The sequence below is a fragment of the Schistocerca americana genome, chromosome 5 (assembly GCF_021461395.2).
Source record: "Schistocerca americana isolate TAMUIC-IGC-003095 chromosome 5, iqSchAmer2.1, whole genome shotgun sequence".
NCBI lineage: Eukaryota > Metazoa > Arthropoda > Insecta > Orthoptera > Acrididae > Schistocerca > Schistocerca americana.
Genome location: NC_060123.1, coordinates 55289745 through 55536071, shown reverse-complemented (window position 1 = coordinate 55536071; position 246327 = coordinate 55289745). Strand labels below are relative to the sequence as shown.

General features: G+C 43.1%; 1 protein-coding gene across 1 annotated transcript; it reads left to right on the top strand.

Annotated features, from left to right (window-relative positions):
• Window positions 1-65084: 65084 nt before the first annotated feature.
• LOC124615646 (homeobox protein engrailed-1-like) lies at window positions 65085-192199 on the top strand. Its single transcript, XM_047143658.1, has 3 exons — window positions 65085-65197; window positions 131480-131571; window positions 191901-192199. The coding sequence occupies exons 1-3, from the start codon at window positions 65085-65087 to the stop codon at window positions 192197-192199; spliced, it is 504 nt and encodes a 167-aa protein (XP_046999614.1).
• Window positions 192200-246327: the final 54128 nt, after the last annotated feature.

Sequence of the window (246327 nt, the reverse complement as noted above, 5' to 3'; positions counted from 1 at the left end):
AGTAGTTTCTTGTGGCTATAAAAGACTTATCGGAGGTCAGATCTTAATATTATATACGTTAAATTACAGGTAATATAAGGAAGCAACTGTTTGCAAAATATATTTGTTATACCATCAATAGTTTTTGAGATATCTGTATTATACGAGTAAGAAATGTCCATTTTTGCCATTTGTAAAAATGGTGGGGTAAATCAGACCCCCTATTTGTTTGGCTGATTTTGCACAGAAATAGTTCTAAATGAACGGTTTTTTTGAGAAATAATTATAAGCAATTATGTTTTTTACATAAATGAACAAAATTTATTAAAAAAATAACAGTGTTTAATAGCGTACTAAATGTACTGAAAGTTAAATGAATGTAAATTCTAATTGAAAAAATGGCTCTGAGCACTATGCGACTTAACTTCTGAGGTCATCAGTCGCATATAACGTAGAACTAATTAAACCTAACTAACCTAAGGACATCACACACATCCATGCCCGAGGCAGGATTCGAACCTGCTACCGTAGCGGTCGCTCGGCTGCAGACTGTAGCGCCTAGAACCGCACGGCCACCCTGACCGGAAAAATTCTAATTGAAAAAAGATGATTTCATTGCACGGCGGTGCAACAGCAGTGTCCATCCCTGGCGCCTCAATTGGACCAGCGTTCGTGCTGGACGTGCAGACCGCGTGAGACGACGCTTCATCCAGTCCCAAACATGCTCAATGGGGGACAGATCCGGAGATCTTGCTGGCCAGGGCAGTTGACTTACACCTTCTAGAGCACGTTGGGTGGCACGGGATACATGCGGACGTGCATTGTCCTGTTGGAACAGCAAGTTCCCTTGCCGGTCTAGGAATGGTAGAATGATGGGTTCAATGACGGTTTGGATGTACCGTGCACTATTCAGTGTCCCCTCGACGATCACCAGTGGTGTACGGCCAGTGTAGGAGATCGCTCCCCACACCATGATTCCGGGTGTTGGCCCTGTGTGCCTCGGTCGTATGCAGTCCTGATTGTGGCGCTCACCTGCACGGCGCCAAACAAGCATACGACCATCATTGGCACCAAGGCAGAAGCGACTCTCATCGCTGAAGACGACACGTCTCCATTCGTCCCTCCATTCACGCCTGTCGCGACACCACTGGAGGCGGGCTGCACGATGTTGGGGCGTGAGCGGAAGACGGCCTAACGGTGTGCGGGACCGTAGCCCAGCTTCATGGAGACGGTTGCGAATGGTCCTCGCCGATACCCCGGGAGCAACAGTGTCCCTAACTTGCTGGGAAGTGGCGGTGCGCTCCCCTACGGCACTGCGTAGGATCCTACGGTCTTGGCGTGCATCCGTGCGTCGCTGCGGTCCGGTCCCAGGTCGACGGGCACGTGCACCTTCCGCCGACCACTGGCGACAACATCGATGTACTGTGGAGACCTCACGCCCCACGTGTTGAGCAATTCGGCGGTACGTCCACCCGGCCTCCCGCATGCCCACTATACGCCCTCGCTCAAAGTCCGTCAACTGCACATACGGTTCACGTCCACGCTGTCGCGGCATGCTACCAGTGTTAAAGACTGCGATGGAGCTCCGTATGCCACGGCAAACTGGCTGACACTGACGGCGGCGGTGCACAAATGCTGCGCAGCTAGCGCCATTCGACGGCCAACACCGCGGTTCCTGGTGTGTCCGCTGTGCCGTGCGTGTGATCATTGCTTGTACAGCCCTCTCGCAGTGTCCGGAGCAAGTATGGTGGGTCTGACACACCGGTGTCAATGTGTTCTTTTTTCCATTTCCAGGAGTGTAGAAAAATCGTAACAAGAAGACGTTGCTTATCGCAGAGTTGGGCAAAAACATGAAGTATCGCTGAGTGATGTTAAAAACATCGCATTTTGAAAACAGCTTTTCTTCAGGAGCAGAAAAAATTAATCAGGCGATTAAGATCTTTTGAACAATACTTGGTTTGCAGACGAACACTTGTTATTTCTGCTCCGAAGTTCAACATAAATAGCCTGCAGAAACATTGACTGTGATGGTAAAAGAAACAATGAATCAGGAAGCACTGAAGACAACGTAAATTTTTTGGATATATATTTTAAATTAATTTTTATACATGAACATGGAACAGAAAACAGTGTTATTGAGATACAGTAATTAAAATCATTAACAATATCTTATTACTAGAAAATATTATTTAGGATGTTTGTAAAAACGTTTGTAAAATGACTGATTGTCTTAAATGTTGTTAGCTGTATATGGACTCGTAATTTAGTAAACATCATATTGCTATGAAACCTTTCCTTTTCGGGTAAGAAAATAGTATTTGAATTCATTTCGTGCATGTTTGTTGTTGACTTGCAGGGTAGATTTTAGAGATCGATCAAAGTACTATTCCTATCCAGTTCCCTCCTTCCGGACCCGTGGATCAAGTTTCCTTTTGTATCATACGAACCGAAAATACCAGCTGGTCTGTAGTTCCTTCTGGATACATCGTTACTGCAAAAAATTGTGCAGATTAATGGAAGACGAAACAACGGCCTCTCCTTTTTATGGAGCTAGAGCTATCGGTTTCAGTAATCCTCTAAACTGTGATGACATAATACCAAAACATTTTCAATTATCTTTCGTGCTCTACCCAGCCGGTAGTTTTACGCCGTTGCTGGTATCGATGACCGTGGGTTATGATCTGGATACGTCTTCATCATGTAAGTAGATAACGCGGATGCGTCATCTGACACAAAAGCGAATGTGACTGTACGTGTTGCCGGCCGCGGTGGTCTAGCGGTTCTAGGCGCGCAGTCCGGAACCGCGCGACTGCTACGGTCGTAGGTTCGAATCCTGCCTCGGGCATGGATGTGTGTGATGTCCTTAGGTTAGTTAGGTTTAAGTAGTTCTAAGTTCTAGGGGACTGATGACCGCAGATGTTAAGTCCCATAGTGCTCATAGCCATTTGAACCATTTGAACTGTACGTGTTCTTCCGGGTAACTCTTCATAATCTAGCACAGTCACGGATTGTTCTTCTAGCTTTTTGTACAGTGAGGTGTGCTTGAATACATCACCACCCAAACTCGCCCTTCTGTCCAGGATTAATTAAGTTAGCATTAGCATCTCTCCAACCAGTTTCTGTTTTTGGCAGCTATAACAAAAAACCAATATTCTTGCGTAGTACATACAGACAATATTGTGAACGTAGTGCTAATCGTTTGTTCAGTGTACAAGTGCCAGCCGTTGTGGCCGAGCAGATCTAGGCGCTTCAGTCTGGAACCGCGCGACCGCTATGGTCGTAGGTTCGAATCCTGCCTCGGACATGGATGTGTGTGATGTCCTTAGATTAGTTAGGTTTAGGTACTTCTAAGTTCTAGGCGACTGATGACCTCAGATTTTAAGTCCCATAGTGCTCAGAGCCATTTGAACCATTTTGAATCATTGTCCACGTATGTGATGTTCACACTAGATTAGTGAACAATGACGGTTGATAACGATAACAATTTCTGTTTTCAGGACACTTGTAACATAGAGCATGAAAACCTTGAAGACGAGGAGCCACAATTAGTTGCGAGTGACGCACTCTAGATTAAAACGCCAACCCTCTCTACCTTCGCTATCCAGAAAGAAGTGAGCTGTATGAAATTGCTTTCCTTATCCAGAGACGTATACACATTATTTGGTGAACAAATAGCAAACAAACTGAGAAACTGCAACCGACCAAAATTGGAGGTACCGGTTGCTCAGCAACACATACGAAGCGTTATACTTCGTTTGGGAATGGGATTGTTTGCTGGGCAAGTTTCAAGCGTACTTCCAACAGCAATGTCCTCTTCCTCCAAGCTATCGATTCCAGCAATTCAGGAAGTCATGAAGTAACGCTTTCATAAAGACTCTGAAAGAATCGAAGTATCTTTGAAAATATTTATCCCTACATAAACTCCCTGACTGACTGGCAGTACTCTTTAAAGGCTTGTAAGCTTTCTTTCACTTTAATAATTCACAATTAATTATATGCTTTTATTGTAACAAGTAAATGTCAAATTGATGTGTTTTTCATGCTCCATTTATATATCATTTCACATATATCAATGTTTACTGTAATTAGTTTATAATTATTTACACATACTTGACGAATCCTTTTAGAGATTGTATCATGACCTCAGACACTTCGTAGACAGTCTGTGATACAGCTTGCTTCGAGATCCTAATAGTGTACAGTAGTCCGATGAACGATTCTCCTCTCAGAGGTACAAGAATGAACGTCCAGAAGAGATGGAATTATGTCTCCAAACCTATTTTTTTCTTTATTTTTCTACCTAAAAGGCGAAGCAGTTCTTCAAAGTCACTTGGACTCGAACGAGTGAAGTTTTCGAATCCCATGGTTACTTCAAAGGCTAAATTGGATTACAGACGAAACAAAAACCTTTAGCAAACAGTCCGCGTCACCACAAAGATTCCCCCTTTCGATTCCTTTCACTATCCATTACCATCAATGCACAAGCCGTAATTCCACCAAGATCAGCAATATTTAGCAAGTATCGAGAAACAAGCCTTTCAAGAATGTACATTCAGCAATGTCTCTAGACTGTCTACATACATTGCCTAGGTACATGTCCGTAGACAGTCCTTCTACAATGTCCGTAGACAAACGTTAGATTTTGTACGCAAGTGTGTAGTTACCTTTATAGAACATTGTTTAGACTCAGATGTACCGGGTGGCTATAATTAAGCTTTCCCTATTTATTTCAGTTGAACTGATACTGTGTTATTTCTCTTCCGCATGTCCTGACATTAGTGGTGCCAAGTTTGGTACTCGTTTTGTAATTAGTTTCCGTGTTGTAACGTGTTAAATAGGGAGAGTTTAATTACAACCATCCGATTTGTGTAGAGTAAAAAGGTAATGAACCGAACAGAGACGAAGGTTGGGTACATACTAAGTGTACAAGGAAAACAGTCGATGGTGAAATGAAGAGAAAAGCTGGCAACAGATATAAGCTGAAAGCATCCATTTCTTAAGTACCAGAACCCTGTATGTTCTCATCGACGGCGAGAATTAATCAGAGACAAGGGTATTGTCAGAAATGCCCCAGGGAAGTGTTTCAGGACCACTGTTATTTTCTATATGCATAAATGATCTGGCTGGCGGAATACGCAGCAGTCTGCGACTGTTTGCTGATGATGCTGTGGTGTATGGGAAGGTGTTGTCGTTGGTTGACTGTTGGAGGATGTAAGACGACTTAGACAAAATTCCTAGTTGTCGTGATGATGGGCAACAGTCTCTAAATGTAAAAAAAAGTTCGTTAATGCAGATCAGTAGGAAAAACAAACTCCTTTATGTTCGGATACAGTATTAGTAGCGATTTGCTTGACACAATAACGTCGATCAAATATCTAGGCTCAACGCTGCAGAGCGATGTGAAATACAATGAGCATGTAACGATCGCAGTAGGTAACGCGAATGGTCAACCTCGGTTTATTAGGAGAACTTTAGAAAAGTGTGATTCATCTGTAGAAGGAACCGCCTATAGGACAATACTGCTTTCGATTGTGAATACTGTTCAAGTGTTTGGGATCCGCACCAGGTCGGATTAAAGAAAGCCATCGAATCAGTTCAAAAGCGGGCTGCTGCATTTGTTACCGGTATGTTCGAGCAACACGCAAATATTACAGAGATGCTTCGGGCACTCAAATGTGAATTACTGGAAGGACGGTGACGTTCTTTTCAAAGAGCACTATTGAGAAAATTTAGATAACCGGCATTTGATGCTGACTGCAGAACGATTCTAGCGCCGCCAACGCACATCTTCCGTAAGGACGATCAAGATAAGATTAGAGAGAGAGCAGGGCTCATACGGAGGTATATAGACAATCGTTTCTCCTTCCCTCTACTTGCGAGTGGAACCGGGAAGGGAATAGCCAGCAGAGGTACAGGGTATCCTCCGTCACGCACCATACGGTGGCTTGCGGAGTATACAGGATGGTCCATTGATAGTAACCGGGCCAAATATCTCACGAAATAAACATCAAACGAAAAAACTACGAAGAACGAAACTCGTCTAGCTTGAAGGGGGAAACCAGATGGCGCTATAGTTGGCCCGCTAGATGGCGCTGCCATAGTTCAAACACATATCAACGGCGTTTTTTTAAATAGGAACCCCCATTTTTAATTACATATCCGTGTAGTACGCAAAGAAATACGAATGTTTTAGTTGGACCATTCTTTTCGCTTTGTGATAGATGGCTCTGTAATAGTCACAAATGTATAAGTACGTGGTATCACGTAACATTCCGCCAGTGCGGACGCTATTTGCTTCATGATACATTACCCGTGTTAAAATGGACCGTTTACCAATTTCGGAAAAGGTCGATATCGTGTTGATGTATGGCTATTGTGATCAAAATGCCCAACGGGCGTGTGCTATGTATGCTGCTCAGTATCCTGGACGACATCACCCAAGCGTCCGGACCGTTCGCCGCATTGTTACCCTATTTAGGAAACAGGAAGTGTTCAGCCACATGTGAAATGTCAACCACGAGCTGCAACTAATGATGATGCCAAAGTAGATGTTTTAGCTGCTGTCGTGGCTAATCCCCACATCAGTAGCAGACAACTTGCGCGAGAATCGGGAATCTCAAAAACGTCGGTGTTGAGAATGCTACATCAACATCGATTGCACCCGTACCATATTTCTATGCACCAGGAATTGCATGCCGACGACTTTGAACGTCGTGTACAGTTCTGCCACTGGGCACAAGAGAAATTACGGACCGATGATAGATTTTTTGCACGCGTTCTATTTAGCGACGAAGCGTCATTCACCAACAGCGGTAACGTAAACCGGCATAATATGCACTACTGGGCAACGGAAAATCCACGATGTCTGCGACAAGTGGAACATCAGCGACCTTGGCCGGTCAATGTACGGTGCGGCATTATGGCAGGAAGAATAATTGGCCCCCCCATTTTATCGATGGCAATCTAAATGGTGCAATGTATGCTGATTTCCTACGTAATGTTCTACCGATGTTACTACAAGATGTTTCACTGCATGACAGAATAGCGATGTACTTCCAACATGACGGATGTCCGGCACACAGCCCGCGTGCTGTTGAAGCGGTATTTAACAGCGTATTTCATGACAGGTGGATTGGTCGTCGAAGCACCATACCATGGCTCGCACGTTCACCGGATCTGACGTCCCTGGATTTCTTTCTGTGGGGAAAGTTGGAGGATATTTGCTATCGTGATCCACCGACAACGCCTCAAAACATGCGTCAGTGCATGGTCAATGCATGTCCGAAAATTACGGAAGGCGAACTACTCGCTGTTGAGAGGAATGTCGTCACATGTATTTCGAAATGCATTGAGGTTGATGGACATCATTTTGAGCATTTATTGCATTAATGTGGAATGTACAGGTAATCACGCTGTAACAGCATGCGTTCTCAGAAATGATAAGTTCACAAAGGTACATGTATCACATTGGAACAACCGAAATAAAATGTTCAAACGTACCTACGTTCTATACTTTAATTTAAAAAAACCTACCTGTTACCAACTGTTCGTCTAAAATTGTGAGCCATATGTTTGTGACTATTACAGCGCAATCTATCAAAAAGCGAAAAAAGTGATCCAACTAAAACTTTCGTATATCTTTACGTACTACACGAATATGTAATAAAAATTGGGGGTTCCTTTTTAAAAAAAAAACGCCGTTGGTATCCTTTTGACCTATGGCAGCGCCATCTAGCGGGCCAACCATAGCGCTATCTGGTTTCCCCCTTCAAGCTAGACAAGTTTCGTTCTTTGTAGTTTTTTCGTTTGGCGCTTATTTCGTGAGATATTTGGCCCGGTCACGATCAATGGACCACCCTGTACATGTAGATGTGGATGTAGATCTATCTGCAAGCAAGTCAAAAGCTCGCAACAATATCTTTGGAGGATTTTACAGTCGCGGGCAAGGCAATGCATAGGCGGACATAGGATCAGGAAGTGAAAGTTTGTGTGGACATCCGGAATAAGGAATCTGGATGGTTTGTCATTCATTATGTTTTGAATTCATGTTGGTAGAAGAGCGGCAAGAAAGAGGACAAGTATTAAAATCACTAGAAAACGTCAAAGCTCTTTCTTAGAGTGAGTTCCATCCCCACAAATGGGTCTTACTGACGACGCAGAGTGGCATAAATGTGAGACAGAAAGTGACAACTCATCTCCAAATTGTGAGCGCCGTGGCGCAAAACCTACGGAGAAGTGTTTTCAGCACTGGTTAGACAGTGTGGATATGAACTACCTGTCAATAACCGTGACGAAATTTGCGTATTCAGTCGATATTGAAAGGGGCATCGAATAAATCCGTAAGTCACCCAACGTTCGCATACAAGCTCCGTCAAGGCAACCTTGAGTTGACCTTGTTTATGACTGTGTGCTAAACCGAACGTCCACAGTTCGTTGTGCAGTGGTTAGCATCGCTTTCTCTAGATTAGGGGGACCAAAAACTCGGCTCGCCAGCCGTGGCCTGGCTCTCATACCATAGCGCTCAACTTCACTGCACACTTCCCCCATTGCCATTTTTTATCGAGTACAAACTGTCAGGTCAAGGACAGACGCAGGTAGTTTCACGTTTTTTCTCACTCAGGTTGCCACACAATAATGACTTACATACCTTCATAGTCGAAATAAGGTGTTTCACGCACATATGTTGAACAAAATATTGGAGCTCCTTTGCAAGCTCATGATGGTGACATGAAAATTCTACCTGAGGAAAATATTGGAGAAAATATTGTAGACGTCCTGCACAGTTTTAATGTATGAGACTTTGCCTTTAAAACAGGAATTACATTGCAAATCAATCGGTTACATCTGCACATGCACAAATATACTTTCAACTCAAATGGCAAATAATCTTGAAAACAGTTATAAAATTTGCAGTGTCCCCAAAACGTTTACAAAACTATCCCTGATGAATTCTTCCAACATCAGGTTTCTTTAAAGTCAGTGTGCTTCGGGAACTACACAGTGTTTGTCAGAATTTGTCCCTTCTACAATGCTATTTTCCCCCCATCCCCATCGAATGAGAAATAACACCTTGCACGGTCTTACTGTGGGAAATGTGCAATGCAAGGCAATGCGATTTATACAGTCCATACTGGATGTTCTAATTCTCGTCTTTTCTCTTCATTTTCCTTCACAAATTCAAAAATTGCGGGTTTTAATACGAAAAATCGTTTCGGGTATGCCCCTCGACTTACCTAATGAACTTTGCAGTAATATGTAAAGTCAATGTATTCTTCGTTCAATTCCACTGCCCTACTTACTACGAGGATGTTAAAGAGCATGAATTCAGACAAATGCTCAGCCCACAGAAACTTCAGGATATAGTCCCAAGTGTTGATGTAGATTGCTCAAAGTGGAGCACAACTGTAAGATCAGGGCCAAAGATATTCACATAGAACTTGAATCATCAGAAAATTTACCAAACGAAACTGCAATGTACACATTATTGCTACATGATTTTGCAATTAATTATTCACAGCCCACAGGAATTGTACAATGATATTATCAATGATCAAGGTTGTGTGACTGTGGGCAGTCTGTACTCCATTGCATTCATAAATGTTGGATGTGTTATCACAAAATTCTCCGCAAGTGTTGCATCATCAAAACGATTCAGAGACGTGAAGTGTGCCAAGACATAGAAATCTGTGTTTTGGTTAACACGTTATTACCATGATAGGATGACACTGGGATAGCTTACAAAGGTATGCTGACAGCCTTTCAAGGTTTTTATCAAATAGGCATGCCAGTGTACACGAAAGGTCGTGAGAAGGCTTCATGGATGCGTGATATATTGAAGCATGTTACAGTTTGAAACCTCGAATTGTATGTGTGTCCATCACCACAGTGGCTGAGGTAGAGGTGTGGAGAAGATGAAGGACAAAACAGTGTTATGTGTCCTTCAGATAACGTAAAATGACTTTTAAGCTGGGTGACAAATGAACGATTTTTTTTAAGAAACAATGTGTTATTACTGTAACTAGTTCACCATTCTATGCCCTCTGTACCAGTAAGTTTTGAGTAATCTCCACTGAAAGGCTTGAACGAGCTTACTACCCATGTGCGGTTAAGGTCTGTAAATAAGAACAACGATATACTATGATAAAATTATTCACAGTAAGTACATATTCAAATTGAGATATGATGCCTATGGCAGTCATCAAGTACAGAAGACCGAATTTTACGCAGGACTTGGACACACGACAGGCAAAATCTCGTGCAACTGTTTTGTGAACTGAGTCATGTTCCCTATCCGCAAACTGCGTTTTCTTTGTATCATGTCCTATATACATAGCGAAAATATGTTTCGCAACCTTTTATACTGATGCTTCGGAGATGCATAGGCTCTTTTTATAAAATCATCAAACGAGTACTTACATGAGATTTAGGTTTTTCATGATTTCTCTAAAGCTCTCCAGGCAAATGCAGGGATGGTTCCTTTGAAGGGGCACTGCGAATTTCCTTCCCCATCCTCGACACAATCTGAGCTTGTGCTCCGTCTATAATGATCTCGATGCCGATGGAACATTCAACCCAATCTTCCTTCCTTTCCTTTTTTGGCCGCCACATGTTTCTCCAAGAAGACTGCTATAGTTTCTGGTTGTCAAGACAATTTACCTTGTCACTATAATTGATCACCTAATCAGGACTACCCTAGGATTCCGGTTCCCACCTGTGTTTCCAAGAATCTTGTTATAATATTTCTCTCTGAAGTTTTCCAAGAAGAACCTTGTTATAATTTTTTACTCTGATGTTCACCAAATGGTTTTCCCAAGAATATTGCTATAATTTTTGATGGTCTCTCATCCTATTGGGCAGATGTATCAGCATCACCCACTCCTCCAGCTCACTGGCTGCACATGCATCCTTCCCTCCCTCTCCTCTAGACCCAGGTGGGTATATATAAGGGTTAACTGTGTCAATTGAATAAACTCCAGTTTTAGACTGATTATCAGCAGTAGCAGCTATAAAGCACGTTTCCCATGATCAGTCTAGTGAAGGTAGTGATGAGGGGTAGAACTGCCCTGATCTGTAAAAAGACATTGCAGATACACATCTGAAACACTTTACGTGTATGTTTGTAACAACAACATTATCAATGTAATGAAAGACAAGGTAAATGGGTCTCTGACTGAGCAGTTTGTAAGCCTTGGATCAAAGATGTACACATACATTACAGTGACTGGTGCCATCCAGAGGTGGGCAAAGGGTGTCCAACATGGTACCTCAAGAGTTGTCACGGATGATGATTGCATGGAGCACATGCGTGCTGGTGCTGATGGTAATCCACATACCCCTCCGCATATGGTGTCCCAAGTTGATCCTCAGTCACAAGACCATATGTTACAAACTGTATTGCACATAAAAACGTGTCTCTCATATCACGACAATATAGGTTATTTGTGTTGACGGAATCAAATCCCAACCAGATACACACCTGTCATTTTGTGATAAAGAGGCTCTGGAAGTATTCATCATGTATGCATTTGTGCAGGTGTATGTGGAATAGTGCGATCCAGTGTACATTGGCATGTACACTACTAGCCATTAAAATCACTACATCAAGAAGAAATGCAGATGATAAACGCGTATTCATTGGACAAATATATTATACTAGAACTGACATGTGATTACATTTTCATGCAATTTGGGTGCATAGATCCTGAGAAATCAGTACCCAGAACAACCACCTCTGGCCATAATAACGGCCTCGATACGCCTGGGCATTGAGTCAAACAGAGCTCGGATGGCGTGTACAGGTACACATCCTTCAACACGTTACCACAGTTCATCAAAAGTAGTGACTGGCGTATTGTGACGAGCCAGCTGCTCGGCCACCATTGACCAGACGTTTTCAATTGGTGAGAGATCTGGAGTATGTGCTGGCCAGGGCAGCAGTCGAACATTTTCTGTACCCAGAAAGGCCCATACAGGACCTGCAACATGGGGTCGCGCATTATCCTGCTGAAATATAGGGTTTCGCAGGGATCGAATGAAGGGTAGAGCCACGGGTCGTAACACATCTGAAATGTAACGTCCACTGTTCAAAGTGCCGTCAATGCGAACAAGAGGTGACCGAGACGTTTAATCAATGGCACCGCGTACCATCACGCCAGGTGATACGCCAGTATGGCGATGACGAATACACGCTTCCAATGTGCGTTCACCGTGATGTCACCAATCACGGATGCGACCATCATGATGCTGTAAACAGAACCTGGATTCATCCGAAAAAATGACGTTTTGCCATTCGTGCACCCAGGTTCGTCGTTGAGTATACCATCGCAGGCGCTCCTGTCTATGATGCAGCGTCAAGGGTAACCGCAGCCATGGTCTCCGAGCTGATAGTCAATGCTGCTGCAAACGTCGTCGAACTGTTCATGCAGATGGTTGTTGTCTTGCAAACGTCCACATCTGTTGACTCAGGGATCGAGACGTCGCTGCACGATCCGTTACAGCCGTACGGATAAGATGCCTGTCATCTCGACTGCTAGTGATACGAGGCCGTTGGGATCCAGCACGGCGTTCCGTATTACCCTCCTGAACCCACCGATTCCATATTCTGCTGACAGTCATTGGATCACGACCAACGCGAGCAGCAATGTCGCGATACGATAAACCGTAATCGCGATAGGCTACAATCCGACCTTTATCAAAGTCGGAAACGTGATGGTACGCATTTCTCCTCCTTACACGAGGCATCACAACAACGTTTCACCAGGCAACGCCGGTGAACTGCTGTTTGTGTATGCGAAATCGGTTGGAAACTTTCCTTATGTCAGCACGTTGTAGGTGTCGCCACCGACGCCAACCTCGTATGAATGCTCTGAAAAGCTAATCGTTTGCATATCACAGCATCTTCTTCCTGTCGGTTAAATTTCGCTTTTGTAGCACGTCATCTTCGTGATGTAGCAATTATAATGGCCAGTAGTGTATATACGTGTACGTGTGTCAGAACTGATTGCCTAGTACAGGTGAGAGTGAATTGTTTTATACAGTAGTGTGTGTGTGTATGTGTGTGTGTGTGTGTGTGTGTGTGTAGGTATGTGTGTATGTGAAACTGTATACTGTTTACCTGTCTGAGCCTATGTGTGTGTATATAATACAGTATCACTACCCATCATTTTCCAACTGCTGCTAGCATCCAAGTCTCGAGCTTTTTAGTGTTAAGTATTTTTCATTTCCCATGTTAGGTCTGTTTGTAGCCTTGCAACAAGAATGTCTAATGTAACATCATAGGAAATCTATATCGAAAGAAAGATGATGTTGTAATAGCTTAATAATAAAATTTTTAAATTGCAACAACTGTCTATTTAAAGAAGGAAAGAGAACTGTACCCTTTTTATACAGACTTCCATGTGGAAAAAACATACCTTGAATAATTTGTTAGTAGATACTGCATTAAATATGCTACTACTAAATACTGTATTAAATGATATCTTAACACCAGACAATAGCATTATATATATATATATATATATATATATATATATATATATATATATATAATACTATTGTCTGGTATTAAGATATATATATATATATATATATATGTACTGTGACTAATTTGGGTTAAAATAAATATTAAATAATAATTTATTAGCAAATGATAGTATTATACATTGTGAATTGTGAATACACACACACACACACACGCACACACACACACACACACACACACACACACACACACACAATGAATAATTCGTTAAGAGATATTGTATTAAATACACTACTACCAAATATTGCACAAATAATAATTTGACACCAAGAAATAGTATCACAGACTGTGAATAAAACATATACAGGGTGAGTCACCTAACGTTACCGCTGGATATATTTCGTAAACCACATCAAATACTGACGAATCGATTCCACAGACCGAATGTGAGGAGAGGGGCTAGTGTAATTGGTTAATACAAACCATAAAAAAATGCACGGAAGTATGTTTTTTAACACAAACCTACGTTTTTTAAATGGAATCACGTTAGTTTTGTTAGCACATCTGAACATATAAACAAATACGTAATCAGTGCCGTTTGTTGCATTGTCAAATATTAATTACATCCGGAGATATTGTAACCTAAAGTTGACGCTTGAGTACCACTCCTCCGCTGTTCGATCGTGTTTATCGGAGAGCACCGAATTACGTAGGGACCCAAAGGGAACGGTGATGGACCTTAGGTACAGAAGAGACTGGAACAGCACACTACGTCCACATGCTAACACCTTTTAATTGGTCTTTTTCACTGACGCACATGTACATTACCATGAGGGTTGAGGTACACGTACACACGTGGTTTCCGTTTTCAATTACGGTGTGGAATAGAGTGTGTCCCGACATGTCAGGCCAATAGATGTTCAATGTGTTGGCCATCATTTGCTGCACACAATTGCAATCTCTGGCGTAATGAATGTCGTACACGCCGCAGTACATCTGGTGTAATGTCGCCGCAGGCTGCCACAACACGTTGTTTCATACCCTCTGGGGTTGTAGGCACATCACGGTACACATTCTCCTTTAACGTACCCCACAGAAAGAAATCCAGAGGTGTAATATCAGGAGAACGGGCTGGCCAATTTATGCGTCCTCCACGTCCTATGAAACGCCCGTCGAACGTGTGCCAGGGACACGGTGAGGATCTCAATGGCAGTGAAGGCGGAGATGAAGATCATTGGTATGGCGGAACTGGTGGAAGTGGCAGCCCAAATCCACTAGGAATCCAGCGTCTGCTCACCTAGTTGGTGCGGCTGCTCGATGCTCTTCTTAATCTCAACAATCAGGTCGTAAGCATGTGTCCTTCATAGAAGGTCACTACAAAACAAGTTTCAACTTGAATAAGCATTATGGAACAAAAGGAAAGAAATCCACTACCCCAGGCATCAGTCTGTAGACTAAATCTTCCTCGTCATCGGATTCTGGGGGACAAGGAACGTCATGCACAGAAGAGTCGGAGCTTCTCAAAATCTCTAAGACCAAAATAGAAAAACTTCATAGGAACTCTCAACACAAACACACTCTCCAAAGTAAGTAAACTCAAACAACTTCCAAATGCTATGGAAAAATTGCACATAAAAATCCTTGCGATTCAAGAAACAAGATTTACTGACAAAAATCCTTTTGATTCAGGAAACTTCAGAATCGACATAGAAAAACCTACAGTCCCGCTGAACAAGGGACCCAAACAATTTGACACAGATTTTGTTGTGCACAAATCAATTATAAACTCCATAATAAACTTCCATTCAACATCAGAAAGAATTTAGACAATCTCAGTAAAATCCGGAAACAAGGCATACACACTTTTAAATGCACGTGCCCCCACAAATGATCACAATAGAAAAGATCCACAGGCAATAGATGACATTTGGGAGCTGCTGGAGGAAACCTCAAATAAAATCCCTGCTCATCGAGTAAAAATTATGTTAGGAGATTTCAATGGACAACTCGGCAAAGAGAAAAAATTCATGAAAACAACGGGAATTCATACAGCTCACAATGGAACAAATAAAAACGGTGAGAGACTGATAAACTTTTTCGAAAATTTTGATCTTAAAATCATGTCTACATAATTCCTTAAAACTGTAAACAACCTTACAACATGGAAATCACCAAATTCAACTTTTGGTGAATTTCAGATAGACCATGTTGCCATATCTAATAAGAATAGCAAAGAAATACTCAACCTACGAGCAAGAAAGGGATTTTTTGAGTCAGACCACAATCTGCTGCAAATAAAGATTAGATTTCAACCTAACAGAAGGAAACCACCAATGAACAAAACAGTTAGAATTGACACAGAATACTCTAAACTTAAGTAGAGGGAAATTCTCCAGGAAATTGTGAAATCAAATGCAACGACTGGAATGAACTTGCAGAAGTAGTGAAAAACACTATAAAATTTGGCAAACCCGCAAGAAAGAGAAAACACAGATGGTGGAACAGTGCATGTGATCAAGCAATAGAAGAAACAATACAAGCTTGGAAAACTTTCAGTAGCAACAAAACTACAGAAAAATGGAAGCAATTTTTAAGAATACGGAAGAGTTCATCCAAGGCAATACAAAGAGAAAAATGTAGATATGATAAAAGCTGGCTTAAAGAAATTGAACAAGAATTTATCAAGAACAACAACAGAAATTCTTAGAAAATTTTCAAAGAAAACCCAACAGGGTATCAGCCACCTAATCTGTACTTCCGCGGGTCCGATGGATCACTGGAAACCAACCCTATAAAGAACTACCAAATTTTTTCTAAGTATTTTCACTCACTTTGTAATGTTGTTGCATTAATTTGTTCTGAGAGCAGTGCTGATATTCAAGACCATAAAAGTGGGTTAAAAGCTGTGAGCTATCTGAGGAAGTTAACCTTGCATTACTGCGCAACTGTTTCACCAGGTATCCAGTCTAGCTTACGAAATTCCCAACCAGACTAACATTAATTATAATCTTTTAGTACTCATCTTATGATAACCGGTGATATATATATATATAAAAAGACAATTTAAATAAAAAGAAATAAATCAGTTTATATTTGGACATTTATTTGAACATTGATCATTGTTCTGTTATAATTTCAGCATATCAAACTTGATTCATAAGTAAACTGGTGCCTTATTTAGGATTGTGTAAATGTGAGTTTGTAATCTTACGGAACACATCAAATAGGGAGTCAAGATTGGGAGACTACATACAACACTGCATTCATAAAATAACACACGAAGAACGTTGAAACATATGCAAGAGGAAATTAACCACAACCAACCGATTCAATTTTCACCCAAAGAAGCTACGTTCGTAACGCAATCCTGTCCGTCATGAAATTACCACACACTGGTGCACTAAATTCATACTAACTCTCTGTGAAATCTTCCCAAAAAGAATAGCTGAGGGCTACTTTGATGCTTACACCACATGCTTCACGTGGTCACTTGGTTTACACAAAGAGTGTAACTCCACAATAATTTTGATAATTAAAATAAATTACATCGAAACGCAATTTACAAAAGAAAAACCTTGAACTGGTTACTATCGTCTTACTATTAACCTGATGGGTCAAACAATGGTATAAGCACATGGTACTGGTCTCACAAAGTACACCCCACGTGGGTTGAACATAAAGAAAAGTTGCTATATTGAAAAATATTGTCAAGACAAGACGTTATAATCTCACGCACTTTCACATTTAAGATTGATGATCTTAGTTAGAGTTACTGATCAACACGTGGTTCCACTTTACTCACAAAGTAGTGACAAAGCAACTACCGGAAGATATAGTGAACTTCACACTCGAATTATACTGCGTTGCAATTTAAGATAACATTAGATATTTTAGAGCTAAACCTGAAATAAAGGTGATTAAATTTTCAGTTAGGCTGAACTTAAGAAATCCATTGTCCTACAGCCTTAGCAGACACGCGCTTAGGTGGAGATCTTACCACTTCAGACGCTCGCCGCGGACAGACTTACCTGGGCTCCTACCGAGTTTGCTTCACAAATACAAACGGAAGTGACCAGAGAGACAGCTTCCTATACCAACATGACAAGGGACAGACAGGACCATACTAAGAATAGAAACCTCTTTGCTTCTAGAAAGTGTAGCTACCTGTTCCGACGTTGGTCCTACTGTTCTCTAGTGGACAGGCTTGTCTGCTACCATCAAGCATGCAACTAGAAGTACATTTGCTCACTCATCCTCTCACACAGAAGGGAAGGGGGATGACAGTATCTTATCATATACAGTATATAAAAGAAAGCGGATGTAGGTTCTGTATGAGACTGTGTGACATGAATTACATATAAACTATGTTTTAAAGTGTAGTAGTGTGACAGATCGTTCTTGTTTATGTGTAAAAGTAACACGTTTCACTGCTCAGGCTTCTCCCAGATAGTCAGAAACACCACAGTAAATTTAGAAGAGGAAATTATGCCGTAAATGACAACAGATTTAAGAAATTAACATGAAAGGAATCCAACGGAGACCTTTCAACTTCTCATCGGTGAGCCTCCGACAGAACAACTAGATTTCGAAAAACCCACATCCAATCCCGATTCAAATGCACCATCACTTAAAGAGGTAAAGGAAGTAATCAATTCTTTGAAGAACAACAAGTCTCCAGGGGAAGGCGGTATCATAGTAGAAGTATGGAAATTAAATGACAATAACCTCACACAAGCAACCCACAGAATTATATCAAATATTTGGGAAACTGCAGAGTGGAAATGTGCATTAATTCACCCTCTCCACAAAAAGGTGCAAAAACCGATCCAAATAATTACAAGGGAATTTCACTTCTCCCTGTAATATACAAAATTCTTTCAAAAGCCCTGTTGAACAGACTAGAGGAACAAGCGGACCAATTAACAAGGGAGTATCAGGCAGGGTTTCGCAAAGGTCGATCTTGCATCGAACAGGTATGGATCTTAAAAACCATTTTGTAAATGAGAAGATTTAGAAATACTGTGGTAACTTTTGTCGATTTTAAAAAGGCTTACGATTCAATAGATCGACAAACCTTATTTCACACCCTAGAGGAGTTCAGGATTGACAGGAAAACAAGGTCAATTATTCAACAGGCATTAACAGATACAAGCTCCTAAGTTAAATTCATGGGAGGACCATCAGAAGCATTTCATGTCCACACTGGTGTTCGCCAGGGAAATGGAATGTCTCCCCATTCTGTTTAACATGGTTCGGGAAAAAATTGTGAGGACATGGGAAAAGGAAATAAAAGGAATTCAGCTTGGAATTAAAAAAGAGCAGAGAATTAGGGTGAAGTGTCCGGCTTTCGCGGACGATCTTGCCATTCTAACGAACAATAGAGAGGAAGCCAAACTTGCACTGGAAAAACTACGCGAAATCTCACAGAAAACTGGGCTACAAATCTCGTACGAGAAAACACAGTATATGGAAAACAAACCTGTAGATAATCTCTCCATTACTACTCAATACGGCAAAGTGGCACACGTTGCCCACTTTAGATATCTGGGAGAGATAATCCAACCGTCAGGACTGAACTCAATAGCCAATAAAGATAGAATCTCCAGATTACAAAAAGCATATAAGCTCACTATAATAAGAAATCTATTTCTGTCAATGTGAAACTAAGGCATTACAACACAGTAGTCCTACCAGAAGCACTTTATGCTGCAGAAACTACGGTGATTCACGGTCATACTAAGATAAGAGAGATTGAAAATCAGGAAAGAAAAATTCTGAGGAAAATATATGGACCAGTGTTTCGAGGAGGAATTTGGATGAAGAGGCCAACTAAAGAGATTTACAAAGACGCAGATACAATAACAGACAACATTAGAAAGAGAAGGATGAAATTTTATGGACATATCAGCAGGATGAATAAAAGCAGGCTCACAAGACAAATCTTTGAGATAGTAAACAAGAGCAAAAACAAGACAAAGTGGATCACTGAAGCAGAAGAAGACCTTAAACAACTGGGGATCACAGAAGACAACATAAACAATAGAGAACAGTTTATAAACATCATACAGAAACACACACTTAAACAAGAACATACGGAGAACAGAACGGGAAAAAGATGGTCGGAAGAACGCAAGAGAGATCACAGTGAACGTATGAAGAGAATTTTGGAAGAACGAAGAAAGAGGAAGAAATCATGACTACTCTAGTTCAATAGCTCTCTCAAAAGGGAATAATGGAAAATTATATATTTTACGATCAATGTCACAAGACACGATGGTGTCACGAGCGTCACAAAAACTTTAACTTTCCTGACCATCGTTAAATGAAACACTGTGAGTAAAGTTCCTTCAGGTCCATCTAGTTGAGAAGTTAAAATGGCCAAACTGACGTGGAAATTCAGTTCGGCATGTTTTCCTCTTAGAAGTTTCTCTCAGTCTCTCGACCTCAGCACAAGAGTATTATTTCACGTGTTACCGTAAGGATTAACTTCTGAAGCGAAGCAAATAAAGTAAATAAGGTATTTATTCGGCGCAAGAAAGGGTAAGAATATTGTGTAAGTACGAGAGCCACACTGAACTCATTGTTAAAATTCCAATTCCAGGAACATAAGAAAAACAACTGCAGGATCACAATCTGCATACATTACACCACGTTTCCATATTGTGGCATCATTAGCTTCTATAATGTGCTCAGCGGCAGTACTTCTAAACTAGTTGACGTCAGTACTTTGTTTCGACAGCGTTCTGTCATTGAATTTCGTGATAAAGAGAGGAAATGTGCTGTTGAAATTCACCTCAGACTTCAACGTACCTCTGGAAGTGTCTGCATGGATTCCATCAGTATTAGGGGAGTGGCGAAACATTTCAGTGGTTGAAACACACGTATCCTCTTAGCGATCGCCCTTTAGCTGTCTCCACTGAACACAACAAGCAAAGATTCTCGTTGATTTTCTTGAACCTGGACAAACCATAAATACTGTCCGCTATATCCAGGCACTTTGAATTTCCTTCGTGCATTATGGGGTAAACGCCCTGGGAAGATCATCCTGCAGCAGAAATCACAACTCTCACATTGTTCTTCTCACTGTGGAGAATAATCGGAACATCTGGGTGAGAAATTCTACGATATCCTCCACACTCTCCGACTAGCATTTTTTCGGTTCTGTTGAATAACAGATGTGACACCAACTATAAGAGACAGTAGAAGTTGACAGTGCGTCAGTATCTTCAGGAAGCTGGAACGGATCTCTAGCGTGGGATATTTTCAAAGTTACAGAACGAGCGGAAAAATGCGTTCATAGAGGTGGAGACTACATTGAAAAGTGACAGAAAGTACGTGGATTAAGATAAGGCACTTAATTCGTCTAATAATTAAAACTATCATAAGTTGTTGCTCAGTACCCTCAGTATGTCAATCGTAGATAATCATACACCTATTACAAGCCTCTTTTTACATCTGAATTTTTATGCTCACTTCCCGGTAAATTTACTCCTTCGTTTTAGCTGTTACTAATAAGTGGATTCGATTTCAGCCGATCTGTTATTTGTAAAATTACAATAAAAGGCATAAAAATACTTTTCATGTAGATGCATGTTGTCTATTGTTCTTAGTGGAGATACGTACTCTGGTGGGAGGGCCTTCAACAAATTCCCATGTAAGATGAAGCAAGAAATTGGGGATACTTATCAATTTGCGACATTGCGGCGTAAGTCTCTACTAATGCTTGTGGAAATATTTGTTCTTTGCCACGCGAACGTTGAAAAGAAATGAAACAAACACTGCCGCAAATGCGGGAAAATACTAGCGGTTCGTGGCAGAATGCTGCACTACGATATTCTTCAGTTTTATCCATAAAATATGTGATTGATCTCTATCAACAACGATTTTTGATTCCAGGTAGATCACAAAATTGGAAGTAACCAATACTGAAGTAACACAGAGTGCTTCTTCTCACTTTAGATACAATCACCGTACAATGAATATCAATTCAATTACCCCGAGATAATAGTTTACAGGATAGAAGAACAAAAACGGAAACGAACTTTTCACTGCTTCAACTACACTCCTGGAAATTGAAATAAGAACACCGTGAATTCATTGTCCCAGGAAGGGGAAACTTTATTGACACATTCCTGGGGTCAGATACATCACATGATCACACTGACAGAACCACAGGCACATAGACACAGGCAACAGAGCATGCACAATGTCGGCACTAGTACAGTGTATATCCACCTTTCGCAGCAATGCAGGCTGCTATTCTCCCATGGAGACGATCGTAGAGATGCTGGATGTAGTCCTGTGGAACGGCTTGCCATGCCATTTCCACCTGGCGCCTCAGTTGGACCAGCGTACGTGCTGGACGTGCAGACCGCGTGAGACGACGCTTCATCCAGTCCCAAACATGCTCAATGGGGGACAGATCCGGAGATCTTGCTGGCCAGGGTAGTTGACTTACACCTTCTAGAGCACGTTGGTTGGCACGGGATACATGCGGACGTGCATTGTCCTGTTGGAACAGCAAGTTCCCTTGCCGGTCTAGGAATGGTAGAACGATGGGTTCGATGACGGTTTGGATGTACCGTGCATTATTCAGTGTCCCCTCGACGATCACCAGTGGTGTACGGCCAGTGTAGGAGATCGCTCCCCACACCATGATGCCGGGTGTTGGCCCTGTGTGCCTCGGTCGTATGCAGTCCTGATTGTGGCGCTCACCTGCACGGCGCCAAACACGCATACGACCATCATTGGCACCAAGGCAGAAGCGACTCTCATCGCTGCAGACGACACGTCTCCATTCGTCCCTCCATTCACGCCTGTCGCGACACCACTGGAGGCGGGCTGCACGATGTTGGGGCGTGAGCGGAAGACGGCCTAACGGTGTGCGGGACCGTAGCCCAGCTTCATGGAGACGGTTGCGAATGGTCCTCGCCGATACCCCAGGAGCAACAGTGTCCCTAATTTGCTGGGAAGTGGCGGTGCGGTCCCCTACGGCACTGCGTAGGATCCTACGGTCTTGGCGTGCATCCGTGCGTCGCTGCGGTCCGGTCCCAGGTCGACGGGCACGTGCACCTTCCGCCGACCACTGGCGACAACATCGATGTACTGTGGAGACCTCACGCCCCACGTGTTGAGCAATTCGGCGGTACGTCCACCCGGCCTCCCGCATGCCCACTATACGCCCTCGCTCAAAGTCCGTCAACTGCACATACGGTTCACGTCCACGCTGTCGCGGCATGCTACCAGTGTTAAAGACTGCGATGGAGCTCCGTATGCCACGGCAAACTGGCTGACACTGACGGCGGCGGTGCACAAATGCTGCGCAGCTAGCGCCATTCGACGGCCAACACCGCGGTTCCTGGTGTGTCCGCTGTGCCGTGCGTGTGATCATTGCTTGTACAGCCCTCTCGCAGTGTCCGGAGCAAGTATGGTGGGTCTGACACACCGGTGTCAATGTGTTCTTTTTTCCATTTCCAGGAGTGTATAAAGTCAGCAACATACGACAGTCACAGTTATTACCTCACAAGGAATAAAAGTTAATATCTGTGCCAGGAAACTGGTTTGCAAAATATTTGTATAAATTACGTAACTTAGACTACATAAATTGTTATTCATGTCCAATTAGTTACAAAGATAAAGGAAACAGCCATTAATACACTGCAGGACGTGACGCAGTGTCTTGGTGCGTTTGAAATCCCAAACAAAATTACAAACATACTTCATTAAATTCTGCTACAAATCATTTGTCTGTATTGACGTATTGTATTGTAAACTGTATTGAAAACTGATGTTACCTGCTCCGTAGCTAAAAATTTTCATAGTAAAGCTATATGACGGGTAGTAGCGTATTGCAAACAGACTTTAGTTGTTACAGATGCAAGCTACGGTTCTTTTTAATGAATACTCAAGCATTCATGTAAGCTATCAACAGTGGGCTTTCATCAGCTATTTAACTGAATAAGTTGCAGCTTCCTTTTAAAAAAAATGACGTCTTACTAAATAATGTAACACCTCAGATTTAGCTAGCATAACCACGATAATATTAAGTAGTAATGCGATACTTTAACATTAGTAAAGTGTACTAATTAAGTATCTAAGAGTTTCCCTACTTGTTTTTATGAGCCGTTTTACTAGTTTGATTGGTTCACGTTCTTCGTAGGGTATCAAGAACACTTTGAACTGATGAATATCGATTTTATCAGTTACGAGCCAAGAAGACGTGTGTAGTTGAGAACAATCTCCACTGAGCAGTTGAATTCCAAACCGTCTCAGACTTGAAATTCTCAGCATCTCTTGCTTTTCAGTAATTCAGTGCAGTAGAGCGATGATAATGTTTCGTTGCGTAATTTGTGTTCGAATCCTTGCACATGTTACAATTGAGTTCCGAACAAGTGGGTGAAATGAAAGAATTATCCCCGCAACAACAGTGGCAGACAGGGGTACCGTCGTAATGTGTTACGGGGCGATCTAAGCACCAGCATCACAAGTGATTACGGCACTCGCTGGCCGTTAATGGGCGCTCTGTAATTTCGGCTCCAGTCTCCACACGCAGCGCACGTGACAACAGCACGTGTTCCGGCCTGACCCGTCTGATTTATGACCTGGTTTCTGGTAGCGTCACGGGGCGGGGCGGTAGCCAGCTGGTTCCTTATTTAAAATTAGCTGCAGTGTAACTCCTGCCCTGAGAAACCTGTGGCATCAATCGTTTATATGTTTTTGAAGAAACGTAAACTGTTATGGCCACCAAAGTGGAATGATTAATTGTTTCACTTCGTATTTAACGATGCGGAAGCAGAATCGCGTCTTATACAGCTCAAGCAGTTTTCATTAGACGTACTGGTGTGAACAGCAATCTGGACCTCTGAAGGTCGCACTGTGGTACATCATGCAATGTGTGGTTTCCATGAGCAATAAAATGGGCGGAAATGATGTTTATGTTGATTTCTATTCCAGTTTTCTGTACAGGTTCCGGAACTCTCGGAACCGAGGTGATGTAAAACGTTTTTTGATATGTGTATATTGTTATCTCCTAATCTCCTATCTCCTAATGGAGGAAAAAAAAAATCACTACTGGTGATCCACAGGGTTCATGAAAGGGTCCATTTCTGTTGATGTCAATGATGTCTAATCTTATATCCGTAAGGCAGAAATAGTTGTCTTTACTGCTGGTATCAGGATATAACCATGTCTAGTTGGAGTACATTAACAGAAGTAATAGTAATCAAATTTTCAGAAAACTATTGATCAGTCTTCGAAAAACATTCTCAGTAACTTCAAACAAAACTGAAGAAGAAACAAACGGTTCACTCTATTCAAAAAGTAATGGCGCTTGTCATTATTAGAAGCGTGATTCCTTTGGACCCTACATCTGCTGTCTTTGCACTGTAACTCATCACGACATCGACGACTCTGCAGTGAAGTTTCAATGACGCTCGTGAGGCCATGGTGTCTTATAACGGTTGATCAGTGACATTCTCTGGTTTACTAAAATGCACAACAGCATTGAGAGGGTCAGCAATGACAACTAGCAATCTTCCACATCTACATACGTACTCCGAAAGCCATCGTATGGTAAGTGGCGGAGGGGACATTTTACCACTGCTAGTCATTTCCTTTCCTGTTGCAAACAGAGAAAGGGAAAAATAACTGTCTAAATGCCTCCATATGATCCCTACTTTCTCGTAGCTTTGCTTCATGGCCCTTACACGAAATTTATGTTGGTGGCAGTAGAACCATTCTGCAGTCAGCCTCAAACGCCAGTTCTCTAAACTTCCTCTACAGAGTTCCGCGAAAAGAATGTCGCTTCCCTTCAGGGATTGCCACTGCCAGTTCCCGAAGCATCTCCGTAATATTTGAATGTTGTCAGAAACTACAGGTAAGCAGGCCAGGGTGGCCGAGAGGTTCTAGGCGCTGCAGTCTGGAACCGCGCCACCGCTACGGTGGCAGGTTCGAATCCTGCCTCGGGCATGGATGTGTGTGATGTTCTTAGGTTAGTTAGGTTTAAGTAGTTCTAAGTTCTAACGGACTGATGACCTCAGAAGTTAAGTCCCATAGTGCTCAGAGCCATTTGAACCAAGCTTCCGGTAACAAATCTAGCAGCCTGCCTCTGAACTGCGTCGTTGTCTTCCTTTAATCCGACATGGTGAGGATCCAAAACACTCGAAAAGTACTCAAGAACAGATCACACCAGCGTCTTACATGCGGTCTCCTTTTCAGATGACCCACACTTCCCTAAAATTTTCCCAATAAACTGAAATCGACCATTCACCTTCCCTACCACAATCATGACATTTCTCGTTCCATCTAATATCGCCTTGCAACGACAAACCCCGACTTTTAAACGACGTGACAGTGTCAAGCTGGACATTACTAATGCTGTATCCGAACATTAAGGTTTTTTTCTACTCATACACATTAACTTAGATTTTTCTACATTTAGAGCTAGCACACCTACTACAAATTGATACAGGAGTATCTGGGGAGCAGTGGCGCTCTAGCTCGCTGCTATATTCGATTTCGCAATAATAAAGTACAGGAATACGGGTGATCTACTTTTACTGTCGTAGGTATTACCGTAGTCAAGATGGATGCAAACAGCGACCCATCACAGTAGTACAAGTTTACATGTCTATTATTTCTGTGAATAATTAAGAGATTGGAAAAAAAGTGTATTGGGAGAAAAAATAAATTATTCAGCACTTTAACGGTGCCGAAAATTAAATTCTGATAGTGGACTGAAATTCAGTGGTAGAGAAAGAAAGCGTTGTAAATATAGCAGAGAAACGTGAATTGGGGCGGCGGGCGCGGGATTAGCCGAGCGGTTTAGGGCGCTACAGTCATGAACTGTGTGGCTGGTCCCGGCGGAGGTTCGAGTCCTCCCTTGGGCATGTGTGCGCGTGTGTGTGTGTGTGTGTGTGTGTGTGTGTGTGTGTGTGTTTGTCCTTAGGATAATTTAGGTTAAGTAGTGTGTAACCTTGGGGACTGATGACCTTAGCAGTTAAGTCCCATAAGATTTCACACACATTTTTTTGGGGCGGGGGAAGAAATGACAGGGGACACATTCTGCAAAGATTCTGCCCAGAGCACAATTAAATCATTGCGAACACTTAGTTTAAGAATCATGAAGAATTGTGGTTTCCTTGGAAGAGTCCTGGGCACACTCTAAAGTTTCAGAATGACTGTCGAATGGCAAGGCATTTAAATACAAGATTTTAAACTGCAAAACATTTCCAGAAGCAGACTTGCACGCTGACAAAAAAATTTACTAATTATGAAATGCCGATTAAAACTACAGAAGCTGCAAAGAGGCAGGAAATAAAGGAGATGGTATCTGTATAAATTGAAACAACCAGAGTTGTTGAGAGTATCAAAATGGGCATCAGGCAACATCTGACTGAAAGGAATGCAATAAAGAATGTGGCAAATGAAAAACTAATCAAAAACACAGTGCCCAGACGAAACAATTAAAAAATGCAAGAGATGTTCAGTTTAACTAATGAAAGGAGTAAATATGAAAATAATGCCAGACTTGTTTTCATTTACCGTAGTCTGTCAAAATGTCCTATTTACCTACATTACTTTCCAACAAAACTATAAAAGAAAAAACCGAAAAATCATTTATGAGCATTTGGATTGGAGGCGCCTCCATAGAAACATGTGTTGCTTTTGCAGTCCTCAGTTCGAAAATCGGTCTGATGCAGCTCTTGATGGCAGTCTGTGCTGTGCAAGCTTTCTCCTCTCTGCACATCTACTTCAACCTACAACAACTTGTGCCTGATTATCATGTTCAAGTTCTGGCCTCCATCTAGGAATTCTACTACCCCGCACTTCCCTCCATTACAAAATCAACTAGTCAACGTTCACACGAACTATTCGTTGTTTTAGTTGAGTAGTGCCGTATGCTGTTTTCGTTCCGATTCGAATCAGTATCTTTTCGTTACTTACCTCATCTATCTATCTGCCTATGTATTCCATAACACCGCATTACAGAAGTTTCTATTCTGTTCCTGTCTCATCATCCACATTCCACTTCCGTCAAGGCTGTACTTAAGACAAATACTTTCAAAAAATGTTTCGTGAAATGCGTTCTGGTTATTAAACGTTAACACGGAATACGTTTTACAGTGGCTGGTCTGTCGTGGAATTTTAGCAACACACTTCACAAGTGAAGGTCAGCTGTACTTATACATATTAAACGCCCAGTAGCGTACGGGGAGTCGCCACTTGCACTGTAAGAAAAAAAGAAAACGAGAAAAAGGTTCGAAAACGAGGTGTCCATAGAAGTAAAATTTACGGCCCAGCGCTTGAGGTCGTAAACAAGGTGGCGACGACGTTGAGAGCGTTTGGTCCGTTCCAAAAGGAGCACGAATCCATGAAAAGAGGGAGAGAGAGAGAGAGAGAGAGAGGGACCCACTGTGATGTAAATCCAGGCTGCGCCTCTGCGATGCATTAGTCGTCTCTGGAAACCTTTGTGGCCACGGAATAACGTCACAACCTTCCTGCTAGCAACAATAGTAGCATCTTTTATGCCCCTCGAGGGCAGGGTACAAGACAAAAAAATGCAGTGCACGTTTTAATAGTAAGCTGACCAGAAATGAGGGCTCCACAACCAGATTACACAAAATAGCTGACATAAATTTTGTGTCGTAATGCGATGTGTTAAGTTCTTTTAATGACGAATAGCAAATATACTGGATTTTTTCTCTAGTAACATTCATTTATTGCTAGCATGTTTTCAGCTCACTAAGCCTGAAACATCCCCTTTGAACAATTATACAGGACTGTGCTTAAACTGACACACAATATTTTTAGCGCAACGCAATCTGACTTTCAAAAATCCCTACAAAAGAATGGCCCTGACTAACATTAAACTATATCTTCCAGAAATCACTTACCTCACAAAAATCTTCGCTACTCAAGCTACTGCAATACCGCGAGCGCCACTACTGCCAGCTAAATAAAAGATTCAAACTACTGAAGCCACTAACTACTGATAGGGATAGTTAGCAAATGAAAGATATTAATAGAGAACAAACAATGTATTTACCTTGATATCATCATATATAAATATAGCGGTTCATGACAAATTACAAACCTCCGCCATCTCTCTCCCCACATCCACCACTGCTGGCGGCTCACCTCCAACTGCGCAACGCTACGCGCTGTTCACATCCAGCTGCCGCTGCCTAACACTACAATGGCAGACAACAATGCAAACTAGCCACAGACTGGACACAGCACAGCCAGTGATTTTCATACAGAGGTGGCGTTACCAATAAAAAAAACCTAAACAGCCTACTTACATAGAGAAAACATAAACAGCCTACTTACATAGAGAAAACATAAACAGCCTACTTACATAGAGAAAACATAAACAGCCTACTTACATAGAGAAAACATAAACAGCCTACTTACATAGAGAAAACATAAACAGCCTACTTACAAGCCACAACACTTAATAGCTGACTAGTGTCCAGAAACCTCATTAGTGTGCAAAAGAATCAAACCTTGGAAACTAAAGATTGTTAAAATAGCACAGCAGGTCACGAGATCAGGCAGAAAATTCAAATATGTGTTCCTCAGTTTTTTTCGATAATCGTTATCAGAAGTCTTCGTATTTTATTTTTCCTTTACTTTGCTATTCTTGTCCTGTCGCAACGGAAGCTACGTAGCGAAAATAATAAAACATATAACAAAATATAACTGGACTTGTAGAAAAGAGACTTCATACAATACGAAGCCCTTTGCGCTGACAAGTGTTGAACTCTGCACACCAACTAGCCAATTTGAAGCAGTGTCAGGAAAATTCGGCCTGGAATCTTATTGACTGGAGTAGAATTGTGTTCAGTCGTGAGTCCCGCAGCAAACTGATCTCTGATGACCACCTACAACTTCGTGATTATTCTACTATTCACAATAAAGTGCCTGGCAGAGGGTTCAATGAACCACCTTCAAGCTGTCGCTCTACCGTTCCACTCTCGAACGGCACGCGGGAAAAACGAGCTCTTAAATTTTTCTCTGCGAGCCCTGATCTCTCTTATTTTATAGTGATGATCATTTCTCCCTATGTAGATGGGTGGCAACAGAATGTTTTCGCAATCGGAGGAGAAAACTGGTGTTTGAAATTTCATTAGAAGATCCCGTCGCAACGAACAACGCCTTTGTTTTAATGATTGCCATCCAATTCACGTATCATGTCTGTGACACTATCACCGCTATTTTGCGATAATACAAAACGAGCCGCCCTTCTTTGTACTTTTTCGATGTCATCCGTTAGTCCCACCTGATGCGGATCCCACACCGCACAGCAATACTCCAGAACAGGGCGGACAAGCGTATTGTAAGCAGTCTCTTTAGTAGACCTGTTGCACCTTCTAAGTGCTCTGCCAATGAATAGTAGTCTTTGGTTTGCTCTACCCACAATATAATCTATGTGATCGTTCCAATTTAGGTTAGTTGTGATTGTAATTCCTAAGTATTTAGTTGAATTTACAGCCTTCAGATTTGTGTGACTTATCGCGTAATCGAAATTAAGCGGATTTCTTTTAGTACTCATGTGAATAACTTCACACTTTTCTTTATTCATGGTCAATTCCCACTTTTCGCACCATACAGATATTTTATCTAAATCATTTTGCAAGTCGTTTTGAACATCTGATGACCTTACAAGACGGTAAATGACAGCATCATCTGCAAACAATCTAAGACGGCTACTGAGATGGTCTCCTATGTCGTTAATGTAGATCAGTAACAATAGAGGGCCTATAACACTTCCTTGGGGAACGCCGAATATTGATTCTGTTTTACTCGATGACTTTCCGTCTATTACTCCGAACTGTGACCTTTCTGACAGGAAATCACGAATCCAGTCGCACAACTGAGGCGATACTCCGTAGGCACGCAGTTTGGTTAGAAGACGCTTGTGAGCAATGGTATCGAAAGCCTTCTGAAAATCTAAAAATTTGGAATCAATTTGACATCCCCTGTCGATAGCACTTATTACTTCATGAGCATAAAGAGCTAGCTGTGTTTCACAAGAACGATATTTTCTGAATCCGTGCTGACTATGTGTCAATAAATCGTTTTCTTCGAGGTACTTCATAATGTTCGAATACAGTATATGTTCCAAACCCCTACTGCAAGTCGATGTTAGTGATATAGGCCTGTAATTCAGCGAATTACTCCTACTTCCCTTTTTGGGTATTGGTGTGACTTGAGCAATTTTGCAGTCTTTAGATACGGATTTTTCTGTGAGCGAGTGGTTGTACATAATTGCTAAATATGGAGCTATTTTATCAGCATACTCTGAGAGGAACCTGACTGGTATACAATCTGGACCGAAGGTCTTGCCTTTATTAAGTGATTTAAGCTGCTTTGTTACACCGAGGATATCTACTTCTATGTTTCTCATCTTGGCAATTGTTCTTGATTGGAATTCAGGAATATTTACTTCATCTTCTTTGGTGAAGGAGTTTCGGAAAAACGTGTTCAATAACTGTGCTTTGGTGGCACTGTCATCAGTGACTTCACCGTTGTCATCGCGCAGTGAAGGTATTGACTGCGTCTTGCCACTGGTGTGCTTTATATACGACCAGAATCTCTTTGGGTTTTCTGCCAGATTTCGAGACAGAATTTCGTTGTGGAAATTATTAAAAGCATCTCGCATTGAAATACGCGCTATATTTAGAACTTCTGTAAAACTTCTGACCATCGAAGACGCGGCTGGAGATACCCCAGACAGTGATGGGGTACCAACCTGACTGCCGACCGTCACACACCCTGACAACCAGGAGTGATGGTCTGGGGTGCCCCTTATTTTCACAGCAGAATCTCTTTGGTAGTTATTCGCGGCACCGTTACGGTACGTCGACGACATACTGTGCCCCATTGAGTACCCCTCCAAGCCAATCTATCCTGGGCTTACATTTCAGCAAGATAATGACCGCCCGCACACAGTGAGAGTTTCTACTGCTTGCCTTCGTGCTTTCCAAGCCCCACCTTGACCAGCATTGTCGCTGGATCTCTCCCCATCTGAGGATGTTTGGAGCATAATGGGCAGGGCCCTCCAACCAACTCGGGATATTGACGACACTCCAGCTGGACTGAATTTGACATGATATCCTTCAGGAGGATATCAAACAACTATTTCAACCAACGCAAAGACGAAGAACTAGGCAGATTGCTTTGGTTGATCATTCAGGGGTGAAATTTCATAGAACGGGGAATATTTTCAGGGATTTAACACCGGAGCCATAACTGCCTATGCACTCACAGATAAAAGCTTAAGAAATAGGGTACCTTCAAGATGACAGAAGACAGCTGGATGAATCGGAACGCATAAAGAGGGGGCTGCAGTAGAAAGCCAACGAACCTGTTAAACAATCGCGGCAATACACGTAGGTCCCAGAAACAGATAGCCGGCCGCGGTGGCCGAGTGGTTCTAGGCGCTCAGTACGGAACCGCGCGACTGCTACGGTCGCAGGTTCGAATCCTGCCTCGGGCATGGATGTGTGTGATGTCCTTATGTTAGTTAGGTTTGAGTAGTTCTAAGTTCTAAGGGACTGATGACCATAGACGTTGAGTCCCGTAGTGCTCAGAGCCAGCCAGCCAGAAACAGTTATTACTGTTCTCTTACCACAACAGATTTATTGTATGATACTCCTTAACATTCTTGTGGAGTTCGAATTAAAATGGTACGGCACCAAGCTAACTCTCTGCACCGGAAAGTATGTCTATTTGCAGTATCGTATCATATCTGGCCTTTAAACGTTTCCCCTCTTGCTACACATGAGGACTGGGTTTACAGGATAACTAATGGAAGGTCTGTGGATAGATGCAACATAATGCCCAAATCAGAGTCATACAGAGTCATTCTGCAGCTACCCCTACCGCCACTGTTTTATGCAACCAGCAGTGATATATCTAGTCTTCTAAAACCACTCGAAAGATTTTCGTTTTCTCTCGCCCGCAATGCGCCAACTATTTGTTTCAGATAAAAAAGTCCAAGACCTATTTTGTGGGAAATTTAATGCAGTTATATTTTATATCGGGATACGTTTTCACTAGAGGTCATAGTTTTCGAATTATTCAAGAAAAACATACAAATGTGACCTTCAAACGCGCCCCCACTCCCACAAAAAAATGGTTCAAATGGCTCTGAGCACTATGAGACTTAACATCTTTGGTCATCAGTCCCCTAGAACTTAGAACCACTTAAACCTAACTAACCTAAGGACAGCATACAACACCCAATCATCACGAGACAGAGAAAATTCCTGACCCCGCCGGAAATCGAACCCGGGAACCCGGGCGCGGGAAGCGAGAACGCTACCGCACGATCTCACTCCCACAGTCAACAACTCCCCACCGTCAGGATTTCCAGTGCGTTGTTCATGGCTCTCCTAACACTGTAAAAAAAAAAAAAAAGCGATTGCATGAAATATTTCCAAGATGAAATGAATTAACCACCTTAGCTTCCAGTAATCAGTGGTTTATGTCAATGGGGCAAATTGAAAATCCGTGCCAGATCGGGCTTCGAACCCGGTTCTCCTGCTCACTAGGCATATGCTCTGACCACTACCCTATCCAGACACGGTAGTCACCACAATCGCACGGAATACCCTAGCACGCGTCTCGCCACACCCGAATCCTCAACTTGCACCGTACACTACTGAAATAACGGTTCAAATGGCTCTGAGCACTATGGGACTTGACTGCTAAGGTCATCAGAACTTAGAACTACTTAAACCAAACTAACCTAAGTACATCACACACAGCCATGCCCGAGGCAGGTTCAAAATGGTTCCAAATGGCTCTGAGCACTATGCGACTTAACTTCTGAGGTCATCAGTCGCCTAGAACTTAGAACTAATTAGACCTAACTAACCTAAGGACATCACACACATCCATGCCCGAGGCAGGATTCGAACCTGCGACCGGAGCGGTCGCTCGGCTCCAGACGGTAGCGCCCAGAACCGCACGGCCACTCCGGCCGGCCCCCGAGGCAGGATTCGAACCTGCGACCGTAGCGGTCGCGCGGTTCCAGACTGTAGCACCTAGAACCGCTCGGCCACCCCGGCCGGCCTGAAATAATGCCCCTGCTCATTAGGCACTCATTAGCCTCACTACTCGCTTCATCTCGCCGACTCCTGTAAGAGCTAGAGATTGATGTATTCTGCACTGAAGGGGGACTGGCCGTCTTCGTCTTCGTTATATGTATACTGTCTACGTTCTTTTGGACAAGCCCGAAAGAACAGACACCATTTTGATCCTGCAGCCAACATGAATCAAGACACAAAGCAATTAGAAACCTTAGCTACCAGTGCGCATTGATTTATATCAGTGCGACAAGTTGAATTATTTCACACATTCGATCACTTTTGGTCTTCATTGACTGGTCTTAGTACGCCACCGGCTTTGTCGTTCACTAGAAGATTATAAAATTGACGTTCGTGTAAATTTTACTTAATATTTTTGCGAATTTTAAGAGCATCAAATAAACAGTTACATCGTTTTATTCGTCAGCCTTCGGATTACGAAACTACTGTGCTAGTAAGAGTTAAATTTGGATCGAACTGTCAACGTGATTAGTTATAGTGTAGCGTTTTCAAACCTCTCTTTTTCTTTCGGTATCCTCACAGGCACATTTAAATAAACAATGTTAACGAAATAGCCGACAATGCTGGTGGCGTAATATTTCACAGAATAGAGACAAAAAAAGGTCGAATATCGGGAATAGTTCGCGTACACGAAAATTTTTATTCGGAGGTAGGAGTGTGTGCCATGAACAGCATACTAGAAATCCTGACCGGTGAGGGATGAGTGTTGGGGTAAAGGTGCGTTTCAAGGTCACTTTTGTACGTCCTTTCTTGAATGATTCGAAAACCGTGGGCTCTAGCGAAAACGTATCCCAGAACAAAAATTATCTACATTAAATATCCAACAAAAAAGATCATGTTCATTTTTTTCTGTAGGAGTAAGGGTTTTCACTTGGAGTTTGCGAGAGAATATGAAAATCTTGCTCGTGGATTTTGAAGATCAGGTGCAACACTGCGGGTTGCATAAAACGACAGCGGTAACGACAGCTGAATCTACCTGTATAAGGCAGCAACATACGATTACATTATTGGTGGAGGAAATCTGGAGCACGTTACATGGTATACATATTGAGGGTAATACTAAGCAGCGGAAAAAATACGTAAAACCTGTAATAGAGAAGTCTAACGTTGAAGGACTCCAGCAAACTGCGGTGCATCTGTAAAGGTAATCGCATACAGACTAATTCTAGAGTCCTCTTACAGAGTTTGGAGTCATTAAGAAGTAGACGTTGTAGCAAAAACAAATGAAGATAAGGGTTTAATGTCCCATCGATGACGAGGTTAACACAGACGGTGCACAAAATCGGAATGGAGAGGAACAGGAGAGGATATTGTCCTTTAAAAGCCACCATCCTGTAATTTGCCTTAACCTGGAGAGACCGGACGGGGGTTTGAAATTGGTTCCATCCGAATAACAGTCCAGTGTCTTACCAATGAGAAATTGAACGAATTGAGAAAAGCTCTGGAAGGATCGTAACACGCTGTGTAGCGCTTTGCGTTGGATCTCTGACTGCGCTTTCTTTGTAAGACTCTCTGTGGCTGGTTGGATTCGTTGTTGGAAGCTAATCGCCAGTAGTGTTGGGCAGTTGGAAGTTAGTCGCCAGCAGTGATGGAAGTACTATTGGGCAGTTGGAGGTGAGCAGCCAGCAGTGATGGATGTTAGATGTGAGAAGTTAGCATTGATGGAGGGTAGAGGTCTGAAGTGTTAGCGCAGGCTAAGGATCTCTACATGTTTGACTCGGAGATCGAATATTATTCATGATTATATACCTTTGTACTAGATGTCAATGTCGATTTATATTCGTGTTTGAGATGGATGTAACATTATTAAGGTAAAAAATACATTATTTGGTTTGCAACAAATTCTTTCCTTTGCGAACCACATGCCTATTAGTAGTTAGTGGCTTTAGTAGTTAGAATCTTTTATTTAGCTGGCAGTATTGACGCTCGCTGTATTGCAGTAGTTCGCCGGCCGCGGTGGTCTCGCGGTTCTAGGCGCGCAGTCCGGAGCCGTGCGACTGCTACGGTCGCAGGTTCGAATCCTGCCTCGGGCATGGATGTGTGTGATGCCCTTAGGTTAGTTAGGTTTAACTAGTTCTACGTTCTAGGGGACTTATGACCTAAGATGTTGAGTCCCATAGGGCTCAGAGCCATTTTTATTGCAGTAGTTCACGTGATGAAGATTTTTGTGAGATAAGGGCATAATGAAATGCATAGGATATCGTTATGATTTCTTTTTAATCAGGGCCATTCTTTTGAATTAATTATTTGAAGTCAGGTTGTAATTTTTGTAAACAGTCAGATTGCGTTGCGCTAGAATATTGTGGGTCCGTGTTGACATGATAAGAAAAAGTAAAGAGACAGTAGGCTCAGTACGTTCAGTTTTACTCAGCTGGTTCAGAATCAAATAACATAGAAGTTTCACCTTCTCAGTCATTCTGCAATTTAAGTACAGACACACTCATTGAAATAAAGAAGTTTCAAACAAGTCGTTGGATGTCCCCTGCACAAATATTCAGCCATGCTACCTCTATAGCCGACCGTAACTGCGAAAGTGTTGGTGGTGCAGGATGATGTGCACGAACTAACAACTCGATTATGTCAAATAAACGTTCGATTGGTGGCCAAATAGTTAGGTCGAATCGTCCAGAATGTTCTTCAAATAAATCACGAATAATTGTGGCCCTATGATAGATATGACGTATTGGCACCCACACTTATTCCATTGTTGTTTGGGAACGCGGAGTGTATGAATGATTGCAAATTGTCTCCGTGTATCCGAATATAAGCATTTCCAGTCAATGTTCGTTTTAGTTGGATCAGAGGACCCAGTTCATTCCAAGTAAACACAGCCCACACAACTATGGAGCCACCACACGATTATGTCAAATAAACGTTCGCTTGGTGGCCAAATAATTAGGTCGAATTGTCCAGAACGTTCTTCAAATAAATCACGAATAATTATGGTCTTATGATATGACGTACTGGCATCCACACAAATTCTATTGTTGTTTGGGAACACGGAGTCCATGAATGGTTGAAAACTGTCTCCACGTATCCGAATATAAGCATTTCCAGTCAATGTTCGTTTTAGTTGGATCAGAGGACCCAGTTCATTCCAAGTAAACAGAGGCCACACAACTATGGAGCGACCACCATCTTACGCAATGCCCATGACTTCGTGGAGTCTGTGCCACACTCAGATCCTACCAACAGCTTTTACCAAATGAAATCTGGACTCATGTGACCAGGCCACGGTTTTACAGTCATCTATGGTCCAACAAGTATGATCACGAGCCCAGGGGAGGCACTGCAGGCGATGTCATGGTGTTAGCAAGGGCACTCGCGTCTGTCGTCTGCTGCCATAAAGCCCGTCTCACACGGAGCAAGATTCGCTGCAAGTTTCCTTGCTGGCTCGCGCGACGGCTACCTTGCGGGCTCCGTCGTCTGCTAGCGGGCTACCTTGCTGGGCTCCTTGTAAGATTTCCAGGATAGGTCCGGTGGTATTTTTCTTGTAAGGTTCCCTGCGTGCTACCTGCGTTGGCCAAACATGAGACGTTTCGTTTGTGACGTCAGACGCGGAAAGCTTGGGCGGGAAGCCTTTGTTGATAGTCGATTTTCTGCTGTTGTGAGGTGCCGTAGGAAGTTCTTATAATTATTAAGTAATGGCACCGCAGTGGTCCAAGGAAGTGATTGAAGCATTGATACGTACAGGGCTATTACAAATGACTGAAGCGATTTCATAAATTCACTGTAGCTCCATTCATTGACATATGGTCACGACACACTACAGATACGTAGAAAAACTCATAAAGTTTTGTTCGGCTGAAGCCGCACTTCAGGTTTCTGCCGCCAGAGCGCTCGAGAGCGCAGTGAGCCAAAATGGCGACAGGAGCCGAGAAAGCGTATGTCGTGCTTGAAATGCACTCACATCAGTCAGTCATAACAGTGCAACGACACTTCAGGGCGAAGTTCAACAAAGATCCGCCAACTGCTAGCTCCATTCGGCGATGGTACGCGCAGCTTAAAGCTTCTGGATGCCTCTGTAAGGGGAAATCAACGGGTCGGCCTGCAGTGAGCGAAGAAACGGTTGAACGCGTGCGGGCAAGTTTCACGCGTACCCCGCGGAAGTCGACGAATAAAGCAAGCAGGGAGCTAAACATACCACAGCCGACGGTTTGGAAAATCTTACGGAAAAGGCTAAAGCAGAAGCCTTACCGTTTACAATTGCTACAAGCCCTGACACCCGATGACAAAGTCAAACGCTTTGAATTTTCGGCGCGGTTGCAACAGCTCATGGAAGAGGAAGCGTTCAGTGCGAAACTTGTTTTCAGTGATGAAGCAACATTTTTTTCTTAATGGTGAAGTGAACAGACACAATGTGCGAATGTGGGCGGTAGAGAATCCTCACGCATTCGTGCAGCAAATTCGCAATTCACCAAAAGTTAACGTGTTTTGTTCAGTCTCAGGGTTTAAAGTTTACGGCCCCTTTTTCTTCTGCGAACAAAAACGTTACAGGACACGCGTATCTGGACATGCTGGAAAATTGGCTCATGCCACAACTGGAGACCGACAGCGCCGACTTCATCTTTCAACAGGATGGTGCTCCACCGCACTTCCATCATGATGTTCGGCATTTCTTAAACAGGAGATTGGAAAACCGATGGATCGGTCGTGGTGGAGATCATGATCAGCAATTCATGTCATGGCCTCCACGCTCTCCCGACTTAACCCATGCGATTTCTTTCTGTGGGGTTATGTGAAAGATTCAGTGTTTAAACCTCCTCTACCAAGAAACGTGCCAGAACTGCGAGCTCGCATCAACGATGCCTTCAAACTCATTGATGGGGACATGCTGCGCCGAGTGTGGGAGGAACTTGATTATCGGCTTGATGTCTGCCGAATCACTAAAGGGGCACATATCGAACATTTGTGAATGCCTAAAAAAACTTTTTGAGTTTTCGTATGTGTGAGCAAAGCATTGTGAAAATATCTCAAATAATAAAGTTATTGTAGAGCTGCGAAATCGCTTCAATCATTTGTAATAACCCTGTACTTATAGGGAAGAACAGTGTATGTACGTCGTGAAAAGCGCAAACTACTATAATAAACACTTGCGTGCAGAAGCACTCGAAAGAGTTGCAAAGGATGTACGATCTTCTATCCTATAAAATAAAGTCGTATATAACAGTCATTATTGGTATATTTATAAAGTCAAACAGTAATGAAATGGTGATGCTTTTCAACCAAAAGTAGGTGTCATGCGAACTAACCTCAACTCTTTATGAAGCATGGAGACCACACCATTTCCAGCGTTTCTCCTCTTAATCCAGTTTTTCGTCAATTCTTTCTTTCTTCTTATCTCATTAGCATGCATTTCTGCATCGTTTAGCACCAAAACAGCTAATAACGCCAGTTTGCTCTGAACATCTGTACTTGAAGCAGCCATCTTCATTCGATACAACATGCAACCGATCAAAACACAACTAGCTGCCGATCTTGCACCGTGGGAGAGCTTCGGCATGGAAGATAGCCGGCTCCTTTCCCTGCAAGCCGGCAGGCATGCACGCCATCTCGCAAACTTGCGGCGAACTTTGCTCCGTGTGAGACGGGCTTAACCCATTAACGCCACATTTCGTCGCCCTGTCCTAACGGATACCTCCGTCGTACGTCCCACATTGATTTCTGCGATTGTTTCATGCAGTGTTGCTTGTGTGTTAGCACTGACAACTCTATGCAAACGTGGCTGCTGTCGGTCGTTAAGTGAAGGCCGTCGACCACTGCATTGTCCGTGGTGAGAGGTACTGCGTGAAATTTTGTATTCTCGGCACACTCTTGACACTGTGGAACTCGGAATATTGAATTCCCTAACGATTTTGGAAACGGAATGTCCCATGGGTCTAGCTCCAACTATTACTCCGCGTTTAAAATCTGTTAATTCTCGTCGCGTGGCCATAACCACGTTGGACACTTTTTCACATCGATCACATGAGTACAAATGACAGTTCAGCCAATACGCTGCCCTTTTGTACCTTGTGTACGTGACATTACCGCCAGCTGTACATGTGAATATCGCTATCACATGACTTTTGTCATCTGGGTGTGCACTCCATTTGAAATGTCCCCTTACAAAAATTTATAAATCACTGTGTGGGTAAATCTCTTACGTTATTTGATTTTCAAACAGCTGAGCATAACTGAATGTGCTCAGACATTTCTCTCTTTACTTATTCTGGTCATCAATAAACTGACACACAATATTTTTAGCACAACGCAATCTGACTTTCAAGCGAGCGCCAATACTGCCAGCTAAATAAAAGGTTCTAACTACTGAAAGATTTTGACAGAGAACAAACAATGTATTTACCTTAGTAATGGGTCAAATGGCACTGAGCACTATGGGACTTAACTTATGAGGTCATCAGTCCCCTAGAACTTAGAACTACTTAAACCTAACTAACCTAAGGACATCACACACATCCATGCCCGAGGCAGGATTCGAACCTGTCACCGTAGCGGTCACGCGCTTCCAGACTGTAGCGCCTAGAACCGCTCGGCCACTGCGGCCGGCCCATAATAATGTTAAAAAGTCATCATATATATATATATATATATATATATATATATATATATATATATATATATAGGGTGAGTCACCTAACATTACCGCTGGATATATTTCGTAAACCACATCAAATACTGACGAATCGATTCCACAGACCGAACGTGAGGAGAGGGGCTAGTGTAATTGGTTAATACAAACCACAAAAAAATGCACGGAAGTATGTTTTTTAACACAAACCTACGTTTTTTTAAATGGAACCCCGTTAGTTTTGTTAGCACATCAGAACTTATAAACAAATACGTAATCAGTGACGTTTACTTCATTGTAAAATGTTAATTACATCCGGAGCTATTGTAACCTAAAGTTGATGCTTGAGTACCACTTCTCCGCTGTTCGATCGTGTGTATCGGAGAGCACCGAATTACGTAGGGATCCAAAGGGAACGGAGATGGACCTTAGGTACAGAAGAGACTGGAACAGCACATTACGTCCACATGCTAACACCTTTTAATTGGTCTTTTTCACTGACGCACATGTACATTACCATGAGGGGTCAGGTACACGTACACACGTGGTTTCCGTTTTCAATTACGGAGTGGAATAGAGTGTGTCCCGACATGTCAGGCCAATAGATGTTCAATGTGGTGGCCATCATTTGCTGCACACAATTGCAATATCTGGCGTAATGAATGTCGTACACGCCGCGGTACATCTGGTGTAATGTCGCCGCAGGCTGCCACAATACGTTGTTTCATATCCTCTGGGGTTGTAGGCACATCACGGTACACATTCTCCTTTAACGTACCCCACAGAAAGAAGTCCAGAGGTGTAAGATCAGGAGAGCGGGCTGGCCAATTTGTGCGTCCCCCACGTCCTATGAAACGCCCGTCGAACATCCTGTCAAGGGTCAGCCTAGTGTTAATTGCGGAATGCGCAGGTGCACCATCATGCTGTTACCACATACGTCGACGCGTTTCCAGTGGGACACACTCTATTCCACTTCGTAATTGAAAACGGAAACCACGTGTGTACATTTACGTCACCCTTTGTGGTAACGAACATGTGCATCAGTGAAAAAGACCAATAAAAAGGTGTTAGCATGAGTACGTAATGTGCTGTTCCAGTCTCTTCTGTACCTAAGGTCAACCGCCGTTCCCTTTGGATCCCTACGTAATTCGGTGCTCTCCGATACACGCGATCGAACAGCGGAGGAGTGGTACTCAAGCGTCAACTTTAGGTTACAATATCTCCGGATGCAATTAACATTTACAATGCAACAAACGGCACCGATTACGTATTTGTTTATATGTTCAGATGTGCTAACAAAACTAACGGGGTTCCATTTAAAAAAAGGTAGGTTTGTGATAAATATACTTCCGTGCAGTTTTTATGGTTTGTAGTAACCAATTACACTAGCCCCTCTCCTCACGTTCGGTCTGTGGAATCGATTCGTCAGTATTTGATGTGGTTTACGAAATATATCCAGCGGTAACGTTAGGTGACTCACCCTGTATATCAGCTCATGATATCCAGTCTTACAAATTTACTCTCTCTGATGGACACACGCCCATATCTTCCGCTCTCAAAACTCTAGCATCTCTCTTCCCACATCCACCACTGCTGGCAGCTCACCTCCAACTGCGCAGCGCTGCGCGCTGTTCACATCCAACTGCCCAACACTACAATAGCAAATATTCCAACAATGCAAACCAGCCACAGAATACACACACCACAGTCAGTGATTTTCGTACAGAGCTCTACGTGGCGTTACCAACATAAAAACCTAAACAGCCTACTTACACATTGGACAGACGCTGTGCCAGCAGATGCGTTCGCCGCCGGTCACCAGCTGGTTCGGTGCGCCTGCGGCTATGAATGCAGGGGTGGTAGGCCGTCTGCACCTAGCACTCACCCGACCGTGGCCATGCATTATGGATCGCAGGGGCGGCACTTCTGTCTCGCGGATGCTGGAGGGGGTCGCGCAACCTCGCTTCCAATCACATTCCGGACGTGCGTCATCTATCTGACAAGATTCTCAGAACCCGGAACTCAAACGACCAGTGATTTGTCCAGCTGCTCTACTTAGGAACAGACATTTGCTACGTTGTTCATACCCCGGACAGCTAATTTTCTCTGTAAACATGATGAGCGCCGTAGTGTTGTTTAATTTTTGATAAGTTCTTTGAGGCAGGTATCAGGTTATTTAAAGTTTATGTTGCTTGTTATAGATATTGTAAAACACATGTGTTACAAAGACACTCATGCTCATAAATTAAGGATAATTGCAGAATGTGGTGCCACACAACGTGGCACTACACAAAACTGGCGCTAATAGCATAGGCACATATGGAACACACACTACACAGATTTGTAAGTCCACGGTATTGGTGAGAAGATGAGAAAACTGTCCGGAAATACATGTGCTACAAAACGCCACTGTTTCCTGCGCATGTACCCCGACATCAATATAGGAAATGACCACCATGCACACGTACACAGGCCGCACAACGGGTTGTCATGCTCTGGATCAGGTGGACGAGCAGCTGCTGGGGTATAGCCTCCCATTCTTGCACCAATGCCTGTCGGAGCTCCTGAAGTGTTGTGGCATCCCAGACCTGCTCGATGGGGTTTAGGTCTGGAGAACACGCAGGCCACTCCTTTCGTGTGATATCTTCTGTTTCAAGGTACTCCTCCACGATGGCAGCTCGGTGGGGCCGTGCGTTATCATCCATCAGGAGGAAGGTAGGACCCACTGCAGCGCCGATAAGGCGGATATACTGTTGCAAAATCACGTCCGGATACACTTGACCTTTTACAGTTCCTATGTCATAGACATGCAGGCGTGCACGTGCACCAGTCATAAAACCACCCCACACCGTCAAACCACGACCTCCATACAGGTCCCTTTCAAGGACATAAAGGGGTTGGTATCTGGTTCCTGTTTCACGCCAGATGAAAACCCGGCGAGAGTCACTGTTCAGAGTATACCTGGACTCGTACGTGAACATAACCTGGGACCACTGTTCTAATGACCATGTACTATGTTCTTGACACCAGGCTTTACGGGCTCTCCTGTGGCCAGGGGTCAGTGGAATGCACACTGCAGGTCTCCGGGCGAATAAACCATGTCTGTTCAGTCGTCTGCACACTGTGTGTCTGGAGAAAACTTCTAGTGGCTGCGGTAAGGTCCCGAGCAAGGCTACCTGCAGTACTCCGTGGCCATCTTCGGGCACTGATGGTGAGATATCGGTCTTCTTGTGGTGTTGTACACTGTGGACGTCCCGTACTGTACCGCCTGGACGCGTTTCCTGTCTGCTGCAATCGTTGCCATAACCTCGAGATCACACTTTGTGGCACACGGAGGGCCCATGCAACGACCTGCTGTGTTTGACCAGCCTCCAGTCGCCCTAGTATTCTACCCCCCATAACTTCATCAATATGTGTTCTTTGAGCCATTTTCAACACACAGTCACCATTAGCACGTCTGAAAACTTCTGCACACTTACTCGCTGCACCGTACTCTGACATGCACCAACACACCTCTGCGTATGTGGACTGCTGCCAGCGCCACCGTGCGACGACCGCAGGTCAAATGCACCGTATGGTCATACCCCGAGGTGATTTAAACCCGCAAACCGCCCACCAGAGCGTTGTTTCACTATGTGTCACCATTATCCTTAATTTATGAGCATGAGTGTATAATTACTTCAGTATTAAACGTTTAGAGCCCCCTGAGGTGACAGAAGTCACGGGTTAGCAATATGCACATATGCAGATGGTGGAACTACCGCGTACACAAGGTGTAAAAGAGCAATGTGTTGGTGGAGCTGTCATTTGTACTCAGAAGGTTCATGTGAAATGTTTTCCGGCGTGATTATGGCCTCACGAAGGGAATTAACAGACTTTCAATGTGGAATGGTAGTTGCAGCTAGACGCATGGGATATTCCGTTTCCAAAATCGTTAGGGAATTCAATTCTCTGAGATCCACAATGTCAAGAGTTTGTCGAGGATATCGACACAACAGACAACGCAGTGGCCGACGTCCCTCACTCAACGACTGAGAGCAGCGTCGTTTGTGTGGAGTTTTCAGTGCTAGCACAGAAGCAACAGTGCACGAAATAACGGCAGAAATCAATGCTCGAAGTACGACGAACGTTTTCCTTCAGGACAGTGCTCCGAAATGTGGCGTTAAAGGGTTACGACAGCAGAAGATCGGCACGAATGCCTTTGCTAACACCACGACATCGCCTGCAGTCCCTGTCCTGGGCTCCTGACCACAATGGTTGGAGCCTATACAACTTAAAATCCGTGGCTTGCTCGGATGAGTCCCGATTTCAATTGATAACATCTGACGCTAGGATTCGAGTGTGCGCAGAGCTCGCGAAGCTGCGGGCCCAAGTTGAACAAGGCACTGTGCAAGACGGCGGTGGCTCCATAATGGTGTGGGCTGTGTTTCCATAGAGTGTACTGAGTCCTCTGGTCCAACTGAAACGATCATTGACTGGAAAGGTTGTGTTCGGCTACTTGGAGACGATTTGCATCCATTCATGGACTTCATGTTCCAAGACAACGATGGCCCATGTCACTGGACCACTTGTAACCTCCCCCTCACTTATCGACCTTAATGACAGTGCAAAATTAAACTGCGTGTACCTAATTTGGAAATTTGGGAAAAGCAATCGTCACCGAAGACAATTTGTCGGTAAAGAGGGAGGAAAGGGTTACATCTAAATGAAAGGAGAAATGCAAATGAAACTGGTGGAAATTAATTTTGAAAAGGGGTAAAGTTAATAAAGAAAGTAAATGTGCGGCCGTTACGTTAACAATTAACTAGCGGTAGTTAGATATTTGAGATTTGGGGGAAATTACGGTCGCCAGTCCTAAGGACAATTACTATAGTAACTGAAAAAGAAAGGTTATTACACATATAATTAGCACTAGAAGCGTGGCAACTGAAGGTTGACACATGTAGTGTGAAAACTGAAAGTTTGTCAGAAGTAATAAATTTCGCTACGCTCTGACTTAATTTAGCAAAAGAATTAATAAAACCGGAAAATCGAAAGTTAATTTAGTGACTAAAGTTAATAGTGAGCTTTCTTTCTGAAGCACATCGAAATTCAGTAAGATACGGTTAGTCTTGGACTACCTCAACAATCATTTCAAAAGCTACTTAAATCTACGCAATTTAGAAAGAAGAGATTTAACTTTGAACTTGAATTAAATGATTCTGAACAATTAACAATAGTAAAATTTAGTACATACCAAGCTGAGCTGCAGTCACAGGTAAGCTAAAATACGGTAACAAAACTCGCACTCTTAATTTGTGCTTGTGTAATCTAAATATTGTAGCCAGCTATGAATACTTTAGCTGAACTTTGAAATTAAAGCAGTGAAATCGAATGATGCTGGCGTTTGAATTTCAACGACACTCGGGTTCATTCCGGAAAAGGAAGGGACTCTGCTTGGTAATGCAATTGGGACAATGAGCAACAAAGGTTCATGCTAAGTTGCTGTAATTTTGTGATTTGAACAGTTTGAAAAGCTGAGGTCTGCCATACAGCTCTAAAACTTTACGTGCTTCCAGTCTTCCTTGTTGGTTGATCGAAGGTTTGAAGCCGTCGATCGAGGAGGTGGCGACAGTCAGCTGGATGTTGGCGCGCCTTCTTCTCGACACGGTCACCAGGCGAAACGGGCTCTTGATGTGCGCCAGCTAATGCTTCCCGTCCGCGACACCTTGTCAGAAACTATCACAGCAAGTCGAGCGCAATTACATGCTGCCCAACCCCGAAAGCGCGGCAACTCGCGGGAGCGTCACACAACACACCTGCTCCACCTCCCTACTCCAGCCAGACTCCCCTCTGCCCGCGCTCCACGCGGCAGAGTTAACACTACCAAAGATCCTAAACACTTTGGTTCTCCACACGACCTATCGATGTATTTGTTCGATAGCATAGTTTTCCCTAGGCCAGTCCCAGCGTAAAAATACAAATAATATTTACAAAACAAACCAATTATACATCGACATAAATGCATAGATATATACAAATAGTAAAACAATTACAATATACAAAGATACAGAAATGTTATATCATCAGGTAACAAAATAAGGAAAAAAATTTGCAGTGCAATAAATGGAAATAGGAGGATATGCATTTCCGGCGTTACACACTGTTGTTCGCGATTGCTTTACGTAACATTCTGGTCAATTTGTGCGAATCATTTGACCACCTAGATCGCCGACGGCTGTAGAGCCAGTATGGCACAATATTTCTGAAGGGGATTTCCAGCGGCTTGTTGAGTCCATTCCCCGACGAGTTCCTGCACTACACGGGACAAAAGGATGTCTGACACGATATTACGAGGCGTTCCACGACTTTAGTCACCTCAGCGTCAAATGTGTTTCCTACAAATATAATTGCTCAATTTGTCAACGTTTAGAATATGGTATATTTTTAATTGTATCTTGTAAAATAACGTGACATTTTGACTCATGATTTTCAAACTACATGCGAAAGCTCATCAGCACTAAACTGACTGTCCACTACAACCTAGCTGATCTTGGAAGCAGAAGTAACTTTCATTGACAGCCTAATATTTTTTAAATGTATTATAACTTTTATGCATTTTTGTCTGAGATGCCTTTATGAAAATATACTTTTCGCATTACGAGGTCACTCCAAAAGAAATGCACACTATTTTTTTTAAAATCCATCTTTTATTCTACATGTTTGAAAGTTTCACAGTGTGTAGATACATCCTTTAGGAACAATATTTTCAGTTCTCCACATAATCCCATCCCTCTCAACTGCCTTACGCCATCTTGGAACCAGCTCCTGTATACCCGCACGGTAAAATTCTGGAGCAACCTGTTGGAGCCACTTATCAGTAAACTCTTCCGGGCTAAGTTGCCGTGGTCGATCTGTAGAATTTCTTCTCCCTGACGTTTCGTTCTCAACTACGGAGAACATCTTCCGAGGTGAGTCGACGACTGGCTGCTAGGAGCTGGGGCCGCCGCTTATATAGAGATCGTAGGGGGCGCCACCACACGTCACATGGCGTCGATGTGCAGCTATCTCTGGCTATCGTCTGTTCTCTCGATTGCAGGCAATCGATTGTCACGTGATTGATGCAAATTGGATAAGATATGGCGGTCGACGTTGCATCAATCACGTGACAATCGATTGCCTGCAATCGAGAGAACAGACGATAGCCAGAGATAGCTGCACATCGACGCCATGTGACGTGTGGTGGCGCCCCCTACGATCTCTATATAAGCGGCGGCCCCAGCTCCTAGCAGCCAGTCGTCGACTCACCTCGGAAGATGTTCTCCGTAGTTGAGAACGAAACGTCAGGGAGAAGAAATTCTACAGATCGACCACGGCAACTTAGCCCGGAAGAGTTTACTGATAAGGACGCCGGCCGTGAAAGCCTACATGGAATGTTGGAGCCACTGTTTGGCAGCGTGCACAAGGGAGTTATCATCTTCAAACCTTGTTCCACGAAGAGAGTCTTTCAGTTTTCCAAACAGATGATAGTCAGATGGAGCCAGGTCAGGACTGTAAGGCGGGTGTTGTCCATCCGAGTTTTGTGATCGCTTCCACGGTTTTTTGACTGACATGTGGCCGCGCATTGTCGTGCAACAGCAAAACATCATGCTTTTGCCGATGTGGTCGAACACGACTCAGTCGAGCTTGAAGTTTCTTCAGTGTCGTCATATATGCATCAGAATTCATGACGTCCACAAGCAAGAGTCCTTCGGAATCGAAAAACACCGTAGCCATAACTTTTCCAGCAGAAGGTGTGGTTTTGAATTTTTTTTTTGTTGGGTGAGTTTGCATGATGCCACTCCTTTGATTGCATCTTCGTCTCTGGTGAAAAATGATGGAGCCATGTTTCATCACCTGTCACAATTCTTCCAAGAATTCATCTCCATCATTCTCGTACTGTTCCAAAAGTTCGCTGCATACCGTTTTTCTTGTTTCTTTGTGAGCCACTGTCAACATCCTGGGAACGCACCTGGCACAAACCTTTTTTAACGCCAACACTTTCAGTATTCTGCAAACTTCCTTTCCCTATCCCAACGTAGCGTTACAATTCGTTCAATTTGATGCGTCTGTCAGCAGCCACCATTTCGTTAACTCTCTGCACATTGTCTGGAGTGTGTGCAGTACGAGGCCTGCCGCTGCGAGGACAGTCCTCAACATTGCCGTGCCCGCTTTCATCACGTAACCTGCTTGCCCACCGACTAACTGTACTGCGATCGACAGCAGCATCTCCAAACACCTTTTTCAACTTCTTGTGGATGTTTCACAATGTCTCGTTTTCACAGCACAGGAATTCAATGACAGCACGTTGCTTAAGACAAACGTCAAGTGTAGCAGCCGTCTTGAAAACATGCTGTTACGGCGCCACTCACGGGAACAGGTTGAACTAAGTTTGAAAACAAGCGGAAAGGATGTATCTACATACTGTAAAACTTTCACACATGCACAATGAAAACTGTATTTTTACAAAAATAGTGTGAATTTCTTTTGGAGTGACCCTGGAATTTTTCAATTCTGTAAAGTACCTAATTTTAAATGTATTCGCCACTATGAAGTAAATCAAGTGAAAGTGTGATAAGGGCAACGAACTACTGAACAACATGGCAGTTTAAATGCAACATGCGTATTAAACGAAGTCGGTTGGTGAGAAGCGGAAGTTACGTGATAAGAAAGATGTTTACCTTTTAATATTCGTTGTGAATGATGTGTACAGTGAATACAAGGATTGAACAAATTGAAGCCTCTGGCGAGAATGACTGCGAGGCGATCGCCCTATCGTGTTGCATGGTAATGCACGTTTTCACGTCGCAAACAATGTCAGGCTCGTATTACAACGGAGGCGTTGGAAAGTGTACTTACCAGACATGAGTCCCTTTGGCTTCGGCCTGTTTTCGAAGCTGAAGGAACCCCTCGAAGCTGCCGATTTCCTGACCTGGCATGTGAACCCCGCGCTGTAGTGCACTCCATCGCTGTCATCAGCAGAGAACGACTTGCCAACGATCCCCAGTGGCTTCCCGACGTGTGACCATGTGGTGACTACATGGAAGGAACACAATGCCATTGAACTTCTAGTTTATTAAATATTGCATTCTATGAGTGTTCCCAGTACTTTATAGAAATCCCTCGTAATTGACCATGAATAGCACCTGTGCAGTGTCCTCAACAAGCTACAAACGTCAGTTCTGGTCATAACAGTTTTCTGTACAGTCGTAAGTGCATTATATCGGAGCAAAGTGAATTCGCACGTGCGCCAATTGTCGGTTATCGTATGATGGGTGCTTCCGTAAACAAAGGAGCCGACGTATTGGGTGTTTCAAGACACACGGTATTGATGATTTATACCACACACATGGAAGTCACAAAAATTTCATCAGATAAGTAAAAACGAAAGTGCGTATCGAGTGATTATGAAGGACCGTCATTGAAGAAGACTGTGAGGAAAAATAAGAAAGCTCAAAAGTCACTACACAGCTGAATGTCGTACTCGTGAATCCTATCAGCAACAAAACGACACGAATCAGTCTCCAGAAGGACTAGCTGGAATTACAGAACCATTCGTCAGTGATGCAAGTTCCCGTAACTGGAGAAAGTGGTGCTGACGCCATAAAACCTGGGCTCTGGAGCAATGGAAGAATGTCATTTGGTCGCATGAGTCTTATTTCAAACTATTTCCAACTTCTGGCTGAGTTTACGTCCCAAACATTTCGGGGGTTTGGTGGTGATTTGGGCAACAATATCGTGGTATTCCCTGAGCCCGACGGTTATTCTGCAAGGTCGCATTACTTCCAAAGATCATTTGGCCACTTTGGCTGGTGTGGTCCAGTGTTTGTTTCACAATGATTATGCTGTGTTCCAAGAGGACAGGGCCGCTGTTCACACATCTCGCATCGCACAGAATTGGAAAAACGAATTGGTGCATCTCCCCTCGCCACCGCAGTTATCGGATCTCGATATTGTTGAGTCTTTATGGTATACTATGGAGAGTAGGATTCATGCTCGCCGTCCACCTCCATCATCATTGTCCGAACTTGCCACTAATTTGCAGGAATAATGCCATAAGATTTCCTTCAAAACACTACACGGCCTGTTCAAAAGTGGTTCAAATCTCTCTGAGCACTATGGGACCTAACTTCTGAGGTCATCAGTCCCCTAGAACTTAGAACTACTTAAACCTAACTAACCTAAGGACATCACACACATCCATTCCCGAGGGAGGATTCGAACCTGCGACCGTAGCGGACGCGCGGTTCCCGACTGTAGCACCTAGAACCGCTCGGCCACTCCGACCGGCCACACGGCCTGTATTAATCCATTCCGAGGCGACTGCAAGTTGTTTTTAATGGCACCAGTTTTCCCACACTTTACTAGGTATAGTAGCGTGCTGTTTTTGAGGTGTTCCCATATTTTTGTCCATCCATAATATATCATAGTATCGTTGCCCGGAGTATTCTGCTACTAAAGTAATTGCCGTATTGTTTATAAATACGAAATATGACTCTTGCTCTACTAACTGTTATTTTTTCACGCAACAAAGAGCACATTGAACGTTGTTCACGATAGTCCGCAATTGACTTGAGTTTAGGGTATGCTAACAAGAGTTATTCTGTGAGTGACAGTCCATGCTCTTATAGGTGAAAAATGCAATTAGTTTCCTCTGCGTAATCTCGTTTTATGTCAATGCATATGGTCCAAGGTATTTTTCGAGCGAATTAATTCTATCCCTAAACTCTTAAATGCTGAAATGCCTGTAAAACATCCATTTCCAGCAGTGATAAATTCTTCATTCAAAAATTTTCCAGTCACAAACGCCTGCAGATCGGGGACTGGAAGGCTGGGTGTTGTCCGTGGTGAGACGTAATGCCTGAAATTTTGTATTCTCGGCAAACTTGACACTGTGGATCTCAGGATACAGAATTCCCTAACGATTCTGAAAACAAAAGGTCCCATTCTCCTAGCTCCAACCATCAATCCACATTCAAAGTCAGCTGATTCCCGTCTTGCGACCATAATCACATGGGGATCCTTTTCACGCGAATCACCTGAGTACAAATGACAGCTCCGCCAACGCACTTCCCTTTTATACCTTACTTAAGCGGTACTGTCACCATCAGTATATGTGACATTCGTATTTGTACTGTTATCAGGTTTGGGAGGGCTTGTAAGAGGCGTGAATGACGTAATGCGTTGACTGATCACTGTGACAGACACGGAGATGCAACGTATTCGTTTGAGTTGGCAGTATCAGCATGTGACAGAGTGTGAAAATGGCCTCACTGTGGTTTGCATTTGTTCAGATGCTCGTATCGTGCAACAACCATATTTGTGGACCATTCGGATGTCACTGTTGTCTGTTGTTGGACAACGAGGGAACGTGAGGGCATACATGTTGTCAAAGTTCCCGTCAGCCACGTACCACCACAAGAGAGGATCGCGATTTTGTCCACCGAGCACATTGTAAACCATTCATATCTCAGCCAGCCATCCTAGGGCAAGTAATGCACTCCCTGCAACATTCTGTTTCACCCCACATATACTGAAACTCGTACAATCTAGGCAAGACTCATTGTTTATGTGGAATTGGGAAATGGTTAAGAAATGATTCACTATTAGATACTATTTTATAAAGGATATTCCTCACTAGCACATATCTTCCACATTACACCAGTGCTTAAACAAAATGTAAAGGAATAGCACCGTCATGTTCCATGTCAGACCTGGTGGTCCAGCGATGAAAGACGTGCGTGGAAACCACAATGTCGCGAAATGGAAGCCTGGTCAGGCCATAGATTTTTTCAGTCTGCCTTTAACCTAGCATTCACCTCTTAACGTGGCAATGTTTTGCTAGAAACAGCATGTGAGTCGGGTAACTGAGGATGGTCGCCGAAATGTCCAATAGAGAAACTTGCATCAGGCCGTTGCCTATACTTATATAAGAATATAATAACAGATTTAAACATTCACACAGTTACACAGTGTGTATAACCTAATATGAATATGAAACAGTTAAACAACATTTTAAGTGGAAGTAAACATGTACGCGGTGTCTCTACACAGATGGGTCACACGCTTCAGAGGCGTCAGCCACGTGTATTAAGACTGCAGTGGACGATTTCAGATTCCTCTATGAGTGTCTGTGCTATTATTAGAGATCGCTGCAGTACTTCAGGGATTTGGAATTGCTGATGGCTTGGGTTAAGAAACAATCGTTATTGTAATGGGTGATGCCAAGAGGTGCCATATTGAAACTCGGCGAGAACTTTCCAAGTGATTTATTGCTTTTTAGCTCCAGTGCCCTCATTCCTTATGGTCTGTGCCACAGGACCCTGCAATGCTGAGGAAGCACCCCAGCGGCCCGTGTAATGCAAAGCTGTGTCGAGCCGGCCTTTTACCCCAGCGGAGTTGCCGCGTCGTCAGGATGCCAGGAGTTGGTTCAGCGGTCTGCGTCCCTGCCGACTCAGCGCCGCTCGGTGTGAGCTGCACGCGGCCAGCTGCATTCTTCTTCTCGCCGGCATGGCTGAGATCACGGTGGTGACAGGCGCCTGCGAATCGCCGTCCGAATCTGTGGCCCTCGCTTTGGGATGCCTCCGGCGTGTGTTGGAAGCCAAGACAACTGCCTGCAGTAGCGAGCCGTGGAGTGGCCCGTCGCTGGCTGGCTGGCTGGCTACAGACCCTGCATCAGCCTCAGGGGGTCGAACCCACGACCCGCTGTCGACTGGAACGCTGGCACCCCATCTGTTGCTGTGTGAAGGTGGTGGTGTGGCACACCCAGGAGAGCTGCCACACTTGAATTGATCTCGTTGGAAAATGGCATCTATTTATACTCTGCTGTGCGCCTCTGTTTTGCCAAGTGCACCACTTCGCGTCACATACACGTAACACTTAGGTTGGCCAGTGGCCCCCTTCTGCCTGCGACTTGCGCCGTGCAAACTGCTGTGTGTGCCCTCTCTGGCAGTTCCACGCCTCTGTGGCCTCTATTTGCCTTCGCAACTGCTGGTATGCATAACTCACTGCAATCCGGCCTGCACCTGGCTGTAACTTCTGCTCAGAATATCGCACAAAACTAACTTTCCCTATCGTAAACGGTAGTGACTCTACCCTATTATGTCAGACCGGCGGTCAGCGTTGCTGATCATAGAGAATCATGGAGTCAGTAACGCCAACAACAATTTGGTGTACGAGATAACAGAATGGATTGTAGAATTAACCTGAGCAACAACAATGTTACGATGTTACGGCTGAAGGTGCACTACGCTGTCAATGAGAATGAAATTGTGGATACTCTCATTAACAAGTCCATCCATGACAAAAGATATATTACGATCTTTCTTATATAGATGCCTTCCTAAAACTTATGGAATAACATACAGCATCTATCACACCAGGATACGTTATTATGCATGCACAGTACACAACACCTCTGCAGATCGTGGTAGTTCTTTGGATTGTATCACAACAAAAATTCCTCATATTAATGTTTCATCTACGTTTTAAATGCGGGAGGTTCAGACAGCATCTCTACCATTTGCAACGAACTGAAGTACCCCTGTATCTCTGTTACGTGGACGAGAACACCGACCACGTCATCTTCGACTACTCATTGCAGTACCATGCAGTAATCAGTTTGCTAGAATGCCTAGTGCTTTATGGAAAACAACTACCTACCAGGATGAAAATACTACTTGGAGGTATCTATATATTCAACTTCATTCGACTGAGCAAATTACTATCTAATTAACTTTAGAATGTGCATAAACTTACGTAAGAACAACCCTATCGTATTATTTCAATATATGTGTGCGTGAGAGAGTGAGAGAGTAAATATTTCTTTTATTTAGAAAAGTAAGTGTTTCTTTTTTATAATTTTAATTAATACTTAATTCCCTTTAGCTGTTTAAACTCTACTCTTCTTTCGTACTATAAGCTTATTTCGCCTTTGTTGCCATTTTCTAGTACAGCCTGCAAGTTATACTTACGTTACGCTGTTAACAACGTATGTGCATACTGCGTCTGTGTCTGCTCGCTACTTTCTTGCTGTCTGATACCATCAGGTATGTATTTTCCATAAGATTTTACAGTTTGTTCTATTTTGACAGTTTGTTAACTTGATCCAAGTTCACATGCGTTAAGTTACAACGCATTTATATACTGGTTTTGTATTTGTCTTAATTTTCTTGCTATCTTATATTGTGTGTTTTTCGCAAGATATGGCAGCTTTACAGGTTGATCCCAGAGATACTATATGTTTGGCCTTGTTTATTATGTCTTAAATACTGTTGTCTGAGTTGCTGTTTGTGTAAACATGCAGCATCCCTGCATCAAGCTATCAAATCTTACGAAAAACACGTAATTACTCATGTCATAAGACAGCAAGAAAATTACAACCATATGCAAATCCAGTAAATAAATACTTCATCATAACTTTTCTTAGACAAAGTACATGCTTGCTCATGATATAAGACAGCTATAAAACAACGACCACACACTGATCCAGTATGCGCATACGTTACGAATAACTTAACGTAAATATAACTTTGTATATATTCTGTGTAAAATACCATATAATTGACGGCACCTATGCTATGCATAACGATTGCAGGTTGTACTAGAAAATGGCAATACCACCAAAACAAGCTTATAACACCAAATAACAATAACGTTCAAGCAGGTAACAGGAATTAACTAGTCATTAAAATGTCATACTGCACTTATATTATGCTGCAGGCCCCACAATGCGGAAATTTTTATAATTTGTTGAGTATTTGAGTAGTGGCTGATGCACAAGCCAGGGCCCAATGCTGAAACCTGGCCACTTGCCTACATCAGCAGGCACAGCCCTTATGCCATTCAAGCAGCTCTGCAACTGCGACAAGAGCACTGACGCAAAACTGGCATTTCAATACACTTCAGTGGTACTTGGCAAGCCGTGTACGTGACCTCAGCCACAACAAGACCTGTCTTGCCGTGTATAAAAGCTGGCTCTCCGGCCGGCCTGAGCATGTTGCCAAAGCTGGCCATCAACTGGCGTCTGCTACGTGTTGGCTTCCGCTGCAAAGCTGCCAACGTCCTTCCATCCTCCAGGTGGGACCGCCAGCCAGTGGTTCAGCTGCAGTCTGGATGGGTCTGTGGTCGGCCTAACGTACTCTCAGCTCCGAGCCTCATGGACCAGCCAGAATCAGCCACCGCCCTCCAGTAACTGGTCCTCCTAGACTCGCCCCTTCGAAATGCCATCATATACCGTTGGCCTGAGTATTGGCTCGTCTGAGCGCAGTTACGAGGGCTGAGACGCCACCTCCGGACGCAGCTTTGGGCCAGATGATGCACCACTACCAAGGTCGCCATTACACAGACCTTGAAGCATCCTCACCTACTCCACCCAGCCTAGGTGCACCGACCAACCACCACCACCTGCCTCTTGTGGACGCTGTACTTATGCCTGTCGAAATCAGAGTTGAATAAATTACTTGTCACCACTGGCTGCCTACCTCTTCTGCAACTTTTCTTCTCCACTACAAACCACTTGCCCATACCCAGTTGACACGCCTTACAACTGGTGTCACCAATAAGTAGGTCATCCTCTACACATTAACAAGTGGTGAGCAAGTGGCAGAAAGTGAAAACGCATCAACTCGGAAACAATTCAATACTATATGAATAAAATAGCTCAAATGCGGAGTGATAACTTGGATTTACGTAGGGAGGTAGTCAGCTAGAGGGAGGACAGAGGGGAAGAGGAAATTCCCAACATTATCCACCTATCCTAGGTGCAAGCACTGCCTCACTAGTGACTACTTTTTTAAGGTAAATCTGGGTAGAATATTTAGTTTTTCCTTGATAATTCAGATTCGCCTGCAATATTGGGGAATTAGTATGACAAGGAGTTATTAAATATGGCTCAACTGACATTAGTTTGTGATGCTAGAGCATGGGGCATTACAGAAGGAAGAACACAACAGATACTATCGGGAACAAATTAATTGGTTTACTCACAGACAGGGAGAGGGTTTAAACAATTTCGTGAGTCGCATAAGGAAAATAAACGTTTATACATATGAACTGACAGATGGTAGTACCAATAATGGCATTTTATTGGAGGCAAAACAAAGGATACTAGATTCATTTTTGTGTGGTTTGCCCATGTAGATGTCGCGTAAAGTACGCGTAGAGTTTTTGCAAACTTAAGAAGAGTTTGTAACAACCATCGCAGTTTTGTCAAAGACATGCACTGACTAAGCTTTGAGAGAGGAAAGTAGTTTTCAATACTGGGACCATGCGTTATAGATGTGGAGAACCGGATCTCATTCAGCGATGTAGTAGGAAGTCGCAGGCAAGATTTGTTAACTGGTTGGACACTCCGAATGTGATTTCCGGTGCTGGTGTGCTCGAACACAAAGTAGGAGTTGCAGAGTAGATCTCACACCCCCAACGTTAAACTTAAGAGGGAATGCTGCAATCACTCACTGGGAAGTATTCTCAGTGGAAGTTAGCAGACGATACCCCATGCAGGATCAGTGGTAGACTATTGCTTAACTTGCTATACTGGAGAAAGGGTGTAATTTTTTTTGCTGGATACAATATGACAAGTATCAGTAGCCAGTCAGGGCATACTTAGTGTAAGGAATTTGGGCCCACCTCGTTGTAGATTAAGTAGCGTTGATGGGGGTAGTATTCACACACACGTTTCTGAATGGGGTAAGGGGTGGGGGAGGGGGACAGCGTTCGAACTTGTGTGGCAGTCCTCCCTAATGTAGGTTTAAGGAACGATGTCATACTTGGGCTGGATTTCCTCATTACACAATGCCAAAGTCGAGCTGCAACAGCGCACAGTAGATAGTGCATCGTTTCATCCTGATTTTACTGCTGAATGGAGCAAATGGACACAGGGAACACCTCAGATATCAGGAAAGCTGACTTAACTCTGTACAAGATCTCTTAGAGTCTACTCGTGGGATGTAATACAGAAAGGTACAGGAAAGATAATTAAAGTGGGCGTAGGAGTGAACATGCCAGTTAATATTTCGTGTGTGGTTGAGCCCCTGACAGAATACAAAAAAATTGGATAAGTAACAGTGTTGTACTCGGTGCAGTTTATCGTATGTACGAAACATTGACTAAAGCCAAGTATTGTCCGCCAGTATGGACAATTTCGAGGTTTATTGCCAGCTAACATGGAATTGTTGGAGGAGGAAAAATTAGACAGAGGTTTAAGGGAAGATTATTCAAAGCAAACATAGTCTATTGGTTTAACCACATAGGGGAAGGTGTCCCATTTAGAAGGACATGATAGGGAGCAGATGTACATATTACTAGTAGAGTATGTTGAGTTATTTAATCCTCCTGGGGCATTACCAGCTATACCGTTAATGCAGCATATGGTTCCCATCTGGAACAAACCAACAGTGTAAAGAAGACCATATCGAGTTCATCATCATCTGCAAGTGGCGACAGAGGAACTTATTTATCAGTAGCTCTGTGATTGGATTACAGAAGAAAGTACCAGCAACTGAGTACCATATGTAGTAATTATACGAAAGACAACCCCAGATGGTAGTAAGGCTTATAGATTTTGTTGCCTTCACAGGCATTTAAAACAAAAGACAGTTACAGGCACATACCCAGTACATAACACCACGGAGACCCTGGAAAATCTGGGACATTGCCATTGTTTTTCGACCATGGATTTGCGAATTGGGTACCATCAATTAGAGGCGGCACCAGAGGATCGATCAAAGATGGTGTTTACAGTCTCATTTGGTCCGTTTCAGTACCAGTGAATTGCATTCGGATTGAAGAACATGCTGGCACCAATACACCACCTGTTGGACGGTGTGCTACACGATTTAAAACCGAAAAAGCGACTGGTATACATGGACGATATTACAGTCTATTCTAAGGACATTAAGGAACACGAGGTATGCTTACATGTTGTTACTAGTCGGTTACAAGTAGCATGACTAACAGTGAGTATGGTGAAGTGTCATTTTGTACTAAAAGAGGATCGTTATTTGGACCATATTATCGCCCAGGAGGGAGTGTGAACTGGCCCTCAGCTTGGGCAAACAGTATGGGAATTCTCAATGCATAGAACGGAAAAGAAGCTACAGTCAAGTTATGGGATAGCTAATTATCCTAGGAAATTTGTGCCAAAATTTGCAGAAACAGTAAGACACCTGTCACATTTACTAAATAAATGGGTGAAGTTTCAGTGGACTCCAGAATACGAACAAGCCTTTGTGTGCTCAAAGGATGTATTGACCACTGCTCCCATCCTAGTTTTCCCAGATTACCAGAAACAATTTGTATTGCCATGTGATGTGAGCAATTATATCTTGTGGTTCGTTATCAGTCAGGAAATTGATGGAACAGGACACTCGATAGCTTGTGCTCTCAATAGTTATGTAAGGTGGAGAAAACTTATTCAACCGCTACATTTATCCATAACATCCGGCATTAACACAAAACAAGCGTTCAACTTTGTCCCAATTTTATTAAATATTTATCAGAGATGCTGAACCAACTTATCTGAGTGTCAACGTAGACCTAACACTTCTAGCATCCCTAGACCAGATGCTGGCACACAGACAAGCTGGTATCACTGGAACAGCTGCTTGGACATACAAAGGAAACATTAGCATCAGCTCATCGCAGTAGGAACTGACACATCAGTCGCATTGACCATTCTAGTTGTATTATGTATTGTAACCTCAAACGTGGAGTTGCCAGGTCTCACCATTACCTGTGTGTATACGCTATTAGTGTCGGCATGAGTGGAGAGGTGACTGAGCCTTGGGGAGCTGAAATGAGACTCAGTGACCAATCCCATGAGTGTGAAATAGTGTAAATATAATCAGGGGAAATGAAGGTACTGACATATGGCAGCAAACATAGAATTTGTGCTCTGGACTTGCGTTTTGATTGAGAGTTTGAAAAGCGTAAACTGTAAATATGCAGCATCTCTGTTTCAGCAAGACTTTATCAAAAAAATAAAAAAAAAAGACCAAATGTGTGTGAAATATTATGGGACGTAACTGTTAAGGTCATCAGTCCCTAAGCTTACACACTACTTAACCTAAATCATCCTAAGGACAAACACACACACCCATGCCCGAGGGAGGACTCGAACCTCCGCCAGGACCAGCCGCACAGTCCATGATTGCAGCGCCTTAGACCGCTCGGCTAATCCCAAGCGGCAGACTTTATCCAATGAGGGATTTGGTAGTCAAAACATCCCAGGAACGGAAGTGTGTAGCAGTGCAGGCAGAAGCCAGGGCCCAATGCCAAAACCTGGGTTCTTGCCAGCACCCGCAAGCTCAGCGATTATACCATACCAACGCCACTGCATCTGTGAGTCAGGCACTGGGGTTATGACTTACGTTTCAAGACATTTTGACAATACATGGCATGAATTGTACATGACCTCAACCACAAAAAGACCTGCCTTGTCATGTATTAAAGTTAACCATCAAGCCACACTGAACATATCACCGTAGCTGGGCTTCGAATTGGCGTCCACAGTATGTTGGCTTCCACTGCAAGGCTGCTAATATCCTCTCACTATCTCAGTGGGACCACCAGCTGGAGGTCCAGCCACAACTTGGATGGGCTGTGAGTCGAGCTGATGCCCTCTCAGCACTCAATATCTGGGTCCCACCAGCACCAGCCCCCACCCTCCAGTCAACGCAGCTGCCAACCACTAGGCTGAGTATTGGCTCATTCCAACTGCAGTTGCAAGAGCTGGGGCACCACCTCCATATGTAGCTCCGAGCCAAACAATGCACCACCAGCTAGGTAGTAAATGTGCCATTTCACCAGAAATACTGACCCGGGTTAATCCTGAGCTACTAATTGCAGCCTGGGTGCATAGCTGCCTGCATCCTTTGGACGCTGTACCTACACCTATCGAGCTCAGAAGTCAATAAATATTTTTCACCACTAGCTGACTACACCTTCTCCACCCACTCTCCACCTCCTCCAGAGAACCACTCCCTGAACCTAGTTCACATCACTTACAAGTGGTGTCACCAATGGCCATACCATTCTCCAAACCTTTGTATCAGTCGTCTAACAATACCACCACTTGCAAAGTGGGTTAGAAATCAGATTAATAATGTTGCTCACGCAGCATATGTTCGCTTTATCGGGCAACAACAAAGTTATTGACTGTGGATGGTATCGTCAGAATGGAAATAATGAAGTCACCGTAAAAAAGTCATTAATTGTGGCCCTTAACTTGTATGGATTCTCACGTAGATTTCGTCGAAGTTGTTATGGCTCATCTTGTTGATTCTAGGGTGATTCCACTTTGACTGCTAGAAGGTCCAGATCTGTATTTTAGCAATATTTGAAGACTTAACAAATGCTTTTTTTCAGGAAATTCTTAATGATCAAACTATCCCAGATCAGAAAAATGGTATGGTAGAAATAATTTTTGACTTGGTGTTCACGATCCACATTTTTATTAAACTTCTTGTAAATTCACATATACTTCTTCTTAATTATCACATCATCATGAAAACAGTTTTGTATCAATCTTCATATCTTTAATTTCCACTTTACCCAAACACAAGACTTGACTGTTCTTTTACAAAGACAAATATTAACTTAACTTCTGCAAAGTGAAACAAAGACTGTTCTGTGCGCATTCGCGCCAACACGGTTTCAAGTAAGTCAAAGATTATGACAGTCTCACAGAAATGAATACACACAAGAACCATATCACTGTAATATATCGATACATCGGAGTACCTACACATTAATAAAACCAAATGTGAATATTGTCACAAAAATACGTCTGTTACTTCGCAGGAAAGTAGTACGATATTACTGGTATCGAGAACTGGGGTTGGAGTGCAGTAATGGTCACGTAAATAAAGAACCATCACAGTAGGCACCGTTTATTGCTACCTTAAGGGTGGAGATCCCACCCTTAACATTCCACGCTAATAGTGTCGGTATGAATGGAGGAGTGACTGAGCCTCAGGGAGTTGAAGTGAGACGCAGTGACCGAGCCCATGAGCATACACGGACAGTATTTAAATGCCATCGAAGAAAAAAGCTGTAGAAACTTTGTCACATTAGAACACAAACAAATGCTCCTAAACAGAACACTAATCTCATCTGATCAGAAATGGTACCACTTCTTACCGCCAGGCTTCAGTTCTATTTCGAATAACACGTTAGCAAAATTTTCGTATTTTTATAAGAACTTTACCTGTAGAGTGAAATATTACTAGCTTTCACATTCTTTTCTTGCAATCAAATGTCAAACACTGCACAATAGACGTAAAACTGTAAAACGAAGAGAAATTAACATCTTTGCTTATGTTGTCTGGGACCAGTATCCATCTGTCAAAGATAATCGAGATATTGGCTTCTTTACAAGGAGCGCACTACATAGGCAATGCAACACATTTTTTTCTCCGTTAGTTTCGCCTGAAAAAGGTCGCGCAGACCTGCCCGATCTCCCACATGCTGGCCAGCCGCAAACATCTGTGACTCCTATAGTGCAGGACTTCAGCGTGTTCATCGCCATAAAAATGCAAAACTAATTTCGCATTCTCCATGACAACCTAAGGCCTCACAGAAATCTATGCATCAGATGGGAGCTCACAAAACTTCATTGGACTGTTGTTCCTCATCCACATTACAGCTCGGATCTGCTCCTTCCGACTTTCATGTGTCTGGCCCGATGAAGTATGCACTCCGTGGGAAGTAGTACATGGATAATGGGGAGACGCAGCAAGACGTTGTCTCCGACGTCGACCAGTAGGGTGCTACTATGCGGACGTAGAGGCCGTCCCAGTAAGGTGGCTTAACGCCGTCGCGTTCAAAAAACTTTTAAGACAGACCTTTTACACTTGTGGAAACAGATAAACAATGATGTAACAGAGCGTTCAACCAACATGGGTAAGGCATCCTGAAGACTAAACAATGAACATCTTAAAGCCACCAGCGAGGGACAGAGTGAACCAGTTAGCATTAGACACTAGGGCCATATAGTGAAAAATCCAAATGGAGTATGTAATTTATTCAATAAGCATTTTGTCATTTTGTCTCTCCTTTTGACCAACCAGCCTCTATTACAGATCTACAGGCTGGCAAACCAAATGATATCACGGATGGTATAGAGCTCCAGTTTATGGAGGTGAATCAACAGGAAATATTTAACACAATACAAACGCAAAATGACAAACATTCATCTGGATGGGATGGTATCTCAAGTGTGGTGTTAAAGAAATGTACCGATGAAATAACTAAACCCCTTACCTGTCTTATCAACTGTAGTATTAATGAAAACATATACCCGAATGCCTTAAAAATAAGTGTACTACAGCCAGTCCATAAGAAGGGAAGTAAAGAAGAAGTTTCAAATTATAGACCGATATCACTAATCCGTACCTTCAGTAAAATATTTGAAAAAGTTATCCTATCACAAGTCACAACATTTTTCTCAAGACCCAAAATGCTTATCGAATCGCAGCGTGGGTTTAGGCAAGACCTAAGCACGACCACTGCTGTTACCAGTTTCTTCCATTAAGTATATAGCAATATATAAGGGGGTATGCACACAGCCAGAATATTCCTTGACCTGATCAAAGCTTTTGATTCAGTAAACCAAGCGCTTCTCGTAAGAAAACCGCGGACCTATAATATCAGTGATGCATCACTGAAACTTCTATCTACCTATCTGGTGAATCGGAAACAGTGTACCAAACTTGTACATCATATTGACAAAAAGATTTCAACTTTTAAATCCACAAGTGAAAGAGTGACACAGGGATTCCCTCAAGGCTCAATTCTTGGACCTTTCCTCTTTTTAGCATACATTACTGACATTGTACAACCTATTAACTCGCACATTGTAAATTTTGCTGATGACACCTCAGTTTTATTTCATGGTAAAGATTGTGAAGAACTGAAATTTTCAGCAAGTAATGGGATACTAGAATTAAGATCATATTTTCATGCACAAGGATTAAAGGTCAATGCAAATAAATCTCAGATGCTAATATTTACAACTCTCAGCTCACACCACTATTGCGTAAATGAGGTATGTGGCGTAGTGGCAGCGGAAGCAAACGGGTGTAAATTTCTGGGGATCTATCAAACCTCCGGTAGATTAGCCACATTAACGCCGTATGTAAAAAAGTTTAGCAAAGGGCTGTATCTTGAAACTTCCTGGCAGATTAAAACTGTGTGCCGGACCGAGACTCGAACTCGGGACCTTTGCCTTTTGCGGGCAAGTGCTCTACCATCTGAGCTACCCAAGCACGACTCGGGCCCCGTCATCACAGCTTTACTTCTGCTAGTACCTCGTCTCCGACCTTACTCATTCTGGCTGTATCTTCCTACCAAACTGTCCAAAATGTTGCCCACCCATACGTTTAAAACTGTGTTCTATGGGACAATCTATCCCCATCTTAGCTACTGTATAGAAATGTAGGGGTGGGCTGCAGACAGTCACCTTAACAGTGCAAAAAGGAGGGTTATGGATTATACATGGACTAGGTTGTAAAGACTCTTGCCGTGATATTTTCAGACAACACAAGTACTTCACCATATACTCCTTGTATCTTTATAAATTAATTTCTTTTTTTATCTCACAGAAAACTGAAGTAACTAAATGTAGTGATATACATGACCACAACACCAGGTCCAAAGAGAATTATTATTGACAAACAACAAGATTCAAAATTATGTACCAGAGGCCATATACTAATGGAGTGATATGGTGTAATAAACAGCCAGAGTGCTTGTAAAACAGTAATAAAAAGCAACTCAGATCAAAATTAAAAGAATTCTTAACTGAAAAGAAGGTCTCTATTCACTCAACGAATTTTAAATAGTTAAGTTTAAGAGCTGTAAAATAATGTACAAAAAATAATTGGTGTATCAATATGTGTAAGATGTAACGTATTTCAACAAGCATCAATTTACTGTTTAATTACTATCTGTAAAGCTAAGATCTAAATGTATTTTATGTTTGTAATTATACTTGACGTTTGCAAAAGCCATCGTATTGATGACTCCGCGCAAAAAAATACTAAATAAATAAATAAATATAGTTGAAAAATAGGGTTTTGTAGCCGAAGACGGGGTATGTTGGATCCTGAATAAAACGAATCTGCTTTCAGAAAAAATTTGTTTTACTTGTTGGACGCCCCTTGTATAATGACAGAATGATATCTTCATCGACGGTGTAAAACTCAAATAGATTTTATTGCGCGACATGCTCCACCGTTTCAGAGGAAGACCCCAATTATATTAACGCCGTATCTGAGCGACGACGGGATACCTTCATCATCCTGTTGTAATGTTCTTAGCCGCGCGCAATTAGCCGAGCGGTCCAAGGCGGTGCAGTCATGGGCTGTGCGGCTGGTCCCGGCGGAGGTTGGAGTCCTCCCTCGGGCATCAGTGTGTGTGTTTGTCCTTAGGATAATTTAGGTTAAATAGTGTGTAAGCTTAGGGACTGATGAGCTTAGCAGTTAAGTCCCATAAGATTTCACACACATTTGAACATTTTTGTAGTGTTCTTACGGCTTTCCCTTAACTCATGGAAGCGAATATGGTTTAGGGAAAATCGAGCACTAATCGGTGTATAGTCTCTGACCGTCCTACCGACAGCGTTCCCTGTGTGCACAGTATTGATTCCGCGGCGCGCTACGAGGTAAACAACTACTTTGCCTGGCCCTGAAGATCGCGGCCGGCGCACACTTGTTTACAGCGCACCGGCCGCCTTGATGAGCGCGCAGTTGGGGGCGGCGCAGCCCCCGGCGGTGGGGGCGGCTGCGGGCCGGCGTCGCGACGCCGGCGCCGGCGCGGGGGTGGCGCTTCTCGCCGCTCCGACGCCGACGCCGCCTCCGCGGCCTCAGTCGCGCGTTGCTATTGATTGTGTCGGCATGCGTCGCGGCGCCGCCGAGCCATGAGCAACCAGCCGATGACAACGACGCCGACGACGCCGCCTCCGAGGCCGGGCACGGCGATGGTGCACGGACCGCCGCCCCCGCCACCGCCGCCGCCCCCGCCTTCTGCCAGGTGAGTGTGGCGGCGTCGGCGTCTGAGGTTGAGCGTGCTTAGTTTTGTGTACACGTGGCAACAGCGTCTTGTTATTCTCGTAATATAATGCAAATTATTGTGGACAGTCTGTGTCTCTCCAAACGAAATTAAAACTCGGATCATTGTATTCGATTAAAATTGCTGGTACTTCGAGCGTGAACTTTGTCTTCGTACGTTTCCATACACGTAACCTGACTGAAAACACTGTATGTAACCAAAACAAAATCACGTCATAAAAGATGTCCGACCTTTCCCAACGTCTGTCGGTTTGTGACGGGACAAATTTGATACGACAAATTTCTTACGCTACACTGCGCCGTCAGACTGAGGCCGGCCTGTAACGAAGATATTAACTATCATCAATAATCTCTTATCCATGTGATAGTTCTATTACCAAGTTGTGGGTTATAGATTAAGCTTATTCGTTGTGGATGGACTATACTTTATTATATGGTGAAGCCCGTTTTCTTGGGATAAATCGTAGTTTGTTGTGTCGTGCTATTTACAATCATAAAATATGAAACGGAAAACATCCGCCTTCATTTGGAAAACATGCTGTTTTCATATAAAAAAAAAGAATCTCTCTCTCTCTCTCTCTCTCTCTCTCTCTCTCTCTCTCTCTCTCACACACACACACACACACACACACACACACACACACACACACACACACACACACTCACAGTGTGAGAGAGAGAGAGAGAGAGAGAGAGAGAGAGAGAGAGAGAGAGAGAGAGAGGGAGGTATTCTTTTTTTATATATAAAAACAGCATGTTTACCAAATGAAGGCGGATGTTTTCTGTTTCATATTTTACGATTGTAAATAGCACGACACCAACATATATATATAATAGGGTTGCGTTTCGAGCCCATAACCGTCTTAAGCTTTTACGTTTTGTCATTATTCATGCACAACAGTTTCCTTAATGTTTTAAAACATTGCTTTGCACGTTTCTCTAATTTTGCTTACAACTGTTAACATTTTAAATACTGTATCTGTGTATATTTAAAAAATCAGAAATATTGTCTACTTATCTTCGATTCTTTGGAAGCTTGTTGATTTTCTTTGCGTGGAAAGAGATAATCATTTAAAAAGGAGTGCTTTATATTAAGAGAGAAATTTTTTAAAAATTTCCACGTTAGATTTTCGCTATTTTGTACGCAATAACAGTGAGGTTCACACTAAAGGAAGCCCAAAAGTAGCTGTAAATGTACAAGTAAAATAAAAACATACGTTTTTACTTGTTGTGTAACCCTAAATTGTCATAGCTGTTTCAGTTTTTATATGCAATAATATTAAAACGTCGTATTAAGATTGTACAGACAAGTAATTATTTCAAAAATTGCCTGTTGCTTTCTTCATCCGTTTAGATTCCAGTATTGTGCTAATCAAATTGCTACTCTTCTATAAAGAGTTGGATTTATCAGCCATACCAGTAAAGTACTTGCTGTGCTCAGTAGACGTCCATCAGTTGGGCACCAAAAATGTTCCGCGAAAATTGTATATATCCTATTGCACCATCGGAAATGTCAGGTATATTTAGAGCGGACAGTTAGGTACTTAGCAACATAGTTCGTAACACTTGCAAATGATTCTGTTAAAGGCCGTGCGGTTCTAGGCGCTACAGTCTGGAACCGAGCGTCCGCCACGGCCTCAGGTTCGAATCCTGCCTCGGGCATGAATGTGTGTGATGTCCTTAGGTTAGTTAGTTTTAATTAGTTCTAAGTTATAGGTGACTGATGACCTCAGAAATTATGTCACATAGTGCTCAGAGCCATTTGATCCTGTTGAATGAACTCCCGCATGAGCACCGTAGTAAATATTGCGATAAACCGTTTCTACTGTAAAAGGCTTTTGTTTCTCCAGTAGCACTACCACTTTCGGGCTAAGAAATGCCCATCATCAGGTGCAATGTTACGGAAACAAGCAAGAGGGGACGCTAAGGAGAAATTGTTTACAAATGATTGTAAGTATGAGGCAATGGGTACTAATAAGAACTATCTTAGCTACAATTCGCCATTTGCTAGTCAGAAACAGTTCGTGGTATTGGAAAAATAACAGCCTTTCATAACTGAAGTGGTTTATCTCCATATCTATTATCACAAAATTTGGTTTCATGCAAAAAACTGGTATTATTTAACGCTGTAAGCCCTCCAATAGAAAATCATTTCAAATATTAATTTTTTGTGTACAGAATAGTTTCGGAAATTGTACTTATATCAGTTCAGTCCTAATGTAATTCATGATCCACAGGTAAATAAATAATGAAACAGAGTAAGATACGATATTTTTACGCATTCAGTGTGCAATGGCTGGTCTGAACAGACCTAGTGAAAGTTTAGCAAAGATGTTGGAGGATCCGTGAGCTGTGCAAAATCATTGTTACTGATTTTATCGCCAGGGTTGTAGATTATCTTCCGTGGCCTAGCTGAGGCACAGTATGAAGAGGAACTATGTTGCAGCTTGGAATTTCTGATACTGCAACTGCATCAGTACGTACTAATGTCATCTTGATGTCATTGAATAACAATAATTGCCATAACTCTTAATTTGGGATGTGATAGCATGGCGACAGCGCGGGAAATTCAACTTCTGTAGCAAACAAAATCTGTAAAAGGATTTTAATTTTTGAGAATTATTTTTTGCTCTGTATAAAGCTCTACATCGCTGTACAGCTGCTGCAATCTATAATGATTTTGGCATGCTTACTGTAATCAATCATTGGTCTCCTTCTACAATCCTGACCCCCTCCCACGCCCATACACACACCCTTCCGCTCATCACGAAATTATCTTTTTTTTATGCCTGTGATGTGTCATGTTCGCCTGTCTATTACTTCAAAGTAAGCAGCATGTCTCTTGCTACCCCCGATTCGATTTATTTGTTATCCGTTCTATCCAGGTAATCTTTTACGTTCTTGCGTAACAGCACATTCAAAAACTTCCATCCTCGTCTTCTCTGCACCATTTACAATCATGTAATGAGACACTGCAGTCATATACATTCACTTAAATTAGTTTTCGACGTAAATATATTATTCTGTTTTCGAGAAACAGTTCTTCAAATCACCAGTCTGCATTTTATATCCCCTTCTAGCTTCCTTACCGATTTTGCTGACCAAACAGCAAAAATCTTGCACTCCTTCTAGTGGCTCATTTCCTAATCTAACTTAGTTTGACTGCAATCCGTTACCCTTGTTTTACTCTTATCGATGTTCTTGTTATAATTGACATTCGAGACGCTATCCATTCCGTTTAACAGATTTAGCAAGTCCTTTGCAGTCTGTCAGACATGATTATTCATCCTTTTTCTAAATTTTTCCTTGATCTGCTTCTCTTCTATTTCTTTGTACACATTGAATAACTTGTGGGGTAGGCTGCAACCTTGTCTCAACCTCTTCTCAGCTACTGCCTCCCTTTCGAGTCCTTCGACTCTTATAACTACATTCTGGTTTTTGTGTAAGTTGTGGATAATTTTCTGTTCCCCGTATTTTATTGAAACTTTGAAACGCTGCGTCGTAGTCAACATTGCCAAAAACAGTTTGTAAGTCCACAAGCTATATGAGTTTGTCAAAAAACAATATTATTGTCGTAATCACATACCAGACGTGGGTGGAGTAACAAGATGGCTGACCATTCACGTTTAGGAGCACTTAACATTGTTCTATTTGGCACTGCACGGCTTCATTCCGTCCATCTAACCCTCAAACAACCGTCGAAAGTAGGCGAATACTGTTGCACAAAACCGGATGGGCTGCAGCAGAGTCCTTTGCAAACATTCGCCTTGTTTTCTTCTCCTCTCTTTTATTGGAAACTGTATTGCTGTGTTTATTTAATGTTAAGCGCTATACTCGAGTGTTCCATTGCGCTGGAAATCGTTTACACTCTGGAAACAAAAGCCACGTAAGCCCCCGATACGGGCAAGTGTGGTGCGAAATGTTCCGGCACGGTTTCGCTACAGATGCTGCGTTTTGCTCTTGCTTAGCGATATTCTGCTAATTTTCTCTCTGCGCAGCAAGCTAATCTGTTTCGCGCGGGCGGCGAACATCGACCTTGCTATGTATTTCTGCGAACTGCCCAAGCAGTCAATTCGTAACGCTTGAGCAGTTGTTTTCTTGGGAAGCAAGTACACCATCTCCAAGATAAAGGCTGTCCCGAATCAGTAATACACACATTCAGTCATGGGAAATCACCATTCTATATTAAATCAGAAAATATTTAACAAATTTCAGGACATATTGAGAATGGTCACCAAGTATGTTCACGCATTTTTGTACTCGTGAGATGGTGTTGACATTGACATTTTTCAGAACATCGATTGCTTTTGCGGCGTATGATTTCGTTCATATTCTACCGTTTTAGGTTTTCTTTCCATACACGTTTCTTCTCAAATGTTCCAGCAGACAGAAAAAGGTACACAGAGAAATGTGGTGAAAGACGCGGTCCCAAATCTTTGTTTTTTTGTGTTCTCCACTGAATACGAGATAGCGGGTGACGAAACGTATGGCACGCAGCGTATTCTTTCTGGAGAAAGCAGTACTCACATACACGTACGTTTCCAAAATTTGAAGGCAAATGTCTCTATCGACAGTGGTTTCAAAGAACTTCGGGCCGATAGTTCGACTACCATAAACCGCGCTTCAAATTCCAATTCTTTTTTTTTGTTTTTTGTTTTTTTTTATGTTTGTTGAGTACAGAAATTTGATGCAACTTTTCTGTGGACAAGCAGCGATTACTCTGAGTATTCCCACGGCTGCAAAAGGGAAACCGAGCTACATCATTGATATATCACGGCATCTGATCAAGTTTGTCGTCCAAAATATTTTTAAGAAATCACTCCAGTAATTAAAACTATGTTCTTTGTCAGCTGAAAGTAATGCCTGAGCACGTGAAACGCGGTTGGTTTCAAGGTGCAAGTAAGACCTACGCTTAACATTTGTCTGTTACGAAGGCTTCTGATAATTTTACTTTATTTCATTCCTAGCAGTAATTTTCTCCAAAATCTTTGCAGTCTTTCCAAGAGTTCGACTTTAAGGCTTACGGTAACATTAGAAACAGACACACTGCCTTTGGAGCGCCATTTTGTTATCTATTTCTGAACACCAAATTTCGCAAGAATAATGGACTTCGGGAATTGTCCAGAAAAAATTTACGCGAATCTTCTAGAATGAACCAGAATGGATGTAACCTATCTACATTTATGGAATCTCCAAGTAACACTTGCAACCTACGTTCTCAATTATTTGCTGGATGTATGCCAATCTCTGTTTTCCTTTAAGTTTTTACTCTCTCCGACTCCCTCTAGTACCACGGAAGTTATTCGCTGATGTCTTAAACAGATGTCCTAGTATCATGTCCCTTCTTGTCAGTGTTTCCAGACATTCCTTTCTTCGCCGATTTTGCGTAGAATCTCCTCATGCCTTAGCTTATCAGTCCGCCTAATCTTCAACGTTTCACATCTCAAATGCTTCCATTCTCTTCTGTGCCGATTTTCCCATAGTCGACGTTTCACTGCCACACAGTGATGTGCTCCAGACGTATATTCTCAGATATTTCTTCCTCAAATTAAGGCCTGTGTTTGACACTAGTTGTCCGGTCTCATAAGCTGACATACGGCCGGGAGAGCGGTGTGCTGACCACATGCCCCTCCATATCCACATTCAAGTGACGCCTGTGGTCTGACGGTCGGTGCCGTTGGACCTTCATGGCCTGTTCGGGCGGAGTTTAGTTTAGTTTTTGACACTAGTAGACTTATATTGGCCGGGAATGCCCTTTTCGCCAGTGCTAGTCTTCTATTTATGTCCTCCTTTCTACATCCGTCATGGTTTATTTTGCTGCCTAGGAAGCAGGATTCCTTAACTTCATCTGTTTCGTGATCACCAATTCTGATGTTAAGATTCTCGCTTTTCTTATTTTTGCTATTTCTCAGTACTTTCATCTTTCTTCCGTTTACCCTCAGTGCATAATTTGTACTCATTAGACTGTTCATTCCATTAAACAGCTTCAGTAATTCTTCTTCGATTGCTTTGAAGAGAGTAACGTTATCAGCGAATTTTGTCATTGATATCTTTTCACCTTGAATTTTAATCGTACTCTTGAACCTTTTTTGTCTTTTCGTCTTTGTTTCTTCGATGTGTCGGCGGAAGTAGTGTTCTAACAAGCCGGAAAGCAATCTGAAATTGGTCTACAGAAGTCACTTGGGCTAGAGGGAATGCTCGCCGAGCGAGATTTTGGCTATTCTCTCGGTCTCTTACGCCATTGGCTTAGTCGTTCTGACTTTGAAATTTTTTTTATTTCGTTAACGTTAGCAATTTAGACTTTTCCATAGTGAAAGAAAATAGACTTTGTAAACGTTACGCAAAAATTAATTACATTTACAATCCGATCTAAACTTAACCCTTACAAGCAAACTAATGTTATTGTACGGAGGCCAGAGAAACAAAACGATTTAATTGTTGATTTTCCTCTCTTAAAACTTAAGAATTTTTTAGATAAAATTTACGCAAACGTGAATTAACAATTTGTACGTGCAAGAACAAAGTTCGTGTAATATCCAAACACGATTCTAGCGAAAAAAACAAATGAACTTCAAACAGTTAAGAAACGAGAGGCGTAAGAAGGCGATAGGAAATTCAAAAACTCACTCGGCTCGCATGAGTCGTAGCTTACGCGGCTTTTGAAGGCTAATTTAAGGTTAGTTGCCTGCTTGATAGACTACAAGTGTCCCCTGCACCACTTGGTACGTTGTAAACAGCTATCAATAATGGTTCAAATGGCTCTGAGCACTATGGGACTCAACTGCTGTGGTCATCAGTCCCCTAGAACTTAGAACTACTTAAACCTAACTAACCTAAGGACATCACACACATCCATGCCCGAGGTAGGATTCGAACCTGCGACCGTAGCGGTCGTGCGGTTCCAGACTGTAGCGCCTTTAACCGCTCGACCACTCCGGCCGGCTAAACAGCTATCGTCTGCAGCCTTTACACACTCATTCAGACACAGGACAAGACATGCTTGAACAATTCATAGAATGGCGAAAAGATGTTCACAGCAGTTTCAAGCAACAAGCGATTGTTAAAGCTAAGACAGTTAACCACGCCCGTCACGTGATCGAGAGATAGAACCACCGGGAACTGCAAAACCATAGTGTGTGGCTTACGGAGTGGGGCTGCTTTAATCTTGGGCTCTGTATTACGGAGCGGTTTCGGCGGCCACTGTTGTGGGGTTGTGACGCAAGCATTGCTCCCCAAGGGGGACACTTTCAGCGTCCCCTGTGATGTGACTTGGCGTCCCTCCGGTTTCACGTCATTAAGTAACCAGTTGCGTGTCATAGGGGACGACGAAAAATTCTCGCACTCTTCCTTGCATAACAGCATGGCAAATATGTCTCTTAAAAAATTTTGTCATTTGCACATTTTCTGTGAGGATCATCCTCGATGATTCCATGTTCTTGCCACACAAGCATACACGGTGACATGTCCTCACAAAACAGCAGTAGATGCGAACTGGTCTGATATACAGTACAAGTTCGGATTCCGTCATTCGCATACATATATCGCTGCGTAGCGAATTTGACTTTGAGCCATTCATCGTCCTTTCTACATCTACATCTACATACATACTCCGCAATCCACCATACGGTGCGTGGCGGAGGGTACCTCGTACCACAACTAGCATCTTCTCTCCCTGTTCCACTCCCAAACGGCACGAGGGAAACATGACTGCCTATATGCCTCTGTACGAGCCCTAATCTCTCTTATCTTTGTGGCCTTTTCGCGAAATGTAAGTTGGCGGCAGTAAAATTGTACTGCAGTCGTCCTCAATTGCTGGATCTCTAAATTTCCTCAGTAGCGATTCACGAAAAGAACGCCTACTTTCCTCTAGAGACCCCCACCCGAGTTCCTGAAGCATTTCCGTAACACTCGCGTGATGATAAAAACCTACCAGTTACAAATGTAGCAACCCGCCTCTGAATTGCTTCTATGTCCTCCCTCAATCCAACCTGATAGGGATACCAAACGCTCGAGCAGTACTCAATAATAGGTTGTATTAGTGTTTTATAAGCGGTCTTATTTACAGATGAACCACATCTTCCCAAAATTTTGCCAATGAACCGAAGACGACTGTCCGCCTTCCCCACAACTGCCATTACATGCTTGTCCCACTACATATCGCTCTGCAATGTTACGCCGGCTTTCTACAGTTCTTCACCATTTTACTTGTACCATACGATAATGGAAAATGATCATTTTGGTAAATGCTGTTTCGGTGATGAGTTCCTTGGAAATGCCTACATGGAATGTTAAATCACCATTAATACTTATATAATTTTATTATATTTTTAAATGACTTAACTGAAAGCGCTCTCTCTCTCTCTCTCACACACACACACACACACACACACACACGCACGCACACGTATGCACGCGTGAATGTTATATGTGTAGTCATATTTCTTAAATGAAACAGCAGGAGTTGTTTAGCCAAAACAATTCTATTATTATACAGACTGTTCCTATTGTCTGTCACTACATTAAAGTTACTAGGGAGCGGGTTAGAATTTTGGAACTCCCTACTTTGAAAGTTGGAGGCACTAAAGTTGCTAAAAAATCTTGGGGCACTTATGCTGTGTTGTGATGCGCTCCTTCGAAGACTCCAGCGATTCGAGCCTGACTGTGGGTCTTCATGTGGAGTGGTGAGTTGTTCATTCTATATTCGACCCTCGCTCGTTCCCTCCCCCCCCCCCCCCCGTGCCCCTTCATCCCCTCGACTCTCTCTCTCTCTCTCTCTCTCTCTCTCTCTCTCTCTCTCTCTCTCCCGCCCCCCTCTCCCCTCTTTCAGCCAGATGCAGCAACAAAATTCTGGGATTTTTAAGGGACTTCGTTTTATAACCTGGAATTTTTTAGTAAGTTTGGTTGATTTGGTTGAGACACGGATCCTACGCAAAGCAGTCACTTCTAGGAGGAGGAACACGGTTAGGCATCTACTCCTCCATTCACCTAAGTTCACTGCTTTCATCTATGGTCTGCAAAGGGAGGGGTACTCAAAGGACGACCGAGTAGGAAATTATTCAAGAAATTGAAGTTGGTGTAAGATATGGGAGCATCAGGAGACTAACATCGAAAAGGGATGAAGGATGAGCGAGGCCATCTACTTTCGTGTTGAGAAGAAAATTTAGATTATTTATAAGTGGAATCCATTCGTTACTCGTCTGAAACATAAAAATCTCTTTTTCATTTGCGAGCGTCACTTGGCTGTTTAGCTTACAATATAGAATATCTTACGTCCAGTTTCGTCGTAAAGAATTGGAGGATATTTCTTGTGAAGACGTGTAAGTACACATGTGAAATTAAATTTACCCGCAAGTATAAACTATTCTGTTTTTATGTGGACAGTCGGGAAACTTAATCTTTTAATATCTTACGCTAAACACGTTAGGAAGGTCAGTTTGTTTTATTGGCTTGAATTCGATATTTTTAACAGCGAGCTACTGCAGTATATGATGGAGAAATAAAAATGAATACGAGCAGCTACACACAATTTTTAACAATATTTCAAATATTATCTAAATTATTTAAAAAAACACAAAGTTTTCATTTGAGAAATAATACGCTAAACTCTACCCAATATTTAAGCACTTATAAAAACAATGATCCGATAAGGACGCAATTTTGTACACATGAATATCATTATTTTATCCGTGACGGAGACAGACGGGTTACCATAATATCAGGGCTTACAGGGCGTGCTACTGGAGCGAAATGCGTCAGATTATTAGTTATTACTGTGAAGGACCACTGAGAATGCCACGTGCTCGCTTGAGACAGTCTTACCAATATTTGAGAAAATCTAGAAGAGGCTTCATTGTGGAGGTGTCCGAATTTTGTCAGCTGGTCGAAATGCGCAGTATACGTGCGGGTGGGAGGTTCAGATATGCCAGTCACCCTACTTTGGAACGAATTGGAAGGTGAGGGAAACCAGCGCTGGGTCAGGGATTTTCTCTGCCTCGTGATGACTGGGTGTTGTGTACTGTCCTTAGGTTAGTTAGGTTTAAGTAGTTCTAAGTTCTAGGGGACTGATGACCATAGATGTTAAGTCCCATAGTGCTCAGAGCCATTTTTGAAACCAGCGTATCGTCAGACGTCTGACCCACTGTCTGGTCAAAAGCAAGGGAGGGTTGCAGTGTTGTGCATCGGTCGTATCGCAGTTCCCTCGCATCTGCGCCTGCTATCCGGACGCAGTTGACTGACTCATTGCATCTCGTGTCACCCCGCACTGTCAGAAGCCAGGTTACAGAATGGCTGTCCCATGAAAAAACTGCCTTCAACACCATAACACAGACGACTTGTAACACTACGCTCGGGCGCACGATACTTTTAAAGCCTGTACTATGGTAAGTTGACGGGCTTCACCTTATGTGGAAGGATTTTGGTATATATGTTGACCGCGTGTACCTGAATGGAGGCAAAATCAGACTTACACCCACTCAGTTCATAATGGTTAAAATGGCTCTGAGCACTATGCGACTCAACTTCTGAGGTCATCAGTCGCCTAGAACTTAGAACTAATGAAACCTAACTAACCTAAGGACATCACACACATCCATGCCCGAGGCAGGATTCGAACCTGCGACCGTAGCGGTCACGCGGTTCCAGACTGAAGCGCCTTTAACCGCACGGCCACACCGGCCGGCACCCACTCAGTAACAACAATGATACGTCAAGCAAGTCTGAAGTGCAACCACACGTTAGGACGGACAAGAAACAACACAGAAGATGCTACCAATTTGTTAATAATACGGTCGCCAGCCTAATTAGGCATTAACTGAGTTTCTTCCCTGTACAAGTTGATGTACGTGCATGCAAAACACCACGTAATAACACTACGTAATATGGTAAATTTTAGAACCAGAAAATCTACTGAACTAATAATTTCACTTTCTGTACTAATATGGACAAGCCATAAACACACAACAATACACTATAATGTTTACTACAAACTCCGTACTGTCTACTGATCTGATTAAAATCGGGCATAGGTTACCCTAGAAACAGCACCTTCGAAACACACATACAATGTCAATTTTGAAAAAGGTAAAACACTGATAAATTTTGGTCTTATATTGACTTTAACCTTGCTGGTCAAATCAGTTCAGTACACTTCAGAATTCAAATGACTAGAAAAAGGGGGGGGGGGGGGGACCCTGAAAATGTTATGATCACAGTATTGAAAATTTTGATTATTGAAATCATTAAGCACTCAAGATTTCCAATATATGAGTTACTACTCTTTTTATCTTATTTCCTGCTCATTTAACTACCATTATTTTTGTCTCAAATTAATTAAACTTCATTACTAATTCAATTTCAAAATTATCTTCCAACTTTGTCAGACCTTTGTTATTTACCTATACATTCATTAACAACAGAGTTCTTTAAACATCATTCTAACATAGATAGGTCTGCAGGTAATTATTATTAACATAAACCTTAAATCTTCATTTCGGGACACTCGGATTGCACAACATGTGGAAAGGACCCTGGCTAGGTTAGTTGTGAGGATAATTAACTGATAGGACAGTTCTGGTAAAATTTAAGTTGTTGTTGAACAGTATGGAACAAAAGTAACACTGGTCCACACGAATACAGTACTTAAAGTTTCAACCTGTTTGTATCGATGTGGCGGTTGGCGGGCGGCGAGATGGCGAGGCACAGAGCACACATACAATCACAGCAATGGCTCTTGATCTATTGGCACTTTGCTTCTTCTTAGCGTCGCAATACTTTTCCGTTTAGTGCCTATGGAATATTGCCATGCTGTATAGGCGTCGGAAACGGCACATCCGAGGCTCAATGAAATCACGTTTTCCAGGAGATCCTCCTCGATTCAGAACGTGTTTCTCAGACCGATGCCCAATTCCGACTACTACTGCTGAGCCCGTTCTGCCGTGCAGCGCCCGTGTGTATTTTCCCGCGCTCGCCTGCCATCCACCTTTTACCGCTCCCCTACAGACAGGGTATTCACCAAAGGTTTTGCATTCTACATATCCTAATACATTGCCTACGTATGGACCAGACGCACAATTACAACTTTAACATCTTACAATAGTTTCAACATTTCTTACATTTCAATTTTGTTATAATATTGCTTGCAATTTGACATAAACATTAATATTCACATCGAAAATTGTTTACAGTTGCTTTAACATAATGACATGAAAAGAAAAGAAATGAAATCAGAACATCGATTACACTAATTTATCGAAAATTAGAAGAAAAATTTACTATATGTACAATGGTATAGCGTTGGTGTTGTTACAGACTGCGTTTGCGGCTGTGCCGCACATGGGAAGCATCTGCAGGTGTCAAGTGGGCTCGCACATTCTCAGCGCTGAATTTCGGCTCCGCACTACCTCGTATGACCAACTTCTGTGACAATACTGGCGTTGAGATGAGATGACAGATCCGGTCAATGTTTTGCAAAGAAACACCGGTGTTGTCTCTAGCGTCGTTAGTGGGGAGCCATCGAGTATGACATTAGGCCACCTTTGGTAGAGATTCAAGGAACTCTATTGGCGCTGCTGTACTTCACTTTCTGTCATCAGAAAGAATCCTGGCACCTTCATTCAACAGGAGCACGCGTGTTCTCACACGACGCGTGTATCCATAAACAACCCGTCTCAAGTCGAGATAATCAGAAGTCAACTTCATTCTATAAATCGGGAGAAGATACAACGGATGACACCCTTTACAACCAAATCTGGGCTTGCATCCAGGGCTAAGGGGGTGCAACATCCCTCGGCCAAAGAACCAGAAGTGTACTCGTACCACCAATTTTATTTCATATTTAACTTGATTTTGTATGTACTTAAATAACACCACATAACCCCCCCCCCCCCCCCCCCCCCCCCCCCGCGATGTGCAAAACTTCATTTAACTTTCATCTATGGGACATACTTTTAAGGTCATCAGTACCCTAGACTCAGAACTACTTAAACCTAACTAACCTAAGGACATCACACACATCCATGTCCGAGGCAGCATTCGAACCTGCGACCGTAGCAGCAGCGCGGTTCCGGACTGAAGCGCCTAGAACCGCTCGGTCAAATCGGCTAGTTCTCTTTTCCTAGATGCCTCACTTTCTCCTCTGCCGGCCGGAGTGGCCGTGCGGTTCTTGGCGCTACAGTCTGGAACCGCGTGACCGCTACGGTCGCAGGTTCGAATCCTGCCTCGGGTATGGATGTGTGTGATGTCTTTAGGTTAGTTAGGTTTAAGTCGTTCTAAGTTCTAGGGTACTGATGACCACAGCAGTTAAGTCCCATAGTGCTCAGAGCCATTTGAACCATTTTTTTTCCTCAGCGAGTGTACAGGGCTATTACAAATGATTGAAGAGGTTTCATAAATTCACTGTAGCTCCATTCATTGACATATGGTCAAGACACACTACAGATACGTAAAAAAACTCATAAAGTTTTGTTCGGCTGAAGCCGCACTTCAGGTTTCTGCCGCCAGAGCGCTCGAGAGCGCAGTGAGACAAAATGGCGACAGGAGACGAGAAAGAGTATGTCGTGCTTGAAATGCACTCGCATCAGTCAGTCATAACAGTGCAACGACACTTCAGGACGAAGTTCAACAAAGATCCACCAACTGCTAACTCCATTCGGCGATGGTATGCGCAGTTTAAAGCTTCTTCTGGATGCCTCTGTAAGGGGAAATCAACGGGTCGGCCTGCAGTGAGCGAAGAAACGGTTGAATGCGTGCGTGCAAGTTTCACGCGTAGCCCGAGGAAGTCGGCGAATAAAGCAAGCAGGGAGCTAAACGTACCACAGCCGACAGTTTGGAAAATCTTACGGAAAAGGCTAAAGCAGAAGCCTTACCGTTTCGAACTCATTGATGGGGACATGCTGCGCCGAGTGTGAGAGGAATTTGATTATCGGCTTGATGTCTGCCGAATCACTAAAGGGGCACATATCGAACATTTGTGAATGCCTAAATAAACTTTTTGAGTTTTTGTATGTGTGTGCAAAGCATTGCGAAAATATCTCAAATAATAAAGTAATTGTAGAGCTGTGAAATCGCTTCAATCATTTGTAATAACCCTGTATAGTTATAAACAGTATGTTCATAATTTAGAATTACGTGTCACTAATTAGAAACTGGTTTCGTTTTTGACAGGCAAACACAACCGAATATGAGCACATAAGAATCGAACGAAAAATCAACTCTTCCAACTCGCAACATCGAGTAAAATTTTCTTGGTCTTGAGTTTGTTTTTCATTTTTTGTTTATTTTTTTTCTTATTTATTATGTTCGCCATTGTGAAATATTTAATTTCTACTGTAAACGTATAATGCGAGCGATTTCACCGCACTTAATGGAATGTGAGTCTGATATCGTTGTCGTGTTCAGATAATCCCACGTGCTGTTATTATACGCTTTGCTACTGTTATTGGTGAAATTATTAGTACGGAAATCGTTTCGCTGCGATAGCAGCTTTAAGGCTGTGCATGATATTGGAAAACAGCGTGTACAAACCGCTAATAAATCCCGGTGCTGACGCTTGTTCCATGTTGGCTCTCATATGAGCTACTGGCTTACAGTCAAATAACGACGGCAATATGCAATATTGTTCGCCAGGGGCTGCATTTATTTGGAGTTATTTGTGTTTGCTCCCGGATGAATGTGTGTGACTGTGCAGGGCGTATACGTATTAACCAAATTAACGTACGCTGTTGCCTCGTCCAATTATCCCTACCATCCCTCTCTTTCTTTCATTCTCCCTCCCTCCCTCCCTCCCTCCCTTCCTCTCTCTCTCTCTCTCTCTCTCTCTCTCTCTCTCTCTCTCTCGCACTGCGCTCCACATCCTCACTCTTTCCCTACAACTATTGCTGTTCGTGTTTGCCTTTCTCTCCCTGTCACTTCAACCTTCGCTGATCAGTGAAAGTAATAACGAGATCAATTGCAGTTTCCGGCAGATACTGTCTCTTTTTGTTATTGCAATCCTGTTTGTTTGACTTCCAAATAGTGATAAACGCTTCACGAAACATTTCTTTGTTCTTTGTTCCTACATGTCGTTACGAAATCGTGCACAACTTTTAATCGTATTTTTACTACCAGCAAAAGTAATATAAATGGTGCACTCTTAGACGAGTTAGGAATCTAATCACTGAATTGCGACTTGTTTCGATGTGTAGTGACCACTTCAAACCAGCGTTTCATTCAGAGGAGTATCTTGGTTTTACGTTGATCCGTTATAATGTAGTTACTAAGGGCGTGGGACCAAAAATAACATTGTTCCTTTAATAACCTAAAAACTTATGACATGTATGGAATATTCCGTGATTACTACACAGTATTGATGCTGCACAATAATATTTAATTTAAACCTTTTTGAAAACCAGTTTTCGTCCTTCTGGACCGTCAAGGGAAAACTAGCTAGATTCGGAGTCTTTTGTTAATCCTGACTTTCGAGTTCGTTTGGTGAGATTTCCATAGAAATTTTCATCATACAACACGCTTCTTTATTTCTAACCGAGAAGTCAAATAGCAGTTTCACAAATTTAACCATAACATTGTTTTAATATACCAGTAACGAAATATTTTCATAAAGTTTTCATCCCCCACTTCATACCCTTAGGGGTTGAATTTCCAAAAACACTGAAACACGATTTTTTTTTTTAAATTTCCAACCAAGAAATCGAATACAAATTTTCAAAGCTGTAGCTTTAAAAATGCTTTATTAATAATTTAATTATGATTTATTTAAAAAATACACATTCACCCCTGTTTTATTCTCTTAGCGGATGAATTTCAGAAAATACTGAAGCATGCATGTTTTTACTTCTGATCGAGAAATTAAAACTCAATTTTCGTAGCTCCTGCTTCGAAATCGCCTTATTACAGCGGCTTTTTTCAAAAAATCTTTCATCCCCTATTTCACCCCCTTGTGGGTTGAATTAAAAAAAATACTGAAATGCCAACCGAAAACCAAAATACCAATGTTTAAGATTTAGCTTCAAAAATATTTTCATAATGAAATATTTCCATAAAAATATTCATCCCCTATTTCACCCCATTAGGGGTCGAATTTTCTAAAAACAGTGAAATATATATTTTTTTAATTTCTAACCGAGAAGTCATATACCGATTCCCACACATATAGCTTTAAAAATGCGTTAGTAGTTATTTAATAATGGTCCATTTTCAAACACAAATTTTGACCCACTATTTCGCCCCTGTAGACGGTAAATTGGAAACATGGAGAAACATGATTTTCTTTTTAATTTCTGACTGAGAAACCATATACCAATTCTCTTAGTTCTATGTTCAAAATTGGCTTAATTGCGACATATTTTCACAAAGGCAATCTCCCCCATTTCACCACTTTTCACAGATGTAGCTTTAACAATGACATATTTAAAAAAAAGATAGTTTCGCCCAGTATTTCAACCCTACGGCCGTATAGCGACATATTTTCAAAACGCCTTCCAACACCTGTTTCACCTCCTTAACAGTGAAATTCCGAACAATCCATTCTTAAACGATGCCTGCAGTATAGGACCCACACTTCCTCCATATTTCAAGATTATATTCTTAGCTACTTGATGTAGTCGATGATGGGTCAGTGAATCAGTAGGGCCCAAAACACAGAAACAGAAATTTTTCATTTCCAACCGAGAAACCAAATACCAATTTTTATAGTTTTAGCTTTAAAAATGCTTTCACAGTTAAATATTTTCATACAACATCTGGCACCCTATTTTTCTGTTTAGCAAAAGTGACAAAAAGCAGATTTCAGAGTACCTGATTCCTCACCACAAAAGGTTTCTCTCAGGTACAGATAGTGTTGAGGATCAGTGGACAAAGTTCAGAACCATCGTACAATATGTGTTAGATGAGTATGTGCAAAGCAAGATCGTAAGAGATGGAAAAGAGCCACCATGGTACAACAACCGAGTTAGGAAACTGCTGCGGAAGCAAAGGGAACTTCACAGCAAACATAAACACAGCCTAAGCCATGGAGACAAACAAAAATTACGCGAAGCGAAATGTAGTGTGAGGAGGGCTATGCGAGAGGCGTTCAATGAATTAGAAAGTAAAGTTCTATGTACTGACTTGGCAGAAAATCCTAAGAAATTTTGGTCTTATGTCAAAGCGGTAGGTGGATCAAAACAAAGTGTCCAGGCACTCTGTGATCAAAATGGTACTGAAACAGAAGATGACAGACTAAAGGCCGAAATACTAAATGTCTTTTTCCAAAGCTGTTTCACAGAGGAAACTGCGCTGTAGTTCCTTCTCTAGATTGTCGCACAGATGAAAAAATGGTAGATATCGAAATAGACGACAGAGGGATAGAGAAACAATTAAAATCGCTCAAAAGGGGAAAGGCCGCTGGACCTGATGGGATACCAGTTCGATTTTACACCGAGCACCCGAAGGAACTTTCCCCCCTTCTTGAAGCGGTGTACAGTAGGTCTCTAGAAGAGCGTAGCGTTCCGAAGGATTGGAAAAGGGCACAGGTCATCCCCATTTTCAAGAAGGGACGTCGGACAGATGTGCAGAACTATAGATCTCTATCTCTAACGTCTATCAGTTGTAGAATTTTGGAACACGTATTATGTTCGAGTATAATGACTTTTCTGGAGACTAGAAATCTACTCTGTAGGAATCAGCAAGGGTTTCGAAAAAGACGGTCGTGTGAAACCCAGCTTGCGCTATTCGTCCACGAGACTCAGAGGGCCATAGACACGGGTTCCCAGGTAGATGCCGTGTTTCTTGACTTCCGCAAGGCGTTCGATACAGTTCCCCACAGTCATTTAATGAACGAAGTAAGAGCATATGGACTATCAGACCAATTGTGTGACTGGATTGAAGAGTTCCCAGATAACAGAACACAGCATGTCATTCTCAATGGAGAGAAGTCTCCCGAAGTAAGAGTGATTTCAGGTGTGCCGCAGGGGAGTGTCATAGGACCGTTGCTATTCACAACATATATAAATGACCTTGTGGATGACATCGGAAGTTCACTGAGGCTTTTTGCGGATGATACTGTGGTATATCGAGAGGTTGTAACAATAGAAAATTGTACTGAAATGCAGGAGGATCTGCAGCGAATTGATGCATGGTGCTGGGAACGGCAATTGAATCTCAATGTAGGCAAGTGTAATGTGCTGCGAATACATAGAAAGAAAGATCCCATATCATTTAGCTACAATATAGCAGGTCAGCAACTGGAAGCAGTCAATTCCATAAATTATCTGGGAGTACGCATTAGGAGTGATTTAAAATGGATTGATCATATAAAGTTGATCGTCGGTAAAGCAGATGCCAGACTGAGATTCATTGAAAGAATCCTAAGGAAATGCAGTCCGAAAACAAAGGAAGTAGGTTACAGTACGCTTGTTCGCCCACTGCTTGAATACTGCTCAGCAGTGTGGGATCCGTACCTGATAGGGTTGATAGAAGAGATAGACAAGATCCTACGGAGAGCAGCGCGCTTCGTTACGGGATCATTTAGTAATCGCGAAAGCGTTACGGAGATGATAGATAAACATCAGTGGAAGACTCTGCAGGAGAGGCGCTCAGTAGCTCGGTACGGGCTTTTGTTGAAGTTTCGAGAACATACCTTCACCGAGGAGTCAATCAGTATATTGCTCCCTCCTACGTATATCTGGCGAAGAGACCATGAGGATAAAATGAGAGAGATCAGAGCCCACGCAGAGGCATACCGACAATCCTTCTTTCCACGAACAATACGAGACTGAAATAGAAGGAAGAACCGATAGAGGTACTCAAGGTACCCTCCGCCACACACCGTCAGGTGGCTTGCGGAGTATGGATGTAGATGTAGATACACCTTCAAATTACTTCGCCACATAGTCGCCTCTCCGACGTAAGACAATTGTAGCGCTGTAGCAACTCACCAATATCCTCGTCATAGAAGGCAGCCTCCTGTGCCTTCCGCCATTTCTCTACGATGAACTGCAGCTTGATGTATGTGACAGAATGTTGTCTCCACAGCCAGAGGTTCATGTGCGCATAGACGAAAATCCGATGGAGAAACGTCCGGGCTGTATGGTGGGTGATGAAACGCCTCCCACTGACAATGCTGCAGGAGCGCCTTCATTGCCCCTGCAGTGATGTCAGAGAACTGTCATGAAGAAAGAAATGCACTACAGTCGCGTATAGTAGGGTTGCATGAAATCAGGCGAAATCTTTCTCCAGGCACGCATACTTTTCCTAGGAATCTTTACATGCTCACTGTGAGCTCAAAAGTGCAAAATGCAACGTGGTGCAATCGATAAGCATACTAGAGACACTGCACAACACATCTGTGCAAAATTTATGGGATATTCGCTATGGTTTCCATTTCGCGACCGATCGGAACTCACTTTCTGAGCACCCCTCTAAAATGAAGATGCAGAGCTTAGGAATACAGAAGATAATCGTGACTGAAACAAGCAATCTATACGTATAACCTCATCAAAACACTGATTACTTAAAACATGTTTGTATTTGACAGAACTAATTAAAAGTACCCACTGATGACGGCACAAAGGTGCTAAAAAATGTATCGACATTTAAAAAGAACGATTGCTTGCAGACTAGGTGAATCTGAATTCCAATAACTTAGTCTGGTGCTAGAGCTTCAAAGTAAAACAATGGTTACTATACACCAGATATGGGCACAAAGGTCAAACAATAGAAGAATTTATCACTGCAGGCCTACAGGGGCGAGCGTCAGTGACGAAAGAGCTGGTGTCTGATTTCCGTGAGACCCACGCGCTAGGTGCATTCGCTTTCCAGCCGGGACCTGAGTAAGCAGTTTTCCTAATTCACCTACATTTTCTGTTGACTTCCATTTTTCCCCGTAACATTACGCGAAAACTGATATTGCGAGAAGCCTGCCAGAAGGCAGCACTTTCCAGACAAATGTTACTACTTGGAGGAGGTGAACAATAACACTACTTGTATCGCAGTCAAAAGCCAACCACTACGCTCCGCAGGTCTGGGGAAGTTGCATTGATCTCTCGAGGTGGTAGTCGCTTGACAGTCCTCCCAGGTGAAAGTCGTACGCCATCTGGGTTGGAGGTGCTGTTTCGTAGTGTTACTGCTTTTTCGTGTCGGAACCTTGTGATCCGTAATATCCGACCAAATTATTCTAGCAGCACAGAAAGCGTATAGGATTTTGCAAGTGCGTATCCGTTTGTGGGCATGAAATGGATGTCAGTCTTCTGGTGTTTCCAGGCGAGTGTTTCGTCACATAATTGGAGGCAGTGATTTCTACAAAAATCGTGGAGCTATTAGGTAATGGGGAGTAGAGTTTAATGGGTGAGACAAACTTGGCGGGATTTACTTAACGCTAAGAAGTCCCCCTGATTTGATTTCATTATCAGCTTTTTTCTGCTTTTCGTTTACAAAACACTGAGCACGAATGTTCCTTTCAGGCGACCCTCGAAATCTTTGTCTCAGGCTTACTGCCATCATTTGGAAAAATTTGAAAATTTGTGGTAAGTTCCTGTGAGACCAAACTGCTGAGGTCATCGGTCTCTAGGTTTACACACTACTTTATGAAACTTAAAGTAACTTACGCTAAGGACAACAACACTTACCCATGCCCAATGGAGGACTCGAACTTCCGACAGGGGGAACGGCGCGAACCGTGGCAAGGCGCCCCTGACCGGGCCGCTATCCCGCGCAACTGCCATCATTTCATATAATTCCTCCCGAACAGTAATACTCCTCCATCTTCATCGCGACTCCGCCAGTTGTTCTACTTTCTTTTGTTCCCCTTCTTCTGCAGAATAACTCCGCTGGGACTAAAGTCCAATGCATCTGTTGATATAAATTCAGTTATATCATGACTTTAGTGCGTAACACACTCTAAGACGAAAAAAAAAAGAGATGCACCATGAAGGAATTATCCGAACGGGACGGAAATCGGTAGATGTGATGTACATGAATAGGCAAATAAATGATTAAAATTTCATAAAAATTGGATGATTTACCCAAGAAAAGAGATTCACAAATTGAGCAAGTCAGCAACGCGTAGGTCCATCTCTGGTCCTTATGCCAGTAGCTCCTCGGCTTGGTGTTCAATGACAGAGTTGTTGGATGTCCTACTGCGCGACATAGTGCCAATATTGCCCAATGAGCCATTAGGTCGTTAAAATGCCGAGCTGGTCGTAGGGGCTTGCTGATAATACTCCAGTCGATCTCATATGGGGTCAAGGTAGGGTCTGGAAGCAGTAGAACTCTCGCTGTCGGCGGGCGGGCATTATTTTGCTGAAATGTAAACCCAGGATGGCTTGCCATAAAGGGCAACAAAACTGAGCGTAGAATATCGTCGACATACTGCTGTGCTGCAACGGTAGAGGGAATGACAATCAAAGGTATCCTGTTATGAAAAGAAATGACATGCTGGACCGTCACTCCTGGTTGTCGGGCTGTAAAGCAGGCGACACTCAGGTTCGTATCCCACCGTTGTCCAGGGCGTCTCCAGACACGTGTGCGCTAGTCATCGTGGCTCAATTCCAGACTGGACCCGTCGCTGAAGGCAATTCTGCACAAATCAATGTTATTCATGGCTGAAGACGTGCCTCGAGACGCTCAGACAGCAGGGGAACCAGCGTGGCTATCGCCCGCAGTACGGCCTGGCAGCCAAGAGTGATGGTTTGAGGTGGTTTCACAGTAGGTCCCCTTTCGTTGTCATCCGCAGCACCCTTACAGCACAACGGTGCAGGGACGATGTTCTACGCCCTGTTTTGTTGCCCTCCATGGCAAGCCATCTTGGACTTACATTTCAGCAAAATAATGTCCGCCGCACGTTGTGACAATTTCTTTCGGTCGTCTTCTTGTCTTCGTGCATGCCAAACCCTACCTTGGTCAGCAAGGTCGCCGAATCTCTCCCCAATTGAGAAATCTTCGAGCATTATCGCAGAGCCCTTCACCCAGCTCGGGATTTCGACGATTTAACACGCCAACAGGACAGAATTTCGCACGATATCCTTCAGGAGCACAACAAATCTATCAATTTATTAAATTTTTTATTTGATTTTATTTATTTATTTATTTTTAGCGTAGTTTCAAGTTCTTTTGATAGTGTTCATAAGACTCCACTAAATAAGCTAGAAATCATTACGAATAAGAACTAATGACCTGTTCCATTCATACCTAGCAGTTAGGATGCGAGGTGTAGAGATAACACAAATCTCTATTAAGGCTAAACTTTTAGCGAAACGGTTGTCAGAACCAAAATACATAGGAGTTTTTCACGTTAGCATATTAGGGTCAATACTGTTCATCATATGCATCTATGATTTTCCCAGTATTGTCAGATGTTGGAAAAAAAAAGTTCTTTGCTGATGACAGCAGTATTACAGTCACTTACAACCAAGAGAAGTCATTACGCGAAAGCAAATAATCTCTCAAGGAAGTTTACAATTAATCACTAAGCAATAATGTGACAATGAATACAAAGAAATCAAATATCATGAATTTCAGTTTGAAAAGACAAATTGGCACTATTAAATGAAATATTTTGGTACCTCTATAGATTGTGAAACAACCACAAATTTCTACGAATGAATATAGATTGCCGGCCGCTGTGGTCGAGCGGTTCTAGGCGCTTCTGTTCGGAACCGCGCTGCTGCTACGGTCGCAGGTTCGAATCCTGCATCAGGTATGGATGTGTGTGATGTCCTTACGTTAGTTAGGTTTAAGTAGTTCTAAGTCTAGGGGACTGATGACCTCAGATGTTAAGTCCCATAGTACTTAGAGCCATTTGAACCATTTTTTAAATACTGATTATCATTTAAAGTGGTGTGAACATACAAAAATACTTGCAAACAGGAACTCATGAGCGTGCGATGTTCTTAGTGTCCTATCTGCGTCATCGGTGTGTAACAGCAATTTTCTTTTAGTTACATACTAGTCGTACGTACACTGAGTTCTTATGGAATGCTTTTCTGGGGAACAAATGCACAAAATATGGATTCAGTTTTCAGACTACGGTGTAGGGCCAAGGGTAATAACCAACGATAGCAGTCGAGTTCACTGTAAAGATCTGTGCAAAATATTGCGTGTAAGTACACCCTGTATGTACATTTAGCAGTTAGTTGTGCGCGTCAGAGACACAGACATACATTACTAGACTGGCAGTGCCGTATGCAGTATCAGTGGTGTCACTGAAGCCAGCAGTCTGTAACAGCAATATGGCAGCGAGCGCAAAGGAGGTGTAAACAGCTGTTTATTTGCTGATGAAACACTCTTAAGATACAACTACGTTAGCTTCAGACTGTTGACATTATGGTCAATATATGCGTCGTGTTTAGCTGTAATTTTTGTACAGCAGACGGAAGGTCCAAGGAAAGGAACATGTCTCAATGCAAGCCTAACTAGAAATATAAGAACGTAGGCTTCCGCGGCCGGTGTCATAGTGATTAAAATTCTTCTGGATATTATGCCACCTCATTGCTAAAAACTAACAACAATAATAAACTAAAGCCGACGTTTCGGCCGAATTGCAAACGCGCCCTGAGGAAGGCCTTTGCAATTCGGCCGAAACGACGGTTTTAGTTTATTATTATTGTTAGTTTTTAGTAACGACGCGGCATAATACCCAGAAGAATTTTAATCACTAACTAGAAATACCTTACGTGTTTTTGGTTTTGTACTGTATGTAAGCCTAAATAAATTCATTACAGTTTGTCTTACCAGAAATACCGGCAGTATTTAAATAGTTTATATATATTTTAGTGGATTTACTAATCTAGTATTAACAGACGTTGCTTAATGACGTGCTTTTAACCAGTTATGATCAACTTCGCCTTTTCTTCGAATAGTAAGTCATGAAAGTGTTCCTATAAGAAGAACAAGCTAGTTGTCATTGATAGCAAGTGACTTTATTTATTTGAGTGTTCTTACGAAAACTACAGTCTGCTTTAGACTTGTGTACTTGTAACTTGATGCACGTCTCATAACACGATTCTAAAATGAACGTGTTAAACTCAACTAGTCCGCAATAATTTGGTCAACAGCAGAAATTCTTTAAACCGCCTCGTATAGCTTACAACGCCATCGATTCAGAAAGTGGTTTTAGTACTACATGCAAACTACCTGACGCCGCCATCTTTCCTCACCAAACGTCAGGCTTCGGTAAGAGCTACGTCTTTGCCAGTCTAGTACTGTATGTGAGTGATCAGAAATAACATAGACGATTACTGCACGAACAGTTGTCTCCAACACCATGGAACAAGGCTTAGACTGAACTTACATTACAGAGAAGGAATAAACAAAAAAAAAATCAAAACAGCGGTTTCTACTAAGGAACAAATCTGTACATTAAATTACACAAGGAGATTAAAGAGATTACTAAAACGAACTTATTAAAAAAAAAGAACAGTTAAAAGTAGCTGTTAAGCAAAACAGCCTACACATTGTTGCATTAATTAGATAAGACAGAGCAGAGGTTTGGTAAAATATGAAAGGCAAGTAAAAAATAATAACGATAATATTAATCCCCTTTCTGAGCTCAACATATACTGACTCAGTTTTTCAGGATAGCAGATGGGGAGTTGCTGTACACAAAACGGAAACCAAAGATCATCGCTATATTCCTGATGACAGTGTTACGTTATGTAATAATGTGTATATAGTGCGTGCAGTGTCAGTGAGTGAGAAATGAGTTACCATCGCAGCACTAGCCTTTTACGTTACTAAGTAACCTCTTTGCAAAATAGTATTGAACGCTAGGGATAAAACGGATGAGGTAGCACAGCTTTAAGCAGACTGGCCTCGTATTCACGCTGATGAAAGTTCCAGACTTCATATGGACATCCTAATTTGCCTTTCCTTTGGTTTCCCCAAATTACTGCGGGAAAATTGCCGGGTGGTTCCTCCTACACTGAAGGGCCTAAGAAAGTGTTATAGACATGCGTATTCAAATACAAAGGTATATAAACAGGCAGAATATGGCACTGCGTTCGGCAACGTCTATATAAGATAACAAGTGTCTGGTGCAAATTTTAGGTCGGTTACTGCTGCTAAAATGGCAGGTAAACAAGATTATCTCCGACATCGCTGCGGTCGGAAACAGATCCTGCAATAACGGGACCAACGACGCCTGAAGAGAATCGTTCAACGTGACAGGAGTGCAACCGTTCTGCAAATTGCAGCAGATTTCAGGGCTGGACCATCAACAAGTGTCCTTTGACGACTGCACGACACAAAGCTTTATGCCTTCCCTGGGCTCGTCAACACCGACATTGGACTGTTGATGACTGGAAACATGTTCCCTGGTCAGACGAGTCTCGTTTCATATTGTATCGAGAGGATGGACTTGTACGGGTATGGAGACAACGCCATGAATCCATGGACCCTCCATGTCAGCAGGGGGCTGTTGAAGCTGGTGGAGGCTCTGTAAAAGTGTGGGGCGTGTGCGGTTGGAGTGATATGGGACACTTTATACGTCTAGATGCTACTCTGATAGGTGACACGTACGTAAGCATCCTGTCTGAGCACCTGAATCCATTCGTGTCGTGTAGTGGTTAATAAAAAATAAAAAAAAGAGAAGTAAAGAAAAAGAAAAGGTTGAAAATGGTGGGAAGAAATCGTAAGTGAAAATGGGTTTTTGTAAAATCGTTAATGACCGTGAAAAAGGGAAAGAATGAAAAGCAAATCGGACTTCGTGTTACAGAAAAGCTATTGGACTTCGAGATTCGTAAAAGCTATTATTGGGTTGGTCCTAGTGGCGTTTTTGAGCAAAGGTTAAACCAATTTCCACTACAAAAATTATTGAAAAAGAACAGAGAATAACAAAATGTAACTGACAGGGGGAAATGGCGCAGATAAGATTTCATCCTTTACCAGGTTAACATGTCTTCTTTCGTGCGGCGTCCAGATCTTCAAAAATCTCCTACTTCATTTCTGCGTGAAAAGTCTGCTCCGAAATCTTGCAATAAGTTACATTGTCCAGGAATTTGTAATGTATCCAAAACCGTCTTGATATTAAATGCAATTTATTTTAGTTGCTTCTCCCCATCCTCCGAATTTCATAACAACTTCCACAATGTCTACACATTAATAAGTTTCTTCGTCTTAATCAGATCACGTCTGCATTAAGCTTCCGCTCTCGAGAGACAATTTAAGAAACGAATAGAAAACAAAAAAAGAGTTACAATTTTAGTATTTTCTCTGCCGTCGAGCGCTCATACCGCTGCGACGGGATATTTTTTATCTGAGGGAACGAGTGTGGCGCGGCGAAATTCAAAGTCCCGCTACAGTCGATTGTAGATTCCGACGGCCTTGGGCAATTCCAGCAGGACAGTGCGACACCTCACACGACCAGAATTGCTGCAGAATGGCTCCAGGAATACTCTTCTGAGTTTAAAGAGTTTGCTGGCCATCAAACTCCCGAGACATGACCATTATTGAGCATATCATGGATGCCTTGCAACGTGCTGTTCAGAACAGACCTGCTCGCCCTAGTACTCTTTCGGATTTATGGACAGTCCTCCAGGATTCATGATGTTACTTCCCTCTAGCAGTACTTCAGACACTAGTCGAGTCCATATCACGTCGTTTTGCGGCACTTCTGCGTGCTCGCAGGGGCCCCACACGATATTATGTAGGTCTACGAGTTTCTTTGGATCTTCCGTGAATATTACTGCCAGGTACGATGGTCAGGTTAAGTCAAGGGTCATCCCTTGAACTGAGCGAGGTGGTGCAGTGGTTAGCACACTGGACTCGCATTCGAGAGGACGACGGCTCAAATCCGTGTCCGGCCATTCTGATTTAGGTTTGTCGTGATTTCCCTAAACCCCTCCGGGCAAATGCCGGGATGGTTTCTTTGAAAGAGCACGGCTAATCCGATGAGACTGATTACCTCGCTGTTTGCTCCTCTTCCCCCAAATTAACTAATAAAAGGGAAAAAAAAAGAAAGTCGCGTCTGGCCACACTGATTTACGTTTTCCGTGATTTCCCTAAATCGCTTCAGGCAAATGCCGGGTTTGTTCATTTGAATGTGCACGGCCGACTTCCTTGCCTAAGCCTATGGGACTGATGACCTCCCTGATTAGTTCCCTCCCATAAATCACCAACCAACCACCAACCCGACATACTGGAGCGAGGTTTAGATTTAAAGCTCGCTATTGTTGAAAGAAAATGGGAATGCAGGAACTAAAACTAAAACATCTGGAATGGACTGTTTTTGACTTGCATTTTAAGTGGCTTGACTGCAGAGTGCCCATATGAGACAATTCAAGGCGAGAATCAACCTACTTCTGATTTGAAGGTGAGTCATTTGAAAACAAAATCGCATTGTAGGAGAATTATAATGACGGTTTCCAAAGCGTTTTGAGGATACCGCCAATGTTATGACTATTTTCGAGCTGCATCCGAGACCGTTTGCAATTTTAGTTGAAGGTGCCCCGTGGATGTGCAGATGTGATTGATCTGCAGTGTAGCTCCCATTTTAAAGAGAAATTCTTTCACGCTAAAATGCTCAAGGAGCTCTATGTCGCTTCCCTGAGAGGAAGTTCGGAGGAGGAGGAGATTTAGTGTTTATCGTCCCGTCGACAACGAGGTCATTAGAGACGGAGCGTAAGCTCGGGTTAGGGAAGGATGGGGAAGGAAATCGGCCGTGCCCTTTCAAAGGATCCATCCCGGCATTTGTCTGAAGCGATTCAGGGAAATCACGGAAAACCTAAATCAGGATGGCCGGAGACGGGATTGAACCTCGTCCTCCCGAATGCGAGTCCAGTGTGCTAACCACTGCGCCACCTCGCTCGGTAGGAAGTTCGCACGCCTTCGTAGTGAGTTTGGAAAACTACTACAACATTGCTAACAACATACACGTGTTGAATATCTTTTTTCGATTATCAAACTAAATAGGTCATGATTACACAGAAGCCTAAGTGCGAAAATCTGTGACATTGCCTGCGTCTTCCTGTATGCCCATATTTTGTACCAGATAACAATTATATTATTTCTTCAACTCGCCAAAAATAATTAAATAATACTGAAAATTTGTTTAGTTTGTGATCTACGTTGTTGGGAAGATGTCATATAAATGTGGCGTATTTGCAGTTTCCCCCTCTTTCCGGTCCTCGCAGTCTGGCAGCGGGGTCTGGTGGCGGGGTAAATGTGTAGCGAGGATGGGCGCTATGGCACTTGTGCCAGGGCTGGCTCGTGAGCTGAATTCTTGGCCAGCCCCTGTCTAATAGAATAGAAATTATTCACTGACATCTTAACACGAGTCCTGTCATCTTGTCCTTTCTACTGGTTAGTACAATTTCTCCACATTCTTTTCATTGTCGATTCGACTCAGGAGCACCTTATTTCATACCTAATCAGTCCACCTAATTTCCAGCATCCTTCTGTAACACCACATCTCATACCCTCGTATCCTCTTCTGTTCCGATTCTGCCACAGACCATGACCCACTTCCATGCAACACTGTACTCAAGACAAATATTCTCAGAAATCTGTTTCACAATTTAAAGCCTACATTTGACACTTTTTTTTTTGATGAAGAATGAGCTCTTTGTCTACAATGGCACTTTTCGTATATCCTCCTTACCAAGCAGGCTACATCATGCATTACTTTTCATGAAAGTAAGCAGAATTCCTTCACCCTGTCTGTAACGCCGGAAATGCATATCCTCCTATTTCCATCTATTGCACTGCAAATTTTTTTCCTTATTTTGTCACCTGAAGATATGACATTTCTGTCTCTTTATATATATCACAATTGTTTTACTGTTTGTATATATATATTTATGCATTTATGTTGGTTTGTTTTGTGAATATTAATTGTATTTTACGCTGGGTCTTGCCTAGGGAAAACTATGCTATCGAACGAATACATCGATAGGTCGTGTGAAGAACGAAAGTGTGTAGGATCTTTGGTAGTGTTAACGCTGTCGCGTGGAGCGCGGGCAGAACAGGGGGAGTCTGGTTGGAGTAGTGCGATTGAGCAGGTGTGTTGCGTGACGCTCCCGCAAGTTGCCGGGCTTTCGGGGTTTGCCAGCATGTAATTGCGATCGACTGGCTATGGTAGTTTCTAGCACGGTGTTGCGGACGGGAAGCATTAGCTGGCACACATCAAGAACCCGTTTCGCCTGGTGGCCGTGTCGAGAAGAAGGCGCGCCAGCATCCAGCTTCTGCAACAGCGACGGCCGACAATGAGTGACTGTCGCCACCTCCTCGATCGGCGACCTCAAACCTTCAATCAACCAACAAGGAAGACTAAAAGCACGTAAAGTTTCAGAACTGTATGGCAGACCTCACCTTTTCAAACTGTTCAGATCACAAAATTACAGCAACTTAGCATGAACCTTTGTTGCTCATTGTCCCAATTGCATTGCCAAGCAGGGTCCCTTCCTTTTCCGAAATGAACCCGAGTGTCGTTGAAATTCAAACGCCAGCATTAAAGCATTATAATTCGATTTCACTGCTTTAATTTCAAAGTTCAGTTAAAGTATTCATAGCTGGCTACACTATTTAGATTACACAAGCACAAATTAAGAGTGCGAGTTTTGTTACCGTATTTTAGCTTACCTGTGACTGCAGCTCAGCTTGGTACGTACAAAATTTTACTATTGTTAATTGTTCAGAATCATTTAATTCAAGTTCAAAGTTAAATCTCTTATTTCTAAATTGCGTAGAGTCAAGTTGCTTTTGAAATGATTGTTGAGGTAGTCCAAGACTAACCGTATTTTACTGAATTTCGATGTGCTTCAGAAAGAAAGCTCACTATTAACTTCAGTCACTAAATTAACTTTCGATTTTCCGGTTTTATTAATTCTTTTGCTAAATTAAGTCAGAGTGTAGCGAAATTTATTACTTCTGACTAACTTTCAGTTTTCACACTACACGTGTCAACCTTCAGTTGCCACACTTCTAGTGCTAATTATATGTGTAATAACCTTTCTTTTTCAGTTACTATAGTAATTGTCCTTAGGACTGGCGACCGTAATTTCCCCCAAATCTCAAATATCTAATTACCGCTAGTTAATTGTTAACGTAACGGTCGCACATTTACTTTCTTTATTAACTTTACCCCTTTTCAAAATTAATTTCCACCAGTTTCATTTGCATTTCTCCTTTCATTTAGATGTAACCCTTTCCTCCCTCTTTACCGACAGATTAACTCGGTGACGATTGCTTTCCCAAATTTCCATTAGGTACACGCGGTTTAATTTTTCACTGTCATTAAGGTCGATAAGTGAGGGGGAGGTTACATGTCTATAACATGGTCCTTAATTTTGACAATAAGTTCGTCCCTAGTCTGGTTTATGCTGCGACTCAGTACTTTTGTGTTTCTTCGATTCAGTCTCAAACCATATTCTGTGCTCATTAGGCTGTTTGTCCCCTCTAATATGTCCTGCAATTGCTCCATTTTCGCTGAGGATAGCAATGTCAACGATTTCTATCACTGATGTCCTTCCACGCTGGATGTTAATCCCATTTCGGAATATTTCTTTTAATTTCTTGGTAGATACGTTTCGACATGAAAATGTGTCCGAGCTTTCAAGAACGACACAGCTTCAAAATGCAGCACAGGAGTACAGCATGGGGGTCACCTTGAGAGATTCCATGCCCTCTTTTGCATGTCTCCTCTCATTGTCATCAATTTTATTAATGTTCTTTGTCATTGCACGGTAGTAACAGACCGAATAAGGTTATTGTAATGAGAGTATTTGTACTGAGAGCTCAAAAACTACTTTTCACTTGCTTCCTAAACGTGTTTGGTTACTCCCCTGGGTGGCCGTGTGAGGCAAGCATCGGAGGATGCGGCACACTGCATTTCCGGTTGGGGGCTGCAATGAATTCTGAGGGGTTCGTACAATAGGCTCAAGCGCCTGGCGGAACGACTGACGTCGGTCGGGTTTCGCCTATTGTATGCAGGGCGAAACGACCTGCGAGACGTCTGAGTGTCGCCGCAGTTTGTGTGTTTACCGTTCCGGCGCGTGAGGAACGAAGATTCCTGGCACCGACTGACTGCATTGCCCTCTTGATTCTGAGAATACTCGTGGACCGTGCCCTGCTGGGTGTGACTGTCTGGCGCCCGATGGCCGGTGGTCTAGGCAGGTTGTTTTCGTAGCTGGTCAAACAGCAAGTTCAGTTGGTTGGTTGGTTGGTTTGGGGAAGGAGACCAGACAGCGTGGTCATCGGTCTCATCGGATTAGCGAAGGATTGGGAAGGAAGTCGGCCGTGCCCTTTCAGAGGAACCATCCCGGCATTTGCCTGGAGTGATTTAGGGAAATCACGGAAAACCTAAATCAGGATGGCCGGACGCGGGATTGAACCGTCGTCCTCCCGAATGCGAGTCCAGTGTCTAACCACTGCGCCACCCCGCTCGGTCAGCAAGTTCAGTGCCCTCAGCTGAGTAGCAGAGGCATGATTGGTCAACTTAAACTGAGGCTAGTTGACGTCATGAAGCCCTGCTCGAAATTGGAAGGAACGGTCGCTACTGGCGCGAATGATGTTCTGAGACAGTGTGGGGGAATTTTGGAATCAGAACTGAATGCTGATTCGCGGTTTTCGAGGAGAGTACGGAGTAGAGCAATGTTGGCTTCGCTCTTGCGTTGCGCGGTCAGAGTATTTCGGGATCTGGTCTTCCTCGGAGTGGGACGGTTTTGCGACTTGGTCGCTCGTTTTCGGAAGAACTTGGAATTCTCGGACAGCCTTCGCGGCCAGGGGTTGACTCAGAGTTGCTGCACGGCAGAAGTCGGCGCCTACATCATCAGGACGCTGCCTACCGACGACGTGCTGCAGATTTCAGTACTGGTACAGCATTTTGCGGCTCCGGCATTTTAGGACCTTATCAATTTTATACTGAATCCCTCAGCAGCACGCGCGCTCGCTTTGCTACAAGTCCACCTTGCTTGTATCTACATGCGATCCCATTTGAGCTCTCACTACTAATTGCGATACTGCTATATAGTCGGGAGATTAGTATTTGATTCATTAGGACCTCCAATCATTATCATCCGTCTGTTACATCACAGAGAGTAGGAGCCTCTTGTTCTCGAGCCAACTCTTATTCTCATAATATTTCAGTATACCATATCCTTTAACCTACTGTGTGTGTTGACAATCATGTGCATTTATGTTCTGATATACATGGTGATTCAAAAAGAATAACACAAATTTAAAAATGTGTATTTAATGAAAGAAACATAATATAACCTTCTGTTATACATCATTACAAAGAGTATTTAAAAAGGTTTTTTTTTTACTGAAAATCAAGTTCAGAGATGTTCAATATGGCCCCCTTCAGACACTCGAGCAATATCAACCCGATACTCCAACTCGTTCCACACTCTCTGTAGCATATCAGGCGTAACAGTTTGGATAGCTGCTGTTATTTCTCGTTTCAAATCATCAATGGTGGCTAGGAGAGGTGGCCGAAACACCATATCCTTAACATACCCCCATAAGAAAAAATCGCAGGGGGTAAGATCAGGGCTTCTTGGAGGCCAGTGATGACGTGCTCTGTCACGGGCTGCCTGGCGGCCGATCCATCGCCTCGGGTAGTTGACATGCTTGAACCAATTTCAGATGATAAGGTTTCATAACTAACCTTTTTCGTAGGACTCTCCATATAGTTGATTGTGGAATTTGCAGCTCTCTGCTAGCTCTGCGAGTCGATTTTCCTGGGCTGCGAACAAATGCTTGCTGGATGCGTGCTACATTTTCATCACTCGTTCTCGGCCGTCCAGAACTTTTCCCTTTGCACAAACACCTATTCTCTGTAAACTGTTTATACCAACGTTTAATACACCACCTATCAGGAGGTTTAACACCATACTTCGTTCGAAATGCACGCTGAACAACTGTCGTCGATTCACTTCTGCCGTACTCAATAACACAAAAAGCTTTCTGTTGAGCGGTCGCCATCTTAGCATCAACTGACGCTGACGCCTAGTCAACAGCGCCTCAAGCGAACAAATGAACAACTAAATGAAACTTTATAGCTCCCTTAATTCGCCGACAGATAGTGCTTAGCTCTGCCTTTTCTCGTTGCAGAGTTTTAAATTCCTAAAGTTGTGGTATTCTTTTTGAATCACCCTGTATAATAATTCTCATTGTAATATTTAATCCGCATATCATTTTGTAGATATAGGCAGAGTCCCATTTCCTGTTGTTTATTATGATACAGTTCTCTCTTTTTTGAGTGTATTACGATTTTTATTAAATTATTGTGAGCGTGCACTCCTTATTTTACCAACTATCAGGGTCCACCGTCATTTCCTTCCGTTACCGTTGTGCGCATAATTAATTAGCTGGTAGATAAGGAGGGGGTCGAGTGCATGTCTGCATGTCTCGTTCTCATGCATAATTCGTCTGAATTAAAGAGGTACAAACTCCGCTCCACCCAGGCACGTCGCAACCTGTAATCTCCGAATATTCAAAGCACTCGGTACCTTCCTTACGGACAGGGATAGCGAGTGGTTCTTCAGATTTCTTTGAGCTGTTCCCTGGGCCGCGGATGGTTAAGTGAGACGGACAGGGACGCCTGCCTCCGTCCCCATCCACACTAGCGCTATGGTCCAGCCGTGTCTCTCCGTCTCTGGGAACCAGGAGGATGGCGAGAGCACGGGGGACAACTTGCTGCCTTGCCTCGCCTCGCCTTTAAAGCACGGCAGTTATGCGCGGATATATGGCGCTAGCGGTGGCGGAATTTCGGAAATTAATTTCCGCAGCGCGGCTGACAAGGAAATTAGTGCCTCCTTTGATGTACGAGGCATCCGGCGCTCTTTCATAAGGGCATACCGGGCGTGACGCGGCAGCGCTGCGGCGCGGTTAGCAAGGCCCTACATACCCAGTTTCAAACGTGAATGTCCTGTGAACGATTACGTGGCATTCGAAAATAAGACAAAAATAATATCACATGACCCAAAAACAAGCAAACAAACATAATATCACAGTAAGAAGACATTCATTCATCACCATTTAGGAACATTCTACCTGGTGGTTGTAATTAAAGTGCAGCGACTCACGGAGGTTTACTGTAGACTGTAGTTATGGTATGGCAGCGAAACTTGGCAGATACGCTAATGCGCTGACGCGGAATCGGTTTACGCCAGAAAACAAATTAGTTTTAATTGTGGCCCCCAGGTGCGAATCTGGCGCTGTACACTTTTCCTTCCAACGTAACGACAAGCGCCGACACGATCAAGAACGTAACCGTAGAGAAGGCTGTGACACGACGTCAGGCAATATTACGCTGACTAGGACAGCACCACGACAGGAGCGGTCTCTATGCAGAGAGAATACAGGGTGCTACTTTAAAAGGTACGGCCAAACTTTCAGTAAACATTCCTCACACACAAACAAAGAAAATATGTTATGTGGACATGTGTCCGGAAACGCTTACTTTCCATGTTAGAGCTCATTTTATTGCTTCTCTTCAAATCACATTAATCATGGAATGGAAACACACAGCAACAGAACGTACCAGCGTGACTTCAAACAGTTTGTTACAGGAAATGTTCAAAATGTCCTCCGTTAGCTAGGATACATGCATCCACCCACCGTCGCTTGGAATCCGTGATGCGTTGATGCAGCCCTGGAGAATGGCGTATTGTATCACAGACGTCCACAATACGAGCACGAAGAGTCTCTACATTTGGTACCGGGGTTGCGTAGACAATAGTTTTCAAATACCCCCATAAATGAAAGTCAAGAGGGTGAGGTCAGGAGAGCGTGGAGGCCATGGAATTGGTCCGCCTCTACCAATCCATCGGTCACCGAATCTGTTGTTGAGAAGCGTACGAACACTTCGACTGAAATGTGCAGGAGCTCCATCGTGCATGAACCACATGTTGTGTCATACTTGTAAAGGCACATGTTCTAGCAGCACAGGTAGAGTATCCCATACGAAATCATGATAACGTGCTCCATTGAGCGTAGGTGGAAGAACATGGGGCCCAATCAAGACATCACCAACAATGCCTGCCCAAACGTTCACAGAAAATCTGTGTTGATGACGTGATTGCACAATTGCGTGCGGATTCTCGTCAGCCCACACATGTTTATTGTGAAAATTTACAATTTGATCACGTTGGAATGAAGCCTCATCCGTAAAGACAACATTTGCACTGAAATGAGGATTGACACATTGTTGGATGAACCATTCGCAGAAGTGTACCCGTGGAGGCCAATCGGCTGCTGATAGTGCCTGTACACGCTGTACATGGTACGGAAACAACTGGTTCTCCCGTAGCACTCTCCATACAGTGACGTGGTCAACGTTACCTTGTACAGCAGCAACTTCTCTGACGCTGACGTTAGGGTTATCGTCAACTGCACGAAGAATTGCCTCGTCCATTGCAGGTGTCCTCGTCGTTCTAGGTCTTCCCCAGTCGCGAGTCATAGGCTGGAATGTTCCGTGCTCCCTAAAACGCCGATCAATTGCTTCGAACGTCTTTCTGTCGGGACTCCTTCGTTCTGGAAATCTGTCTCGATACAAACGTACCGCGCCACGGCTATTGCCCCGTGCTAATCCATACATCAAATGGGCATCTGCCAACTCCACATTTGTAAACATTGCACTGACTGCAAAACCACGTTCGTGATGAACACTAACCTGTTGATGCTACGTACTGATGTGCTTGATGCTAGTACTGTAGAGCAATGGGTCGCATGACAACACAAGTACCGAAGTCATTACCTTCCTTCAATTGGGCCAACTGGCGGTGAATCGAGGAAGTACAGTACATACTGACGAAACTAAAATGAGCTCTAACATGGAAATTAAGCGTTTCCGGACACATGTCCACATAACATCTTTTCTTCATTTGTGTGTGAGGAATGTTTCCTGAAAGTTTGGTCGTACCTTTTTGTAACACCCTGTATAACCGCCGCTCCTGCCAATCTCGACCGGAGTGTTTTATTACTGTGGCCAACTTTCAACCTGTGCGCGTGACTTCAGTATCTTTTTTGTGCTCTGCGAATCGCCAACTGTGTTTTTTAGCTTTATGTAGACTTTTTTAATTGTCCCCCCATGAACGCCTCCGTGTCAGTGTATATTTTCCCTCCATTGTCTCCCCTTACTCTGTTTTTATGTCCCACTTTTTTATCGCCTTTATATGTATAAATTTCTCCTTTTATTAGCTGTCATGTCACTCGGCTGAAGAGCGGCGGATTGTGCCGCTGCCAGCCATCCCCTGCCTATAGGGGGCAGGGGAATGAAATCACAATAAAGGAAAAAAAATGAAAAACAGGCTCTACCAGACACTAGTAGACCCGGACTATTAGAGAGCACTAGATGAGCCGTGACTTGTGATCCATATGAACGTGTGTGATTAAATTGCATTGACATTGTATATAGCGAAGGACATTGATTATCTGCATGTCGCCAGTTGCTTGCGGCAACTCGTTATAAATACAAAGTTAAGTATTGCTAATTCAATTACTGTAATGAACTCCATTAATATGATTTGCTTGTATATTGTCTAGCTGTCCAAGTAAACAGGTACCTAGGCACCATATAAGAGATGAGTAGGCAAGACACCACACTTTTGTATGAGCATATGGCATCCATGCTGTCATTTTACAAAAAAAAAGGGTTCCAAGCACTATGGGACATCTGAGGTCATCAGTCCCCTAGACTTAGAACTACTTAAACCTAACTAACCTAAGGACATCACACACATCCATGCCCGAGACAGGATTCGAACCTGCGAGCGCAGCAGCAGCGCGGTTCCAGACTGAAGCGCCTAGAACCGCTCGGCCACAAAGGCCGGCAAGAAAGTGTTATCTCCAGAGATTTTCCACATACATTTTCTGCCAGATCACCTGATCTGAATTCATGTGACATTCAGTTCTGAACATATCTAAAAGAACGTCCAGTCTCTACCTGATCTGAAGGCCAGTGTACAGGTACACACTACTCAGATTCCAGCAGAACTGCTGCGAGCGACTGTTGATCACGTCGTTTTACAGACGCAACATCACGGTGACGTCTCTGTTGCCCATATTGAACAACTTGTGTAAGAAGCAGTAAATTACAAAAGCAGCATTATGACTTTCTCACTTGTTTGGCCTTTCCCGCCCACGTCCCGTTCCTCATCCATTATATACTGAAACATTTCTATACGTCTTTCTTGCATTCACAGTACCAGATTTGCACTTGTTGGCCAAAATTAGGCTAGTGCGTTTTTCCGAGTGTGAATCGTTCCCGTATTAACACATTAGCACATCTACCACGTTTCGCTGCCGTGCGATAATTACACCTCACACTGGACCTCTGTGGTACATGCCTACATCTACACGTGTGCTCTGCAATTTACAGTTAAGTAACTGCCAGAGGGTACAAGACACCACATTCAAATTACCTCTCTTCCATTCCACTCATGAGTAAGTCTGATTTCTCGCATTTTTAAGAGACTATCATTCCTATCCACGTAAATGCGAGGCAACAAAGCGTTTTAGCATTCAGACGACAAAAACGGTGATTGACATTTCATGAAAAGACTTAGCCACGCCTTTTTCTAACGATTGCCGTTTCAACTCGCGTAGCAAATCCGTGAAACTCCCCCCTTCTTCGCGATAGCACAAAGCAAGTCTCCAGTCAATGAACTTTTTCGATGCTTTTTGTCCACGTCATCTGTTAAGAATCACATACCCCACTGCAGTACTCTATAAGAGCACGGACAGCCTCATGTAAGCAGTTTCTGTAGCGAATTTATTGCACATTCCAAGCGTTCTGCCAGTAAAACGCACTCTTTGGATCGCCGTCTCCACAACATTTCCTATATGATCTCTCCAATATAACCTGTTCCTACCTGTAGTCTCCACATATTTAGCTGTTTCGACAACCTCCAATCTTGTGTCATTTATCATGTAACCAAAATTCTAAGTAGTTTCCTTCGTGTTCGTGTGAAGGGCCTGTCATTTTGTAATTGTTAAGGGTAGTTCTTCGTAGTTGCGTTTCTCCACATTGTCTACAGACAGCATTCTCTCATTTACTTACTTACGTAGCGTTCGACGTTCGCTGAGCGTATAGTCTTTGACAATGATTCCAAAATCTGTTTCTACACCTGCATTGAAACTGAGCTCTATAATGCGTCTATCAGTTGGCAAAGGGTTTTCTAACATAGCTTTATACTGTGTTCTTAGGGCTTCATGACTGGGTAGTCTCAGATGAAGCTGCTTGACACTAAATAAATATGTTCGAAAGGAGCAATGGTAGAGGTACGCGGCTGCATTTTATCTGAGAAATTATATCAGTGATCATGTAAGGCTCTTTAGGAGAACATGATAAAACTAAACCTACATGGCCGAACTAGGTATGAATCAGTTACCTCACAAATACGAATGAGTCGTTTCACCTGTTGTGGCTGTCCCCTCTTGTAATGTTTTGTGGTTTCTGGCTGGGTGAGGAGAGGATGGTAGTATAGGTGGGTGGCCAGTTTTGCCTCACTACAACACAAAATGCACAACTGATTAAAATACATTTTATTACAGGAACAAGTTGAGTGCTTGACTTCAGTGATGTCCAATTACCAGTGCGTAGCCCGGGGGCGTGTCTTGATCTTCCCTTGTCATAGGTGCGCCTAGTTCACCTCCTGCTATACAATGTCTATACAATGTTTCCTAGTGCCGACCGGTGTGCTGGCGACGGCGCACGCCACCACACCACCATTTGACTAACCAACTAATTTATATGATCAATGAATTAACTTAATAAGAAGTTAGCGTTATTAATTAATTAATACTCATACGAGTTTGTCATGGAGTACGGTGATAGGAATTATAAGTGGTGTCCCAGTCGAGGAGTGGAATTAGTGACTTAAGATTGTCACTTGCATCTAAAGTAAAGTCGTGATTTCATCCCAAATTTAATATAGTACTTACGAACGTATTTATTCTCCTTTACTCGTGATCTAGCGCCTTCATTTCTAAAATGCGCTCCACACATATCCATGACATACTGTTCAATTCCAAATATTGTGTAGTGTGGTGATACCTTCCTTTGATTCTATAAATGCTATTTATTTGTCACATGGCATACGAGACAAAAGAGCAGTAGGAATACGTAAATATGAAGTATTTCGGCATTTAAATGGAAAAAGAAACATAAAAGCGGGTGAATAACACAGTTATCCACAAAATTTTAAAAATGCTGTATTTGAATAGACAACGGGCTTCGTATTACCTATGTCTATCTTCAGATGGCTGACATACCCAATTACACTGATGTTCTGGTGAACAGCACGTCGTATCCTCATGCACTACACAGGGATATTTGATTATTTAGAGCCACCTTATATGTTTTTTAATTAATAAAAACAATTTGATGTGCCTGCTTTGATTTAGAAATTAAACTTGTGTGCATAACTTGATGTCTGGCTGTCGACGGCAATCCACAGAGTCAAAGATGTCCTTTAGTTCCACTTGGTGCAATCGAATCGCACACTCACTCGCCGTGGTAGGTACGAATCGATCTTTTAACATCGAAAATCTTTCCTTCGGAATTGAGGCGCTGTTCCTCTTGTAAGTAGGCTGTTTATGTTTTCTTATTGGCAACGTTACGTAGCGCTCTGTATGAAAATCACTGGCTGTGCTGTGTGCAGTCTGTGGCTAGTTTGCGTTGTTGTCTGCCACTGTAGTATTGGGCAGCGGCAGCTGGATGTGAACAGCGCGTAGCGTTGCGCAGTTGGAGGTGAGCCGCCAGCAGTGGGGGATGTGGGGAGAGAGATGGCGGAGTTTTGTAATTTGTCATGAACTGCTATATATATTATGACTATTAAGGTAAATACATTGTTTGTTCTCTATTAAAATCTTTCATTTGCATACTATGCCTATCAGTAGTTAGTGCCTTCCGTAGTTTGAATCTTTTATTTAGCTGGCAGTAGTGGCGCTCGCTGTATTGCAGTAGTTCGAGTAACGAAGATTTTTGTGAGGTAAGTGATTTGTGAAAGGTATAGGTTAATGTTAGTCAGGGCCGTTCTTTTGTAGGGATTATTGAAAGTCAGATTGCGTTGCGCTAAAAATATTGTGTGTCGGTTTAAGCACAGTCTTGTATAATTGTTCAAAGGGGACGTTTCATTTTCTGCACGTGAGGGCAGTAAAGTGGTCGGAAGAAACAAAAGCGTCTGCCGCGACAACACAAGGATGAATAAGTACGTCCAGCACTGTGCTCTAACAGTCAGGACACGAGTGGATCGACACTGAAACGCATGGAGGCCGGTGATCACTTAGTGTGGGGCAGTACTTTGGCTATGGAGTTCTACTTCTGAACAGCACCGGTGAGACTGCACCACGGCCATTCCTTCTGGTGAAAATTACTGTTTAAAGCTCATAAGGGTGTTGGCTGGTGATTTCTAGTTAACTCCTGGTCGTTGTCGCATTATCGTGACAAAACTATTGGTGCTAGCGTTTGCTGATGAGCTCCATGTGTCTGTGAGCTGTTCAAATTAGTGATTAACTTGAAGCAAATATAAGCTGCGTCTGTGGATACTAAACACACATGTGTTTGGCAGTGAGTTGCGATCCGTAGAAAGACCTGTTTGCTGTGTGTGTGTCATCGGATATTTGGTGTGTTGTAGTACCAAGAACCATTCACGTCATTTTTTATCACTGTCAATCTGCTGTTCCCTTTAATTGAGACAGGGCGATTGATGTGGTATTGGCAAGAAGCATCTTCCGTTCTATTCTGTAGAGACTGATTCTGCCTTCGAGTATTTGTTTTAAAAGTTGTTCAAATCACAGAATTTTGATGTAATAAAACACGTAACTAGCCTTGTCAGATTTTAAGTCATTAGGGATTAAGTTTGTTCCTTTTGTGTACTGATTGGTAAACGCTACTTTTTGGAAGTTGCTACTTCAGAGCAGCTGCAACAAAACATCATTTAAAATTAAAACCTCACACTGCGTCAACTGATCCTGGAAATTTAAATTCAGTGCCCGTAAATGCGAGTCAGTTAAAATTTGACACAAATAGTATGGATTTGAGGCATGTTTTTTATTTAAAGGTTATTTTACTTCAGTTCTGTGTGTGTGTGTGTGTGTGTGTGTGTGTGTGTGTGTGTGTGTTTCAATTCTAGTAGTGTTTAAGTACCAAATTATCTTTTACTACATCTCTGTGTGAAAATAAATAAAGATTTTGCAAACACTTAAGTTTTTACTCTGGGTAACCAGAATTTATCACATCCAAGTAACCTTTGCTTTTGCTTTACTTGCCCTTAATAATAAATTAAAAGGGCTCAGTATGACTAACATTTTCTTTGGTCGTATCGTGGTTACAAGAAGGTGTCCCAATAAAACTCGTTTTACAAACAGAAATAGAGTAACTTTCGTGGCAAGTTCAAATTCTGAACAGAGACAAAAAACAGTATAGTACATGATTACAAGATTAGTGGTGAAAATCTTGAGGGTTTGGGGTCCTTAACAGGTAGGCATAACAGCAGACACAGAATGACTTCAGAGGCGTGCTGACATATCCGTATAGCTCGGTCTACAGTATAACAGAAATGCTCGGGAAATTTAAATGGGAATCCTTGGGAGAAACATGATGTACTTCTTACGTAACACTGCTGGGTAGATTTATAGAAGTTGTATTAAATGCAGACTGTGTTAACATTTAGTGCCTAGACAGTATATCTCGAGTACGCATCAAGAGGTTCAAGATAAAAAGAGTAGGGGGAATACACAGTCATATAGAGACTCGTTTTTCTCTCGCTCGCTACGTAAAAAAATGGGAAAGAAAAGTGATGATACTGATACAGTAAATGACATTTTGAAAACATGTTACATCAGCTAGAGCACTGCTGTAATGATTTGTGCGTGTCCTGGCTGAAGCCTGTTACTTCCCTAATATAAGCTGTTCTTGATTTGTCGTCTTGATTTGAGTCTGTCTGACCTGAAGGACAGTCGGGTCTGGTGAACTGGAAATTGCAGGTTGGTAGAAATAGATTTTTACGAGCCCTTCCGCAAATTTCTGCAGATTTCGACGCTGGGCCATCAACAAGTGCAACGTGCGAACCATCCAACGAAACATTATTGATATGGGCTTTCGAAACCGAAGTACCATTCGTGTACCCTTGATGACTGGACGACACAAAGCTTTATGCCTCGCCTGGACCCCTTCAGCAGCGGCATTGGACTTGATGATTGGAATCGTGTTGCCTGAGCGGACGAGCTTAGTTTCAAATCGTATCGAGCGGATGTACGTCTTCGGGTATGGAAACAACGTCAAGAATCCATGGACCCTGCATATCAGCAGCGGAATGTTCAAGCTGGTGGAGGTTCTGTAATGGTGTGGGGCCCCTGATACGTCTGACAGGTCACATTACATCTGATCACCTGCATCCATTCATGTCCGTTGCGCATTCCGACGGACTTGGGCAATTCCAGCAGGACAATGTGACACCCTACACGTCTAAGATTGCTACATAGTAGCTCCAGGAACACTCTTTTGAGTTTAAACACATCCGCTGGACACCAAACTCCCGAGACATGAAAATTATTGAGCATATCTGGGATGTCTTGCGACGAGCTGTTCAGACGAGATCTCCACGCCCTCGTACCCCTACGGATTTATAGACAGTTCTGCAGGATACATGGTGTCTATTCCCTCCAGCACTATTTCAGACATTAATCGAGACCACGCCGCGTCGTGTTGAGGCACTTCTACGTGCTCGCGGGGGGCACTACATAATATTAGGCAGGTGAACCAGTTCCTGTGGCTCCTCAGTATACCTACTATTTCAGGTCAAAAAATGGTTCAAATGGCTCTGAGCACTATTGAACTTAACTTCTGAGGTCATCAGTCCCCTAGAACTTAGAACTACTTAAACCTAACTAACTTAAGGACATCACACACGGCCATGCCCGAGGCAGGATTCGAACCAGCGACCGTAGCAGTCGCGCGGTTCCAGACTGTAGCGCCTAGAACCACTCGGCCACCACGGCCGGCATTTCAGGACATATCCGGGCTTAACTCTTATTGGTAATCCGTATACAAAACGTAGCACTGCAGTTAAAAATTCAGGTTACTGTAATGAAGAGTAAACAGTGGAATGTCATGTTTGTGGTGTGTGGTGATGAGAGAAGGCAGGGCGTGTAACCAGGTGCCGACACACAGCCTACTGCTCTGATATAGCTCGGACGGGGCCACTAGGATTAACGTCTCCATTCGACAGATGGACCACCATCAACGGTGTCACATGCCCTCATTCAATGAGACACTGCGGAAGGGAATGGCACTTCATCTTGGACATACTGCCAAAGTTAGGCCATCCTCCTACCAGTGGAATACTGTTGTTGTTGTTGTGGTCTTCAGTCGTGAGACTGGTTTGATGCAGCTCTCCATGCTACTCTATCCTGTGCAAGCTTTTTCATCTCCCAGTACCTACTGCAGCCTACATCCTTCTGAATCTGCTTAGTGTATTCATCTCTTGGTCTCCCTCTACGATTTTTACCCTCCACGCTGCCCTCCAGTACTAAATTGGTGATCCCTTGATGCCCCAGAATATGTCCTACCAACCGATCCCTCCTTCTAGTCAAGTTGTGCCACAAACTCCTCTTCTCCTCAATTCTAATCAATACCTCCTCATTAGTTATGTGATCTACCAATCTATTCTTCAGCATTCTTCTGTAGCACCACATTTCAAAAGCTTCTATTCTCGCATTCGGGAGGACGACGGTTCAATCCCGCGTCCGGCCATCCTGATTTGGTTTTCCGTGATTTCCCTAAATCATTCCAGGCAAATGCCGGGATGGTTCCTCTGAAAGGGCACGGCCGACTTCGTTCCCCATCTTTCCCTAATCCAATGAGACCGATGACCACGCTGTCTGGTCTCCTTCCCCAACCAACCAACCAACCTTCTATTCTCTTCTTGTCTAAACTATTTATCGTCCATGTTTCACTTCCATACATGGCTACACTCCATACAAATAGGTACAGAAACGACTTCCTGACACTTAAATCTATACTCGATGTTAACAAATTTCTCTTCTTCGGAAACGCTTTCCTTGCCATTGCCAGTCTACATTTCATATCCTCTCTTCTTCGACCATAGTCACTTATTTTGCTCCCGAAATAGCAATACTCCTTTACTACTTTAAGTGTCTCATTTCCTAATCTAATCCCCTCAGCATCAGCCGACTTAATTCGACTACATTCCATTATCCTCGTTTTGCTTTTGTTGATGTTCATCTTATACCCTCCTTTCAAGACGCTGCCCATGCCACCCCCAAGGAATCAAATCTGCTGTCTCTGAGTGGAACGACACCGCATAGGCGAGCGTTAGCGGCCTCACAAGATGCGGGAGAAAGTCTGCATTTCCCGTGGGAGAGGAACCTACGTAGCGGGTCCTTGGCAGACGCGGAGCCCTCTGTGGCTGAGCTGAGGAATTTGGTGGTGCGCGTTAGCTGGTGACTAGAGGGCCAGCGGGGTCCGGCGTATGGAATCTGGAGGGCAGGGCCGCAGTGCCGGCGCGTGCGCAGATAGCATCAGCCCAGCGCCTTGGAGCCGGCTCCAGGCCCGCCCCCCAGTATTCGTCCGTCTGCTGCTCGTGGCGCCGGAATACCTGCTCAGGCACTGGAGCGGTGGACGTAGTGGAATTATGGGCAGAGGATAAACGAACTGTAAACCGTGCTCTGGAGAAGTATGTGATCAGCAAGTGGATTAAGAACGAAGAACACTCACCGTGGTTTAAAAACAAGAATAGGAAATCGCTGAGTAACCAAAGACTGTTGCAGTCTCGGTTTAGAAGAGAAAGCGTAAATGACGGTACGGAAATGTTCATAGAAATCCGTGACTCTCTATAAAGATCAGTGTGCGAAGCATACAGCTACCATCGTCATAGCGGAGCAAAAGATCCTGTTGCGAAGCCGAGAAAATTTTGTCCTAAGTAATATCGCTAAGCAAGTAGATCTACATCTACTTCTACATCTACATGGATACTCTGCAAATCACATTTAAGTGCCTGGCAGAGGGTTCATAGAACCACCTTCACAATTCTCTATTATTCCAAACTCGCATAGCGCGCGGAAAGCTCTGATTTCCCTTATTTTATCTTGGCGATCGTTCCTCCCTATGTAGGTCGGTCTCAAAAAAATATTTTCACATTCGGAGAAGAAAGTTGGTGATTGGAATTTCGTGAGAAGAGTCCGTCTCAACGGAAAACGCCTTTCTTTTAATGATGTCCAGCCCAAATCCTGTATCATTTTGTGACACTCTCTCCCATATTTCGTGATAATACAAAACGTGCTCCCTTTCTTGGAACTTTTTCGATGTACTCCGTCAGTCCTATCTGGTAAGGACCCCACACCGCGCAGCAGTATTCTAAAAGAGGACGGACATGCGTAGTGTAGGCAGTCTCCTTAGTAGGTCTGTTACATTTTCTAAGTGTCCTGCCAATAAAACACAATCTTTGGTTTCCCTTCCCCACAACATTTTCTGTGTGTTCCTTTCAATTTAAACTTTCGTTATTGTAATACCTAGGTATTTAGTTGATTTTACGGCTCTTAGATTAGACTGATTTATCGTGTAACCGAAGTTTAAGGAGTTCCTTTTAGTACTCTTGTGGATGACCTCACTCTTTTCGTTATCTACGGTCAACTGCCACTTTTCACACCATTCAAATATCTTTTCTAAATCGTTTTGCGGTTTGTTTTGGTCTTCTGATGAGTTTATTAGTCGATAAACGACAGCGTCATCTTCAAACAACCGAAGTGGGCTGCTCAGATTGTCTTCCAAATAGTTTATATAGAATCTTCAGAATTCTTTAACAGCCCAGGAAATATGTTACTATCTCTTCCAGTCGCGTAGTTGTTGTTCATGTTGCTCAAAGCATTGTTCAATTACGACCTGATAACTTCTTCCATTGCCCTTGTATAATCTGAATCATTTCTGACATCCTCTTCATCTTTTAGTTTTACAATGTATTCTTTCCACATACCAGTCAGTTGTGAGGTAACGGGAAAGTTGTGCGCCCTGAAAATATTCCAAGTTCGTAGTTGGAGTGGCAGTGCGGCCCGCTCGGCAGGCCGAATGCGTGGTGCTGGACAAGAGGGGCAGCCACAGCGCGTGGTCCAGCCACCGGGAATTCCGTGGTGACGCTGCGTCGTGGAAGGAGACAGACTAGCAGTGCCGAAGATGGCGACTTTCTGAAACCTTAATGGCAGACATTTCACTGTTCGTATGGAAATTAATAATAGCCAGATGAATCATGATACCTCAACACGAAACATGTACATTACCATAATTTGCAAGACGATTGTGATGGTGTGATCAGATTTTCAATATCTTTATTAGTTTAAAGTTTAGTATCTGAAGATATATTATACAAGTGACACCCAGCAACGAATTTACAAAGTCTAAACGGTTCATCCGATTTTGTCCATCGACGTCTCCTTAGAAAGCTATTATTGTAAACCTAAATTGGTATAAATTACAGGCATGTAACTTGAATAGCACATGAGTTATTGGAGGTCAAAGTGGCCGATTACTATTAACCGGGTCGGGCCGTAAGTACTCAACAGTTACATGAAAAAACGGTAGCAGCATGCTTATACACTACTGGCCATTAAAATTGCTACACTAAGAAGAAATGCAGATGATAAAAGGGTATTCATTGGACAAACATATTAGACTAGAACTGACATGTGATTACATTTTCACGCAATTTGGGTGCATAGATCCTGAGAAATCAGTACCCAGAACAACCACCTCTGGCCGTAGTAACGGCCTTGATGCGCCTGGGCATTGAGTCAAACAGAGCTTGGATAGCATGTACAGGTACAGCTGCCCATGCAGTTTCATCACCATACCATTGTTCATCAAGAGTAGTGACTGGCGTATTGTGACGAGCCAGTTGCTCGGCCACCATTGACCACACGTTTTGAATTGGTGACAGATCTGGAGAATGTGCTGGCCAGGGCAGCAGTCGAAGATTTTCTGTGTCCAGAAAGGCCCGTACAGCAACTGCAACATGCTGTCGTGCATTATCCTGCTGAAATGTAGGGTTTCGCAGGGGTCGAATGAAGGGTAGAGACACGGGTCGTAACACGTCTGAAATATAACGTCCACCGTTCAAAGTGCCGTCAACGCGAACAAGAGGTGACTGAGACGAGTAACCAGTGGCACCCCATACCATCACGACGGGTGTTACGCCAGTATGGTGATAGCGAATACACGCTTCCAATGTGCGTTCACCGCGATGTCGCCATACACGAATGCGACCATCATGATGCTGTAAACAGAACCTGGATTCATCCGGAAAAATGATGTTTTGCCATTCGTGCACCCAATTTCGTCGTTGAGTACACCATCGCAGGCGCTCCTGCCTGTGATGGAGCCTCAAGGGTAACCGCAGCCACGGTCTCCGAGCTGATAGTCCATGCTGCTGCAAACGTCGTCGAACTGTTCGTGCAGACGGTTGTTGTCTTGCAAACGTCCCCATCTGCTGACTCATGGATCGAGACGTGGCTGCACGATCCGTTACAGCCATGCGGATAAGATGCCTGTCATCTGGACTGCAAGTGATACGAGGCTGTTGGGATCCAGCACGGCGTTCCGTATTACCCTCCTGAACCCACCGCTTCCATATTCTGCTAACAGTCATTGGATCTCAACCAACGCGAGCAACAATGTCGCGATACGATAAACGGCAATCGCGATAAGCTACAATCCGCTCTTTATCAAAGTCAGAAACGTGATGGTACGCATTTCTCCTCCTTACATGAGGCATCACAACAACGTTTCACCAGGTAACGCCGGTCAACTGCTGTTTGTGTATGAGAAATCGGTTGGCAACTTTCCTCATGTCAGCACGTTGTAGGTGTCGCCACCGGCGCCAACCTTGTGTGAATGCTTTGAAAAGCTAATCATTTGGATATCACAGCATCCTCTTCCTGTCGGTTTAATTTCGCGTCTGTAGCACGTCAACTTCGTGGTGTAGCAATTTTAATGGCCAGTAGTGTAAATATATTTATTCGTCTGTGTCTTTATTTATATCCGATATATACTATTCATGAAGAAATTGGTCAAATATTTACTGTGTTTTAGAATGCACAGACACATTAGGTTACTGGCCTGTTTCCGTTCTATTCCTTTGATATATGTTTATTTAATTTATGTATGTATTTAATAATGGTTGTTAGAGCTTGTTTATGGTCCAGCCGTAGGAATATGTATTTAATTTGCTAAAAGTTATTTAAATGTAAATCCAGTATTTTGAATGCGTTTCTTTGTTTGTGAGTGTGCGTTGGCTTGAAGACATGGCGGGAGCGCTCTAGCCAGTCACAGCGAGCGTTTCCAGGAGGGACACGTGGAGAGGCGTATGGAGGTTGGGGAGGTGCATCTTTTCTGGAGAAGACCCGGGGCAGTTCTGGACAGGACAGAGGAGTGTTGGACGAGGATTCGCAAAGGGCGGTCGCGGAAGATACTTGGAGAGTCTGGACCACATCATCATCATTTTATATTTGTAAGTCCACACAGTTTCCCCGAGTGAAATAGAATGTTGCCTCCTTTATTTGTGTTGTAAAAGTTCTTGACCTGATCTTGGTGGGGCTAACCTACAATACCCGCTTAAGTGGGCTGGGTCCTGCTAAAACTGACAACCCTGTGGGAAAACTCGCTATTTGGACTGTGATACGAAAGTAACACTGTCAGTTTATTACTGGCAGGGTGAAATCAAGCTCAGTCTTTCTGTTAAGTCACATTCGTCAAGATTGAAGGTACATAATAAGCATAAAACAGGAACAGGAGTGGAGTTTTACAAAGCTGTAAGGGGTCAGAGCTTGCTTGCTGAGATGTAGTAACTGAGCACTTCATAATTTTTAACATTTTTATGCAGCGACAGCAACTGATATTGTTTATATAAGACAACATCATCCCGGCCGATTCAACCCACCCCCAAGCGCATAAAATGGCGTTTTTCTATTCTAGTATTCATCAGGCGATATCTATTCCGTTGTCAGGTGTCAACCTCGAAAAAGAATTACAAATTCTCGAGAGTATTGCACAGAATAATGGCTATGATCCAAAGATAGTGAGGCAGTTGTATCATAAGAAAACGCGAAAAAGGACAACGACTTTATTAAACACAAATACTCAAACCCAAGATCAGACCAAGAAATGGTTGTCGGTTCCTTATATAGGTAATGTTGTAAGTAGGCTGTTTAGGTTTTCTTATATTGGTAACGCCGCCGCCACGTAGCGCTCTCTGTATGAGAATCACTGGCTGTGCTGTGTGCAGTCTGCGGCTAGTTTGCATTGTTGCCTGCCATTGTAGCGTTGGGCAGCGGCAGCTGGATGTGAACAGCGCGTAGCGTTGCGCAGTTGGAGGTGAGCCGTCAGCAGTGGTGGATGTGGGGATAGAGATGGCGGATTTTTGAAATTTGTCATGAACTGCTATATATATTATGACTATTAAGGTAAATACATTGTTTGTTCTCTATCAAAATATTTCATTTGCTAACTAAGCCTATTAGTAGTTAGTGCCTTCCGTAGTTTGAATCTTTTATTTAGCTGGCAGTAGTGGCGCTCGCTGTATTGCAGTAGTTCGAGTAACCAAGATTTTTGTGAGGTAAGTGATTTGTGAAACGTATAGGTTAATATTAGAGCAGGGCCATTCTTTTGTAGGGATTATTGAAAGATTGCGTTGCGCTAAAAATATTGTGTGTCAGTTAAAGCACAGTCCTGTACAATTTTTCTAAGGGGACGTTTCAATGTCCCCCACCAGATAGGGCACCTGTTGAAAAATTCAGGTTTTAAAATTTCCTTCTCGACGAGTAATAGTTTAAAGCAAAATTTGGTTCATTCCCTTGAGAAAGACTGTGATAAGTCAGCGAAATCAGGCGTATATAAGATTATGTGTGATGATTGCCCATGTTATTACATAGGTCAAACAGGCAGAGCTATAGCAGTGAGGTTTAAAGAACATCTTCCAATAAAGGGCGTAGGAACACGGGGGTCAGCCTTTGCGGAACATCTGGTGCAAATGGCTCATACACCTAAACCTTTACGTGACACAGAGCTACTACATCATGAAGTTAAGGGCGATAGACTCGACACGCTTGAGGAACTACAAATTTATGCACACCTAATTATAGATAGAGGCAATTTACTGAACTATCAACTGTATCTAAAAAATAGGGCATACTTCGAAGGCTTCCAGCCTATATTAGGTTTACAATAATTCATAATGGATGTGACCATTACAGTTTCTGTAATAATAGAGCCTTTGCTACAGATGTTCATACGAGATCTGTTGGTCAGTTTATAAGGCTCTGTAGGAGAATGTAAAACGTAGTCATGTTCGATACTGTAATTAACTTACAATAAAAAATGGTTCAAATGGCTCTGAGCGCTACGGGACTCAACATCTGAGGTCATCAGTCCCCTAGAACTTAGAACTAATTAAACCTAACTAACCTACGGACATCACACACATCCATGCCCGAGGCAGGATTCGAACCTGCGACCGTAGCAGCCGCGCGGCTCCGGACTGGAGCGCCTAGAACCGCACGACCACCGCGGCCGGCTAACTTACAATAGTAAAGTATAAAATTAATTCATAGCAAAAATGTTATCTGACGCGTGCGTAATAAGTGTTTGATTCTATACGTCTCGCGCATGCGCACCGCCCTCTGTGAGGCAGACGGCGAAGCCCTCGCGGTCCTCAGTTTCTAGTCGCACGACGAGGCCCATACAACGAGCTTAAAGTGAATTTGCTACAGCTTGTTTAATAGAAGTGACAAAACTTTATGGTTATGCATCAAGTTTTATAACGTTGACTTAGGACATGGCTTGTTTCAGGCAAACATTTAAATAATATTTTATGTAAGTACTACACGTTGCATCCTGTAGGATGACCATGTCTAATACAATTTCCTAGCTCATTATAATATTAACTTTTTGCAGGTTCTGAAGAAGACTTTATTACTAACGTTGAAACCTAGGTAAACGATATAGTTAACCTGCAACTATAGGCTGTATATTCTTATATAAACTGACTACTTCCTCTTTCAGACGGGTGTGTCCTAGATTGGCGCTGTCGCAACGGTCGGAAAGGCAGTTTTCAACATATTTCTACGTCTCTCACTAGGACGAGGACACCCGTTTAAAATCCGAGCGGTTTTCAACAGTTACCGCCATTTTGTGTAAATTATTATCTCCTGCCTTTTAACACATTTCGGTTCCTCTAATTCTAAATAAAATTGGAAGGGAAATTACGAAAGCTCAGGTGGATCGTCCGTTACTAAAGGACCCAGGTCCTATCACCTCACTGAGTGCTTATTATTTCCTGTTCAACTCTTTCTTTGATTTCGGTCTTGTGATTCTGCCCATGCTCTTAGCACGTGGTGGTCCTGGGTAGGTCCGTTGTTTTACAACACGCCACCTTATTTGATTCGCGCGTCACACTCATTAGCGTTTCGACGATTCCAGCATCGTCAAGTTTGGGTCCTCCCACGAAGAGAGGAAGCCGAGGCGATGGACCGTTGCAACATCCCCCCCCCCCCCCCTCCATCCTGCCACAACGTGTCTTTCACTCGCATTCACAACATCAGTTTTTCACGAGACTTCTGATAAATATGACGGTTTCATACGTGGCAGAACACGGACAGCTCACGCTACACACTTCACAGAAATATTTTCCTCGCTTCCTAATGAGGCGTAATGAATGCCTCATTAGCACCCATCGCGCGGTTCCGCCTGAATTAATTCCACGCTGCGGCGAAGCGGTTAGCAGATGCTTCCGCTGTCTGGAGGCATCTGCCCCACCTCCACGCTGCGAATAGCGAGGAAATCGAGTTGCGTCACTAATTAATGTCTGGCGGTCTCTTCTGACCGAAAGACGTCTTGATAGTCCCTGCTGCGCGTTGTGTTGTAGCAGTATTGATTTACTGAACGACTAACCGAAATAGGAGGGCTCCTCTAGTTCACAAGCTCTCTAGCCCTCATTTCGTAGCCATATTATATTACACCACAAGTTGTGGCCTTGTTTCGTGCTTTGTGTAACGAAGAAAATTAAACATCGTTTCTTCTGAAATAACTAGAACATCCTTTCACGTCATCTAATAAAACGCTGAAACCTATAGGGTTATTCTGGTGTCTGAAATAAAAACAGGTGAAGTAAAGGTGATGTGTCATCTCCCACCTTTTTAATCAGGTAGTAGAGAAGATCATTAAAACATGACAGAAATAACACTTGTAATAAACATGCGAATAGGCAGTAAACGTATCGGATGCCTCGCCTTTGCTGATGATCTAGCAGTAATTACCATGGCTACTGAAGCCTGACGCGCCCAGGAGAAGCTTCATGAGATGGGCTGTCAGAACTGGCCTCCAAATCTCTTACGACAACACATCGAACATAGATGGCCAGCGTGCAGATCTGGGATCCCTCACGCCAGGATATGGCAATATCAGGCAGATTCAATACTTCATGCCCTTAAGTGTAATTATCAGCAACCTGTGCAGGAAATCCGCCTAAAGCCTATACGGTCTTGTGAAATACCTATAAAATTAAATTCCGTTCCACCAAAGCCAAACTTCGCCGCTAGTAGACCGTCGTTGTGCCAGAAAAATTCTGTGTTTCGGGCACATGTTAGTGCCATCCCGGAAATAGAATGACAGATACAGCTCAGAAGAATTGTATTATCTGATCGAACATACATACATGTGAAATTAATAAGGTATCTAAAGACTCACAGTGAATCAATATTATATTCCAGACCATAAACGATAAAACCAAGGTACATTGCTTCCCCATACACAAAAAGGATCTCTCGAAAGTCGGTTTTGACTCTCTGAAAACTACGTTGATTTCTGACAGACAGTATATCGGGGTCCAAACAACTGACACGAAGGAGCCTCAAAAAGATTAAGTTGACTAATGGTTCAATATGTTTCACGGAGTGAAAAGGCATAATAGTGATAATAATAACGTAACGAAGTAGAGTAAACGATCTTGGATTTAGTGCTCAGTGATAAAATGAAGAACGGATATTTCAGTCGACAAGTAGTAGTACTTTTCTGAATAATGGCCACATAAAATTCTGGGACAAACAGTCCTTCAGGTAATCAAACATTATAACTTTGAATATTAAGAGATAAGAGTCAAGAACCCACGGCCGTTGTTACCGGACAATGTGCAGGCTGTGGATACCTGTTATTTACTGAATTAGATCTGAAATGTGCATTCATACGCCTCAAAAGTGATTCCATTGAACATCTGAGGTTAATAAAATTATAGTTGATGAAATATTGCCCTTTGTATAATTTAGTTTGGTTGACCCAAAAACGTCATAAGGGATGAAAGGCTACTTTACAGGGCGGAACTTCACGAAGAGAGTAGCATTATACGTAGTAGTGGCCACGTTTGGCTTTTTTTTTTATAACTCCCTTAAGCCTGCTACAGTTTATTTTCTTATTTATATATCTTATGATGATACAGAGCTTGGATCAAATACATAGATTTAAAAGTATACAGTGTAAGAAATGACAAGCAAAATACATGTACAGAATCAAATGTTGAAAGTATTATGCTAAATTATCTATACATGGCACAAGTTCGTAGATTTCTAAGTCGAATCTGTTGATCCAGTTGAGCCCTTCAGGTGATGCATGGTGGATGTCGTTTATTGATCCCCGTAAGGCTCGTTTCCGGCATTCACCAACAATTTGATTTATTGTTTGCAGGGCAGCTCCACAGTTACAACCTGGAGATGCTGCCCAGCCCCAGTTCCCTTGTCCTGTTCGGATGCGGTTGATGGTTCTCCACTGGCGTCTGGGGTGTTTGAAACCTGGAACTCGCATGGAAGGCTTTTCAACCAGATGACCGTTGAACACTGACGATTCTTCCCACTGACTTCTCCATACTTCGTTGCTGTTGAAGTCGGAGGCTTCAAGATGCCGTGCAGTTCGCCAAGGTGGTTTTCTTGACTTCAGACGCTGATGTTCTGCTACTAATATATCGCTGTGTACGGGCAGCTGGGGGTTCTTCTGAATGTTTCTCCAGGTCTTCAGGAGAGCACCTTATCTTCGTAGAGCTGGAGGTTGGATGTTACTTTAAACTGATAGCCATGCAGTTTGAGTGCTTCATATGCAGCATGTGATAAGTCTCATTGTCTGCTACAGTGTTCACTTGGTAATGTTCCGCATTCTTCATAAACGTAGTAATCAGTAGCCTTTGTGGATGTGGTCTACTTTCTATTGGAAGCAGATCGTCTTAAATGTTATCCTGTTTCCATCAGTAGCTTCTGTTTGTTTATTGCGGTTTTATTTAGCAGACGGTGTTTCTCCGAACTCCACAGAGTGGCTCAATATTTAGTGTCAAAATTACAAAAAAAAGGTTCAAATGGCTCTGAGCACTATGGGACTCAACTGCTAAGGTCATTAGTCCCCTAGAACTTAGAACTACTTAAACCCAACTAGCCTAAGGACATCACAAACATCCATGCCCGAGGAGGATTCGAACCTGCGACCGTAGCGGTCTTGCGGTTCCGGACTGCAGCGCCTTTAATCGCACGGCCACTTCGGTACCGGACAACAAACTATGCGTAGTAACATAAGGAACCACTCGTGAAACATCAGTATATCAAGGACGGGGAAGTAGCGTCAGGGCTTAACTTCCCGCCGACATGGAGGCCATTAGGTACAGGGTGCGATCTGGTACAGGGATGGGTGAGAAACGAAATCGACTGTACCACATTCAAAGGAACTGACCATGTAACACAACGGACCTTCCAAGGACTGCCACGCGAAGCTACGCGCGAGCACTTGTGGCCGTACAAGGACGAAAACAAAGAAAGGGATGAATAGGACTTAAGAAACAATCAAGTGACAAATTCAGGACTCTTTGACAATGAATGTTCCACTGATGTATCAATAATTCCCCTACAGACTTTATTTCGAGTTACCTGAAAATTGATTCGCTACTTTATCCATTAACTACATTTCCTAGAGGAAAAGAACTTCTTGATAATGTTTCCAGAATGACATTGTTGTTTTCTCTTCAAAGTAATTAACAGCTCACATGCTGGCAGAAGTAAGGCTGTGAGTACCGGGCGTGAGTCGTGCTTCGGTAGCTCAGTTGGTAGAGCACTTGCCCGCGGAAGGCAAAGGTCCTGAGTTCGAGTCTCGGTCGGGCACACAGTTTTAATCTGCCAGGAAGTTTCTTGATAATGGTTCGTAACATAGTGATAACCAACATCTGTAAGTAGATTTCGGCTGCCATCAATTTGAGCAGACTCAATAATATACTCAAAATGACGGCAGCGATTAATAACTATTCAGGTTGTAAATTGGCGTCCGCTTGCTCCTAGGCAGCGTAGTGATACAGTAAAAACCGTCCTTCCGACGTTTGGGACTGCCTGCCAGCACGGGAAACCGCTGTGTTAAAAAGGGCATGGTCCGGCACCGTGTCTCAGCAGGCAGGTTCTGGACCCTTGGCCTACCTCGTAGTTGGCAAAGGCTCTGTTTTTTGAAGCTGGAAGACTACCCGAGTGTGGTGCCAACCGGACCATTAAAGGCGTCTTCGGTTTGAGCTTCGAAACGCGTCAGCAGTTAGTCCTCAACACCAGCATGTGAGCTGTTAATTACTTTGAAGAGAAAACAACAATATCATTCTAAGACACAAGCCGTTTTATTCACTTGGCAAGTCCAAGTATCTCGTGCACCGACTACAGAGTAACGGCTCCCAGCATGTGCTAATTGTCACCGAAACCTCCACCTTTGCAACTTTAATCTGCTTCCCATTGCTCAGCACTCTCTCCGCGTTGATCACAGTTTTTGTTCCCATCTATGGTTTAAATATATTTGTTTTCTGTGTCATCTGATATCGTGTAACATCAGTGGAACACCGCCCTCGACTTAATATTATCTTTTGCTCAATTCAGATTTCAGACTGTATCTCTACTTCTACTGCCCCTTAATTTCTTTCTTATTAGTGTTGCGACGTTCTACCACCTTGCCCAATATCCAAATAAATCAGGGACCCCCTACAAGAAGGAAGTCTGACGACAACGTACACGTCCGGATAACGAATAGGAAATAAATTTAAAATCCCGAGGGCCTGTTAATACTTGCCACGCCCACAAACCGGGGCAAATCCTTTTCATATTCGCCTCCTGGAATTGCAAGCGTGGTAAAGTCAGCTGAATGAGACAGCGCAACCACTGAAAATATAAATCTGGATAGCTCCCGAATGCTAGTTCTGAATCTTAACATTGCTCCATCTCGCTCGCTGTGGATTTAAGGTGGCACATTTTTAGTGAGCAGCGCTTCTGAGACACGTCTATGTAAAGCAGTGACGTTACTTACCGTACGACTGTCGCCTTAACGTTGGTGGTGCTAACTTGGAAAACAACACACAATCATCTAGGACGTGTCAATGATGGAGTTAACCGTCATCTACATAGGGCCGTTTCTACCATTAGCCACGACCAGGTTATCGCCTAGGGCGGCAAAGTTTGAATGGTAGCAAAGGACGGGAAAAAATAATTTCAAATCATGCAAAAAAAAAAAAAAAAAATTGAGAAAATGAGCAGAATAACGAAAAAGAGGAAAAATTAAAACATCCAATAGTTTTCAAAGGAACAGTTACTTTTACGAAAGTAAACACATCGTCTCTACCTACCTTAAAACTAAATCGGCCGCTACTCAGTACGAAACGAAAACAACGCAAAGGGCCGCTGCCTTTAGACAACCACAAAATCCATCCCTCACCGGGATTCGAACCGGGACCCATCGGAAGAACGATCAGAAGCCAATCGCTTAGACCACTGCGGTTAATAAATGTTGTAGAACTCTCAATAAAAAATGCAAATAAAATATTACTTTTTTATTTAATCGCTTGAAAGTGGATACTGAAAAAGGTGAAATTTATTCCTCATTCTAAAAATTTTTCAGTTAAAACAAAAACGAAATAACAACACAATTATCCAGATGACCTGCACTATGTGATCAAAAGTATCCGGACACCTGGCTGAAAATGACTTAAAAGTTCGTGGAGACCTCCATCGGTAATGCTGGAATTCAGTATGGTGTTGGCCCAGCCTTAGCCTTGATGACAGCTTCCACTCTCGCAAGCATATGTTCAGTCAGATGCTGGAAGGTTTCTAGAGGAACGGCAGCCCATTCTTCACGGAGTGCTGCACTGAGCAGAGGTATCGATGTCGGTCGGTGGGACCTGGCACGAAGTCGGCGTTCGAAAACAATCCAAAGATATTCTATAGAATTCAGGTCAGGACTCTGTGCAGGCCAATCCATTATAGCGGTGTTATTGTCGTGTAATCACTCCGCCACAGGACGTGCACAATGAACAGGTGCTCGATTGTGTTAAACGATGGAGTCGCCATCCACGAATTGTTCGTCAACAGTGGGAAGCAAGAAGGTGCTTAAAACAGCAATGTAGGTCTGTGTTGTGATAGTGCCACGCGAAACAACAAGGGGTGCAAGCCCCCTCCGTGAAAAACACGACCACACCATAACACCTCCGCCTCAGAATTTTACTGTTCGTACTACACACGCTGGCAGGTGACGTTCACCGGGCATTCGCCATACCCACACTCTGCCATCGGATCGCTACATTGTGTACCGTGATTCGTCACTCCATACAACGTTTTTCCACTGTTCAGTCGTCGAATGTTTACGCTCCTTACACCAAATGAGGCGTCGTTTGGTGTTGTGTGTGTGTTGGGGCTTATGGGCGCTCAACATCGAGGTCATCAGCGCCTTGCAGACATTAAAAGGAACGAATGTGGACAGACCTAATAAAACTGAAGCACACACTCAAAGAAAGCAGGGAAAGAAGGAAAATGCTACATAAGAAAGTAAAACCGAAGGAATGGGAAAACATAGCAACAAGAATGCCACAGTGGATCCTGACGCAGATAGGAATTCCTGTGTGATGGTCTGGATAGACGTCTGCCTATTGCACGTTGCGACCCTCTTCAACTGTCTGCGGCCTCTGTCAGTCAACAGAGGTTGGCCTGTACGCTTTTGTGCTGTACGTGTTCCTTCATGTTTCCCCTTCACTAACACATCGGAAACAGTGGATGTTTAGGAGTGTGGTAATATCGCGTACAGAGGTATGACACAAATGACACCCAATCATCTGACCACGTTCGAAGTCCGTGAGTTCCGCGGAGGGCCCCATTCTGCTCTCTCACGATGTCTGATGACCACTAAGGTCGCTGATAGGGAGTACCTGGCAGTAGGTGGCAGCACAGTGCACCTAATATGAAAAACATATGTTTTTGAGGGTGTCCGGATACTTTTGATCACATAGTGTAGTTTGATACTTCACAATGTTTCACATCTTTATTGGTACGTTTCCTTGCAAATAAACAAAACAAGTAAGTGATGCCAAATTTTAGTAAAATGGTATATTCGGCCGAGTTCTAGATTTACATGCTCAGCACTTCAAAAATTGTGGACAAAATAAGAAATTGTGCACATTTATTGCCCTCACTTGGTTTTAAAGCAGTTGAGGACAAAGCACGAAAATTGAAGACTGTCCCTAGACAATGATGATGGGTAATAGCCTTAGTTTAATAATTAAAAGTATAATAGGAAATTTGCATTGTTGTGCCGCTGGATGTTGGTGTTGGTGGAGGGGGCGGAGTGAAATCGGGGTACCCGATAGTACTAAATAAAGAGGGCGCGTCATTTTTCAATTCTCGCCTAGGGTGACAAAACACCTAGCGGCTGCTTTGTATCTACAATTCATGAGTGGTTGTCGAAGATACCGCATTACTCGTCACCTGAACTATCAGACGCGCAATTAATACATGACGCAGCAGGGTGCATTTCGCAGAAAGTCGAACCAATGTGTATACGTCAGTTTTCCAATAGGTCTCATCAAACACTAACAGTAGCACATTTATAACTGTGGATGGAAAATAACGATAACTGGATCATCTACAAATATTATGAATTGAAGTAGCCTGTCGCATTTTTCTGTCTGTGTTATGGCTTACTGTAGGGTGTTTGGTACTACTTTCACTAACAGACAGACTGATTCATACTATAAACAAGTCGCCCTGCCGTAGATAGCTAGTGCTACATGAGCAAAGCCGGGGCAGACCGCTGGTTCAGGGCGAATAAATGTTCTCGACAAAGAATTTTTCGCACAGTACAATTTGAGGAGATGATGTTGCGTCATGAGGAAGAAGATTCATCAATAAGCACGGATTTGCTACCTTTGAAATACATACTTGGAAGAATGGAGTGTGGGTAGGAATGGTGGACAGCTCTGACACTCCTATCATAAAACGCCTGCTACTTACTGGCCTAAATGATTAAAACCCAGAATCCAGTTCCGTCAATGTATTGTGAAATGAAGCATGCTGTGACAGAAGCGGCCGTCATTTTTGACGGCTCTTCGAACTTGCGTTCTTGGTGTAAGGTGTGAGGTGTATTTTCTAACAAAATGCGAAATATATATTCCTGACTGTGGCCGTTTTATCTCAAAGTAGTTTAAGAACTGCTACTATCTGTATAGTTTTGACCATAGTGGCGTGGAACATTCTGCATGTCCTTCCATGACGTTAAATCCAGAGTGTAAAGATATTCGTACCAGATTTGCAACGAAGTGGGTGTGGACTTTTCCACTGTGAAAGTCGCAAGACAACTTGGTTACCTGCCATATATAGACAGACACCTGTCAGGCCAGCCGCTGTGGCCAAGCGGTTTTAGGCGCTTCAGTCCGGAATCACGCGGCTGCTACGGTCGCAGGTTCGAATCCTGCCTCGGGCATGGATGTGTGTGATGTCCTTAGGTTAGTTAGGCTTAAGTAGTTCTAAGTCTAGGGGACTGATGACCTCAGATGTTAAGTCCCATAGTGCTCAGAGCAATTTGAACCATTTTTGAACACCTGTCAGACCTGTACCAGGACTTTATTCTGCCCACAGTCAACGTGAGAGACCAAGAAGTTCTGGACACTTGTTTTAGGCGTTTTTAGTTTTGTTCATAGCACTATAGACCCAAGGTCATAACAGAAATTTAAAAATTTATCAGAATTATTTGTCGCAGCCACATGCACAGTTCCATTTTGCTAAATGGGGACAAACTGTGGGAAACAACTCCTATGAGGATAACGTCCAAAAAAGATCATATTGACAAATGACCAGAAATGCGTTCCAAGGAACCCACACCCACTTGAAGGTGGAGGTAAAGGACATTTGACAATGCCCTGGTATCAGCACCAGGCAGGTGGCCTGCAGACATGAGATAATCCAAACTAAGTGTGGAACATTCCCCGCAACAACTGCCTCTGCCCGTCTCACTTACAATGCGTGCAGACCTTGTGGGTGGTAGATGCGCAAGTGGGGGGAGAGCGGTTGTGGTAGGGGTAGTGGGCAGGAGGTGCTGTAGGGGAAACGCTGAGTACTGAAGGAGGAGGGCAGTTATAAACTGAAACCTACTCTCACATTTTTTTGTAAATATTAAGAGGAGCCTCACCACGCCCACACTTGCACGGTGATCTTCCAAAAAGATCTACTGTCGCCTCTGATTTGGTTAGTATTTCGCTGAAAATGTAACAAAAGCAGCGAATTATTTTCGCCTGACTTATTAACCATTTGTAACTTTCAGAGAAAGGTCATGAGAAGCGAATTTTGATTAAAACTTACATTTCTCTTGTTGCCATGTTAAAATGTGCTTGTTTTGCCAAAACACAGCGGTGTTATCAACATTGTCACCTCACTAACCTGTTTTGCAGAAGCAATTTCGTGATAATTCTGAAACAGATTTTTATTAAGTTTAGTAAGTGAAAAAAAAATGGTTCAAATGGCTCTGAGCACTATGGGATTTAACTTCTGAGGTCATCAGTCCCCTAGAACTTGGAACTACTTAAACCTAACTAACCTAAGGGCATCACACACATCCATGCCCGACGCAGGATTCGAACCTGCGACCGTAGTGGTCGCGCGGTTCCAGACTGTAGCGCCTAGAACCGCTCGGCCACTCCGGCCGGCTTATTAAGTGAAAAACTGAGGACAAGTAAGGTCAATAGCTCATAGAAAATCACATCTTCCTTAAAAAAATTGACGTGTAAAGTCTTGACTTTTGTTGTTCCAAAACCGACAACATTTATCGTTTCACCAGCTATCAGTGGCATTAAGAATTACGATCTTTCATCTAAGAATTCTGTAGTTAGTGGAATGTCATGTTATATAATGAAGTTTCACCTCATAGCCATATGGAAAAATACTTTCCTCTTTGCGTATTATCATTAGAAAATTTCGTTTCGGTATCTCAAACTGTTTATGAAATATGAGGAATGTTATGGGTATCTCATTCTGGCTTTGTCATTGGTACATGTAATCGCAAATGAGTGTGCTACATAAGATCAGGTATCTCGATATTAATGATACACCTAAGTCTGAAAGACAATTCAGTATGTTAGCTACATTTCTTACACATAAACATAAAATGTAATGTGTACCAAACGCAAAACCATAGCGACCCCTATTTTTTATTGTCACCTATTTCGATTTTCACACAAGTTTATGTTAATTGGAAATATTACCTGAACTACAACCATTAGCAAAATGAACATGTCCTTGTGAAAGTAATATACAAAGCTATAATTAACACAAAAATGAATTTTTTACCGATTAGTTTTTGTAAAATCGTTCGAGAAAGACAGCAGGGCGTGCGCCTCGATTCTCTCATCGCAGCCTATCGCCAACCCGTCGAAGGCTAGCAGACAATGTGGTCCTCCCCTTCCACACAAACGAACGAACTCGCTCATCGCTCCGGATGAAAAATGGCCACTGCGCATCGCGCACCGTGTCCTGCGCGAACACTACCTACGGAATTGCCACCCTGGCGACGTTTTTGACGCTGGTCCGTCACACAGTCCAAAGAAATACTCGGATTTCTGTGATTCATTCTGTTCACGATGAGGCTAGCTTTACGTGGGGTGATATCGCCAACCTTCACAACACTTGCCTGTGGCATACGGAGAATCCCCAGGATACAGTGGCAGTGAACCACAGCACCAGTTCAGCCTCAATGTGTGGGCGGAAATTTTTGGCGATCGCTCGTAGAACCAGCCATCCTGATGAATTCTTCTCAGGTTGCTGGTATGTTCTGATGTGTGCTTTCATTCGCTGAAAACTCCACCTTCAAGTGGCTGCACGTCCCTTGGAACGCAATTCCGGCCATAGGCTATGTCCATATTACCTTTTCGTTGCTAGTCCTCTCAGGGATCGTTTCCTCCATTTGACCGAGCGAGGTGGCGCACTGGTTAGCACACTGGACTCGCATTCGGGAGGACGACGGTTCAGTCCCGCGTCTGGCCATCCTGATTTAGGTTTTCCGTGATTTCCCTAAATCGCTCCAGGCAAATTCCGGGATGGTTCCTCTGAAAGGGCACGGCCGACTTCCTTCCCCGTCCTTCCCTAATCCGATGAGACCGATGACGTCGCTGTTTGGTCTCCTTCCCAAAACAACCCAACTCCTCCATTTGTCCCCATGAAAGGGTCCTGTAGTACCGTTTCATATCATTTTATTTGCTTTCCAGTGATACAGAACTCTCTGGCATGCGTGAGTGAATGAATGTGGGTGCGTTTCATTTTGCTATACTGTGGTTTAGTCTGCTGCAGAGAATCAGCGGGAGTCGTACAGAATGGCCAACCCTTGTAGTTTTCAGGTAGGCAAAGAGGTTTTCTCCCCTTGTGTGAAAGTTACCGGTGTTAGATTGGAGGCGGAAGCCTCATATCTGGATTTTACTGGCCATAGAGTAGCGTGGGAGACGTTGTGTGTAGGAGACGCGGTCTGCTTCCAGCTCCCCGAGGGTCTGCAGCCGAGGTCTCCCCGAAGAAGGGTGAGTTGACTTAACCGCGTGGCGCGTTCTCTCATAGCGAAAGGTGAGCTTTTAGCTTTTGGTCTCGCGTTTCATGTTATAAAGATTGTTTTGCTGGGTCGCAGCAAGGAATGGAAGGCTTTTACAGACTCTCAGTTAAATTCCTAATGCAGACTCTGATCCGTAAGAAGCACTTAGCACAGAGGTTTCGCATATGTTGAAACGCCCTCGGTTCAGTGTGAATGTTTGTGTGCCGGCAACTACGTCTGTATACATGCTAACTGTTGTGGGTTGGCAGGAGAGCCAACACCGTATTATTAGAGGAAGCCGAAAGGCACGCGTTTTAGCTCACGCAGGCGGTCGTGAGGTCTGGAATAGGACAAGGAAATTAGACTTTAGAAAAAACGGACGTAGCTGGTGGAATACTTAACTTTAATCCATAAATGGTGAACATCGCTCTTGAGGGTACATTATTCATAATCTCAATAGTAACTGGTAATGGCGCCTTGCTAGGTCGTAGCAAATGACGTAGCTATGCTAACTATCGTCTCGGCAAATGAGAGCGTATTTTGTCAGTGAACCATCGCTAGCAAAGTCGGTTGTACAACTGGGGCGAATGCTAGGAAGTCTCTCTAGACCTGCCGTGTGGCGGCGCTCGGTCTGCAATCACTGATAGTGGCGCCATGCGGGTCCGACGTATACTAACGGACCGCGGTCGATTTAAAGGCTACCACCTAGCAAGTGTGGTGTCTGGCGGTGACACCACACTAATCTTGATAATTTTTGGTTCTTTGTGAATTTTCTTTGTGACATTACTTTATGCCCGTTGGAAACCATCAACGTGGGTTAATATTAGAGTTTGTTGGCCCCTTGCCATTATCCTTTGTCTATTCAAATGTGTCCACTGTTAATTATTCGCGACTGCGTGGTTTGATGTTACTAGAATTTGGCCACGGTACGTAGAAACCGTGTCTCCGCGAACCACGTGGGGACACGAGTCTATTGTGACAAGCAAATGCACATAGATATCAGGCAACAGCAGTTGTATAGCTGCCTTACACCAATGTATTGAGGAATAAATAAATTTGCCTCCAATCTTATCTAGTGTACCGATGTTACGCCTCCATTACCTACGCCATTTACCTTGTACTTTTCCTTGTTAGCCCTTCCATAGCGTTTCCATGCGCACAGGTCCTATAATTAGTGTTTCTTTTTTGTTTAAAACAAATACCTTAGAACAGATCTTGTTTTCAGGAATGTTGCTGCAAGCTACTCTTATGCACAGTCTTCACACACTCTTTACTTTATTTTAATGTTTGATTCACGTGAACAATGCCTGATTCGTATTAATAAATACATCCCATTCTTTACGTGTGACTTTATAATGAATGTTCTTTGATGAGTTTTTCTTATCAATAAATTAAGTAATATTCCGACTCAGCCCAACCTCTTATTTGTCGTGTGACTAGAGTTCGTGGCGACCCAATCTTTTACGTTGACTTCAATGTTAGATAGCGTTTCCTTATTGAAAGTGCGCTTCACGCACCTTACACATAGCGACCTTTTATTCACGCTACGTACACCCATTTGGTAAAATCACCCGGTATAATGGTAATGACTTTAAAATGTGACCACTTTAAAGCTGACGCATTGCGAAAGAACACACTATCACTACGATTTAGCATTTCAACGCATACAACCATAAATGAGTTTGATTCATGAAGATCATAACAAATAGTTCCGTCCAAAAGAAACAGTAAAAATATTCAGACAAAACAGTAATAGTTTGCTTCCCTTGGCAGTCGGCCACCGTCTTCGTCACAACTGTACAGTACGGCGAACTTTCCAGATCCCTGACAGCCAGTGTGAGCTCGACGCGGCTGTTTCCGACGTTTGCCGCTACCAGTCACGTAAAGCGACTTTGTCTACGTTTCCATGGCAGTATCTCAGTGGAGCCGCTGTTACGGCTTTAATTCAGTGTCGCGATGGACGATTTTATTTCGCTATTGGAAAAGGGCAACAGTTCAGCTGTCAGGGATCTTCCTTTGCCGTACGGACTACAGGTCAGCAGCAAATGTTACCTCGCTCACCCGCGTACACCACAGGCGTACATCCGCAGTCCAACTGAGCCACCGCTTTCAAGGGCACCCTTGTCCGGGGGCAAGGAGTGCCCGCGACTCCTCTCTAGCTCTCAACGAAATGAAAAAATACAACGAAGTCAAACGCTCCTCTTTCAAGATAATGATTTAAAATTGGTATTAAGCAGATTTTTAACAGGGTCAGAAGTAGAACATTTTGTGGCTACCCACAAGTCTCCATTCGTCTTCCAAGATATTAAATATACTCCTCATCACCAGGTCTTGAACATCCCAAACTGTTGTATTGGCGCCCTTGACCTCATTATTACGTACAAAGGTAATTAATGGAAAGATATAGTGCGAAATGAAGAAGTACCCCAAGGGATTGGAGAGAGAGAATTCCACATGAGACCCTTACCCGAAAAAGGGACAAATTATTGGGAAGATAATAAAATTTACTGTGAAGTTGTTCGTAGCTTTTATGAAAGCCGCGGTTTTGTATAACTCCTGTATAGCTCCTAAAATGTTTATTATTCTGCAACTAATTTTGAGAAAATGTCAATAAGAGGCTGATTTGTGAATTCTCATGTGACGTGTACCACATATTCGTAACTTTAATGTATGTTATACATCTGTTTACTGCAATCAGAAAAGAGACTTCAAACTGATAACTGATTCTCTTCTGGAAGAACAGTATGGGTTGAGGAAAAGTAGGAGCGCAGTTGATCGGATCTTTGAAATGAGGAAACTGCTCGAAAAACGTCTGGAACAGGATTAAAGTATCACACTTGATTCCTAGACACGGAACAAACCTATGACAGTGTAGCAAGATAAAAAATCTGGGAATGCCTAGTTGAGAAAGTGACAATGCTCTACAGAAGACGAGTCAGCTGTGTTCGAATAGGAAATGGAGACACCAGTAGGGTCCCATAGATGACTGGCTTGTGCCACATGTCCATAGTAAACCATTAGTATGATATGAAAAGGGTAAAGGAGCCGTATGGACCTGAAATAAAGCAGTGATGCCCGCCGATGATGTTATGATCTGGGGAAATACAAATTGAAGTTGAAAAAAAAACTGGATGTATGGAATGATCACTGAAGGAGTTTGATCTCAAATTCATCAAATCAAAAATTGTACTCAGAAGGTAAGCAAACAAAGACGACAGGCCAAGTTACAGCTGAATGGAGGATTCGTGGTGAATATGCAACATTCCTAAAGTTTGGGCAGTGTCGTAGATTGTAAAAACCTAACCCAGAGGAAAGCTCTACATCACACACATAAAGTTGCACATTTTTATAATCAAGTAAGGTGCCTCCTCTGGAACAACCAGATACCACACAAGGACAAAGCAACCAACTTTAGTGCCTACCACATTCCTATTTTTGCCTACGCAGTGGAGACCTGTGCTGTGACTCAAGAGTGAATAACCAGATCCAGCATGCTGAAACTAAGTTTGTTAGATCTATACTGAGGCGAACAAAACAAGGTAAGAAACGAAAGTAGCAGAATGAACGTAGGTGTGAAACTCAGTGTACTGAAAACCCCCACCAATCTACATTAAGATCGTACGATCTTGTGAAATGAAATGGATGGAAGAAACCAGGAGAGACAAGAAATTCCTTGAAATGGTTAAAAATTGTAAAAGACACGCTGGATGGCCAAAGAGAAAGTGGATCGACATAGCTAAAAAGGACGTCGCCGAAAGTGGCCTCCTTTGGGATGGGATCTACGGAAAAGAGCTGTAAATGGCCTCGAAGTATGGTTCAAATGATTCTGAGCACTATGGGACTTAACATCTATGGTCATCAGTCCCATAGAACTTAGAACTACTTAAACCTAACTAACCTAAGGACATCACACAACACCCAGCCATCACGAGGCAGAGAAAATCCCTGACCCCGCCGGGAATCGAACCCGGGAACCCGGGCGTGGGAAGCGAGAACGGTACCGCATCGAAGTATGGTATCTAGCCCTAACACAACCAGGTGATGACGTACTGTCCAAACAAGTAGCAGAGCAATTAATATTTTAGCAGTTTTATGATGATTACTCGTAATAATTTGTCCAGAAGTAGTTAACGAAGTGCTAGAAGGAGCACGAGAGAGGAAAATGGTAATGGCAGACAAAGGCTGCAATACGCAAAAGTGATAATAAAAGACACACAATGTAGTGGTTATGTGGAGATGTAAAGATTAGTATAAGATGGTAAATACTGAGGACAGAAAAGTTTCCCTCCGCAGATCAGTACCTATTCAAAAAGAATCGCTCTTGCGAAACTCAGCTTTCCCTATTCTCGAAATATTTCCTGAGAACCATGCATGAAAGGCAACAGATAGATTTCATATTGCTAGATTTCCGGAATGCTTTCGACACAGTGCCCACTGCAGACTGTTAACGACGGTCCAAGCATGTGGAACAGGTTCTGATATACAGTACGAGTGGCTCGAAGACTTCTTAAGTAACACAACCCACTAAGTTGTGCTGGACGGTGAGTGTTCATGCATGAAAATGTCGCACGATGGCGGGAGATGACACACAGTTCATCACATTTGCAGTTCTCGAGCACACGGACGTGAACCATTGTGGATTAATCCGCTTAAACGATCTTTATCAAACCCCGAAGGTCCTCCTGAACGTGGATTCACTAATGCCAAAAATGTCCTCATTAACAAACTGCCTATTGGTTTCTGTCTCTGCTTCTTCGGCGGACATTTGTCTGATCATTTTTCTGACGTTTCGCGAGCACGAGGCGATGACATTGCCAAACCTTCGCCCTCCATTGTTGGTGGTGGACGCGATTGAGTGTGCAGCTTTGACAATGCCAGCAACTTGTGCTCGCGAAACGTCAGAAAAATCATTAGTTAAACGTCTTCAGGAGAAACCGAGGCAGACGCCAACAGGCAGTTTGTCAGTAAGTGGCTACGAAAGCCTTGCCAATTTTGTATCCTCCTTAAAACGAGAAAACTGTTGCCGTGCTCTGTCCAGTGGCATTAACCCCTACATCGTAGCAATGTTGCTGGCTGTCTCAGCTGCTTTCAGCCCTCTACTGAAGTCAAACACATGAATATGTCGATAAATGTTGCGATTTTTCCTCGTGGAAGTCCATTTTCTAGCGTCGATAACTCCACTCATTATCTCCAAATGACAAAAAGACAGTACGTTGAAACGTCTCTGTGAAGTCGTTTCAAGAGACGCTTGTCGAATTCGGTATAACTTATTCACTTTACTACCTGATTTTAGCTCAATTACTGAACTCTTCCAGAAAGACTGAGCACTCAAATAAGGCCTATTGAATATTATTTGTGTGTTTTAATGTGGGGTTTCGGTTTTGTTTTGTGGGAAACGCTGAGTTGGTGATCGTCTGCTGGGAGCAGACGATGTTGCTTCTCGTTCGAAGGAGAGCACAGGATGACCAACTTAGGTTTGCAATAACTGAGCAGAGAGGTTTACCCATCTTAGTCGACGGCTGTGTAGAAGGCTGTTTTTGTGTGTGACGTTGGTGACGGAGGGCTACCCCTCTGGTAGCTTCCGCTGCACGGGGAGCTAGGTAATCTCTAAAGAGAAAGGGGACTCTTCGGTGAACGCTTGATGAGTACGGATCATAGCTCTCAAGGGGGGTTTCAGGTGATAGGAAGCAGGTTGAGTTAGGACTTCGTTGTTTAACTGTTGAAATACTTAAGAACTTCAGCTTAACTGAAGCGTGTGGAGCGAATTATTTTTCCGAATGTGCCATAATTATATTGCTTTAAATAGGCGATTTTTGGATGTTTGAGTTAAAAGTGTGGAAGTTACTTTGTTCATTTTGAACAACGATGAAGTAAAATTTCAAACGGTAAATCTGATTAGGAAAAGCTCGTTAGGATGACTTCAACCGTATGTGAGTGTAATACAGTGACGAAGCGAGTATGATTTTTAATGATTTTTAATATTATATTTTGTGGAAGTTGCTTTTGTCTTTCTGTCTCTATTTTGTGCCACGTATTTGGTAATCAATGACCCTTCTGGTCCACCACGGCACCGCAATAGGCTTTATTTTAGTAGTTTGCTTGTTTAATGAGCTATAATTTCTGCAAGAATATCTGTTCTTTCGTGCGAATTCTACAAAGCAGCACAACAGTTTGATAGTTCAGCCGTTTGTAAACAGCAGACACAGTTAGTATGTTGAATAATTATCGCACAACCTCGTGCATTGGTTAAGCCTCTGTCCAGAGTAGTGCATGCGTAGAATCGTAATACGAATCTCACTGAGATATTTTATGGAATGAATGCAAAGAAGATGATAGTATCATTGTCTCCCAACCCCGTTTTCTGTGTTTCTTCTTGCTGTAGTTAAATTGTGCTCTGTTACATTCTGACGTAATTCTTACTTAAATGTTTCGTCAGGCACCAGTTACATGTAGTTAGGATGTGCAACCAAATACTTAGATACGTCTACATCCATACTCCGCAAGCCACCTGACGGTGTGTGGCGGAGGGTACCTTAAGTACCTCTATCGGTTCTCCCTTCTATTCCAGTCTCGTATTGTTCGTGGAAAGAAGGATTGTCTGTATGCCTCTGTGTGGGCTCTAATCTCTCTGATTTTATCCTCATGGTCTCTTCGCGAGATATACGTAGGATGCCGGCCGCTGGTGGCCGAGCGGTTCTAGGGGCTTCAGTTTGAAACCGCGCGGCCGCTACGGTCGCAGGTTCGAATCCTGCCTCGGGCATGGATGTATGTGATGTCCTTATGTTAGTTAGGTTTAAGTAGTTCTAAGTTCTAGGGGACTGATGACCTCAGATGTTGAGTCCCATAGTGCTCAGAGCCATTTGAACCATTTTTATACGTAGGATGGAGCAACATACTGCTGGACTCCTCGGTGAAGGTATGTTATCGAAACTTCAACAAAAGCCCGTACCGAGCTACTGAGCGTCTCTCCTGCAGAGTCTTCCACTGGAGTTTATCTATCATCTCCTTAACGCTTTCGCGATTACTAAATGATCCTGTAACGAAGCGCGCTGCTCTCTGTTGGATCTTCTCTATATCTTCTATCAACCCTATCTGGTACGGGTCCCACACTGCTGAGCAGTATTCAAGAAGTGGGCGAACAAGCGTACTGTAACCTACTTCCTTTGTTTTCGGATTGCATTTCCTTAGGATTCTTCCAATGAATCTCCGTCTGGCATCTTCTTTACCGACGATCAACTTTATACGATCATTCCATTTTAAAGCACTCCTCATGCGTACTCCCAGATAATTTATAGAATTAACTGCTTCCAGTTGCTGACCTGGTCTATTGTAGCTAAATGATAAGGGATCTTTCTATATATTCGCAGCATATTACACTCGTCTACATTGACATTGAATTGCCATTCCCTCCACCATGCGTCAATTCGCTGCAGATCCTTCTGCATTTCAGTACAATTTTCCATTGTTACAACCTCTCGATATACCACAGCATCATCCGCAAATAGCCTCAGTGAACTTCCGATGTCATTCACAAGGTCATTTATGTATATTGTGAATAGCAACGGTCCTACGACACTCCCCTGCGGCATACCTGAAAACACTCTTACTTCGGAAGACTTCTCTCCATTGAGAATGACATGCTGCGTTCTGTTGTCTAGGAACTCTTCAATCCAATCACACAATTGGTCTGATTGTCCATATGCTCTTACTTTGTTCATTAAACGACTGTGGGGAACTGTATCGGACGCCTTGCGGAAGTCAAGAAACACGGCATCTACCTGGGAACCCGTATCTATGGCCCTCTGAGTGTCGTAGACGAATAGCGCGAGCTGGGTTTCACACGACCGTCTTTTTCGAAACCCATGCTGGTTCCTACAGAGTAGATTTCTAGTCTCCAGAAAAGTCATTATACTCGAAGATAATACGTGTTCCAGAATTCTACAACTGATCGACGTTAGAGATATAGGTCTATAGTTCTGCACATCTGTTCGACGCCCGTTCTTGAAAACGGGGATGACCTGTGCCCTTTTCTAATCCTTTGGAACGCTACGCTCTGCTAGAGACCTACAATACAATAAATAAACTACGTGAAAGATAAATTCTGTGCTGTTGATCTTACCCACTTACTCCGACTTCCAATTCTGAATTAATCAAGTTGCTTCATGCACGACATGGAATGCTACTTATCTGGCTACTTAAAGAAATTTGCATACTTGTATTTAAATTATTAAAGTAATTAAACTAATAATTTTCCCAGCTCGGTTTTTTTTCCTAAATGGCTAGGAAGGGCTTGGGCTGGTGGCGACCCTGAATTTCTGAATTTTTATCATTATTTGTGTGAGAGAAGCAGATAGAAATGCGAAATAACGTATATGGCTCGATGAGAAATGTCATAGAGATAGTAATACGTTACAACGTAAATTCAAATAGTAGCAGTGAACTACAAATAAAAAATCACAATCGATAAATAAATTCATAGCAACGGGAACACCAGCATGCGAAACAAAAACAGTGCAAACGTATGTAGCAGCCTAATAGTGTTAAACCTGTCGACTAAAATAAGAGCAAGAGGGAAACAGAAAAGTGAGAAACTTGATTACGAAGATGGGGCAACATCACTTTGTGTGGCCCTCGCGGGTCGTTACCACCCTACAGTAAACGATGTACGTTCGCCCCGAGACGCATGTTTTTCCGCGCCACGCAGTCGGCGTGTCACGCCCCCCCTGGGAGCGGGGCTCAGCGCCTCCCACGCACTGCTCACTCCCCGCCGTAACGGCCGGGCTCCCTGAGTCACGCGCGCAGTAGCGTCGCATCCCCCGGTGCTGCTGCGATATTGTCGCGCGGCATGCTCATGCATACCTAAGTGGATTCTTCGCTTTAATGAAAATCTTTTGTGTGGGGGTCGCCGTCGCTAATGGAAACGGCCCTGACTCACCAGCGTGCGATCCCAGCTGGACCCGGCCGCTCCAATCACTCGCGAATCTCCCTCTCCCTACTGTGCAGTTTGTGATTTACGGCGAGTGTGGCCCGCGGCGATACTGAGCTCACCAGTGATGGGAGATGCAAATTCAGGCCGCTGTAATAAGAGGTCGGCAGCCTTTGTCAGGGACAGATATAGTGTGCGCTATTGATCACAAAAATGGAAATTTTGCAGTGTCTGTGGGTACTTCCGCAACGGCCATAAAGTGAACACGATTTTTTTTTTCATAGGCGATATTCAATATCGGTATTAGCAAAGTTTATGGGAAGAACAGTTTGTGTTCCGGAGAAATATAAGAACACGTAGGGAAATCGTAACCCTACGACTTACCTAACATAGTGGGTTAGGACAAACATTTATAGCATTAATGGGTTTAAAACAAGCTTTTCACAATTTTGACTGCAATAGACTACTGGCTATTCTTATGTTATCAGCGACAAAATACAGGAAGTCAAACTTTATCTACAGGGTGACAAGTATTGAATTATATGAAAAAACAGTAATTACTTCCAAAGACGGCGTGCACACACTTTATTCAACATGTAAACATCAGTACAGATATTCAGATTTAGCTTGTGACATGTCTGATATGTCTGCCATTATTGGCGATGATGTGGCGCAGACGAACACCGAAATTCTGCATGACCGCTGAAGTGTCGGTACATCGATTCTGTCGATGACCTCCTGAATGGCTGTTTTCAGTCAGCAATGGCTTGGCTCTGAGCACTATGGGACTTAACATCTGAGGTCATCAGTCCCCTAGAACTTAGAACCACTTAAACCTAACTAACCTAAGGACATCACACACATCCATGCCCGAGGCAGAATTCGAACCTGCGACCGTAGTAGTCGCGCGGTTCCGGACTGAAGCACCTAGAACCACTGGGCCACCGCGGCCGGCCCAGTCAGCAATGGTTTTGGGGATTATTGCTGTACAATTTCTCTTTAACAAAGCCCCACAGAAAAGAGCCGCATGTGTTCAGTTTGGAGTATGTGGCGGCCAACCGAGGCCCATGCCACTGTACTCTGGGTACCCAAGAACCAGAATGCTGACCACAAAGTGCTCCGCCAGGACATCAAACACTCTCCGGTTCCGCGGAGTAGAGCTCCGTCTTGCATGAATCACATCTCGCAGAAATCCGGGTAGCTTTGGATAATGGGGATGAAATCACTTCCAAAACCTTCACGTACCGTTCCATAGTCACCAAGCCATCAAGGAATTTCTCATCGACTATTCCGTGACTGGACATTTCACACCACACAGGCACCTGTTGAAAACGAAGAGACTTCTAGATCGCGAAATATGGGTTCTCAGTCTCCCAAATCCGCCAATTTTGCTTATTGACGAACCCTTACAAATGAAAGAGGGCTTCGTCGCTAAGCCAAACCATATTCACATCAAAGTCTTGTTGATTAGTTCTATGGACAGTAGTGTTGGCGAAACACAACCGCTGTTCCATGGTCCTGGGGCTTAATAGCTGATGGGTTTGAATTTTGTATGGAAAGAGAAGCAGATTTTCAACAACAATCTGTTGCAGTGCCTCCCAGTTGATTCCCAACTGTTGTGCAGCTGCTCTGATCGATTTCCTGGGGCTGGTTTAAAACGCAGCCAGTTTCTTCTCCGTGTTTTCAGTCATTTTCACCGTTTTTGGACCACCGACATTGCCAACACTGTCATCACGAACGCTACCCGGCCTCTCAAACTTGGGAATCAAATTCTTGATTCTTAGCACACTTGGACCGGTTATCTTCAGCTTGAACTCGGTCGCAAACTTCCTTTGAGCTCTTATTGATCGCATAGTAAGCTTCAGTAAGGCTCAGGCGCGCTGTACCGTGACATTTTCTCGCGGAAATGGCCGACAACAACAACAACAACAACAACAACAACAACGCGCGTACGCATGCGCATACTAATTCCCGTACTGCCCCGCGGCTACCCGTATAGTTTGAACGTCCTTACACAAATCGTTTAGAAGTTATGACGATTGTATTTCATATAGTTCAATAATTGTCACCCTGTAGGAAGTTTTATGGGAAGAACAGTTTGTGTTCCGGAGAAATATAAGGACACGCGAGGCAGTTGTCACCCTGCGCCTGACTACAAGAATTGGTGGGGACAAACTCACATTTGTGGCATTTGTGAGTTTATAACAAGCTTTTGACAATGTTGACTGCAATGGACTCTTTGAAATTCCTAAGTTATCGGCGACAAAATCCAGGAAGTGAAACGTTGTCTACATCTTGTGCCGAAATACAAGGTGTCCATAATCAAACTTCCAGTTTGAAAACACTGTATAAAGAGAATCACTGCTCATAGTGACGTCAGATTTGAGCAGTGTATTATTGAGATAGGAGGAAATGCCAAGGAAGAAAAAAATTTAACGAAAATGTCACCAATAGACGGCGCTGTAAGCTTCGTTACGTAAATGTGGTCGGCTACAAATGACAAATAATCGTAATACGATGGCTGTGGTTTGAGTTGGACATTACACAATTCATACTGTACGATGTGCATGACTGCACAATTTAGGCAGTCAACAGTTGTGGCACTATTAGTTAGGTAAGTCCATGCACCGCAGCAATGTCGTACCATCTGCGCCCGTCCTGTCCGCCTCTTCCCCACCCTCACCTACCTTGGCCTCACCATTGAGCGTCACCTTACCTGGATCCCTCATCTCCTCTCTATCCAATCCAAAGCCCACAGCCGCCTCCGACTCCTTATACTGCGCTCTGGCAGGACATGGGGGTTGAACTCCTCTACCATCCTCCAGACCTTCAAATCCTTAATCCGTCCCATCCTCTGTTATGCCAGTCCCGCCTGGATATCCGCCCCCGCCCCCGCCCCCCCCCAATTCTATAAGTCCCTCCAGATCCTCGAATGCCATGCACTCTGCCTCAACTTCCGTATATGCCTTCCGTCCCCCACGCAGATCCTCTACGACCTGATTCCTTTCCCCCATCTGCTCCTTTTCCTCAAACATATTTGCGTCCTCTGCACGTCTCGCCGACTTGATCCCCCTCATCCCCTGGTTGCTCCTCTTTTCTGCAACCTCCGCCTTCTGCCGAGCCTTCACCGTTGTGTCCCCCTACCTTCCACCTATACACCCTTCATCTCCTTTCCCAAGGTGGCTTCCATCGATTCCCCCTCCCAGATGATGACCTCTCTGGGGAGGGGGGGGGGGGGGAAATCTAAATCCAATAAAGATTTAAAAAAATCAAAATAAAAATGACATTGGTGTATAACTGTCGTGAGACTGGCGCAAGACATGTTCTATATGCTGTCCACCATTTTCTGGCGTTGGAATCGAGAAACAGCATGTTCCATAACAGACTGGAATGCCTCAGGGTCACGCTCAGAATGCCTTCCGCAATTTGTGCCTTCAGTTCAGCTACGTTCGTAACAGGAGCATTGAACACAACATCTTCCAGATAATCCCACATTCAGAAGTCACACAGATTCAGATCAGGTAGTGTGGACGGCCAGACAGTAGGGAAACCCCTCTGCAGCAGCCGCTTCGCTGGTTGTACAATGTACAGAGAAACACCACGTTGGATAAAAATGATCCTACAAGACATCCACGCTGTTGAAGGAATAGAATGACATTGGAATGAGAAAGACTCTCATAGCTTTTACCATTGACGGTCCAGGTAACAGGACCCACAGAAATCATGTCCTCTAAAAAAATACGGCGCTGTGATAAAAGATGCCGTCAACCCACGCCACAGATGGTTCAAAATGGTTCAAATGCCTCTGAGCACTATGGGACTCAACTGCTGTGGTCATTAGTCCCCAGGAACTTAGAACTACTTAAACCTAACTAACCTAAGGACATCACACACATCCATGCCCGAGGCAGGATTCGAACCTGCGACCGTAGCAGTCGCACGGTTCCGGACTGCGCGCCTAGAACCGCGAGACCACCGCGGCCCCACGCCACAGAGTCACCTTTGGAGAACGAAGTGGTAACGGTTGATGTGAGTGCTGATTTCCGTTGCCAATATTCTGCTATTCTGCTTGTTGATGTGTCCTCGGATATTGAAATGGGCTTCGTATCTCCACTGTACCTCCACGGCCATTCATTATCCACTTGCAAGAGAACAAGAAATTCTAGGAAGTCTGTCTTGCTGACAGTTCAGAAGGAAGCAACTCCTGAACAAGGATGATTTTGTGTGGACAACAATGCAGGATGTTTCGTAGGATTTTACGCACCGTGGTCGCAGGCATATGCAATATTTAGACAATCCTTCGTGCTCTGCCCCCAGTGGTCTGCTGTGATCCATCTCCGGCAGACGTCGAATCAGCTGCTTACTTCTCTCTTCCTAAGTGCAGTTCAAAAGATCCTGTCTTTTAGAATTATGTAATCATTTTCTCCAGACGCTTAGCAGACATAGGACCAATGCTTTTTTTCGTATCCTTCAGTGCCTGGAGCTTCTGCAGGGCTATTGGCGGGCAATCTTTCATGTAGACAGTCATATTGGGCGAGTTGGAAGTAAGCTGAGGACTAGGCATGTGCCGCGCATCTGTTGGTGTGTATATCCTCAAGCTTATAGCACCATCTATTGGTCGAATTTTCATTAATTATTTTTTCTTCCATGGCGTTTCCTCCAGTGTCAATAATGTGCTGTTCAAATTTGTCTTCATTCTGAGCAGTTGTCCTCTTTCTACAGAGCTTCGAAACTGCAGATTTCTTTTTCACCTGAATGTGTGCCCTTTCGCCGCGTCTTCTTCCTCCGTTTACCACACTCAGGAGTATTCATGAATATGGCTTACACCGCACTGTACTACGGATGATATTTCATGAGGACACGTGGAACCACTTCAGAACTAATCTGAAAGCATTGACGGTCCGATGAGTTTTACTTAGCCACCACTGAACTTGTTTACTGTAACGTCACCGCCTGTTTCTGATGACGGCCACGTGAGTCCAAATGCAGCAATATCGTGGTTAGGTAGTAGAATCGCCACCAGAGTGCATTAATGTAGCTTGTGTTTAGTGTTGTTACCGTGCCTCTAAGGATATATATAAGGGACGTGAAAGCCTCAGATGTTGAAAGTGTACACTGAAGAGCATGGAGATGCAGCTCATTCACGAGAGACATTCTCATCCACCCCGACAGAATTTGAAAGCAGCCTCATCGTGAGTCTCACTTTGGCCGTATTGTGTAATCGTGTAATATCCAGATCTGTAGGACACTCAGATATGACAGTCGGCCAAAAGATAACGGACAAGCATAGGACAGACAGTTTCTTTAGCGGATCTCGTCAAACTATTGTGTTTAGAGTTTATGGGCGCTCAGAGTGGTGAGGTCATCAGCGCCCTTACAAATACTTAAAAAAAAATAACAGTGTGGATAAAATGGCTGAAAATGTTGTCACTTCGTGAGGAGTAAACCTGCAACGTGACAGGCACTCACTCTCACCTCACTCGCGCTGACCCACCCAATCACTACACGTCACACGCCGTCAGACAACGGAGGAATGGTGAAACGTGCTACACGTCGGATCAAAACATAAAGAAAAACAGTGAATGAGCTCAAGTAACAGTACAGGGAAATGTGACCAGCTGATCACTTAAGGGGCTCCGGAAAGGCTCAAAATCATGAAAAGTTCAATTTTTACTTTTTTGCGTTTTCTGAATCTGCAGACTATTAACTTTTAATAGATATATAATTTATTCAATTCCGAAGACTACAACTATTTTTAAATTTTTTTAAAATGTGTTCTACATGGGCGTGACCCACTGTGGCGCTGTTAAACTGCTGTCAAATGGTGTTATTATTAACGTCCGTGTTCATCAGGTACATTTTAGTGATGTGAGATAAAGTATGTGTTGTGGCTAACCTGTGATGGTTCGATATATATCGCTGGTGTGATTGTCGATTGTTTCATGTTTATTTACTCTGTCGTTATCTCGAAAATATTCGTAATTAATTCTGTTTCTTGAGTCTCTGTTTTGTTGAAGTATAATAATGAGTAAAAGTAAAGTTATTAGAAATCCTCTGAAGGCTTTTAAGAAAAGGAGAAATGTTGGAAAGCCAAAGGTATGTGTTATTACTGTAAACAATAAAGACGATAACCAAGTGAGTGAACGTAACCTCTCAAGTACACCTGCACATAGCAGTCAAAGTGGGAAAGAAAATACTTCACAGAAGAAGCTTGGTTCAATGAGTGAAAACTATGAATGTTTTATGGGCGAATCGGATGTGAATGAAATATTTGATATGTCGGTTCTCAAAGGAATTTTTTCAAACTGTGTAAGATGTATTCATTATAGTGAAGTTGGTCTGGAACTCTCCATAATAAAGCACGTAGGACTTGCTAGTGAAATACAACTGAAATGTGATAAGTGTTCATACATGACTACCTTTTGGAACAGTGTTGCAGTAACTGCAACTGAAGAAAATGGTAGCAAAATCTACGAACACAAAAACGAGCGATGCTTGCTTTAGACAAGGAACGCCTTCGGGCTGCAGACGGGGCTATGAAGAGTCTAGAAATACAAGCAAGAGTAAACAGGAGGAGGAACAAGAGGAAGCTGGAGGAGGAGTTTGCAGAGGATGAAGATAATCCATCCTATGGACCTGGAATGCACTAAAAAGTTAATCCAATCTTTGTCGCTCGATTCCCAAAACTTTTATTTTCTCATACTAATTACATGTTTTCTAAGGATCTTCCAAATATATTTGTTTCAAACTTTCAGTAAATGTTACACAGTACCTTCTGCATAATTTAACACAGCCTTTTTGCCAAAAACTGTATATTTTTGAATATATAAATAAAAAATTGCAAAAAAATGTTGTGAATGTTCATTACAATTGAAAAAAAATCATCTTTAATAACTGAACGAAAATTTTGTAAAATCCCTGTGTTAAGTTGTAGCCCATATTCCAATAAATAATCTGTAAAAAGTTCAACTTCCTACCTCAAATACTTTGTGAGGAAAGATGTAATTTATAAGCGTTATTTTAACATTGCAAGTATAGGGCGTTCCGGAGCCCCTTAAAAGAAACATGGATGAACCAGTCACGCACACAGTAAGGACATATCCCTAAGATCTTAGGAAACATGTTGGACTTACCACAAAAACTTAAAACTCTAACCACATTCGTTGGAATGTCACTCAAAACACAGGGCCCTCTGATGTGAAAATAAAGCACAGCCTAATAACATGTGGTGCACAGTGATCTGTACGCCACGAACACCACACATAGGAGGGTCCTGTCGTCGGAGCGGAAAGCCATGCGTCATATGGCTATGGCCTATGCGAAGACGAGTAAAGGGGACCTGATCTCGTCTCCGTGGCTGCAAGGCCGCGTTATGGATTTTACTAGACGCAGATTATTTTCTGCCACTTCCAGCCGCTCTTCTTCCCATCGACTCATGGCTTTGCACCTTAGCAGCGAGGTGGTGGCATACGGGGGAGGGAGGGAGGGGGGGTGGCACACTGAACAAACTGAGGGTCATGACACGCCTCCTTGGCTGCTACACCCGTTCTTTCCTTCCCCGCACTACCCATGTGCTCTGATACCCAGTCTTTAGAAGTGGATAAGAGCGTCTTGGACCACTTTATCCGCTGGACACAAGCGCAGCAGAGACTGAAGGGCACGCAGGGAGTCGGGACAGACGAGGTATTTAGTAGGCACGGCACATTTCATCTGTATAAAGACACGCGAGGCAATAGTGATCTTACGACCTAACTAGAAGCTGCAGTTACAATATGCGAGCCGCGTGGAGTGGCCGCGCGGTTTGAGGCGCCATGTCACGGACTGCACGGCCCCTCCCGCCGGAGGTTCGAGTCCTCTCTCGGGCATGTGTGTGTGTGTGTTGTTCATAGCATAGGTTAGTTTAAGTAGTGTGTAAGTCTAGGGACCGATGACCTCAGCAGTTTCGTCCCTTAGGAATTCACACACATTTGAACATATTATCCGAATGACATGAAATAAAGGAAGTAATTAAGAAGGGGCTAAAACAATATTGTAGTTCTACGTCACGTTCTTCAATCTCTGCATAGAGTCAGCAGTAAAGGAAACCATGGAGAAAATTGTAAAGAGCATTACAGTTCACCGAGAAGAAATGAAAATTACATGTTTGGACGACGATATCGTAATTCTGTCACAAACACCAGGTGAATGAGTAGACAGTGTTTTGAACTGAGGTTTTAAGAAGTAAGACAAATGTAATAGAGTGTAGTCGACTTCGTTATGTGATGGAAGGGGAATTGGTGTACAGTAGAAATTAAGGTGCTAATAGTAGTAGACGGGTCTTGCTATTTGCGAAGCAAAGCTACTGACTACGGCAGAAGTAATGATAGCTTAGGAAGTCTTTACTGAAAATATTTGTGTGTAATGAGGCTTTACATAGAGTAAAACGTGGACTGCGAACACTACAGTTGATAAGGGAATAGAATTTTTTGAAATGTGGGGCCACAGAACAATTATGAAGATTAGATGGGAATGTCGAATACGTTTCTAAATCTAATTGAGGAGAAAATAAATTTATGGTGTAACTTTATCAAAAGAAAGGATTTGTTGACAGGAGACGTACTGAGGCATTAATGAATAGTTAGCTGGAAATGCTGGAATGTTGATTCCACTTGTACTCCAGTATTACTCTAGATACAATTCTTGAAGTCTGCGTTAATATATTCTGGACTGGAAAGATCGTACAACACGGGATACTTGCCCACCGACTCAATAGGTTTTACGTCGTTCACGTATTTTATGATAAATGAAACAACAAAACTACAAAATTAAAAATTAGAGAAGTCATAAGTTCGCGAATAGCACAGCAGCAAAACAAAAATATTGTGCGGAAGAAATCCGACAGTGACGATTGTTTAAGGTGACGGTGAAAGCGTCGTTGCTACTTGCTCGGTCGGTGTGAATACAGCCAGTACCGCAGTCACATTCGGAGGAGAATATTTCTAACTTCACCGGAAGAAACTCGGACTGGATCGCCTGTATCGTCGAAGGTATGAGTGAACCAGCCCTAAAACTGAAAACGTGCAGAGAAGGCTAATAGTCCATATGGTGACAGTCAATTGTATTTGCAATAGACTTTTAACAACGTGCTTGGATGAATATGAATGTCTCGTTCTTATCTGAAGGGAATCTGAATTTTCATGCGTATGAAGTTGTACCTACGTGTATTGCAACAGAGGGCTCCTTCTAAAGGGCGAGCCACATAATAATTGATATTGGTATTCGAAACGAAAATAAACATTGCTATTATTCCAAGTGTTAAAGTGAGCACTGTTTAAAAATTTCTTGCAAAAAATACTCAACACTGGGATATTAAGGAGCCCTCGGCGTTGTCTACTCTGAATTCAAAGCGCTTCTCGAAGAGCACGGACATGTGTACTTCTCAACAATGAACGATTAAGATTTGATGTACATCGCAGCATTTTCCATTTGACATCTCGTGATGGTTTTAAAATACTTCTTCAAAGGCCCTCCAGTACATTATTTACGATATCCTTATACGTGCCTTGAGACTTATTTAACATCTCGACTAATAACCATGGCGTGTTTATATGTCCGCGTCGAATCAAACGTGGTGCATCGAACTATGATGCCGTATCTCGGTGGTCATTTACACTGCTGGCCATCAAAATTGCTACACCACAAAGATCATGTGCTACAGATGCGAAAGTTAACCATGCTGTGATATGCAAATGATTAGCTTTTCAGAGCATTCACACAAGCTTGGCGCCAGTGGCGACACCTACAACGTGCTGTCATGAGAAAAGTTTCCAACCGATTTCTCATACACAAACAGCAGTTGACCGGCGTTACCTGGTGAAACGTTGTTGTGATGCCTCTTGTAAGGAGGAGAAACACGTACCATCACGTTTCCGACTTTGATAAAGGTCGGATTGTAGCCTCTCGCGATTGCGGTTTATCGTATCGCGACATTGCTGCTCGCACTGGTCGAGATCCAATGACTGTTAGCAGAATATGGAATCGGTGGCTTCAGGACTGTAATACGGAACGCCGTGTTGGATCCCAACGGCCTCGTATCACTAGCAGTCAGGATGACAGGCATCTTATCCGCATGGCTGTAACGAATCGTGCAGCCACGTCTCGACTCCTGAGGCAACAGATCGGAACGTTTGCAAGACAACAACCATCTGCACGAACAGTTCGACGACAGCAGCATGGACTATCAGCTCGAAGACCATGGCTGCGGTTACCCTTGACGAATGGCAAAACGTCGTTTTTCAGAAGAATCCAGGTTCTCTTTACAGCATCATGATGGTCGCATCCGTGCTTGGCGACATCGCGGTGAACGCACATTGGAAGCGTATATTCGTCATCGCCATACTGGCGTATCACCCGGCGTGATGGTATGGGGTGCCACTGGTTACATGTCTCGGTCACCTCTTGTTCGCATTAACGGCACTTTGAAAAGTGGACGTTACATTTCAGATGTGTTACGACCCCTGGCTATACCCTTCATTCGATCCCTGCGAAACGCTACATTTCAGCGGATAATGCACGACCGCATGTTACAGGTCCTGTATGGGCCTTTCTGAATACAGAAAATGTTCGACTGCTGCCCTGGTCAGCACATTCTCCAGATCTCTCACCAATTGAAAACGTGTGGTCAATGGCGGCCGAGCAATTGGCTAGTCACAATACGCCTGTCACCACTCATGATGAACTGTGGTATCGTGTTGAAGCTGCATGGGCAGCTGTACCTGTACACTCCATCCAAGCTCTGTTTGACTCAATGCCCAGGTGTATCAAGGCCGCTATTACGCCCAGAGGTGGTTGTTCTGGGCACTGATTTCTCAGTATCTATGCACCAAAATTGCGTGAAATTGTAATCACGTGTCAGTTCTAGTATAATATATTTGTCCAATGAATACCCGTTTATCATCTGCATTTCTTCTTGGTGTAGCAATTTTAATGGCTGGTAGTGTATTTATTTCTGTTTCATATTGCATTTCTTTCTTCTGTGTCTATCATTTCAATTATAGATCTGTAGGTGGTACAGCACGTCGTTGTTGCCCTGGTCCTGTTGTCAGCCTTTGTGAGATGAGATTTTCGAAACTCTTGATTTACACTATTGCACCTCTTTCCTCATGATGGCGATGTTTTCCTGGTATAACAGAAATGCGCGTGGATGTCATATGGGAATATTTGGAAAAAACACGACAGTCAATGTACTTCTCTTGAATCCGTGCTGGGTACGTTAAGAGGAAGCGTATTTCAACAAAGTTGTAGATCCGTTATGCTGCAACCGTAGCATATCTAGCTTACGGCTCATGATGAAAAGATAAGAGAAAGAAGGTTGCGTACAGAAAGTTACATTGATTTTTCCTTCGATTAATACGCAAATGGAGTAGGACACAAAAGGTGTGCAGCGGCCTGCGGTGAGCCAAACAATCTGACTACCTGCTTAATAGCTTGTTTGCCCGCCTTTGGAACAAAATAAATCACTGATGCTGCGTATCAGGGATTCGACAGTTTGTTAGCAGGTTTGTGGGGGTATTGGCATTAGATGTCTACGCACAGGTCACTTAATTAGCGTAAGTAACGGGTCGCTGTATGCGTACGCGGTGACGGCGCCAGATAGCGACCCAGATGGTTTCCACAGGATTTACATCAGGCGAATTTGGTCACCGAGACATCAACATGAGTTCACTAAAGTGCTCGTAAAACTACTGCAGCACGGTTCTGGCTCCGAGACACTCATACTGTTTAAAGCTGACATCGCTTCGATTAGTACCACAGGTTACATGCAAACACAGGAGAATGTCTCCCATAGCATAATACTGCTCCCACCAGCCTGCTTTCATTGTGCACTGCACGTTTCGAGATGCCGTTCACCTCGATGACGATGTTTCTGGAGTTCGACCTCTGTCCAAACAGGCCTTGTAAGGCCCAACGGTACAGACCGTAGGAGTCACTGGATGCGGATATGGAGAGGCATGCGGTGTCTCCCGGCCGTATGTCAGTTTACGAGACCGGAGCCGCTACTTCTCAATCAAGTAGCTTCTCAGTTTGCCTTAAAAGGGCTGAGTGCACCCTCCTTGTCTACAGCGCCCGGCAGAGGGCATGGTCACCCATCCAAGTGCTAGCCCAGCCCGACAGCGCTTAACTTCGGTGATCCGACGAGAATCGGTGTTACCGCAGCGACAAGGCCGTTGCCGGAGTTCGACCGAGTGTAGCAAAAATGTGATTCACACGAAAAGCCGACACGTTCCCATTGGTCCCATGCCCACTGCAATCGTAACTTATGATGTCGTTGGGTCAACATGTGAACACGTAGGGATATTACTTTAATGCTGGCGTTTGAATTTCAACGACACTCGGGTTCATTGCGAAAAAGGAAAGGACCCTGCTTGGTAATGCAATTGGGACAATGAGCAACAAAGGTTCATGCTACGTTGCTGTAATTTTGTGAGCACATTGAACAGTTTGAAAAGCTGAGGTCTCCCATACAGTTCTAAAACTTTACGTGCTTCAAGTCTTCCTTGTTGGTTGATTGAAGGTTTGAAGTCGTCGATCGAGGAGATGGCGACAGTCACTCACTGTCGGCCGTCGCTGTTGCAGAAGCTGGATGTTGGCGCGCCTTCTTCTCGACACGGTCACCAGGCGAAACTGGCTCTTGATGTGCACCAGCTAATGCTTCCCGTCCGCGACACCGTGTCAAAAACTATCATAGCAAGTCGAGCGCAATTACATGCTGCCAAACCCCGAAAGCGCGGCAACTCGCGGGAGCGTCACTCAATACACCTGCTCCACCACCCTACTCCAGCCAGACTCCTGCCCACGCTCCATGCGGCAGAGTTAATACTTCCAAAGATCCTAAACACTTTGGTTCTCCACACGACCTATCGATGTAATCGTTCGATAGGATAGTTTTCCCTAGGCCAGATCCAGCGTAAAAATACAAATAATATTTACAAAACAAACCAATTATATATCGACATAAATATACACACACACACACATACACACACACACACACACACACACACACACACACACACACACACACACACATATATATATATATATATATATATATATATATATATATATATATATATATATAGCAAAACAATTACAATATATAAGGACACAGAAATGTCATATCTTCAGGTAACAAATTTATGGTACACTAGATGGATATAGGAGGATATGCATTTTCGGCGTCACGATCTAGCCTACTTTATGGAGCAGACAAGTCTCCGAACCCCTCGTTCTTCGAAGAATCTTGGACGTTCAACTATTTAGCGCCTAGTGGTAGTTTCACTGTCCTTCTACCTCTTTCCATGGAATCTCACGACAGTAGCACGTGAAAATTCGACCAGCTTCGCCGTGTTCGAGATACTTGTTCACTGGCTCTGCGTAATAATAATCTGCCCTTTATCAAAGTGACTTATCTCCATGGATTCCAGCATTTTCAGCCCATATCTTCGCTAGGGTGATCCCCCGTCCATGTCTGCTACGCTTACATTTGCTATCGTGTGACGTGCCCGCAACGTCACCAAGCGGCGTCCAGCGTGGCAGTGGGCAGTGGTCATAATGTTTTGACTTATCGGTTTGCATATATGTAAATGTAGATGTGTTCACTCAGTTTCTCACTGTTATTCGTCTGACAACGTAATTTGCAGGTTACTTCACTGGACTTCGTGTTATTACTGCTATGGGCGCTTTGCTAGAAAGCGTACACAGTTAATCATAAAATTATGCAAGCACGAGGAGAGAACTCAAGAATCGCAGTTGAAAAATGAAACAGCTTTAAAGAAGTGGTCGAGATGTTACGGAGGTAAAATACGCACGGACGGATGGTAAGTAACACGCTACATTTCAGATCTGTGAGCGTGGCTGCTGCGAAACGTGTAAGCTTTCGCAGAACAAATGTCCGAGCCCCGGGCGCGTACTCTCCTCCGCCCAGAAACACCTGTGTTTGTTTTGGTGCCTCAGAAACAGGGAGCGCCGACGCCCTCTTGCGTCACTGTGTAACTGAGATATCAAAACAAGCTCCGCGCGACAATTTTATACGGTAGACGAGTAGAAATGACGCATATATTAGCATACCTGAATGCCATTAGCGCGCGGTTCGCCGAGCGCGGCGCTCTGGTTTTTTAGTGACGGATGAGGACGCGCCTAGGATGTGCGCCAGCAGGATGCCATCAAGAGTCGGGGGTCCAGCTTGTACCAGATGTCGCCGGCTGGCTCTCAGCGTCTACCAGAATTCAACTTTGTGCTCCGGGAAACAAGTGGCGTTTGGCAATAATACGTTTAACCCACTGTCGGTGATATGAAAACCTGATTTTGAGCATTCATCTTGGGGATCATTACAGTTGGATCTGCAGTTTCGCTGGATATTTCTTAGGAGAACTTCGTGTCCATATTTACCTACCTATCGTGCCAAAAGAGAAGATCTCCACCACCACCTCTTCGTCTCTATCTTTGCCCATTCCTTTCTTCTTCATACCGTAGCGGGACATTTATTGCAGCTAACACTTCCACTTCCTTTGTATCATCTATATACTTTCTCCTTTCACTGTCACTGTCTCCTCATGCTCTCTCTCACTGATACTATCTCATTCATTCCTTCCCTTTCTGCTGTCTGTTCTGAATGTCACTATCTCTTTCTTCCTCGTCACTATCTCTTTCTTCCACCACCACCTCTTCGTCTCTATCTTTGCCCATTCCTTTCTTCTTCATACCGTAGCGGGACATTTATTGCAGCTAACACTTCCACTTCCTTTGTATCATCTATATACTTTCTCCTTTCACTGTCACTGTCTCCTCATGCTCTCTCTCTCACTGATACTATCTCATTCATTCCTTCCCTTTCTGCTGTCTGTTCTGAATGTCACTATCTCTTTCTTCCTCGTTGTCACGGTCATGGACTCTGTCTCTCATTACCACTGTTTCTCACCCACTTTCACTTTCTCCGTCTCTTTATTCCTGTCCCATTGAGACTTTCTTCATCACTCTTTTCCTAGCACTGATCTGTCACTACCAATTGTGATCCACTGCCACTGCGTTCTTCTCTACCTCTCACACTGTAATTTTCTCCGTCGCTCTTCCTACACCACACCCACTCTTTAATAGCTTCCAGGTAGGTGGTAAGTTCCTGTGGGACCAAACTGCTGAGGTCATCGGTCCCTATGTTTACATACTACTTAATCTAATTTACACTAAGGATAACACACACACCCATGCCCGATGGAGGAATCGAACCTCCAACGGGGGAAGCAGCGCCAACTGTGGCAAGGCGGCGTAGACCGCGTGGCTAAGACTTCCAGTACCTATCACTTTTCCGCCTCTTCCTATCACTTTTCCGCCTCTTTCCACTGCCAGTGTCACCTCCTCTCTCAGCTCAAGTATGTCCTGATGCCAAAATTTTTAAAGGTGCTTAGGAAGGTAGAAAGAGGCAGCTGCCATCCCACTATTCAGTCTTTTAAACAGGAGCTTATTCATCTTTCTTGTGCTCTAGTAGGACCATTTTTCCACTGGTTCCCTTCATTTCCCTATCACAGCAGGGCACGTCACTAGTATGAAAAAAACTTTATAGGTCGGTAAAATTATGACAGTTTACTTATGCGAAACTAAAATAGTGCAAAACTAATTTTACACTTCAGGACCAGATTTGGCGTGGACAAAAATTTTGCATATGCTTCAGTACACGGGGTCCCAAGAACCCTTCTGATGTTAATGGACGCACTTAACAGCATATTCCTTCATGCTACGTCACTTCATAAATTTCACCATATACCGATTTTTATGTCCGTATTTTAGGTGTACAAATAGGAAAACTGTGAACATTCGTATCTCGGCAACAGATAGAGATATCAATAAATTTTTAAAAGTTGTTCGAGATCGGATCTTAGGAACATACTGTAATAATTTCAGCCACTTTCTGCGCATAGTCGTCTTGGAATTCGAGGCTTGATTTTGGCACTGAGAAATGGTGAAAAACCCTTTTTTGGGTTTTCTAAGGAATCATTCGTAAGCTAATAACGTTGAACCACTGTATCTCTGAAATGAATAAGGATGTGAAGAAAATTTCCAAGTCTGCTCGAAATTGGGATCTTAGAAATACACCGTAAAAATTTCAACTATTCGCTGTACATAGCCCTCCTGGTCCGCGGCTCGGTTTCTCATCAAATACGATTAGAAAATCGAACCAGAACGAGTAGTAAAGCTCTCAAAGGAAGGATTGCTAAGCACTTGGTTTCACTAGGCTTAAAATTTGATGAACTTACGGGAATCTGGAATCGACAAAGGGAAGTCAGGTCAAGCACGTTCTGCAGCCTCCTACGAGGGTGTGCTGAAGAATAAAGGCTCCGAATTTTTTATGTGAAAACTTCTAAAGTCTTTAAAATGAAATTAACGTTGTCAATAGTCTACTGCTTCGTTCTTCATATCTTCAGCTCTTTGCCGCTAGAGGGCTCCGAACTGCAGCGTTTAATATGGTGGTGTGTTACGTAACTACGTCAGTGAGTGAGAAACAGCGTTACGTAATCTAGTTTCAAATTCGAAGAATTCTTTAACATTTGGAGCACCCCGTTCTTCAGTATGACAACTGCCATACCAGACAAGAGCCATGGAACATCTGTAACAGTACGACGGCTTGGGTTCACCGTCATCGATCATTCTCATACGGTCCTGACTTGGCCCCATCTGATTTTCATCTGTTCCTAAAACTTAAAGATGACCTTCGAGGATTTCACTTTGATAGTGATGAAGCGCTGCAAATAGAGATGAGGTTGTGGCTCCGTCGAAAAAGTCAGTCATTCTACAGTGACAGTATTTGGTCTCTGTTTGGGAGATATGTGTTCGCTGCCAGAGTGACTATGTCGAGAAATAAATACGTTTACATGAAGAATAAAGATGTAGGATGTTCATAATGTTCGTTTCATTTACAAAGTTGCATGAGTTTTCACATTTAAAAAATCTGAGACCACTTTTCAGTACTCCCAATGCATCGATGCAATAGTGCAAAGCGATTCGGCCAAACTGGGGCCATCTCCACGTTCCTTCCTGTGAACACGCATACTAGCTGCAAACGCGTGCTTCCACCAGAGTTATTGAGTATTTCTGCAGTTGTGCATCTGTCCCATTCACAGAAGCAGTGTTTTCTTGCATTATCAACAACTGGTGGTGGTAATGCTACTAGTAGAGACTAAAACTTCTCAACAACAGGGCACCAAAACCGTGTGTATATTAACCAGTTGTGAACATGCAGTCTGGTTTATACACTCTTGGAAATGGAAAAAAGAACACATTGACACCGGTGTGCCAGACCCACCATACTTGCTCCGGACACTGCGAGAGGGCTGTACAAGCAATGATCACACGCACGGCACAGCGGACACACCAGGAACTGCGGTGTTGGCTTTCGAATGGCGCTAGCTGCGCAGCATTTGTGCACCGCCGCCGTCAGTGTCAGCCAGTTTGCCGTGGCATACGGAGCTCCATCGCAGTCTTTAACACTGGTAGGATGCCGCGACAGCGTGGACGTGAACCGTATGTGCAGTTGACGGACTTTGAGCGAGGGCGTATAGTGGGCATGCGGAAGGCCGGGTGGACGTACCGCCGAATTGCTCAACACGTGGGGCGTGAGGTCTCCACAGTACATCGATGTTGTCGCCAGTGGTCGGCGGAAGGTGCACGTGCCCGTCGACCTGGGACCGGACCGCAGCGACGCACGGATGCACGCCAAGACCGTAGGATCCTATGCAGTGCCGTAGGGGACCGCACCGCCACTTCCCAGCAAATTAGGGACACTGTTGCTCCTGGGGTATCGGCGAGGACCATTCGCAACCGTCTCCATGAAGCTGGGCTACGGTCCCGCACACCGTTAGGCCGTCTTCCGCTCACGCCCCAACATCGTGCAGCCCGCCTCCAGTGGTGTCGCGACAGGCGTGAATGGAGGGACGAATGGAGACGTGTCGTCTTCAGCGATGAGAGTCGCTTCTGCCTTGGTGCCAATGATGGTCGTATGCGTGTTTGGCGCCGTGCAGGTGAGCGCCACAATCAGGACTGCATACGACCGAGGCACACAGGGCCAACACCCGGCATCATGGTGTGGGGAGCGATCTCCTACACTGGCCGTACACCACTGGTGATCGTCGAGGGGACACTGAATAGTGCACGGTACATCCAAACCGTCATCGAACCCATCGTTCTACCATTCCTAGACCGGCAAGGGAACTTGCTGTTCCAACAGGACAATGCACGTCCGCATGTATCCCGGGCCATCCAACGTGCTCTAGAAGGTGTACGTCAAGTACCCTGGCCAGCAAGATCTCCGGATCTGTCCCCCATTGAGCATGTTTGGGACTGGATGAAGCGTCGTCTCACGCGGTCTGCACGTCCAGCACGAACGCTGGTCCAACAGAGGCGCAAGGTGGAAATGACATGGCAAGCCGTTCCACAGGACTACATCCAGCATCTCTACGATCGTCTCCATGGGAGAATAGCAGCCTGCATTGCTGCGAAAGGTGGATATACACTGTACTAGTGCCGACATTGTGCATGCTCTGTTGCCTGTGTCTATGTGCCTGTGGTTCTGTCAGTGTGATCATGTGATGTATCTGACCCCAGGAATGTGTCAATAAAGTTTCCCCTTCCTGGGACAATGAATTCACGGTGTTCTTATTTCAATTTCCAGGAGTGTAGCTGAAGTGGACCCACAAGCCTAACGTGCTAATCATTCTGTGCGTCTAACACTGCTTATTCTGGGTAACTTCTGTTTTAAAGCGACATGCCTGACGGACTTGAGATCGGAGAAACAGGTTACTATGTAAACAGTCTACAATTTTCGGTACTGCGGATTGTGATTATTTACAACGTACAAACACTAACGAAACACGTGTAAGCACGTGGTTATATACCGTGCAAGCTTAAGGGCTTTATTTCAAGCAACGCCGGACTGTAGTAGGTCCTACCAGTAAGCTTAGTGTTGCAGTCTGTGGGCAATGCTTATCGAGTAGACTTGACGGTGTCGTAGTGCTAGTTATGATCTTGTCTGAAGATGGTGTCTTAAATACCCTGAAGCCGCGCGGGATTAGCCGAGTGGTGTGAGGCGCTGCAGTCATGGACTGTGCAGCTGGTCCCGGCGGAGGTTCGAGTCCTCCCTCGGGCGTGGATGTGTGTGTCTGTCCTTAGGATAATTTAGATTATGTAGTGTGTAAGCTTAGCAGTTAAATCCCATAAGATTTCACACACATTTGAACATTTGAAATACGCTGAATCCGGTGAGGACGTAAATAAATCTGTAAATGTCATTCTGGGTAATAAATTTTGTGCTGGAATGTGGTTTCTTGGCCGGCCGAAGTGGCCGTGCGGTTACAGGCGCTGCAGTCTGGAACCGCAAGACCGCTACGGTCGCAGGTTCGAATCCTGCCTCGGGCATGGATGTTTGTGATGTCCTTAGGTTACTTAGGTTTAAGTAGTTCTAAGTTCTAGGGGACTAATGACCTCAGCAGTTGAGTCCCATAGTGCTCAGAGCCATTTGAACCATTTGTGGTTTCTTATTTCGGTTGGCTCCAGGATTATGGTCGATTCTCGATTGACGGAACGGAACAGAATGCCAAAACATTTTACAGTGCGTTTCAAGTCGCGGCGTTCACACAACCTGTCAGTGGAATACGACAGCACGGGATGGCACGCCTATGTCAAGCACTCTCGGGGAGAAAGTTTCGACGTTGGTGGGGTGACAGTTGCGTCATCTGCGAACATCGATAGTTAAGCTAGTCTTGCCGCGCCGAAGTACGTTATACTAGTGCATTTTGAGCTGTTGTATCCTCTTAATTTTTATTTTATTGCTTGTTTTGTTTTGCAAATATTTCCTGGTGATTTGCATGTTTTTCACGAGTATTCTCCCGAGAAATTGATATCTCAAAGTGAAGAACTGATTTACAGTTTATAAAACATTACAAAGAAAAAGTCAGCTCTTTGCGTAAATGAGAACATAAGTTGACGAATCAATTCATACAACAGTGAAAATGTCAGTTCCACTGAAGGAGAAAAATACAGCTGGTTTTTGTGTTATCTGTTTCGTAGAAAGAAATAAAAATGAATGCCAATGGCAAGCAAAGCTTTTCTGAAGAAGAGAAATTTGTTCACATTGAGTATAGTCAAGAAGTCGTTTCTGGAAGTATTTGTATGGAGTGTGGCCGTATATGGAAGTGAAACATGGGCGATAAACAGTTTAGACAAACAGAGAATAGAAGCTTTCGAAATGTGTTGCTGCAGACGAACGTTGAAGATTAGATGGGTAGATCACGTAACTAATGAGGAGGTACTGAACAGAACTGGAGAGACAAGAAATTTGTGGCATAACTTCACTAAAAGGAGGGATCGGTTGATAGGACACATTCTGAGACATCAAGGGATCACCAATTTAGTATTGGAGGGAAGTATGGAGGGTAAAAATCGCACAGGGCGACCAAAAGATGAAAACAGTAAGCAGGTTCAGGATCAATTCAAATGGCTCTGAGCAGTACGGGATTTAACATCTGAGATCATCAGTCCCCTAGAGCCTAGAACAACTTAAACCCAACTAACCTAAGAACATCACACACACCCATGCCCGAGGCAGGATTCGAACCTGCGACCGTAGCGGTCGCACGGTTTCGGCCTGAAGCGCCTAGAAACGGTCGGCCACAACGGTCGGCGCAGGTTCAGGAGGATGTAAGTTGCAGCAGTTATTCGGAGATGAAGAGGTTCCCACAGGATATAGGAGCATGGAGAGCGGCATCAAACCTGTCTTCGGATTGAATATCACAACAGCAACAGCAACAACACCAACAACACAGTTGCGTTTACGCTCATCTGTTCGTTTTCCACCGTTCTCTTTCCTTTTATTCCAAGCAAGTTATCGGAATATCTAACATCAGTTGAGAACGTTTGTCTATCGTTAGATGAAACATGGGTATATAAATACATACGAGAGTCGTCCACAAAGTAAGTTCCGTTTCTATTTCTATCCGCAGCAGCGCTACGATCGCAGTTCCGAGCATGCGCGGCAGTTACTCTGACTCAAGGAGAAGACATGTGCGCCATTTTCAGATCGCTGCTGCAGGCGTATGCTTTGTAGTGCTTCTTTATAATGTCAGCCGTAATTGTAAATGCCACCGCGTGTGAAATCAGATCTGTGATTCGTTTTCTAAATGCAGAGAAAGTTAAACGAAAGGAAATTCATCGGCAAATCTGCGAGGTTTACGGACAAAATGTTATGGGTGATTCAATGATTAGAAGATGGGTCAGACTGTTCAATGAAGGAGGTGATCAAGTGCACAATGAAGAACGAAGTGGACGCCCGTCCTTGGTTACTGATAAACTGGTTCACACAACTGAAGGAGAGCTTCTGTAAAGTTTGGAAGGTAGGAGACGAGATACTGGCAGAAGTAAAGCTGTGGGGACGGGGCGTGAGTTGGTAGAGCACTTGCCCGCGAAAGGCAAAGGTCTCGAGTTCGATTCTCGGTCCGGCACACAGTTTTAATCTGCCAGGAAGTTTCAGCTGAAGAGAAGATTAAGCACGACCGTAAGTTTCCACTTAGTGCCCTTCCTATTGAAGTTCCGCAAATCGCACGATCGCTAAGTCATAAAATTGTTACTGAAAAACTGAAGTTTCGAAAACTTTGCTCACGTTGGGTACCCAAAATTCTTACTGAACAACACAAAAAACAACGGATGGGCAGTGCACTTCAGTTTTTGACACGCTACAGTGAAGAAGGCAATGGTTTTTCTTTCTCAGATATCATGGTGGATGAAACTTGGGCATTGTATGACACCCCTGAAACAAAATGACATTCAATGGAATGGAGGCACATTCCATCCGCAACGAAAGCCTAAGCAAATCTTGACACCTCGAAAAGTCATGTGCACCGTTTTTTGGGATAGAAAAAGCATGTTGCTGATTGATTTCTTACCACGAGGCCAAACAATCAATGCACATGGTTACTGCCAGACCATTAAGAAATTGCGCCGCACAATACAGAACAAGCACCGCGGATTACTGTCAAAAAGTGTTGTTTTTTCCCATGATAGTGCCCCACCTTACACGGCGAATGTGACCAAACAACTCTTACGGGAATTTCACTGAGACGTATTTGATCATTCCCCGTACAGCCCGGACCTCGCTCCTAGCGACTTGCATCTCTTCTTACACCTAAAATCTGTCCTTGGTGGTCAACACTTCAACGATGATGACGAGCTGAAAGAACATGTTACCACATGGTTGAATACACAGGCGGCAACCTTCTATGAAGAAGGCACACAAAAACTTGTGCCACGCTATGACAAGTACTTACTTACTTACTCACTCACTGGTCATACCGCAGCAACGTATTTTCGCCACCTGTCCCTGTCTTGGGCTATTTCCTTCCATTCACCTTCAATACCTAGGCTCCTCAAATCAGCCTTCACATTGTCCTCCCATCTACGCCTCGGTCTCCCCACAGGACGTTTTCCCTCTAGGTGCCCTACCAGTACTCTGCTCGCTGCCCTGCCCTCATCCACTCGAGCTACGCGACCCGCCCATCGCAGCCGACGTGATTTAATAATACTGATTATGTCAGGGCTTGAATAGAGTTCGTGAACCTCTTCGTTATGCAGTTTTCGCCACTCTCCGTTAGTGTCATCCCTTTTTGCTCCGAAAATTTTTCTCAAAATTTTGTTTTCAAATACTCGAAACGGGTTTTCATTTTGCACAGTGAGGGACCAAGTCTCAAACCCATACAGCATAACTGGTAGAAAATCTTTAAATTCCTAGACAATATCCGTTATGAAAGTAATCTATTCAGTGAGAAGTAGCATGCATATCCCGCCCGTAATCTCTTCTTCAGTTCGGATTCAATCTCATTTCTCGAAGTGATGTCCACGCCTAGGTTTTTAAATGTGTTCTCTTTTTCAAACTGCATGTCTCTAACTCTTAACATTTCCTGATCTACTGCCGTTGGCATTCTAGTAGTAGCCAGGTATTTAGTTTGTCTTCACTTATCCTTAGACCTACATCTTCACTAGCCTTGATTAATGCATTCGCATTTGCTGTTGCAGATTCTTTCCTATCGCTAATGCTGTTTAGATCATCTGCATACCCCAATATCTAAATATATCCATTTAACTCCCCACCCTCTGAATTACCTGCTGCCATTCGTACAATATATTCTAGGACTAAATTAAAAAGTAGCGGAGACAGGGCATAGCCCTGCTTAAGTCCGTTCTTTATTACAAATTCTTCTGACTCCAATTTCCCCACCTTTTGTGTTTTTCAAACTCGCTTCTATAAGTCTAACATACCTCTTTGGTAATCCAAGTTCCAAAAGAATTCTGTACAATTTTGGTTGCAATACTGAATCCTATGCTTTTGTAAAATTTATGAAAAGATTATGAACTGGTTTATTGTACTCCCATTTCTTTTCCAAAATTTGACGCACGGTTAATATTTGGTCTATAGTTGATCTGTTCCTCCGAAAGCCGGCTTGGTAATCCCCCACAATTTCATCTGCGTATGGTGTAAGCCTGCTTAGCAGAATATTCGAGAAAATTTTGGAACATACTGGTAATAGCGATATCCTTTCTGTCCCCCATTTTTAACTAATTCTGCAGTTATGCAATCTGATCCTGGTGCTTTATGGATTTTCAATTTGTTGATTGCATCTCTTACTTCCTTTAACGTTGGCTCAGGTATCTGGGGTTCTGCCGTATGTATTTCGTATGCCTGCTCATTTCCTTCTTCCTGGTGTACATTTAATAGATGCTCAAAATACGCCCTCCATTTACTTAATATAGCACTGGGGTCTGTCAGTATTCCCCGAGCAGCGCCTCGACGTGCATTTGACGCTATGACAAGTGCCTACAAAATTTCGGAAGCTATGTAGAAAAGTTGTTTAACAGTTGCAGATTTTTGTACAATAAATATTTTGTTCTGTATCTGTACACGTTTGTTTTACATAACCATACAGAACTTACTTTGTGGACATACCTCGTAGTTGCAGCAAGTGGAAATGGCTACTACGGAGAAATGATAGAAAAACGAGGTTTAATTTTCCCTCCTTTCTACACTTCATCCTTTCGACTTTGCCAGGTTGCCCCAGCCTAGCTGCGCCCCTGGACAGTTCCACAGAGAGTAACCCAGCTCTGAGGTCTGCGGCTCACGTTTCTCGCTTTGTGCGGAGTGTCTGGTGTGGCGCCAGCGAGGCGCGGACCTCGGCGGGCGGCAGCCTCTGCGGCCTCCCCCCCCCCCAACCCACCCGCCCCCTCTCACCCCCCCCCCTTCACCTCAACCTCTTCCCTCCCCCACGGCCAGCATCGCCCACGCCGTGCCGTCGCGGTCACTTTTCATTTACTGCTCTCCTACGTGAAGGAGCGCCAGTCACGCTGTAAAAATGAGATGTCGTGTGGCTAGGGCCTCCCGTCGGGTAGACCTTTCCTTTTTCCCGTGACCGAAAGTCCGCACCGGGCCACGACGCTACCCTTCAGGTTGAGATTATTATTTCCTGAGCCCATCATATTGTAGCTGAAAAACAGCAAGTCTCCAGAAACTTATTTGAATGCGTAGTGTCTGTTCCTTCGAAATAACAGACACTGCCTAGATCCCTCGCTGAGAAACACTATACGTAAACTGAAAGGGGATCACTACTGGAACGCTACGGTCGCAGGTTCGAATCCTGCCTCGGGCATGGATGTTTGTGATGTCCTTAGGTTAGTTAGGTTTAACTAGTTCTAAGTTCTAGGGGACTAATGACCTCAGCAGTTGAGTCCCATAGTGCTCAGAGCCATTTGAACCATTTGATCACTACTGGCAGCTGCAGTGGAATCAGCGGTGACGAGAGAAAATTAATAAAAGTAACGTAAATATGAATATAAAGGCAGTGGAAAACAATCTAGATCGCGATGGGTACTTTATTAAAATGACAGTAGCATCAGCTGAAGCTGGCGACGCTTAAAACAGTCAGTCGACCTCAGTCGCTGAACTGCTCAAATGGGAATGGCAGTGGTGTTTGTTACAGGAAGCTAGTGCAAATACACTCCTGGAAATGGAAAGAAGAACACATTGACACCGGTGTGTCAGACCCACCATACTTGCTCCGGACACTGCGAGAGGGCTGTACAAGCAATGATCACACGCACGGCACAGCGGACACACCAGGAACCGCGGTGTTGGCCGTCGAATGGCGCTAGCTGCGCAGCATTTGTGCACCGCCGCCGTCAGTGTCAGCCAGTTTGCCGTGGCATACGGAGCTCCATCGCAGTCTTTAACACTGGTAGCATGCCGCGACAGCGTGGACGTGAACCGTATGTGCAGTTGACGGACTTTGAGCGAGGGCGTATAGTGGGCATGCGGGAGGCCGGGTGGACGTACCGCCGAATTGCTCAACACGTGGGGCGTGAGGTCTCCACAGTACATCGATGTTGTCGCCAGTGGTCGGCGGAAGGTGCACGTGCCCGTCGACCTGGGACCGGACCGCAGCGACGCACGGATGCACGCCAAGACCATAGGATCCTACGCAGTGCCGTAGGGGACCGCACCGCCACTTCCCAGCAAATTAGGGACACTGTTGCTCCTGGGGTATCGGCGAGGACCATTCGCAACCGTCTCCATGAAGCTGGGCTACGGTCCCGCACACCGTTAGGCCGTCTTCCGCTCACGCCCCAACATCGTGCAGCCGGCCTCCAGTGGTGTCGCGACAGGCGTGATTGGAGGGACGAATGGAGAAGTGTCGTCTTCAGCGATGAGAGTCGCTTCTGCCTTGGTGCCAATGATGGTCGTATGCGTGTTTGGCGCCGTGCAGGTGAGCGCCACAATCAGGACTGCATACGACCGAGGCACACAAGGCCAACACCCGGCATCATGGTGTGGGGAGCGATCTCCTACACTGGCCGTACACCACTGGTGATCGTCGAGGGAACACTGAATAGTGCACGGTACATCCAAACCGTCATCGAACCCATCGTTCTACCATTCCTAGACCGGCAAGGGAACTTGCTGTTCCAACAGGACAATGCACGTCTGCATGTATCCCGTGCCACCCAACGTGCTCTAGAAGGTGTAAGTCAACTACCCTGGCCAGCAAGATCTCCGGATCTGTCCCCCATTGAGCATGTTTGGGACTGGATGAAGCGTCGTCTCACGCGGTCTGCACGTCCAGCACGAACGCTGGTCCAACTGAGGCGCCAGGTGGAAATGGCATGGCAAGCCGTTCCACAGGACTACATCCAGCATCTCTACGATCGTCTCCATGGAAGAATAGCAGCCTGCATTGCTGCGAAAGGTGGATATACACTGTACTAGTGCCGACATTGTGCATGCTCTGTTGCCTGTGTCTATGTGCCTGTGGTTCTGTCAGTGCGATCATGTGATGTATCTGATCCCAGGAATGTGTCAATAAAGTTTCCCCTTCCTGGGACAATGAATTCACGGTGTTCTTATTTCAATTTCCAGGAGTGTAGCTTGCGAGTTATCGTATTGTGAACACTGTAAACACCGACAGTTGTTTTTTCCGACCTATTGCTTGGATGCTAGGCAATGGTGGTATGTTTGTTTCACTGTGTTGTGTGTACACTGCGATTGCGGTCCTGTCGCTTACTGTGTTATAGTGAACGTAGTAAGATGTGTTTAGAAGATGGTATTTCCCAATGCGAAGAGAAAAACCGGGCATGCTAATGTTTTGTAGTGAATATAAGAAGTATGTCGGTCGTTCGTGTATCGTGTGCGCCGAAAGATATCCCATAGACGCCAACATCATCAACATCTTCAATTACAGATTATGTGAAATGGTCTATTACTGCTGCCTGCGCTGCAATTCCCCTTAAAATGCTAGAACGTGTGCAGCAGTCTCTGCATGGCAGACTGCCAAGTTTTTACTGGCGCTGGTGGTGGTTTCTTTTGTGCACCACTGAGGTTCATATTTGGTCTTTTTCAGTTGCGGTACTTTCAATAGGAATTGTTTCATTGAAATATTTGTACCTTTTAAAAATAAAAACACATCTGAAACTGATAAGACTCTTTGTATGGTTTGCATATGCGGGCCCCCGCCTACCACTCCAGTTTGTGAAATCCGTATATCAGTGGCGCCTTCCACTATCAAGATGTTTTGGTGCAAAGTTTTAGGTGATCCACCCTGTACATGCGCATTGTACTTTGTCGACGTCGACAGTATTCGATTCATGCTATAGTATAATAAAATAATGGAATAGATGATAATAAAATGCGTGGCTTTTTAAAATGTATTGAATTAATGAGATTAATTTTTCGGCGTGAATGACAGGCACAATAAGCTGAGCTATGCCTGGAAATAAGTTCGTATTAGTTCATATTATTTTGCAGGGCGGAGTAGTTTCTTTCTCCGCTGTAGATTTGTGCTTCCATTCTTTATAATACTACGTTTGGTCGCCGCGTTCACCTTTGAAGTCTTGACCGTGTTCCTATTAAGCTTATCGGATCTTCGTAATTTTCCAAAGTACACAGGTGGGCTTCAGTTATTGTAATTATTGTACTATTTGAAATAACAACTCACACGACCTTTCTGTTAATAAAACAATACTGTATTTTTCTAAACGGTGCACATATGAAATCCACACTCCTCACTTATTCATAGCGACCCGAAAATGGCGGTCTACAATTACTCGCTAAAAAATTGACGTGCTTCTCACTCTTTCACTAGCTGAGCGCGAACCCTCCTTCCTCCTACCGGTACCAGAAAAAATCCTCTGTTTATTAACAACTGAAAGTCAAAAAATACATGACGGTAGGCATAGGCTCTATGATGGGCTACCGCTTCATCTTGTCTCTTTGCCTTTAAGGAAGACGAAAACATAAAGGAAATGCAAAAGGTTTATCACAATGCGTATAAATCTATGTCGAATTCAGGATGGTATTGTGCAAAACGATTATTTCAGTGTTGAATATGTGAAGATATTTATATTGTATAATGTTGTTGTGGTCTTTAGTCCAGAGACCGGTTAGATGCAGCTCTCCATGCTACTCTATCCTGTTCAAGTCTCTTCATCTCCGAGTAACTACTGCAATCTACATCCTTCTGAATCTGCTTAGTGTATTCGTCTCTTGGTCTCCCTCTACGAATTTTACCCTTCCTCGTTGGCCCCCAATACTAAATTGGTGACCCCTTGATGCCTCAGAACATGTCCTACCAACGGATCCCTTCTTCTAGTCAAGTTGTGCCATAAATACCTCTTCTCCCCAATTCTGTTCAGTACCTCCTCATTATTTACGTGATCTACCCGTCAAATCTTCAGCATTTTTCTGTAGCACCATATTTCGAAAGCTTCTATTCTCTTCTTGTCTAAACTATTTATCGCCCATGTATGTTTCACTTCCATACATGGCTACACTACATACAAATACTTTCGGAAAAGATTTCCTGACACTTAGATCTATATTCGCCGTTAATAAATTTCAGTTCTTCATAATCAATGGCTTTCTTTTGCTTCAAGTGAAACTGTTACTTTTTATGTTCTGACTAATGTGGGCAATTTAATTAATCTGTTGGTGAAAGGCTGTGCTATCTGTGAGATTCGTTTCAACATCAATTTATCTCAAGTTGCTTTCCTTCTGATGCTCCGTGGCGGTTCCACTACCTCAACAATGAAAACATTCGTTGGAGTAGATAGCACGGACACAGAGAATATTCGAATACGGCTATAGACTACTTAAATCTGCTCAGTTTGGATATCGAATCTCTTGCCTCTTCATGGTAAAATATGAGTTCGTAATGCAAGACTGATCTCACAAGAGTACCTTACGAGTTGGGCAGACTTTTTGGATAAGCTTCCCACCGTTTTCCGGCCACACATCTCAATGCATTCCTCTTTGTTTCCATTTGAGATGAAATATCTTTTCTTGAGGCTAAGCAGCTTATGGTTTTAGAAAGTATCGCTCGTTCGAAAATCAGCCTGCCCTTTTCTCACAGGAAATACTGATGACTATGGATGAAGGGCAACAGACAGATTCCATATTTGTAGATTTCCGGATAGCGTTTGACACGGTGCCCCATTACAGGCTGTCAACGAAGGTACGCGCATGTAGAATAAGTTCACAGATATGTGAGTGACTCGAAGAGTTCTTATATAATAGAAACCAGTATGATGTCACTCGACTGCCAGTGTTCTTCAGAGACAAGGGTATCGTGAGGAGTGCTCCAGGGAAGGGTGATATGACCGTTGTTGTTCTCTGTGCACATAAATGATTAGGCGGACAGACTGTACAGCAGTCTGCAGTGTTTGCTGATGATGCCGCGGTGTACGGTAAGGTGTCGAAGTTGCGTGACTATTTGAGGATACAAGACGACTTCGACAAAACTTCCAGTTGATGTGATGAATGGCAGCTAGCTCTAAATGCGGATAAACATAAGTTAATGCGGATGAGTAGGAAGAACAAATCTGTAAAGTTCGGATACAGTAGTACTAGTGTCCTGCTTGACACAGTCAAGTCGTTTAAATATACAGGCGTAACGTTGAAAAGCCATATGAGATGCAAAGAGCATGTGAAAACTGAAGTAGGTAAGGCGAATGGTAGACTTCAGTTTATGGGGAGAAATTTATGAAAGAGTGGTTCACCCGTAAAGGAGACCGCACATAGGGCGCTGGTCCGACCTATTCTTGAGTACTGATCGAATGTTTGGTATTCGTACCAGGTTGGGTTGAAGAAAGACATTGAAGCAATTCAGAGGGGGAGATGGGGGGCTGCTAGATTTGTTACCGGATCGAAAACCACGCAAGTGTTATGGAAATGCGTAGGGAACCCAAATGGGAATCCTTGGAGGGAAGGCGGCGTTATTTTCGGGAAACACCTCTGAGAAAATTTAGAGAACCGGCATTTGAAGCTGACTGCCGAATGACTCTGTTTCCGCCAACATACATCGCGCGTAAGGACCACAAAGATAAGATACGAGAAATTAGGACTCATACGGAGACGTTAAGGCAGACGCTTTTCCCCCGTTCTATTTGCGAGTGGAAATGGAGGGGAAATGACAAGTAGTGGTACAGGGTAACATCCGCCACGCATCTTACCGAAGCTTGCGAAGTATCTATGTAGATGTAGATACAAATGTCAGGTTCCCGATCAATCTCGAGACAATTCTCATTACTAGAAATTTAGCTTGTCTCCTGAATGAGGTATTTATTCCACCAAGCCTCAGTCTAAACGGGCAATGTGGAACTCTTCATCGCGCAAAAATAACTACCAATAATATTTCCAGTGTTATCTCCAGGCCAGTGTGTTTCACCCACTGCAAGGTTTGATAGGGAATGATTTATAGTTTCTTTTGCTGTTTCACTCGAAAGTAGTTGTCGAATACAGGCAAAGAACATTAGCGAATTGTAAAGTAGATACTCTTAGCTAGAAGCATTTTTCAGGGTCTCTCGTATACACTATGTACAAGACGGGCACCGTATGGGCCCTGAAGGAGACCATTGTCGACCATCTGAAGCCCTATGGTGTTTTCATTATACTTAGATTGTTCTTTCTAACAGCAAAGATGTAAACCCATAGGTTAGCTTAAGAGGTAGTATAGTTAAATAAACCTTTCTTTCCAATACTGTGACTTTCACACTGTCACAAGCTCGAGCTATATCACATTATACCGAATACAAGGAACATTTACTCACGAATGTCCGCTGAAAGTCAGTTGTCAAAATTCATATGCCGTCAAGAGAGTGTTTCCCTTCCGAAACCCAAACTGGGTCTTGGAAAAAACATTATTCATCTTCATCTACCATTCTAATCCGTTGTAAACATTCGTTCGAGCGTCTTTGATAAACACGAAGATAGTGCCGTCGGTCTGTAAGATGGATGGATAGGGGGATCTTTGTTTGGCTTAAGAATGGGAAATTGTTTCGTTCATTCTTGCGACTGATATTTCATTCCACGTCTTTCGTAGTATAGAAAGTGCCTCAGATGGCAAGTTTCAGATCATGCTATAATACTCGTACATTCCGTCGATACTTGGTGCCGTATTTACAGGCTTTTGTGAAGTATTAAACGATTCTTGTTCTGTAAAAGTAGATCTACAGTTCATGGTCTGTTTCACTATCATGAAAGTAAATATTTTTGTTACAGGTCAAAGCTTAGGAACGGCTCTAACCAAAGCCTTCTTCTCTTGATGTGTTCTTTATTTGATTTCCCACTCCTAAAACAGCTGATCTTTTGCCAAGCGTCTGTAATGCTCGTATCCTTCCGCATTGACTCGCAGTATTGAATCCAGCTTTCACTCTTCTGTGCCTTCAAAATCATTTTTGTGGTAGCTTCCGATCGCTTTTAACATTTCGATAGTGCTAATCTTATCCTCGCTGTGGTCCTGGAGCACTCTGTGTGCCATCAGACAACTGCCTGTCTTTTGTCGTTATACCTCAATTAGTTGTTCGTTCGATAAGTGAGAGGAACTTTCCAAACCCATCGATTCCTTTGGGAATACTGAAATTCATCCGCTCGGATAGCCGCACACGATAAAGCGCCCGCTTCCAGGAGGGTAAGGCCGGTGTGCTGGCCAGGCTGGATTTGGTTCTTGAGAGATTTTCCCCGTCCCAGAAGTAAATACCGGGCTGGTACCCACGTTCCGTCTCAGATACACGCTACGCAAACATTTAGAAAACTTTCTCACACTTCATCACAGAATTTACTCTAGGTGCAGGCAGGTGGCGTACATTGAGCTGTGGGAGAAAGGGGAGGGGGATTTGAGTTAAAATGAGACTGATAACCTTAGATTTTTAGTCTCCGTATACTCATATACTCCCTGCCATCCGCCCCGCTCCCCCTCCCCCCCACCATGAACCCTGGACCATAGTATCGGTGGGCAGGCTTGCGTGCCTCAGCGATAAAGATAACCGTACAGTAGGTGCAACGACAACGCAGGGGTATCTGCTGAGAGGCCAGACAAACGTGTGGTTCCTGAAGAGGGGCAGCAGCCTTTTCAGCAGTCGAAGGGGCAAAACTTGGATGTTTGACTGATATGGCCTTTTGACACTAATCAGAATTGCCTTGATGGGCTGGTATTGCGAACAGCTGAAAGCAAGAGGAAACTACGGCCGCTATTTTTCCCTAGGGCATGTATCTCGACTCTATGGTTAAATGATGACGGCATCTTCTTGGGTAAAATATTCCTGAGATTAAACAGTTCCCCATTCGGACCTCTGGGCGGGGACTATTCAGGAGGACGTCGTCATCAAAAGAAACAAAAATGCCGTTCTACGGATCGGAAAGTGGAATGTTAGATCCCTTAATCGGGCAGGTCGGTTAGAAAATTTAAAAACAAAAATGGATAGGTTAAAATTAGATCTAGTGGGAATTAGAGAAGTTCGATGGCGGGAAGAACAGGACTTCTGGTCAGTTAAATACAGGTTTATAAATACAAAATCAAATAGAGGTATTTCAGGCGTAAGATTCATAACAAATAAGAAAATAGGAATGCGGATAAGCTATTATGAACAGCAAAGTGAACGCATTCGTAGTCAAGATAGACCCGAGGCCCACGCTCACCAAAGCAGTAGAAGTTTGTATGCCAACAAGCTGCGCATATGATGAAGAGATGGAGGATTTGTATGATGCGATACTAGAAATTATTCAGATAGTTAAAGGAAACGAAAATTTAATAGTAATGAGGGACGGAAATTCGATAGCAGGAAAAGGAAGAGATGGAAAAGCAGTAAATGAATATTGACTGGGAGAAAGGAGTGAAAGAGGAAGCCGCCTGGTAGAATTGTTTTCCACAGAGAATAATTTAATCATCACTTGGTTTAAGAATCATGAAAGAAAGCTGTATTCGTGGAAGAGACCTACAGACACCGGAAGATTTCAGATTGTTTATATGATGGTAAGACAGAGATTTCGGAACAAGATTCTAAATTGTAAGACATTTCCAGGGGCAGGTGTGGACTCTGGCCACAATTTATTGGCTATGAACTGTAGATTAAAACAGAAGAAATTTCAAAAAGGTAGGAAATTAAGGAGATGGGACTTGAAAAAAGTCGAAACAGCCAGAGGCTGTCGAGAGTTTCAGTGGGAGTGTTAAGCGAGAGGTGACTTGAACAGGGGAATGGAATACAGTAGAAGACGAATGAGTAGCTCTGAGATATGAAACAGTGAAGGCAGAACATGATCAAACAGGTAAAAGGCATGGCTGGCACAGGAGATATTGAATTTAATTAATGGAAAGAGAAAATATAAAAATGCAGTAAATATAGCAGGCGAAAGGAAATACAAACGTCCAAAAAATGAGATTGACAGTAAGCGCAAAATGGATAAGCAGCAATGGGTAGAGGACAAATGTAGGGATTTAGAAGCATTTATCAGTAGGGGAATGATAGATACCGCCTACAGGAAAATTAAAGAGGCTTTTGGAGAAAACAGAAGTAGATGCCTGATGGAAAACCAGCCTTAAGCAAAGTAGGGAAAGCTAAAAGGTCGAACGGTTATAAGAGGGTCCATACAAGGTAAATGTTCTTAAAGGCGGTATTGGAAGAGGACTTGGTACATGAAGATGAGATGGGAAATATGATACTGCGAGAAGACACAACACTGAAAGACCTAAGTCGAAACAAGGCAGCAAGAGTAGATGACATTCCGTCAGAACTACTGATAGGCATGAGAGAGCCAACCATGCCGAAACCCTTTCATCTGGTGCGCAATGTGTATGAGAAAGGTGATATACCCCCAGACTTCAAGAAGAATATAATAATTCCACTTCCCAAGAAAGCAGTTGTTGACAACTGCTACCAATTTAATAAGTCATGGTTGCAAAATACTAACACGAATTCTTCACAGTAGAACGGAAAAAATGGTCGAAGCCAATCTCCAGATAGATACCCGGATGATACGCATCCCTTGTGCAGTTGCTACGGCAAGCTGTGCAAGCAGCTACAAAGTTAACTTCTGCCAAAGCCTAAACTCTGCTCTTTTCCCTGCCCGAGCTGGAGCGCTGCTCACAGAGTCGATTTGTGCCCACCTCTGAGTCTAAAGGCAGAAAACAGATCTGCAAATTTATGACACGTCATACGTCGTTCTTGGTGACACGTTCCGTCTTTCGGTTTACTCTGATGATGCGGCCATCGAATGATATTCCTTCCATGATTTCTATCTCAAAAAGTTCGATATACACTCCTCGAGTAACTCCCGGTTTCAACACCATGTAGTTTGGGATATATGTCTCAAAGTTTTGCTCAGATAGTACTTCTGGCTGTACTAACTAATTTCCAGTAGCTGGTGAGATGATTTCAGTTTTTGATTTATTTCTAACCGCCTGTTAAATATGCTGCAACGGATCCTTAGCATACGACCGTGACCGGTTTTTCTTAACGCCATATGAGGTACAAGCAGCATTTTGCCTTCTAAATACATAGTGTATGGACCTTTATCCGAGTACTTATATAAGTTCCGTGGAAGTTTTCCACATGATGGTTTGCTGCATTTGAATCTGTCGGGATCTACATGCATTTCATTTGTCGTTACACAGGGTGAATAGTCTAAAACTTGCACGCAAATATTGCGGGAATAGAAAGTGCTATTAATGTGCGGTTTTCGTAGAATGTATTGCTAGTCAGGGGCTCACGTTGTTAACCAATCAACGGATTGTAATAATATTCAGAAACTTCATTTTTTGTGCTAACATAAACTTTTGTAAATGGAGCAATGCCTCTTCACACTAAAAAACTAGGAGTACGGTAAATTAGATTTTCGGTGGTGTTTTTTGCAGGATTCTAGTGCGAGTCATCTTGTCATCTTCCCACACGGACACTTGCATAATACCTGTGGTAACACACACTGTAGAACGACACAAATTCATACACTTGTTATGAGGATTTTGACCATAAACGAGAACATTGACCATTACGTGTTGTATTTAAAATAACCTTCGGCGGTGGCAATGCACGTTTCTAGTGTGGTTTGGAACAACTGCTGTACAAGTGCTAGCATTTCAGCTGAAATGCCCGAGCAGGCTGAAATAATACGTCGTTACACGTAATCAGGTGTAGTCGGTATGTCCTTGCAGACAGCGTCTTTCAGCTATCCCCTCAGAAAAAAATCTACAGGCGTGAAATCCGGGGACCGGGTCGGCAAGTTACAGGTCCTCCACATCCAATCCAACGATTGACATTTTGTAATACTTCGTGCACTATTGATTGGACAGCCATACCACAGGTTCCTCCTAGTCTGCAGGCGTACCTCTTCTAGCATCCGAGGAAGATGGTCTGTCAGGAGGCTGCGATACCAGTCCGCCTTCAGAGTTCCGTCTATGAAGGATGGGTCTATAAGCTAATGGTTCACTATACCACTATACCACACTGTATGGACACTGACTTTCCATCTGACGAAGTCAACAGAGATTATCAACAGACTATTATTGTATGTTTCGGCCACTTTCTCTGGTCATGATTAGTAAGTGTGGCTTCAAAAATGGTTCAAATGGCTCTAAGCACTATGGGACTTAACATCTGAAGTTGTCAGTCCCCTAGACTTAGAACTACTTAAACCTAACTGAGCTAAAGACATCACACACATCCATGTCCGAGGCAGGATTTGAACCTGCGACCGTATCAGCAGCGCGGTTCCGAACTGAAGCGCCTAGAACCGCTCGGTCACAGAGGCCGGCTGTGTAGCTTCATCACTAAACAAGATACATCTGTTTTATTCTGCCTTAATGCTCACGTACGGAAGTTAACACGATTCTCGTAATCGTTTCCATGCAGCTGTTGATGAAGAGATATGTGATAGGGGTGGAACTTATTTTGATGGAGAATGTGTAGGACACTTGCCTGAATCACGCCACTCTCTCGATCGATTGCGCAGGAGCTAATGTGCGGATCAACTGCTACAGCAGCAAGAACATTTAATTTAGCCCTCGTTTATCGTCACTTGTTTCCTTTTGTCACGTTGCCTGGGTGTTGCGCTACCACTTTCACTTCACTGGATGTGGAGGTTGATAAATAATTGCCGAGGTGGTTGAAAACATATAACGAAAGATCCTTTATCATTTAGCTAGAATATAGCAGGTCAGCAACTGGAAGCAGTTAATTTCATAAATTATCTGGGAGTAGGCATTAGGAGTGATTTAAAATGGAATAACCATACAAAATTAATCGTCGGTAAAGCAGATGCCAGACTGAGATTCATTGGAAGAATCCTACGGAAATGCAGTCCGAAAACAAAGGAAGTAGGCTACAGTACACTTGTTCGCCCACTACTTGAATACTCCTCACCAGTGTGGGATCCGTACCAGATAGGGTTGATAGAAGAGATAGAGAAGATCCAACGGAGAGCAGCGCGCTTCGTTACAGGCTCATTTAGTAATCGCGAAAGCGTTACGGAGATGATAGATAAAGTCCAGTGAAAGACTCTGCAGGAGAGACGCTCATAGCTCGGTAAGGGCTTTTGTTGCTGTTTCGAGAACATACCTTCACCGAGGAGTCAAAACAGCATATTGGTCCCTCCTACGTATATCTCGCGAAGAGACCATGAGGTTAAAATCAGAGAGATCAGAGCCCACACAGAGGCATACCGACTATCTTTCTTTCCACGGACAGTACGAGACTGGAATAGAAGGGAGAATCGATAGAGGTACTCAAAGCACCCTCCGCCACACACCGTCAGGTGGCTTGCGGAGTATGGATGTAGATGTAGATGCAGACGTGTGTTGGGATATCTTGTCACATACACCGTACGAGAACGAACTGCATTCTTCCTACACTCTCCATACACCATGAGCATGTCGGCTTTTTCTGCATTAGTAAATCCCATCGTCCACTCACTATCTACTGCCTGGACCGTAACACAGTGACTAACTAGTCGCAATGCGCTCAAAGGACACACAAGCACACTGTAAGAAAGCATAGCAACATTGTACCTAGCCACCACGCAGGTTGAATGGTACGGATAAGTGTCGGTGTGAAAACTTCTCAAAATACGATATCTCGCAACGACTCGCACTAGAATCCTGCAACAAACGCCACTGACATTCTAACTTACCCTATTTTAGTTGTTAATGTCAACAGGCATTATTCCACTTAAAAAGTGTATGCTTGCACAAAAAGTAGGTTTTATAAGTATTTTTACAATCTATTTATTTCCTAAAAATACGAGCCCCTGACTATCAATACATTGTGTGAAAACCGTATATCTTTAGCACATTCCATTTCCGTAATAATTGTGGTGCAAGCTTTAGGTGATTCACCCTGTATATTCACAAATACTGTCATTATTATTGCTGTTGGCAGTCGCATGTGGAGCTATCTGTTCGGTCAAATCTAAAGCTTGTCTTTTGTCATAGCCTTGAATATCCCTGTTACTAACCGACCGCTATTTTCCTACTGAGTCATCTTCAACTACAAGATTACTTACTCCACTGTTCAAGAAATGGGTTGAACTTACTGTGGAGTCCTGTCCATTCGTCTCGTAAAGGGTTACTAAAGGATTCTGTGTTCTTGGAATGCTACACAACAATTCAATCACATAACATTAGGAGTTTTATTACAAATAAGATGACTGACAACACTTAACTTGGAATTTACAGCGGTGTCGCAAGCGATGGGCGACATCCAACATATAAGTTCTTTGCTACACTATGTGATTAACAGTATCCGGACACCCCGAGAAACATGAGTTTTTCATATTAGGTGCATTGTGCTGGTACTCCGTATCAGCGACCTCAGTAGTCATTATAAATCGTGAGAGAGCAGAATGGGGCGTTCTGCAGAACTCCGGACTTCGAACGTGGTCAGGTGATTGGGTGTCACTTGTGTCATACGTCTGTACGCGAGATTTTCACACTCCTAAACATCCCTAGGTCCAATGTTTCCGATGTGATAGTGAAGTGGAAATGTGAATGGACACGTGAAGCACAGGGGCCGACCTCGTCTGTTGACCGACAGAGACCGCCACAGTTCAAGAGGGTCGTAATGTGTAATAGGCAGACATCTATCCATAGCATCACACAGGAATTCCAAACTGCTTTAGGATCCACTGAAAGTAATATGCCAGTAGGCGAGAGGTGAGAAAACTTGGATTCCATGGTGAGAGCGCCGGCTGCGGTGGTCTAGCGGTTCTAGGCGCTCAGTCCGGAACCGTGCGACTGCTACGGTCGCAGGTTCGAATCCTGCCTCGGGCATGGATGTTTGTGATGTCCTTAGGTTAGTTAGGTTTAAGTAGTTCTAAGTTCTAGGGGACTGATGACCACAGATGTTAAGTCCCATAGTGCTCAGAGCCATTTGAACCATTTGAACCATGGTGAGAGCGGCTGCTCATAAGCCATACATCACGTCGGTAAATGCCAAACGACGCCTCGCTTGGTGTAAGGAGCGTATACATTGGACGATTGAGCAGTGTAAAAACGTTGTGTGGAGTGACGAATCACGGTACACTGTGTGACGATCCGATGGCAGGTAGTGGCTATGGCGAATGCCTGGTGAAGATCATCTGCCAGCACGTGTAGTGCCAACAGTAAAATTCGGAGGCGGTGGTGTTATGGTGTTGTGTTTTTCATGGAGGAGGCTTACTCCATCGTTGTTTTGCATGGCACTATCACACCACAGGCCTATGTTGATATTTTAAGCACCTTCTTGCTTCCCACTGTTGAAGAGCAATTCGGGGATTGCGATTGCATCTTTCAAGACGATCAAGCACCTGTTCATAACGCACGGCCTGTGGCGGAATGAATACACGACAATAAAATCCCTGTAATGGACTGGCCTGAACAAAGTCCTAAACTGAATCCCACAGAACACCTTTCGGATGATTTGGTACGCCGACTTCGTGCCAGGCCTGACCGACCGACATCGATACCTCTTCTTAGTGCAGCACTCCACGAAGAATGGGCTGCCATTCCTCAAGAAACCTTCCAGCATATGATTGAACGTATGACTGCAAGAATGAAAGCTGTCATCAAGGCTAAGGCTGGGCCAGCACCGTATTGAATTCCAGCATTACCGATGCAGGGCGCCATGAACTTGTAAGTCATTTTCAGCCAGGTGTCCGGATACTTTTGATCACGTAGTCTATACACAATGGGCCGGCCGCGGTGGTCTAGCGGTTCTGGCGATGCAGTCCGGAACTGCGGGACTGCTACGGTCGCAGGTTCGAATCCTGCCTCGGGCATGGGTGTGTGTGATGTCCTTAGGTTAGTTAGGTTTAAGTAGTTCTAAGTTCTAGGGGACTTATGACCTAAGATGTTGAGTCCCATAGTGCTCAGAGCCATTTGAACCATTTTTTTCTATACACAATGTTCATGAAAGTTTGACACACTGTTTGTGGATTTATTAAACTGCCATCGTAGCGTTCTCTGCTAGGTCTGTCCGTATACTGTCCCTATACTGAGCCGATACTGAGCAGGAAGGTGCTTATATTCTCCTTTTGTAGAGGCCGCTCCTACCGTGGTGCGATCCTAATCACCGCACCATTGCCCGACGTCGTTTCACCGCCTTCTCTTCTCTTGCGTTCTTCATCTTCGTTCCGGCGCTTGTGATTACACCAGAACACTTACCACAGGAGCACTGCCACTATTTTTATCAGTGTAAATAATACTCCCTCCTTCACTCAACACCCCGCCGTCCACAGCGGCGATGCAGTGTCTAGAGGCGGTTTGTAAATCTGCTACGACTTCAACTGCTGCTTGCTGCTCCTTATCCAAAAATTCAACAACATAAACTGATTGAAGTTTGTTTTTCTCTTCTAACATAACGAACTTTAGTAATCAATCATTCGCTATGCGCAGTTTCCCCAAGTATCAAATGCGTGTGTTGGACTGGTTGTAGTCGTCATACATATCTCATTTTCTGCCTAAATCAGTTTATGTGATCCAAAGGGCTCTGAGCACAATTGGACTTAAAATCTGAGGTTCCAGTCCACTAGAACTTAGAACTGCTTAAACCTAACTAACCTTAGGACATCACACATATCCATGCCCGAGGCAGGATTAGAACCTGCGACCGTAGCAGCAGCGCGGTTCCAAGCGCCTAGAACCGCCACACCGGCCGGCTCAGTTTATGTGAACTAGACTCTTAGCCCTGTTGTTTCTAAACCCTCGTCTAATGTTCTTGCCGTCTTTTGTATATTTCATTTTTACAAATCATGACGTAAAGAAATCCTTAATAAACATGTCATATGGCAGAAGAAAGCATCTCAGAAATACGATAATTCAGGCACGTTCACACCGGGATAATGCGAGAGAAAATGATGTTGTGTCTAAAAATGCTACTTCTGTCGCTCCCTTCTGCTGTCGCGTTCCTTTTGACGTTCTACACTTAGCAATTCCGTCTGTCGCTGTGTGCAGGAAATTACAGAAGATGCCAACTTTGCACCTGAGTCAAAACATCCGGCAGAAGAGAGGGTGAGGCGAGATGGCTCGGATTCCTCGCAGCTGAAAATAAACAGAGACGAGCTCACTTGAGAAGAAAATAAAGGCGACAGTTTCATGAAAGTGGCGGCGAAATTACCTACGTGCACTCGGCTACGCAACTGCAAATGCACGGAGCGAAAAATCTCATTAAAGAAGCCACGACAACGCTTTTGTCTCCGCCTCGCACAGGTGGCGGGAAAAAAGGAATCCTTTCATTTCGCTGGCCGTTTTTGTATTCGCTTTTAGGTGATTGTGCTTGCTTTTAGGTGATGTACGATCGCCGAGGAAAGTGTACTTAGTGGAGTCTTGTTAAGTAGTGGGGCTCTTTCGGTTGTATTTGTAATTACGCTCAAGAGTGGGCCACTGCCACAGTACATAATCAAAGGGCCAGGGTTCATCTCGGACGTAGGAGTTTTTATTTCACAAATCGCTTATTTCAACTCTTTCAGTGGTTTGTTTGAAACTTCCCCTTTGAATGTAAAGAATGACTGTGCTGGTAAACTTCTACGTTATTTGATGCTGAGTAAAACTGAACGTACTCAGACAGTTTTCTCTTTACTTATTCTGGTCATTTCTAAAGTGACACACAATATTTTAACGCAACGCAGTCTGACTTTAAAGAATCCCTACAAAAGAATAGTCCTGACTAACAATAACCTATACCCTTCATGAATCACTTACCTCACAAAAATCTTCGTTACTCGAACTACTGCAATACAGCAAGAGCCAATACTGCTAGCTAAATAAAAGATTCTAACTACTGATAGGCATATAGTTAGCAAATGAAAGATTTTGATAGAGAACAAACAATGTATTTACCTTAATAGCTCATACTAACATCTCAAAACTCTGGCATCTCTCTCGCCACATCCACCACTGCTGGCGGCTCACCTCCAACTGCCCAACGCTACACGCTGTTCTCATCCAACTGCCCAACACTACAATAGCGAATATTCCAACAATGAGTCCAACCACCCACAGACTGCACACAGCGCAGTCACCGATTTTCATACAGAGCGCTACGTGGCGTTACCAACATAAAAACCTAAACAGCCTACTTACATGTTAATATGATGAGACGATCGAATTCAGTTGTCTAGAAACATAGATATGATTGTGTCTGCAAGCTAACAATTATTTTAACTGCTAAGGCAATTACGCTAGTCACCTACTGATCAAAATTTTACGCTTCATAAAATGATTTGTTGTGGTGAACAATTCGTCAAAGTGTTAAGTCCTCTCCAGCTAGTCCGCAGCTCGTGGTCGTGCGGTAGCGTTCTCGCTTCCCACGCCTGGGTTCGATTCCCGGCGGGGTCAGGGATTTTCTCTGCCTCGTGATGACTGGGTGTTGTGTGGGGTCCTTATGTTACTTAGGTTTAAGTAGTTCTAAGTTCTAGGGGACTGATGACCTCAGAAGTTAAGTCCCATAGTGCTCAGAGCCATTTGAACCATTTTTTTTAAAAAGGAGAATAAAGGCGATAGGTCAGAAGAAGGCAAGGGCAAACTACTTCTTATAGGATCATGCGTAGTAAGGAACTACGATGTTCAAATTCATCTTCAGGTTGACGACATGTTTACTGTTTTACATACAAATTTACTAACTTCTTGTTTCGTTTCCTGGATCAGCTTTACACCTCAAGTCTTTTCTGATTTCTCATTTCGTCCTAAAATAATGAAAAATGATAATTAGGAACTGCAGAGTTACTAAAAACAGGGTTTCTCGAGCAGTACGAGGGTCGTTCTGAAACTAATGCCTCGTATTTTTACTCACGGAAAGTACAAGAAATACATAAATCATGACAGCACAGCCAGATAGAGCAATATTTCAGCTACAGACTGTAATTTTTTCACCCAGTCACCATCATTCGTTATGCACTTCTGTCAACGATGAGCCAGTGTCTGCATGCCGAGCTTCTAAAACTCGGGACCATCTGAGGCTGACCACTTCCTTACAGCTTTGACAACAGTATCCGAGTCTTGAAAAAGGTTAGCCACGTAGTCCAGCTTTCAGAGGCCCAAAGAAATGGAAGTCTGAAGGCGCTAAATCGGGACTGTACCGTGGGTATTGTAAGAGAGTCCAGCCGAATTTTACAGTGAGTTGCGTCGTTGCAGAACTGGTATGGCGCCAGGCGTTATAATGTTGCAGGTAAAAGTTGGTATTATTCTCTGGTCTTACCCTGGAAATTCGGGCTTTCAGCTTAGTCAGGGTCGTCTTGTAGCATACTGAATTGAAGTTAATCCAGGCTCCAGGACATCCAGAAGAACCACAGCTTGGCTATTCCAGAAGACTGTGCACATCACTTTGCCTGCAGGCATCAGTGTCCTGAGTTTCTTCTTTGATGGAAAATCTGCAAGTCACCATTCCATGGACTGTCTTTCGAATTCCGGCTCATGGTGGGAACACCAGGTCTCATCTCCGGTGACGGTGCTATTCAGAACATTTTGTAGGGCGCGCATTATGCTCATGTGGGAGCGATCTAGGTGCTTGTAAAACAATAAACTGGAAGCCAAGATTGCAGGAATTCTTTTATTCCATGATTACCGGTTTCGCCATCATCGGATCTTAGGACACATACAGGCTACAACATCAAGGCAAACAATGGTGATATTAATAGTTGCCTGTAACACGCAGGACTTACAAAACTGTCGTAACTCAATTTTGTAATGCCTGCGTGTAACAGGCAACTATTAATATCGCTATTGTTTGCCTTGATGTTGTAACCTGGATGTGTCCTAAGATCCGATGATGGCGACTTGAGTTTCGCCGTAACCGGTAATCATGGAATAAAAAGAATTCCTGCGATCTTGGCTACCAGTTTATTGTTTTACATTCAGAAAATTGTCACCTTCAGCTTCATCATATTGGTCCAACAGGTCCCGACGAATTTCCATTCGACGAGTTCTTTTGTTCTTCTGTAAGCATCCGTGGGACCAATCTCGCACAGACTTGGCGATAACAGATATGTTCCAATATTGTTTCCAAGGGATTACAGCCGACATTCAGCTTTTGCACACAATTGTCTGGCCGTTATCCGCCGATCAGCACGGATGAGTTGTTCAAGACGCTCTTCACTGCAAGGGATAACAGCTGTGCAGGATCGACCAGGCTGTGGTTTGTTATGCACACCCTTTTCACCACCTTGAAGATGCCGTACACATACCCTCACATTTCTCACGACTATTGTATCGTTTCCATACGCCTTTAACAAGCGTCGATGGATTTTAATCGACGCAGTTTCTTCAGCAGTGAGGAATTCAATCGCACAATGCTGTTTTATATGCACTTTCATATCAGACTCCATTTTGGAACACTCTTTTTCTAGCCATCTAGAGGGTTGGATCCTCTCCGTCGAAAGCGTCAGATTGCAAAGCCTGGGCTACTCTCAGGGTGGAATCTCCGTCTTCGAAAATTGTGTGTGTCTGTCTGTCTGTCTGCCCGCTGCTGTCGCTGTTCGTTCGTTCGTTCGTCCGTCCGTCCGTCCGCCTGCTGGCTGTCCATCGCCGTCGTCGCAACCGTTGCCGCCGCCGCCGCCGCCGCCGCCTGCGTTTCGTCCGTCTGTTCGCCGCCGACGCCGACGCCGACGCCGCCTGCTGTTCGCCGCTGCCCATCGCCGACGCCGACGCCGCCTGCTGCACGTCCGTCTGTCCGTCGCCGTTCGTCTGCAATGAGTACTCCAACCTCCACCGTCATCTACACCTCCCCCTCCCCCTCTCCCACAGTCACTTCCTGGAGTGCCGCCTCTGGCCTCCCTCCTTCCACCTCCCCTTCCCTTCCTCCACTTACCCACCCCCCTATCTCCTCCCCTGCTGTATACCCACACCTCTACACCCTTCCTCCAGCCTCCACACCCTCAACAGCTCCCACTACTACCCCCGCCCTCACGTATGCCTCTGTTGCCGCCTCTGCTGCCGCCCCTCAGGTGGTTGGCTTCCCCTCTCTCACCGACCCCGTCACGTTGTCTTCTGCATCTCCCGCACGCATCACGTTGCGCCGAGCCACCATCACCACCACTGAACCAGCTGCTTCTCCCAGTGCCTCCACTACGCCACAGGGATCTGCCACCCGCCACCTCCCTCTCCTCCCCGTCCCTCTCCCCTCCTCCCAGCCTCCAGTCTCCAAAAAACCCCAAAAGCGCGTCCTTACCGACTCTGCTCCCGCCACTTCCCACAAAAAATCAACGCCACCTCCCCATCCCCCTGCCGTCACCATGGACACCACCCCTCCTCCTGCCACCCCTACCTTGGCCCCCACCCTCCACACCTTTGTCCTGTCAACTCCCGATCCTAAGTTCCTCGACGCTCGTACCCTCACCAAGGAAATACGAAAGTACTTACCTGGTGCTCCCATCTCCCAACTCATTCCCCGCAGGGACTCAGTCCTTATCAAGTCCCCGTCCCCATCATTTCACACAGACCTCCTGCGAAAACTCCCACGAGTTATGTTTGGCCCCCACGCCTCTCTGACACCCTTCCTTTCCGCTTCCACTCCTCGTCAGCCCCAGCCTCCCCGTCGCCCCCCCACCTACACCGCTGTGATCACCAAGCTCAGCCCGGTGATCACAGAGGATGAAGTGTTGGTAGAACTGAACTCCCACCCGGACTTGGAAATCCGCTCTGCCCACCGTATCCACAATGCCTCTGGTCCCACCTACCTCATGCGGGTATTCTCAGAGTCCGCCCCATCCATAGACCATCTCCTCACCCAGGGTGCCCTGATATACCACCGTCGCCATCCTGTTGAATCCTCCAAATCCCCTCCCCAATCCTACCATTGCCAACGGTGCCTGATGTACAATGACCACCTGACTCCCAACTGCCAAAACCCCCCCACCTGTCCCCATTGCAAGGCCTCCCACTTTCTCAAGAACTGCCCCAACCTCGCTGCTCCTCCTTCCTGTAATACCTGCAATGGCCCCCATCCCACATACTCCCACAAGTGTAAAGCTAAACCCCCTCCAGCCACCCCTGAACTTACAGTCCCAGTTCGTCCCGTCGATCCTCCTGTCCATCCTAACAATTCCCTCCGTCCACCCCCCACGGCCGAGGACATCATCCGGTTCATTACCGTTGTACTCCAAAACATTCACCCTTTTCAGCGCCCGCACACCTTCCAACAAATATCCCTTGCTGCTCGCTCTGTTTTCCACCTGAACACCTTCGCCACTTACTCCCACAACCAAGCCCACTTCACCTTCACCCGCCTCGACACCCTAGTTTAAGTCTCTTCCCTTCCCTCTCTTCCCCCCCTCCTTCCCGTCATGGCGCGGCACGAGTCTCGCATCCTCTTCCAGAACATTCGCTCCTTCCGCTCCAACAAATACCTCCTCATGCACACCCTCTCCCACCACCAGGTCGACACCTTCCTCTTGAACGAAACCTTTCTCCAGCCCCACCATTCTATCCGCACCTCCCCCTATATCCTCCACCGCACTGATGCTCCTGGTCCTCGTGCGCAGGGTGGAGTCGCGATTGGCCACCTTAAGCATATCCCCGTCCGGCCACAACCTCTCCTCAATGACCCCACTGAACACATTATCCTTAGCGTCTTCTTCCCCTCCCTCACCATTACCTGTGCCACCATCTATGTCCGCTCCACTGCTCCTCTTCCTTATGACTTCATCTCACACATTGACCACACCTTCTCCACCTATGTGATTGCCGCCGACCTCAACATCCATAGCCGCACTCCTGCTGCCCTTCGGCGGTGGCATCAGTTCCTCTCCACAATCCAGGGTGACCTTGTTCCCATTCCCCAGCACACCCGACCCGAAAGTAACACCACCCCCGATGTTGTCATTGCCTCCGCCAACCTCCTTGGGCGTATCACTGTCGCCGTCCTTGACCCCACAGGTAGCGATCACCTCCCTGTCCTTCTCACCATAACGTCTGCAAACCGCCCCCCTCCGGCTCCGCAACCTGCACCCCCTCCCAAGGTCGTCCATGACTATCGCTGTGCCAACTGGGATGCCTACCGGGACTCCATCTCCACCCAGGTCGAAAGCCACCCTCTTACCTATCGCCATCCTGACGACATCATCCGCGCCTCGTCCTTCCTTCAGACGGTAATTACTGACGCCGTGGAGGCCCATGTTCCCACTAAAACCATCCACCCACACCGTCCCACTCTCCCTCCGCGGGCTGTCCTCCTCCTCCGTGAATCCCGCCGCCTCTATCGCTCCTTCCTCCGCACTCGTGACAGGGATACACTCCAACGCCACCGGCAAATACAGCGACACGTACGGAACCTTATTACAGCAACGAAACGCCGGGACTGGCGCCAGACCTGCACACGACTCAATGCCACCCTCCCTATCAACTCCTCCAAGTACTGGTCTGCCTTCCATCGTCTTACTGGTTCCCTTTCCGCTCCCCACTACCCCCTTCTCCATAACGATCGCCCCCTTCCAGACAACCTCAGTAAGGCCAAACACTTCGCTTCCCACCTTTCCGAGGTCTTCTCCATCCCCGATGATCCCCACTTTGATCATTCTCTTTTCCCCACCGTCATGGAACGTGCTGATACCTCAGTCGCTCCACTTGCTCCTAGTCTCCAGTACTTGGGGCAGTTGCCCCCCTCTGACGTCAACACTCCCATCACAGCACAAGACATTAAACTTCTCCTCCAGTCCAAACGCAACACGGCCCCTGGTCACGACTGTGTCACCTACCGTCACCTTCGAGAAAGCCCCTATTCCTTCCTAACTGTCCTCGCCCATCTCTATAATGTCATCCTCTCTACTGGCTTCTACCCTGACCTGTGGAAGACCTCCCGCGTCCTCCTCTTCCTCAAACCCAACAAACCCCCTTCTGCCGCCTCTTCCTATCGTCCCATCTGCCTCACCTCCGTCTTCAGTAAGGTCCTTGAATCCATCCTCTCCCACCGTATCCATCGGGAACTTGCTCAACACCACCTCCTCCCCCTTACCCAGTGTGGCTTCCGACCCTCCTTCTCTGCTGACGACCAACTCCTCCACCCGCTTTTACAAGGCTCTCCAAATCCTTGAACGCCATGCGCTCTGCCTTGCCTTCCGTATCCGCCTTCCTTCCCCCACACGGCTCCTGTATGAACTGATCCCCTTCCCCCACCTCCTCTTGTTCCTCCAACATCTCCGCATCCTTTACATTGTTCACAGGGTTGATCCCCCCCACCCTCTGGTTTCCTCCTTCCTCTCCACCCCCCGCCCGTTGCCGCGCCTCTATTGCTGTATCCCTCCCTCTCTCCACCTCCACACCCTCCATCTCCTTCATCAGGGCAATTTCCAATGCCTCCCCCTCCCGGATGACGAACTTCGCCGTGACATATACCCTTCCTTCCAACTATAACCCGGCCTTGTTCCCCCCCCCCCTCCCCAGGGCCCCCTTCTCCTCTTTCCTCCTTCTCCCAGAGCGGATTTTCCTCCATCCCCCCCTCCCCTGAGACCCAGCACCCCATACTTGCCTCTCTCCTTCCCACATCCCTCCCTACCTGGCCCTCTTCCGAGCGCCCCCCATTCCCCTCCCCCATCTCTTCCCCTCCCTCCCTTCTTCAGGTCTCCCTCATCTCCTTGAACCTGGCAGATCCTCTGTATTGATCATCATCAGTGTGCCACGTCAGTGTTGTGTTTCGTGCTGTTTCTCGTGTGCGTCAAGAGGTGTGATTTTAATTGTGTACTGCCTTGAGGTTCGCTGTCAGTGTTACGTTGTGTGCTATGCCATCCGTCAACACCTTTATGCTCCAGTCATACTGTGCCTTGTGTTCTTTTAATCGTCGCAGTGTGTGGCTTTTTGTGTGTGCTACTTTTAAACAGTTTTTTATCTCCATTTTACAGTCACCCCGTTTTTTTGTATATTGCCTTCCATGATGTTCTCCCTTTTTTATATCTATGTTCGCCTTCTTCTCTCCTTTGCTGTTTTTAAATGTCTTCTATTGTTTTGTTCTATGTCTTTCGGCTGAAGAGCAGCGCATATGCTGCTGCCAGCCCGCCCCGATGGGGAATTGAAATACAATAAAGAAAAAAAAAAAATCTTTTTCTAACGCCAACTACCGCAGAACAAAGGAACCAGCTGTAAATGAAAGAGGAAGGTTCAGATATTAGCACTTCACAAACGACATCTGTCGCGGATATCCAGAGTCACCTAAAAAAGTGGGAGGCATTACTTTCGCAACGACGCTCGTATAAAAAGTTGTAAGACAGCCACTACGATATTTCGACAGATTCACTATACCCAGAAGCACATCATTTTCTTTGGAAAAAGTCACTAACTTTCCTGTCTGGAGAAAGTTTCGTGCACTGCGCTTTGTTATTTGTATTCTACATGGAAATATGTTTCTCAATAGTCCTTAAAAACGCTAAACAAAAGATACAGCATATAATTTAAATGACGATTAGATGCAAGACAGTAACAGGAATGAATATACTGACAAGGGGAGGCCGCCAATTGTGAAATAGCAGATTCTATTCATACTGCGCATAATAAAAGCTCATGGCCAGAGGTGTAATGTGGCAAAGCACCAAGATGCACTTCTCAGCCGTTGTCGAGAAAATCGACAGTTAAAAGAAACCGTTGCGGTGAAATACTCTCTACGATTAATAATTTTCTACAGCGTCGTGGCGCAGCGGTAAGCGTTCTGGTTCGTAATCCGAAGGTCGCCGGATCGAATCTCGCGCTATGCAACCCTTTTTTTTTAGTATTTGTTTTTTATAATTCAAATATATATATATATATATATATATATATATATATATATATATATATAAAATTCCCGGCAATCAGTTGCAACAATTATGCATATAATAAGTTGTTGAAAGTCGTTTGTCGTGGAAAAACTGGCGACTTCGAACATCATTATGTTTTCCGCAAACAAAGTTGTATTTCATAAATGTTATTAATTGTCTTCATAATGTTAACCACGCACAGTTAACGGAAGACGTAGAAACGATATTCCGAAACGAATACGTATAGCGTAAGTAAACGTTCGAATTAGAATAGAGACCCCACGAACACAAATTTGCTGTGGCAGGTATGAAATATAAACTCCGTTACTCGCTCGTTACACTTGAATGACAGATGTTGAATGGGCCGAAACGAGCCGCCGCATAACAGCGTAGTTGCCTGCTAACTTCGAAAGAAGGTAGATGCGGTCCCTAGCGCAACTTATAACATTGACGAAAATCAGTGCGGACGGGAGAGCTTTGGTACACCCTGTTAAAAAAAACGGAAAAATGGAGGCGGTACAATCGGAGAGCGATCCGCCTTCACCAACATGCATAAGCAATTCATTAATACTTATATATATATATATATATATATATATATATATATATATATATATATATATATATATATAATTTGAATTACAAAAAACTAATAATAAAAAAAATTGCGTTGCGAGAGATTCGATCCGGCGACCTTCGGATTACGAACCCGAGCGCTTACCGCTGCGCCACGACGCTGTAGAAAATCACTAATCGTCGAGAATATTTCACCCGCAACGGTTTCTTTTAACTGTCGATTTTCTCGACAACGGCTGAGAAGTGCATCTTGGTGCTTTGCCACATTACACCTCTGGCCATGAGCTTTTATTATGCGCAGTATGAATCGAATCTGAGTTTCACAATTGGCGGCCTCCCCTTGTGAGCTGAAAAAGTCCAAAAACGTGTCGGACCTCCTTTTGCCCGTCGTAGCGATACAGCTCGATGTGACATGAGCTCAACATGTCGTTGGGAGTTCCTTGCAGAAGTACCGAGCCAAGCTGCCTCTATGTTGTTGTGGTCTTCAGTCCTGAGACTGGTTTGATGCCTCTATAGCAATCCAGAATGCGAAAGCGTTCGCAGTGCAGGATTTTTTTCTCGAAAGACCTCTTGATTATGTCTCACAAGTGTTTGATGGGATTCATGTCGAGCGATCTGGGTGGCCAAATCAAACGTTCTAAATGTCCGCCTGTTCTTCAAACCAGTCGCGAACAACTGAGGCCCGATGACTAGGCCCATCGTCATCTATAAAAATTCCATCGTCGTTTGGAAACACATAGTCTGTGAATACCTGCAAATGGCCTCCAAGTGGCTGAACGTCAGCATTTACAACCATTTCCAGTCAATGATCTGTTCAGTTGGTCCAGAGAACCTCGTCCACAGAATTGTGGAGGCACCAGTAGCTTGAGGAATGCCTTGTTGACAACTTGGGTCCACGGTTTCGTGGGGTCGGCACCAAACTTGAAACCTACCGTCAGCTCTTATCAACTGAAATCGGGACTCATCTGCTCAGTCTATCGTTTTGCAGGCGTACAGGTCTAAGCGATATGGTCACGCCGGCCGAAGTGGCCGTGCGGTTCTAGGCGCTGCAGTCTGGAACCGCGAGACCGCTACGGTCGCAGGTTCGAATCCTGCCTCGGGCATGGATGTGTGTGATGTCCTTAGGTTAGTTAGGTTTAACTAGTTCTAAGTTCTAGGGGACTAATCACCTCAGAAGTTGAGTCCCACGGTGCTCAGAGCCATTTGATATGGTCACGAGCTCAGGAGAGCCATGCAGGCGATGTGCTATTAGCAAAGACACTCGGGTAGGTTGTCTGCTGCCCATAGCTCTGTAACGTCAGATTGCGCCGCATTGTCCTAACTGATACGTCCGTCATACGTCCCACATTGACTTCTGCAGTTATTTCACGCAGTGTTGCTTGTCTGTTAGCACTGACAGCTCTACGCTGACGCTGCTGCTGTCGGTCGTTAAGTGAAGACCGTCGGCCCCTGCGTTGTCCGTGGTGAGAGGTAATGCCGGACATGCGGTCTCTCTTGACACTGTGTATCTCGGAATATTGAATTCCTTAACGATGTCCGAAATGGAATGCCCCTTTCGTCTAGCTTCAACTACCATTCCGCGTCCAAAGTCTGTTAACTCCCGTCGTGCGGCCATAATCACGTCGGAAACCTTATGACATGGATCAGCTGAGTACAAATGAAAGCTCCACCAAAGCACTGCCCTCTTTTATATCTTTGTGTACGCGATACAACTGCCAACTGCATATTTGCACGTCGCTGTCTCATGACTTTTGTTACCTCATTTACATGTTCTTGAAAACGAGTTTTGAAGTTTCTGCCTGTACAAAGTATCATGCCTCAGTTGTCCTGCCTCTGTGTAGGGAAAAAAGGCAGAAACCCGTTTTCAAGAACATGTAAACCCTTTCAGGCTCAACCACTTTGAAAAATCAGTCATTGCACAACTTATGTTTGAAACGAAACATGCCATCAACAATCTAGAAAACAATTGGTAGTATTACATAAAGAAGCCATTGGTAAGACCCTAAATCTGTTAGAACAACTGGAGATATAGCTCTACAAAATCAAACATCCAGAGTCAATGTTAAATAAACAAACAGATTTCGGAAGCCACAGCTATTTCAGTAATTTTAAAGATCTGTTGTAAAGATATTATATGTCAGTTGTTTCGTGCATATGCCAAATGTTAAATAATTATACTTTTAGCACTACGAAAAATTCGTCTTTGACCACACCATGGACAGAAACATCTGTGAAGTGTTTACAAATACGTATTTGTGAACGTGCTTCTTGGATGAATGCAAGAAGTCCGAGCAGATGTAATACAGATGTAATTTTATGTAAGAGGTCCGAGCAGATGTAATTTCGATGTATTGCTCATGCGCTGCCTGCGATATGCAAGGTATAAGAGAATCGCTGACCAGAGAGCAGTGTTGACTGAGTAGGAACTGTGTGGCTGTAGCAGTAAGTTGTTGCTAGTCTGTGTCTGGTCTGCAGTCTGCTCTGGTCTGGTATAGTGTATCATGTTGACTGGGCCGGTCGCGGTGCAGCGATGCCGGAGCCTGAATATTATTGTATCAGGTAAAAAGCAGCCTCGCGCATATCTAGTAATGTTATGTGAACTCCCATGTAAATCTTTTAAAAATGTCCTAATAATAATCTTTGTCATATAAAGTAATTTCCAACAAGCATTCATTTCAATTTAAAGAATTTACTAATTTCTCCAATCCATGATCATTCCGGTTGTTGCAAAAGAAAAATCAGTTGCTTCCTTTCATAAATGACAAATCTATCGGCCAGCATTGCACAGAGCTGTGCCGGAAAAAGGTTATTGTAAGAGCAGATAGTTGGCGACTTTATTGAAGTAAGAATTTTTGCTTTTATTCAGAATGATATTACAGGGCCATGACGCAGCACTGCTGTCGTCCAAAATTTACCAGGTTCCTGAATTTATTTTTTTGTTACGAGGTTCAGGAATTTTTCTGTTTCGAGCTTACATTAAATGAGTAATGAATTTTGTGGGTACATTGAATGGGAAACAAATTTTGTGTGGAGGTTAAATGTGAATGAATTTCTGTAGGGAGGTTATAAATGGGAACCAATTTTGTTCTGAGGTTACACAAAAATTAGAATCATATTCATTATTATTATTTAGACAATTTTGCGTGGGGAGGTTACAAGTGTATTGTATGTAACGGGGAATATTTTGGAGAGTATGACATTGCTGCAGACTAACACATGAAGTTCTTACCAAAAAATTAAAATTAATATGTAAACGCAACTCGTATGTCAAGCTTTCTGCCCAGAAGTCCAGAATCGGTGCACGTGTTTTGAAGGAAATTTCAGCAGTGTTTAGAATAGCTATTGCGCACATATTTCAAGCAATATTTCTTAGAATCAAGTGAATAGTGACCGAGACAGAGATTTAGTGTTCCATCATCATTAAAGGTTTTACGTGATTTTGAAACTATGTATAACGATGGGTTTCCTCCGAAAATTATTAGTTCTCCTTCGTGGCGAATGCAGTAAACAATGAGACTTATTTTCGCGTTCCTTCCTTATGCGTCCTATTGGGCGAGTCTAACGTTTGCATAAATTGCTGCCGTTTGATTGGGTTGGTAATATTAGCCAACAGTTCTTTTTGCGTTGCCTCTTTAATACACGCTATAATAACATTAGAGACGATCGAACGCTCGTTACTCCGCAAATACCTCCTCATCTTCGTATTCTGCACATTTTGTTGCAATGTTAGACGATTATCCATCACTTACCGATGTTGTTGTTGTTGTTGTGGTGGTGTTCAGTCCTGAGACTGGTTTGATGCAGCTCTCCGTGCTACTCTACTCACTGCAAGCTTCTTCATCTCCCAGTACCTACTGCAGCCTACATCCTTCTGAATCTGCTTAGTGTATTCATCTCTTGGTCTCCCTCTACGATTTTTATCCTCCACGCTGCCCTCCAATACTAAATTGGTGATCCCTCGATGTCTCAGAATATGTCCTACCAACCGATCCCCTCTTCTAGTCAAGTTGTGCCACAAACTCCTCTTCTCCCCAATTCTATTCAATACCTCCTCATTAGTTATGTGATCTACCCATCTAATCTTCAGCATTCTTCTGTAGCACCACATTTCGAAAGCTTCTATTCTCTTCTTGTCCAAACTATTTATCGGCCATGTTTCACTTCCATAAATGGTTACACTCCATACAAATACTTTCAGAAATGACTTCCTGACACTTAAATCAATACTCGATGTTAACAAATTTTTCTTCTTCAGAAACGCTTTCCTTGGCATTGCCAGTCTACATTTTATATCCTCTCTACTTCGACCATCGTCAGTTATTTTGCTCCCCAAATAGCAAAATTCCTTTATTACTTTAAGTGTCTCATTTCCTAATCTAATTCCCTCAGCATCACCCGACTTAATTCGACCACATTCCATTATCCTCGTTTTTCTTTTGTTGACGTTCATCTTATACCCTCCTTTCAACTGCTCTTCCAAGTCCTTTGCTGTCTCTGACAGAATTACAATGTCATCGGCGAACCTCAAAGTTTTTATTTCTTCTCAATGGATTTTAATACCTACTCCGAACTTTTCCTTTGTTTCCCTTACTTCTTGCTCAATATACAGATTGAATAACATCGGGGAGAGCCTACAACCCTGTCTCACTCCCTTCCCAACCGCTGCTTCCCTTTCATGTCCCTCGACTCTTATAACTGGCATCTGGTTTCTGTACAAATTTTACCCCTGCCACCTTCAGAATTTAAAAGAGAGTATTCCAATCAATATTTTCAAAAGCTTTCTCTAAGTCTACAAATGCTAGAAACGTAGGTTTGTCTTTCCTTAATCTTTCTTCTAAGATACGTCGTAGGGTCAGTATTGCCTCACGTGTTCCAACATTTCTACGGAATCCAAACTGATCTTCCCGATATCGAAATATATCGGCAAGTACACCAAGTTAACTGAGACTCGCAACTAACATCCCACAAACAGAACGACGTATATCACTGCCCCGCGATATACACCGCGAAACGGGTAACGGGCAACAGATTTTGGGTGCCCCTGTAGTCCGGTAGAAGCGTTCCTCCGGGAAAGGCCATTTCCCCCACCAAAAGCACTCCTCGCTCTTGAGTTTACAGACTATATTACAAATTTTCTCTTTGCCCGTTTGTTATGATAAGTTTTCTGTCTTTGTTCAAATGGGAAACGCAGAGGACGTGCGAATTCACACTGGTATCACATCAGCCGACCCAGGTTAAAAATAAAATCCGAGCGCTTTCGGTAGTCGTGCGTTGCGCGGGTTGTGGGACCACAGGGGACGAGCCGCCGCTAGCAGCCGGGTTTGCAAATTGGGACACGGTGTGGGGCTGGGATGGCGGTGTAGGTACAAGGTGTCGGCACCCCCCACCAGCCGGCGGCGGCGGCAGCGGTTCAAGGCCGCGCGCGACCGGCCAGCCATTGTCTGCGGCTGCCCCCGGCTCTGGCCTTATCCAGAGCGCGGCTGCTGCTGCTGCTGCTGCTGCCGGCGAGAAAAACGAGCCGCGGGCAGCGGCCGCCACTTCCATTTGCAGAAACACGGGACTCTGCAGAGGCTGCGGCGCGCATCGGCGATGAAGCGGCCGGTGTCTTTCTTCCCACCTCGGCTTGTCGCCTTTGTCATGGCCGGTTCTGGACCCCGCCGTGGCTCCCACAGCGGCCGCGGAGTACACCTGGGTAACGACCGACCGACCGACCTTCCCCTTCTTGCCTCTGCGAGCGTACCTGCACGTAGCAGACAACGTCCGTGGAAATACCTCGTCACCTACTGGAATAAACTCCCACAATTGCTGCCGTCTTTGTCACAACATTGCCAGCCATAATTTTTTTCTTAACAATACCTTACGTGGAGGGAACACCACTCAGCATTACTCCTGTTTATTTGTATTTATTTATTTGTCAAATGGCGTACATTGTAATACACTAATGGCCATTAAAATTGCTACACCAAGAAGAAATGCAGATGATAAACGGGTGTTCATTGGACAAATATATTATACTAGAACTGACATGTGATAACATTTTCATGCAATTTGGGTGCATAGATACTGAGATATCAGTACCCAGAACAACTACCTCTGGCCGTAATAACGGCCTTGATACGCCTGGGCGTTGAGTCAAACAGAGCTTGGATGGCGTGTACAGGTACAGCTGCCCATGCAGCTTCAACACGATACCACAGTTCATCAAGAGTGGTGACTCGCGTATTGTGACGAGCTAGTTGCTCGGTCACCATTGACCAGACGTTTTCAATTGGTGAGAGATCTGGAGAATGTGCTGGCCAGGGCAGCAATCGAACATTTTCTGTATCCAGAAAGGCCCGTACAGGCCCTGCATCATGCGGTTCTGCATTATCCTGCTGAAACGTAGGGTTTAGCAGGGATCGAATGAAGGGTAGAGCCACGGGTCGTAAAACATCTTAAATGTAACGTCCACTGTTCAAAGTGCCGTCAATACGAACAAGAGGCGACCGAGATGTGTAACCAATGACACCCCATATCATCACGCCGGGTGATACGCCAGTATGGCGATGACGAATACACGCTGCCAATAGGCGTTCACCGCGATGTCGCCAAACACGGATGCGACCATCATGATGCTGTAAACAGAACCTGGATTCGTCCGAAAAAATAACGTTTTGCCATTCGTGCACCCAGGTTGGTCGTTACGTACACCATCGCAGTCACTCCTGTCTGTAATGCAGCGTCAATGGTAACCGCAGCCATGGTCTCGGAGCTGATAGTCCATGCTGCTGCAAACGTCGTCGAACTGTTCGTGCAGATGGTTGTTGTCTTGCAAACGTCCCCATCTGTTGACTCAGGGATCCAGACGTGCCTGCACGATCCGTTACAGCCATGCTGATAAGATGCCTGTCATCTCGACTGCTAGTGATACGAGGCCGTTGGGATCCAGCACGGCGTTCCGTATTACCCTCCTGAACCCACCGATTCCATATTCTGCTAACAGTCATTGGATCTCGACCAACGCGAGCAGCAATGTCGCGATACAATAAACCAAAATCGCAATAGGCTACAATCCGACCTTTATCAAAGTCGGAAACGTGATGGTACGCATTTCCCCTCCTTACACGAGGCATCACAACAACGTTTCCACAGGCAACGCCGGTCAACTGCTGTTTGTGTATGTGAAATCGGTTGGAAACTTGCCTCATGTCAGCACGCTGTAGGTGTCGCCTCCGGCGCCAACCTTGTGTGAATGTTCTGAAAAGCTACTCATTTGCATATTACAGCATCTTCTTCCTGTCGGTTAAATTTCGCGTCTGTAGCACATCTTCATGGTGTAGCAATTTTAATGACCACTAGTGTACATACAGGATTATTCAGCTGCCCTTACCGCTGTCGTTTTATGCAACCCGAAATGTTACTTCTGACCTTAATAAGCTACAGGCGAGATTTTCACAATCCCTCGCTCGCTACGCGCAAACTCTCAGTTCACAGGAGAAAATGAACATGAACTTTCTGAAGGAAGTCGATGTAGTTATATTTTGAAACTAGGATGTGTTTTCGATGGACGTCACGCCTTTCGAGTTATTCCAGGAAAACGTAAAAAAGTGACTTTCAAACCCATCTGCATCTCCCAAAGTCATCCTTAGCTAGTTAATATTCCTGGTAAGTCGTTCACGGTACTCCCTACTAGCAATGTACAAAAGTTTCCGATTCACAAACTATTCCAGATATTCGCTTCGGTCATAGTCGGCTATTCCGTTAACATTATTAATTGAAATATGCACGTGAGGTTGGGCATTGGCCTTGCCGCAGTGGGTACGCCGATTTCCGACAGATCACCGAAGTTAAACGCTGTCGGCCGTGGTCGGCACTTTGATGGGTGACCATCCGGGCCGCCATGCGCAGTTGCCATTTTTCGGGGTGCACTCAGCCTCGTGATGCCAACTGAGGAGCTACTCGACCGAATAGTAGCGGCTCCGGTCACAGAAAACACCTATTCGCATCCTCAGCTGGGGATGACACGGCGGTCGGATGGTCCCGATGGGGCACTTGTGACCTGAAGACGAAGTGCTATGCACGTGAGGATAATGAAAGAGAAACGTCTTCTGTAAATTTCACGCTAAAAGTAACGACGTTGATAATTCGATTCAAACTTAGCCCTTTCAAGCACAGTACTTTCGTAGTCAGGAAACCTGACAAACATAACGATGTAAATGTTTATTTCATGCTATTTAAATTCACAGAACTGTTAGGAAAAATTTACAGAAACGTCAAATTCACAATCTGTAAATGACTGTGGCGTAATAAGGCCACTCAGTGACGACCAAAAAAAGGACGAATGTGGAAAATAATTTGTGCAGTCGCAAATATTTGTTCACGGGTAGGAGGGAGTGACAAGAAAAATATATTACAAATTCTGACCGGTGGTGCCTGAGTGTGGGAGTGGAGGTGCGTTTAAGGGTCAATTTTTTACGTTTTTCTTGAATAACTCAAGAACTACAGCCTGTTCATTTTATCTATAGGACTAATAGTTTGCACGAAGCGAGAGAGGCAATATGAAAATCTCGCGTAGGTATTTTGAACGCCAGATATATTTCAGATTGCATAAAACGACAGCGTTTGAGGCAGCCAAATCACTGCGTACACAGCGTGTCCCAACAGGAACGATCATTCGAGGCAAAAAACGTGAGCACAGAAAAGCATTTCTTAGGAGCTTGAGCAATTGTTCATCTTCGCTACTGTGAAACACACATCTTCTACTGAACAAATGTTCACAGCCCTCAAGGTATGGATTTTAGAGCCTATGGTTAGTGGACAAGTTTTTCTTGTTATGAGCCATACTACCTCCTCACAAAATATGGAAAGCAAAGAGCTTGTAGTTGGAAATATTTGTTTCACAGTAGTGAAGATGAAGAAGTGCTCACAGCTCTGTCAGAGCCCATGTTTACTGGACTTTTTTGCTTCGAATTGTACTTCCTGTCGTATACCTGAGTGCTGACCATTCCTCTGGGACACCCTTTATAGCAATTAAGTCAACATAGTTCATGCGCACATGTTTATACTGTATGCCAAACTTAGTTACAAATGAATATCCAAGCATTGGATGGACAGGTAATCATTCCCCTCATCTGTTGCCGCAAGGGAATCGGTGAAGGATCCCTTGTAGGCTCGATCTGGACATTCTTCCACTACAGACCTGGTTTTTTGCATTTCGCCTCCGTATTCACATTTTGGTGCTGATTTCTTCCCTTATAACATCTGTGCAGAGTACGTAATCAGGGGCGTTCTAGACGTCTGCGATGGTGGAATTACAACTGTTGGGAGGAAAATTAGCTATCTACGACTTGCGGATGATACTGCCCTCTGTGCTGGAAGTGAGAAAGAACGTAGTGACCTGTTCCCCGGAATGAAGGCTGTTACTTTAAAATTCGGTCTAGAGATAAAAATGAAAAACATCAAGCTAATGGTTATTAATTGCCAAGGTGTAGATCAAATCCGAAGCGAATGGAGTTAGTGAATGATTGTGTATGTCTACGATTTCTGATCAATGACACAGGAAAGAATGACAAAGAAATAAAACGACGATTCATCCTTGGCAGAACTGCAATATTTGAGCTCACTAGGGCCTGGCGGATGCGGTCCTTACACAAAACAACGACGACGTGCTTGGTAGATTCATCGTTGTTCACCTGGACCGTGAAAGCTAGTGACAAGAGCTGAATTGAGGCCTTTGAGATGTGGCGTTGGAGGAAGATGTTGCGCATGACACGGACAGAAAGAATAACGAAAGATTTGATCTAGAAGAACTTAGCACCACAAGTACTTAATCTTCCGGTGTCAGTTAAAGGTATGTCCAGTTCCATGGACCGTTTTGAGAAGAGAAGGGTATAATTCAGAAAAGAACATCTTGCAAGGCAAGACTGAAAAAGAAAGACCACGAGGAAGGGCAGCTAGTACTTGGTTGGATTAAGCGAAGTATGTTTCTGGGCTACCTCTTCACAATACATTAGGAAGAGCTGAAGATAGCTAAGTATAGGAACATCTAGAAGAAGGTTTAATTATTAAGAGATGAATGGAGAAATGAGGCCATGACACTCAGAGAAGAGCGAATTGACTAACGGTTATGAAAATTGTAACGACTTCCCCCATTTATGCAGGACGTCGGCACTTCTGCCATGGAGTTCGTATTGGGATTAACCTCGTCCACACTTGGCGTGACTGTATGCGGTCAGGATGCCGATTTTGAAATCTCGGCATTGTGCTGGGCAGTGTATAACACTGCAAGCGGATTTACGTAGCTTGTGCTATCAAATACAAAGTTAGATTTATTACGTACTATGCCCCAACAGAACAAAGAGTCCTGTCACGAAAAAGCCACGTATAACACTACCGCCTGCTATTGCTGCTATACCATAACCTCAAAGCTGAAGACAGTTCGTACAGTGAAATTATTCTTATTCAAACGATTATGGTATAGAGCAACAGAGCAGTGTTACCCTCTGAGAGGAATTTTGTTGTGTTGACCGTGTTGTACCTAACGGAGGTGGCTTATCGGAAGTGAAAGTCAGAATTACGTAAATATTTAAACAGTAACAAACAATGTTTTACCTGTTTACACTGTTCAAAGAATAAAGAAAATGGTTGCCAGCCTAATAAGGCAAGAGAATGATTGACATTCTTGATCAAGAAAGTAGGTATGAGTAACTTTAACGGACAAACACAACCTATACTTTGCCACACGTGAGTGCAGTGAACTCTGGCACCTGAATACAGTATATTCACGTTAAGGTTGGAACTAACAGATCAGAACAAACTATTTACATAAATATAGCAGATAACAAAACACACTATTACCTTGAGAACTTAGTCAAAGTAAATGGCCTCAATAACGTTACTACTAATATTCACTGTAGAATCGTTAAATGGCCATAGGTTTAATGTTACTTTTCAAACAAATTCCTATCTCACATGAAATATGGATATGGTCCACAGCAAATTTAGTTGCTGTGCATAGATTAAGTCTTTTACTACTAAACACCTTTTTACTTAGAATGAAAATTAAATGGAATTCACTAACAGATTACTTCTCACTGTCTTTTGAATAAAGAAGTTACTGTTTTCATAGATAGATGTCTTTCTATTAATCGTTATGTAGCATGAGCACAATAGACAAACTGTGGATCCTGTTACAACATTAATATGCACTTTTAATACACTAGTGGAACCCAATATTGTACAGAATTTGACTTGAATAGCAAGAGTAATTGAAACTTTCCATAATTAAGTAAATTTGTGCGTTTGAACTACTTTCAATGAAGGGTGGCCCTTAATCTTGACCACTGTAGCAGAGCAAACTCAACACACTTTCATTACATCAGTGAAACAAGCACTTAGCAAGCATGAACATATAACTCTCAACAGTTGCAGCTCTGAACTTTTACTGCACTGAAACACAAAATTAAGATATTTGTAAGATCCGTTCAACAAACAATATTAAATTTAGCACACTATATTGCCTTATTACTTTTAATATGCTTTCAGTGAAGGACACTCGGCAATCACTTTAGCATGGGGCGGACCCTAAGTGGTTGTGTGACTATGGATACAAAATCAAGGTAGGTATAAGAGTTCGAGTATAAGTTACCTCATATTTCCGCACACTATAGCATCCAATGAGCTGACCCTTCACTGTACATTACTATAGTGTCCCATTACAGTGATTACGCAATGTGGTGGCGATTGCATATTGGTAGGTGGATTTGCAGGTAGAATTGCTGGATTCTGTCATTTCTTGGTGGCGATGATAGATACCAATTCCAGAATAGTTACAGCTCTTTATCCATCCATCCGAGTCATTGGAAAGCATCAGGAAAAACCTGTCTTGAAACCAGCACAATACACAAGTTTTACATGAGCAGTTGATAGTTTGGTAGCTCGTCCCCGACTGACTCTTATTTGCATATATTGAAATTTCTACAAAAATTATTTAAATAAAATTATTCAATCTCAAACATAACCAAAGACATTAAGTGAGAAAGACAAACATATCATTTGCTGATATCGTACATATTACGTAGGTCACACTTCCCACATGCTAAAAGACATCAAAGTTTTTACAAGGAAAGGAGTATACAATTTTTTGTTATCGATTCAATCAAACACATTTACAGAAACTGAACGACATAACATTAAATAAAACAAAAGGCAATATAAATCATCAGAGCAGTAGAGCTACGGTGTTACAAGTGCTCTTGCCAGTGTTGCCCCTAAACATTCCAATCGTCGAAGTTTGAGCTTGTAAGTTCTCAGTTACAGTCTTGATGGCTTCAGTATTACGCCCTCCAGGTCAGCTATGCCATTACGTGCTGGGAAATGAGGATTATTACTAATCTTGGGATACTTTCTCTTAGAAGAACATTTTTACACTATAACTCCGGTGATTGTATATGGTTCAAGATCTGTGAAGCAGGCTAAATAGCTTCATACTTCAACATATTTGTAACAATTTGATTACGAAAGACACCAGATGCTGACGTCTGTGAATATTGCGGAACCATAAGTTTAATACATTATGGTTGCAAGATAGCGATACGAATTATTTATGGAAGGGTGGAAAGACTTTTAGAACCTAACCTCGAGGAAGACCAGTTTGGGCTCTAGAGAACTGTAGGAACGCGCGAGGCAATACTGAGCCAATGACTTATGATAACAGAAGGAAGGCAAACATGCATTAACAGCCTTTATAGATGTACAGAAAATTTGTGAAAATGTTGATTGGAACACACTCTTCAATATTCTGAAGGCTGCAGGGAAAAAGCAAATGTAGCGGAACGTTGTCTAAAAATTGTACTTGAAGTAGACTGCACTTATAAAAGTCTAAGGACGTGAAAGAAAACCAAAGCTGAGAAAGGACTGAGACAATTCTGTGGTCTGTACCGGATGCCTATCAGTCTGCACAAAGAGAAATTTAGGAAGTGCATAAGTTCAGGGAAAAGAAATAAAAACTTTGAGGTTTGCAAGAGGCTTCGTAATACTGTGAGACGACAAAGGACTTGGAAGATCACCTGAACGGAGTTGAAAGTGCTTTGAAAATAGGATATAAGATTAACGCTAAAAAAAGTAATACAGTGGTAGTAAAGTCGAATTAAATGATTAATGTGATGCTGAGGGAATTAGATTTTGTGCACAGAAGAAGGTATACAAAGCTGTTCCTCTTAATTCAGGAATAAGAGCTGGAGTGTGCGTGACAAGAGCTGAATTGAGGCCTTTGAGACGTGGCGTTGGAGGAAGACATTCTACATGCCACGGACAGACAGAAGAACCAATGCTTTCTTCATAGAAGAACTTAGAATCACTAGAACTTCATCTTCCCGTGCCAGTCATAGGCATGTCCAGTTACTTGGGTACATTTTTAGAAGACAAGAGTGTTGCTTCAAGGGCAGTACGAAAGAAATTGTGTTTCTCCGTGACTTATTCCTGTTAACAGCGTGTTTACAAATTAATGATGGAAAAAAATTATGCATGAGACGTAAGTTGTAATTGGTGTAAGGGAAGGGAAGAGGGGGTAAAGTGGGGATACAGAGAAAAGAGGGAAGAGAGCGATGCAAGGAATAGACAACGATAATATATGAAGCTTGTAGCAAGTCAATGTAAAATGCCCAATAAATTAGTAGCATTAAAAATTAGAGTTTATTGGATATTACAATTTACTATAGGAAACATCTGCTAGGCTATTACGCTTCCTTCTCTGGCCTGGGCCGTTACGACGTCGGTTACGGTGTGTCTGCTTTCAGACGTTTCAAGCCGTACACGCCAATGAAGGCGCTGTTGTTAGATACAGGCCCCCTTTCCCCGTTGGATGACTGGGGTAGTCGCCGATGTGGCGTGCAACTGAAAGACTTGCAACAGCTAGTGAGACCAGCGACTAAGTGCAAAAAATGTGTGTGAAACTTATGGGACTTAACTGCTAAGGTCATCAGTCCCTAAGCTTACACACTACTTAACCTAAATTATCCTAAGGACAAACACACACACCCATGCCCGAGGGAGGACAGCCGCACAGTCCATGACTGCAGCGCGCAAGACCGCTCGGCCAGTCCCGCGCGGCCAGCGACTAAGAGCACATCAGCTCGAAATTCTCGTAAAGTCCCCAATACATAAGTTCAGAATGCGCGACAGGCCGGCGCAGTCGACGGCTTCTCTCAGTCTGGCGGCGGAGGCTCCCAGAAGTCAAGTTCGAGTTGAGTTGATGATGATGTGATTTATGGTTCAAATGGCTCACAGCACTATGGGACTTAACATCTGAGGTCATCAGTCCCCTAGAACTTAGAACTACTTAAACCTAACGAACCTGAGGACATCATACACATCCATGCCCGAGGCAGGATTCGAACCTGCGACCGTAGCAGTAGCGCGGTTCCGGACTGAAGCGCTCAGAACCGCTCGGCCACCGCTGCCGGCTGTGATTTATGTTCGAATGTTAATTAAAAGGAAACCTTGCACCGCTGCATTTTGCATCTCTTACTAAATTCAGATTGACTGGGCTCCAGATCTTCCGAGCCCCGCTCGATAAAAATACTGCTTGGAAATCACTAGTCCCCTTCCTCTAGCTGGTTAACCAATGATGTTCGTCCTACCAGCTTGAACAGAAAAAAGTCGCTCCATCTTCTGTCGACCCCTCTCTGTGACCAATGAGGTGATTTCAGCCGTCACCGTCCTGTTTCTCCCTCTAGCCTGCAGTTTATTTACATTAGCCAATTCTGACGGTTCTTACATTGCGTCAACACTTTCTTTCGCAGAGTGAATACGTTCAGTGATGTCTCACATTTTCAAATAGCCCAACTTTTGGGACCACAATCCGTTTACGATATGTTTATCTCTGGCTTTCCGTGCTTTCTAGAGAAACATTCGATCTACATTTGAGTCCAATAGTGCCTTCTGGAGAAAAGCGAACTTTCTCACTCCACTCCTCGCACATAGTAAAAGGTTTTCCCCAGAGGTTCGCTCCACGGGAGATCGTACCTGTGTTCATTCTTTTGTAAATCGTCTTCGCCAGTTTTGTTAACGCCTAGCCGCTACTGCTGCGGAGGCCGAGTTGCCACTGTTGTTACGGTAGGCCGAGTTTGTGAGGGCGTGAAACGGCTTCTGGTGCAGTACACCGCTAAGACACTTTCTCCCTGCCACTATTACACAGCTATGCCCCAGGTTTAGGTAATAGGATAGGAGAACGAAGATTCTACAGCACTCCAACAAATTAGTAACAAAGTCACATAAATGAGTTAAAAGGTTTACTTATCTTTGTGACTAGTTGAATAATGAAGGCTGCAACACTGTTTCTAATATAACACAGAAAAAGCCCTCAATGGCTAAGTGCAAATAATCGTAGGTAAACTTCGTAGCTATTTACAGCAACTGTCTGTTCACTTCTAAGAGTTCTCTAACCGACATTCCCTGTCTAAGTCAGCCCTGGACTTTGATCTGTAACCAAGTGTGAGAGCTGCTCTTCTATCTTCCGAGTAGGCTTCACCGTTGTCGCCCGGTCATTGGAGGATTGTACTCGGCCGGCAGTTGGCCGAGGCGAACTCGACATCTTCATCCTCAGCCACGCCCGCGGCTGTCGTGGAACTCGCGCATGTGACGAGTTTCTATGGCGCTGGCAGCAGCTCCCATCTTTACGCCTGTGGTAGTTTTGCCCTGGATGTGTCTTGTTCGGACGTCACAGCACGTTCAGAACAAAGCTTGTAACGAAGCTTCTAAACGGAAATAAAAAAGGTACTCACTCTTGCGTGTCTACAATTGCTGAAGAATTTTTCAAAGTCCAGATGTTCTTTTCACGGCAAAATTTATCATCCGTTCCGCTTTTTATTTACCAGCTCAGCAAATCAGTATTGTTTCCGGCATAATTTTATCGTGGTACATGTAAATAAGTGACATCGATTAGCAACGAGGAAATAGAAATTTTTTTTTTCAAAATCTTAAATATTTCAAGTCTAACAAATACCAGATAATTACAAAGGCGTTTCGAACAACAGCATGAAATATTTTTAATTTCGTTTCGCGTCCCTGTTCGGGCGCCAATTCTAACATTCTGAGTGGTGTCTGTTTGTTCTAAGTCGTGTCTCCCTAGCACTTTCGCGCAACGACGCTCTGAGCGTGTTTTTTAGGGAATTGACTAGTTTGAACCTGGGACCTGTTGCTGGTAAGGAGACGCCAGACCACACATCACATGTAGAGTTCAGAAGAGTTCAGTGAGACTAGCGATGATATAATCAAATACTTAATGATTTCAGCGTCAACTCCACTGCACTCCCTGTAAAAGAATCTTAATACTAACTAAATTTAGTGGAAGGTGTTCAAGGCTTTCCTATTTGTAGTTAGCTGGTAAAATAACGTCGAAAATGCAGTTAAGATTACCATTGGAAATTTTATTCTACTCACAAAACATCGTTTATAAATTGCTCTATTGATAAAAGGAAATATTTTAATACAGGATGATAAAAAAAACCAACTGCATTCAACAAAAATGTGAACGAATATTCCCTGAATGGGTTTCCAAGTTCTACAATGGATCGAAGGATGACCTATGCCACATCACATCTATAATCTAGGTTTAAATTAAGTTTCACAAAAGAGAAAACTATTAAAATGATCTACAGTGACCCTCAATTATCTTTAATTACTTATCTAACTTGTCGTAAATTACAGTGGCTGATGTGGTTTCTCAATAATTATATAACAGAAAAATCATCGCGTTTCAGATTTTTACTTCACGTAGCAATTGTGAATACCATGAGCTTCAATTGACGATCGACACTAGTATTACGTAAAAAGGGGATGTAACAGATGCGACTTCTGCAGTTCTTAGTGAAGCCTTATGCGCTCAAAAATGTGGCATCGCGTGCGTTCATTACCTTGTCGGGTTCGTCAGGGGGCGGCGGCCGGCGCAGCTCCATACAGCTCGCTGTCTCGGAAGCAACTCTCTCCTAACTTCTCCTTACTACAATTTACCGAAGTTGGTTTAAAAAAAAAACTATCTGGCTGTGTTTTCATCTGACCAATCAGGGTCTCAATGTTAAGCTTAAGCTCCGCCTACAAAAATTCTGTCTATCCAATGAGAAACGTTATACTTTTCGTGGTGGGGCAATGTTTTTTAAAGTTTGCAACGTAACAGAGACGCGAAAAAGTCTCACGCTAAAACTTGCAGCTGGTGTGGCCCTTTTAGTGTTATCGTAAGATCTATACTGTTCTTCTGGAGGGCTCTATATTTTAACATGGGCTGGGATGGTGGTCCTGGTGGTTAGCTGGAGAAATGGGTGTCCGTCCCTTATCGTAGGGCCTTCTAGATTACACGGTTCTGCTCTCGGCTTCTGTTCTCGTTTCACCCCTCGGAACCGCGTCTGTCTCACGGTGGGAAGGTATGACATGCATTTAGGCATTCTTGTGTTAGTCTGTGGTATTCCATTTGCTCACTCGTTACTCGTATTACTTTGGTTAATTTAATGTCACGATTTATTCGGAGCTATGTGACATACTACTGGATTTGCTTATCATATCAGGGTTTTCATGGAAGGTGTTGGATTTGCCTGACACCTTACACAATATAAAAATGAATTTTTTTAATAGTATAAATATTTATATATGTATTTGGAGAGAGAGAGAGAGAGAGAGAGAGAGAGAGATTTAATCTCTAGTACTGCTTTCGATCATACTCCTCGGCGTCAGTTAAATATTCTGATCAAATGACTGTTTCATTACTAACCTGGATACATTACTTGTCTGTTTCCAGAAAAACTGTTGCATATTAATATCCTAGGTCAGAGAAATGAGTTATATAAATTCCAACGGACGTTTGACATTATTAACAGAGGTCTTAAAAAAGATACGCAAAACTACATCTACATCTATATACATACTCCGCAATCCACCATACTGAGCGTGGCAGAGGGTACCTCGTACCACAACTAGCTTCTTCTCTCCCTGTTCCACTCCCAAACAGAACGAGGGAAAAATGACTGCCTATATGCCTCTGTACGAGCCCTTAATCTCTATTATCTTATCTTTGTGGTCTTTCCGCGAAATGTAAGTTGGCGGCAGTAAAATTGTAGTGTAGTCAGCCTCAAATGCTGGTTCTCTAAATTTCCTCAGTAGCGATTCACGAAAAGAACGCCTCCTTTCCTCTAGAGACTCCCACCCGAGTTCCTGAAGCATTTCCGTAACACTCGCGTAATGATCAAACCTACCAGTAACAAATCTAGCAGCCTGCCTCTGAATTGCTTCTATGTCCTCCCTCAATCCGACCTGATAGGGAACCCAAACGGTCGATCAGTACTCAAGAATACGTCGTATTAGTGTTTTATAAGCGTTCTCCTTTACAGATGAACCACATCTTCCCAAAATTCTACCAATGAACCGAAGACGACTATCCACCTTCCCCACAACTGCCATTACATGCTTGTCCCACTTCATATCGCTCTGCAGTGTTACGCCCAAATATTTAATCGACGTGACTGTGTCAAGCGCTACACTACTAATGGAGTATTCAAATATTACGGGATTCTTTTTCCTATTCATCTGCATTGATTTACATTTATCTATATTTAGAGTTAGCTGCCATTCTTTACACCAATCGCAAATCCTGTCCAAGTCATCTTGTATCCTCCTAGAGTCACGACGACACTTTCCCGTACACCACAGCATCATCAGCAAACAGCCGCACATTGCTATCCACCCTATCCGAAAGATCATTTATGTAGATAGAAAACAACAGCGAACTTACCACACTTCCCTGGGGCACTCCAGATGATACAGTAACTAATGTATAAGATAACTAATGTATAAAGTAACTAATGTATTAAGTAACTAATGTATTAAGTAACTAATGTATTAAGTAACTAATGTATTAAGTAACTAATGTATTAAGTAACTAATGTATTAAGTAACTAATGTATTAAGTAACTAATGTATTAAGTAACTAATGTATAAAGTGATGGCAGTGCTTTCGCTGTGGTATGGTTGTGAGGTTTTGGGTCTGGAGATAAAGCCGAAAATTGCCACTGAAGCAGTGGAAATAAAATTCCTGGAAAGACTAGCTGGATACACGCTGAGGGACGATATGATAAATGAAATGATCTGACATGGAAACTATCGAAACATTGAAAGTAAAATTCTTGAGAGGAAGGGCTGGATGTCACCTTAGAGACAACATAATGATCAAAACATGCAGCAGGAATTAGTTATTTCAGGTAAATGAATAGATAAAAAAACAAGAGATACATTGGTAAAAGCACCTCTCTCTAGTGGAAAATAAAAGTGCTGCGAAACATGCTTTGGTCTAAAACCGCACTGGTTGGACAGATGTTGAACGCCCGACCAAGAATATGGGAGAATGACCGTAGACTTCTCAAAGTTTATGTCTACCTAAGAATCACATTACCAATCGTCTTCTTGAGCGAAGAGTACACTAACTCGATACGAACATGTGAGCGACAATGGTCTCACCATCTGCATGTTCTCTCCATTATGCGACAGCTATTTATTCCCTATCACGAATGAAATATTTGAGAATCCTGTAACAGAACAAACAGAAATTGATATAATTTTTGGTTGAAGTATTACACTACAAACGAACTGTAAGTCGAAATGTTATATCGTATGTCGGTAAATTGTTTTTATATCACGAATGTTGTTCGATGTTTCGTTTACGGTTGTCATCAAGGTGTCAGAGTCTATTGATTCTCGGAGCAGACGATACAGATTAGAACTGGTAAATGGTAGTATATTACAGGACGTAAATGACGAAGAAATTACAAGTGAGGAAAGTTCCATTTCAGAAGGTAACGATGTAACGCTCGACTTTCTCGTCAAAGAGACACCAAAGCAGCGCCCTTTGGAATAGAGGTCTCATCTTCTGGTAAGTCTGGGGTCTGCCATGTCTGAAATATCGCCCTGCGACCGCAGCCAGACGTGGAGGGGGTCATACGTCATACACGTGCCAGGCGGCGGTAGACAGTCACGAAAATACGTGACGCGAACCGCGCCTGCTGTCCGCTACGTTGGGCATAAACGTCCACTTTTATAGCAGACCTTGCGTACTTCTTTGTGGGACAACCATAAACTTCGAAGAGAGGTTAATGGAGAAATTGAGGAAACCTGAAATGAGAAGCTGAGGGGGCGCCAACAGACCTTTTCTAATGGCACTTGCTTCACTTCTGATTACTCCGTCATTCACGTCCTATAATATACTGCCACGTGCTTCGATGGATTCCGACAGCTATGTGTATAATTTATTCTGAAAGTCAGTTGCAGCTGAGTCCTAGATCACCGCCGTTAACGATGTATCTACCTAGGGACGTAATAAATCACAGCAATTTGATTGAAGCCTAGATGGGCTGTGCGTATACGTCAGCAGTTTAAATGAAGAGAACGATCTATATATATATATATATATATATATATATATATATATATATATATATATATATATATATATATATGCGTCTGTACCTACTGCCAAACTCCAGTAATAGTAAAAAGAAAATGGAGGCCGGAGTTTAACGTGTATCGACTTCAAACAAGTTTTTTGACAGCATACAACGGCAAGAACTATACAGAGTACAGGAAGAAGTTGACATGTGTACTAAAGTAATAAGGCTAATCAGAATGACAATGACAGAGACAAGAGCAAAAGTAAAGGTCCTTAGTAGAACAAGTGAAAGCTTTGACTTTAATAAAGGCGTGAAGCAAGGTGATAGTCTCTCTACTGTCCTATTCAATATTGCCCTGCATAGTGTAGTAAATAAAATAAACAAAAGAGGCACCATATTTGTGAAAACTAGCCAGATGGGTGCATAGGCTGATGACATTGCTATAGTAGGAGGAAATATCAATATACTCCAAGAAACATACCGGCCATTGGAAACAGATGCCTTAAAAATTGGCCTCATAGTAAATAAAAGCAAAACAAAATTTATGGTAATGTCACAATCTGAGGCCAGAAGAACCCCTAAAGTCCTAAACATCAATGGGAAATGCTTTAAAGGAGTGTCCTCTTTTAACTACTGGGGACCCCTAATAACAAATGATAACAGTATTGGAAAGGCTATAAGGGAAAGAATACAAGCAGGAAACAAAGCTTACTTTGCAAATACGCAAAATTTCAGAAACCGCCTTGAAACAAGAAAAACAAAATTGCTAATACATAGCTCCCTAGTCCGCCAAGTTGTCACATACGAGTGAGAGGTATGGACGTTGACAGAATTTGATAAAAATGCACTAAGAACCTCTGAGCGTAAAATACTACGCAAAATATATTGTCCAGTACGGGAAGAAGAAAGCTCGTGGATACACTACAGCGCCGAATTACGAGTGTTAATAAAAGACAGGGACATTGTAAAATTCGTGAAATCGCTGCGAATACGATGGCTATGACACACGGAGAGAATGGCAGAGAACAGAATTCCAGAGAAAATGATGAAAGGTGTGGTTCATTCAGCTAGGCGGTTCAAATGGTTCAAATGGCTCTGAGCACTATGGGACTCAACTGCTGAGGTCATCAGTCCCCTAGAACTTAGAACTAGTTAAACCTAACTAACCTAAGGATATCACAAACATCCACGCCCGAGGCAGGATTCGAACCTGCGACCGTAGCGGTCTTGCGGTTCCAGACTGCAGCGCCTTTAACCGCACGGCCACTTCGGCTGGCCAGCTAGGCGGAAAAGGAGACCTAGGAGAAGATGGATTGACTACGTAATAGTGAATCTCGCCAGTATGGGAGTCCGGGGGTGAAACAGAGCAGCAAATAGCCGGAAAATGTGGAAAAATTTGGAAATTTGTGGCAAGGTCTTATGGGGCCAAACTGCCGAGGTGATCGGTCCCTAGGCTTACACACTCCTTAATCTAACTTAAACTAACTTACGCTGAGAACGACACACACACACACACACACACACACACACACACACATGCCCGAGGGAGGACTAGAACCTCGGACGGGGGAAGCCGCGCGGGCCGTGACAAGACGCCCTAGACCGCTCAGCTACCCCGCACGGCGGAAAATGTGGAGGAAGATCGTTGAGGAATCGAAGGCTCACCAAGGTTCACTATGGGACTTAACATCTGAGCTCATCAGTCCCATAGACTTAGAGCTACTTAAACGTAACTAACCTAAGGACATCACACACATCCATGCCCGAGGCAGGATTCGAACTTGCGACCGTAGAAGCAGCTTTTTCTCATTCTACCTCTGTCTGATGGAAATGGCAGCAAAATATAACACAGCCAACAACTAATATTTTATCGCAGAAAAATAAGATAATCATAACAAATTTATAAGTTTGTAAAACAGACATGGTGCAGAGACCTTCGTTTTTTTGTGAAAGCCGCAAGAAAGAGGAATTGCTTGAATTTTATGCACATTTGATTCTGTTTTTGCAGTGCTTATTTTGACATGTGCGTGGTGACAAAATGTCATCAACTGTGGGCCAGGGATCACACCCGTCCTATCGGTTGCTCAGACTGCGAGAAAGAGCAGTATGAATTTTCGCAAGGCTTGGATATCTCTGGCAGAGGTTGTTTTGCCTTGTCCAGATAGAAACAGGAACACACAAGAGCATGAGTCACTGCTACACATCTCAAAAAAGGCAACAGTATACAAATCACTTTCAAAATCAGGTCTGGGCATCAGATAGGACGGGTGTGATCCCTGGCCCACAGTTCATGACATTTTGTCACCACGCACATGTCAAAATAACCACTGCAAAAATAGAATTACATGTGCATAAAGTTCAAGCAGTTCCTCTTTCTTGCTGCGGGAAACGATTGTTTCAAACACTTTCATAAAAAAACGAAGGACTCTGCACCATGTCTGTTTTACAAACTTATAAATTTGTTATGATTACCACATTTTTATGCGATAAAAAACAGGGTGATTCAAAAAGAATACCACAACTTTAGGAATTTAAAACTCTGCAACGACAAAAGGCAGAGCTAAGCACTATCTGTCGGCGAATTAAGGGAGCTATAAAGTTTCATTTAGTTGTACATTTGTTCGCTTGAGGCGCTGTTGACTAGGCGTCAGCGTCAGTTGATGCTAAGATGGCGACCGCCCAACAGAAAGCTTTTTGTGTTATTGAGTACGGCAGAAGTGAATCGACGACAGTTGTTCAGCGTGCATTTAGAACGAAGTATGGTGTTAAACCTCCTGATAGGTGGTATATTAAACGTTCGTGTAAACAGTTTACAGAGAATGGGTGTTTGTGCAAAGGGAAAAGTTCTGGACGGCCGAGAACGAGTGATGAAAATGTAGCACGCATCCACCAAGCATTTGTTCGCAGCCCAGGAAAATCGACTCGCAGAGCTATCAGAGAGCTGCAAATTCCACAATCAACTGTATGGAGAGTCCTACGAAAACGGTTAGTTATGAAACCTTATCGTCTGAAATTGGTTCAAGCACTGTCTGCAGCTGATAAGATTAAAAGAATGGATTTCTGTGATTTATGGGGGTATGTTAAGGATATGGTGTTTCGGCGACCTCTCCCAGCCACCATTGATGATTTGAAACGAGAAATAACAGCAGCTATCCAAACTGTTACGCCTGATATGCTACAGAGAGTGTGGAACGAGTTGGAGTATCGGGTTGATATGCTCGAGTGTCTGGAGGGGGCCATATTGAACATCTCTGAACTTGTTTTTGAGTGAAAAAAAAACCTTTTTAAATACTCTTTGTAATGATGTATAACAGAAGGTTATATTATGTTTCTTTCATTAAATACACATTTTTAAAGTTGTGGTATTCTTTTTGAATCACCCTGTATTAGTTGTTGGCTGTGTCATATTGTGCTACCATTTCCATCTGAGAGAGGTAGAATAAGATAAAGCTTTTATTCATTACTGTTGCTCACAATATAAACCGGGCGTGCCCACCGATCTCCTCATACGAGCTGGTTAGCGTTCACTACTCGGTACTCAGCAACCGATCTGCTCGTGACGAGTAATGGAATAACGGTGTCCCGGGTTCAATTACCGGCCGGGTCAGGGATTTTCTACGTCCGAGGGCTGAGTGTTTCTCTATATACCGAGGCATAGTGGATGAAACATTAATGATACAAATATAAATCGCTGTGATTACAGACCCGCGGCGGTTATTGGCATTTGTGAATGTTCGCTTTCAAATACTCCCTGCGATCACAAATATATCAGGCCATTATGAAAACCCACCTAGATATGGCCGTGCCTGACGGCAGAGATGACGGCCAGTCTGGCCACTAAACATACCATCGGTTTTGAGGACGTGAAGGAAGGCAAGTGCAGTAAAATCGTCATGGGAGAATCTGGAAAGAGGAATTAGACGTCGCTAAAATTAGTTGATATATCTTTCACACAAGTTACTCGCACAAAACTCTCAGGTCCTGTACTTTAGATGAAGTTGATTAGTTTTCGACGTCAGCCGATATACGAAATCATAGAATAGAGTTCTGACCGAACACTGCCCTGATCACAACAAGTGATACTTTTTTTTAAAGTACCCATATGTTATTATGGTATAAAGCACACTTAAGGGGCTCTGGAACACCCTATACTTGCAATGTTAAAATAACGCTTATGAATTACATCTTTCCTCTCAAAGTATTTGAGGTAGGAAGTTGAACTTTTTACAGATTATTTATTGGAATATGGGCTACAACTTAACACAGGGATTTTACAAAATTTTAGTTCAGTTATTAAAGATGATTTTTTTTCAATTGTAATGAAAATTCACAACTTTTTTTTGCAATTTTTTATTTATATATTCAAAAATATACAGTTTTTTGGAAAAAAGGCTGTGTTAAACTATGCAGAAAGCACTGTGTAACATTTACTGAAAGTTTGAAACAAATATGTTTGGAAGATCCTTAGAAAACATGTAATTAGTATGAGAAAATAGAAGTTTTGGGAATCGAGCGACAAAGATTGGATTAAGTTTTTAGTGCATTCCAGGTCCATAGTACGGATTATCTTCATCCTCTGCAAACTCCTCCTCCAGCTTCCTCTTGTTCCTCCTCCTGTTTTCTCTTGCTTGTATTTCTAGACTCTTTACAGCCCTGTCTGCAGCCCGAAGGCGTTCCTTGTCTAAAGCAAGCATCGCTCGTTGTTGTGTTCGTAGATTTTGCTACCATTTTCTTCAGTTGCAGTTACTGCAACACTATTCCAAAAGGTGGTCATGTATGAACACTTATCATATTTCAGTTGTATTTCACTAGCAAGTCCTACGTGCTTTATTATGGAGAGTTCCAGACCAACTTCACTACACTGAATACATCTTACACAGTTTGAAAAAATTCCTTTGAGAACCGACATATCAAATATTTCATTCACATCCGATTCGCCCATAAAACATTCATAGTTTTCACTCATTGAACCAAGCTTCTTCTGTGAAGTATTTTCTTTCCCACTTTGACTGCTATGGGCAGGTGTACTTGACAGGTTAGGTTCATTCACTTGGTTATCGTCTTTATTGTTTACAGTAATAACACATACCTTTGGCTTTCCAACATTTCTCCTTTTCTTAAAAGCCTTCAGAGGATTTCTAATAACTTTACTTTTACTCATTATTATACTTCAAAAAAACAGAGACTCCAGAAACAGAATTAATTACGAATATTTTCGAGATAACGACAGACTAAATAAACATGAAACAATCGACAATCACACCAGCGATATATATTGAACCATCACAGGTTAGCCACAACACATACTTTATCTCACATCACTATAATGTACCTGATGAACACGGACGTTAATAATAACACCATTTGACAGCAGCGCCACAGTGGGTCACGCCCATGTAGAACACATTTCAAAAAAAATTTAAAAATAGTTGTAGTATTCGGAATTGAATAAATTATACATCTATTAAAAGGTAATAGTCTGCAGATTCAGAAAACGCAAAAAAGTAAAAATTGAACTTTTCGTGATTTTGAGCCTTTCCGGAGCCCCTTAAGGCATTTAGTGCTCGCCTATGTAATCTTATCTGTCGCAGAGTCGGAAGTGGACACGTGGACCGGCCTGCCGCCATTTCTGTAGCCGCTACCAGCAAGCTGGTGTCGTGTCGGAACCCTGTAGTCGACTACATGACGCAGCCATTCACCGTATCATCCCCCGCACCCGCTCTCCTGCATTTCTCCCCGTATTAAGCAACTTGAGCACTTCCAGAAAGGCGTGTCTCTCCTAACAGTCGCCTGGAGCAATTTCGCTGGCGTTTCCAAATGGTTCAAATGGCTCTGAGCACTATGGGACTTAACATCTATGGTCATCAGTCCCCTAGAACTTAGAACTACTTAAACCTAACTAACCCAAAGACATCACGCAACACCCAGTCATCACGAGGCAGAGAAAATCCCTGACCCCGCCGGGAATCGAACCCTGGCGTTTCCAATCACATCTTCACATCTTCGGTGTAGATGAAATCGAACCAAACAAAGAAAACGTACAGTTTCCAACGAAGCTCATTGTTACCGGAAAACTTAATTTTGGCTCTCACGACGAATAAAATGTTTGAATGGCTATTTGATGTGCTCGAACGTCAGACTTCTAAGACATTAAGATGAAGGGAATTTATTGACGTTTACAGCGAAGCAGGGAGTGTATCCAGCGGTAAAGAAGCTGTTGCAGACATGCTATTTGTCGTGACGTGCATCAATAAATGTTAAAAAAATTACTGAGACTCTTCTGAACAATTATACTTTATTTCATCCGTGTACAATGAAAATAATGTGACATTTGCTACTGTCAAGCACCCTGGAATCAAGAAACAGATGAGCCATTTGAGTCATATGGTATGACCATGAACATGATAAATGATAGGAATTTTAACTGCAAATGTGGAGATGTTTCGTCTTTCCTTCCTGAAAACAAACATTGCTTCGGAAACCGGCCGTACCAGTCAATTTGTTAATACCAACAACTTAACAAGTTTATGACTGTAGTATATGACTCAAGTCTCAAGTGACGTATTGTGATCCATACTTTAGTGTTGTTTTGCAGTAGTAAATGTGACATTGTTTGTTTTTTTCTCAAAGTAGAGATACTTTCTCGTAAAACTGACAACTTATTGTTCCCTTACTGTAATATAATAATCTTTTAAATCGATGTGATTCTTCAATTTCTCCAGGCCTATTTTATGACCACGTTGCCATCATCAGGTGCGCTGATGTACAGGACGATTGCCGAAATATTGTGTCCTATGCACACTCATACCAGGCTGTTCACCCGAGATTTATTTCGTCATCTTGTAAATCATTGTTTGAAAGAGGAGACAGCAATAAGTGGGAGAACTATAGACGAATCAACTTACTGGACACCACATTCAAAATGTATGCAACAACAGTGAACGAAACGTTAAAGGTTATAGCTGACAGTTTATTAGACAGAGAACAAATGACGTTTCGGTGGGACATGTCGACAACAAATGCAGTATTTTCAATCAAACACTTAATCGTGAAACAGAGAGAGTATAATAGGGAAACCCATTTAGCATTCAATGATTTTATTAAGGCATTCTATAATGTTAATAGAAACTGTGGAGCATTATGAGGCAAAGAGGATAACCAGAACACCTAATAAATGTGCAAACACACGACTATCATTCTATATATAAATAATACTCGGACACACTCTACAACCACAAACAAAAAAGTTAGACAAGGGTGCAGCATTTCGCCCACACTTTTCAACATTCATTTGGTTGATGAAATTTGGAAATGAAGGAGAATTTAACGGGGGAATTAAAATTAACACAAATTACAGCTTAAATTGCTTTTTATATGCAGACGAGACCACATTCTTGGCGAAAAATGAAGATTATCCGGGAAGTGGCGTACATTTATTACGAAAGGTTTGTGAAGAGTGCCTATTGACGATTTCAGGAAGAAAGACAAAAGCAATGGCTTTTAGAGGAAAAAAATCATGTAAGGATAAAAATTGTGATTAATAATAGAATAATAGAACAGGTCAAATATTCATCTTGGGGCTGAAGCTCTTTTCTTATCTCCGTGTTTGCTTTAACAATACGTATGTCTTTCAATAGGGTCCGCCTTTAGCAAAACACAGTTTTGTTTTTTAACCCAAACATGTTTCACTGCAGTTACAGCATCTTCAGTGGGCATTTATTTTTCATAATGAATGGTCTTTACTGTTTGTATACATGTAACTATTAGTTCTTAAATCATAATTGCAGATATTTGAGAAAACACGTTATTTATGAATTCATACCTGTTTACCACATGGTGTGGTTTTTCTGATGTGTTGTGTTTCTACAGTGAATGTTTTGTTCCACAGTTTGTCATCTGCAACCATTTACACCTTAAAGTAGACAAATTTTTTATCGTAATTTTGGCTTGAACAATGTATACAAACAGCAAAGACCATTCTTTATCTTTAACAGATGAAAAATAAAAGGCCACTGAAGATGCTGCAACTGCAGTGAAAGATGTTTGGGCTAAAAAACAAAATTGTGTTTTGCTAAAGGCGGACGTACGTAAGGTCAAACATTTTAACTACTGAAACTGCGATATCATGTAGAGGATTATTAAGACATTGATATGAAATTAGTAAAGCTTGGGAATGTATGTAGAACAATAAATACATGTCTAAAAGATAAAACGAGGAAAGAAATAAAATTGTAACTTTATAAGACAATGAAAGTTCCAATATTTATTTATGGAAGTGCGTCATGGTTTATACATAAACGCCAGGAAAGTAGAATACATGCAACACAAATGCGATTTCTAAGAGCAGTAAAGGGATGCACTGGAGCTGACAGATTTCTAAATTCGGAAATTAGGCACGAGCTGAATATATTTAATCTTCTCCAAGGAAATAACGAAACTGAAACGAGCATATCGAAAGAATAGATGGAGAGACTACCTTTGCATATGAAAGATACAAGCCAGTTAGGAGAAGAAGTTAAGGAAGACCGAGGAGGCGACGGGTACCATAACAGTTAAAAAAGGCCTACTGCTTGAAATAGAGATGATGATGATGATGATTACGATGATGATGATGAAGAAGAAGAAGAAGGGATCCGTTAAATAGAAACTTGACTGCTCATTCACGCCGCCGTGGAAGAAGACATTCTTTCCTATGGTCGTGGGGGGAGGGGAGGGGGGTGTTCGAGTGTTGCCACTGTTGCCACTTCAGAATTTTCAACGTAAGAGCCAGGGATCTGCCCCCAACCCACCACGTAAAAAGATGCAGGGTATTCAGTGCAGTCACTTGAGTAAAGTTAGTTACGGGAAACTCTTTTTGCTGGTTGAGACATTCCACCGAGGCAATAAAACTAAAGGAGACACACTCTCCAGCACTCCATTTCTTGGGTGGCAGTTGTGTTTAGAGTCATACTGGTGACAGTCCGGTCGTGCAGTAGGAGGATGCACTCGGTAACTCGATCATAAAAACTATACCGCTCTGTGGGCTGACTACACAACACATGCTGATGTTGCTTGGATACAAGCTACTGCGCAGGCTGCCCTTTGCCCTCGAATCTTGTTTCTCTCATGGTTAACAGCACCCATTTTCCTCTCTAAATGGTTGTCCACAATATTACTGTATAGGACTCCCTAGGAGCTGGACGAACGTTTTATTCATCATTGATAAATTTCTCCTATAAATTCTTGTTCCTCTTCTCGCAAACACATCACATAATTTAGTGCCGAGTGTTTTTTGCATGGCCATAGCTGATCCATGAAGTGGACCGCACTCTCATTATAGACTATCCATTTTTCGTTCCACAATTCAGTACCTGACCTGCAGCACAAGAGAGCTTGAGTGGTTTGCGGAAAGCCGGTTTTAAGCAGAGAAAAACAACTAATACACTGAAGCGGGTGCATATTAAGATACCAAAGATCACAATATAGGCATATGTACTTACATCCCTAAAATTCTGTATTAAAAGTCAGTTGCCTTTCTATAACGTGTTTGTGGCCTTCTCTCTATCCCTTAGTCTACAACATTTTCTAGCTGAAACTCCTGGTGTAGGTATGATCACCGATGCTGCCATCGTCAAGGAGAATGAAGTTCTGGTTTATCTGCTAACAGGGGAAGAAGTAGCAGTTAGGGAAGCAGACCGATAGTCGCCATAAACATTAATTAACCATCAAATCTGGTTATATCTTTGAAGCCATTATATTCAGACTCATTACCCTACATTAGTCGTTTATATGCATAATACACTGGTGACCGATAAAATACCGAGAAAGGAAGGAGGAAAAGAAATGAAACTTCACAGTTTGAGGTAGTATGTGACAGTATTTCAGTGATTACAAAGTTGAGAAGAATTTGCAAAGATGTTGACATTATGAGCATAGTTATCACTATGACAATGCAACCCCTGTGGCCTGGACACATACACAGGTTCAGTTGGGAGGTTCACATAGCCTTTGTATCCTCAACCTGAGGCAAGCTCGCCAACAACTTTTGTAGCTGGCCCTCGATATCCTGGATTCTTTCTGCAGAAAGTAATTAAATATGTACCGGCTGGCGTCACACAGTGGGGAAAAAGTGGTCATATATGCAAAGAAAATTACAATGTGCGTAAATGTAACAACGTTTTTTAGTACTTTGCAGTCATTCCCCTTGTATTTATCATTTCTGTTCTCCTCATTATCATGGACTGAACCTGTTTTGGTAGTTTCTGAGGTAATATTTTGCCATTCGTGGTGCAGACAATGCTTCAGAGCAGCCTTACTTTTTAATTCATGTTTTCTGACCATTCTTTCAAGCGTACAACCAAGATGCTCAAGTGGATTAAGATCTGTACTCTGTGTTGGAAACGTGAAACCATGGGGAGTGTGGTACAACAACCACATACAAAAACAATCAACTGAATGCTTAGGGGCCTTGTCTTGTTGAAAGTTGTAATCTGTGCCTAAAACGAAGCTAGCAACACTTTTTTTTTGCATATTTGCCTTTCCGATATTTAAAAACTGACATTTGTCCACGTTATCTTCAACAAAAGCAGGTCGCCCAACACCAGATGTAGCCATACACCCCCATATCATGATTCCTCCACGACTGCACCTTACTATGGCGGGAATGTGTGTGGGGTCCAACTCAGTATCTACTTGTCTCCACACCCAAGGTCTGACATGTACGTGTTGATAGATGATGGCAGTGTTGATAGGTGATAGATGGTGGCAGACTTTTGGAGTGGAGACGACTAAAATACTGAGTTGGATCCCACATACATTCACCCCACAGTAAAGCAAGGTGGTGGAGAAATTATGGTATGGGGATTTGTGGCTACATCTGGCGTTGGGCGACCTGCTTTTTTTGGAACATAACATGGACAGATGTCAGTCTTTAAATATCCTAAAGGCAAATATGCAAAAAACAGTGTTGCTAGCTTCGGTTTAGGCACAGATTACAACTTTCAACTAGACAAGGCCCCTAAGCATTCAGCTGAAATTGTTTTTGTATGTGGTTGTTGTACCACACTTCCCAAGTTTTCACGTTTCCAGCAGAGAGAACAGATCTTAATCTACTTGAACATTTTGGTTGTACGCTTGAAAGAATGGTCAGAAAACATGAATTACGCAGTAAGGCTGCTCTGAAACAATGTCTGCACCATGAATGGCAAACTATTACCTCAGAGATTACCAAAACAGGTTCAGTCCATGATAAAGAAGACAACAGTAGTGATATATACAAGAGGAATGATTGCAGAATACTAACAGTGTCCTTATATTTATTTACGTTGTAATTTTCTTTACATATATGAATACTAATTTTTGCAGAAGGTTAATTTCTTTAATCCTTTTATAAGCACAGATTAGGAAAGAAACCCCATACTGTTAGTTTGCCAAATAAAATGTCTGGTTGTGATCTTTAGTTCTGATAAACACAGTTATTCTACATGAACAACGGTTTGTGAATACTTTTTTTCATGACTGTATATGTACTGCTTTTGTTAGGTTTTTTAGCGATGAAGTAGAGAACGAACGACAACAGCCCGTTCCAAGCTAATGAAGTGAACACGAGTAATAAGTATGGGGAGGGACAGGGGGATATACCATAAGGATATATAGGTATACCACTCGGTGCTTTTCCTATGCCTGTGCCTCAGGTTTCCTTCGTAGACTGAACGAGTCTAACACACAATGTCACAGCAAAGTGGAATTAGCCAATCAGCCACGGCCCACCTGTGACGACCCTACCCGTGTTGAGCTACACAAGTGCATAATGTAGAATCTTATTCAGAGTTACTGAAACTGGCAGAATATTACTTTGCAATTCCAGGCCATAATGCCAACGCTGAATGGGTGTTCCGTTTCATAAACCCCCGTGGACAAAGGATCGCAGTAAATTGCAAACCGGCACGTTTGTTGTGTAATTGAAAATTATCCTTTACAGAGCCACACGAAAATACTTTTTCCGAGAAAAATAATGTCCTTGATAAACCGGGTTCAAATGAAAAATATTGATCTTAACACCCTATTACTTTTATTTGTTTATAAGTCTAACGGAAATGAAAGTTATTGAATATCTTCTCAGTTTCTGTCCCTAAAGAACGTATAATTGTTTGTTTTGCTTACTGAAGAACATATGGTTTATTCTGAGATAAGATTGTCTCAGGAAGATGATATCAGTTAAGAGGACTGGGCACCTAGTAGCTACATCTGCCAAGTTATAAAGATGTTAACTGATTGTTCTGTAGTTTAAGCACGTTTAAGACGTCACACGAAAATTGATTGTAATTCATTATTAATAAACTATCCAAGATGTCCAACTGACTCTATTTCTATTTAACGCATGTAGTCCGGCTTTTACGTCAAAAGGCCGGCCGTTGTGGCCGTGCGGTTAAAGGCGCTTCAGTCTGGATCCGCGTGACCGCTACGGTCGCAGGTTCGAATCCTGCCTCGGGCATGGATGTGTGTGATGTCCTTCGGTTAGTTAGGTTTAATTAGTTCTAAGTTCTAGGCGACTGATGACCTCAGAAGTTAAGTCGCATAGTGCTCAGAGCCATTTGAACCATTTTTTTACGTCAAAAATTCCGGCAAAACATAAACGATGAGGACAGCACAAACAACACTCATCTCGAGGCAGGTGAAAATCCCTGACCTCGAAGAGAATCGAACCCGGGACCCCGTGCTTGGGAAGCGAGAACGCGACCGCGAGACAATGTGCTGTGGCTCAAACAATTGGAAATTTTACGAATAAACATCACTCGTTTTGAAAGAAAAGCTTTAATTAAAAACCATAATTTCTAGCACTCCTGCTGTGACAAATTGACAAACCCGTTTGTAGTCGTTTATTAGCAAAAAATAAAACTGTTTTAACAGAGACAGAACACATACCGAAAAATACGGACAGGGACTGCTCAGGAGAACGTCGCTATCAGGAGAAACGAAACTGGCTTTCTACGGATCGAAGCATGGAATGTTAGATCCCTTAATCGGGCAGGTAGGTTATAAAATTTAAAAAGGTTCAAATGGCTCTGAACACTATGGGACTTAACATCTGAGGTCATCAGACCCCTAGAACTTAGAACTACTTAAACCTAACTAACTTAAGACATCACACACATTCATGCCCGAGGCAGGATTCGAACCTCCGCCGGGATCAGCCACACAGTCCATAACTGCAGCGCCTTAGACCGCTCGTAAGCTAGTGTGAACAGCATTATTATAGCCGAGATAGAAACGAAGCCCACACCCCCCACAGTAGTACAAGTTTATGTACCAACTAGCTTCGCTGGTGATGAATAGATTCAAGAGATGTATGATGAGATAAAACACATTTTTCAAATAGTTAAACGACACGAAAATTTAAGTCATAGGGGACTGGATTTCGATAGTAGGGAAAGGAAGAGAAGGAAAAGTAGTAGGTGAATATGGACTGGGGGTAGGGAATGAAAGAGGAAGCCGCCTGGTAGAATTTTGCACAGGGCATAACTTAATCATAGCTAACACTTGGTTCAATAACCATGAAAGAAGGTAAAGAAGGTTGTATACGTGAAAGAGAGATCTGGAGACACCGGAAGTTTCAGATAGATTATGTAATGCTAAGACAGAGGTTTCGGAATCAGGTTTTAAACTGTAAGACATTCACAGCGGTAGATGTGGACTCAGACCAAAATTTATTGGTTAAGAACTGTAGATTAAAACTGAAGAAACTGCAGAAAGGTAGGAAGTAGGAGATGGGACCTGGATAAACTGAAACCACTAGATGTCTTAGAGAGTTCCAGAGGGAGCATTAGGGAACGATTGACAAGTACAGGGGAAAGTAACACACTAAAAGAAGAATGGGTAGCTCTGAGAAATGAAATAGTGAAGGCAGCAGAGGATCAAGTAGGTAAAAAGATGAAGGCTATAAGAAATCCTTGGATAATACAAGAGATATTGAATTTAATTGATGAAAGGAGAAAACCTAAAAATGCAGTAAATGAAGCAGGCGAAAATGAGTACAAACGTTTCAAAAATGAGATCGGCAGGAAGTGCAAAACGGCTTAGCGGAAATGGCTAGAGGACAAATGTAAGGATGTAGAGGCATATATCAGTAGGGGTCATCACTAGGGGTAAGATAGATCCGCCTACAGAAAAATTAGCGTTTGAAGAAAAGAGGACCACCTGTATGAATTTCAAGAGCTCAGATAGTAAGCCTACGTAAACAAAGAAGAGGAAGCAAAAAGGTGGAAGTGGTATACAGGGTGTTTCAGAAGTAATGGTTGATACTCAGGGATATGACAGGAATTGTCATCCGAAACAAAAAAGTCAACATGGGCTCTAAAACGCTTACCTTAAGAACTGTGAGCTATTCTTGATATTTGATATCATGAAAAAAAGTCTCTTCTACCGCAAGCGCTTTGCTTTACATAATTTGGGAAGCGGTTGTATGGACCAAAACAATAAAAAAATGTCCAGTAAACATGTTTTTTAAAATGAATACCTTAAAAGTTATTAACACTCTTTCGTTAGAAGAGTTGTTTTTGAAAGTATCGAAGATAAACAGGTGCTCATAACATTGAAGGTATGTATTTTGGAGCATAAGTTCAAAGGACATTTTTTTCTTGTTTTGGTCCGTACTACCACTTTCCAAAAGATGGAAAGCAAAGAGCCTGAAGAAGAAGAGATTTGTTTCACAGTATCAGAGATCAAGAATTGCTCATAATTCTTAAAGTATGTATTTTAGAGCCCATGTGTACTTTACTTTTTTGTTTCGGATGTACATTCCTGTCATATCCCTGAATAATGACGATCATTTCTGAAACACTCTGTATAGAAGGTCTATACAAGGGCGATGTACTTGCGGACGATATTACGGAAATTGAAGATGGGGTAGATAAAGACGAGATGGGAGATATGGTACTGCGTTAAGAATTTGACAGAGACCTAAGTAGAAACAAGGCCCTGGGAGTAGTTCCGTTAGAACTACTGTAGCCTTGGGAGAGCCAGCCGAGACCAAACTCTTCCAGCTGTTGGGGAAGATGTATGAGACAGACGAAATATCCTCACACTTCAAAAAGAATATAATAATTCCAATTCCAAAGATATCAGGTGTTGACAGGTGTGAAAATCACCGAACTGTCAGTTTAATAAGTCATTGTTGCAAATACTAACACGAATTCTTTACAGACGAATGGAAAAACTGGTAGAGGCCGGGGGAAGATCAATCTGCATTCCATAGAGGTGTACGACTTATCTTAGAAGCTAGGGTAAGGAAAGGCTACCTACGTATATAGAATTTGTAGACTTAGAGAAAGCTTTTGACAATGTTGTCTGGAATACTCTTTCAAATTCTGAAGGTGGCAGAGGTAAGATACAGGGAGCAAAACGATATATACAATTTGTACAGAGCCCAGGTGGCAGTTATAAGAGTCTAGGGGCACGAAAGGGAAGGAATGGTTGACAAGGGAGACAGGGTTGTAGCCTCTCCCCGACGTTATTCAATCTGTACATTGAACAAGCAGTAAAGGAACCCAAAGAAAAATTTGGAGTAGGAATTAAAATCCAGGAAGAAGAAATAAAAATGTTGACATTTGCCGATGACATTGTAATTCTGCCAGGTGTCGGAAGAGCAGTTGAACGAAATGGACAGTGTCTAGAAAAGAGGATATAAGGTTAACATTAAAAAAAGCAAAACGTGGATAATGGACTGTAGTCGAATTAAATCAAGTGATGCTGAGGGAATTATATTAGAATATTAGACATTTCAAGTAGTCGATGTGTTTTGCTATTTTGGTAGCAAAACAACTGAAGATGGTCGAAATAGAGAGGATATAAAATGTAGACTGGCAATGGCAAGGAAAGCATTTCTGAAGAAGAGAAATATGTTAACATAGAGTATGGATTTAAGTGTCAGGAAATCTTTTCTGAAAGTATTTGTATGGAGTGTAGCCATGTACAGATGTGAAACATGGACGATAAACAGTTTCGACAAGAAGAGAATAAAAGCTTTCGATATGTGATGCTGCAGAAGAATGCTGAAGATTAGGTGGGTAGATCATCTAACTAACGAGGAGTTACAGAAGAGAATAGGGGAGAAGAGGAGTTTGTAGCACAACTTGACTAGAAGAAGGGATCGGTTGGTAGGACACGTTCTGAGGCATCAAGGGATCAACAATTTAGTACTGGAGGGAAGTGTGGAGAGCAAAAATCGTAGAGGGAGACCAAGAGATGAACGCTCTAAGCAGATTCAGGTGGATGTAGATTGCAGTAGGTACTGGGAGATGAAGAGGCTTGCACAGGATAGAGTAATATGGAGAGCTGCATCAAACCAGTCTTCAGACTGAAGACCACAACTACAGTAACAACACCGATTATTCAGAATTAAAATACCGGAATCGGTGTTAACCGTTCGGTTTTTCACATACCGGCTCCATAGGGATCAAATGGTTCAAATTGAAACGTCCCCTTTCAAAAATTATACATGACTGTGCTTAAACTGACACACAATATTTTTAGCGCAACGCAATCTGACTTTCAAAAATCCCTACAAAAGAATGGCCCTGACTAACATTAACCTATACCTTTCACAAATCCCTTACCTCACCAAAAATCTTCGTTACTCGAACTACTGCAAAACAGCGAGCGCCACTACTGCCAGCTAAATAAAAGATTCAAACTACGGAAGGCACTAACTACTGATAGGCATAGTTAGGAAATGAAAGATTTTAGTAGAGAACAAACAATGTATTTACCTTAATAGTGTTGAAAAATCATAATATACATAACAGATCATTACATCCAGTCTTACAAATTTCCAAACTCCGCCATCTCTCTCCCCACATCCACCACTGCTGGCGGCTCACCTCCAACTGCGCAACGCTACGCGCTGTTCACATCCAGCTGCCGCTGCCCAACACTACAATGGCAGACAACAATGCAAACTAGCCACAGACTGCACAGAGCACAGCCAGTGATTTTCATACAGTGCGCTACGTAACGTTGCCAATAAGAAAACAAACAGCCTACTTACATAGCCCCCATGCTCCCCACAAAAAATTTTACAAATTGTTTTGGGCAGTGGCCAATAATGATTTGATAAAATTTTCCATAATTACAATAACAAAGAAATCAAATGCACACACTTATTGATACAGTGTTGGTTAAAAGCTAAAATTTTCTCACAGTCCATAAAGACAGTCCTGATCGTTCATCACAGTAAAATAGCAGTGTTTTTCTCAAAGTCTGAGCAGTAAAAGAAAATGCACACAGAAGTAGTGAATTTCCATGCTGTGTTGAAGAAGTAGTGTTGTCCTTCCAATGGGAAGACAGTGCTGACTCTTGACATGCGGACAGGTAATGGGCCACAACAGAGCAAACCCACCGCAGAGTCAGTCGAAGTTTTGAGGAATATTGGTAGGTAGGTCATCACAGAACAGACCACTGCAGTGTAGTTAGAGATTACGGTATTGGTGGGCCACCAGAGGTGCAGACCCACTGCAGTTCTTGTAGAAATAATGGTGTTGGTGAGTCATCAGAGGTGTAGACCCACTGTAGTCCTTGTAGAGATAGCTAGCAGCCATCTGTTGCGACTGTACAGGTGCACAATCATCATCGAAGAGTCTTGCAGAGAATATAGCAAGTCCATAAACCACAACCTGTGCACTCACAAAGTTTCTGGAATTGTCCTTAGAACCAGCAATGCTGTTATCCAGTCCCTTGCTGAATTATTAACACATGTGCAAACACTATCAGTCCCTACTTCTCACATATTGTCCATATACTATGACCAACAGAAACCTGTGCAGTGAAATGTAACTTACAAGTTACTTAATTTGATGAACTGGTGTCAATTACAATTTTATAACATAAGAATACAATAACAAAGGTACAAAATACATCATTAAAGAACATAACAATACAGATAACATTTGTAGTAACAAACTTTAAAAAAGAATCGAAATAACATATACATCAGTGTTACCGGAATTATGACATAAGTACATACATAAAAGGTCTGAATAACTTTCGAAACATCAACTTCACACGTGAGCATTAAAACAAAACAGAATAAATAATGTCTAAACATCTTTACAAAGAAAATAACAAATTATTAGAAAAATTCTACAACATAACTCTTATTAGCTAAACACATAAAGACAGGAAAAACAGAAATATACAAGAGTACGCAAACACATAGGGGGATAACACAATGGAAAGGACAGGGTTTGTTTTCTGTGTAACATTTGGTACTGCAGTCCAACCCAAAACTTCATTCCATAGATCTTTCGTCTTATTTCAACATTTGTTTCCACCAAAACATCCTATCAAAGCATGCTTTCTGTATTTATATGTTCACATATTTCTTACCTCATTATTTATTTTCCATTATCTTACATCATTTATTTCCAAGAAAATCCTACCTAAACTTGTTGTCTCTAAACCCAACTTTTTTGTACATATCCTCTTTCAAAAATAGTTTTTCCCCACTGTACACTACTTTTTTGGCCAAACCATTTTCTTATAGCTTCTCAATGCATTTCTTCCAATTCATCGTAACTCATTCTTTTATATAGCCTACCCCATTTTAAGCTAACTTACATCTATTGAGCTCAGATGCTAAACTAAGGGACGAGGCAATGCAGCAGTACAAAACAATTAACACAAATGGCAATGACAAAATATTCAAATTGGCCAAGCAAGCAGCAATATTACAACTAATATTACGCAATGAGCAGCAAACAAGAAAAATAAATCAGTAGTAAAACTGGCTTAACAGACTAATGTAAAGTGAAATTTAGTAGCACTATGCCCGGCAAACACCAGAAGCAAAAGCAATAAATTATATCTAAACATGACTACGCTCAAGCAAAAAAATATTACAGTAAAGACAACAATGCAGATAAGGGAAATGTATAATCACATCTTAATGTCTATGTAATTAAAGCGGTGCACCACAACTTATTCTACAAAATAAATTACCAAGTACTTGAAAAGAAAATTATGAATGCAGTTCCTGTGAAGGTAAATGTCTTTTTTGTGCTCCCTCATTTTTTGAAAAAAATTATTATTTACTCGATCTGTAGACAGAAAATATTTATATTAGTACATCTATAAAATTTTATTTTAACCAATGCTGCAGTGCAGCTAGAAACAAGATATTAAAGAAAATGAGCAAATATGTACAAAGGAAGGCATGAAACATCATTCATTAGCCATATGGCATTTCATAAGGTAGTACAGAAAATCTCTCAACTAGAAAGACAGTAGTCATAATCAGGTGAATAGACATAAAATATTTCTCGTCAATTCATTAGACATTTCAGTAAATATAATAAATTAAGAGCGCCACAGTGTTATCATATGTTTTCTAGTTTGAGCGTGTCGTATTTGCGATGCTTTCGACAAAGAAATCTCAATAGCGAGGATAATGGCCTCTTTTTTTTTCATCTAATGGCTTTCTTTTGTCAGGCAACTACCTCTCAGCTGGGCGTCCAAAACGCATTATGTCAAGGTTGCTTACCTTTCTTACTGAAATATTTACGACAGCAGTTTCCGCTACAGTGGCAGTCTCATATAAAAAAAAAATCACAGGTTGAGAATTTGCGTTACAAATGTGTAGAAACAAAATCCTATTGATATAACAGTGTCAAAGAAATTTTGCGTTGGCATTGTAATACACTCACGCATTTACATACATTTCATAACTCTTAAAGTACGATACTCGGTTTCCAACATCCTTTTTCACAAACCAGAGTCCCTAACTTCTATTCATTATTCATATACATATAAACACGTAATCACATTCCTTATATAGCATCAGCTTATTGATCATAAACATACTGCAACAGCATAATACACATAGTCATCGTAATAATAACATCATAACATCTCAGTCAACTCTCAAAAACATCATATCTTCCTCCAATAATTTCAAAACCTAAAAAAAAAATTCTCTGCTCATGTCAAAAGTGTCATCTGCCTCAAACGTACTTTAAAAATCGTGATCCCATACCAAATATATCATTCAAAGCTCTCATAATATAACAATGGGTCCGAAAAAATATGAACAGTTCACAAAGTACAGACAAAATACAATTTCATAAGTGTGAAGTTACCCAACTGTGTAATTGCGTAAACATGTGTCACTGATGTAGTAAAAAAAAAGTTTATCTCTCAGTTAAATGAACAGATAGCTGTGTAATTTGTGTGTTAGAGAAATATGGTACCGATGTGTAAAGTTATATAAGCAAATACCATATTAGCTAGGGCTCCTTGTGTTTGCCAAACACATGGTACACAAAGTAAGCGTGTACCCCCCTGAGGATTAATGTAATTATACCCTCAGGTGTTACAGATTACAGCAATGAAATGAAATGTATCACGGAAAACCTTTGTATCATTGTACTTCAAATATCTTTAAAAGTAACTGATTTAAGTACAAAATTAATCACTCAAATACGTGTCCTGTAGCGCTGAATGTACGTCTTGCTGTAAGATAATCTCTGTGGAAATGTCGTAGTTATCGTCCTCTGTAAGCAAAGTTCTGCTGAAGCCAATGTACTTACCTCATGATACACCAAATTTCAAGTAAACCAAAATGTTGCATTAAAATCTCATTAGCAGTACTGGTAAATGTTCTAAGTATGTGAGCCTTATAGTCGTTACGTAATCGTGCAACTAACAAGCAAGAATGTACAAATATAACACTGTGTCGTCTGTTCACTATAACAATGCATTCGTAATTTCTGTTTCAATAAGTTCTCTTGGTTCTTGACTGGATATTTAACTTCAAACATTGTTGCATATTAACAGATTCTAAGTCTGACAAAGCCTACTAGCAATGTAAAGTGAAAAGTTATATGGCAAAGACAAAGTTAAAAAGCAGATTATCTTTGAATAAACGGTTTTACATGTGAAATGTGGTGTAAACCTTTACTCTTCCCAGTACGCAGTGTTTCAACTTCAACGCAATTATTATGTGGTATACGTCGGATTCTGTAAGGTCCATTATAAACTAGAAAGAATTTGTGACTCAAGTGTTTCTTCTTGTGTGACAATGAATGAGCTTTAATGAGAACTTTCTGACCAATATATAATTTCTTTGCATTTGCTTTACCGTGTAGTTTCTCCTTTTGTCTGCTGCAGATTTTATATTTTTAATAGCCAAATCAATTATGTCTTTGTGTCGAAGTTTACATGTATTCGGGAAAGGTACAAGCTCTCTGATTCTGTTCGGTGGTTCTTCATTCTTCAGTACAAGAGTAGGTGGTAAAGCAGTGGAGTCATGAGGCATTTCATTCAGCACGTTTTGAAATAAGTGTAAATATCTGTCCCAATGCTGATGCTTTCTGTGACAATAAAGTCTGCAAAGCTTATTGATTTCTTTCATAATCCGTTCGGAGGGGTTACAATGTGGTGAGTACAATGAAATAAAAACAGGTTTGATTTTATGATTCCGAAGCATGCGTGACCAAACAGCAGATCTGAATTGTGGTCCGTTATCTGAAATGACTTTACTAACGTGTCCAACTTCATGTAAGAAATTTTTAACAAAGGCGTTGGATACAGACCGTCCAGTGGCTTTACATAACGGTGTGAAAGAAACAAATTTTGAAGTAAGTTCAACAGCGACTAGAACATACGAAAATCCATTAGATGTTCTGACAAGCGGTCCCAAGAGATCAACAGCAGCAAATTCTTTTAATTTAGAAGGAATGATAGGAAACAGCGGAGCACGATGGGAGATAGTAGATGGTTTCGCCTTTTGACAAAGTTTACAAATAGACAAGACTCTTCGAATTCTCTTTTCCATATTGTTAAAATAACAAGTCGTTCGAAGAATATGATAACATTTTCGTGGGCCAAAATGTGCATAGCTGAAATGAATGTACCAAATGAGCTTATTAACAAAATCGTCAGGAATGCAAAGTACCCATAGCTTGTCATCAACAGTGCAGCGTTTGAACAGTATGTTGTTTCTAACCAGATAATAATGCCGAATCTGCGTGTGTGTCTTTTCATGCCATTTGCTCTTGGTGACTTTCCAAATCGGATCTTTATCTTGCTCATGAGCAATGTCCTTTAAAGATGTGGTGATGAAGTTTTCAAAGGCGACTTTCTGAATGTAAAGAATACTGAAATTTTTCTCGAGGTTGCCTTCTGTGTTACTTTTCTCAAGCCCAGCCGGTGCGCGTGACAGTGCGTCCGCAACAATGTTCTCCTTGCCGGGAATGTAGACTATTGTGAAGTGGAATTCTTGCAGAAACAATGCCCAACGTTTTAACCTGTCATGATTTAATTTTGAAGACATAAGAAATTCTAATGCACGATGATCACTGTATACTTTTACGTGCTTACCAGAAAGAAAGAAACGGAATTTGTTAAATGCCCAAACGATAGCTAAAGCTTCTAATTTAGTAACGGAATAATTTTTTTCAGATTTTGTTAGCACTCAGCTAGCAAAAGCAATGGTTTTCTGAATGGTAGTGTAATTTTCTATGGCTTCTTGAAATAAATAGGCACCAAGACCGACTTTAGAAGAATCCATGCTAAGGCAGAAATCTTGTGACAGATCTGGGTGAGCTAGTATTGGCGCGTTAAGTAGCGATTCTTTCAAAGAATTGAATTCCAACTGTGCTTGTTCGTCCCAGTTCCAAATAGTATTTTTTCCAGTGAGAGAACAAAGTTTTGGTGTAACAAGAATTTGCATATTCAGAAAACGACGGTAAAAATTTACGAGACCTAGAAAACTGCGGACTTGTTTTTTTGTGGATGGAACTGGAATGGCTCTGATTGCTTCTAACTTTTCAGGATCCGGCTGAATGCCTTCAGAAGAAATAATATGTCCCAAAAACCTCACCTTTGACCTACCGAATTCAGACTTTTCCAAGTTAACTGTAATTCCAGATTCTGCAAAAATACGTAACAAACTGTTGAGGATGCGATTATATTGTTCCCATGAAGCTTCTGCTATTAGAATATCGTCCACATATAAGGTGATGTGACGTTTTAAGAACTCAGGTAATATGGAATTTAGCCCGCGAATGAATGCTGCCGAAGAAATGTTCAAACCAAAAGGAAGTTTCCGAAACTGATAACAAACGCCGAAACAAAGGAAAGCTGTGTATTTTCTACATTCTGGATGAAGTTAGATCTGATAAAAGCTGGATCTCAGATCAATGGAAGACAACACATACACCATTAAAATTTTGAAGAAGTTCTTCCAACGTTTGCGGCCTGTCTGTTTAAGGAATAATGATAGTATTGATTTGTCTCGAATCTAAGACAAGCCTGATCGATCCATTTTTCTTCTCAACAACATGTAATGGATTGTTGTATGAGCTTACTGCAGGCTCAATAATGCCCTCGTCAAGCATAGATTGTATTTCTGTTCTAACACAGTCCCTATAATGTGCTGGAATTACGTATGGTCTAACACAAAATTTAGTATGCTCGCGAACACGAAATTGGTATTGAAATCCCTTGATTGTTCCTGTTTTGTGAGTAAAAACTGTGGAATGTGCTTGTAAAATCTCAAAAAGGTCCTGCCTATCAGTTTCATTACAATTCTCAATTGTTTGAATTTTATTCTGAATTAACTCATTAATTTCAAATATGCCATCGATATCAGCCCTGTCAGTACTTGTAGAGTGATTGTTAGTGTCAATTTCCAGTTCTTGTAACAGTCCCTGAAAAGCTTCAATGTCTTCTTTGCAACGTCCTGCTAAAATAATATGTCGTAAATGTTCAAGCAGTTTGATTAAGCAAATGCGGATGAGTTCTGAGGGGCTGTATGGATTTGACAGGTACTGATTCTTGTGCAACATGTCTTCAAAATATTTCACAAGACTGGAAAATTCAGATTGTTCGAAATGTTTCATCATTATGATGCTATGTTTTACTCGGTCTTGTGTAGCTTGACACCAATATGCTGAGAGGAAGGCATGATAAAAATCTCCTTCACTGTGACAATCGTGAATGACCGATCGCATTCTTACAGCTGGTTCATTCTTCAAGTAGCCACACACAAATTCTAACCTGTGCTCCAATGACCAGTTGGGAGGGAAACAATGAGAGAATTGATGGAGCCACGCTTGTGGATGAATGTCGTTGGCAGAATTCTTAAACGTTTTGAATTTACGTGTAGTAATGAACAGCTTATAGTCAAAATCATCGTGTCGGCGAGTAGCATATCGGTCATTGTTACGTCGTGTTGGCGGTTCCATCTCAAAATTCGGTGCACCTTTCCAATTTCTTTCATAATTTCCGAAATGCCCTGTGTTATTATTTTGTGGCTTTTCCGTATTTCTAAGTTCCTCTTCCCGTGTTGGAGCGCGAGTGTCCTCTGAAATACGAAGTTTTTATATTACTTGTGCCAACTGATCTTGTACTTCTCGGATTTCTCTTTTGTACTGCGTATTACCCCCCCATGAACCATGGACCTTGCCGATGGTGGGGAGGCTTGCGTGCCTCAGCGATACAGATAGCCGTACCGTAGGTGCAACCACAACGGAGGGGTATCTGTTGAGAGGCCAGACAAACGTGTGGTTCCTGAAGAGGGGCAGCAGCCTTTTCAGTAGTTGCAAGGGCAACAGTCTGGATGATTGACTGATCTGGCCTTGTAACAATAACCAAAACGGCCTTGCTGTGCTGGTACTGCGAACGGCTGAAAGCAAGGGGAAACTACAGCCGTAATTTTTCCCGAGGGCATGCAGCTTTACTGTATGATTACATGATGATGGCGTCCTCTTGGGTAAAATATTCCGGAGGTAAAATAGTCCCCCATTCGGATCTCCGGGCGGGGACTACTCAAGAGGATGTCGTTATCAGGAGAAAGAAAACTGGCGTTCTACGGATCGGAGCGTGGAATGTCAGATCCCTTAATCGGGCAGGTAGGTTAGAAAATTTAAAAAGGGAAATGGATAGGTTGAAGTTAGATATAGTGGGAATTAGTGAAGTTCGGTGGCAGGAGGAACAAGACTTCTGGTCAGGTGACTACAGGGTTATAAACACAAAATCAAATAGGGGTAATGCAGGAGTAGGTTTAATAATGAATAGGAAAATAGGAATGCGGGTAAGCTACTACAAACAGCATAGTGAACGCATTATTGTGGCCAAGATAGATACGAAGCCCACACCTACTACAGTAGTACAAGTTTATATGCCAACTAGCTCTGCAGATGACGAAGAAATTGAAGAAATGTATGATGAAATAAAAGAAATTATTCAGATTGTGAAGGGAGACGAAAATTTAATAGTCATGGGTGACTGGAATTCGAGTGTAGGAAAAGGGAGAGAAGGAAACATAGTAGGTGAATATGGATTGGGGGACAGAAATGAAAGAGGAAGCCGCCTGGTAGAATTTTGCACAGAGCACAACATAATCATAACTAACACTTGGTTTAAGAATCATGAAAGAAGGTTGTATACATGGAAGAACCCTGGAGATACTAAAAGGTATCAGATAGATTATATAATGGTAAGACAGAGATTTAGGAACCAGGTTTTAAATTGTAAGACATTTCCAGGGGCAGATGTGGACTCTGACCACAATCTATTGGTTATGACCTGTAGATTAAAACTGAAGAAACTGCAAAAAGGTGGGAATTTAAGGAGATGGGACCTGGATAAACTGAAAGAACCAGAGGTTGTACAGAGATTCAGGGAGAGCATAAGGGAGCAATTGACAGGAATAGGGGAAATAAATACAGTAGAAGAAGAATGGGTAGCTTTGAGGGATGAAGTAGTGAAGGCAGCAGAGGATCAAGTAGGTAAAAAGACGAGGGCTAGTAGAAATCCTTGGGTAACAGAAGAAATATTGAATTTAATTGATGAAAGGAGAAAATATAAAAATGCGGTAAGTGAAACAGGCAAAAAGGAATACAAACGTCTCAAAAACGAGATCGACAGGAAGTGCAAAATGGCTAAACAGGGATGGCTAGAGGACAAATGTAAGGATGTAGAGGCCTATCTCACTAGGGGTAAGATAGATACCGCCTACAGGAAAATTAAAGAGACCTTTGGAGATAAGAGAACGACTTGTACGAATATCAAGAGCTCAGATGGAAACCCAGTTCTAAGCAAAGAAGGGAAAGCAGAAAGGTGGAAGGAGTATATAGAGGGTCTATACAAGGGCGATGTACTTGAGGACAATATTATGGAAATGGAAGAGGATGTAGATGAAGATGAAATGGGAGATACGATACTGCGTGAAGAGTTTGACAGAGCACTGAAAGACCTGAGTCGAAACAAGGCCCCCGGAGTAGACAATATTCCATTGGAACTACTGACGGCCGTGGGAGAGCCAGTCCTGACAAAACTCTACCATCTGGTGAGCAAGATGTATGAAACAGGCGAAATACCCTCAGACTTCAAGAAGAATATAATAATTCCAATCCCAAAGAAAGCAGGTGTTGACAGATGTGAAAATTACCGAACAATCAGTTTAATAAGCCACAGCTGCAAAATACTAACACGAATTCTTTACAGACGAATGGAAAAACTAGTAGAAGCCAACCTCGGGGAAGATCAGTTTGGATTCCGTAGAAACACTGGAACACGTGAGGCAATACTGACCTTACGACTTATCTTAGAAGAAAGATTAAGGAAAGGCAAACCTACGTTTCTAGCATTTGTAGACTTAGAGAAAGCTTTTGACAATGTTGACTGGAATACTCTCTTTCAAATTCTGAAGGTGGCAGGGGTAAAATACAGGGAGCGAAAGGCTATTTACAATTTGTACAGAAACCAGATGGCAGTTATAAGAGTCGAGGGACATGAAAGGGAAGCAGTGGTTGGGAAGGGAGTAAGACAGGGTTGTAGCCTCTCCCCGATGTTGTTCAATCTGTATATTGAGCAAGCAGTAAAGGAAACAAAAGAAAAATTCGGGGTAGGTATTAAAATTCATGGAGAAGAAATAAAAACTTTGAGGTTCGCCGATGACATTGTAATTCTGTCAGAGACAGCAAAGGACTTGGAAGAGCAGTTGAATGGAATGGACAGTGTCTTGAAAGGAGGATATAAGATGAACATCAACAAAAGCAAAACAAGGATAATGGAGTGTAGTCTAATTAAGTCGGGTGATGCTGAGGGAATTAGATTAGGAAATGAGGCACTTACAGTAGTAAAGGAGTTTTGCTATTTGGGGAGCAAAATAACTGATGATGGTCGAAGTAGAGAGGATATAAAATGTAGGCTGGCAATGGCAAGGAAAGCGTTTCTGAAGAAGAGAAATTTGTTAACATCCAGTATTGATTTAAGTGTCAGGAAGTCATTTCTGAAAGTATTTGTATGGAGTGTAGCCATGTATCGAAGTGAAACATGGACGATAAATAGTTTGGACAAGAAGAGAATAGAAGCTTTCGAAATGTGGTGCTACAGAAGAATGCTGAAGATTAGATGGGTAGATCACATAACTAATGAGGAAGTATTGAATAGGATTGGGGAGAAGAGAAGTTTGTGGCACAACTTGACCAGAAGAAGGGATCGGTTGGTAGGACATGTTCTGAGGCATCAAGGGATCACCAATTTAGTATTGGAGGGCAGCGTGGAGGGTAAAAATCGTAGAGGGAGACCAAGAGATGAATACACTAAGCAGATTCAGAAGGATGTAGGTTGCAATAGGTACTGGGAGATGAAAAAGCTTGCACAGGATAGAGTAGCATGGAGAGCTGCATCAAACCAGTCTCAGGACTGAAGACCACAACAAACTGCGTATTAATATGATTCTGATTTTGTTTGAATTTCTTAATTTGTCCATACTCTTCTGTGTCAGTGATGGCTACAGGTCTTGTGTCATTCAGATCATCATCTACCTTTGCAGATAAGTTAGTGAACTGATCCGAAAGTTCGGTTACTTTCTCCGATAGTGTACTTATTTCCTCAGTGTGTTTTTCTGAACCAAGTTTCAGAGTGTCCATTTGTGTTGAAATCGTATCTACTGTGTACTTTAAGTTTTCTTGAGTTTTTGCAAGTTGCGTAACCGAATCGGTAGATGCAACTGAGTCAATTTTAGCTTGCAAGGTGTCGTGATTTTCATGAAAAATAGTTTGCAGTTCTTTTATGGCTGCTTCGTGATTCTGTAATGCATTTTCATGATGCGAAAAAATAGGTTGGAAATGCTCACAAATCTGTGTTTTTACGTCATTACAGACTTTTAGACATTTCGATTCGATGTTATGTAACTCAGTAGTTAAATCTTCACGTGTTTGTTCAAGCGTGGTGTCTAACTTTTTAAGATTTTGTTCCACTGTGTCTAACTTTTGAAGATTTTGTTCCATTGTGTCTAACTGTTGCTGTGTTTGTCTCTGGTGTTGTTCCATTGTGTCTAACTTTTGAAGTGTTTGCTCCATTTGTCTCTGATTTTGTTCCATTTGTTGCATTAATTGCAATAATAATGTATTAGTGTCTGGAATCTGTTTCTCTATGCATTTTGGCAGTGCATTTTCACCAGCAACATTCACATTTTGACAAGCAGAAAATGTGTCTTGACTCATTTGAGAAAACGGTGAGGACCCAAAACCTAAGTCTACAGTATTTGCAATATTGTGTTCTGTCATTTCGGATTCCTGAGGCGAGCTGTTGCCGACCGATCGATCGATAATGCTTCCTTGTTCACTACATGTTTCACTGTCTACACCATTATTTGCCCCCCGCTCCATTTCCCTATGCACAATTACCAAATTACTACTTCGAATGTCTGTTAATTCACTACACAGTGGTGCTAATAAGCTACGCTCGTCGTCACTATTATTTCTCAGTTTTCTTTGAAGCCTAGTGTTACGTTTTTCACACGCTATTATTGTCACAATATTTCACACGATAACACAGAAACTTTGGAATAAGGCTGGGCATCTCGGACATATTCTGAGTCGTGGTCACCTTTGTGCTCATACGGCAAAGACTACCAAATCCACCGGTTAGTCCCTCAGCCGTTTGGGGTAAAACCCAATGGGACTCGGGGCAAGTAAGGCTAGCAACCTGCTTCCCTGGTACTTTAAATATGATGCTGGCAATAATCAGAGCAAAATGCCTCGGACCTTTGGAGGTGACGGAGTCCCACCTCTAACTGACAAACCAGGAACTCCTAAGATACGACTTGGCAAACAAATGGTAATGAGATGGGGAGCTATTAATATCAATGGGGGCTACTCTGGGAAGAAGGTAGAGCTGACAGAGGCTGCAAGTAAGATGGGGCTGGACGTTTTAGCTGTTAGTGACATTCGGGTAAGGGGTGAGAAAGAAGAGGAAGTGGGAGAATACAAGGTATACCTGTCAGGAGTCAAAGCAGGAGTAGCACAATGGGGGCTTTACATCAGGAAAGAAATGGAACCCAGCGTAGTTGCAATAAGGTATGTAAACGAACGATTGATGTGGATAGATTTGACAGTGTCTAGCAAGAAGTATAGGATTGTGTCAGTATATTCGCATTGTGAAGGGACAGATCAAGATAAGATGGATAGTTTTTATGAGGCACTCAGTGAAGCAGTCTTGCATATGCGGATGACTTAGTTGTGATGGCAGATTCGATTGAAAGTTTGCAAAGTAATATTTCAGAGCTATATCAGAAATGTAAGGTAATATTTCAGAGCTATATCAGAAATGTAAGGACTATGGTATGAAGATTAGCATCTCCAAAACGAAAGTAATTTCAGTGGGAAAGAAATATAAATGGATTGAGTGCCAAATAGGAGGAAGAAAGTTAGAACAGGTGGACGGATTCAAGTACTTAGGATGCATACTCTCACAGGATGGCAACATAGTGATAGAACTGGAAGCGAGGTGTAGCAAAGCTAATGCAGTGAGCGCTCAGCTACGATCTACTCTCTTCTGCAAGAAGGAAGTCAGTACCAAGACTAAGTTATCTGTGCACCGTTCAATCTTTCGACCAACTTTGTTGTATGGGAGCGAAAGCTGGGTGGATTCATGTTACCTTATCAACAAGGTTGAGGTTACGGATATGAAAGTAGCTAGGATGATAGCAGGTACTAGTAGATGGGAACAATGGCAGGAGGGTGTCCACAATGTGGAAATCAAAGAAAAACTGGGAATGAACTCTATAGATGTAGCAGTCAGGGCGAACAGGCTTAGATGGTGGGGTCATGTTACACGCATGAGAGAAGCAAGGTTAACCAAGAGACTCATGGATTCAGCAGTAGAGGGTAGGAGGAGTCGGGGCAGACCGAGGAGAAGGTACCGGATTCGGTTAAGAATGATTTTGAAGTAATAGGTTTAACATCAGAAGAGGCACCAATGTTAGCACTGAATAGGGGATCATGGAGGAACTGTATAGGGTGGGCTATGCTCCAGACTGAACGCTGAAAGGCATAATCAGTCTTAAATGATGATGATGATGATGACACAGAAAAGCACAATTTGATGAGCAAAAATAAGAGAACACATTAACATAGCACTGAAAATAATATGTAGTTAATTGCAAGCGCAGCTGCGAAATACTTGGTGCAAATCTACATGCATGCCACAACTGTTTTACTGTACAACTATGAAAGACTGCAACTACAAAGGAGATTCTCTCTACAATTACGCGTTAGCAGTAAACAATAGCTACACTAATTACACAAACTACAAGAAAAAAATCAGAAGATTCCAGGGAGGTATCCTCGGCTAAGGGTCGACATATGAAACGTCCCCTTAGAAAAATTATACATGACTGTGCTTAAACTGACACACAATATTTTTGCGCAACGCAATCTGACATTCAAAAATCCCTACAAAAGAATGGCCCTGACTAACATTAACCTATACCTTTCACAAATCACTTACCTCACCAAAAATCTTCGTTACTCGAACTACTGCAAAACAGCGAGCGCCACTACTGCCAGCTAAATAAAAGATTCAAACTACGGAAGGCACTAACTACTGATAGGCATAGTTAGGAAATGAAAGATTTTAGTAGAGAACAAACAATGTATTTACCTTAATAGTGTTGAAAAATCATAATATACATAACAGATCATTACATCCAGTCTTACAAATTTCCAAACACCGCCATCTCTCTCCCCACATCCACCACTGCTGACGGCTCACCTCCAACTGCGCAACGCTACGCGCTGTTCACATCCAGCTGCCGCTGCCCAACACTACAATGGCAGACAACAATGCAAACTAGCCACAGACTGCACACAGCACAGCCAGTGATTTTCGCACAGTGCGCTACGTAACGTTGCCAATAAGAAAACAAACAGCCTACTTACAAAATGGCTCTGAGCACCATGGGACTTAACATCTGAGGTTATCAGTCGCCTAGAACTTAGAACTACTTAAACCTAACTAACCTAAGGACATAACACACATCCATGCCCGCGGCAGGATTCGAACCTGCGACCGTCCATAGGGATCACCAGCTTTTGACGCTGTTCACACTCCTCTCATACACTACCAGTCCTCGTAACAACGCTAAGCGCGAACAATACAAATGAACTGGGGTGACCGTTCTACCTATCATAGCGAACTGCATCTCTCATCATTTTCATACCCGTTGCTGGTGTTTACGTGTACGAAGTTACATCAACGTCCGGCCATATCTTCTGTGTGCTTCACCTTGTTTGTCGGGCAGTGTATAGTAACAGACGTTGAACGGCTACAAACGTGGCGCCCCATAAGAGTTACAATCTGAAGCAGATTTAATACCAGAAATAGCAATCTAATCACTGAAAATTAAGTTTTAGTCCCGAAACTTAAATGATTTACTCAGAAATATAAAATATAGTGACTGAAGAGGACTATTATAGTAAACAGATTTCTAACCTAAACAGTAATAGTCAAAGATCAAGACCATAAAATGGAGAACAGATCACTGAAGGTTTAAACTGGTTTATTGTCCGGCAGAATCTCACAGAAATTCAAGAAGGAATTACTGCCTGGCAGTTCCCGCCATTTTCAGCTTCCTGAAATTTTGTGTGGTAGCGCTATGACAATAAACCATTTTACAAATCATTTTGTCAGCCATCTTTACAAAAGGTTTTAGAGGGTTCTGGCGGTAATAATTACGTATAGTTTAAAAGATTAGGGGCTACTGCAAAATAGGAAAAGATGGAGGGCAATTCAAAACCAACCAAAAGGTCATAAAAAAGTGTCCTTCCTCCTCCACTTGATGTAGTGAGATGCAAACGAGGTTGACTTATGAGCCTGCGTTCTGTGTACTCCGACAGCTGGGGGTGAGTGGAAGTTGCGACAGCCGTGCGTCGCGTGCGCTGAGCGGTGATGGATGGGGAAGATGGCGATCTACAGCCGGCCGCTTGTCCCAGACCGCGCGCTGAAAAATTCCACATCTCACTGCACGAACAGCTCTAAAAGCGCCGCAGGACTGATTAAGTAATTGTTCAGAGGTTAGCGTGGACGCGACCCCCATTTGTTATCGGCTGCCACCGGCAGTTGCCCGAGAAGTACGAGGTCGCCTGGTACGAAACGCCATCGCGTGATTCGTCGAACGCCAAAGTCTCCGCTAGTGTACGTACGCCAGTCTGGGTCTCGGGAATAAGAGATAAGCTTAGTACATCTCAACATGTTCGATTCATAACTGGCAGCAAGTAACATGGAAAGAAGAATCTTCAAATGTTTTTGAAAAGGAAAGCTTTACACTAGCTTCCAGAATAGTGCATAAATATGACTTTGCATTAAGACAGTGGAAAGTCGTAACGCAGTTACCCTTTTTTGTTTGCTTCCAGAATAATTTTCCATCAGAGTGTTACTATTATTTTTTATTGTCGATGACATAACAACCTGAGCTCTTCTACTTTCCCTGTTGTTTCCTTTCCTTTTCCACTTCTGTCCCGTCTTCTCCGTATATTGACCTTTTCTTTCTTCTGTACGTGTTTTTCCTGTTTTATTTTCCTTTTTTTCTTGCCTTCTGTATGTGATTCGTGGTTTTAAAAACTTTTCTATCTGTTGTTTCTGAGTCTTTGCCTTTTTTAGTTCTTTTCTTATTTCTGTGATCCAAGCTGCGTTGATTTGTTTACTCTTTTTTGCACAAATACAAGAACATACGTTTGCGTAGCCCACCCTTTATCATTCACGAGGGCGTGCTGAAAAATAATATCTCCTAATTTTCTAAGTGAGAACTCTTCAAGCTTTTTAAATAAATGAAACGTTATTAACGTAGTACATCTTTATTCCTCGTATCTACGTATTTGCAGCGCTCTGTCGCTAGAGGAGTTTTAGCGTTCAGAGCCATGTGCAACGTATCTAAGCCGGTGCATGAGAAACAGCGCGCTGTAATCGTGTTTCTAAATCGAAGAGTTCGTCCACGCATGGTGCACGCTGCCCTTCAGCATGGCAAGATTGCCGCAACATCTCCAACTATCTGACGTCTTGGGCTCACTGTCTTTGATCATCCTCCGTACAGTCCCGACTTGGCCACATTCGATTTTCCAAACTCAGAGACCACCTTCGAGGACTTCACTTTGATACTAATGAAGCGGTGCAAGCAAAGGTGAGGTTGCTGCTCCATCCACCAAGTCAAACATTCTACTGTGACGGTAGCAGCAAATTGGGCTCTCGTTGGGAGGAATATGTTCATCACCAGGATGACTACGTTCAGAAATAAATTTGTACACATGAAGAATGAAGAATGAAGACGTAGACTGGTAACAATGTTTGTTTTATGTAAAAAGCTTTGAGTTTTCACCTAAAAATTTCGGAGGCATCACTTTTCCGTAGGTCGCTTCTTTGCTTCTCATTTTCCAACCACGTACTGCACCCGTCGTTTTTCTAATGATACGTTTTTCAAGTACCTCTAGTCAATTCAGCTTCTAATGTACTGTTAAGCTCTCGCAGCCCATATAATCATTCTGTCCTTCCCATTGTACTAGACTGGTTTCGTATTTCTACATATAGATCTACATCTGCATGGATACACATTTAAGTGCCTGGCAGAGGGTGTAACGTCCACACAGAAAAATTTAATAAATATTAATAGAAATAATTAATGGATGTGATTCTAATTTAGTGTAACCTCTCTACAGAAATTCATTCACATTTAACGTCCACACAAAATTTGTTTCCCATTTAATGTACCCACAAAATTCTTTTCTCGTTTAATGTAAACTCGAAACAGAAAAATTCCTAAACCTCGAAATAAAAAATAAATTCAGTAACCTGGTAAATTTTTGGACGACAGCAGTGCTGCGTCATGGTCCTGTAAGATCATTCTGAATGAAAAACAAAAATTCTCATCTCGATAAAGTCGGCAACTATCTGCTCTTACAATAGCTTTTTCCGGCACAGCTCTACGCAATGCTGGCGTATACATTTGTTATTTACGAAAGGAAGCAACTGATTTTTCTTTTGCAACAATCGGAATGATCATGGATTGGAGAAATTATTAAATTCTTTAAATTGAAATGAATGCTTGTTAGAAATTACTTTATATGACAAAGATTATTATTAGGACATTTTTAAAAAATTTACATGGGAGTTCACATAACATTACTAGATATGCGCGAGGCTGCTTTTTACCTTATACAATAATACTCAGGCTCCGGCATCGCTGCACCGCGACCGGACCAGCCAACACGATACACCAGAGTGCTCGCTAGTAACTACTTACTCCTACAGCTACACAGTTCCTACTGCAGTCAAGACCGCTCTTTGATCTCACATTCTCTTATAGCTTACATATCGCAGACAGCGTATACCTCTTACAAGGGTTCATCGAACCACATTCACAATTCTCTATTATTCCAATCTCGTATAGCCACGCGGAAAGAACGAACACTTGTATCTTTCCGTACGAGATCCGATTTCCCTTGTTTTATAGTGGTGCACTTCTTATTGGCAATATTTTTAGAAAAACCCTAGCCTCTTTCCATTTCCTTAATTCTTAACGTCCATTTCAAATAATTCTAACCCCTTATGCTGTCCTAAAATAATATACATACTTCGTGAAACCGAATATCTTGTTAATAAAAGGAGATAGAAATACAGTATGGTGTTAGTGGTGTTCATTAAGGTCCAGCTAAAGGCAGTAAATGTCTAAAATGGCCTCCTTCCACTGCAATACACCGTCGACAACGACTTACAACACAGCGACATGACAACTGTATTTTTCCTAATGGAATAGCATCACAGGCTTGCTCAGTTTGCTCTTTAAGATTATCCAGTGTTTGTGGTCCTGGCGTGTAAACTGTTTTCATGAGAATACCCCACAGACAGAAAACTGGATGAATTAAAATGGGAGATAGAGCTAGAAATTGTTCTATCCATCTGGCACGGAATGTACAATTGAGAAGTGCCCTCACATCAACGTAAAAGTGAGGGGCGCCCCATGCTGTTGAAAGTAACACTCTTCATTCTCTAAAAAGTCGTTAAGATCAGCTGTTATCATATGCAGTGTTACTAAGTAAGCGTCACGTGTGACAGTATTTTCAAAGAAGAACGGCCCGATTAACCTTCTAGAAGACGGATCACACCAGACTGATACTCCTGGTAGATTAACATGCCTGTTCTCGGTTACGTATGGATTCACACTGGCCCAGTACACGCAGTTATGGTGGTTAATCGTTCCGTTAAATTTAAAGGTCGCTTCATTCAACCAAAGAATTAGATCTTGGGAACGTTGCTCTTCTTCATATCTGATAATGAACGACTCACAAAATTCACTTCGCCTCTCGGCATCATGCTCGTTAAGAGCGCAGAAAAGTCTTGGAGTGTGAGGCTTAAATTACTGAGCCCACCAAATTCTACGAGGGCAGTTCAATAAGTAATGCAACACATTTTTTTTTTCTGAAACAGGGGTTGTTTTATTCAGCATTGAAATACACCAGGTTATTCCCCATTCTTTTAGCTACACAACACTATTTTTCAACGTAATCTCCATTCAATGCTACGGCCTTAAGCCACCTTGAAATGAGGGCCTGTATGCCTGCACGGTACCATTCCACTGGTCGATGTCGGAGCCAACGTCGTACTGCATCAATAACTTCTTCATCATCCGCGTAGTGCCTTCCACGGATTGCGTCCTTCATTGGGCCAAACATATGGAAATCCGACGGTGCGAGATCGGGGCTGTGGGGTGCATGAGGAAGAACAGTCCACTGAAGTTGTGTGTGCTCCTCTCGGGTGCGAAGACTTGTGTGAGGTCTTGCGTTGTCATGAAGAAGGAGAAGTTCGTTCAGATTTTTGTGCCTACGAACACGCTGAAGTCGTTTCTTCAATTTCTGAAGAGTAGCACAATACACTTCAGAGTTGATCGTTTGACCATGGGGAAGGACATCGAACAGAATAACCCCTTCAGCGTCCCAGAAGACTGTAAGCATGACTTTACCGGCTGAGGGTATGGCTTTAAACTTTTTCTTGGTAGGGGAGTGGGTGTGGCGCCACTCCATTGATTGCCGTTTTGTTTCAGGTTCGAAGTGATGAACCCATGTTTCATCGCCTGTAACAATCTTTGACAAGAAATTGTCACCCTCAGCCACATGACGAGCAAGCAATTCCGCACAGATGGTTCTCCTTTCCTCTTTATGGTGTTCGGTTAGACAACGAGGGACCCAGCGGGAACAAACCTTTGAATATCCCAACTGGTGAACAATTGTGACAGCACTACCAACAGAGGTGTCAAGTTGAGCACTGAGTTGTTTGATGGTGATCCGTCGATCATCTCGAACGAGTGTGTTCGCACGCTCCGCCATTGCAGGAGTCACAGCTGTGCACGGCCGGCCCGCACGCGGGAGATCAGACAGTCTTGCTTGACCTTGCGGCGATGATGACACACGCTTTGCCCAACGACTCACCGTGCTTTTGTCCACTGCCAGATCACCGTAGACATTCTGCAAGCGCCTATGAATATCTGAGATGCCCTGGTTTTCCGCCAAAAGAAACTCGATCACTGCCCGTTGTTTGCAACGCACATCCGTTACAGACGCCATTTTAACAGCTCCGTACAGCGCTGCCACCTGTCGGAAGTCAATGAAACTATACGAGACGAAGCGGGAATGTTTGAAAATATTCCACAAGAAATTTCCGGTTTTCTCAACCAAAATTGGTCGAGAAAAGAATGTGTTGCATTACTTATTGAACTGCCCTCGTATGAACAGTGCTTTGGCAGATCCCGGTCTCACGACAGCATTGCCTCACAGATTCCTTTGGGGCTTGTGTGTACGCCTGGATTACTGTATCAACATTTTCATTTGTTGAACGTCTCTTCGCAATGTCCCTTCCTCATACCCGGCACCGTTCCTTCGACGTCTGACTCATCTCGGGTTCTTGTAATTGTTACCCTTGTTGGTGGTGGTGTTGCAAATTCAATCCTCCAATGTCGTCGTACCTAACTCACCATCTCTATTTTCCAGTAGCACTTTAGCACACGTTTCCGTTGATCCAACGATAAGGTCATATTTGTTTACAGTCCTGAAACAAGAGAAAGCATTGCTATGTTTTTCATCGCCTTCTAAGCTATTACCAACAAAAACTGTATTTCTGTCTTCTTTAATTAAAGATATTTTCAGTTTCAAAGAATGTACACACACGCTATATTCACTACATGTGAATTTGGTATTTCTTCCTACTTTTAATATATATATATATATATGTTGCAAAAATTCAAGAGGACGAATCTTCACAAGTGTAGCGCTGAACCTGGAAACAAACATATTTACGATACGTTCTCTGCTAGGTGATTTTTGCATGAAATCATGCACTGTGAAAATTCTAGATAAAAATAACAACAGAATTAGTGATAATTGGAACTAATAATTTTCTGTAGGGAACCGAATGGAATTAAGATCCACTACCAAGCATTTGGTTACGAGTCTGCATTACTTTCAGCAGTTCAAATAGAGTCATAACTGAAGTAAATCTGTTGAGGAAAGTAGCAAAAGGAACTGGTTCAATATTTACAGCCGTGTAGTATTTCTTACGTGCTTATACATCAATAATTAAATTTTTTCGGGTGAAAATCTTGAACCAGTTCTCTTTGCTACTTTCCTTAAAGGATTTACTTTAGATACGTATTCTATTTGAACTGCTGAAAGTATTGCAGAGTCGTATGCAAATGCTTGGTAGTTGATCTTAATTCCATTCGATTCCCTTTATAGAATGATTGGTTCGAATTATTATTATTCCTGTTATTATTTTCATTTAGGGTTTTCATAGTGTATGATTTAATCCAAAAATCAACTAGCAGAGAACATCTCGTATATACGTTTGCTTTGAAGTTCAGAGCTACACTTGTGAAGAGATTGTCCTTACGAATTTTTTGCATGTCTCACAATGTTATGATGAATGATGGGAGAACGATTGGCTGTTATATAATTTTTTATTTAAGATTCCCAATGTGATATGAGATTAGCTCATACTCCTACATACTACTGCCCCTAAAAGGGCTATTTAACTGGAAGGCCAACCATTTTACTCTAGTTTCAGCCAAACACTAAATATCTTATTTTTTCTTCTTTCAGGTAAGGCATTAAAATAATGACAAGACGGCTAACCCAAGACACTTCCTAGGTAAGTAGTGCCATCGAGTCTTTCCTTCCCACAAGACAAGTTGCTCATCTGAAAGTTCTTGAACAGGTTGTTGAATGCCACACAGCATGTTTACGACAGAGCAGCGCGTTTTGGTCGTAATATGGCGATGCCGCAAACTCCAAATTACATTTGTTTCATATGTGATTGTATTTATTAATTATATGATTTTAGTGACGAATTTCGTTATATTTTGTCTGCACTAAACAACTACTAGGTTTCTACAAACTAAGCTGTCTAGGGATTCTTATTGAAATTGGAACTTAGAGGGCAAGTAATCTGAAATGAAATAGGTTTTACATTTTTCTCGTAATACTGCTATGAGTAGTTGATGACAATCAGACTTTATTTACTGTGACAAGCCTACAGTCAAGGCGTAAATAACAATGTTTTGTACTCATATCATGGACTGTTCAGTTTGAGACACATTTCTATTTAACTTTCCAGACAACTGTACATTTCTGCATAAGTAAAGAACACAACCTCTCGACAGATTGCCTCTGTTTGAGAAAGCACAGAAGTTTCTACTGGTACAATAATTTGTTAAGAAATCTATCAATTTGGAAAGTATTGTCCACGACTTCAGAGAGTGCAGCCGAGCAATTCTTTTCATCAGCGTAAAAGTTGTTCACAAGTAAACAGTTGCAAGGATCCTAGCCATAAATAATCTAAACATGGAATACTAAAATATGAAAGAGGTCTTCCTGATAACGCTTCCAAACCTTAACAGTTTTGAAGTTCATAAGGCGTGAGGGAAAAGTGATGAGACTGACAATACTGCGGTAGATCTGGCAACACTGTGTTGTTCTGCCTGTGTATACCGGTGTGTTCATCCCTTCCAGAT

Coding starts and splice junctions, on each gene's coding strand:
- LOC124615646 (XM_047143658.1), top strand. CDS start 65,085: ATGAGCAACCAGCCGATGACAACGACGCCGACGACGCCGCCTCCGAGG. Junction 65,198..131,479: donor CCGCCCCCGCCTTCTGCCAG/GTGAGTGTGGCG, acceptor TTGCCTACGCAG/TGGAGACCTGTGCTGTGACT. Junction 131,572..191,900: donor ACTGAGGCGAACAAAACAAG/GTAAGAAACGAA, acceptor GTGGGACCACAG/GGGACGAGCCGCCGCTAGCA.